This window comes from Rhinolophus ferrumequinum, chromosome 11, assembly GCF_004115265.2.
Source record: "Rhinolophus ferrumequinum isolate MPI-CBG mRhiFer1 chromosome 11, mRhiFer1_v1.p, whole genome shotgun sequence".
In the NCBI taxonomy this organism is placed as follows: Eukaryota; Metazoa; Chordata; class Mammalia; order Chiroptera; family Rhinolophidae; genus Rhinolophus; species Rhinolophus ferrumequinum.
The window spans coordinates 22,103,008-22,391,365 of NC_046294.1; the positions used below are offsets into that span (position 1 = coordinate 22,103,008).

General features: G+C 45.8%; 1 protein-coding gene across 3 annotated transcripts; it reads right to left on the reverse strand.

The window, feature by feature from the left end:
• Positions 1–7,488: 7,488 nt before the first annotated feature.
• LDLRAD3 (low density lipoprotein receptor class A domain containing 3) lies at positions 7,489–224,968 on the reverse strand. 3 transcript variants are annotated; one of them, XM_033120505.1, is made up of 6 exons: positions 224,870–224,968; positions 158,039–158,185; positions 122,115–122,240; positions 110,489–110,623; positions 10,135–10,480; positions 7,489–8,761 (listed from the first exon to the last, which is right to left on the reverse strand). In XM_033120505.1, exons 1-6 carry the CDS (start codon positions 224,913–224,915, stop codon positions 8,524–8,526), a joined length of 1,038 nt encoding a protein of 345 aa, XP_032976396.1. In that variant the 5' UTR covers positions 224,916–224,968; the 3' UTR covers positions 7,489–8,523. The 3 variants fall into 3 exon arrangements, with proteins under 3 accessions (XP_032976396.1, XP_032976397.1, XP_032976398.1); XM_033120506.1 differs by lacking the exon at positions 224,870–224,968 and adding an exon at positions 164,205–164,377; XM_033120507.1 differs by lacking the exon at positions 224,870–224,968 and adding an exon at positions 163,298–163,422.
• Between the last annotated feature and the right edge of the window lie 63,390 nt (positions 224,969–288,358).

Sequence of the window (288,358 nt, forward strand, 5' to 3'; positions counted from 1 at the left end):
ACTCCAAAGCCATGCCTTTCTATTTCCCAGCACTAATTCTCCAAACAGTGCACCAGAGATTGTACCAAATAATGCAATGGAATCATTGCAATTTTGAAAACTATGAACTCCAAATGTTGGACATGCCTACAAAAATTAAAGATCAAAAATGACATTCCCCTTTCTCATTGAATACAAAGAAATGAAGAATCCAACACTTGTTGAGTCCAATTTGCTACATAGTAAGAATCCTTTCACCTGGGGAATGGAGTGTCTGTTCTGGAAACCACTGCACCACCCAAGAGCGGGGTCCCACTGGTAGGCGGAATGCCTGTTGTCTCCACTCTTTCCTGAGATTCGGAACCATGCTTCCTGAATCCTTTGACCTGTGTGGTTCTAGGAGCAAGTGTGCCAATGAAAGGAGCTCACATGAGATTTGAAGGCAGAAGTGCAGCAGAGTCATAATTCTCAGGGGGATGGGTTGATTAGACACACAGCTCTGCAGCCGTCTCCGTGAGCCCACTTGCTGCAGTACCATTTTGGAGTCCGTGTAGTGGCTTCTTGGCCTTCCTTGCAAGCTCTGGGTCTCCACCTGTCCCACGCTCAGTCTGGTGTCATTAGTACCTTAACCGTGTCTCAGATCCGCTAGCTGTAGCCTTCCAGGCAGGCCTCCGCCAGCTCTGCCCTCATCGCTGTAAGCCCTCATTTCCATATTCAATCCCTTATTCCTGTACTACTTGTAGAGGCTCTGACTGATCCCTGCTGGTGCACTGGGCAAACACAAACACAGTTGTTATGAAAGAGCTACTTATTTGATTTAAGCCAAGCCAGTAAGTGGGGTCAAGACACTCATATTCAGTTATTTCCTGGCAACCGATTCCAACTCGAGGGATGAGTAAAGCAGTTTATTTTTCACTTACGAGGAAGCTGCTCCCTTCCTTGCTTCTAGAATATCTCCGTAAGTCTTCTACTTGTTTGAGGTATGTGCGAGTTCCTCATCTCTGAATTGGGGATACTACCATCTCCAAACACAATCTGTGGCAGTTTCCATGCATGCCTGTGTGTCCTTAGTTGATTCACAGACTGGCACATCAGGAACACACTCCAAGATGAAGGTCTGGCTAGAGTTCCTTCGCAAAAGAGTCACACTTCATGCCGGGCCACTGAAAGAGCAAGCGCCCTGGTGGGTCCTACTGTCCACATGCCAGTGTACTGTTTTTAATTTCAAGGTGTTTCTTAAATTGACTCACCTCCTGACTCATGGGTAACATTGGTCCAAATTAAATTAAACGCCCACACTACACTCTTTGAACATACTCCCCAATACTCCTTCCCAAGCTCTCATGTGCTGCTTTGGTCTGGGGATGCCTCAGAATCGTCTTGGTCGAGTGAGAGCTCTGGTACTTCTCTGTTCCAGGAGTCTTGATGTGGCTACAAATGAGGTCCCAAAGGTGGCAATATCAAGACTCCAAGTGCACGTGGCTCCTGATGGTTCTCTAAGGAGGAAGAGTACTGCAGGTATGTGGAGATGAGTATTCCAGGCAGAGGGAATGCAAGAGCAAAGGTCCTGACCTGGGAATGTGGCTGGTGGGTCCATGAATCAGCAAGGTGGCAAGGGCAGCTGAAGCAGTGATGGAGAGAGGGAGAGAGGAAGATGAGGTGAGACAGGTCACCGGGGGTAAGCTGGTGGTGTGAGATCCAGTGGACCATGATTTTGATTTTCCTCCTGAATGAGTTTTAAGTTATTCAAGGATTTTGACAATAGCCTGAAGGGAGGCAATCTAGAAGAGAGATGGAGAGAGCTACGTGGGGTTGAGAAATTGTCTTTCTAAAGGAGCCACATTTGGACGTGACATATAAAATGTCACTAGCTCCTAGATTTCGAGTCTGATTAGATGCGATAGTTGGGTTTCTTCTTGCAGGAAGGGGTGAGTGTATTCTATGCGCAAACAGATGAGGGCAAACAGGTATTTGGTGACCGGTGCCAAAACTCACTCCCAGTTCTTCCTGGACACATAGCCAATCTCCCTTCCTGGCTTCTGTTGCGAGTAGGTGTGGCTATGAGACCGACCAGATTCTGGGTAATGGAATATGAGTGAAGGTGTGTGTGTGACTTCCAAGCCTGGCCCATAAGCAGTGCCCACGTGTGCTCCTCTGTATGCTTTCTCCTCTGCTGGCTCCCTGCAATGATCAACCAGGGTGAACTTGAAAGCCAAGTAAAGCCAAATATTGCCTAGTCCTGGAACTTGCTCAGATCACAAACCCAAACTCAGCCCAACCGAATCATCAGTCTTATTAACATAAAAAAGCTTCCCCAATACAGTGGTACCTGGGTTTTCAAACATCTCCGTTGACGAACATTCCAGTTTACGAGCGCCGTAAAGTTTATGGATTTATGGTATCATTAGATAGTAAAGTTCATGCTAAATTTGCAGGTTTAGGGGTTGATTTTAAAGGTCTGGAATGGATTAATCCATTTTGCATTACTTTCTATGGGGAAACCGTGCCTCGGTTTTCAAACGTTCAGAACTCAAACGGTCTTCCGGAACGGATTACGTTCGAAAACCGAGGTGCCATTGTATTACATCCCAGACCCCCATCGTCAAGCCTTCAAGCCCCAAATCTGATGGGAATTCAGCCGTTCAGAAACTGTGGCACCAGCTGTCACAGAATTTCCAAGGGGTGGTTCTCTAGATATTGATACAACCTAGCTCTTAGGGAGTAAATAAAAGGGTTAATCATGAAAAGCCTAGTTAACAGCATGTACATGGTAGTTGAATCTAAGTCTTTGGGTAGCTTGACAAGGGTGATAAATGAGAACGTTATCTTTGATCCATCAACTTAAAAATCCTGCGCAAGGTAGGGGTGACACTACATGGTCATCGCCCATTTCAGGACTTATAGTGGTTTGGGGCCAGTTCTGGAGCTCACGAGATAGTTTAGGTTCCTTTAGGGCAGAACTCCTATATGGCTTTATCTACGTTCTTGTGACCCACCCCAGATGGTTGTCTCATAAAAGCACACCTAACCCAAGCCCAAATGCCTGCAGCTTGAAACGGACCTTGCCTCCTGTGTTTAGGGAAAGGCTGTTGAGTCTTTTGAAATTTTCCCTGTACCATCGCTTCTGCTCCTTTTAGACCTGTCTATGTTGTCCTGAAGCTTGTATTTGTACGCTATTTTCTTATGTGTACTAGAAATTGTGCCAGCCAGTAATGGGTCCCATTCCTTGGTGAGGTTCTATAGTAGACGCATTGGTACTTTGTCTACGGCCATTCCCTTCCATATGGGAACTGTCCCTTTCCTGCTCCATGTAATTCAGGTGAGGCTATCAAGAGAGTCATTCCTACCATAGGACCAGTAGTGGCCATATGACCAAGAATGACCAATCGCAAGTTCATTTAAGCGAATTTCTATAGACGCTACAAGAGACAGCATCTCTTTTTCTGAGATTGTGAGCCTGGATATTCTGGGACCCTCTCTTCCACCTGATGTAAAGCCATAAAGCCGACACTGAGCAAAGCAAGGCTGAGAAGCTGGCAAGAGAGAAACAGATTTCTAATGACAGTTGTTGAAGAACTGGATCCAGCCCTGCCCCAAACCAACAGTCCCATAGCCTTGAACTTGGTTGCATTAGCCAATACATCTTCCAAAAGTTAACACAATTAAGCTTGTCTGAGTTGAATTTCTATCACTCACAACTGGGGCTTCTAGTAATGTTCCCATGAACTTGATCAACTATAGGATGTCAAAGGAGTCTGCATATTTTCTCACTGACATTTCTCCTGAGGGTCTCACTGGGTACCTTTCCTTTCCTTATGTATACTTTTCACACCTCCACTGTGACCATCTGAATTTCCTTCTTTCTTATAGAGTTGACTCTGCATCTGCCTGGCCTGAGGGTAACAAGCTAAATGGAGACCACAGACAATACCTCTCATACCACTGAGCTCATGGACTTTTCTCTGGCAGACACAAAGCGTTGTCAGTTTGTCACCTTAGAGAGTGCCTGGTGAGACTAGTTTTGTGACTAGGACCTCTGCATTCAACCCAAATGTTTAGGACTCATCTTCATCCTCTATTTCCTTACCCACTGGAAAAGAGTTACTAGGGTCAATTAACATTAATCTCACAGGTCCGTGGAGTGTCTGCTTCTGAAGTTCTCCTACTTTAACATTTTTGGAAGTTGGTGCCATTGCAAGCATTCTAATACTCCAGGCCATTAACACAGTTTCTTTTCTAACATGCCCCTAGCTTTGGATCCATGAACACAACGGGGGAATGATCCTTTAGATCAAGGGTGTCAAAACTGCAGCCCGCAATCCATTGTTAATTAGCCCGCAGCAAATTCCAAAAATATATTTAGTTTACTTAAATAAACCAGGTGAGGCAATACGTACTTCACCTCGAGTGAGTGGCCCGGCTGTTTGTGTATTTTACCGCATATGGCCGTTGGTAAAAAAGCGTTGAAAAAAGTTTGGACACCCCTGCTTTAGATCAAGAGTTGGCAAAAAGCCCATGAGCCAAATCCAACCAGTCCCCTTTTTGTAAACCACACCCACTCACTGACGTATTGTCTATAGCTGCTTTTATAGATGCCACAGGGCCGCAAAGCCCCAAGTATTTATTATTTGGCCCTTTACACAGAAAGTTTACTGATCTCTGCTCTAGATTAGTGCTTTTCAATCATTTCCTCATCCTGGCACCCATGAAAAATGGTACCCTGAGAGATGAAGGAATTCATATCTTGAGAAACTTTTAAAACACACTAACTGAAAAGGTCTCCTTTAGAACACATGAGAGTGTCTGCTTCTGACGTTCTCCTACTGACCTGGCATATCCTTGGGACACCACTGTCGGATATCTCGCTCTTCTTTTTCGAGACACCTGAGCACCAATACATGATCTCAATCTAGATTCAGTGGGTCCTGTGTTTAAGATGCCCAGGGGGAGTTCAGCTTTGGCCCAGGCCAGCGTTACTTCTCCTATTCATGGAGGGAGGTGGTGGTGATCGCCTCCACACCCTGACCTCCCGAGTAATTGTCCCTGCGGCGTCAGCCAACATGTGGTTCTGAAATGAGACTTAGAACAGCACCAAGGTGTTCCCATCACAAGTGGGGCCGAGCTGCGCCATTTGTGGTTCAAAACGCATTAGCAGCGCACCTGTCCCAGAGTTGTAGCGCATGCCTGAATACGGGGTCAGAATCTGTTAACCGTTTTCACAGGCACATGCCCTTTTCCCTCCAACAGGGTTGGAGTGAAGGCAGTTAATGCCCATGTCTGAACTGACATCCTAGAGCCCATGACACTAACTGGTGTCCATGACGACACCTCTGCACTCCAACCGTACCAGCTGGGGGAATCCTTAAACGCCCATCGTATTTTGAGGTCCCATCAACATATTCTTCCTTTTTCTCACTTATAGCCATGAATTCATTGCAGAAGACATGACAGTAGTGACTGTCCATTCTTTCTAGCTCCACAGAGGCGACAGGTGGGTTAAAAACCATTCACACCAATAGAGCGAAGAAAACTGCAAGTTTATTTGAAAGTATAAAATTAAAAAAAAAACCCTAACCAAGAAACAAAAAGCAACCACACACAACAACCTCTCCAGTTTATATCAGCTTTGAACATCACACACTATTAACCACCTAGCTTGGTTTTTTTTTAAAAAATGTTAATGTCAAAGTAGAGGGAGTTGAGTCAGGTGATAAATTATTGATCACAGTGAAACTGTTTTAATGCTGAAAAAAAAAAGGATTCGCCGATCTCATTTGAGAAAAGAGAGCAGAGATGGTTTTCCGGGTTTGCATAGATTTAGGCAATGTATAAAAAATATCCTGATTGGAATGAGTTAAAAAATAAAGCTTGCCACTTATTTGCTATTTTCAGTAGGGGGGAAAAAAAAAACCCAAACCCCTGCAGCTTTGGTGTCCTATTTACATATTTTTAAAAACATTCATTAAAAAAATCAAATCTATAATAAAAATGTCCCTGTGTGTGTGTGTGTGTTTGTTGTTTTTTTTTAACAACATTAATAGGCTCCCCTTATCTACTAACACCATTTGTTTTCCTAAAATGCCTGGAAGCAGAAAAGTACGAGATTAATTCACTGCACAATTAATTAAAATTAGAATCCTTTCCTCTAAACAACTTTCAGAGCACCAAACAAGCAGGGGCCCATCAAAGGGAGAAATAAAGCCATTCTGACTCACAGGAGATGAAATGTTCAGCTGGAGTCCCCAAACACACTCTGGCTGCCATGAAAAGTTCTTTATTGGATTCCTCAGAAAATAACTCAAGTGTTATTTTAAAAATGAAAGATGCAAGCCTCACTAGGCTCCTTTCCTTTAAGAAAAATAAAAATCAACAAGTGGTTAGCTTTCTAGTAATATTCTTTGGATTTGGTTTTAAAAAACACAAGTCTACAGAACAGGATCACTGAATGGCACTTCATCCCCCCTCTGCAGGCTCCATTTGAATTAGCATCAAAGAGGCCACTGCAAGTCTCTCCAGCTGTGGAAAGAAGTTATGAACGGGTGAGAGCTGCCCAGGGTGGCTCCACCTGATTCCAGTTTTGTCCCCGACACTTTCTTGCCAAATAACGCCTACATTTCTACCCATTATTTCCCTAGGGGGAGGGGCCCTGTGGCTGGAGGGGCACAGAGAAAGAGGAAAGCGAGCAGAAACACAGAGACTATACTGAGGGAGAAAGTCCCTCTTTCAACAACCTTTGAGAACTCGATAAATAACCACTCAAAGTGCAACAATGCACGAACGCCTGGCACTCAGGCCCGTCCGTCTGGAGGGACTAGTAATCAGGGCTTAGCGGGACAAAGGCGTGAGTGACCTCCTTTCGCATCTTTCTTTGGACCTCACTAAAGAAAAAAAAAAACAACAAAAATGACAGCGGTCCTATACACATATAAATAGTCCCTTAACTAGAAGGGAAAAAACAAACACACCGTTTCAAATGCATTTCTAAGAGATTAAAAAAACAAAAAAAAAACAAAAAACAAGTCCGAATGGCAAATCTTGACTCCAAATTGTCTACTGTCCATGTCTCTCAGGGGAGAAACTAGGGGACGTTGGGAGGGGCCTGACCCTAACTCTAATCCTAACCCCAACCCTAACTCGGGGGCTGGTATTTGGGCCTTGGGGCGGGAGTGTGTGCAGTGTAGGCATCTGGGAGCTCTGGTGGGAGGTACTGAATATGGTTCTCGTGTGTGTTAGAAACCAGTGTCCAGTCCAAATGCACAGGTAAAATGACTTCTGAGTGTTAAGGGAACTCAGGAGGCTAGTGTTGAAGCCGCATGAACGGGCAAGGCAGGCTGGGTGTGGTTTACAGGGGCAAACGGCCACATCATATGTTACCATGTTTCCTCAAAAATAAGGCCTACCCTGAAAATAAGCCCCAGTTAAGATCGTCAGCCAGACGGACGCATTTAGTATGTTATAACGATCTTCCAGAAGAAGATGACATGACTGTATTTAAATAAGTGTAAATTGTTGAAAAAATAAATGTATGTTGTTGAAAAAAATAAGACACCCCCTGAAAATACGCCCTAATGTGTCTTTTGGAGCAGAAATTAATATAAGACGCGGTCTTATTTTCGGGGAAACACGGTAGGACAACTCCAGTTGGCTGCCCATCCCTTGGCTACAGGCAGGTCACAGCTGGGAGGCCGACACTCCAGAATCCAGGGAAGGGACTTACACCAAAGCAGGCCTAGGCTCTTGGCAGCCTGCATTTCAGGAGCTGAGAACTTGGATAAACTCCTGGCAGGCACTTCCTGCTTATTCTGGGATGAGGCTGATTGTATTTGCTACAGGTGAAAAGCTCTCAAAATGAGGATTCTCGGGAAAAATTTTAAAGCCAGAAGCTATCCAGAATAGATAGTTTCAGGGTCATTCACAAAACCAAAATGACAATGCCGATCGATGACTGAAGGGTATTACTCATGTGAAAAGTTTTCTTTGGCCACTGCTTCCGCTGAGCAACGGGTAAGATCATAAGTAGGGCGAGGTTTTGATGCTCGCCTGGCTTCTTTCCAGGGCGGCCATCCAATGATGAGGGCCTCCTAGTAGGATCATGCAACCCAAATCTCCAAATAGAGCTGTAAGATGGCAGCCCACTGACAATGTGGTCCAGTGTCTTCTGCCCTGCTGAACATCCAGCACGGCACAGAAACAAGGCTTTCTCCAGGACTGCTTAAATCCCACTTTAAATCCCCTACTCAGCAAGATTCCAACAGGAACAGAAGAATGACCTAAAGAGTCACGCTGTGAGCCTGGGTCCCGATGGAAGAGAAACCGCTCAGAAAAGATGCACAATATACATCATGTCAACTGAGAGGCCAGAAAAATGCCAGGATGCCCTTGAAAAAACATCCCTGAAATCTGGGGGAGGAGGGGAATGGAGAGAGAGCTGACACCCCACGTCACTCCTTGAGGCACCCTGAGGAGCGTCCCATGAGCGCAAGTTGTTAGGATGGGAACAAGTCGGAGCAGATTAACCCATATGGACTTTGGAATAACTGGATTTTAAACTTCTTCAGCGCCCTGGCTGGGCACAGAGTCCCTGGGCTCGGGGGGGCCCTCCTGAGGGCCAGGCTGCCCCGGGCTGTGGCCGGTGTCTTCCACGCTCAGAAGGCTGCTGGCTGCCTGCGAACTGGCACTGTCGGCACTTCCGGAGCGGGAGCGGTAAGGGGGCAGGTCGGCTTGGTTCAGTGACTCGGTGTCGGAAGAGTAGGGTGGCGGAGGAAGGTCGTACCATGCGGGTCTGCAATGGAGAAGGCGGGGGGGGGGGGGTTGGGAGAGGAGAAAGAAAAGAACGCATTAGGACACACCAAGGCAAGGCAGGCAGCACCAACTTCTGCCTGTTTCTGGGTAGACGCTGAGATGAGGAAGGAGATGTGTTCTCCAAGTGGAGAAACAATCCAAGGACTAGGAAAACGGCTGGTATGCAGCAAGGCAAAGGGACCGGGAATAGGTCGGTGTGCTCCCACTGGCTTGTACTGAAACCACATCTGCGTGGAGCCAGAGTGAGGATGCCACATATACCCTCGGCTCGTCCTGGCTGGGTTGGCAGAGCGGCTTCGTGCCATGCCCTGCGGCCAAGCGGCTGACCTGGTGTCCTGATGGAGCCTCTGACGGGCCACAGAATTTGGGGTTCTCACTGAAAGCCAACTAGAGTTGGCAGACCTGGTTGTGTGGACTTGGGTAAGTGACAGGACATCCTGTCAACACCGTGGTTTTCTTATCTGTAGAAGGGGATAATAATGACTCCTTGTTTACAATGAAATTACTAAACAGAAGACATTTCATTCCTCAGCTCTCGTTTACTGAAAGCTCACTGCGAGTCAGGCACCACGCCACATACCTGACACTCACTTTTACCGAACATGAGAAGAGGTAGTGTTACTTTTATGTCCATTGTCCTGGGGAGGAAACTGAGGCAGGCACATTATATGACTCGCATAGGATTACAAATAACTAGTAAGCAGAAGAGCTGGGATTTGAAGGATTCAGGTCCATTACCCACTTCCACCACAGAACTCTGCTTTTTGACTTTGCAGGTTGGCTCCATCTGTGGTGAGGGTTCTGCTGTTTACCAAAGCTTGAGAGTCCTCTGTTCCACCCCCTTTATTTTTACTGATGAAGCCAAGTGAAGCTAAGGGCCTTATTCATTTGCTCCCTCACTCATTCATTTGTTCACGCATCCATTCATTTATTCACAAATATTAACCAAAGTCCTGATACATATGGGCAGTGCTCTGCAGCAGCAGGGAGGTCCTGGAGTATGAGCGTCAGTGGCCTGTGCGTGTGTCAGTGTGGATTACCAGGGAGGAGGAGGGCTCCGAGTCGGCCGGGATCCTAACCGAACATCCTCTGACACGTCACTAAAAATCCAAGAGCCTCAGTTTCCTCATCTGTAAAACGGAGGCAAAAATAGCACCTCCCTCAGTGAGTCGTTGCCAGGATTCAGCCACACATAGGCATTATTTTGTAAGGACTCAGTAAAGGTCAGACGCCGCTGCTGCCTACAAGAGCTGAATGCAAGCCCTTGGCAAGACCCAGGAACCCAGCACGCACATACACCACTCCCCCGATGGGACGAGCTCTGCACCCCAATCTCTTCCCTCCAGTACCCACCTCTGGTCCAGCAGGGCCTCTGAGTAGGAGGGCGGGGAGCCCACTTCCGACGCGTTCTGCTCGGCCTGGCTGGCCACATACTGGATGCCGTTGTTGACGTTGTACGTGACGTTGCAGTGGTGGGGGTGGTCCAGGACCACCAGGCGGGAGAGCAGCACCGGGTGCTGCAGCCGGTGCACCGGCAGCGTCATGAGGTTGTTCCGCTTCCGCTGGTGGTGCAAGACCAGCGCCAGCAGCGCCACCACCAGCACGAAGATGACGGAACTGCCAATGATGGCGTAGGTGATGCTGGGGTAGTACACGAGCTGGTTCTCCGAAGTCACGAACACCTGCCCGCTGCCTGGTTCTGAGAAAGCCCCGAGGGGAGAGAAAAGGAGAGACGTTACCACCTTGGCTCACCCATTCAGCTTCCAAGTCAGTCCCAGGATGTGCGTGCAAATGTTTGTAGCAGCACGACGCACAGTAGCCAAAAAGTGGAGACCACCCAGATGTCCATCGACTGGTGAATGGATAAACACAATGCGGGCTAGTGCACAATGGAATATTACTTGGCCATGAAAAGTAATAAAGTACTCATACACTCTACACGATGGGTGAACGTGAGAAGCACTGTGCTAAGCAAAATAAGCCAGACACAAAAGACCACATATCGTCTAATTCCATTTATATGAAATGTCCAAGAAAGGCAAATTTATAGACAGAAAGTAGATTAATGGTTGCCTGGGGCAGGGGGTGAGAACAGGGATTAACTGGTCACCAGGTTGGCATCGGGGATCTTGTTGGGGTGATGAGAATATTCTAAAACTAGACATGGTGATGGCTGCACAAATCAGTACACTTCCTAAAACTCACTGAATTATACACTTAAGATGGGAAAATTTTGTTACGTACATTATACTCCAATAAAGTTGTTTAAAAAACATTAGCCCTAGGAAATACAATATTCAGGGAACAGGAGTGATAGTTCCTATGGCAAAAATGAGTTTTTCAATGGAAATTTATAATGTAACATACACAAGGAACGCCGGTCAGTGTGTCTGGGTTCCTTATGCCTGCAGAGTGCTTATTTTATGCCAGGCCCCACGCCAAGGTTTCAAGATTAGAGAGCCCGCATAGCACAGGCAAATGGCACACAGCACACGGACTCTGGAGCCAGACTAGGTTCAAATCCCAGCCCTTCAACTTACTGGCTGTGTGCCCTTTGGAAAGGGGTCAACCTCTCTGTGTAGTACTTTCCTCATCTGTGAAATGGGGATAGTAACAGTTCCACTTCACTGGGCTGTCGTGAGCATGAAATGAGTGCATAATTACCAACAGCTGACACGCTGTGCTATGGCGGTACATGCTCAGACATACAAATACTTGCTTTATTTATCACATCTACTTGCCTTGCAGCACCTCCACGAAGCAGGTGCTGTAATTGCCTTATTTGTAAGGAGAGGAAAGTGAAGCTCGGAGAATGGGTCCCCTGACCCAGGTCACAGAGTTAGGAGCCATGTGTGAGCTGAGTCCAGTCTGACTTCAGAGCCTTATGTCCAATCCTCTGCCCTGTAGCCCCTAATATTACCTGCTAGGCAATCTGCAGGCACTTCCTCAGAGGCCCTTGGGTGAAGGTCTGGTACATGCGCCATTCTTACAGGTGACCGATATACTCTTCTCCACATGTACTAATGAGTCACACGTCAAATACTCAGATAAGGGGCTTCCCAGGCAGCAGGACACAGCTGGCAAACATGGCAAGGTCCAGGCCAGCACAGGAAACCTGAGTGGCAAGGAAACGTTTCCTCGTAGAAAGCTGGAAACCCCTCACCTTTGCGAACAAACAACTACGCATGGTTGTGGCACAGCTGGAAGAATAATCTAAGTGAACAAATCTCGTGACTGTATCCTGTGCTCTTTCCACCTCTGAAGCAGTGAGGAGTTTTTAGTGGATGCACAGGGGCCAAAATGTACCCCTGAAGTAGCAGCAGCAGCAGCCACCACTGGGAGCTCAGGCCCTGGAGCCAGGCTGAGCTTTACTAAATCCCACATGTGTGCCTGGTCTGTTCACCACTGTATCTCCAGTGTGTGCCTGGCACACAGTAGGCACTCAATAAATGCATATAGCTCAATGCAAAAAAAAAAAAAATCTGTGTATTCACACACCCTGGTAAGGTAGGTGCTATTAACTTTAGTATTCCTATTTTTCAGATGAGCAAATTGACTCAGAGAGGTGAATTAACTTGTCTAAGGACACACAGAGGTAAGTAGAGGAGTTAGCATTAGAACCCAGATAGTTCTAGCTTCAAAAAACCACACGCTGTGAAACATACAATCTTCTTTCCTGATGTCAGTCTTTCCTGGTTCCCCCAAATAATCCTAATCTGACACAAATGAAGACCTTCCCCTTCAAGCTTTGTGTTAATTTTCTTTCCAGTTATACTCAAACACGGACGAAAAGCTACGGTGTGCCTGTGGATCACTGTTTCAGTGAATCACTGTTTCAGTGATAACCGTACAGAAAGAAGCAGATAAAATCCCAGACTAAAGGCAGAAGCCTGCTGCATGCAGACAGCTGAGGGAGGGAGGCAGTGTTGGATTTTTCTGGAGACAATTAGCTGTCACTCAGGGGTGCTGCTGGAGTTCTGTCTGTTCTCGGTTCAGATAATTAAAAGCTGGGTGGGGCTTGGGTGTGTGTATGTTTCAGAATTCAGACATAAAACCAAATACCCTCTTTATTTTGTTATCTCCAGCAGAACTGACGGGTTGAATCCTGGGGCTGTCACTTGTGGCTGTTGCTCCAGCAAGTTGTTTAACTTTTACGAGCCTCAGACCCCTCATCGTTAAAATGGGGGTGGCGCTGGGTAAACAACAGTAACCATCTCCTTGGGTCACCCGGAAGGTAAAATACAATGTATTGTATTCACAGAGCGCTGAGCAAAGTGCCTGGTAAGGGTTCCTACTCAGCTAACGTCAGTTCTTTTTTCTTTTTTACGATGGTAAATATATAACATAAAATGTACCATTTTAACCATTTTCAAATGTACAGTTCGGTGGCATTAAGTACTTTCACACTGTGGTGCAACCATCACCACCATCCAGCTCCAGAATTTTTTATCATCCCAAAGTAGTTAATGCTAATTCTTAGTGTTCACATTCTTTCCTTTATTCTCATCAACTTCTCTGGACCAGAGGCAGAGGCTGGGAGAGTCTACTTTTGATGGGTAGGGTGGGGGAGCGGGGAAGGACTGAGTGAGTTCCTTTGCAGTAAGATATGTTTCTTAAAAGAGGAAAGTGGCTGGATTTTCACACAGAAAACAAATGGGTCCAGGAATGTTAAAACACTGACTTCTGCGCAACCACTTGTGGTTTTAAGAATACCAGAGGGAGCTCCTTAGAAATGGATGGAATGTAAAATGCGTGTGGATCTTAATCTCATTTATGGCTCGGAAAGCAGGCTCTCTCCAGGTCTGCCCACTTTGGCAGGCGAGAAGCGGCAATCACATTTGCTGGAGAAATTATGAGGTTACATAACTCAGTGGTGCCGGGTCTCATTTTTGCTCTGTGTGTAAAATGTCATCTTGTATTAATTCATTAACTAGACTTACTTTTCTTCAGAGCTTAATAAGCCCCCTGGCCAAATGACTAATATCCGAGTTGCCTTGGACCTGAATTCCAAGTGCACCATCCATGGATAATGAAGGTTCCATTTATTCTGGCTGTCCCTCAAGCTAATGCCCTCATACTCCACTGTCAAACAGCTCGAATTCCCGTTCTGTATCTGGGGGCTAGCGCCCGCTGCCGCCTGTGAAGGAGTGGGCTGTATTTTGCACAACTCCAGGGGCGCTGTTCCCCTCAAAGTCATCAGAGATTTGTGTAGTCATCACAACAGTTTTCTAGCAGATGACAGTTAAGTGTCTTGAAGAAGGGTGGCTTTTAAAAATTCACAGAGGTGCTTTCTGGCCTGATGGAAGGACTAAGGAAGGTGGCACTTGTGACTTGGCGTTCCTTTGCTTCTCAGAAATTCCTTCTTCCCCATGCAAATTCAATTTCCTATAGGATACCTTTTGTCCTCCCTATTAAATTGGCAAAAGCAACATCGGATTTCATATTTTGCTGGCCAGGACTTGGGAATACAGGCATAGTTATTCATGCAGGGCTAGGGAGCAGGTCAATTAGTATAACTCACATTGGTGGCAGGGTTAAAAATACTTATCAAAATAAAAAATGTACATATCCTTTGACAAAGACGTTCCACTCTGAGGGATCTAATAAATATACTCAAACATATGAGAAATAACTCCTTAACAGGAATATCTGTTGAAGCATTGTTCGTAAGAGCAAATTCGTCAGAAAAGCTCTTAAAGTCTATCAATTGCAGCCTGGCTAATTAAATTACACTGTATCCGTACAATACCACATCTATTTAAAAAATTAGGGCCGCTCTACATACACGGATGGAACAACCTGAAAGATATTGTGATTATTTAAAAACAAAAAAGAAAGCAAAGTTCAGTTGAGAATGCACAGAATACTTCTAGAGGGACACACAGAACTGCTATCACTGGTAGTTTCTAGGAAAAGGAACAGAGGCAAGGGACAGCCTTACTGCTCATTGTTCTCTCTTCTATACTTTTACTACATATTTGTACTGTATTTTCTACTAAAAGTATGCACGTCATGCTTTCCCTTTGGCATTGCCTCGGTTGATGGGGTATTTCTTTCTTGTTGTTTCAGTTTTATTTTTTTAATTGTTTTTCCTTCCTCCTTTCCCTGTGATGTGCGTGTTCCTGGGGGTTCACACCCCACTGTCACTCACTCACTCGAGACCCCTTAATGACTCCCCACGCCCTGAGGATGGCTCCAAAGTCTCCAGCCCGATTTCTGGAGTCCAGAATTCCTGTTCTGGAATGTTCACTGCCCCAAAATGACTCCTCATCCTTCTTCTGAAAAATCAACTCCTGTGTGCCTTTAAAAAACAATTCTTTTTTAAGTTTAAAGTCAGGTTTATTGAGGTATAATTTGCACACAATAAAACCTACCACTTTAAGAGGTATAATTGGATGAGTTTTAACACAATGAAATGGTTGCATAACCATCACCACAAACAAGATACCTTCCATCCCCTCCCGACAAGTTCCCCTGGTGCTCTTGGCAGTCAACCCCTCCTGTCATTTGCAGCCAATGGAAACCACTGAAAGTTACGCAAGTGGAATCATATGGTACGTAGCTTCTTTCACTTGGCAAAATGCTGAGATTCATTCGTTTCTGTAAGTATTGCTATTTCATTCCTTTAGATTGCTGAGTAGTATTCCATTGGAAGGATGTACCATAATTGCTTATCCACTCACTAGGGAGGGAAGGCATTGGGTTGTTTCCAGTTTCTGAACTACGGATCTTTGTGTTAACCTATATTTTCATATTTCTTGAGTGTATATACTTAGGGGTAAGGCCGCTGGGTCATAAGGGAAGTGTATATTTAACTTTATGAGAAACTGTCACACTGTTCTCCAAAGTGGCCATCACATTTTACCTGCCCCCTCGTTGTTCTGTAGCCTTACCAGCACCTAACGTGGTTAGTCTTTTTAATTTTAGCCCTTCTAGTGGGTGCGTAGTGGTGTCACTGAGGCTTTAAGTTGCATTTCTCAATGACCAACGATGTTGCGCATCGTTCATGTTGTTGATTTGCCATCTGTGTATCTTTGGTGAAGTGTCTATTTAAATCTCTGGCCCATGTTTAAATGGGTTTGTCTGACTACTTATTACTGAGTAGTAAGAGTCCATTATATGTTCTGGGATATAAGTCCTTTTCCAGAAATGTGTTTTGCAATTTTTTTTTTCTCCCAGTCTGTGGCTTGTCATTTTATCTACATTACAGTGTCTTTTTGAAGATAAGTTGTTTAAAAAAAATTTTTTTTATTTAGTCCATTGTATTATTCCTCTCACATTTTGTGCCTTTTGTATGCCATCCAAGAAATCGTTGCCTAGAAGAAGGTTTATAGCTTTATCTCTTCCATTTACATCTATGATCCACTGCAAGTTCACTTTTGTTTATGGTACAATGTCAAGTTCAATGTTCCTTTTTCCCTCCCTTTGGAGATCCAACTGTTCCAGCACCATTTGTTGAAAAGCCTATCCTCTCCTATTGAATTACCTTGGCACTTTTGTTGAAAATCAATTGACCAGACACAGTCTGGGTTATTTCTAGATTCTCTATTCGGTCTGATTGAGCTTTATACCAATTCTTATGCCAATAAGTATATGGATAACTGCAGCTTTACAGTTAAGTCTCAAACTCAGGTAGTGTGAGTCTGCTGAAATATAACTTTATTTCTGATTATAAAAACCCATGGCAATTATTCAAATTAAAGTAATATAGAAATGATCAAGACAGACAAAATTCCCCCCAGAAACCCACTAGAATTCCACTAGAGAAACAACGTTCATTTGGTGTGGACCAGGTATTGGCAAACGTCTTCAGTTAAGAGCCAGACGGTAAATATTTTATGCTTTGTGGGCCGTACGATTTCAGTTGCAATTATTCAACTCTGGCTTTGCAGCACACAAGCAGTTACACACAATACGCCCGTGAACGAGTGTTTTATGTCCCAAACTTTATTTACAAAAATAGGCGGCAGATTGGATTCGCCCACTGGCCTTAATTTGCTGATTCGCAGCATATGTAGATCCTTCAAAAACAAGTCTCTATGCGTGGACACCCACCTGCACTTCTCTGCATGCTGTACAGATATTTCTGCAAATGGACATCTTTCCTCTCCCACCCCCCTCCCCCCCACACGTTTGTTAGAGAAGCTGTGTAGCATCCCATCATATAGATACCTCACAATTCACTTATCCGTTGAGAGCCTGTACTGGTATACATGTAGGTTCCTTCCTTCTTTTTTTTTTTTCTTTGTCCTATTACAAACACCACGACAACATTCAGGCAGAACAACCAGATTGTGAGAGCCACGAGCAGAGGGCCAGGCTTGCTCTGTCCACCGTTTGATAGTCGGTGCCCAACACAGATGCTGAACAAATTAGTGATCTGTGGTCTCTGGTACGATGACTTCTTAGCACGGCCTCCTAGAGGGTGGTCGTTTCCCTGGCCATCTGGACTCTGGCTGTGAACACTCGGATGGACTTGAACTGTCTCCTTTTCTCGGTCCACACCAAGCCACCAAGCATGGTGTTTCTGCTCTGCAGTGTTTCTCCATCTGTGCTTCTGGTCTCCCTTCACATGGCCCAGGGCAGCAAGAGAAACCTCCCCGTGGGTCTTGCCATCTGTAGCCTCTTTGTCCTGTATCCTGCGAAGACTCCCTTGGTTTGAACATTACCCAGCTCTGGGCCACTGTGGAATTCTTATAAAATCTTTCCGATAAAGGACCCTCAGTGGCTCCCCCCACCTTCCTTGGCCAGGCCTTTAATCTCTGCAGTCTCCCCTGCCTGGGCTTCCTAACACCAACCCCCGGAGGGTGTGGGGAAAGAAGGCCAGAGTTGGAGTATGGAACGCTATTGGCCTTGTGAGCCTTCCCCCACGTCTGATTTGAACTAAATAATAATACACGCAATACTAACAACCATCACCACCACCCGTATTTCCTTAACTCAAAAACAAAGAGTAAAATGATAATTTCATCATAATAATTATCATAGCAGTGCTCGTCCTACCAGCCATAGCTTACGTGCTTACACGTTACCTCTGATTTTATAGTCCTTACACCACCTGTAGTAAGTTGAATGGTGTCCCCCCGAAAGATAAGTCCACTAGGAGCTTCAGAATGTGACCTTATTTGGAATAAAGGTCTCTGCAGATATAATTAAGGTAAAGATCTCAAAATGAGCACATCCTGAATGAGGGCGGACTCTAAATCCAAAGATGGGCGTCCTTAAGAGACACAAAAAGGAGAAGACAGAGAAGCAGACACGGGAGAAGCCCACGTGAAGATGCAGGGAAAGGCTGGCGTCAGGCAGTCCCCACGCCAAGGAGACCCAAGGTGCTGGCAGCCAGCAGACTCTAGGAGAGAGGCATGGGACGGATTCTCTCTCAGAGCCCCCACAATAACCCAACCCTGCCACTATTTTGATTTCAGACTTCTGGCTTCCAGAACTGTGAGAGAATAAATTTCTGTTGTTTTAAGCCACCAAGTTGGTGGTGATTTGTTACGGCAGCCCTAGGAAACTACTCCACCATCCTAAGCAGCAGACCGTTTTACACACGAGGAAATGGGAGCACAGAGAGGTTAAGGAACCTGCCCAAGGACTCCATACACCTCCGTTAGTATTAATAGCTATGATGAGAGCTAGCCAGTGCAGGAACCGGGAGGAACCCAGGCAGTCTGGTTCCAGAATCTCTACTCTTAACCCATGACTTTCTTTCAGTGTTCACACGTCTCTCACCATTAAGAGGAGTTCCTGATGGACAAAGGCCAGGCTCTCTCCTTAGAACCCTATGCAGGGCCAAATGCAACCCTGTAAATACAGTAGGAACTCCGCAAGTATTTTTGTTTTATATCTGTAAATCAACTTTGAAACATGGTAATTCACAATCTTGTCATTTACAGAGTCACTGACTAAGAAGGTGAAGGTAATCTTGACGCTGAAGTGTGAAGACTAGAACACTTGCCGCTAATTTCCATCCCATACGCACAATTTCACTTCATCCTTACAACAACTCTATTTTATAGATGGAGAAACTGAAGCCCAGAGAGGTTAAGTAACTTACTGAAGGCCACAGAGCAAACACATGCTACAACTAGTGTTTGTGCCCAGGGGTCTGCTGCCAGAAACCGTTACATCATCCCAGGTAGTTCTCTATGCCCACCCCCTCCTTCCCACTTCTGTCCATGTGTTACCCCACCTTACTGTTCTTGCAATGGAGTCCTTTCTCCAGTAACTCCAGTGTAGTCTCAATCTTAGACTCTGATCAGTATAAGATATTTCACGACAAAGAGCACCTAGTCAAATAAGTGTGAGAAAAACTGACAAATTAAGCCACTTTCTTCCTGGCTGTTCAGAGTGCAGGCGCGGGAACCAAACTGTTTAGATTTAACCCTCAGCTCTGTCACTTACTAGCTATGTGACCTAGGACCCGTTACTTTACTTCTCAGAGCCTCAGAACCCTCATCGGTGACGTAGGGTAATAGTGGAATCCACCTCATAGGTTTGTTTGATGGATAAAAAGAGAAAATACATTTAAAAAAGTTTACTGTGTGTCAGGCACACAGCAAATACTCAACAAACCCTAGTTAGTATTAATAGCTTTATGACAGGACTTTTTAGAGTCTTTATAGGCCAATGTACATTGTGATGCTTTATGAGAGGATGCGGCTATTTCATCAACCTTGGTGCTATGCTGAGATGGACAGAACACACACCATGTTCCAAGTAAGTACGTTCCCAACATTCTGGAAGGTATCTTTTCACAAATCAGATAGGGGCATCCTTGGCCCTTGGGCATCTGTCAGAGGAAGCTCTGCGGCTGTGGCGGCCAAGGTAAGAGACAGAAGCGACGGCCTTGGTCCCCCTCCCCTCTGTGCAGTGGCAGCCTCCCCCTTCCAAGCCACTCACTCCCAGTTAAGGTTCAGCATCACCATTTTTGACAGAAGCCTGCCAAGCACCAGGAGACTCCAATTGTGCAGCAGCTCCCGAGTGGGAAATAAGAGATTCCATCCATTGGGAAGACGGTGACTCCCTGCCATCTTGACACCTGACAGGACCGAGCAGGCAGGGGCCGACCCTGTACAAACGCACAAGGAGCCCACGGCGGCCCTGCGTCTGCCCTCCACACCCGCGATTTGTCACGGCGCCTGCATAACCAGTTCATCGGCGTTACGTCTGCCCGTTAAATGCTATTCCCAGGGGAAACGCTGAGTGTGCACTTGGAGCCTCTGAATGCAGAAAATTTTCTGAATAATTTAGGGAAAAGGGCTACTGAAGGGAAACTGAAGCACTACAAGTGGAACTCCCAAGGGGGAGCTTCATTGCTCATGACGAAGTTCACGGCTTCTGGAGGTTTCAGACAAATCTGAACACAACCACCCGGCTGGCACCCCAGGAGGAAGGGTGATTCGGTTTGTACACAGTGGGGTCTTGTGCTCTGGTCCCAGTGCTGGCAGGGCAAGGGCTCCTCAGAGGGGCGCACAAGACATCTGATCCCAATCAGGACTCTGCACAGCAGCGGGTCCCATCCCTAGTGCCATGTGTCACACCCTCCACGACTGCCACCCTCCTCCCAGCCCAAGGTCTTCTCCGCCATGCCCCACTTGCTTTCTACAGTCTCTTTTCGCTTAGTAGCAGGGTGCTCTTCTTTTAAAACCCAAATCCCTTCGTCATGTCACTCCTCTGCTTAAAATGCTCCAGTGGCTTCTCACATACTCAGTATACAGTCCAAAGTCCTCGCCATGGCCTCCTGGACCCTAAATAATCTTGCCCGTTTGAACTCTGACCTCCAATCCTGGCCCTCTCTGGTTCCTTCTGCTGCAGACCACCCCCCACCCCCCCGCCCCGCGTCTTCTTCTATGGTTTTAGAACACTCCAAGCACACACCTGCCCCAGGTCCTTTGCTCATGCTGTGCCCTCTGCCCAAACGTTTGTATCACTCACACTCTATCCCACTCAGGTCTCTGCTCCTAGGTCACTTAGGATTTCCTGGGCCACTGTCATCCCTCGCCATCGCCTACCCTAGCCTGATCTGTCTTCACCGTAGTTGTCACTGCCTGTCACTGTTCACATTTGTATGGAACCATCTCTTTCCAACTGGAACATAACTCTGAGGGGAACCAGGTCTGCTCACTCATTGCTATATCCCCAGTACCCAAACCAGTGCTCAGTGAATACTGTTGGGGGAAGTGGGCAGAGGGTCTCTAACTCTGGGGCTCTGTAAGCCTCGGTCTCAGCATGTTGTCCTCCTGCCAGAAGCACTTGCATCTTTCACATGAGACTAAATGCCTTTCTGATATGCCAAGTGCTTTACGGCCGTGACCTCATTTAGCCTCACAGGTGAGAAAAATAAGTCTCAGAAAAGTAAAGTCTTGTGGTTCAGGTCACATAGCTAGAAGGTGAATGAACTGAGCCTTGAGCCCAGGTCTGTCCAACCAACACCGAGAGATAACACATGGCATGATGACAGGTCCCACACAAGTCTGCTGAGACGCTCTGCTCTGGGGAAAACACCCCTGTGGCTGAAATCGCCCCATTATTATTGATTGGCAGCTGGCTGAGCTCGGGACTCTAAGAAGACAATGTTTCCTGTACAAAAAAACACAGTCCCATCCTTCTAGAATCTTCCTTCTCAGAAATTAGACGGGGGCAATACAATGCATTCCCCACAGCCTCCTGGGTTAAAAGGGGAGACTGAAAGAGTTTAATCAAGAGACGGTGGCAAGCCGTTGCCAACCTCAGGCCTGAGGGGTAACGATGTGGCTTCTAGAACTGAGTCAGACCCAAGAGTCTTGACAGGAGCTGAGGCCTTTTGTGAACTAATGTGGACACTGCCAACCTGTGGCCTCGCAGAAAGGGAGCTGGGGGAACAAATATCCTGACCTTTCTCTCTTTCCACCCATGCAAACCTCCTACTGGTGTTTGCTACTGACCAAACCCACCCAGAAGCCAGATGGTAAGAGGCCAGCAGATGCAGCCCGTGAAGGTCAGCAGTGCCTGCGGGGAGGAGAGGCGTGGAGGCTGGCTGGAGACGCTGATGGAGGGCATCCAGTGCGGGGCTCCCTGCTCCGCTCCGGCGACCTTCACCCCCTCCCCCATCTCGCCTGGCAGGCCCTCCTATCCTCCCAGCCTTTGCTACCACTTTCATGACGCTTTCCACGCTCCCCTCTGCTGGAATGAAATGGTTCCTATCTGTGCTCTCCTCACACACTGTCCTTCCCTCTGCTACACGCCGAATGACATCTTGCTTCAGGTCACACGTCTGACAACACACCGGAGGCGAGGTGGCTTAGGAGCACTGCTGCTGCCCGCCTGGCCCGATGCTGACCGGCCTGCATGGCCATCTCACCACCACACGCACAGAAACACCTTCCTTCAGAGCTGGCACCCATGCCACTGCACCCTGGTGTGGAAATAAGCCAAAACCCACCAAATGAGCAAACCAAAGGCTATTTATTCAGAGCTGGCTGTCGCAAGGGAGTGAGCCACCGTCAGTTGTGTTTTGGCACAGACTCAAAGGCAGGCAGGCAGAGGATGGGAAAGCTGTATAGTGGGAAAAAGGGATGGCTTCAGGAACGTCCTCACTGGGGGCTGTGGGCCTGGGGAAGCTGGAGGGGCCTAACTACACGTGGGGCATCCCATGTGATTGGTGAGGAGAGCATATCTGGCTTTCTCCGCTTGGTCCTAAGCTGGAAGTGGGGATAAAAATTAGGGAAGCTGTCAGTTATTAATCAAGTCTTGGATGTTTGGAGCCCATTATTAAGCGGCTATTGTTTGGCTTCCTGGCTGGTTACTGCAGATAACGGGTTGGCTTTCTGGGCTGGCTGCTGTAGGCTGTGGGTCAGCGTTCTGCTTTTATACACGGTGTGGGCATTGTCCGTCTGTCCATTCAGTCTCTCACTGACTAGCCAACCCACGTCCCCAGGTCTGGCCCAACTCCCATTTCTGCTTGAGTCCCTGTGACACGCTGGGCAAGTCTAACACTGTTCCTCATTTGCAAAGTAGGGACAACACCACCACCTCGTTGGGTGGTTGTGGGGCTTAGACCTCATGTAGACGACTCCCTGTCATGCAGTGGTAAGCCTGCAGAAATACCCGCTCGTCTGCGCACATAGGAAACTGAGATGTTAAGTCCAATGAGGAAATGTCTATTCATTAGGAAGAGGCAGTGCACACGGTGGTTACTCTGCGTTCGGAGTCTGACCGACTGGCTTAGAGTTTGGCTTTGCCACAGAGCACCTGAGTGACTATGGCCAATTTACTGCCTTTTTCTAAACCACATCTGTAAAGTTGGGATTAAAAACATACCCACCCCAGAGCTGATAGGAACATTCAAGGCTATTCCTTCAAATCTGAGCCCAGGGAACCAACTGTGAGCTTGCATTTGTTTATCTGTGTGAAGACATCCCTCAGTTAAAAAGGGCCCAAAAGGGCCGCCGTGTGAGTGCTGACTGGCAGACAAGAGAAAACGCTGCTGCCCTGAGGGAGGCAGGAAGAACAGGTGGGATTCCAGGGACTCGGAGGCTGTGGCCTTCCAAGGGTTGTGCTGAGAACTGAAGAGCGAAGTCTGGCTTTCTTTACTCACTGGTGGAGCCCTGATCACAGGTCAGGCCCTGTGCTCAGCGCTGGGGATTCTGGAACCAAAATGGCAGGGATCTGACCTTGGAGAAGCTCAGGCATGGGGGAGGCCCTGGTGTGCCTCTGTCCAGCATGGCCCTGGGTTATCTCCACCACTCCCGCCGCCTGTCACAGACACTGTCCTGACCACTATCAAGCAAGGGCACAGGCACAGCACATCCACCCTGGCTTTCCTGTTTAAAAAAACATGCCGTGGGGCTGCAGCGCCTTTGGGGATCCCATTCCAAGCTCATCTCCTGTCCCGATTTAGATGCGGATGGAAAAATTTAATTTAAAGGGCAGACCAGCAAATGATTGAATCAAAAGAGAACCGTGAAAACCCCACTGAACCATTACCATGGCAACTCAAGTTTCTAAAACGAACCGAAAGGAGGGTGCTGGGCAAATCTACGTTGCCAGCCTGCCCAGCGTCAGCTGGACCATAGCAGGAGCCATCAAGGCCCCAGCCAGAGGGAAATCAGAGAGGGGACCCATCTGCCAGGAGGGAACTCGGACTCTAGGGCTATCAAGAGCTAGGAGAATAAATTCAAAATGAGGGAGAGAGAGAGAGAGAGAGAGGAGTCAGAGATGAGACAGTTCTGAGACTGAAGACAGAATGATGCAGGCATCTCCCTGGGAATTCTCAGTTGTTCTTATTCCAAAAGGCCAAAGGAATTCTTGTCCACGCCACGTTCACTGTGCTCACCCTTGGGAAAAAGGGGGCAGGAAGTGTGCATGAAAGTCCCTGCATTTTCAACAAGTGTTAATGACACAGCCAACTGTTACCAGCGGCCGTGACTGACAACGAGACAGCACGCAGGTATGGAGGAAAGCCTCCAGTGACCCCAGAGCACTGTGAGGCCGGCTAAGAGCTGCTGTGCCCTCAGAGCTCGAGCTCTGCCTCTCAGGAGGCAGGGCGCCAGTGATAACCCAGGTAGTTGGGTGGCGAATGGCCTCTTTGCTAAGACACACAGGCCCAGGGCAGTTACAGAATGAGCTGGAGGGGAAGAAACTTAATTGGCTATTTAAGGTAGAAAAGGGCATTTTTTAATAGGAATTCAGATTGCCTGCACAACGCAATGATGAGGGTAACTGGGAGCCAGGGCCCGGGTGGCCGTGTTAGAACTCTGCTCAATTGTGGAACGGCCTCAAAAAAAAATGTCAGCAGAAGAGAGCAATGGCAGGGGTGGGGGGTGGGGGGGAGGCAGACCACTTCTACTGCAGACCACAACAAGCTAAAGACAAAGCGAGCCTGCAGAAGAGGGGTATCCAACTTGGTAACGAGCTCAAGTACCAGGATCAATGTTCTATTCATTCTAACCATCAAAGGGGGGAGAGACCTCCAGGGCACCTCTCTCCTGTGCAAAGAGTGGCTTCAGCCCACCCTGGCTCCTGTATCCTGGGCTATTCTTGCAGGCAACCTGCTTAAAATGGATACACGTGACTCCTGGAATTTGCTGAATCAGGAGGGCTGTACAGAATTACTATTCCGATTGCTTACTGTGTTCATTTACCTGGAGTAGTATGGGGGAAACGGCAAAATTAAATGCTTAGCAGACGTTCTTTGAACTCAATGGTCAGTTGGTTTCTGGTCTGGTAATAAGGCTTGGTGAGTTATAATACAATGGTTTATGGAGCCTGCAGTGTCAGCAGCCGGAGTGAATACTGCTAACTCAAGTGGGATGCGGGAAGCAGCAATGCCGTCATCAGTCTGTGCGCGCTGTATAATCACACACAAATGGCATTGCAGGGAAAAGCTAACCCTGAAAACCGGGGAGAGGAAAAATCTTCCTCAAGGGTGCCATTGTCACTTCAAATAAAATCTCATTTGTGGGGGCTGAGAAAACAAACATCATCATCAAATATCAATGGCATCCCTAGCCACCCTAGATGATGACGTCCCAGTATCAGCTCTGGTCCCTGCCTTTCCTTTTCATTCCTATCCAACACTTTTCCATTCGTGTCCAACTCCTGTCCAGGGGGAAGGTCCTGCTAATACTGCTTCCAAATTTTGGAACCAGTTACCATCATCTGTTGCACAGGTTACCACAGGAACTTCCTAGCGGGTCAATTTCCAGTCTTGTTCCTCTCCAATCCATTTTCTGCACAACGTCCAGAAAATTTTTTAGGCCAACAAGATGGCTGTTCATTATATGAAAAGATCCAACCTCCTCACAATGGCTGAGACAGGCCTCTCTGATCTGGCCCTTGATTCTTTTACCATCTTTCTTGCACCATTTGTCGTCTAGTACCCCATGCTTAGCCCAGGGGCTGGTGAAGTCTGGGCCTCTGCCTGTTTTCATAAATACAGTTTTATTGGAACAGTGCCTTGGCCATTCACTTATGTATTGTCTACATCTGCTTTCATGACACATTGGCCAAGTTGCCTAGTTCTGACGAGAGACTCTATGGCCCACAAAGCCTAAAACACTGACTGGCTTACATTGGTCTCATTTTGATTCCTTCAGCAGGCATTATAACAAGCAGTGAGCTGAAGATATACCAGCTGCTTTTATCCAGTATACAGTCTCTTTGGGAAGTTACTCGAATAACCAAAATGTGCCAATCATGATAAGGCTACTATAACCATTACAGAGTAAATGGTGAAATCACGAAATCAAGGAAGAAATCCAGCACACCCCTCCCGGCCATACTTCCAATGGCTCTTGTTTTTTATTGTCTGTAGAAGCGAGCGACTGAAATGTTCCTACAGGAAATGGCAAACTTGAGTTTTAATCTTGGATATGAAATACCCGGGTGGTTAAAAATCTGTCTGCTCTCTGTCACCACCACCTCCCGGGTGGTTGGGCAATGTTGCCCGACTGTGAGATCCACCTGTGAGAGGTGCCTGGAAGTCTCCTATTTATGCTTCCTGAAATGAAGGCTTGATGGAGGCTTTAATGTGCTCACGCTGGGGGTGTCCTTCTAACACCAGAGGACCTCCTGGGCAGCAGGTCACTGACTCCGGCTGTTCCATAATAGATGAGTAACTACAGGGTCTGGGGCAGTGAAGGATTCAAGGTTACCTGCCTGATTCTTTAGAGAGGAAATCATCACCAACAATCCCCAGGGCCATTTTAGAATCCCCTGTCAAAAGCTCTCCAGACATTGAACACAGGCTGGAGGGCTCGGGCACGCATGTTAAAACATTAATGGGGCTGTGTTAAAACAAGCAAGTGAAGAGCTATAAGCTTTCTGTCACTGACCGAGGGCTTAAGCTGGCCTCCTTAGGAAGAGCAATAAGAGGACCCACGTGGATTGGTGGGATGCAAAGATGAATTCTGTGAAGGGCCAACACCAGAGAACACTTGCTCAGTCATTAACCATTTACTGAGCATCTACTAAGGGCCCGCCGGGGTGCCAGGAGATTCTGGGTCACTGATACGGAGCAAGAGTTATTGGGGGAATGGACAGGGAACCCTGAAAATCTCAGAGTTCCCATGGCTGCTTAGATTTTTTAAAAACTTATTTGTTGAATAGGAACTATATGCAAGGTTCAACACTCAAAAGGTAAGAAAGGATTTGCAGGAGAAGGAAGTCTGTTTCCCGTGTCTATCTTCTAGCCACCACAACCCCCTCCTTACCCGCCTCCCCCCAAAGGCAACCACTGGTACCATTGGTTACCTTTCCTTTTGTGTAGGCTTCCAGAAATCATCCAGGCATACATTAGCAAGTATTTACTATTTTTAACACACATGGTAATTAAATTTTTTTTTTCACTTAATGAACCACATCCATACATAAATTTTCCTAAACCAAATATCATTTTGCCTGTTTAATATGCCTATACAGTACTTACTATATGCCAGGTTCTCCTTTTTCAAAAAATAAATTTAATGACTGTCAAAACTAAGAATTATCCTTGGAACAATTATATTAACTAAATAATAGAATTTTTTCAGATTTTGCCAGTTTTCCCCACTAATGTCCTTTTTCTGTCCTAGCATTCAGTCCATGATCCCACGCTGCATTTGTCTCCTCTAATCTGTGACAGGTTCTCTTTCTCTTTGAAAGTAATAAATATCGTGGAGGAGATCCTTTGAAACTATGCAAATTGCCTGTTTCTGCTTCAACTTCTCCCCACTCATTTCAGCATTCATGGAGCTCTCCTGCAGTAATTACTCCTGTGCTGTTCCAATGATGATTTTCTATTTCTCTCATTCCCTCCGCATTCATTAATTGGAATTTTTCTGTAAGGAAGATCTGCCCCTTCCTCTCATTTATTTAGTTATTCGGTTATTTATTTACATTAGATGGACTCATGAATATTTATTTTACTCTCTGAGCTATAAGCCAGTACTGTTATTATTTACTATTAGTATTTAATTTGTTACTCAAGTTGTTCCAACTTTGGCCACGGGAGCTCTTTCTAGTTGGCTCCTGCAACCTTCCAACACACCCCTATGATTTTGTTTGTTTGTTTGCGTTTTGGACTACTTGTTTACTTGCTGCAGAGGATGCTTCAGGCTCATCTTGTATTTCCAGCCCCAAGCCTGGCATCCATTCTTTTTAATAAACAGCTGCACAGTGTGCTTTGTAGAGAAGAGCCATCACTTATTCGACCAGAACCCATTTGATGGGCAATTAGGATTGATTTCCAATCTTTCCCTATTATAATTATTTACAATAAACCATCCTTGTAGATGGGTCGTGTCACACTTCAGCAATTGTTCAAGTAAAACCTACAGTCTTTACAAATACTTCCACGGCCCCCCCTGAGCACCTCCGTGTTCTCTCTGACCCCAGGTCCCGCTGCTCCTTCCTATTGGCCACGTGTGGTGGGCAGCCTCTGGGAGGGTCTCCTCTGATTGTTGGGATTCCGAAGGATTCCCGGAATTCACACTCTTGCATGACCTTTTTCCTGTGAGTTGGGGTTGTACTTATTTTCTCACCTCTAAAGAACAGACTATGGCAGAAATGGTAAGTGGTCATGCGCTCTATTAGGTCATAACAGGACTGTGGCTTCTCTCTCTCTCTCTCTCTCTCTCTCTCTCTCTCTCTCTCTCTCTCTCTCTCTCCTGCTCTGAGGGCCATGACGAGAGCTGCCCTGCGGAGAAGTCCTTGTGGCAAGGAACGGAGGGAAGCCTCCAGCCTCCAGCGAGCCCGTGAGGAGCTGAGGCCCTCGATCCAGCAACCCACAAGGAACCGGATCCTGCCAACACTATGTGGGTGAGCCCCACAGCAGCTCTTCCCTCAGCCTTCCGAGGAGACCGCAGTCCCAGCCGACAGCATAACTGTAACCTCCTGAGAGACCTCGAGCCAGAGCTACTTTGTACAAAGGGCAAAAGCAACTCATGTCTTAGAAGAGCTGGGAGTGAAGAACAGTCTTCTTAGCGACGGATGTACAGGAGAATCTTTCCAGAAGTCCCTCCTTCCAAGGACTGCGTCTCTCTTGGCCTGCTATGTCCTCCCCAGTATGACTTCCTGTCCACATCCTGACTCAAATGGCCAGTGAGCCACTTTCTCCTTGGCTTCTTCACCCCCGTACCCCAACTACTTTGGGGGTACTTTTCTCTGCTTCAGCCTCCCACTGCACCTCACCTGACCCATGTCATGGCACTTCTCACTCCCTCTCTTGTTGACGAGTTACTCATACAGGTAGTTTCCTGGGAAGAAAACCTTACATTTCTTGAGGACCGATGCCCGTTTCAGTCATGTTCACACTCTGTCCCTCTCACTCCCAAGCACTAAGTTCAGCCTTACACACGTATATTAGGTACGCTATCATATCTGTAGAACCAGTAAGTAATAAGAAGCCTGAAATTATGGGTTTAGGATCTACCGGCAGTCATAGCACTTATCACACACAGTGTTCGCTATTATAAGTTATTATTATCACCATTCAATGTTTCATGAATGAATAACCCCTACTCTAACAAGGCCTTAAATTTCTGGACTCCCGATGCTCTTCCTCCTCAATTTTAGAATCTCCAAATTTAGAGGAAATAAGAGATAATTCCTGATCAAAAGCAGAGGGCCTTCAGCTTGATTCTGTTGTTTTTCTATAGCAAATGCTCCTGCAGGTGATAGCTCCACCCAGAGGAACAAAGAGACACTAGTGTTAATCTTCCCTGAACACTCAAGGAGCAGAAACCGCCAGGCAGGAGTCTTGACAAGATTCATGTCAATTAATATTCTCCTCATCATTCCCGGGAGTTTGCTGGCCACCGTACCATTCCCGGCAGAGCTTCTCTTGCAACAAACAGTATCGATGTCCAACTGCATTATTTGAACACACAAATAAGGGAGATAAAGGGAGACTCGGCCAATTGTATTTTTTTTTTTATTAGCTTTAGAGGAGGAAAACTCATAATCACTCATGATTGCAAAGTCCCCCTTTTGTCTCAACAATACAGACCTAAGCTGGAGCTATTCTGATGGCACATAAACAAGCACTTAAGCCCTTTTAGTCTATAAAGACTTTGAGGGAATAAATGGAGATGGGAGCAACCGTCCTGCTCCCCTTGTTGTAGAAGACCCTTCAACACAGAGTCCTAAGCTAGAGATACTGACATTTGTGGCATTTCCGTCGTCCTCAGTTCTCTTTGTGCATAAAAGATGCTGTGTAAACAGCCTTTCGATGTGGGCACCACAGGGGCCAAAACAATCACAGGGCTAGCTCTGTGAATCCTGTGACCGCCCCCCTTTTTCAAAGTCACTTTTCAAGAAGCAGAGAGGAGAAACCGAAGCATTGAAGGAAAAAGTCACTGGGGTTTCACTATGCAGAGACGAGCTGCGAGCTTCCTTGGGCCTTTCACACCGATGATAGATAGTCACCAGTGGGGTGAGCCCAGCTGATGGCAGGAATCTCCATGCCCATGGAGACCACAGAAGGGACCAGGGTTTTGTTGCCTGAACTTTATCCTAAATTCTTAAGTTTTTGTTAGAAATATGAGTAAGGCAAAACCAAGTTGAATGGAATATTGATCTTGCGCCCCAGCTGAGCTTGGAAAATATCACTCTTAGTTCCAGAGAATTCTGGTCACTTATTAAATGGAGGAGGAAGGAGCTGGGAGCCTGGGGGGGAGATGGACTATGCATTAGGGCTGAGGGTGCACAGGGCAGGTGGCATGAGCTTGTGGCCGTTTGCCTTCCGCCGACTTCTGCAGAACAAGTGCTGACATCGTGGCCTGAACAGCTGTCTGGCAGGAGACAGGAAAGTCTAATGGGGAAAGGATACGTTGGGAAAACTTCGTAAATATAAGAACCAGAGGAGAACCGAAACCATTAACAAAGAAACTCCAAGAAGAAGAAGAAAACAAAAAACGACTGGAGGCCTCGTGAGCACAGCCCGCTGTGCATGCTGGGAGGGACCTGAGAGCAGGACACTGGCTGGCTCGTCCCCTGGCTTTGGGCACACCGGTTCCCTTTTCTGTGCCCCAGTTTCCTCCCCTCTATGCTGTGCCTGACGTAGCGTACAGATTTGGCTCAAATCTGACCCACCTGTAACACCATATTTATGACGGAGAGTTACCCAGGACCATGTCTGCCCAGAGCCTCTGAGTTTCCTCTGACACGCACATGGTAAATCGCTTCTGTCTCACTTCAGCAAGTTTGTGCATAAATATATTCAGCCCCAAATTGCTTTAATGACAGAAGGAGGAAATTGCTTCACTTGGCGAAAGGTGCTTCCTGGTTCTGCCGATGGCAGTCTGATATATGCGTCTGTGATGAGATTTTTTTTTTTTTAATTTTAAATAAAGCCATCGAGCTTCATGAGAACTGGAAAGGGCCGTGGAATCAGCATTAATTGAGGGCCCCTCCCGGACCTTCTGGTGAGCTATAACTGCCTCCGAAATCACGCACTGTTCCAGACAGTAACCACTGACATCAAAGAGAGGGCTGTGAAAACCAGAAGTTACTGGCTAAGACAGTGTGACCTAACAGGGAGGGGCGAAGGTTGAGAGGCCTTTTCGGGGCTGTGTATTTAGAAATGGAACCTCAGAAAAAGTGCTCTGTGTTAAATGAAAGCAAGATCCTGCAATGATTACAGTTAGATGCACTCTCCACTTCTCCAATTCTTTGCTCCAGAGATTCTAGAAAGTTCCTTACAAGCATCAAATTATCACCTCATTTGCAGCCAGAGGAAATCTTCCCACATTTCCAGACACTCAGATTCTGGCTTTTACCATCAGGGGACAGGACTGAAGACCGCCTTTGTAGGCCCATGTTTTCCTGCCTGGTGGGTGGCTGCCCATGGACATTAAAAAGGGGTTGAGAAGAGGATGCACTGATGTCCAGTATAGACCACAGGCTCTACAGGCTGACAGGCCCACGTCTCACTCCTGGCTCTACCATTTACTAGCTTTGCAATCCTGACAAGTTACTTAAACCCCGGAGCCTCAGTTTTTCTCATCTATAGAATGGGGATAATAGCAGCCATCTCATGGGCTGTTAGTGAAGCTCAGACATGGTCATTACAAAGCACACAGCACAGTGGTTGGTGACCAGTATGAGGGCTCAGTACATATTTGTTGCTGCTACGGGAAGTACCAGCATTACCACCTCTGCTGTATTGCTCCTCATGGATTCTTGTTGGGGCCTTGCTTTACTGGCTTAGGCACCCCAGCGTGTCTGTCTGTAGCAGGAAGGCAACCTCCGAAAAACAAGGGAGCTGAATAATTTCCATTTGCAGCTTAAAGTGGGGACTAAAAAGAGATTTCCTGCTTTTTCCCAACTTGGGGAAACATGAGCGTGAATGCGTGACAAAGAGCACAGGTCTCTGGATCAGAAAGAGCAGGGTTCAAATCTCTCTCTGCCACTTCCTCGGCAAGTGGCCCTAGGCAAGTTCCTTAAGACTCAAGTGGTGGCATGGAGGATAAGACAGAAGAATACATGGCAAGTGCTCAGTACATGAAGAGGCCTGCAGTAACAGCTCAACCCAGGAATTGGCTGATCTCATGCTGTTACTATTATATTCTCGTTAGAGGCCAGTTTCTGTGTCTAGCACTACAGGAAAGGATGTCCCCAAGGAATGCCCAAAAACGATCCTTTGACACAGGCTGAAATAAAACAAGGTGGCCTCTGCAGTAAAAATGGTAATCGAAGGTACCATTCGGGCCACACCCTGGACAGTAATGAATACCCTGCCAAAGGTCCAAGGAAGCTAGAAGTTCACAAAATTAAAAAAAAAGAGTTGAGAAAAAAAGGTACACGTGACTGTCTCCTTTATATTTCTGGGGGAGACTTTGCTAATAGTTTGAGGAGACTAAAACACAATGCAGGCTCCCCGAGCTACGCCAGCTAAAAGTTTAATTAAATTGCTTGCTGTGCGTTCCTATCCCAAACAGCCTCATACATATTCATCACTGTAATTATGGTGGTGAAAAAAAATCCACAACTAATTATTCCTGGCTCTCCATCTTTCACATGCCTAGAATTTTTGCATAATTGCTGTTGAAATTAATTGCAAGTTAGTTAATTGTATACTTTGTCCTTTCAAAACTTAATTGAAAACTAATGTAAAAGATACAGACCCTCGCCTTTTCCCTTCCCCCTCAAAAAAACCCCACAACAACCACACAACAAAAACCCCACCACCAGTTATTATGGCAAACCTGGTTACTCAGACTTATGACGTGTGTCAAAAACATGACGTGATTACTTCTAACCTACACACAGGGTTGGACATGTCAAACTATAATAAAAGGCCAGTCCCATACATGCCCTTGGAGTCACATCTCTATTTTTCTAACATATAGCAGTAAAGACAAGACTCATGATGGATGGAGAGGCCTGCCAATGGGCTTATCATTTTATGCTTTGGTAACTGCACCTCCAAAGAAGGACAGCATGTGGTTTCCATTACCACCCCATCCCATTTCTACCCTTACATGTCTCTACCGGTACCCAAGTGCAACATGGCATCCAAGATACTTTGCTTTCATGCTAACACAATGTTTTTTCTTCCCGTTCTGTCACTGCACTGGCCTATTACTAGGTCCTTTATTTGAGTCACTCCCGCTAACCCTGTTTCTGCAATCTGTTCTGTGTGGGACCAGGAAGGAAGTCTTTGTAAAACTACAGAGCAGTGTGTTAGCCTATTCAGGATGTCCTATACTTGGTTTTAGGCACACGCCTGAGTTTCATTTAATTTCAGCACCTAACACAGTACAGGCAACCAATCAACCAATCCATAGCTATTTCTTGACTGATTAAACAAAGATGACCGGTCACCAGCCCCACTTTTACCGAGACGGAAGAGGCAAGTTCAGAGAGATGAAGTGTGCCTCTCAAGTTTACACAGCCAGTAAGTGGCAAAGCTGGTATCTGCTGCCATTCTCTTTCCACCACGCCATGTTACCTCTCTATCCTCCTCCTGACGCCCTACCACCTTGAAGGTTCAGATTTTATCTTCTGCCAGCCATGGTCTCTTGGTAACATGCTTTTTTTTTTTTTTTTCTTTAAGCCAAGTCCTGAAACCTATTGGTTATGGGTGGAATATTTGTGTCCCTTCCCCAGATTCATATACAGAATTCTCTAACCTCCACTGTGATGGTCTTTGAGAGGTAATGAGGTGGGGTTTTGGGGAGGTAATTAGGGTTAGATGAGATCAGGAGAGTGGGGCTGCCATCATAGGAGTAATGCACTTATAAAAGGTGGAGACCGGAGAGTGTACTCTCTTTCTCCACCATGTGAAGACACAGCAAGGCGGCTGTCTACAAGCTAGGAAGAGAGCTCTCCCCAGGAACTGGCCTGTGCTTTGTCCTTGGACTCAGGAGCAGCCCCCAGAACTAGGAGAAATAAATGTCTGTTGTTTCAGATGCCCAGTCTATGGCAGTTTGTTGTGACATCCTGAATAGGCTAAAACACTATTCTATAGTTTTATTGAATGACCTTGGTTACTCAACTTATACATTTTGGACTGATTCAAGGTGAAGCTGTGAGAGTACAAAGGAAAAGGTAAGGGAAAACCAAGTCAAGAGGGACCAGACAAGTCTTTGTGACGCAAAGGAGGCTGGGTGGGGTACTATTAAAAAACTAAGGCGTAGCACATGCTGAGCAGCTGCTGTCACCTCACCTGAACGAGACAGAATGCACACACACACACACACACACACACACAGACACACATACTCTCTCTCTCTCTCTGTCTCTCTGTCTCTCTCTCTCTCTCTCAGAGGTCCTCATCCAGAGGCAGATATGTCTTCCCTGTACCACAGAGGAATTGAATGAATCAGCCTGTCATTGGGTAGACGGGCGGGTGCGGGGTGCGGGAGAAAGGCGGGGGCACAAAGCCATTGATATGTCTCTCCTCCTCCCTCTCTCTCCCTGTCTCTCTCTTCCTCTTTCTTTTTTGAGTCCATAAAAGGATCTTCTTTAAAGGTGACTTTTAGTGACCTGAGCCTTCAGCAATTTCAGGACAAATAATTCATCCTCCAAGAGACTCGTCAGATTTGGGGATCTCTTATGACCCTAGGAGCAAATCCCTTAACGGGAAATCTTCAGAGTTCTGGCTTCCAAAATATGAGAGGCGGTTTAAGAAATAAGGTGATGTGTACATGTATAAGTTTTTCCTTGAAATGTTAAACAGAGTCTCCCATTCCAGATAAGCCCATAAATGCTGATCGCAAACCCAAGTTAGGTTTTCAGATCTGGCCATAAAACTTCTAGATACCATCTGCACATCAGGAGAATAAGCTCCAGGGAGTCTGAGGGCTTTAAGTGGTGCTGTAAAGTAGCCTTGCAAACAGATGGAAGCCCAGTCACAGGGTGTGTGACAAGAGCTGTCAGGTGGGAGTAATGAAGGCATGGCTCTCGGAGCAGAACTATCCTGCCTCCTGGGCAGGCAGGGGAGGGAAGGGGCAAGGCGGTAAGCTGGTGCATAACTGAGCTGGAAGGTGCAGGGTGGCTCTCGGCAACACAGAAGGCAGTCCCGATGGCTGATACAATACAGAAAGGTAAAAGAGAGCGCTTTTGTGAATAGTATACATTTTATAAGAGCAGGCTGCCATTTTTGTGGATGAGAAAACGTGTGTGTTTGTATTTCTATTCATTCATAAAAAAGATATAGAAGCCTACATAGTAAAATGTTAATAGTGGTTATCATTGGATGGGTAAATTATGGGTGATTTTGGGGGTGTTTTCCTGTATTTTCTGACTTAATTATTTTGTCATGAATTAATGCCTCCCTTTCCTTCAATTTCAGGTCAATCATCACTTCCTCAGGGAAGCCTTTGCTGACTTTCCTGATTAGGACAATTCTTATTTGTATTTACCTAGAACTAGTTCTCTCTCTTCCATCATGGCACATACTACAGTTATAATTTGACTTTTATAGGTCTGTCGCCCTCAGGAAACTTTGTGCTCCATAAAGACAGGGACCCTAGTGGGTTTTGTTTTGCTTCATTTTTGTGGAACAATTTTGTTCCCAGCATCTAACAATAGTCATGACTAATTAATAATAATAATAATAATAATAATAATAATAATAATAATAATATCAACAGCAGCAGCAGCAAAAGTGTCAGTGACAGCTAACACTTATCCAGTACTTAATAAGTGCCAGGAGCTATTCTGAGGATTTTTAAATGAGGTAAGTACAGTTGACATCCCCATTTCACTGAAGGGGAAACCACGACACAGGAAGGCTGTATACCCAGGACAACCTCACACAGCTCTCCTAAGGATTGAAGCCAGGATTTGCACCCAGGCCACTGGGCTCCTGGGTCCATGCTCGTAATAACTACATTGCACTGTCCCTTTTAATCCAGCACTTAACTTAGCACACAGGGGCACCTGAGAAAGATGTGTTCATGAAAGATCAATCGTGCATTCCTTTTTAGAATTCTAAAAACGGTATCTCCTTTTTTTGGATGAAGGGAAATAAAAAAAATCACTCCCCTGGGAATGAACCTGCAGAATGAGAGAGAGAGTTTTCTGGAAAGAAATTTTCTTTCAGACAGCAGTGCTTGACTCTGAAGAAAAATGCTCTACACAGGTTCATTCATTGAAACAAGTCCCCGAATCCAGAAGGGACTAGGACCTATAGGGCTCAATGGCATTCTTTTCACACATTCCACAACGGGACTCTCGACTCAAATTCCCATAACTTGATCGAGTCAAAGTTTCTGGTTCCTCGTAAGTGACTAAACAAAGGGAAAGACGATCGTTCATTTGAAACTTTCCCAGGCTCACAGTAAGAGTGACCCTAGAGAATGGGAGGTGTACGACGGCTAAGGTTAAGACATGCCAAGTGCCTCGTGCGCTGCGTGAGGGATTTTGGGTAAAAAACCACGCCAGCATGGGGAAGGATTGATTCCTCCCTAAAAAAGCAGGCAGAAGCGGTTCTATTTGCATGGTCTTAGCAGAACATGACTATCTGTGGAGCTAAAGGGCCCCATGTGCATTGTTAGCTCAAAATACTTAACGGATTAGGACCTCGGGTGCTGGCAGACAGACCTGATTTAAGTTTTTCACATGATATGAATTCCCCAGGGTAAAACCCAACACGCTGGCATCATTCCAGGTTAAAGCAGGGGATAAAACTGGAAGAAATCAGGCTGCTCCATTCATTCAAACCAAGAAAGCAAGCGGCTCCTTCTAGAGCTTATTGTTTCAGGATTAGCGTGTGTAATGTCAGTGCCACAATGAATACAGATGAGATGGGCCTCACTTCATTAAGCATTTGATATGGTTAAACTGCAACCCCATTTCAAAGTCTACAGGAATTACCATACGCTGACAACTTGTCCTACGAATGGCATGCAAAGTACACTCCAAGGGCTGCAGATAAGCTCACTTTCCCCGCCTCCTCTGGTCATTTGAAAACCAAGTGGGGGAAAAGAAAAGAAGGTACTTTTCCCCACTCCTAGTGTCTTCGAGTAAGACGAGAACACATTTTCTACCATTTCTACCATTCTTTGGCTCATGCCAAAGATATTAAATAACTCAGTGAAGCCAGATGTGTCCTATTCCTGCCAGAACTTAGAAACGGATCCAGCTACTAGGCAGCTGTGAAACAGAGCGGCAATCTGTCAGGATTTAATCAGACCAGCTTTTTGGATGGGGTACACTGTTGTTGTTTTTTTTTTTTTGGATGGACAGTTTGGCAGAAGGTTGGGACGGGCTGACTGACTATGGTATAGCTACTCCCTGGATTCAGGTGACATCTGATTAGAGCGACTTCCCTTTCTTTACTTGCTCGTCCTAAGCATGAGTACAAGCAGACCCAGAAGTGTGAATTTTATGCACACGTGGTATTTAATTAACAGTGGTATTTCTCTGCCTCTCCTGTCCTTCCTGCCAACCCCACCATGTCACTACCTGGCCCAGTGCCCTGGGTGACTGAGGGTGGGGAGCCCCGAAAGGACGTAGGATGTACTTTTCTCTAGGAACAGTGACCAAGATCTGGCCGTAAAGAAGTATCCATAGGCACTGGTCTGACGTATCATGGGGCTTCTTTATAAACCTTTTCTCTGGCTTTCAGAATTACTAGTCATTTTCTCCCCATTTTAAAATGTTCAATTCACATTCTGCGGTTCTTTCCATGTTCTGAGCTTTACCAAGAGAATAGCTATTTGAATGTTCAAAAGGCATTAAGCTGTGCCAACAATAGTGGATCAGTTGAAATCACATATGGCCAATCACAGGGGATTAGTTGGCGCCGGCACAATGTTATAAACAGCGGTGAGGTGTGGCTGCAATGGTGGCATTCAGGGGTGCGGCAGGTGCACGCGGAACAGGCTCTCAAGGACTCGCGTGCAACACAAACAACCATTTTTAATATGGTTCTTACAGGAAAATGCAAAATCTTCCCTGTTGGTTCAAAAGCTTGCCATTTGTCCTAAATACGACTGTTACTACTAATGATGGTGATGGTGACAGCGGTGATGGTGGTCAACGTCTACCGAGGGCTTTCTAACTGCCAATGCCACTGTGAAATGTTTGGTTTGGATTCTTGATCTCACCTGCTCTTTAGAAGAACCCTATCGTGGAAGTATGGCTATCATTGTCACCTTACAGATGGTAAGACTGAAACACAGGGAGGGTTAGGAGTTTGCCCAAGGGTGCTAGGAAGTGATGCAAGCCCAGGTGGGTGGTCTGACTCCAGAGCCCATTCTCAACCAGTGCAGTCTGCTGCCTTCTCTGCCTAGCTGTCAAATCTGAGTAGGCTAGGGCCGTGTCTGTCTTGGTGATCACTATATTGTTAGAAATAAAACAGTGCTTAGCACACAGCAGGTCTCAATAGATAATGTATTTGTTGAGTAAATGAACGAATGAGTCAAGGATGATGGTACCTTAGAGAACTAGGGTCCCTGAATATTGGTCGCGATTTCAGACAGGATAAAGCTCGCGATTTCAGACAGTGCTTGGAGAAATGGTTAAGCCTTGAGGCAAGTGGATTTGTCCTGGGTTTCTGGCAAAGGCTGTGGATGGCGGTGAGAGAGCCCTGAACCCACAGACAACAGGACTATCCCTAACCACTAAGACTCCATGTGCCTGGCACAGAACTCTGCACGCAGCAGTGACGCCTTTTCAGTGGGCACCTCCATGTACGAGGCCAGAGGTCAGACCCTGGAGGGTATGGTGGTCGTCAGGAAGATGACCAATGTTCTCCGAGATACACAGCGGAATTTCACTTCTCTGATCCTGTATAAGTTGGACTTGGCCATGTGACGTGCTCTGGCCAATGAAATGTGAGCAGCCTACCTTTCTAGGTAACTGAAATGAGAGGAGCTTGCCCTTGTAACCCGTATTGGGCATGCAGGCAAGCAACAACTAAACCTCTGCTGTTTTAAACCGTGGAGACTTGGGCCTAGGAGTTCCCACGGTATTGGCGAGCATATACTGACTGATACAGAGGGGTCAGTTACTCAAAGGAAATATCCAGGCCCTGCATCTAAGGAGCAGCAAGGCACCAAAGCATGCACACGTGAAACAACGGAGGACAGAGGATTCATATGCAAGCAACTAAATGCCAGATGTGATTTAAATAACTACACTAAGAGACGGGTGTAGTTATTTCATAAGCATTTCATGTGTTCTTTTCTCTCTCAGCGTCCTCATTTGTAAACTGGGAATGACGACACCACTCCCATTTTACAAATTCCCAGTTTACCAGTGAGGCCAGTGAGAGGTACAATTAGGCTCCCATGGCCTGTCGGAGGGCTAAGATGTGAATCCCAGCCTGTTCAGACTCCACAACCTCACGCTCTGTCCCACCACACTCAGTGGCATTCTGGGCCAGGGAAACGTCCCCGAAACTGCACAAGACCAGGCTGCAGCATGAAGAAGTGATTAGGGAACGCTTTCTGACGGAAGAGAATTTCCAATCAACTGTTAAAAAAAGTGATCATGGTTTTAAGAGGGAAGCTGGGCCAGTGTGCAGCCCAAGGAGGCAGCAGACACAAGAGTGGGTGAGGAAGAAGGTGGTCACTAGGACAGAAAAGAGGCAACGCAGGACAGCGGTGAAGGGGGCTGCGTGGCAAGCTTTACATAACAGGCTGGGGGTGTTTATTTTATACCCACTGTGGGTTCTTCACCGGGCGTGGGAAGTGACAAAAGCAGGGTTTCTGAAAAACTGTTCTGGCAGCTGTACGGAGGAGGAGTTTTGGATGGGAGAGGGAGACACTCAGGATGGCCAGAAAAGCTATTTTCGGTGGCCAGGCAAAAGCACGGTAGGCCTGAATGAGGACAGAGGCTGTGGAAGGGGAAAGGAAAGAAAGGGGTCATTACCTTTGTGAATCGAGTTCTCACTGGCGGCCTTGGATTGGGCTAAACAATTTGTACACAGCAGCTCACAGAATGTTCACAACAATCTCAGGAGAAGCGGCATTACCCCATTTTGCAAATGAGGAAACTGAGTCAGTGACTCTCCCAGTATGACAGGTAATATACTACGGAGTTAGCAGGTGGTGTTCTATAAGTCACCTTATGTATTATTTCATTCTATGCTGTAGGTACTACTGTTATCCCCACTTTACAGAAGAGAAAACAGAGGCCAGGGAAGTGAAGTCACTTACTCTGAGTCAGTGGTCTATAGCGAGGTCAAGATCTGAACCCAGGCTGGGTTGGCTCTGAAGCTCCTGCTCTGAACTGCTGTGCTAATGGGGCCACGCCTTTGGTCTCTGTGGCCCTGGCTGGCTGGGCTGTGTGCCTGGGAGCACGCAGCAGGATGCCATCTCAGAAAAGGAGGCTCTGCCATTCACCTCAGGGGGTGCCAGGAGAGGAATCAGGTAACACATTCTGCGTTTGGAGCTTGTAAAGGAAAGTGCAAGGCACCATGATCAATGTCCCAAATCCAGGCTGCCTCGGAGTGTGTGGGAGAAGAGAAAAATCCTTATTCTGCTCCCCAGATATATTATATATACACCATGTGGCTTTGCTTGGAAAACCAGGGCAGAATGCTAAGTTGTTCCACAAAGGGTTCTTGTGATGCTCTGTGTATGACCCAAACCCACTGAGAGGGCACCTCGGCCACCTCTTCTGCTTTGTGGTAGATCAAAATGCTCAGAATTGGACTTTTCAATAAACCACTCATCCTGCAGAGAAAAAAAGTCAGGTTACCGGCTTCTGAAATGTCACCACTGCATCTGTGCTTCCATCATTAAGGTGGACCCAAGATCGGGACACAAGCAGGGCTTCGAGGGGTTCGTGCCCTGGCCATCTGTGGTGAGGCCGGAAATAACTTGCAAAAGCTTTTTCTCTGACAGTGCAAGTGCTATTACCGACCAATTGTTCTGCCCGGTGCATTCTTTCAATTCCATTTTTATCAAAGGAACATGTGCACACAATTTAAAGAGTCAAATAGTTGCAGGAGGCTCGATAAAAGAAATAGCATTCTTCGACCCTCCTCTGCCAGAAGCAATCATTTCTTACTATTTTTGTTGGGTCTTTTCCTGCTTTCCCTCCATATCTCTAAACAACACGCGCATGGTACTTCTTGATTTTCAGTTCTAGGAATTAGCTATTGGCTTCCAACTCTGGAAGATGAGGATTTAGCCCTGGCTGATTGCCATCTCAGCTGCCACCACACGCATGCCCACTTTCAAGTCCATTTCCAAGGCCCCTAGTTAGATAATCAGTGTTTTCGTAATCCTATTCATGAAAATGTTATTCACGGCCACACCATAGAGTATGTGATGGTTTAGACACTTTTCATCCTGGCAAAGCTTTTTGTTTTTACTGGAGTTAATATAAATTGTCCTCCTCCATTTCTTTAGAATTATACATAATATGTATATTATATGTAATATATAATACATATATATAAATTTCTTTGTTATGTATTTATTTCTCCTTAAGGGAGGCACATCCTGTTTTTATTTCAAGAATGCAGTATCTTCAGTTATATTTTAGGAATTTTTTTTTTAAAGTTTTCTTCTCTTTGTGTATTCTGTTTTCCTTAAGGTACTTTGCACTTCTCTCTCTCTCTCTCTCTCTCTCTCTATATATATATATATATATATATATACACACACACACACACACACACACACACACACACGTATAGACGAGTATGTACATGTGTGTATGTGTATATATGTACTTGTGTGTGCGTGTGCACACATGCACGTGTATATGTGTGTGAGTGATCTTTCTTCATATTCAAGGCTTCCCCCAAGTGTCTGGTGAGTCTCATCTTACCACTCATTGTTGAGCGTCGGGCACTAAATAGCTCTTGGCTGTGGTTTGTTGACTACATGCTTTACCGTAAGATGATTCAGTTGGGCAGTCTCACTGGGGCTCTCCAATCCCTTAAAGCAGTGAGATTTCCCCCACAGAAGACTCTTCTAAACTCCTGACTGGAAGGTCCCTGAACCTAGCTGACCGTGTTCTGGGAAATGACTTGGGAAGCAAGAGTAGCGGTTTCAACTTTCATTATGTCAACTTGCACTGAATCTGTTTTCAGAAAGGTACCCCCATCCTCAGCTATGCTTGACGTCTGGTATTCCTGAGAACCTCTGCTTCACCCTCAGCAGAGAATCAACTACAGTTGTCTGCCTGGGTGACAGAGGGACGGTCACCTGGCTGAGTCAGGCAGGGAGAGAATCTGGAAGTGAGACAGCTTCCAAACAATCGTCCTGTTTTTAACCCTACCATCACCTCTGTTTCCAGAGTTATCTCATGCTGCCAGTCCCCACATCTTCTGCAAGTAAATGTGGTTGGTTCTTGGCTCTCGAGTGCCAGTTAGAATTCCATTTTCTGAGCCCATTCAGTCAGTTACGACTCATCCAGTTGTTATCTGGCTTCCCCATCTTTATTGATGGTTTTTCTTTTCTTCATCCTTGTGGCTTTACTCTTTCGAATATCACTTGAGTGAATTTTCAGGAGGGAACAGAAGTAAATGTGTCTGTCCAAGTTGCCATGTTAAACAAGAACTCTAGAAGGTGGTACACAGTCCTATCATTTACAGTTCAGGTGAACTATCTAGGGCACCCGGATTTTCAGGGAAGTGATGCTCGCAGGAGCCCGGATGTCTGTGCCGTGGCTACCGGTCTCCTCCTGGTACAGTGCAGTTTTCAGTGTGGAAAGAACACTGGGCTGGGAGTAGGGAAAGAAGGATTAATCCTAGCTGATTCCTATTTATTGTCATCCTTGGTCTCACAAGCAGCTTCGGGATAATAACCACTGACCCTATGCTCTTTCAGGCTTCTAAGTAGAATCAAACAGGATAATGACTGAAAGCACTACAGAAGCTTTGCTATGACTTCAAACCTCATTTTCATCTCCTAAAATCAACCTAACATTATCTCAGCCTGTCTTCAGGCGAGAGAGCTTTGTCTCCAGTAATCCCATAAATCATCCTTTGATGTTCCAAAGAATGTCCTCCAGTCACACAGATGTATGACATACTGAGGATAGTGTTTCTCACTCCATCAACACTGTCCAATCAGTTGCTAAAGCCAGCCAAACTTCACAGCACCCAAATCAAACACGTCCCAGAATCCAAGACAGTGTTACCAAAAAAGGATGATTGAAGTGGAATTCTTTTGGGGGGGTACATTCCACAATAGGTCGGTCTCTCAGCTGAGCTATATGTATCCATCTTGACTGAGGTTAGAAATATAGGAAAAAGAGTGGTTAAATATATCCAAACAATATATCATAGCCATTGAAAAGAGTGGCTCTGTAGTGGTATCTGGTAAAGATACTCACTATCTATTAAGTGATAAAACACAATGCGCAACCACAAGAATGATTCCATCTCTATAATAAAACAAAACCTAATATATGTGTGTTTATGTATGTATCTATCTATCTATATATTTGTATTATATACATAGATACATGCATACAAAAAGTCTGCTTGCATTTGCACTAAACCACTCACGGTGGTTACTTTGAGGCAATGTGGTTGGGTGGGGAAAGACTTTCACTTTTTATACTTCCGAGCAGTTTCAATTTTTTCATAGCATACATATACTATTTCTGATCATAAAAAAGAAAAAAATTAAACACAAATTAAAAGAAAACAGAATCTGGGAGGACAAGTAAAGGTAATCAGGAGTCAGAGAAAGATGGAGAAGAGGCTAAGAAGAGGCCAGGGTTGGCAGAGTTGGGGGCAGGTCACACACTTCTGCAGAGACATACAACAGGTGTACCTCCTCCCGGCTGGTGACCTTACAGAGACCCCCTCCAGGCCACGACGACCACCTGTGCAGCAATTCCAGCTCTCCTACCAACGTAAGGGGCAGGAAAACTCACTGACCAAAAATTGTGTAATTTCAATTCAGTGACTTCTGACAAATGCAGACAGCCAGGTAAGCTACGAAGAGAATTCATTTGAAACACAATCTCCTAGCTGCATGCAGACGTGTGGATCTTTATGCTGAGCTCACTCGGCCACGATGAAACACAGGAATGGGCTATGTCAAGGCCAAGAGCTGGCGATGGCTCAAGGCTTGGTCCAGTATGAGAGTCATCCCCCGTCCGTCCCACTAATCCCGAACCAGCGTGTGCCTGGTGGTGAGGAACTCACATGTCTCTTGGCAACGAACACGATAACCCCAGACCACACGTGCAATCAGTCTGGCAAGGACGTACTGAGCTGAAAAGAGCCTAGGAGGTGGACCAGCTGTCTCAAATAAACCAGCTACCACTGTCGATCTCCCCTTTCAAAATGGGAGCTCACAAGTCCAGTACCTCACTGGAACAGGGGGCTGTTTTCCAGGTGCTGACAGTACCTGCGGGGAGTCCCTCTGGGCTAGCACCATAATCGCGGCAGCTAGCATTCATTGAGTGCTTGCGATGGCCAAGCATGATATCCTCAGTAACTTACATGATTTATCTTTACAACAACCATGCCCGAGCACTACCTCCGCGTCATCCATGGCAGAGATGTGTCGCTTGCCCAAGGTCATAGAATTAGTAACTGGTAATGCAACAAGGCCATGCTTTCGTTCTCTGGTTGGGGAAGGACTGATAGAACTGAGGTTGAAAGAAGTCATCTGACTTCTTGGCTAGAACTTTCTTTGCCAGACTCTGTGGCCTCTTGTCTGATACATAAAACTGTCAAGTCCATCTTTCTTCTACAAAGAGGTAAATATACAGTAATCTCGAGGTATTGCTAGGGCCACAAAGGAGTCTCTTAGCTCTGTCTAGACACAAAACCCACAGAGCATAACAGTGTTTTATAGCCAGAGGTTTTTTTTATCTTGTTGTTTCTTCTCTGAGGAGTTGGCTGATAAATCAGGCTTTGCAGGTGGAGAGGAACGTGTGTTTTTGACAGTGACTTTCGGGAACCGAGTGAAGGGCGAGCAGTAACATGGCAGAGAGGCAGCCTTCAGAACCACTGGCAATCTCACCTCAAGAGGCCAATTAATCCATTAAACAGAATAATGAAAAGGAGAGCGACAGAGCCTGGGTACAGACTGTCTACCCAATTTTCAACGAGGGAAACTGGAGTGCTCTTTCCAACTCGCATTTATCAGTCTCTATGGTGAACGCAAGCCATCCTGTGCCACTGCATTAATCAAAGTGCATTTACTGTCTAGAGGCGCACGGTGACCGTGAGAGGGACGATGAGCCCAAGATCATCTGAACAGTTGTGGTTCCTATTTCCCTGAACTCCCAGCATCTAAGGATTCATTGCTTGATCTTTTCTATCACATTAAAGTAACTATTGCTGTGAGACCTGAGACATCTCATTGGAGACACCTAGAGACCCATTGGGGAGAACAAAAGTGAAAGATTTGGGTAAAGGTAAGTAAAGTGTCCTACCCAATAACATGCCAGAAGTACAGCTTTCGTTGTCTCGCTATTAATGTGGACTCGAGGTGACAGAGACAAGGATCTCAAACTCCAGCACAGAGACTTCCAGTTCTAGTAATATGGTGGGTTATCTATTCATACCAACTTGCCCACTGGGAAGAAAGAATTTATAACGCTGGAGTAAAATATTTTTTTTTAATCTTAATATCATTGAAGAGATGATAAAAAGTAAAGGGTAAGCACCTGGAAAACTGAGATAACTTTTCTCCCAAGAGCGGTGATGACCTGGACCAACCTGAGATTCAGTTTTGCCAAAGACTAAAGCCAAGATCCAAGGTTAGCTCAAAGTGGGAAGTCTAAAGGAGACCCCTCCTTTATGGCAGAACTCCAAAGCGCTAACTCTTAGGTAAGGATGAACTAGAGGTAAACCTCTTCCCCCTTGCTCAGGGGACTGCAGGGAGGGTTATCTTTGCAACAGGTACAGCAAGGGAGATGTGGAAGCATTTGTCACTATGGGTGGCCCTCTTCTGGACTGTGTACCTTGGGTTTGTGTTACTTAGATGATCTAGGGACCCTCATAAACTTGCTTGGAAACTATCATACTGGCAGTACTCCCAGGCTCCCAGCAGAAGCCAAGCTAAATCTCTCTGGAGAAAGGCATCTGTATCATACCCCTCAATGAATCCCCACAAATAAGTTTTCAGAGACAATGAGTGGCGTACAACGCAAAAATACCTAGTACTTGGAGAACCAAGGCACCTTAAGTCAACCAGTAGAAACAACAGACATCACACACAGACGCACAAAGATCGCAGGTATTAAAGTTATCAGGCCAAATCATAAACATGCTTACTATGTTTAAAGAAATAAAAGCTTGAATGCATCCCTCTGCAGGGAACAGTAAGCTATTAAAAATGACCGAATAAATTTGAAAAAAGAGCCAAACAGAGTATCTACAAGTTAAGTAATACTGTAACTAAAAGTAAAAACTCAGTGGACCCGTTTAATAGATTAGAAACAGCTGACAACAGAATACAGGCATACCTCATTTTATTGTGCTTTTCACTATTGCGCTTCTCAGATACTGCGTTTTTACAAATTGCAGGCAAGACACTTTATCAGCAAAAAGATTACAACTCACTTTTTTTTGTGGTGGGCTGGAACCGAACCCCCAATATCTCTGAGGTAATGCCTATAAGTGAACTGAAAGATAGCTCAGGAGGAATTATTCATAACACAGCAGAAAGACACAAAAAGATGGAACATATGGTCAAGAGACTAGATAACAGACATGGAATGGGTTAGTCTAGAGGAAATTCAAACTACGGTGTGCAACAGAATCACCTTTGGTGCTTATTAAAACATGGATTCTAGGGCTGTACTCCTACCTATTTTGATTATTTGGGACTAGGCTGGGTTATGCAACATTAGCAGGTGTGGAAGCCATCTATACTTGAAGAAGTATTGAAAGAGTGATTTCTGGGTGGCTGACTTCAGAAGTTATTTTTTTCCTTTCGTCCCGACTAGATTTAAGTTTTTCACCTCTTGTTGACTGTACCCGTCTCGCTCAGAATAGTTGGACAGAATGTGCCCGCCCTATTGCTCTCTGTATTATGGTCAATGTGCTTTACTTTAATTCAATAAGGGTTTAGACAAGAAAATCAAGACATGTTTTGAAACCCAGTATTTCCAAAGCAAACGACATTTAGACTTTCAAAAAATTTTTGCTATAAGTCTGTGTAAATCTATTACCTGTGCTTAAATTGGTGCTTGATAAGAGTACACGCTGCTTGTCTGTGAAAAGTGCCTCTCAAAAGTTGCCTAACCACCACTGCGTGTCTGGGGCTGGCTCACTGAACCTTTCTGTAGCTCACTTCACCCACAGGCGTCCCACCATCTACATCCTGGCGACAAGCAAGAAGTGCTCAGCACAGAGCCTGGTACACTGTTAAGCGCTCAAACACGGGAAACCATTACTGACAGATAATGAATCCAGTCCTTGAATCATAGCCCTCCCGTTAAAGATGTCCTTCTTGTTTTCTCTCCAAATTCCTTGTGCTTCTTCAAACTTGGCTATTCCTTGGCCACACTGCTGTAGCCTGGCTCCTTTGCTCAATGCTTAATATCAGGCTCTGCAGGTGTCTAACAGAAACTGAAAGCATGCATTATAAAACTGAGACACATTGTGCCTGGGAGTTCCAGGGAGGCCTTCCCAAAGAAGCAGAAGATGATAGATGAAGGGGGAAAGCCTTTGTGATTTGTCATCATGTTCTTCCCTACAGAAGGGGATTATGCATGGTCCAGGATCTGCCAGAGCTTCCACAGAGAACTGAAGGGGACTGGCCACTTTCTGTTGTCCCCACACCAGAACAAGTAACAAGGGACTTGTGGACCTCCTGAAGCCAAGCGTGACAAGTCTCCCAGGAGTGCAAATATACTAATAAGCAGCAGACATTGCCAAGATCGGAACTCCTTATCTTCTTAGAGAAGGGCAGGCTGAAGTGGAAGTGAATAAGGCGAGCACAAAACAATGCTGAAATAATGCCAAAGTCTTGAATCTGGGGGACAGAATTCTGAAGGTCACTCAAAGTCATTATACTTCTTGCCTACATTTCCCCACTTACTTCCTGAGTCCCTTTTATCATTTTGGGGGGTTATGGAGCCCTGAAACGCACAAACCTGCACACCTCTTGGTGATAAGCAGTATAGATAGTAGTTTCAAACTTCATTTACTCTATCTGGAAAGGACTGGATCACAACTTCACACCTGGGACCTAATTCCATCCCAGGGATTGTTTCCAAGAAAGAAGAATGCGAAGCCACCTCCTGTTCAAAGCTGATAAATTTTTCTTTAATGTGAGACAGAAACAATCTATTTAAATATTAACCGTTCAGTAAGAATGCAAAAGACTTTTGCAATATACTAAACTAAACTAAAAAAATTTTAAAGGCAAGAAAACTCTACTTTTTTAAAACAAAGAGATTTAGTAAAGTCATATTTTAAAAGTTCCTAAGTAGATTTTCATCAGTCTCTCCAAATGTTGACGTACCAGGCAATTAATAATCACGAATTAATTATCACGAATGTTTGAAGGTGAAGGTACACTGTACCATCTTGCCAAAACCTGCTGGCCCTCTGGAAAGCCATCTTCCTGGGTGTGAGGGTCCCAGGTAAGAACAGGCTTGGTGACTTTTGCTGCGAGAGCTGAAGCGCTTTGTTGCTAAAGAGCCATTGCATTCTCTCTCTTCTTCTTCTCCTCCTTCTTTTTTATTATTCAGCACAGCAGCGTGGGCATTGGAAGTAAATGTGCTTTGCATGCTTCTCCTAACAGACTGAACAGCAGGTCTTCTGAATGATTGATGCAGTTGGCCCCCTTATCCTGGAGACTCAGAGGCCACAATATTGCTTTGGGATCCATTTCACTGGTTTCTCTTTGATTCTGGACTCTGCTGTCCCCTTGGCAGCATCAGGTGTCCCCCACCCTGCACTATGCTTGCTGGCACCACTCTCCATGATTAAGGCAATGGGCTTTCACTTTGATCTTGACAGAGGGATGTGATCTAGTATTGTGAATTCAGGAATGAAGCCAACAACTCTTTAAGAAGATCTGTTTTTGTTTTCTTCGTCTCCCTCAGCTACAGCTCTGGAATTGGAAAGACCCTTTTGTGGAATAGGTGTATGAGCAAATCTTTCATGGTGGGAAAATGTCCTCATTTTTCATTTAACACACACTAGGACAGCTGGCACAAAAGATGAGTTAGAAATGGTTCTTGCTCATGAGGAGCTGAGTCTACGGAGAAGTTGGAAAAAGATATGCAGACTAATGAATAATAGGAAGAAAAAATACATAAAATACAAAGGAAGCACAAAGGAGGAGATCACTCGTTCTCTCTTGGTCAGGAGGAGTCTGTCAGGAAAATGTCACACAGAAGACAATACAGGGGTAGGGTACTAAAGAGACCCACTAAAGCTGATCAATTTATCTTCCTTAGTTCTCCTTCTCCCAGCTCTTTCCACGGCTCCTGTCTAGATAAGTTCTCCTTTCCGTGATTTGCAGGCTCCGATCAAAGTGTCAGGGCCAAAGTCAGGGAAGGGAAAATAAGAAGTTTCCTAGCAGCTAAGATCAGGCAATCTGACCTTTTATTCTAATGCCTTGTGTCAATTGTGGGCTAAGGGTGTTCGTGTGTGTGTGTGGGGGGGGGGGGGGGGGGGGAAGGGAGGCAGGCAGGACTCCCATCCCCCCTCTGGGCCTTCTAATTAACAATTTAACGACACTTTACATTTTCAAAGCATTATCCAAACATTAATAACTGAGCATCTCTTGAAAACAATGGTGGACTGCCTTCTCAGGAGAGGAGGAAAGCTGTGATTAGAAACAGGGCAGTCTGTTGAAAGAGGCCAAATTTAATTACTCAATTTTAATTTAATTTAGGTAGGGTCTACACAAAACAGCTCGGATCCAAGCCCGTAGCAGGAGATGCTAGCAAAGTTTCAGAAGGCTCCTTGGTGAAAGCCTGGGGCATTTGCTCACAGAACAACAGTCAGCAGCTGTGGCTTTAGAATTTGAAGACCTACGAGGAGCCCCTGCCCTCACTGGCCACGGGAAAGCTACTCCAACCTGATTCCATTTCCTCATCTGTAAAAGGAAGACAATAAAAGGACCCATATTTCAAAGAGTCGACAAGAGCATTACTGTGAGGTGATATGATCAAGCACTTCATTGGCGCAGGGCCTGGTATTCGTAACATGTGGAAAAATATTATTTGCAAAACAAACAAACAAACAAAAAACCCAACCAAAATTGAACAAATATTATCCCAGGGCAGCAAAGGTAGTGAGGCAGACTTATTTTTTCATCCCAGTCCTGTATCCTTAAAAATGTAATGCGAAGCCACATATGGGGTTGAGAGTTTCCGATCTGTCCCAGAGGTCAGCTACCCGAGGCCGCACTTAGCTTCAAGAGACTATATGTCCCAGCTGAGTTCCTGAGCTGCTCCTCTGTTCCTCTTGCAATGCACCCCCCACCCCCATTTCTGTTATTGGTCAGTCCATCCTTCCATCCTTGGCTCTTCTCTCACACTCCACATCAAATCCATAAGCAATTCCAATGGACCCCACTTTCATGTCATAGCTCGTTTCTATCCAACCTCTCCTCGCCACCTCCACCGTCACCACCGTGGTCCTAGCACCATCTTCTCATGCCCGGAAGACTGCAATAGCTTCCGGGTAACAGCTTTCCTGCTTGCACCACTGCCCCCTACAGTCTATTCTCAACACAGCAGCCAAGGAGATCTTGTGAAAATACGAGTCAGATGACATCCTTCCTCTGCTCGAAACCCTCTGCCGGCTCTGCCTCACTGGGAGTAGAAGCCAGAGTCCCTTCCACACCTCATGAAGCTCCATCATCTGGTTCCTGCTTCCCCTCCATCCTGGGCTCTTGCTACTCTCTTCCCTTGCTCTGCTTCAGCCTCGGAGGGCTCCCCGCGTCTCTCCCTATTTATTTAGCTATCGTGTTTGTGGTCTGTCTAGACTACAAGCTCCTGAGGACAGGGATTTTTGCCCATTTTGTTGACTGCTGGAGGTCCACTGTCTATAACAGCGTCTGGCACAGAGCAGATCCTCAGTCATAGGGTTTCCAGGCTGGAATTCCCGCCCTTTCTCGGGAACTTTTTTCGCTTTCCCATCCCCGAATCCCGAGATACAAACTGTTTTCTGTTCTCCACGATGAATTGTTTCCACAAAGTGACAGCCGATACTACCCACCACCTGGGTTCAAGAAGCTGATTTTCCCAATTTCCCAACCAACTTTTCTTGGGATTCGGGAATGAGAAAGCTAAAAGAATCCTGAGAATGGGGGGGAAGTCCCACCTGGAAACCCTTCTGAGTCATATGCTGAAGAAACGACGCCAACAAAAAAGGTATTCTGAGAGAAGCAGCCCTGAAGTTGTGTCCTCGGCAGCTCAGGTTCACGGGCTGCAAACAGCAGAACGGGCTAAGGAAACAGACAAATCCCAGATGGAGAAGAGTTGCTGACTTAGGATGGAAGAGACCTTACATAAATAGCGTTCCGGGGAGGAAAATGATCGTGTATGGAGACAGGTAAGAACCACCTGGAGCCTCGAATCAGAACTGTATGTGGCACTTTGGGAAGGACACTCACATTCAGGGTCTTCTCTGATCTAAGCTTTGGGAGGGCTATTTTATATATGTTGTTTTGTTTAATTCCACAGTAGCTTAAAAAGGCAAGTATGAGTATGCCCATTTTACAGACAGGGAGGCTGCTCAGGCTGGCATAACCTAGAAACTGCAGGACTGGATTCAAACTCAGATTCATATGGTCCCCTGCACCAGTGGTTCCCGAGAAGGGTTGTAGCAGCAACAAACTTCTGAGATGTCTGTTAATAACAGAAGTTTCTGGGCTCTACCCTTTGATTCAGAATCTCCAGGGATTCAGCCCAAAAATGTGTGCTCGGTGAACACCCTGGGAGTCCCTTATCAGCCAGGGCATTCCGTCTCTCTGACTCATCATTATTCAAGCCAGAGGAAAAAAAATAAAGCGACAGAGACAGACCGTCCTGTTGTCAACTCAACCCGGTTCACAAGAAAAGAGGGCATATGATCTCTAAGGCAGGTGGCGCATACTTCGGGCGACGTGGCATCCTCTTACTGCTCTCGACCTCAGGGGTTTACAATGAAGTTGGTAGAGAACAATAAAGGGAAACATGACCAGGACTATAAGAGCGCCAACAAGAGTGTTGGGAAAGCAGTACAGAGTCAACGTTCTGGACGTTCCAGGTCAGGACGATGGGCTCTGGTATGGTCGTGAGAATCAGCGCGTGATTCATCAGGCAGGGGCTATTTGAGATGCATCTTGACGGATGGAAACAATTCGCGCAGGTGGAGATAGAGAATATTCCGTGTGAAGGGAAATATCACGGGCCAGTGGAAGGTGGGAAATGACCAGATTTATTCGGGGAGAGAGAAACAATCCAGTTTTGCTGGGCCACAGGGTTAGGGTGTGAAGAAGTCCACTGGAGGCAGAGCTCGGAATGCCACAGGTGAGGAGCTCACTCTTGATCTAAAAGACAAAAGGGGGGGTTGGTCCTTGGAAGGGGTTTGAGTCGGGGAGTTAACAGTGGAGGTAAGACCGAGAATAATAAATCGGACACTGATGCATTTTCCTGAGGGAGAACGAGGAGGTGGGAAGACCAGTTGGCAGATGAGCCCTGGAGGGCAAAGAAGGTGATGTTTCCCAGGAGAGGATCCCAACAGTGGAGGGAGAGGGGCAGCAGGAACGTCAGATCCTCAGGAGAAAGGAAGTTGAAGAAACTCACACCTTCTCCACAAAATGTGAAACACAAGCTTCTGCAAGATGGGGTTGGGGGACTGAGCGTGCGGATGATTTAAAATTGCGGTCGTAGATGGGACACTAGCTCCCAGGAGAGCAATAAGAAGGATTTGTTTCACGCCCGCACTAGCCAATGCTGGGTAACAGGAGTTTGCACTGACCCACGTCAGTACTTAGAAAACTCTTTTTTGGGGAAACAAAAAGCAGATTGAGTCCTATGATGGGTCCTACTCATCATATGCCATTTTTTCACAACTACACTTCAACCTAAATATCAACATTCTTTTAAAAGGGCCATTTTCAAGCTCAAAGAATCATTTGCGCTGTGTTCTGTCTGAAGACCACCTTGAAGCACTCCTAGGAATCATTTAATTTGCTGGATTAGACAGTTGAGCAATCACAATATCTAGGAGTTTGGTTTCTCCATGCTCTCACTGTTCAGAGGAACTCAACTTTTTTAGGGTAATTTTGTTTCCTCACCACTGATTTTGGTTGCTAAGCCCTGGCTACAGTTGAATTCACTGGTTTCAGACTTCAGCGCGCGCACACACACACACACACACACACACACACAAACTGTTGTTGAAAAGTGAAATGAGTGACATTTACAGCTTCGCTTTCCTAGTGGAGGCTACCCTATTGATCACAACTGACATTTACTTAAACATTTCCGAGCAGAAAAATACCTCCTCATTCTATCTCCTTCTGAAAATGCCAACAAATATGCCCGAGGCGGGGAAAAAAACAAAACAAAACCAAAACAATCCAGAAAAAAATCATCTAGCTATCCATTCCCCTATAACCATGTTGCTTTGTTAATAGTAGGTTGGTTGGTGCAAAAGTAATTGGGGTCTTTGCAATTATTTTTAACCTTTGAAACCGCAATTATTTTTGTACCAACCTAATATTGTAACTTTAGTTATTTCTTCGGTTCTTGGCGGCTCCCGTTGTTTGTCTAACCCTGACCCAGTATCGATTCTCCTCCTGTTAAAAATAAGCATCAGTGATGCACCAAAAATTGCCTGCTCAAGCTTATTGCTATGCCGGGAGGTTATATCATGCATATTAAATGTGGACAGCATTTAGGCTAAAGCAATCTTAACTTTATGATCTTGTTGGTTTTTAAAGTAAACGTTAATGAAATATGCATTACTTATGGCAAATGGCAATCCCAGTGGGGTACATTTTAATTAGTAGAGTTTGTTCAAAGAAAAGCAAATTTAACTCCTCCTCATCTGTCATCCAGCTGCCCTGCAACCTGAAGGCAGAGCGAAAAGAGAAAGTAGAGGAGGACACACGTGAGCATTTCCAGATGAACTCTGGAGTCGGGGAAAGAAGAGGAGGACCCTGACCGATCCATTCCCAGTGTCAGTCGCTCTGAGCTCCTCGTCTACGATAAAATACTTCAGTTTGTGTACTTTCCAGACTCTGGGTCCATCTTTCAAGGCAGTGGGTTACAGGAAAAGTCAGACATTTGAGATGTTCGCAGGCTAGTCATTGTGTATCATAATACTTAGGATACTACAATAGTTTCCTAGCACTGCTGTAACTAAGTCCACGACCTGGGTGGCTTAAGAGAACATAAATTAAGGCTCTTGGGAAGACTCCTTCTTTGACTCGCCTTAGCTTCTGGAGGTTGCTGGCAAGCCCTGGCATTCCTTGGCTTGTAGATGCATCATTCCAATCTCTGCCCCTGTCTTCATATGGTCCTGTGTGTCTGTATCCACATTTCCTTCTTACAGAAACGCCAGTCACATCGGATTTAGGGTCCACTCTCAATCTGATGTGACCTCATTGTGATGGTTAAATGTTAGGTGTCAGCTTTGCGAGGCCACGGTACCTAGCTGTTCGTCAAACACCAGTCTCGATGTTGCTGTGAAGGTATTCCCTTAGATGTGTTGAATGTTTAGATCATTCAACTTTGAGTAAAGTGGATCCTCCTCCACAATGTGGGACGGCCTCCTCCAATCAGTTGCAGGCCTTAAGAGAAAAGACGCACGTCCTCTGAGGAAGAAGGAAATCTGCCTCCAGACAGCTTCAGAGTCAAGGCTGCAGTATCAACATTCCCTAGATCTCCAGCCTGTGGGCCTACTCTGCAGACTTTGGACATGCCAGCTCTCACGATTACATTAGCTCATTCCTTAAAACCAGCTAATCAATCTCTTTTGCTCTCTTCCAATAGATAGACAGATAGACAGACAGATAGATAATCCTGACTAATACACTCATCTTAGCTTGATTACATCTATAAAGGCTCTGTTTCCAGATAAGGTCACAATCACAGGTCCTGGGAGGCCATGCATTTTGGGGGGAACATTATTCAACCCAGTATACATATGGGGACTACAGCCTTGATATTCCAAGTGTGGCACTTGGATCCGTGACAATGGTGTTTCCTACGAGCTTGGGGAAATGCCATCTTTCTGGCCAAATCCTGGACCTAGTGAATCAGAATCTTCATTTTAACAGATCTCCAGATGACTTCTACGTGCATTACGGTTTGAGAAGCACTGGACGACCATGTTTCCAGCCATGACGGTATTTATAATAAAAGACTTCACGTCTAGAGATTGTACAAGTCAGATGACTGGAAAGTAAAGGGTCAGGGACGAGTAGCTAAGAAAGTAGAACTAACAGGGAACTTTAAAATAAGTCCTGTCTCATTAATGTGCACCTTACCGTTAGTTGAGACTAGATGAAATATTTGTCAACCAGTGGACAACAACAAAGTGGGCTCTTTAAGCTTCAAGAGAGAGGTTTCCTGGTAAATTGGCTTCTATTTACAAGGAAAGCCCTTGGGCAAAAGAGAGAAAAATTTCGTTTCCACCATCCAGAGTCCAGATCACCTGTCCCCCTTCTTGTCACAGGGAAAGGGACCGCTGTGCTGATGGGATTACTTGGGAATGGTGTCACGTTCTAAAACTGAAGTCTTGCTCTAGGCTCCCACCGTAACTCATGTTGACATGAAGAAATGTTGCATTTTCAGATCCATATGTATGAATTTTTAATGAACGGTGTCAAAGAAATCAAATATGTCCCCCTCCACCCCCACTCTGAGGAATCAGATTTTGACCTTCTGCCAAACAACTATAAATCATGTTCAGCAGGAAGAGAAACAGCACCCAGGGGCTGCAGCACATGGATTAAATTTCCCTCTATCAGACCTTCAGGTAGGGTGGCACAGGATGGGGACAGGAGGGACTGTGTGGGGGGGGAGGAGGGGGGGAAGGAGGGAGGGAGGGAGGAGGAAGGGAGGGAGGGAGGGAAGGAGGGAGGGAGGAAGGGAGGGAGGAGGAAGGGAGGGAGGGAGGGAGGGAGGGCGGGAGGGAGGGAAGGAGGACGGGAGGAGGAAGGGAGGGAGGGCGGTAGGGAGGGAGGGAGGGGAGGGAGGGAGAGAGGGAGGGAGGGAGGGACAGAGGGAAGGGAGGGAGGGAGGGAAGGAGGGAAGGAGGACGGGAGGAGGGAGGGAGGGAAGGAGGGAGGGAGGGAGGGAGGGAAAGAGGGAAGGAGGGAGGGAGGGAAGGAGGACGGGAGGAGGAAGGGAGGGAGGGAAGGAGGACGGGAGGAGGAAGGGAGGGAGGGAAGGAGGGAGGGAGGGAAGGAGGGAGAGAGGACGGGAGGAGGAAGGGAGGGAGGGAGGGAGGGAGAGAGGGAGGGAGGGAAGGAGGGAGGGAGGGAAGGAGGGAGGGAGGGAAGGAGGGAGAGAGGAAGGGAGGGAGGGAGGGGAAGGAGGGAGGGAGGGAGGGAGGAAGGGAGGGAAGGAGGAGGGAGGGAAGGAGGGAGGGAGGAGGAAGGGAGGGAGGGAGAGGGAGGGAGGAAATGAGGAAGGAAGGACGGTAAACAGTAGGCACTCAATGGTTCCTGGCTAAATAGCATAAGTCTGAATAATTAAAATCCAGGTAAGGCTGTTTATTGCCTAAAAACTGGGTGGCCATCTCAGTCACTAGAATCTTTGGAGCATTAATTACCTATAGTTTGATCATATATTTCTTCCTGTAAGATGACTTACAAGTGGGAAATAAAAAGACGAGAGCTTAGAAAATAGAATGGAAATAAATTATTTTCTTTTTCAGGAGCACTTTCCTAGAATTGCCATAAACTATGCAAAACACAGCAGGGTCTTCCTAAAGAAAGCCTCAGTCAACACTCAACAGGGAGCTGCAGCATTAAAGACGATTAGATATCGTTTCTCACCTAGCAATGCAGGAATGATTTAAAAAATTATAATACTCCATACTGGCAAGGCTGTGGTGAAAAGGTTCTATCCAATTGCTTGTGGGGGTGTAAAAAAAGATACGACTCATTTGGAAAACAATTTAGTAATGGAAGTACAGGGAGCCATGAAAGTGTTCGTACCTAGTAAAATCTTATGGCAACCTGTCATAAGGAAGTAATCCAAAATGTGAAACAGAACTTTAAAGACCGTTACCACTTGGTCCATAATAATTCAGGGGTAAAACCTACATGCTCCCCAACAGATGTGTGGCTAAATAAAATCAGGAGCGTCCAGCTGATAGAACCTCATCAAAAAAACATCATCAAAAAAACTTATTAAGAGTTTATAACAACACAGGAAAATACTCAATACAAGTGGGGAAAGAGCAGGATGCAAAACTGAATACATAATATTCACGGTTGCTAGAACAAAAAGCCTCATTACATATGCAGAGAAAAGACTATGGAGGGAAACACACCAATTGCTATTTATGGAGGGAGGAACTATGGGGGAATTTTTCCTTCTACGATATTTTCCAAATGCCCTAGGATGAGCGCGCGTACTTTTTATAATGGAAACGTTACTGTCCTTTTGAAAAGCCAGTCAGCTGTGTAAGTAAGATTTTAAAAGATATCCCCTTCAAACAAACAACAACAATTGAATCATGGCTAATTCAAGATGCAACATATTTGTAAATACCAAATTTTCTCACGTAACATCCAGATCTGGGACATAGAAGAATTTGGCCTGTTGCCTGCCTGCAAAGCATCTATAACTGCCTGACATACTGCACTTAAGAAATCAAATGGAGGGTCACAGCTGCCAGCTTTAAATGGCTAGACTCCAGGATGAGTCAAATAGCTGTCACAGACACTCCATTTGCTCAAGTTCATTCATTCATTGGAAGGAGATCCGTGGGGCAGCGCCAAAGAACAGAAACGCCGATGGACAGGTGTGGACTGGACTGAACATTTCTCCTTGCCAGAGATCAACCCCAATTACAGCACTCTCCTTTCTTTGCAAATCTGTGCGCTTGAAAGCTATCCTCTCCAGCTTTTTGACCCTGCTCACCAAGACATTTTGAAGCAAGCCATCTGTTTCTGGGAATGAAGAGTGATCTAAGGCCACATACAGGCTGCAGGGGTAGGGGAACATTGGCGCGATGAGCGTATTAATATATTTTCTAAGTGGCTGAATCTTGTTCAGTTTGAAATAAAACAACACTTGGGTGACCTAAGTAAGTAAAACAGTAGCAGCAGCGGCATGGCATGGCATGGCAGGCCAGAGAACCGGGCCTGTGTGACGGGCAAACCCAATGCCCAGGTGCTTCACATAAAACATCTTTACAGTTGCAATTGCCTCGGGAGCTTCTCTGAGAAGTGTGGGGGGAGCGCAGGGCTGAGATCCACAGGACTCAACCACAACGTGGGCTCCCCTGAAACCTAGAGATCACCAAGGGCAGTGCAGAGAGAGGCAGGAAAGGCTCCTGAGGGAGGAGGGGATCACTGACTTCCTCTCTTCTCACCAGACACTCTCCATCTCTATTTTGGTAACCCAGTCAGGAAGGATGAAAGCAGCGAAAAGTAAAGTCATTCAGCCCTAAGGACACAATGAGAAAGGGAGCAAAATCGACCGCTGTTTCCCCGAAAATAAGACCTAGCCGGACCATCAGCTCTAATGCGTCTTTTGGAGAAAAATTAACATAAGACCCGGTCTTACATATTATATTGTATTATATTATATTATACCCGGCATTATATTATATTATATTAGACCGGGTCTTATGTTAATTTTTGCTCCAAAAGACGCATTAGAGCTGATGGTCCGGCTAGATCTTATTTTCGGGGAAACATGGTAGGTGGCTCACTCAGTGCTCTGAACCAGTGGACTTCAAACATTTTATTCATAAATTTTTTAAAACATACCTGTATTCCCCTAATACAGACATACGGTACTGATCTATATTATATGCACGATCCTCCATCAATTCATGTATCAAATAGAAAGCCTTTTTTTCCCTTTAAGGTAAAAACCACCTACTAGAACCCTAAAGGATCACCCGAAAGGGGCACACGTTCCCCTTTGGGGAACTGTTTTACACACTTCAGCAGGTCATCAGTGATGGGGTGGGCACCAGGGGCGGGGAGTAGTGGTTTCCTGCCTTTACAGTCAAGTTGAGCTAAGGAATACTTCAAAGGACTTCCACATCCGGTGGGTAGGTATCCCACACCAGCATTCTCCACCCCTTTATCCACACGGGGCTCTCTATTACACCTGGTTACAGGTAAGGCCAAACGTCATTAATGTGGAGCCCAGTAACTAATTCAAACCCAGCTGGGCTATGATACACTTCCGTGCTGTGTACGAAGGAGAAAGGGTCTGCTGAATAACTGGAGTGAAGAAAGCAGGGAGGGGGTGTTTAATTGCTGGAAGGGAATATAGACTCTTTCCAGACTTCATTTACAGCCAAGTAATCCATCTACCAATCACAGGCAAGTTCTTACCCAGACATTAAAGCAGGCAACTGCCCACGTTGGAAACCAACCAAAACTGCTTATCTTCAGCCTTTCCTAATTCCAGACCTTTTCCTGATTCACCCCGGCTTCCTGCCTAATGCGTCTACATTGCTTTTTCTGCCCCGGGTTTTAGCCCCTCGCTTTCCCTGATATCAGACACCCATGCGGACACGTGCTGGTCGGGCGGGTGAGCAGATCTTTGTTTTAACTACCCGGGAGGAAGACGCCGACTGGCCTTTTGATCATCATAACTGCTAAGCCCCCTGGAGAGGATCTAGTTCTAAGAATAACTCCGCTTCATCCCTCACATTTGAAATATTCCAGAAAGGAAGACTGTCACGAGAAGGGAATGGAGGAAGCTGCAACACTGGCCAACGGTTTTTGAAAATGGGGACTCCGTACCAAACCGTGGATTTCTATTGCAAATCAAGCATTCACTGTGCCCACCGGTAGCCAAGCTCTGGACCCTGGCTAATGAAGTGGTCTCGGGTGGGAAGCTGTAGACTTCAGGGCCATCGGTTGGCTCCCGGAGAAGGGGCTCGTGGCTGAGGCTCCAGATCATTCTCCGCAATGTTTAGCAAATCAAAGCTAATGCAAGTTGCAGAACCACAGCTGGCCGGGTCTCCTCTCTGTCATGTGTACTCACAGCCCAGGGCGGCACCGGCTCGCGTGTCATTCCTCTGCATTAACATTCTGTCTGGGTTCTCCCTTCACACTCAACAAGTCTATTCAGGCTGTAAATAAGGCCGTGAAGGACAGGGAGGTATGCCAAGAAAGGATTTCTTCTTACACGTGGCTCACAGCGACAAAAACCATTTTAATAATGCGATCAGAAGAGACCCAGGGAAGATCGGATGTGCTGTCATTTCTCTCTTGATGAAGAATCCTGCCAGTGGGAGGTGATTGATATTCCAATTCTTCAAAAACACATCTTTCTAAAAACGTACATTAAACTTGCAAATACAGCTTTGATGCTCCTCCAACTTTCTTTCTTCCCCAGCATCTCCCCCTTCCCCCCACCACTCCTGGGCTTAAAATTACCACACCAGGCATTTATATTTGGTTTAAATTTGCTCAGCACACCAAAGCTAAATGCAGCTTATACACCGATCTTGTTTCCAAAACCACTTACTTGTAAACGTATGAAACTGTAATGGAATGATTTATCACTTTCGTTTAGCTCTTTCATTGCTGATTTTCAGAGAACTCTCTCGGGGTGATTATTTTGGGATATATCTAAGTCTGTGGACTGCAGGACTCTTGATAGATGCTCATTCATTCTTAGAGAGCCTCGTGTTAACTGATCTACATGTTTCGTTCATTTATACATTTAATAAGCACTCAGGAAGCACTAAGTACAGTGGGGCATATAAAACAGATGACGGCTTCTCTCTCCCACAGTTCCACTTGTTCTCTGACATCTTATGAATCAGAAGATGTGCTGCCACCGTGACTCAATTTACTGACAAATCAAACTTGCGTGCTCTGAAGGCCAGGTCATGCTTGTCTGCAAAATACGTCTGTTCTACCCCTTTTGCAAGACAGCTAATGATTCTTCTTGGAGTGGACGTGGAGTTGGCCTCAGGACTGTCAGGCTGTCCATTCACCCATCCCAAAATGAAGCACCAGAAGGCAGACGCCACAGGGCAGGAATTTTTACATGCTGTGTTGTTGTTTTATTTATAAAAACGTGTACCTATGGGTGGTCTCTCTGCTACCTGAAAAAGTTCATGTCTCACCTTGCTTACAGAGGCTGAAGAATGATTTCCATTTGCAATAAAACTCTTGACTTTCCATTTTGTGGACTAGAAAATGAGGGGAACATAACCTACTTCCAAGGACTCCTGGGAGGAGCCAGTGGGGTAACACATGAAAGGCACTTACACGCAGTGCCTGGCACCCCGAAAGCTCTTCCCCTCTTTCCTAGTGGAGAGAGAAATCAAGAGACTGAAGGCCTCCCTGGGTAAAGATGGAGAGGCCGGCACTCCACGAGGTTAAACATTCAGCTTCCATTGGGTTCTTACCAAGTCATCGTACAACTTTGGGCAAGTCAGGAGTGCATTTTCATCCCTGATTTCTTCTATGGGAAATACTTTTTTAAAACTGAAAATCAACTGAAAAGGGTAAACTATGAATACAAAGGGAATCAGACAGCATTATTTCATTCAAAGATCTTCTTTGACAAGCAGAGTCCCTGGTTTGAACACTGGGATAAAAACATTTTAAAAATTGACCTCTAAGAGCCATATTAAATGAAAGATAAACTCCCAGGAACAGGGTTTGTTTGTTAGTTTTGTTTTTCTTCCCCCTTCCTGCAGGGCTAAGGCTAAACATAGGTTAAGAGGAAAAAAAGAACTGCTGGGATATACATTCAAGTAGTTCATAATGAAATATTTCAAGTAGGATTTGGCCCAACTGGCATCGCTGAACGGAAATATGCTCCCAAACAGCCGTGTCTCCTCTGGCTGGAAAATCACAATGGCTTTCTTTGAGTGCAACTGTCCTCCAGGTTTCGGTGGTGAAGGCATCACAGGTTGGCCTGTGCAAAGGACGGAGGCGTCTGGGTACAAAGACGGGGCGGTTTGCAGTATTTCCCATGAAACGGCCAGCTGGAATTGGATCATTTCCACTTCCCCAGAATGTTCATTCGCCACACAGACTCAGGTTTACTCTTTGTGTCTCAGACAAGAAAAGGGAAGGGGGGAAGGAGATGCTTTTATTTTTATCACATTGCTGCTTATCTGCGTCAGTCACAACCCCTAAGGCAATGGATTTATAAATTCCCCTGCAGTGGTCTCACCAACCACGAACAACACGCAGCACCATGGGACCGCACATTTTTCGGGGGTCCCCAACAGAAGCCGTGCAGGAAGGCGCTGCTGATGAGTTGCTCAAGGAACCACCAGTGGACACTTAACGAAGACTCGGGCTCGGGACAGAATGAGAGGAAGCCAGGAGGCCCCCTCGTCACGTCCTGGCCCCCAAAGGGAAGGGGAGGGTCCTCCTCGTGGACCGAGGTAATGAGAGCTTGTCACCTTGAAGCTGGTTCCCTGATCTCCTCTTTTTCTGGGGATTTTCACTCTCTGCTATCTATGTACTTCCTTGTCCCATGGTTTCTCCTCATTTCCATTCTAGTCCAAGTGGGTCCTCAGCTTTTCCTTTCAGTTCCTCAATTCAAGAAAGTTGCAGTAAGAGGCTGTAATTTTAAAACATTCTTCATTCACTTATTCACTCAACAAAGTCTTCAGTGAGCATCTATCCATAGCAGGTGGTTCAGCGGTTGGGGATGTATCCATCAACAACAACAAAATTCTGCGCTCAGGGAATTTCCAAGCTAGCCGGGGAGACAGACGAGAAACATAGTCAATCATTTATAGACGGTATGGCTTGGTGAAAGATAGTAAGTGCTGTGGCAAAAACCAAATGACAACCAAAGAAACCCAGAACATGGGAAGTGAAATGAAGAGTGAGCAGGGGTGAGCTGCAGTTTTAAACAGGGCAGTCCAAGGAGTGGTTTCACTGAGAAGGTGACAGCTGATAACGAATTGAAGATGGACCCCTGGGTATTTGAAAGCAGGGTGCTCTAAGTGGGAGGAAGAACACATGCAAAGGTCCTGGGGTGAGAGAGTCCCTGATGTGATTGAGGAATGGCAGGGAGGCTTGTTCCTTAAACCTCAATGGAACACAGAGGGATGAACCTGGGCCAGGAACATCCTTGGACATGTTCTAGCCGAGGCAGCTCTCGGAACTCACGTCCTGAGGTGCTTGTACAATACCCTACTACAGTGTTTTTAAACACTTCACGTCTCAACCAGATAGTAAGTGAGAAATGAACATACTGGGTCTGGCCCCACATAAAATTAAATGAAGGAAATAGAATACATTAAACATATCAGTGCACGTAGACTGCATTCCTATCTATATCCTTGACTGTGATGTAAAAAGAATTTCTTATTGTGGCTTGGGGTCAAACAGCTCGCAAGCTACTGACCCATAAGCTACCTGCTACTGAGCCCCAGTCGGCCTCCGTATGGCAGCACTTTCTTGCCCCCAGCACCTGGGAGCATGTGCCCTTGAGAAATCCAGATTCCTTACAACACGGGCTCAAAACGTGATACCAAGAAAGAGGAAGACACTTCCTCACCCACCAGATGTTGCCTGTGTCAGAAATGACTGAAATAAAGATATTCTGTTTCTTCCGAAGATCTACACCCTACTTCTTGACAATGGCGTAGGTCCTTGCGTGAGGGCCCCCAAAGGCCCCACTCCGTTAGACTTTTATGATATTCATGACAGAGACTTGCATGATGGCGGGGGGCCATGACCCCCCACTCCACAGAATGGAGTCTGACTCATGGGCAGTTCACTGCAAAATAACTCCCCAGCCTAACCAACTGTTCCCTTGGCCAAGAATCCATGGCTCATCTGGGACTTTATGAAATGATGACTAAATAAAAAGAAATTTAAAAAAAGATCAACAAAAGCAGTATACGACCGCTCATAAGCTGCAACGCGGGAAACTCTTCAGTCAACTCCCCTCATTTTTCCATTTCTGACAAAACCCAGTTTGTCTGGCATCCCCCCAGAGGGGGTTTATCTGGACAACTCATTTCTAGCTTTTGTAATATATCCTCCACTAAGCCGGAAATTACTAATATTCCTGTGTAAAGGCATGAGGAGGCCGCAGAGGGGGGTGGGGTCCTCTATAATGGCTTTGGGGTGCAGGAGACTGTACAGGATCTGGAGACCCCATCAGCCCCTTACGTTACCAAGAGCTTTCTGAATGAGATCCTCTCTTTCCAGCAGGAGACCAGGAGATTGCCCTTAATAGAATTTTTTTTTAATTGCTTAAAATTGCTGCTTCTATTTCAGGCTGAAAATTACAGCCCTTGCTCCATTTCCCACCCTCCTCCCAGAGTTACCCAGAGCCCCCGAGGAGCTCTGCACTAACGACGACGTCATCAACAAAACCTGAATGCACTTTGTGTGGAGAAAAATATTTGCAGCTTTTCAACCAGATCCAAAGAGGCTGTGACTGACACACACGCGCTCCCAAATGGATGCAGGCTTTCCTTCCTTCCTTTTTTTTTTTTTTTAAACACGATCAAAAAAATTACCCACATGATTTATGTTGCCTTCCGAAAATGTTACAAATCAAATGCTAAAAATCTCCGAAACCTCCTCATGCTGAAGATGATGAATGCTGACCTTCCTCCTTTGTGATTCTATCAGTGGAGTGGGTGGCGTGGCAGGAGGGAGGAGGGTGGTGGCTGACGAACAAGTCACTGTTTCCAAATAATGTCACAGCAGAGTGTATGTTGACACTGTATTCCTCACTGAACCCCCCCCCCCATGAGAAAGCTCTGTGTGGGTAAACAAACAAAACTCAATCTGTGTTTATTTAAAGATGGTGGAGAGTCTTCAAAAAGCTGTTTACTGCAGTGAGGTGTGGAACTGCCTTGGGAAGAGCCAGCTTGCTTCCGCTGATGCTAATGATGACAAATGGTGGCGTTGTTGCAAGTGGCCCTGGACCACCTGTCAAGGCACCTGGCCCTACCTAGGGTCCTGCTGGATAGAGCTGCTGCGTGAACAAACACACGTGGGCTTGGAGGTTGCAGTGACAATGTGTACGTACAAATTGCTCTGAAGCTGGGGGCAGTGTCACCCCACAGAGATGATACACTGCTTCTGAGTCAGTCTTGAAGCGCCAACTAAGAAGCAAACTACTGAGTTCTTTTTTGTCGCTTCAAGTGCTCCGCATTCGATAAGGTTCTACAACCTCCACTCAGCTCTCCATGAGAGCGAAGGCTGCCGACGCTGGCTACACACCAGAAGGGCAAAGCCTCACCCGGGGCAGCAGAGTCTGTCTCTGGGCAAGACCCTTGGCATCACTATTGTGTAAACAGCTCCTTGGTGATTCTAATGTGCAACCAGGACTGAGAATGTCTAGAGAGATGGAGCTGGAAAATGGCTTATCTAGGAATGCATCTTCCCAGCCCAAACCTCTGTCCTCCAGAGAACCCTGCAGGTGGCCTCCTGGCCACTGTGGCAGGCTCAGTCTGTCTTCCTCCTAGAATCAAGGAGGAAGACAGGCTCAGGACTTTTGAGCGCCTAGACTAGACTCCGACAGAGGATTTTTACAATAGGCTTGTTCCACTGCTGTATTTTCCACTGTAAACCTTACTCTGAGCGTCTACAATGAGCCAGACACCTCTGGGGATGCAAGACTGAAGAAGAGGTCCCTTCTTTCTCCTAAAGTGATGGATATGGAGGGGACCAGAATATGCCATCCCCAAATATGCCACTTTGGCATAAGGATTATTTTGAGCTGAAGACATTGAGAGTCAGCAGACGTGAGAGTAGCTTTCTGCCCGCCCCTTATCTGCCTAAAAGCAGGACATAAATTTCCCTCTGCAAAGGTGACATAAATTCCCTTTGTGAAGGTGTCCCCCCTCATTTACCAGGAGAATAACTCTTATCACCAGAAACCAAGATGGCCCTGAGAGGAGTCTGCAGAAACACACCTCACTTAACCCTCATCTGCCATTAGTTCCCCCAAATATTTACCTTCCCACAATTTACTACCCCTAGAAGCCCAAATCGCGTTTCCTTTTCTAGTCATTCTCCACAAGTTACTGCCCTTTATTAAAATGGTATCTAACCACCACTGGGTCTAATCACTTCTTTGGGTTTTTAGTTCTTCTCTGTGAAGCCCCTGTGCACATAAAATTAAAAATATTAACCTCGATAATTTTTTGTTCTCCTGTTAATTGGTCTTTTGTCAGTTTAATTTTCAGGCCCTCACGAATTAACCTAAGAGGGTAAAGTTTTTCTTCCCCTACAGAGAGCTACGCTCTTGAACTGTGTTAAGTACTTGGCATTCTCCACTTTTCCCATTTAATCCTTATCACTGAACTATGAGGTAGGTATTATTATGCCCATTTTACAGAAGAAACTGAGGCTCAGGAACATTAACCAATTGCTCAATGTCACAAAGCTAGTAAGCGACACCAGTCTGACTTGTTCTACACCTCACAGGGGGAAAAAACAGGCAGCAAAAATGAACTGGGGAACAGAGGCAAATGTCACCATAGCTACTATTTAACCAGATTGCCTCAAAACAAAGCTTTTAATTACAATCCTTTAAATAGAAGAGGAAGAAAATCAAATAATTTAGAATTCTTAATGACATTTTTGTGGCATAGCTTCAAAGGCCCCAAATAAATAATGAATGTCACCAAAAGGACACAGAGCAGAGTGGCTGAATCATATGCAGGCAGTGCCAAGAGCAGGCCCGAAACGAAAACACTTGACAGTACGCTCTCTGGGTTGTTGACAAGATCTGAAAATCTTTCCAGATCAGCAGATTTCCCAGACAGCTGCAGTCTACTCTGAGGAGCCAGGCCACCACCAATTAATTCCTGACCAAGAAGAAACCAAACGACGGTAAATAAAACAGTCCAAATCTGGAAGCGTTGTGGGCCTGAGGTCAAAGGTCATCGCCTTCCCAGCGAGGTCAATCTAAAGGGGAGACAGAGAGGATCAAAAATGGAGAAGCGGTGGGGGTCCAAGGAAGGAGAAAGGAGCACTCACACACACACAGACAGACAGACTGAACCTGAAGACAGGATGGGCTCCTTCGCAGAAGGACAGCTGGTGGGACGGCAGGCGGTAGCTGCCTGGGGTCAGCCAGTGATCTGCTGGTCCATGATGGAAAATTTGGTCCCAAATGAGATCACCCTTAGGATGGACATGGACATGGCTCTGTGTCTCAGTTCGGACTGCTGTGATAAAGTACCACTGACTAGGTGGCTTACGAACAACAGAAATGTATGTATAAGTTGGTTTAGGAGGCTGGAAGTGTCGAGCTCAGGCTGCCAGCATAACCAGGTTCTGGTGAGAACCCTTTCTCAGGTTGCAGCCTGGTGACTTCTCCTTGTGTCCTCACACGGCGGGAAAGGGAGAGACGCCACACAGCTCTCAGGCCTGTTCTTACAAGGGGCTCTACCCTCGCGACCTAATTAGCTCGTAAAGCCCTCACCTGCTGATATCACCACTTTGGGATGAGGGTTTCAACGTACGAATCTGGGGGGGGACACAAGTATTCAGTCTTTAATATTCTGACACAGGCTCCAAGAAAGTTAGGATGGAAAACGTGGAAATGATCCCAGCTACATTACGACCACGGCCACAGCTACCAGAATGGGCTTGCACAGGAGGGTGAAGGTGGTATAAAAAGGGGTGGGAAATAATAGGTTCTTTGGTCAATTAAGTTCGGGACATAATGGTCACACAATGTTAAACAGGTTTCTTTTCAGTAAGGTGTCTCCAAATCTCTTAAGTGATTTCTAAGAGTGGGACAGTGTCCTCAAATTCCGGTAACCACAAGTGGAGCTGCTTGTAGATTTGGGGTTCCAAGGGCAGTGCAACATGGGGTCTCGTCCTTTCTTGGACACTGAACGTGTCCGCACTGCCCAGTCTGCTTCACTTTCAGCCTCAGGACACAGGTGGTGGTGGCAGAATGAGTCCATTCTTTGCATTTAGTTCTGCCTAGTGTTTAAAGTGTGACTTCCAGTGGGTGTGACATCCTCAGAGATTAATTTGGGATTCTGTGTGCTGACTGACTCGGAAAGAATGCCAGAGCTGCAAAGGGACATTCTGCATCAGTTTACAGACAAGTAACAGGCAAAGTCGGAGGCACGACTCAGTGGCTGAGGTGAAACTAGAACTTGGGGTCCTTCAGACTGAGCTTCCCTCCACTCTGATTGCGTCTCCTGCAGAAAGTGCAACTCCAACCAAGGTTTAAAAATTCAGGAACTGTGTCCTTGGGCTGTGGGGGTGGCGGTAAGCTCCACCTTCCATGGCTGGCTACCTCTGGTTGGTCTACAATGATACTTCTACATTATTTATGCTGTAAAAGAAACATTAACAGGAAAGCAAGCTGGAGAAACTCCCTAAGGCAGGGGCAGTAAACAGTTGCCCACCACTGGAGCAAATAAATATGCAAATGGCTGTTTCCCTCCCCTCTCCTTTGTTCAAGAAGCAGAGGAAAAAACAAAACAAAAAAGCATAAAGGGAGCATTTGGGAAATGGATCACTGGGGCTGTGATGAGGGACGTTCACTTAGCCTTTCAAGATGCGTTTGGCTAATAAGGTCATGGACATAGTAACTGGGTCTACATATATAAAACTACAGCCTGATTGTCATGCAGGGACGGCCTGCGGGGTCTCTGGTCCCACTCCCCACACAAGAACGCAGGATATGGTGAGGCCAAAAAGGAACACCCACGGAGCCATAGGTAGGGGAGTCATACCACTATACTCTCTGGACACAGGAAGCAGGAGCCACACAATTCTCAACCCTCACTGTGCCGCTTGCAGGCTCAGCCACCATCTGCTTGCTAGCCCCCATTTTTTGCTAGCCTAGCCACGGCAGTTATATTAGTGGCCAATGGTCACTGGTTACAGCTGACGGCCAACTAGCCACAGCTGATGGTCATTTGATCACAGTCGATGGCCATTTACTACCTGAGCCAGCACCTTTCTATGTGAGGCCGAGAGCCTGGAAACTGCTTCCCGGGGCTCTGTCCCCACACTGATCCAGAAATAGATTCACCAAGAAAATCCAGAGAAGCCTCAGTGCCCTTGTGGGCGTCAGGGGAGAAAAGGAGCTCCCCCTTAAGTCTGAATAAATGAGCCAGCAGACCTGGCAGGAGGTCTGGGTGCAGCGGAGATACCTACCTCCTGCCCCCCCCGTGGTCTTCAATTAAAGGACCTTTCCCCACAGCAACCAGCTGTCAGCCAGTGCTCAGACAGCAAATTCCATGGAATTTACTCATCTCACTGGACAGTAACTTCTGGCTCCTCCCGGCCGCATGTGCTTCCCGCAGCAATGGAAGCTGGCATTTGTTCCGTCTTGCAGTATAAATTCAACAAATATTTCCTGTAGGCCAACCACTTGCCAGGAGGCCCTGTTCTCAGAATTGGGGGTACAGTGTTGACAACACAGAGCTCCCCCTGATCAAGCATCTCCTCTATGCCAGGCATCTCACTGAACCCTCAAGTATTAATATCCCATTTCTTGGGGACCCGGGGTTCAGAGTGGGGAAATGCCGTGTTCCAAACACATGGTAAACGGCAGAGTCAGAACTGGAACCAGGGTGAGTAGGACCCCAAGTCTCCCCTAATACGCCTATATCATTCCTGCATCCCTTAAAAGACTGTCTGTGCCCTGGAGTCAGAACTCACCTGCCACTGGGTGGGGGTCCCCAAGACTTCCTCACTAGGAGGACTTGAAGGGCTCCCGCACTGAGTTGTACTCAGGGTTATAATGTATTGCAGCAAAAGGATACAAAGCAAAATTACCAATTGGAAAAGGCACCTGGGGTGCAGTCTGGGGAAACCAGGTGCAGGCTTCCAAGAGCCTCTGTGAATGGAGTCACACAGGACATACTTAATTCCCCTTGCGATTGTAACGCGTGGTAAATATTGTTTGTAAATATTGTTTATGTTTAAGAGAAGCTCATTAGAGATTCAGTGCCCAAAGTTTTTATCTGGGGGGGGGGGTGTCACGTGGGCATCCTCCTCTGCCTAGCACAAACCACAGTTCACAGAAGGAACAGGTGTTTAGCATAAACCACCTTAGCTTAGGCACAGGGAGCCACCCTTAGCAGGCAGGGTGGTGGGAACCCTCCCAAAATCCAAATTCCCAGGTACCAGCCAAGGGCCAACTTTGCAAGCAGGATTTTCTAAGGATAGGCAGTCCTAAGCCTGCTATTGCAACTCCTCTGTGCACACCCTTCTTCTGTTAGAAGAGCTGGTCTGCACAAAAATGACCAAAGGTGGTTGGTAAGAAGCAGGCAGAGCCAGAAGTCTACATCAAATCCTCTCTAATAACTGTCCAATTTTTAAAACGGATTATGTTGAGGTTTTTGTGTCTGTGTGTGGGAAGGGCCATGGGTACGGGCAGGGTGACTTTATTGAAAAAAAGGAACTTTAGAGAAGGAAAAGCATCAGAGTAAGACTTAAGGTTCTGTTTGACTTAAGGTCAATTCCCATCTCGGATGAGCTGTGTGATCTTAGCCAAGTCACTTAACCTCTCTGGTTTTCTCATCTGTAAAACAAGGGGGCTGAACTAGATGATACTCTCTAAGGTTCCTTCCATCTCTGACAGTGCTTGGTTTTATGACTGATGAGCAGCTTCCTTTAAACAGGAAGATCCCCCTGGTGAATTTAGAATACGACTCAAGTTACACACCGCTTTCAGGAGCATATATATCATGAAGTGAGACACTCGTGGATTCCTTAGCTAAAGCAAAAGGGAACGGGGGGTGCGTTTCTCAGCCAAGTGGTGGTTTTAGTTCCCTCAGGGCTGTTTGGAAATTCAGCATTCCTTGGTTGTACTTCATTTACAGGAATGTGGAGTTGGATGGGCTGGTTTGGGAAGAGGGGTGGTGGCCACAGAAGGCAGTGCCGTCATTTTGGGGTCAATTCCTCAGAGTCACCCAGCTGCAGGTGTTGGGGTCAAGTTTAAGAAGCAAGCAGGCACCCCCTAGTCCCTCAGTTTGCAATCCAGACTTTCCTTGTCGGGCTACCAAGAGATAAGATCACAGACTTAGTAGCCTGGCTTTTCAGGAGAGGAATCATGCCTTTCCCTTCCTTCAATTCTATTTATTGGTCTTAAAGCCCAGCTTATTCAGTTGAATCCGTGCTAATGCCCGAGTCTCTTCTACAGGCACTAGTGTGAACTGGCACTACACAGCATGAATAGTTTTGGCCAATGAACATTTATTAAGCTCCATGGAGGAGAGGGAAGATTACAAGGGAATCAGAGGTGGGACCCTGACATCACGGACTTGAGCATCTTTTAGGGAGGCAGCAAAATGTCATAGAAAGAACGTGGGCTTTGGAAACAGACCTGAGTTAAGTTACTCGGGCAAGAAACTTAACATCTGTAGCCTCAGTTTCCTCATCTGTAAAATGGAGGAAACAGCATCACCTTTCAGGGCTGAGATTCTCTGTATAAAAAGCCTGGCGTCGTGACCAGCAGGGCCTCTGCCTTGCTTTCGACGTGAATGGTGCCTCCTGAAGTTGGGCGATATGTCAATGGTGTCACCATGTGAGGCAGACCCCAAGACAGTTTCCATTTGTCGGGGCCATGATGGGACCAGAAGTCTCTCCCAGATGTGATTATGGTTCACTGCAAGGGGCCATGTGCATGAGGACGTGAACAACTGAAGATCTTTTGCCTGGCTGAGGCCAGGACGGCATTCCAGGAAGAGGGGGAAGTGGGAGTGAAAGGTGGGCAGCCACAGAGTGTGTACGAGCAATGGGTGGCCAGAGCAGGTGCCGAGAACCTTCCATATCGAGCAAGACGCTGGGCTTTATGCAACGGGCGCAGAGGGCAAGACAATCGCGACGGAGCTTTGAGTATGATGGAGTGAAGGTTGGGAGGACGTTGTTTTAATAAGCAGGGAGGCTTATTAGGAAGCTACGCGAAACCAGGAGGTGAAGCCGCCCAGAACGAGGGCACACGCATTCAGCTCTAACCAGGGTTTTTTTTAAAAGGACCACTTCATGCCTCATTCATTCAACAAATAATGTTCTCTGTCCTGGATAGGTGCTGTCCAAGACAGACACTGCCACTGGGAGGTGACACATCTCTTCCCTAAAGGAGGCGACACCCCACACTGTCCCCAGGTAAATGAAACCCACCGACAGCCCGGGGGTAATTTCAAGAAAGCTGTCTCTGAGGATGGAAAAGGATGCACCACTCTTTCCTGCTCACCCTGCTGCACTCCCCGACCCCAGCGCCCACCTCGCCCTGGGCCTTGAGTACAGAAAGATGCAGGGCTTTCCACGCTCACTCGGCAATGCGGGGGTTACCAGGAAGCAGGAGCAGAGCTTCCACCAGGGCCCTGCTCTTGCCAAGGAGGAACCTGCCTCAGCACTCCCGGCCCCAGGGGAGCTCTGCCTGTGCTCCTGCCCTCACCCCCACGGAGTCCCAGGCGATGGCTTTTCTACCCAATTACGGTCTGAGATGAACGTGGATGGACAGCGTGGCGCTGTGACATGGACCCCTGGCCACACGCACAGAAGCTGACACTTGGCTCCAACACTGGTGTTGTTTTTTTAAGTAGCATTCTTGAAGCCATGGGTGTATTTTTTTTTTTTTTAAAGTTGTTCCAACACTTTTACTAAGAAGTACACAGGAGCCAGGGTCAGATTCCAGCTCCCTCTCCTCTCTCACCAGCCAGTGGCTATTACTATGCGAGGTCAGTGACTCAGCCACAGATGGTGTCCCTTGAATCATTCCTCTTTCTAGGGTCTTCCAAACTGGGCTGTTGTAGCCTTTCTTTTCTATTTACTACATGCTGATACTTCCCTTTCTTCCTCTTGCTTTCTACCAACTTAATTTTATCCAGGATAGTCTCTGCATTTACTTCTCGGCCCGTCCATTCTTTCACAGATTCGATTGGACAGGTTACATCTCCTTACCTTCTGTACAGATGCCCCTGATATTTCTTGCCTTCTCCCCACCCAGTCCTGAATGCCTATTCATCCCCAAGAATCCAGCAGAAAGGCCACCTTCCCTGGCCCCCCACACCGAGTTAAACACTTCCCTTCTCTGCCATGTTGGTACTCAACAGAACTCACCAGTTGGCCTCGTGTCTGTTCCTCTTTTTAGACTCTATGAGTTTCTTGAGGGCCCAGATCTTATTTCTCTTTAAATCCCTGTAAATGCCCTGGGGGCCAGTTCATAGGAGGTACCAACATTATTGGCTAAATGAATGGATGGACGAAGGAATAAATGAGTGACCATTTCACTAACTTCATTTGCCCCTTCTAGAGCATCTACCACCACCATCTGTCACAAAATCTTCAAGATAAAACGTTATTTCAATTTATTACCAACACTTTCTGTCAACGCAAGCCAGGGGGATACATTCTTTATAGGGTTGGTGATCTGTGGGTGGCAGAGGACAACTGAATTATCTGTGTCCTTCAGAACTTGGAAGCTATCGAAGGTTTGGGACCCTTGCTGGGAAGGAGCAGTCTGGCTCCGTTCCCTGGTTGTCGCATGTGCCCGAAAGTCACCAAGACCCAGAATCCAAGACAGCAGAACACCTGAAGATAGCCCAATCTCCTTCCTCTTCTTGGTCATCACCCAGACCCCCCACCTAGACCTCCAACCCCGATTCTGCACCATTCTCATTGCAACTGCTAGCAGACTGAAGCTGTCCCTTCTGGTCCCGCTGGGAATTTCCCAGAAGCAGGTGATGAAAGAAAAATAACAAAGGCAGCAACGTTCCAGCGAGAGAACAGAAAAGCTGGATCTGCCACTAAATGAGCCGGGATGCCCCAAGAGTCACCATAGAAATTCAGAAATAAAATACAGCCCAAGTGCATCAAGATGGCGGGTGAGGCCCCCACAGACACCTCCTTCCTACTTGAAAACCCCTGAAATGACGGGGCAGGGGAGGGATGTTAAAATACAAACAATACAGGGGGGAAAAAACCAAATGAATGTCACCCCTGGACCTTCCATTTACAGTTTTCTTTTTGCTTCTCCGTGTTCTCTAACATCCCTATACCAAATTGTACTGCTTACAGAATAAGAAAAAAATATATAATGGGGACAAGAGAAAAGAAGTAAAAGAACAGGTACCGTACACGCAAACTGGTGGCTTGCCCTTGGGGCACCGTAGCCAAGTGGAAAACCACACACTGCTTTGCAGTGAGGAAGGAGGGCAGGAGCTTGGCTTTTAGTCAACTGCAGTGTCACATAAATAGTACCGTCGGCATATGGTAGGATATTGTGAAGCATTTATTCTTGTAGTCATTTTTAATGACTTGAGAAAACACCCATGATATTGTGTAGTGGGTTGAATCACGTTCCCCAAAGGATATGTCCAAGTCCTTACCGCTGGTACCTGTGAATGTGACCTTATTTGGAAAAAGCATCTTTGCAGATGTAATGAAGTGAAGGATCTTGAGATCAGATCATCCTGGATTTGGGGTTCGCCCTAAATCCAATGACTAGTAATTGGCCCTAAATACTTATAAGTAAGGAGAGGGAGATTTGAGATAAGATGGAAGCAAAGAGTAGAGTGATGTGTCTATAAGTCAAGAAATGGTGAGTGTTGCTGGAAGCCATCAGAACTAGGAGAGAGGCATGGGGCAGATTCTCCTTCTGAGCCTCTGGAAGAACCAACGTGAAACATGATAACTTCACTTTGGACTTTGTTCTCCAGAACTGTGAGAGAACAAATTTCTGTTGCTTTAAGTCACCAAGTTTGTGGTCCTTTATGGCAGTCCCAGGAAACTAATATACTAGGATAAGTAGAACCAGCTTATGTAACTATTTACAGGACGGCTTCAATTTTGTTTTTTACAGAATTGAACAATGGGTGCATATAACTTTATAAAGTGAATAAAGTTATTAAAAACACACAAAGCAATTGGCTATCTTGCCACTGACGATTAGCTAACAGCAACTATGCTACTATGTCTTATAGTTCTTATTTTCCCCAGACATTTGATGTTCAAAATAACTCGGGGGAGGTGAGAGCTCGGGGAACATTCCAGCTTTACAGGTGAGCAGCTGGAGTGGAGTGTGACCCGCAGGCTGAGCTGGGGGCTGAGTCTGAATGAGAATTTGGGTCTCAGTGTTTCTCAGCAGTTCCAATCTGTCTGGCTGTTTACTCGGGGCTATATGTTGAATGGTGTGTTCCCTCCCCAATTCATATGTGGAAGCCCTAACCCCAGCATCTCAGAAGGTGACTCTGTTTGGCAGTTACGGCCTTTGAGAGGTGACTAAGTTAAAACGAGGTCCTAGACTGGGCCCTAATCCATTCTGACGGGTGTCCTTATGAGAAGAGGAAGTCTGGACACAGGAAACGACAGACATCACACACTTGCACGCACAGAGGAAAGACCACGTGAGGACAGACGGAAGGCAGCTCACTACCTGGAAGCCAAGGAGAGAGCTCTCAGAAGAAACAAGACCTGCTGACACCTCAGTCTCCAGAACTGTGAAAATAAGAATTTCTGTTGTTAAGCCATGCAATCCGGGGTATTATGTTATGGCAGCCTGACTAAGACACTTAGGAAAGCTGGAACAGTTTTTACGTCAGTTTCTCCTTTTTTGGTGGCATCCTCCCTGGGCTCAGATAGGAAGCAGGAAAAGACATAATTCCCAGCGACAGGTGTCACCTGCCCATTGAGGGTATTTCTAGGCTAACGACAGCAGCCAGGACTTCTGGCAAATCCATCTTCTGGAGAACGTCTGCCAAGCCCAGTGGTATGTGGCGGTTAAGATCACATTCCCTAGATGTGCCGGCCTCTTCCGGTTTCTCCTTTGGAGCCAGAGGCCACTACTGTGAAAGAAGAGGGGAGGACACACCCAGGCTTGGGTTTCCTTTCAGGCGAGAGGAGTCTTTGTTACGGCTATACAGGGGATAAAAGGCTGCAGGAGGCAGGGGGTGGCACCTGGGACTCTGGAAGACAACTGGCTTCCGACTCTGGTCCCAGTCACTCTCGTGTGACCGTAAACAAACTGCGTCCTCAAGCTGAGACTCAGTTTCCTCATCTGTAACGTGATGCTCACCCCACCCCCCTCACTGGTTCGGTGTGAATTTGCAACGTCAAGCACTCAGCACAGCACCCACCACACAGGAGGTACTTAATAAATGTTTCTTATTTGTATTAATAAAAAGGTGGTCAATTTAGCTCCTTTTCCAGCTGTACCTAAATCCCATTGGGGTTGTTCGGGTATTTCTTACCCTGAAGTTACATGAGCATGGGGGCTGGCTTTTTGTGTGACTGTATAGTGTTTTCAAAGATTGTGGATTTTTTTCACCCCCCACATTTAAAAATCAAGAGCTTCCAAACGAAAATTCCAGCCTTAGTCCTTTCGATAAACCGGAAGACGGCAGCAATACAAGGAGGGTCCTCCTCCATGGCTGGCCTGGCTGGGGCTGAGTTGGGGTTTCCCCTTGGTGGAGCGTGGGTCTCCAATGTGCCTGGATGGGTGCCACCTGGCTGGCTACACCACAGCCACCTGCCCGGCCTCTTGTAGATATCCGTACATAGACCTGAATGCAGAGAAGCGGGAACCACAGAGTGGGGTTCGCATGCACCATGGGTCAGGTGAGCGAATCCACATCAGCTTTGACTAAAGGCTGAGTAACAGACATTCGGAATTAAGGATGAGCCACTTTTAAAGGGGACACGTTGTACTATGATGAATTGCGTCTCAAGATTTCACTAGGAGCTATTAAACCTTTGAACACGATTACAATTACAGACAGCAGCACGACAGAGCGGGCTCCCACAGATGGATTTTCTTGTGTCTAGCTCTTCTGCAGCTCCCTTAACAAACCGGGTGGGGATGTGTGAAGGAGATCCAGACTGCGGTCTACTGTTTCATCGGGAACACCACCAGAGACAGACCACAGATAAGGCATGAAGCTCAGCGTGTTACTGCACTCGGAGGGGCCACAGGGACCCCCAAACGCTGGGACATGATTTCCTCCCAGAGTGAAGAAGGGCTGGGGGCTGGGAGTGAGCAACAGAGATTTATTTTTCTCAGAAAATGGAACAAATTAGCCCCTGCACATCCTATCTGAGATTCAGGGAAAGGTTCCCATCGTGTGGCTTAAAAAAACAAAATCACTGACGCTGTTGTGCCACAGAGATCGATACTGTAGCTTAAATGAGAATTTATTGCCTTCAGAAATGCAGGTGAGGCTATGCTCTGGGTCTCAGCCTCCTTCCGCCCAGCTATTCTGTTGGCTTCCCACGGCCTTGACGGCTCCAGCTGGCTACCTTTTTAGGTAACGGAAAGAGCTGTGTGCTGAGCCTGTCTGTCGCCTCCGGCTGGGGACAGCAGGCTCAGCATACGTGTTGTCATACGAACCAGCATTCGAACACTGTGCCCTTCATCTCTATTGACTAACTGGCATTCTTCCTCCCTCCCGACAGCCCTCCCCCACTGACTCCATACCCCCCCACCCCACCAAACTCTCCTATCGCTTGGATTCTAGGTGCTGCTTGGATTCTAGGTGCTGCGTACACTGCAGCCCAGCATGTGTGCACCAGAGTCGATCGGATCTGCTCCCAAGGATCGGGCTGTTGGGGACATCAAACCACAGACCTTAGGACAGCTGTCTCCGTTGTCCTGGAAGGAAGCATCTGCTCCTACATCCTCCCCAGCCTTTCAAGATGCATATAAAAATCCGGCCCCCGCTTTCTCTGTCCTTTCATCTCTGCTCTGTGCTCTGGGGAGTTTTTACAAAACAAACGAATGTGAACTTCCAGGTACAAAGACTATAAATCACTGCAAATCCTCTCAGGCCTCCAAAAGCTACTCAGCCAGGGACCAAAGAAAAGCCGGGTAGGTGATTACTCTTATGAAATAAACACCGTCCTCCCCTGTGCCCCGCATCCTGGCCGACAGAACATTTTCACATCTATCCCCACCCTCATCAGCGCCCAGCCCAAGAGGCAGGGCGAGTAACACGTAACTCCATGGTGGGTGGAGACTTCAAAAAGATATACAGAAAAACACTTGAAAATATATAAACGTGCTCCACAGCACCCAGATTTAAAACTAGCTGGGATTTTGTCACATTGCCATTAATTTTTTAAAACATATACCTTTCGGTTAAAATGAAGGTCTGCTTCTTTCTGGCCCCTCTCCACTGCGTTGTCTGTCTGCTCCCCTACTCCACTGACTCTAGCTCATCATTTCCTTGAATCCGTCTTGCAACCTTAAAGCCATTTTAAAATACTTTCATATACATATTTACGTCCATCATCGATATACAGTATTGGTTGGTGTGCTGTTTTACATGTTTACAAAAATCATATTACGACTATGTCACTAACGTGCTTCTTGCTCTTTTTCAAAACTCAAGTCCTGCAAGGTATTCCATCATGCTTTGTTGAATCCTCCCGGTGGACATTTCGATGGTTTGGAATTTTTTCATCATCAGAAGCAATGAGGATAGGAACGTCCTTAGTCACATCCCCCCACACACACAGCAAGACTTCCTCCAGTGTGAGCAGGGCCCTCTGTGACTGGGACGGGCTCTGCCCTGTAAGGTGATCGGCACGTGCTCACAGGCGCACGGTTCACTGGACGCCTCTTCTGTGCACGGCCCGTGCCACCTCTTATTAAGTACAAACAAGCCACGGTCAGAGGTAACAAGCACACCTTTCCAAGGCCAAACAAATCACTTGCTTCCGCTCATCGGTATTGACTGTTCTTCCCGCGGCTGTGGGAGGGAACACCTTTCCCCGGTGGGTGCTGAGCCCCGTAATGAGACATGTCACTTTCCAGGGCATCCCCTGGGGTGTCAGGCTCACCCAACTCCTGACACAGCCTTTAGGGCTGCAGCACCGTAACCGCCCAGCGCCCGACTCTACAATGGTAAGAACATGCTGTCACTTCAGTGGGCTTCCTGCTGCCACGGCTTTGTGGAGGAAGACAGGCGGCCACCCATTGCTTCCACACTAATTCTTCCCAAGACCCCTGCACAAAGGGCCCTCCCAGCTCTCCCTTCACCCTCTTCTCCTAGAGACAATTTCACCACTGGCCACAAAGGATCCCTAACCCCCAGTCAGGCAGAGATACCAGCTGCTTTCTTGCTGCCCTCTCTGAACTGGCAGGGTTGGGTGGGTTAGTCGAAAGGGCACAGGCCTATACTCATCCGCTGTAACTACAGGTAAATTATCGACCCCTCTGAGCCTTGGACACTTTCCAAGTAAAGATGGGGGTTGTTGTAAGAATTAAGAGAAACTGTGCATGAAGTGATTGGAAAATATCAGGCACTCAATTCATGGTAGCAGATGGCAAGCCAAGAGGCCCTTGTTAAACATCTAACAAGGATCAGCTGTGTGGAGACACAGAGAAGTTAAAACGTGGACCAGACCCTGGCTGGGGAGAAAACATGGAGACACATACCCTGAAGTTGGGGCCATCGAGAATTAACTGATGGATTCTGTGGGCTGGAAATGAAGTGTTCATGGAGAAGGTGGGGTGTTAGCTGAATCTGGCTCCCAGGGGACACTTGGCTATGTCTTAGAGACATTCTGCGTTGTCACAACTTGAGGGTGGGGGTGCTGCTGGTACCTAGTGGTAGAGATCAGAGATGCTGCTACACATCCCACAGTGCACAGGACAGCCTCCACGATGAAGGAATGGCCAGCCCAACACGTCCATAGCGTGCGTTTGAGAAACCTGCATTGGGCCATAGGAGGGAAAAGGGCATGCTAGACATTCCACGCATGGAGCAGAAGTCAGTGCAGTATTTTCCTGAGATTGTAAGGGCCCCCGTTTATCTGGCTCAGGCCAAGGCCACAAGCTGGGGGAGGATGGGTGGGAGAGGAGGGGGCAGACAAAGTACACGAAAGGGTAAAAATGGTCCTGATTCCTGTTGAAAGTACTAACCTGAGGTCACAGGATGGTTGCCTGCAGTCCCCGCTGGCTAAGAAGACTCTGCTCTCCAGACAGGCTGGACTCAGGCGGACATGGCAAAGTGGAAAATGACCCACGCCAGGGTTCCCAACCTTCCACCACCACGCATCCTCTTTACCGTCGAGCCTTCCCCCTCACTCCCCAAGGATCACATGTTCTGACAGTTGCCATCTTCTGAACCACAGGCATTTTCCAAATTAAGATGTGTGAGGGAAGTCTGGTTGCAACATCTGTCACCATAATGCAATTAGTAAGTACGATTTCATCTGATTCCCATTTCTTATTCAGCATGAACAAATGGAGCTGCCTGTCCAAGTGCTTGATCAACAAGATAATGGGTGTTTCTATGAAGCTGAAAGGAGTCCAACAAGAGCAAAGGAATCAGGGATTTCTCATTCAAACAAAAACACCATGTGGGTCACCCCCATCCATACAGTTTATGGAACCCTAGGAATCTGAGGACCCCACTGGGGAACCTTTCATGTGGTCCGACCACTTCATCGTACAGAAGACGAAGCTGAGGTCTAGAAAAACGCTCGATACGAAGAAAGACTGATCTAGTCCTCGGTCACGCGTCAGGCACGGAGCTAAGCACTTGCATGTGCCATCGGGATCCTCCCAGAGTCCCTAACGCCAGCTGGTGTCATTATGGCCTTAAACCCCAAGCCATGCTCTTCAGTCAAGTTGACTGGCTCAGGCTGATACAGCTCAAATGCAACAGATTACAGGATAAGGGTACAGCCTCCACCCCAAGTTATATATATAGCTCAGGAAATCCCACCTTCAAGAGGCAGTCTGGCCTTTTTTTGGTTTGTTTTTAAATATGAACACTTTATCTGACCTTAAAAACCAGTGAGTCCAGCTGAGTTAGAGAGGCCTGTGAACACTGACAGAACAGTTACTCATCACTGGAGCAAATAAACACGTAACTGCTTGCTGTGCTCCCTTTGCCTCTATCTGTGCAGCGGTAAGGGCCGCATTAATAGCATTTTCCAAGAAGTGGTTTAGGATATGTGGTGGAATTATTATTTATCCATTAAAAATATGAGTCTTGCTAATTAGGACATAATGGTATGCATTTATCATCTGAAATGGGAGCATGCAGTGTATTGATCTATACTGCTGCCCATGGGCACGAGGCACTTATTAATACCAGCTGAGCTCTGCTGAACTGTTCTCGGGAGCCTGGAGCCCTCCTGGAACCCAATGTCAATGACCCAGGCTGGCTGCCGACCAGGAGCTCGCTGCAGTGACACTGGATCCCCTGCGGCTACTGGGATTGGGCACTGTGGGGACAGAGCCCCAGAAAGCAGTTTCCAGGCTCTCGGCCTCACGTAGAAAGGTGATGGCTCAGGTAGTAAATGGCCATCAACTGTGATCGGATGGCCATCAGCTGTGGCTAGTTGGCCGTCAGCTGTAACCAGTGAGCCACTGGCCACTAATATAACTGCCGTGACTAAGCTAGCAGAAAATGGGGGCTAGAAAGAAGATGGGGGCTGAGCCTGCAAGCGGTGCAGTGTGGCTCCTGCTTCCTGTGTCTCCAACCCAGCCGCCAGCGAGAACATAGTAGTATGACTCCCCTACTTATTGGCTCCATGGGTGTTCCTTTTTGGCCTCACCACATCCTGCATTCTTATGTGGGGAGTGGGACCAGAGACCCTGCAGGCCCCCCTGCATGACACATGGTGCAGCGAGCAGGGTCTCCTGCATGACAGGCACTTTGCCTTCGGATTCTTTTCCTCTGATTCTGACCAGGGTCCCCAAATTGTAGAGGGTCTGCTAATTCTGGGTGAGAGCAGTTACAGGTAAAAAGGAACTCACTGAGTCCTGTGTTTTAAAAGGTGTTCAGGTAGCCAGAGGGTGTAAGTGTCTTGGCTGCAGCAGCTGGGGACGTCTCCCTTATCATGCACACCAACAGCGTGAGAATGGTCCCAGCATAAATCTCTGCTCTCTGGTCAACCTCAGTTCACGTCACCTGCCAGTGACAACTGATGCTTAGCATGGCTTAGTTATTATGCTCCATAGATGGTGTCCTAATGTTTGCACTGAATCCTGGCTTGGCCAGTTACTAGCTGGGGTAACTCAGTTTACCCCTCTGTCCACCAGTGGTCGCATCTGGGAAATAGGGACAATGAGGCCTGTCTACGCTGCGGGGTGGTTATGACGTCTATAGAAGAGGGTGCCTGATATAGCTGGGATATACTAGGCATTCAGGGTCTCATGCCACAACTTAATCCTTCCACACACGGTCAGCTCGCTCACTGCAGCGCTCACACACCCACGAGGGCAAACAGCCTTAGCGTGTAGGACCCCAGGCGCACAGGTTCATGTGCATGGATCATGAGCTGGGGTGCAGGGAAGGAGTATCTTATCCTGAAGGAATGACACTAGAAAGTCTTTTGGGGCCAGACTTTTGGCAGTGCCGATCCATGAGATTTAACTCAAAAAAGTAATTCTGTGGTCTAGTACTTTCGGGAAATGCCACATGCTACCTCCCCCCAAGGCACCTAAGGGCATCCAAAGCTCGAAATAGTCCCCAAACGCAGAAAATGGTTTAATTTGGTGTTTACCCAGTGTTTCCCAGGCTTCTTAAATCACAGAACTTTTCTGGGAGGGTGGGTGAGAGGGGGGAGGAAAAAGTTATCATTTTAGACACACAGGTTAATGAAAAGGCTCAGAATGGAAACAGAAGGTAGGAAAAGAAATGGAAGGTCAGAATTGTTACCATCCCCCAAGGCTTAACGGCCAGAAGTGACGACTGCTCCTGACTGTCCCCGGCTCCAGCTGGAGAAGCTGGCAATGCGTCTTTCACAAATCAAATGGCACGGAATTGAGATGTACTGGCATAACTTTTCTCAGACATTTCCCTGCACTCCAGGGTTTGACCCGAGTGAGCTGGTTACAGGAACAAACCACAGCAAAACAATGTGCTTATTAACCCTTGTGGTGAAATGATTTACACAGACAGGGGAGAGGCAGCATCTCTGGGTTGAGTCAGAAGGCGGAAGGCAGCCTCAGGCATCCCAACGGTCCAGCCAGCATCACCCTTATTTTGCTGCATCTACAACAGGGAGGAAGAGACAGAAGGAAAGGGTGTGGGGGAGAGGGAAACCTCAAGAGAACAATGCTGAGCGAGTGCACGGCTAGGGGAGTAGAGGGACCAGGTGAGGAGAGAGGAAAGGGGACTAGAGGCAGAGAGAACTGGAAGAAGTACTCAGTGTTTCACCCCATTCAACGCCCTCACGGGACCAGGCAGCGGATGTGCTCCTGGGTACCCAGAACGCCTGAGGTAGCCACCACCAACTTGCAAACTTCAAGTGATTCTTCCTGTTCTGGTCAAATGACACGTTTTCCAGCCAGGTGGGAGGTTCCAACTGTAACTGAACGAGTCCAAGAGGGAATGGATGAATCCGTCCCTTTCTCCACGACGGTCAGGTGCAGATGCTCTCAGGAGGTGCTCCCACTGCAATTCTTACCCCTCAGCAGAAAGACCAGGCTCACGCTGGCATATCCGCACTGCTGCCTGCTCCCTGATCTGAGAAGGGGACCCACAAGAGCTCCCTGCACAAGAATATCTCATTCCCACACTGCCCTTACGATGGTGTGCAAAATTCCCCGTTAGAGCTTCGTACCTTTGGATTAACAAATTGCTCCCTTCAGGCGTGCAAAGATCCCAGTCCAGACCCTCCAGAGTGAGAATCTGGGATGGGGCCGCCTAAGACTTGGTGGGAAAAACCAGATTAGGAGAAGTCAGTGTTTATGTGGACCTAAGAGAGTGCTATTAATATTGCTAGTTCACCTAACTACAACACCCGCTGCACGTTAAGGAGACTAGCAGTGACACTTCACACATCTAAAATGGCCACAATGAGGACTGTATGAAGCATTGTGATTTATTACTTCCTGCTCGTAGGAAATTTCCCAGGATCTCCCACCTCCCAGTTTCCATAAGATGCTGATGTTATAACTTGGCACTGCAGGAGGTAACATACAGACCGACATAATTCGCTTCCCAGTGTCTGGTCGTCCATCTAAATGTCTGCTGTCCTGGCTGCATCACCCTTCCTGCTAGATTCCATCCAAAATTATCCAGGTTGATATGCATGCATGTACGTGTGCATACATGTGTACATGCGATACATATGTGTGCACATGTAGAAATTCAGATGTACATGTGTGTCCATATGTACATATACGTTATATGTGTGGTGCATATATGTGTACAGAAATCTGAAAGAGGGGAAGAGGGGACACAAGCACTTTCTCAGCTTTGTTCTTCTCACGAGAAGACACATTTAAGAACCCATGTCCACTCGGAGCTTGACCAGTCTTGCCTCCAAAACAGAAAAGGGACTCAGCCTTCTCAGGTCATAGGGCAGGCATACTGTCACGGCAGGAGACGCCAAAAGCACGTGGATGGACAGCTGAAGTGAGTTTAACGTCCCAGCTCAAAAGTAAACAAGGGTAAAATTCAATGCGCTCGCCCTGTGTCAAAGTGCTGTCATAATCATTACAACGTGGACCTGCTAGAAAACAACACACTACGAAACTCACTTGATGACTCCCCAGTGGAGGGAGTGAGAGGGGAAATTTCAGGGCCTTGTCCTTAGGAGTTCCTTAACACAAATAAGCCAAGAACACCAAACAGGCTTAACCGGATCCATTGGCTCACCAAGCACGACCGGGGGCCCTCGCGGTGCTGGGGGCTGGGAGGTGCTCTGGACTAGCAGAGGCTACCTGAGGAACGAAGGGCAGCAAGGGAGAGGTACCATTATTACCTGGAACCCTAACTAAAACACAGGTGTTTCTAAGTCCTTAGAAATCCCTCTGTGACAACACATTTCTGTGACTTTGTGGCTTTTGCCATGTTACTTAACCATTCTGTGCCTCAGTTTCCTCACCTATAAAATAGGCAAACACTAACAGCTATAATCCTTGTGAGTTGACGTGAGGATTAAATAATTTAAAAGGTCAAGTGCTTAGAACAATACTGGGCACACAGTCAGCATTACATAGGTTTAGCTACAATGCGTTATTCCTGTCATTGCTATTGGAATAATCATACATCATGCACCAAATGCACAAGCAGACACAGACACACACACACACACACACACACACACAGTACACACACGCATACACTCACTCACACTTGGGTTTTCTTTTTTCTCTCCTACGGAAACTGGTAACTGAGTTATATTTTCCAATGAGAGAGAGAGGGTTTGGCAAAGGAGCCCCTCGATGCAGCCTTCTTTATTTTCTGTCTTCAGCTCTCCTTTATAAATAGGTTCACCAAATTGATGCTTAATAGCTTACTGCTGGGTTCAAACTAATCTCACCCTGTCTGAGCTTCAAAGGGACAAATTGTTCTGACTGCTAATGAAATGGATTCAGTTGCAAGTTTCCAAGAGATCAGAGCAGGAAAAAACAGCTGAGCTAAAAAAGACAAACATCTCCTCCGTGCTCTTTTAAAGCCATTTGGGTTTATAGAGCCGGTGCCCGAAGCAGGGGAAATCCAACAGCCTTAGCCTGGCTGGCACAAGGCCCCACAGACACTAGGTGGCACTAGAACATGCTCAAAACCAAGGTGCCCGGAGCTTGGTCTCCTCAGCCCTCCATCCCTCCCACCCCCCTCCCCAGATGGGCTCCGGGTGACTGCCCGTGCAAACTGAATAAACCAGTCAAATGGCAGGAACTAGTTAAATGGCAATAGTCGTCAAGGAAGTAATACTATATGCTTGCTTTCACCTCTCTGGACAAAATATACCCAGGCTTTCTTTCCTGGATTTCAAAAGGCAAACCATCACAACAATGTGAATATACTTAGCACTACTGAACTGGACACTTAAATATGATTACGATGGTAAATTTTATGTTTTGTATATTTTGCCACCAAAAAAAAAAAAGAAGAATAATTAGAAAAAGAAAGGCAAATCATTCCTAATAATAGGGACAGCATTTTCATTCATAAAAATGCAGTCAGGCAACATCTCCTGCTTTGGTAGAATGCCCTCCAGCAACCAAGTCACTAAAAAAAGTAGCGGTTTTACACACTGGCTGGCTCCGGGACCATCATCACCAGACAGCTCAGACCTCTGTACATTACGAAAACCTCACCTTGTGTAAAGGCTGACTTGCCCATCTTTGAGAAGGCCTGAAGCAGGTTATTCTCAGACAGAGAAACGTCCTGTGCCCCAGACTAGCTCTCCAACGTGCCCAATGCTGCTTCCAATCTCACTTTGCAATTCACTTGTGCTGAAAGGCAAGAGATCCACATTGACACACGGATTATCGGTGGTGCTGGTGGTGCTGGTGGTGGTGGGGGCGGGGGGAGGTGGGAGCTGGGAATTGCTCAGAGAGTCTCCTAAGTTCCTTAACGCTGACGTGGAAAGAGCTTCTCCCTTGTTTTCCCACCATTCCAGCGAGCTGAGACCCACGAGACTCAGTTGAGATTGCAGAGGGTGTCAGGTGGGTGCATCCTGAGAGGGGCCAGGATGCGTGAGTGCCATGTAGAAGCCTGTGGCCAGCAGGGCAGGGCGAGGCCCCTGGCATCCTGAGAGTGGGACAGCCAGGCCATGAAAGGCAAAGAGGTCATAGGCACTGACTGGACTTGGACTCAGCTCTGACACCTCTAGAAGAGTGAACCTGCACGAGTCTCTACCCTTGGTTTCCACCACGGCCAAGTGGGGATGAGAAGCATGGCTCCCGAGCCAGCTGCTGTGTGGATCTGTGTGAAGGACCTAGCACAGTAGCTGGCACTCAGTATGCACTCAGACTGGGGCTGAAACCTTGAGAATGACAGGGGAGCTGGTAGGACCAAAGAGGAACCTTGGATCTGTCACAGTCTTGGCTCAAAGGTGTCCCCGACTGAGAGGATAAATCTGCTACCTGCTTGCCAGAGCCCTAGGGGTCATTTTGGCTTCATCTGGGAGAGGCGGCATTGCCTCCATCACTGCTCCATCCTGCAAACAGAGTGGTTTTCTAAGAACAAATCCGATCATATCTCTGCCCTTTGCGTTCTCCCCTGCTCTGGGATAATGGCCAATTTCCGTGGCCCACAGGCTTCTATGGCCTTTTATTACAGCTCTCTGACAGCTCTATCTGAGGGCCCCAAGGGAGCAGCCATGCACTTGACAGGTGAGGGATCTTTTGTTGCAGCACCCAGCACAGAGCTAGGCAGAGTGAGTCACTGTTAAATGTAAGATGGTCTGACATTCTCCAGCTAACAGAAGGCAGTGGAGCCCCCTTTCCCTGGGTCCCATCCCTGTGTGGTGGGTATTCATACAGAGACTACTGAGCTTTTTGCCTAGACGCTGTATTACAAACAAGACATGAATTATTCAACTTTCAATTGCCATTGAGTTTAATTGCAAGCCATATAATTGCTTTACATTTCTGAAAACCCTTTGCCTTCCATATGTTGCATTTGAGTTATAAACCTGATGCCTCAGAGCATCAAAATCTCTGAGTGTGGGGTGGCCCCTGCCTCCCCGCAACCTATATCCACCAGGAAGTGGATAAAGTCTCTGCTTGGGGGACACAGTTGTAGAAATTCCCAGCATATCCCATTGGAAAGGCATTAAAACAACTCAATCCGAGGACCTCTGACCTGCAGAAGGAATACCAGGGAAAGCAAAGGTGACTGCCTATCTTGGGCACTGCAAGAGAACACAAAGCAGAAGACAAGGTAATGGAACATAGTGATTCACAGCATGAGCTTTGGAGTCAAGGTCAAATTCTTACAAGCTGTGTGATGTTGGGCAGGTTACTCAACCTCTCTGAGCCTTTGCATCCTAATGTATAATGTGAAGATAGTAACAAAACAAATGGTACAAATTAGATATGAGAAGTAATGAAATGACCTAAATAAAAAACTGAGCATGATGGTTCAGCTGTCGTCAAAACTCTATTCATGTTCCCTAGTTTACTATTGTAATTTTACTACTGTTGCTACTTCTGAGATGGAGGCACAAATGGTTACCAAAAGCCTAACTATCACAAGAGTAATCCAGCAGCAGCAAACAGGTATTGAGTAATTGCTATGCTCCAGTCCTGTTCTAAGAGTTTCACAGACATTAATTCGTTTCATTCTAAGAATAACCTCATGGGCCAGTGCTATTTGACACCATTTTACAGATGGGAAAACTAAGGCACAGAGAGATTAAGGAACCAGCCTGGGGTTAAACAGCACCTACTATATAAGTTCAAAAATAAAAGTGTGAAAACTCCTCTCTAGTACTGTTTTATTTTCTCATTCTAACTTTCACAGTAAACTATTCATAACTGATATTCTTTCAACCAATCCCCAACTCCAATGCAAATGTGTAACTGTGTTATATTAATATTTGCTTAATATAAGTAAAAAAGTATGTGGTCTTTAAAGCCAGTATAGAGTTTCTAATAGTCATTTCCCAAGTATTTTGTATGAAGAATACAATATCAAGTGTTCAGGAGCTTAGGTGTTCATTTATTTTTTAATGTGTATATCTTTCTTTCAAAACATGAAAATAACGTGCTCAATGTGAAGAAATGAAAATGCCTAACACTAGACATGCAAGTCCCCAGTGATCCACCCCAGAGATGACCACTGCTCACATTCTGTGACTTTTCCTCCAGGCTGATCCTGCACAAGTTTGTTCACAGAATTAAACTCACAGGATCCACTCACTTGGCAGTGGGTTTCACGCTGGGTGGTCACTCATGTTCAAATTACTTAGCCATTCAAGACACCCACTGATCTTACAACATAGGTCCTCTGCAGCTTGTAACTACAGAGTTCTTTCTTTGTTCCAACAGGAATTAAAAAGGAAATTGAAAGTCACAGACATGCTACATCACACCAGGGAGGCTGGAGTTACGGAGACTGAAAACCAAAGGGCAACTCAGACTACCCAGCATCTGGTCTGGATATGTAAACGAACTGCTACAGGAAAACCCACTGAGGCTGGGGCAAGACTTCTTGCCCCAAAGCCACAGCCAACAGTCAGCTGGCTTCTTCTGGGGACCAGCCTCCCGCTCCTGACCATTTCAAGGGCCAGGCTTCCCCCACTTCTCTGAAAGCTGGGAGTGGCTGAAATGAGGCTGGCAGGAGTCTCTGCAATAACTTGCTTCCTCTGTTTAATAGGAGAACAGAGCATTTCAGGGAGGTTACTGAGCATGAAGGGTTACCCTGGGAGAAAGGAAATCCTGCTTTCAGCAGGTATAAGCCTTGATTTAGGAACTCAGCCCAGGACGGGAGATGGCAAAGGATGTCAGGAAGAGCAGGCCCACAACGAGGAACCCAAGGGTGATGCTATGCCACTGAGAAGCCAGCAGAGGTGGGTGGAATGGCAGGCAGGCACAGAGGCCAACAGAAGGAAGGAGAAAAGAATGCAGTGCACTGGAGAATGCCAAAGCTTCCCACTGGGAGCCGGCTCGTCTTAGTGATCACGAGGCAAGGATGGGAGCTGCAAACAGGACAGGACCCTTCAAACTAGGCTGTACATGAACGGTGAGGAGATGCAGGCACATACACAGATCACCACGCACAGTCCCACTTGGTCCACAGCAGCTCCAAAGTGGCCTCGTTTGTCCCTGGTTAGGCCCCAGGACAATCCTACAGCCTCTGCTGTCAGTCACCTTCCAAGGGGGCGGGGTGGCCTTCATAACAGACTGGGTTGGGTGGGGGGGCTGTCGGAGGGGAGGGCACAGGACCACAGAGCCCGCCTGGTGTGGAATCACCTTGCCCACGGCACGAGCAGGAAAATATCATTCCCCACCAACAAAATCACCTTCCCCACTCCGCCAGAAGGATTTACAGAACTTTGCAGAAAGAGAAGTCTCCGAAACCTGAACAGCAGGACTGGGTTTGGACAGCTGGGTGCTGGGTCGTGGAGAGCAGCAAAGGACACGAGAATAACCTGCAATCACTGTGCTGGGCGTCTCACACTGAGCCAAGAGGGGCAAGGAGACTGCTGGGTCTGGGACAATCCCGCCGCCGACGGGGGCCTCTGTTTCCCCTTCTACAAAGAGAGAAACTCATTCATTCACCCATCCACAACCATCTGACTACCGAATGTGCTAATAATATTAATAATAGCAGTTAACACTTACTCAGTGCTTACTGTGTATATGGCACCGTACTAAGCATTTTAATGTATTGCTTAATTCACGCTACATAACAACCCTGCCATTACCCCCATTTTACAGATGGAGAAACAAAGGACAGAAAGACACAGTCATCGGCCTAAGGTCCCACAGTCTACAGTCACTAGCAGAGCTGGAATTTGAACCCAGGCAGTTGCTTCCAGAGCCCATGGTCTGAAGCATCCTGCTTCCTCTGTTTTCCAGGGCCTGGGTACACATAGGTGAATAAACAAGTAAGACCCCTGTTGGCATGGAATATAAAGATCAGAGGGAAGATCTGCAATAACTGATAAACAAATCTAAAAACTTCCTGGGGAAGAAACATACAGGACACCGTAATCAAGAATATCAAGGGTGAGGGAAGGACAGCATGCTTACAGAGAGTGACCAGGGAAGCTGTGGTCTTTGCAGGGATGGAGTTCTAGGCAGAGGTTAACAGCACCTGCTGTTAAGGGCCCTTAGACAGGAAAGAGCTTGGCATGTCTAAGGAATGAAAAGGAGACCCGTGTGGCTAGGGCCAGATGGACAAGGATAAATCGGGAGAAGTTATGGATGGAGACAGTTGGGAGCTAGAACACACAAGGCGCTCTTGTTTTTGATAAAGAGTTTGGATTTCACTCCAAGTACATTGAAAGAACTCCCAAAATACCACCTTGAGAGCCCAATCAGGAGGACCATGGTTAAGTGAATCTCTAGGCTGCCCCAAGCTGTGTCATAAGCTCTCTGGTCATAAGTGTCCTCATCTGCAAAACAGGAATAATAATACCTACCTACCTTAAATGGTTGTTGTATTAGAAGAGTCACTTGTACATATAAAAACACCTACGCTAGTGTCAGGCACATAATAAGAACATTTCTGTGTTATTTGGTAGACTCTGCCTCCCCAAACTCCAAGTTTTCACCATGTATTAAGTAGGTTTCCTATTTTATCGGGGAACTAAGTAGTGGTAAGGGTAGAGCGAAGAAAGAGAAGGAATGAGGCAAAGTGAATTTGCGATCAATCTGCTTGCAGCCATTATGGTGGCAGGCACCAGAAAAACACGTACATAAAACTGGCTTCCTCTGCCAGCGGTTGCCATCAGCCACTTTAGACAATTATGCAGGCAGACGCATAACCTTTAGATAATTAAGCATTCCCTGACATTTTATTTGTAGCTCTTCGTTTTCCTCCCTCCCCCTTTCGTTTAGTCTGCTCTCAACTGTGAAGGTCCAGCTGCCGGCTTCACTCGGATGCGCTGACTTACGGTAATTTTGAGTTAAGCTTTATTTTACAGTCTATGTAAATAATGAGTCAGAGGCAGATTCAATAAAAGGTAGCACTGGCTGGAGCCAGAGTTTGGCTCTGTGACCGCAGCAGGCCTTCAGGGGTTTGGGTGGTTGGCACAGAAAGTCGGGGGGTCGGCGGGGAGATGCTTTGCCACAGCTGGGCAAGTCTCCTGGAAAATAAGACAGCTGCCAGGCCCAGGGCAGACGTTTGTGGCCAGAGCCTACTCACCCTCCAAACTCAGTGTGACATCCATTGCTATTCCCAGTGCTTTGCCTTTCCTGCATCCATGCCCTAGGCCATGCAACCCTGCACTTACTCACGAGAGGCAGCGTATATTTCCTGCCCCACTGACCCTGGGCTTGGCCATGTGACTTGCTCTGGCCAACAGGACCAAAGCATGTGCCGTGGGCAGAGGCTTAAAATAGGCTTGTGCAGATGGACATGGGCTTTGGCACTTCTGACAGTGCCAGGAGAAAAACATGCCCGGGGTAGCGCATTTCTCCCAGAAAAAGAGAAACAGGTAGAACAAACCTGACTCCACGTTGCTGCACAGAGCCACGGCTGGCCGACCGAACCACAGACAGGATACTCTCCTCATGTCATATGTATTCATTACATTAAAAATAGTCACTGATGGTTACTCACGTGAGTACTTGCTATCGGGGAGTGGGAGTGCACAGAAAAGTAAGCAAGCAATGTGGGAATGACCTGTTCTCGTGTCTGTCTCCTTCAGCAGACTCTAAGAGCGGAGGCTGGGTCTGATTCTCTGGGTCACCCAGCACCTAAGACAGTGCCTGCTGAATGATAATAATAGCCATACCCACGGCGACAATGAATAACAGCAGCTTCTGTCTACCGTGTGCTTCCCAAGTGCCCCGCCCGACACTCAGCTCTCTCCCAACCTTCTTTCATTTGGTAGTCACAATAAATAAGGCGGGTCTTGTCCCCATTTTTCAGAGGAGGAAACGGAGTCTTGGAAAGGTGACTGCATCAGTTCTTGACCCGCAGGGGACAGAGCAAGCCCTTTCCATTTGCTCCTGCACTGAACCTCTGCTGCCTTGACCACAGCTCCATCTTGGACGGCGTCTCCAAGATGTTCATCGAGACCCGCTCGCTTGCTCTTGGGCACACGAACAACAGCTCTTACGCGTCGTTTTCTGTTTGTCCACTCGGTCACCCAAACCAAACTGTACGATCCTAGGGGACAGGGACTGTGTTGTTGGAACGCAGTAGTGAAGAGCTTCACCTCTGAGGTCACAAGAGTGTGGGTTCAAATTCTGGGTCTGCCTTTTACTGGATGACTGTACAGTCAGGGTTCTCCAGAGGAACAGAATTAACAGGATGGCTGGCTGGATGGATAACATAGATAATTTGCTGTAAGTGATTGGCTCAGGTGATTATGGAGGCTGAGAAGTCCCATGATATGCCCTCTGCATGCTGGAGGCCCCGGGAAGCTGGTGGTGGAGTTCCAGCCCAAACCCAAATGCCTGTGAACCAGGGGAGCTGCTGGTGGAAGGCTCCGTCTGAGTCTGCAGACGTAAGGACCAGGAGCACCGACGTCCTGAAGTCCGAGGGCAGGAAAAGACGAAGTTCCAGCTAAGCAAAGAGAGTGAATTTGACCCCCTTCCTCCACCTTTTTGTCCTCAAAGGACGGGGTGAGGCCCCCGCACACACTGGAGAGGGCCATCTGCATTACTCAGTCTGCCGACTACCGTAATCTCTTCTGGAAACACCCTCACACACACACCGGGAAATGCTTTCCCAGCTCCCTGGTCAGCCCTTAGCCGAGCCGAGGGGACACAAAACTCAACCATCACGATGACCTGATGCAAGTCCCCCAACCTCATTCCCTCCCCTGGGAAACAGGGGTCACCGTCATAGCAGAAACTTCCCCAGTTGTTTCAGGTATGTGCATGAATGCTCATAACCGATGCTGGGCATGCAGCGAGTGTGCAATAATATTAGCGACTGTTGAGGTGGTAGTCACTGAATTTACAAGGAAGGTGGTCTCGTGGCTTTGCCCCCACTCTCACCCTGGCACAGCCTCACCCCTCCAAGCCAGAGGCAACCTTTGGCTTATATCCTGTGAGAGAAGCAAAGGGGCTAAAAGTTCCTAGCATCAGTCACCTCATATAGCCCGCTGAGCATTCATCGTTTGCAAAACCCTGCTCTCCCTGCCTGCACACTTCTGTGAATGCCTCTCCTCTGAGCTACTGCTTCCCCTGGCTTCCATAAGCAATCTTTTGCCAGAACGAGAACAACCTGATGATACACATGCTGCACCATCTTCTCAGAGCCTCGACATCTTGCTGGATCCGAGATGAGTGCTCACTGGTCTGCCCTGCACCCCACAGAACACAGGCTCTGCCAGCCAGCACCCTTTGAACGACGGGGTTGAGCGCTCTGGGCATCGGTGCTGACTTGATGGCATTGCCAGACTTTTCTTACTCAGACTGTTCCGCAGGCGGCAACGTCAGCTTGTGGTTCTCACATTCCAGCCTGGACTCTGCACTCCAGCGCCCATCACTCCTCCCGCTCCCCGTCACCACTCCCTGAAACAGTTCTTCTTCCCCAGGGCGCCTTCCGGCTTCTCTCGTCACCCTCATTGAGGTAAACTCTACGGATTTCATCCCTCTCGTTTTTTCCCATATATCAGTCCTGCTTCCTTGGCCACTGCTGTTCTGTCTGGATTATTCCTTTGGTCATTTATTCATTTCATCCAATTGTGTATTCAGCAAAAGATTACTGAATGACAACTTGTGTGCTGGGTACAGAAGACAGAGCAGTGAAGGAGAAAGGCAGTTTAGCCTCATTGTTAAGATACTGAAAGTGTGGGCTGGTGTCTGGCGCCTGGTTGCTGGGTTCAAATCCCGCCCCTTCACCTATTAGCTAAGTGACCCAGAGCAAATGAACTAAGCTCTCTGGGCCTCGTTTCTTTCATTGATAAATGGTGGGTATTGGTTTCTGCCTCATGGGGTTCTTGCAAGGTTTAAATGAATGATATGTATAAAGTACTCGGATAAAGTACACACTGAACACTCAAATGACAGTTTCAACTGAATACTTTAAGTCCAGCCACAACTATCACTACCTGTGGAGTAAAATACAATATTATTCCAGTGAAGAAAACTGGCCCTGGATTTATGAAGGAGAGGTACATGGTATTATGAAACCATCCAGTGAGGAAAGGATCTGACCACTTTTTAGAAAATGTTTGCTATATCATCACAGTCTTCTTTCACATTTGTTTCTCGGCTGCTCCTAATGGAATATAAATCCCTAGAAGGCAAAGAGTATGAATTTGTCCCCAGACTAGAAATATAGCTGAGGGAGTCTAGATAGTGTATTTATTAAAAAACAAAGCAGACAAGGGTGCCAAGACAATTCAGTGGGGTAAAAACAGCCTTTTCAACAAAAGGGGCTGGGATAGTTGGATATTCACACGCAACAAAATTGAACTCCTAACTCACGCCATCCATAAAAATGAACTCAAAATGCATCCCAGACCTCAGCAGAAGAGCCAAAACTATAAAACTCTTCGGAAAAAGAAAAAAACACGGGAATAATCTTTGGCGCCTTGGATTAAGCAATGATTAGATACGATACCAAAAACACAAACAAAAGAAAAAACTAGATGAGTTGGACTTCACCAAAATTAAAAAACTTCTGTGTTGCAAATGATACCATCAAGAAAGTGAAAAGAAAGCTCATAGAATGGGAGATAATGTTTGCAAATCATATGTGATAAAGGACGTGTTTGAAGATTATGTAAAAAAAAAAAAAAACGCTTACAGCTCAACAATAAAAAGACAGATAACGCAAATTAAAGAAGGGCAAAGGATTTGAATAGATATTTCTCCAAAGATATACAAATGGCCAATAAGCACATGAAAAAATGTTCAACATTATTAGTCGTTAGGAAAATGCAAGTCATAACCAGAATGTAGTACTATTTCACACCACAAAGACGGCTATAATAATAATAATATTTAAAACAAAACAAAACAAAAAAGCAGACAATAACAAGTGTTGGCGAGAATGTGGAGAAATCAGAACCCTGCTGGTGGGAATGTAAAATGGTACAGCCACTTTGGAAAACTGGCAGTTAATCAGATAATTAAACACAGAGTTACCATATGACCCAGCGATTTCCCTCCTCGGTATATACCCAAGAGAAATGAAAAGATAGGTCCATATAAAACTTATTAGACACAAATGTTCACAGCAGCATTATTTATAATAGCCCAAAACTGAAAATAACCCAGATGTCCATCAGCTGCTACAGAGGTAAATAAAATGTGGTGTATCTATGGAATAGAAGATTATTCGGCAATAAAAAGAAATGAAGTATTGATACATGCAATGATTCAGATGAATCTTGAAAATATCACGCTACGTGAAACAAGCCAGTCACAAAACAGCACATATTACAGGATTCTATTTATAGGAAACGTCTAGAATAGACAAATCTATAGAGACAGAAAGTAGGTTGGGGGGAGGAGTGAACAGGATTAGTGGGTTCAGGATTTCTTTCTGAGGTGATGAAAATGCTCCAAAATTAGATGGAGGTCCAACTTTGTGGGTATACTGAAAAAACACTCAATTGTGCACTTTAAATAGATGACTTGTATGGTATGTAAGTTATGTCAAAACTGTTAACAAAACCAACCAACCAACCAATATACTTGTGACTGACACCTCCTGGTGTGGTGTTCAGGACTTCCAAATTGAATATAGAGTTCAGTTTAGAGCCTCCAATTGGCAGAAAATGAGTTATTCCAGACACATACTCTTATTTTTTTGCTTCTGCTGTTTAGAGATTTGTACGTGTCAAATGGCACAATGTGTAATGTGCCAACACTGTGCACACTACCATGCAGTTATTTCCCCTTCTAACTGTTCTTTTTGCCCTTTTAACAAGGAGCATAATGAGAAAAGACCTGAGTTTTAGGGTCTAAAGAATTCAGCTCCTGTCCAGTCTTACCATTTCCAAGCTGTGTGACCTTGGACAGATCACATCACTTCTCTGGGCCTCCCTTTTTATTTTCTCTTTATAAAACAAGAGTTGGTCTAATGTTTCTCAAGCAGCATGCTACTGGTATTTTCGGAGTGGGGGGTGGGGAGGACACACACTTTTTTGCGTTGTGAGACTGTACCCTATGATGAAGGGATTACATTTCCCTGACCCCACCCATTACATGCAATCATGTCTCCAGCCCCTGCGCCATCACTTTGAAACTCATCTTCAACATTTCTCGATGCCCTTTCTCCCCGCAACACTTCTCAACCACCGCAGGGTAAGTATCACTGGAACTAGATACTGCTCTCTAGGGGAACTCCTCTAGCTCCAAACAGTCCGTGACACGAGCCATATTGTCTCCCTCCTTAATAACTGGTCTCCGGAGAACCCTGATTCCATTTTCCAGATCTTTCCCCAGAGGAGATAAGCATTTTACAGAATCATCTGAATTTTACTACCAGATGGAGAGTGGACGGGTCAACCAACCAGGGAACAGCCGCCACCTGAGGCATTTCCACTAACGCTGACACTGCCCTTGCACTGGCAGAGCCCACATGGAACCTCAGTCCTAGGGAAACCGCTGTGGCCGCAGCCGTCATGCCTCCTGTCACTCTGTCACACTGTCACACTGTCAGACAGAGCCGGGAGCCAGGGACTGAGGCAACTGATGGTTCAGTCCCAGCACAGCTGTCGAGCTGTGAGGTTTCAGGTTCATTCTGGTTGACCAATTTTGAAAATCCATGGTGTGGTTCTGATTCAAAATACTTTTAATAAAAAGCAACGAGGAACAAGGAGGGAAACAAACAAAAAAAAGACAATAGCAGAACCAAGATTAGTTCAGAATCCAGCAAATTAGCATAGCTCCTTCCCGCTTTTGCTTCACATTTCAGTTCATATCCCAGTTATAAATATAGCATGTATTAAATATGATGTGAAGCCATATTTTAACACCCTCTGACTGTGTGAATTTTGCAATTCTAATAGAAAACACGCCATAAATTAGTCTGAGGCAACCGGTCTTTTCCAACTGTCTCCAACTATGACTGTCTAGAGTGAATGATCAGTGACACCAGAGAGGTTTTCCTTCCTTTCTTCCAAATTCTACCTGACAACCTTCACTCTAAAAGATTTCCCTTGCAATCAGAAGGCAAGTCTCTATTCTTCCTGATAAATAACCAAAGTAATTTCCTCCAAACTAATCAAGGTTTACACATGGCTTTTTAAACTGATGCCGTTCCTTAGAAATGGAGAGAACCACAAAATACATGGGCCTCTCTTATGCAATGATGCACCCCAAGTGTCTCACACTCAGTGATACTTGCTGAATGAGATTCACCTCTGTTATTTACCAATAAGACGGTTTATCTAAGGACATAACCGGGTTAGTTATTACTGAGACACTTGAGAAAATAGAGCGCCTCTTGAACATCCACCATCCCCACCTAGCTGGTGGGGCACTCTGCTCCACCCCCACCTATGTCTATACATTCATACTCTGGAATATTCCACTGCTATTTCCTTTTTTTTTCTAGGCCAGGAAGCAAATGCCAGATGGAACCAAGCCTGGGGCCTGGCTCCTTGCTGGTAGGCAGGAAGGAGAAAAACCTTGTTAGCTGTCAGAGACAGAGTACTCTGGAGAGCTCACCTGATTCTTTTACATTTGGTGTTTCTCCAAAGATGAAAAGGCTCAGGTTGGTAGCTACAGCAGTTGTGGCTTTCTGCAGGGACTGTGGACGCATGGGGAATGGGACCCCCACTCAGGGTAGCTGCTCTGAGCTAAGAGCTCTGCAGCCGTCTCGCCCTTTTCCTTCCAGCAATCCTGGAGGCAGTCCTTGGTGCTGAAGAGGCTCAGTGTGGTTAAGTAGTTTTCCCAAGGTAACAGAGCTACTACCTGACTTTATGCAAAGTCAGGGCTCTTCGTGTGTTGTCACGCATACGGCTGATACAGCTGCTAAAAGGATGGAGAAGCCTTGGAAATCAGCTTGCTCCTACAATTTATACCCAAAGCCTGATGGAATTTGACAACGTTCTCCCATTTAACAGGCTCTGCTGTGTCCGAGCCTCGCACAGGACTGGCAGAAAACACAAAACTCCTCCAGGTTTCTGTCTCATGCTGAGGAAGTGGTGGGTCAGTAACTCAGGCTCAGCTTCTGTCCGAAGCACCTCATACAGCCTCAGTGGATTATGCTTGAGCTGAGGAAGAAATGGGGCATCACATGGAGGATGTGACTGACGGGTGACCAGGAACAGCTCTCTGTCACCGAGACCTGACATAGCAGACTGGGGATCGGCAGCCGTTTTGGCCTATGTGTGCAGCTCCATCTTCGAGAGAGGTAAGACACACAAGGGCACATACGTGAAAGCTCTCTTGGGAAACATGGGGTCCCGCGGAGGATTCGAGCCCATCAGCTTCTCTACCTCGGGGAGCAGATTCATGGTGCGTGAGATGCCTTTTGATTGACTGAGGTTCCCATTAGCTACTGCTGCGTAACAAACCATCCCCCAATTTAATGGCTCCAAACGGCAGCATTTTATTATCTCTCACAGTTACTGTCGCTCAGGAATTCAGGAAAGGAGCGGCAGTTCTGGCTCCGGGACTCACATACTGTTGCAATCAGACAGCGGCTGAAGCAGCCGGGGGCTGCCCGGGAACCTCTCTCTCTTCGTGGGCCTCTCCGAGGTCTCGGCGCAGACTAGTTTGGGCTACCTTACAAGAAAGCGGCCTGAGGGCACTTGAACTGTTTACATGGCCACTGAAACTTTCAAGAGGGAATGTTCCCAGAGCAAGGAGGAAGCTGCGCAAGCCTTTTCATCCTAGCCATGGTACTCCCATGGCATCTCTTCTGTCGTACTCTATTAATCCAAATAGTCACAAAAGCTGGCCCGGTTTCCAAGGGAAGGAACACAGGTTCTCCTTCTTGAGATGAGAAGAAAGCCAGGGAATTTGTGGACATTCTTTAAAACTGCCACACTGAGGTTGGGAGAAAGAGAGAGAAGGAGTTGAGCTTTGCTTTCCTGTGGATAGCACAGGGATGAGGGAGACGCCACTGGCCCCAAATACACAGCTTATTTCCAGAAGGGAAGCAGGCAGGCACTGGTGGACCAAAAGAGTCGAAGGGAAAATCTATAGAAGGTCTAAGCTGCGTGAGAAAGACTGCCTCACAGATCAGCTAATGAGGAGAAAACATCTGTCCTTGGAGATTCCCTTCAGATGCAAAGTGACCCAAATCTGAGGACCACTGATTTCTGTAGAAAAAGCAAAAGCCGAGTCAGGTTTCTGTCATTGAAAGAGTAACTTTCAATGTAACCCCGCTCAAACTCCAAAATCAAGGTAAAAGCTTGGCTCTCAAAGGGTCACCAGAGGTTTACAGTACACGGGTCCATAAAGAAGAAACCGATCCGTGAAGCACCTTTTCAACTAGACACTCAGGGATGCAGAAGAGACGCCCCTCCTGGGTGTGCACCTCAGTTTCCCCTGTTGGCACTGCAGAGCATTCAGCCCAGACCCTTTTTGTCTGAGAGAGCCCAAGGAAGCAAAGCACACACTGAGCTTCTCTCTCAGGCTGTGTGAACTAATGACACTCAGATGGAAGACTGTGGTCTGACAGTGGTCAGTGCAACAAACGTACAGGACATGCTATCAGCCGAAACCAACCTTTGAACCCTTGGCTCAGTCTAAAGGAGTCTGTGGCAGGGATGGGCTAATTATTCCCCTGTATCCTTCTATTCCCCCTTTCTGCCTTTGCAGAATAGATATTCCTGAGTTTTGGCTGAGCAATAAGTACCTACTAGGTACTTATTATGTGTACCCGTAAGAACAGACTGCAGCTAGGAGTGCTCATGTGACTAAGTTCAAGGCACTGGATTATGAATAAAAGTGATACATGCAACTTTAAGGGGAGTAATCCCCTTAAAGATGAAATGGCCTGGCCTGGTCTTCACCTTGTTTCCTCCTTCCTGGTCTTTGGGAAATAGTGCCCATGGAGTGGCCCTGAGAGCCCTAAGGACGGAGCTCCCTGGTGGCTCAGGCTGCTCATCCCTGGGGTATTATATGTGAAAAATGTCAACTTATTTAAGGCGGTTATTTAAGCTATCCCCTCCATCTTATTTTGTACGATGGGGTCTCTTTGTTCTGGCAGCTTAGCCTATTTCCTAACTAATACAGAGTCTCTGGACCACCTCCAATCTTACAAACTAAGAACCTAATGTTAGAAAGGATCAGAGAAGAAATACCAGAAACTAAACCTTACACGTCCCCAAAGGATGGCCCATATCCTTCTTTGCTGTACTTCCCCATCCTCCCCTTCTTTCCTACTTGTCTGAAGTACATAACGTCTCCCACGACTCCATGAATCACTGACACCGACCACTCTTTTCAACAGATTATCTCATGCAACCCACTCAAGTCAGTTCACAAGAAGAGAACGGTTTACTCTAGGACACAGAGGCCTCGCTGAAAGGTAGAGATGCTGAGCTTCCTGGGAACTAGAGCTGGGACTTGGGAAGCATCCAGGACAAAGCAAATCCGCTCTCCATCTCTCTGAGGCGGGCTGCCACCTCTGGCCTCCTGGACATCTCCTCTAGGAAGACCAGAACCCTCTGCTATGAATTCTGTCCTTCCCAACTGTGGCTTCCACGAGGCTGTGTCCTATCCCTACACGTTTGCTTATGCTCCTAATACTGCTTCAGCCCTGAGTGAGTCTGAGAGAGACACTGATTTACTGCTGGCCAGCCTATGCGCTGACTGGCCTTGGGTCAGGTGTCCAGGCCTAGGTAGCCGACAGTGGCTGAGGTGGTTGGAAAATGTTTTGGAAAGTGGAGGGCTGGCCCTTCCAAAGGTCCTGAGAGGAACACACAGTCTAGAAGGAGCTGAGGACAGGGCAGCTAACACAACACATCTAAGATACCTTGCCATCCAGAATACATGGTGCATTCATGTATACTTTCCAACACAAGACTTAATGTGATATTTTTCACGTTAGTAGTGCTGGTCAAAGGGGTGATTGTGTATTCCTGGTCTTCCTCTCCAACTGAAAAGTACGCTGCTAGAGAATGAAGCAGCTCCTAGGAATTCTCTTGACTTCCCATAGCTTCTAGCAGTGTGCACTGCAAAAGGAGACCTCCTAGCAAGCCTACCTACCCAGGCAAATTGGAGCAGCGCACAGCTTAGTCCCTGGGTCACCTACCCTCCCAAACTATTCTCATCCTGGAGAATTCACAGAATCTTTATTCCCCAGCTTCATGGACAGTATCCCCAAGTGTCAATTAGATTTCCCCTGCCCGTGGGAGGGCAGAGCTCAGTATGACCCACAGAGAATCAGAATTCTCACAGGGGACAATGACAGCCAGCCCCTCCTGGGAATTCCTTTTCCAGGGCTAAGCATCTCATTTCTCCTGATACTCCCCCTCTGGCTCCACCTTCCAACTGAAGCATGCAGGGAGGGGGTCTCCCCAAGCTGGCCACAACCCACCCTGATGGCTCTATATCCCCCCACTTACCCCCACCCCACACACATTCATATGCACACTTTGTTCCAGCCGTAAGGAATGTCTTTGAATATGCGACTTCCTCTAGCTAGCTGCCCTCTCATGCTTGCTTATGGGTCCGTTTTTGTTTATCCTTAAAGACTGAGCAGAGATTTTCATTCCTCTGAAGCCTTGTCACATCCTCCCGGTGTCCCAATCCTGTCCTCGTGCCTCCCGTGGCATGCTGTCATTCCTCTATCACAGCATTTATCATACTTTAGGGTCCTAATCTGTAGGGCATTACGTTTCTCCCTTGCAGATGGTGAGCAACTTTGATGTGATCCAGCTTTGTATTTCTCCCAGAACCTGGGTGGGGCCGGGTAATAGCAGGCACTCTGCACATGATTTGAGTTTGAATGAACAGGAAGAAGAGTCGAGAGAATCAAAGTGTTGGTGGGGAGCGGAGTGGGGAGCTGAGGGCCACAAGCTGCCCATGGTCTGAGAAGGTCCCCTGCAAGGTCCCCTGCGTGATCAAGCGGCACAGCAGCCCCGCGGCTCAGAAAACGTGCACAGCAGACTTGCAGACAGGCCGCAAGCCCCACACTTGGTCTCACTGCCCTGAAAATTGGTCCCTCTGCCTCAGAAAGAGGCACGCTCTGCTGGGTGACCAGGAAGAGGGAGGGACAGATGGAGCCAGGAGCCAGGAGAGGGAAGAGCAGGGGGCACATGTGCAAGGAACGGAGAGGACTAAAGAAAGCCCTGAAGATTACCACAGCGGCTGCGAGATCAGGAAGTAATTACTATCCTCACTGGACAATCAGTCTGACTTGCTTCTAAATGAGGGAAATTGTAGAACTCCTCAAACTCCTGTTGCAGTGGTTTAAGGAAAGGAAGCTTTCATGATGCAAACACTCAATTAAAAGAAAAAACCCCACAGGTACAGAAAGGCAGCAATCAACCTCTCCCGGTCTGGTCTCCTTCTGTTTCTTCCGATGAAGTCAGCATTTCTGCTTTTTCCAGCCCAGCTGGGCTTTCAAACTCTCAAATTGAAAGTGGAAAAAAGGTTTCCGCATTCTTCCAGCCGTTTTACTCTAAGGAAAGCCGAATGAATTCTTTCGGGGTGACGATTCTTTCCTAGGGCCCCTCCAAGGAAGCTCTTGACATCACTTGGCGGCCATGAGTTTTGTGGTAAATATTGACCACCCATCCAATTCTAGGTTGTGACATTTTTGGTTGGATCCCCTACACCAAGATTACTATTTAAAAAAAATAAATAAATAAAGCTCTTTTACATTCATACTTGGAAAACTAAACTAAAAACTAGCCCTTTTCCTATCTTATGCTTGCCACGATTTCTCTAGAAATAATCTTTGGCTACTCAGTCACTTGGCTTTATCTTATGACAGAAAGCAAAAGTCTCTTCGAAAAGCATAAGCAACTTTTACTCTCAACTTCCTTGCCTAGCGGGAGCCTGGAGGAGAAGGGCAAAAACCACGCACCCCTGGAAAATAATAGGGCAGATTCTCCAGTCCCACCGAGTTAGCATCCCCACGGTGACGCGTGGCGTGGGCTGTTTCTATCCCTTACCACCCTTGTCCAGTTTATCATCGAATCTTGGAAATGCTTCCTGAAGCCACTGCCCTGTCTCACCCCACTGCTGTCACCTTCCCACAGCTCGTCCATGACGTCCCACTGTCCACAGGAGACGTCCCACTTTCCCACCCGGGAGGAAGCGAGAAAGTCCAACATCCCTAATGTGGCTTCCTGGGTCACCAATCCATAGGCCACTGCTGACCGCTCCCGCTTCCTTCTGAGTCATTCGCTTTCTGTCCACCCTAGGGGAGCCCTGTGGATCTTTTGTTCTTCAAAGGTACCACGCTGTCTCTCAATTCTGGGTCTTCTAACCTGTAGTTCCTTCTTCCTCCACCTGCCCCGCCTTGTCCAGTGAACTCCTCCTTACCCTTCTGGTTTCAGATTCAGCACCTCTCTCTCAGGAAGGCCTTCCCACCCTACAGAGATTCCTGTCATTCGCTTCCAGAGCATCCTGTGTTTGCCTTTGCCACACATTCCTCACTCGAGTGACCAACTTAACGCCTGTTTTTCCTACTGGAAGGTTAAGTTCCATCAGAGTGGAGACCACACTTCTTCCCTATTACCGTTCTTCCATTCTAACATGCACAATGTTTTCACATTCTGAATTGAGAAGCATCTTAACATCAAAAGCGTGTCATAAAGTAATTGTCAGCATTTTTGTCTTTTTCAGCAAAACCTAAAATAATGGTGGATATTACACTTGATGGCATCTTAAGGTTTGTCAAAATTTGGCACGTCCCTGTGTCAGCTGGCACAGGCCCCGGCACAGATCAGCAATCTCTGACTACCTGGTAAACACATACAGACGTGCACACATTTCATAAGGATCTGGTATTAGTCAATTCTTCCTACGTAATAGACACTCCTTAAAAATCTCAACGATTGACAACAGGAGAGACTTATTCCCTGCTCATGGGTCGGCAAGACCCATATCTTTCTGGCCTCAGCTGGGACTGACCCCAGCCTGTGGGTTGGGGTCAGGCATCGGGTCTGCTCCGTGTGATAGCCCGTTTTCTTTGGACCAGGAGCTCCCCCATGTTCTTCTCGTGGCAGGTCACTGGAATGCAGGAGACCATGCACAAGGGCACAGCAACTTCAAACCTCTCTTCTCATCGTGTCTGCCAATATTCCACAGCCAAAGCAAGCCCAGCATCCGGGGGTAGGGATATTTCCTCTGGCGACTCCGCCAGATCACAGGGGAGCGGAAGGGAGTGAAGCTCCAGATACAAATCCAGTCTACCACAGGCCCATATGCGGGGCGGGAGGGAAAATGTGAAGGGATACCAAACTTCGAATTTTAGCAGTGTGCAAGGACAGTTCCCGTAACGGACCTTGGATAACATAACCCTGGTCACAGTGGGTGAAAGGCCCAAAAGCCACTGAGTTAGCAGTGGTGGCCTGAATCAGCAACCCCTCTGCCCATCAGCCACAAGGACCCTCTGCCTTGGTTCCTTCAGCTCTCAGGTTTTAGTTGAGGGATTTATTTGAGAGGCTAGGGTAAGAAGCAGTCACTGTCCCTAATTCTCACTTCCTGTGGCTTTGTGTTTATCCACGGTAAGCCCAGCCTCCAGCCCCTAGTCAGGGTTGGTCACTGACTAATTGAGGTCACCTGGCGCCTCAGGACTGAAGGTGAAAGAACCAAGTGCAACTGTCCTAAGGGGCCCAGAAAACAGAGTTGTCGATGGATTTGGTCCGGACTTGAAGGGAACGTTCTGGGTTTCTGCTTCACTGACTCCAGTTCCAGGACTGTTGTGGAGAATGAGTTAATGAGGCCGGCGCGCCAAGCACAGGAAAAGAACACTGCCAAGTACCAGCTGGGAGATGCCCTGTTCCCCAAGCATGGCTCTGCCAACCCCACAGAGCCGCAGGCCAGCACCTCTCCCCACCGAGAGGACCCTTGCTCAGCCATCACGACTCCCTACGTGCACCCAGGACTTCCACATCTCCCTGAGGGCCTCGTCTCACTCTGCTTCTGCACTGTGGTCACTCACTGACAGTTTCACAGCCCCTGTCTGTATTTCTACTGTGGCACCTAGTGCATCGCTGTGTCCTGCCTGGGTGGGACTTCCTGGGGTCTGTATTAGTGGCAAGCACTGCCGTAACAAAGGACCACAAACTAGATGGCTGAAACAACAGGAATGTACTGTCTCACAGTTCTGGAGGCTGGATGTGGCAGGGCTGGTTCATTCTGTGGGCTGTGAGGGAAAATTGGTTGCCTGCCTCCTCCCATCTACCTTCTGGTGGTTTGCTGGCAATCTTTGGCGTTGCTTGGCTTGTAGATACGTCACCCTAATGCCGGCCTTCATGTTCACATGACATTCTCCCTGTGTTCCTGTCGGTGTCCAAATTTGCCCTTTTATAAGGGCACCAATCGCATTGGATTAGAGGCACACCCTACTCCAGTGTGACCTTGTCTTAACTAATTACACCTGTGATGAACCTATTTCTAAACAAGGTCACATCCTAAGGCACTAGCTTTTAGAACCTCAACATATGGATTTGGGGGGAAGACACAACTGAAGAGGGGTCAAGACTACTTCTGTAACACATGCAGGCAGCTCAGGGCCTGGCACATTATCTATCCACTGACAAAAAGGCAGTAAGGACTGTGTTCTCCTTCTCTCTCTCTCTCTCTCTCTCTCTCTCTCTCTCTCTCTCTCTCTCTCTCTCACACACACACACACACACACAGACTTCTGCAGAAGAAACAGAACAAAGCTGTCACTGTTAGCTTCTGGTGAGGTGCCAAACCTCACGACCAGCTTTCCAAATTCTCTTGAAGCGTTATCATCAGAATACAGCAAGCAAGATAAAGAAACTGCATCTCGATTGCCAAAATACCCAATTAACTACCCTGGCATTGGTGGCTTCCTCAGAAGGGCTTAACTTCTCAGCATTCCTCAGGTGGGGAGGCAGTGGACAGGCACCAGTAGTCGTTCTTACTCAAAGGAAAACCTGAGTATTAAAAGAGGGAAATTATGCCAGCCTTCATATACAACCGCTCTGTTCCCTGGATTCTTCATCTAGAAATGGGGCTCATTTTCTGTGAGAGGAACTCCCTCTCACACGGCTTTTATGAGAACTAACTGGGAGGATACTAGTAAAGTGCTTGGAATGGTGCCTGACATTTAGTCAGTACTTAGTCGTGGCGACCCTTGCAAACACCTTGCCTGATCTCCTTCCAAAGGTCTGATCCCCTCACCATCACCTGAGCTCTTCAGAAGCTCTGTGACTGGAGCAATCAGAATTAGGGTCCATGTGACAGGTATTCAGTATATTGGCTATCTGTTACTGACTGTGTAACAAATTAGCCCCAAACTCAGAGATTCAAAACAACCACACATTTATTACTGCACAGTTTCTATGGATTGGAAATCCAGGAGTGGCTTAGCTCTCACTCAAAGCCTCTTACAAGGCTACATACAATCAAGGTGTCTGCCGGGGCCTCGGACAGCTCGAGGCTGGCCCAGGAGGAGCCCCTTTGGGCGGGCCTCCGTTTGTTGCTATCTTGGTCAGAGCCCTCCCCAGGTCCTGCCACAGGGGTCTACCCACGGGGCAGCTTACAACATGGCAGCTGGCTTCCATCCGCATGAGCAAGAAACAGTAGGCGAAACACATGCCAGAGTCTTTTGTAATTTAATCTTGGGAACTGACATCCTATCACTTTTGATGCCATTGTCTTTGTTAAAAGCAAGTCACAAGTTGTACATCTATGTTCACAGCAGCGTTATTCACAATAGCCAAAAGGTGGAAGCAAGGCAAGTATTCATCAACAGATGAATGGATACACAAAATGTGGTCCAGTTATACAATGGACTATTCTTCAGCCTTAATGAACAAGGAAGGGAATTCTGACACGTGCTACAACCTGGATGAAACTTAAAGGCAATATGCTAAGTGAAAAAATAAGCCAGTCAGAAAAAGACAAAGACTGTGTGTGATCCCACTCATACGAGGCACCTAGAGAAGTCAAATTCAGAGACAGAAAGTAGAATAGTGGTTCCCAGCACTGAGGGGAGGGGAAAATTGTTCAATGGGTACAGAGGTTCAGTTTTACAAGATGAAACATTCTAGAGACTGGGGTACAACGATGTGAAAATAACACTACCGAACTGTACACTTAAAAAATGGTTGAGATCGTCAGTTTTATGTTACGTGTATTTTGCCACCATTTCCGAAAACAAGCAAGTCAGAAAATCCAAATCACATTGTATCAGAGTAGGAACCCCAGGAGTTGGGGATCATGAAAGGCTGCCTGCCACATTCAATCCCTTCTCCAAAGCTGGAAAGAATCTGTTTGATTAGGATTGAATTCAACACATTTGAGGCCAGCTGAGTGCCGGCCACACCCACCACGTGCATGGCAACACCTGCTGACCCTCAGATGTGCTCTCCCACGGAGAGTTCCTACGCAACAGGAAAATCCACATGCAAGACTGCTCCAAAGCCACTGCTTTTGGAATTATCTGGTAAGCAGGTTATGTTTCTAATCAACGAAGGCCCCCCCTAAAACTCCATTCCACCGCAGTGTTCTTTCGTCTCTAATACATCCCAGATGGAATAGAAAGGCATGGTAACGACTCCACTTCCATGGTCCCATTTCCACGCCCAATGCCTGACAGAGGTTGTTGTTGGTTGTAAAGGCCAAGGATACGGACTAGAACTAAATCGGGAGGATCAAAGGGAAGAGAGGTACACACAAAGCTGGTGTCTCTAACGTGGAGACACCCCTTCTCCATACACTCATCAAATTAGAAGAAAAGTATTTCAAGAACCATATTCCTATCTTGGGGTCAGTTTTCTCCACGCCATCAAAAACAAATAAATAAAAATAAAAACCATTACAAAATAAATTTTCTTTTCCCACATTATTTGATACATTTTCTAAGACTGGAAGCCCAGCCGAAGAAGATAGGATATATTTTGACACCGGTTGGCTCAGTTGGTTAAAGCACGGTGCTCATAAAACCAAGGTCACCGGTTCGAGTCCCACATGGGCCAGTGAGCTGTGCCCTCCACAACTAGATTGAAAACAATAGCTTGACTTGGAGCTGATGGGTCCTGGAAAACCACACTGCTCCCCAATAAAATTTATTTTAAAAAAATGCAGAAAAATGTCCTCAATCCCCCCATCTATCCTAATGTTTCCTTGACTTTGTGACTGCTATCCCCCCATTTGGTGTCTATCGCCACCAACGGCACATGCCATAGGAGGTATATTGGCATAACTTCTGTTTTATAAAATCTTGAGTGTGTGCAAAGGCTAGAAATGCCCTGTTGTTCCATCAGAAGTTGAGAAACTCCTAGGCAAATGACAAGATGAGAAACCTCTTTAAAGTTAGTGTACGACAGTGGTTGTCAGACTGTAATGTGCATGTGACATACCTGGAAGGCTTGTGAAACCACACATTGCTCCCCAGTGGACTCAGTGGGTCTGGGGTGTGGCCTGAGCTCCGCATTTCCAAAGAGTCCCCATGCAAAGCTGCTCTGAGGATCACACTTTGAGAACCACTGGTGAAACAAAAGCTCATGGAGGGGACTTCCCAGGCTCGGACACTCAGGCTAATTCTGCCCAGGACTCACCTCCCAGAGCTGTTCTCTGCACAAACTTAGGCAAAGTCTATGTCGATGCATATTTTGTCTTTCTTGTCTATGGATGTTGGGCACATAGATTTGAATCGATCATAATCCTTAATTTGTGACCCACTCTGACCAGTGGTCTACGCATAACCCATTAGTTCATTCATTCATTATGAATAACATAATAAACACCAACCAAAATAAAAGCTAGGACCTCGAAAAGAACCTCCATCTAACTTCATGGAGCTTATCCCGTCTATCCTACCTCCCGATATACGAGTTTGCCAGTTAACCATCTTTCTCTTGCTTTTCTTTTTTACAGTTTTAGTGAGTCTATAAACTGTAGTCTATATACAGTGAAATACTGAATAACAGTCAAGAAAATGAACTCTACCAACAAACAATAAGATGGATGAATCACAGCAATATAATATTAAGTGAAAACAGTAAAGATTGCATACAGATGATACCAGTTTGTAACAGAAATATACTTTTTAGGATGCCTTAAAATGTACGTCTATTTTTAAATCATTTTTTCCTTACCAATGAAGAAAACACATGTTTACTGAAAAAGAGTCAATAAGTAAAGAAATGTACCTAGTTAGTTTTAGCAGGAAAGGTTATGATCCCATTGTGTCCTTCTGGGTTCCCTAAAAAGCTTATTTTTCCATCCCCACAACTGCATCCTTCAGCTTTCAGAAAACAGCTCTGAGACCAAGAGCCCTGATATGAGTAGGTAATTCACACAAGAGGAAACAAAGCAGTAAACAAACACGTGGGGGGAAATGTCAGCTTTGCTCATAATCTGAGAAATGCAAATTAAAGCATTTGGGGGAGCTATCATTCTATGACTACTAAATTAGCAAGTATGGAAAAAACAGGAGAGAGTGAATGCCTGAGGTATTCCAATACTAGCAGCAGCATAAAATAAAAAAGTAATCTCACACAGCTGTCCGGCGAGGTATGGCCGTGAACCATTCAGATGTCCCACTCTGCGGAATTTATCCTGAACAAGTAATTCAGTGGAAAGAAACAACCCTGATGGTCCCCAACAACGCAGTAATTCAAAACACCACAGTAGAGCACCATGGCAGCATGTAATGCAGCTGGGGCCTATTTCAATATCGAAGAAAAAGTGTACATATTATATTTAATAATGAGAAAAACAGAATGGTAGGTGTGTTATATAGTTAAAATCATGTGTACAAGGGCTGCAAGGTAAAGTGCAAAAATAAATACAGCTGTTGTATTTGGTTGAGGGTAACTTCTTTTGAGAGTTACTGTGGTGTGATGTTGCAATTATTTTTTAGAGCTTGAGTGTTTCCTACCTTGAGAACTTTCACAGCTTTCCTCGTCGCTGTTGTCTTGACAGTTATTTTGCCCATCGCAAATGAAGCTCTTGTCAATACAGAGACCGTTCTTGCAGTGGTAGCGGGCGGTGGAGCAAAGCAGAGGGTTTGCTGCTGTGAAGGGAAAACGGAGCACATCACCAGGGCGGCCAGCAAGTCCCCATGGGAACCCCCAGAATCTTCTCCAGCCAGGAGTATATCCTGTTCAAGAAGCAGTGAGCTCATTTTCTAAGATGGCCAACGCCAAGTCTGTCCTGGAAGACTAGCCAGCCAATGACCTGGATGGGACAAGACGCATTCGGCCCCGTTCTAAAAGGTCCTTTGCCCATGTCATCAAGCTGGTGCCTATGACATACCAACATGGCCAGAGGACAATGCGTCACCCAAAGTGGTCAACCTTCTAGCCTTTGAGGGGCCTGGGGCAAACCTGCATGTCCCGGGAGAGTTGGGAGTGGAATGGTTGGGAGCATAAGAGACACAAAGAGAAAAGCAAAGCCAGAAGGAGTAGCTGGGTCAGGGATCCAGGAATCGCTGGCACCAAGAGAGTGATGGCATGATCTGGTCCAGGAGCTATGTCGGATCCTTCCAGCTCCCTAATTAATTCCTCATGTATCTTTGTGGCTCACCGAGCAAACTCAGGGGTCTCACTTTCTTCTTCTACCAAAGAAGCCCAAGAACTCACTTGATCAGCCTGACTGGCTCCCCGGTGAGGCTCCCTGTTCCACTGACTTTCAAAAGAAATGACAGAAAGGGTCCACCCAAAGACAAGGGTGGCAACTGGCCAGTGTGAGGTCACCACAAAACCACTTAACAGCACATAAGCAAATCTCCACAGAAAATCAGTATTTTTATAGCTCAGTTTACTTTGCTTCCCGTTTCCTTGCAATGCAATTCAAACAAGGCTCTTCCAGGGCTCTAGTTTTAATAAATGAAGTGGCAAAGTAGAAATTACTCCAGTCCCATCTTTGCCAGTTATTAGCTGTATAATCCTGGGCAAATTACTTTACCTCTCGAGCCTCGGTTTCTTGATCTGTGGACAGGACCAGTTGCATAATTTGCAGGGCCCAGTGCGAACTGGAAAATGTGGGGCTGACTGTACAAAAATTATTGAAAAATTCAGGAAGGCAAGTGCAGGGTGTAAAAGCAAGCATGGCATCCCTCTAAGCTAAGCACGAGCCCTGTGCGGCTGTGCCGGTCACAGGCCCGTGAAGCTCATCCTGCTACTCACAGCCTTCGTTTCAGCATCAACTGAGCTGGCGTGTGAGAAAATGCACAGTGCAGAGCCTGACACGTAGCACAAGCTCAGGGAATGTTAGATGTGTCACCCCTAGTTATGTCAGTCTCGGTCCCCCAGAGTGTGGAGATACTGGTGACAATGGAGAGGGGTCATCCTGGAGCTTGGGTAATGAAGTGAGCTCGCCCCTGAAGTACAGGTTGTGGAAAGAGCACCAGAGTGGGACATCGGGCCCAGCACAGAAGATGGCTATGGGGTCAGGGTCAACCCAGCAAGTCAGCCCCGTGCCTCTCACTGGTCCTCAGCTATACAGCAGCAGCTGTCATGTATTTTTTTGTTGTTGTTTTTTCATGCAACTGAAACTTTACTGAAACCTCAGTTCTACAAAAGCAGGAAAAACCCAGATATGAAGCGGCGGCCAGAGAGGCCTGTGAAAAGAACACCCAGTGAAAAGAACTTCCCGTCCACTCCACCGAGATATTGTTACGATACACAGAGATCATGGCTGCAAAGACTGTACGTTCCACAGGGCTCTGTAAATGCGAAGGACTGCAGAATTATTTTTTTAACTATTCAACTCAGAAAGTTTGATTTGACTATAATGTTGTAAAGACTATGCAGGGTACCAGATGGGCACTGGACTTATCAGTGGGATCACTTCATAGACTGTGTGTGCATGTACCTGACCGCTGTCCTGTACAACTGAAGCTGAAGTAGAATAATACTGAATGTCAACTATAATTAAATATACACATATACAGTCAGGGGGATGTAAAGTACAGCACAGGGAATATAGTCAGTGGTAGTGTAGCACCTATATACGATGTCAGAGGGGTAGATGGGGGTGTATCACTTTGTGAGGGGTGTAAATGTCTATCGTGTTGCTTTGTACACCGGAAACTAATTTTAAAAAAAAGAAAAGAAAGAAAGTTTGATTTGAAAGATTTGAAAGGTCAGAGGACGCAGAGGGACAGGGGAAGCCAGTTTTGAAGATGATGGACCAATGCAAAGTCAAACCAAAGTAATCTGGCCTGAAAATGGAAGTTTTAATTATTTAAATCGCTGCGGGCCACAGAATGGTTCAACTTGATCAAGCTGAAACCCAGCTCTGACTTCAGCCAAAACCAAAATGGGGAAACCCGAAACCACAAATCGCATTCAGTTTCTGTCCGGGGCAGCCTTCCAAACCTTTTGTATCCCACCACGGTGGCCTGCAGCTTCCCTGGGACCTTGTGGGTCACGTCTACACAGCCAAAGTGTCAGCCACAGTCAGCTCACTCAAACAGACAGCTTCTAATTGCTCCAAGATAGGGTGTTTGTAAGCGGCTGTGAGCACCCCAGTGGGGAAGGCTGTGCTGGGTCAACCTTGCTGACCCTGCTGGCAACTACTTCCTGTTCTCCAAACTCAGACGAGGCAACCCTTTCCAAGGAAAAGAAGTCATTTATGTGTGCACGTGTGTGTGTGCGCGCACATACCTACTGCCTATATGTGAGTATGTATGTAAGTATATGTGCATACAGGTCACACATATCTTCAAGATGAACTAAGCCTGCGGACTATATACCGTAAGACACAGCTGTGGTAAAGAACCCAAACTGAATGAAAACCAAGTCACTGACAGGTTGTAACGCACATAACCGAAAGGACCAGCAGCCAAAATATATAAAGAACTCTCGTAAAGCAAAAAGGAAAAAGACAAACAACTCAATAGGAAAATGGGCAAAGGTCATCATCAGGAATTCCCATAATGGTAAATGGTTAATAACAACTGCAAAAAACGTTGACCATTACTGGTAATGAAGCCGCCACTTGCACCGCATCAGACTTGCCAAACTTCAGGTCTTAAAATACCAGATTGTTGGCAAGGATGTGGAGGGAGAGGAAGTCTCACAGACGACCGGTGGGAGTGCAAATTGGTAGTGCAAACCTTGGAGACCAATTTAGTCAAATTTGGTAAAGTTTAAGATGCACATGCCTTCCCGCCCAGTTATTTCACTTCCAGTTATGTACTCTAGGGAGAATCCCGAACAAACAAACAAACAAACAAAAATGTGTATTTATTGAAGCACCGTTTTTGCAAAATTAAAAAAAAAAATTAGAAATGACCCAAATGTTCACAGTCAGGAGAATAGGTACAAAGTGCTACATCGTTACAACAGGATTCTACAGTAGGGGTTGGCTAATTTCTTCCTTAAAGAGCCAGATAGTAAATATTTTAGGCTTTGCTAACCATTCAGTCTGTATCTCTGTTTTAACGACTCAACTTTGCCTCTTTAGTGTAAAACAGCCAGAGAAAATTCATAAACAAAGGACAAAGAACAAATAACGTTCTCAATGTTCAATAGAACGTTATTTACAAGAACAGGTAGTAGGCCAAATTTGGTCCAGGGGTCACTGTTTATCAACAGCAGTGAAAAATCAATGGCCCAGAGTGAAATTTCACAAACATAATAGGGGAAAACAGCAAGTTATAGAAGACTATGTACAGTGTTGTACCACTTGTATGAAGTTACCTATGCAAAAGAATGCTGCTTGTTATTGACGGCTACAAAAATATATAGTGAAATAATAACAACTTGCATTGAAAGAACCAATGTTAAATTCAGGACAAGGGATACCTCTGGAGAGAAGCAGCACAGGATCCAAGAGCAGTATACTGCAGACTTCTGACATTTGGGACATCCTACTATTTTAAAAATCTGAGGCAAATTAAGCAACATGGTAATACGATTTTTTAATTGAGATATCATTGACCTGCAGCATTATATTAGTTTCAGGTGTACAACATAATGATTGGCTATTTGTATACATTGCAAAATGATCATTTCTGTAAGTCTAGTTAACATCCCTCACCACACACAATTACCAAATTTATTTTGTGGTGAGAACTTTCGATAAAGATCTACTCAGCAACTTTCAAATATACAACACAGTATGATTAACTTTAGTTAACAGTTATAATATCGTTATAACATAATGGAATCTAGTATTATTAACGATAGTTAATATTGTTACAATAATATAACAATAACTATAGGTAACAGGATTGTTAAAACAGGGTATTGGGAATGCAGGGGTTTATTTAACTTTACATCTCTTTTTCAGTATGTTTGAAAGACCTTGCTAAAAAAATTTCAAGAGTCCAGTCTGGCAGAAAAGTTTCAGTGATCACTCACTTTCCTTTTCCTTTGTTCTTCCTCACAAAATGCTCTGCGGGCCCACACACAGTTTTTAGTGTCTTTCACACTGAGGTGCCAGTTGCTCAGAAGACACAGATACCGTGCTGGTAAACAACCACACCTGGATTCTTCCTCATCAAGGGCTCCTCATATGACACTGTGTCCCGCCCCCCGACCCCCAGTGCAGGGCAGACAAAGGCAGAGGATGCTGGAGGAACGCTCCCAAGCCCAGCCTCGGAGCCATCAAAACACACGTGGACGGTGTCCACACCCTTCCAGTGCCAGGAGCTTCCTCAGGGACGGACCCTCCAGCCTCCCACCTCCTTCAGGATGTAGTGATTCTGCTTATGTAAATTCCAACCAGGTTTGTGTTCCAGTCCCCAAGGACACAGCAAATTAGGAGGGCGAGGCCATGCTGCTTGCCACCTTGCAGACAAACTGCCAGCGAGAAACAAAAGCTGACAACTATGGGAGGAAACAAGGAAAGCTATAAAAAATTAAGAATTCCACAAGCAGAGCAGCCTAAGATAGTTTCCAAAGAAACCAGAAAGTTCTAAAAGGAGCTGAAGGCAACCGTGTATTATATAGCCCAGTCTAAAAATTACTGTTCCTAAGAATGGCCCTGCGTGGTTACCAACTAAGGCAAACACTGAGTAAACCAAGAGGCAACACATCTCCAGAGACATCTGTCCACGATGGTCCCCAAAGGCGTAAATGCTCAGTTACTAGGCAGACTCACTTAACCAGAGTGGCAAATCACCCCCAAAGTCCCCAGACAGCTCAAGTTTCCCTACAGTTTTTCCAGGGCCTCTGCAGCCATGTACAGGCTTAGCCAAATTTCAGGGTGAGTGTATGTGGGACTATGGTGGACCAATGCCATAGGCCCTGGGCAACCAGGGGTCAAGTGTTAGGGGTTCCTGTGGACCCCTGGAGCCCCAGCCAGGACCCTGTGTTCCCAAACTGACCAGGAAACGCTTTGAAAGTTAGGATGTTACGTCTCCCTATCTTCCAGCAATACTGAATGTGCTCCAAATGTATGTTTTCTGTCTCCTTGCTAGGGTTTACCAGTCACTGAAAAATGTATTGTTTTACTGGGTTAACTAGGGAAAGGAACATTGTATTTTACAGTATTTATGTCAACAGGGATGGAGAAAATTGTCTGCAACATGAACTTGAAAAACTCAGCTGCGGACTCCAAAGCTCCTCAGTTATCACCGCAACAAACACAGGCTCTGAGGATCTGTTTCCCAGCAAAGAAAAGTTGTCTCTCTCGGCCAGAGGGAGGACGCAACGAGTTAAGGTGAAGGTCAGTGGTTAATTAAACTGGCGGCATTGACTTCAACTACATCTGAAGGAAAGGACCAAGGGCCCACTGAGGTTGCCCAAAAGCAACGGACTGACTTCAAGGCAGGAAATGAAGCAATCTGTCTCCAGTGGGACATAGGGGATGTCGCCTTTAATCCATTTAAAGTCTGTGAAGTCAGCCCTTCTTCCACCTCAGAGGGTTCTTGACAAAACACATCAATGAGAAAATCCTGACCACGAGCCCCCACATTTCCCATCTGCTCCCCATCCATGGTGGTTACTGCTCACTTCCTCAACCCGCATCCAAATCTCATGGAGATCTTGTCGTCCCAGCTCCATTTCCCTAGAAACCAGGCAACTGGGGGAAACGGAGCTGCCCCAAGACTTCCTCTGTTCCAGGAAAAAGGATGCCTGGCCCCAAGTCTCTCTGCAAATAACCCGTCCCATGAACAAGCACGGCTCCCTCTGTGGCCTGTAAAATGCTTGAAGCCCCCACCTTCAAAGGAGACGAGGCGGCCTGCCTATGGCCAGTTCCAAGTTCTTGCCTTCCTTTCAAAGTTCCCTCAACAACGCCTCTCCCAGCAGCCCTGAGCCCACCGAGACTGAGTGTAACCCACATGCAGCCACATTCTGGAGCTAGAATCTCTTCTGTGTTTGCTGGAGGGGAAGGGGCCGGCACTCTGGCAAGAGGCAGGAGGCAAAGATTCAATCCCGCTTGCCTTATCCCAGCCTCTGAGGACTGAGAGGATGTGAATTTTCCAAACCCCTCTAGACGAAGCTCAGTGTCAGTGGCAGCGCTCTGATTCGTTACTAATGGCAGTTTGTTTCCTCCTCCCTATAAAGGGTTCCTGGGCACGGCAACCTCCTGTCCAACACCCACTCCTGCCTTGTATCGAATCCCACTGCTTCCAACCACCACCTTTCTGTGGATGAGTCCCCAAACCTTTCCTCTAGCAATAAACACCTTTATCCTGATACCTCATGGACATCTCTGCCTGAACAGCCCTCATCTCAAACTCTGCATGTCTGAAACTAATGTCCTTCCCTCTCCCTCTTCCTCTCTATCAAACCATAGGTTCCTGCTGCCTCTATTTTTTCTTAGAATGTATTAATGGAATGAAACTCAGTCCTGAAGCATTGCCAACATTCTGGTTCTGGAAGACTGTCTCCCCATGGGGTCACTAACACGTTCCTCTGGGCCTGGATTTCCTGTAAACTAACAGTGTTATGAACTACATGTTATGTCCCCTGAAATTCACATGCTGAAGCCCGAACCCCTAATGGGCTGGTCGTAGGAGGTGGGGCCTTTGGGAGGTGATTAGGGTTAGATGAGGCGTGAGGATGGGGTTCGCGTGATGGGATCAGTGCCCCCGAGGAGGAGCCCACGGATTTCCCTCTCTGTGTCCTCACACCAGAAAGGCCATGTGAGGTCACAGACAGCACGAGGGGCCACACCGAGAACCGGACCGTGCTGGGACCCTGGGTCTTGGACTTCCAGGACCGTGAGGCATAGGTTTCTGTGGTGAAGCCACCCATCTATGTTATGCTGGTATAGCAGCCCAAACGGACTAAGACAGCTTGGAGGCTCAGCCAGACTCAGGTTGGATGTTTTTGGCAGAAATACCTCATACGAGTGAAATGCGTTCCTATTGGGTCATATCTGAAGGCACAAACAAATAACATCTGGTTGTTTCTTTTCTTGTGATGCTAAAACTGACTTATGGGAGGTTCCAATTCCAGGCCCGATGCAGTAATCACACCCCACCCTGACTCTCCCAGTGAGTGCAGCAACAACGAAAAACCTGGACAGAATACTTGTAGCGTTTATTTTTAGATTCTAAACAGTAAATTGGAACAGGCCAATTGGGGAAGAAGACCAAAATTCGTTCTATTACTGAACAGTTCGTAAGTTTATTTTTCTTCCCCCTCTCAGAGTCCCAGGAAACTGGAAAGTATGAGACATTGTGGAGAGGGAGGAACTTGGGAAAGCCACTCCATAAAGTTATTTATGAACCCCTAGGCTGATCCCTAAGCTGCTCCTGCACAGATCTGGTCCTAATCCACACACTAAAGACAGTGAACCGCAGACCATGACCCAGGTCCCAGACTGACTGCCAGGAGGTGTGCATGCAGGGCAGACACGAATAGCACTGCAAAAATAGTTTGAAAACTACTGCAACCACAACCCACAGGGAGCTGTCAGGGATTGTGGCCTGACCCAATGGGCTCATGTGTCTACTAAAACAAAAAATATAAGCATTCTCTGTAGGATTTAAACAAAACCCAGAGTGTTACACATAGTGATCAAAATATTCAGAATATAACCCAAAATTACTTATAATATGAAAACTTAGGAAAATTTCAATTCTTATAGCAAAAGATAATCAACAGACACCAAAGTCAAGACAAGACAGATGTTGAAATTATATAACAAAGACTTTAAAGCAATTATTATACAAATACTCTAATGAGTAATCACAAACACTCTTGAAACAAATGGAAAATAGAAAGTCTCAGCAAAAAGCAGAAGATATTAAGAACCAAAAGGAAATTTTAGAACTGAAAAAATATAGTAACCGAAATAATAAAGAACTGCACTGTACGGGCTTGAAAGCAGATTGGAGATGACAGAGGAAAAAGCAAACTTGACAAAAGATAGAAATTATTTAATCTGAACAATAAAAAGAAAAAAAGGACTGACTGAAAACTGAACAGAGCCTCATGAACCTGTGGGACAATAATAAAAGATCTCTAGTTATCAGAAAAGGAGGAAGAGTGAGGTACTTCTAAAACACTTGAAGAAACAGTAGGTGAAAATGTACTAAGTATGGCAAAAGACAAAAACCTACAGATTCAAACAGAACCCCAAAGAGGATAAACTCAGAGAAATCCTCATACCCAAACACACTCTAATCTAACTGCTGAAAACTAAAGACGAAAAAAAAAATCTTCAAAGCAGCCAGAGAAAAATGATGTATTCTCTATGGGAAACAATTTAAATGACTGCAAATTTCTCATCGGAAACCACAGAGGCCAGAGGAAGTGGCACAACATTTGAAAGAAAAGAACTATCAACCCAGAATTCTATATGCAGTAAAAATACCCTTTGGGAATGAAGGTGAAATAAAGACATTCTCAGATGAAGGAAAACGAAGAGAATTTGTTGCCAGCAGACCTGTTTTAAAAGAATTGCTTAAAGGAAGTTCTTCAGACAGATGGGAAATGATACCAGAGGGAGACTTGGAAGGAACATCAGGAATGATGGAAGAGCAACCAAAATAGCAAGTATCTGGGTAAATATAGTAGGCTATTCTTCTCTGTAATTCTTTAAAATATATTTGAAAACTTAAAGCAAAAATTAAAACATTGCCTTTTGGAGTTTTTAATGTATTGGATGTCCTAAGACAACTATAACATAAAGAGATCTATGGAGTGATAGGGTTTCTACATTCTACTAGAAGTGGTACAATATTGATTCAAAGCTGTCTGTGAAAAGACTGCTGGTTTCAGGAGTTTTCATCATGATCCATCTATTATAAAGCTCGCCATCAATTCTTCATCTAATGGTTTTAGCAGCCATTGATGGTCCATTTCTTAATTAAGGGTTACAAAACAGAGATCCTCTAATTCTCTCATTCTTTATAGCTGGTATTCTTCAGTAAGAAAGAACTTTCCTAACTCAGGTATTTAATTACTCAGAAGTACAATCCATATAGGAGCGGGAGGATACGGGCTGATGGTTTTATTTACCAGTTTTCAAAATAGTGAGAACCACTGTTTTTAAATGGTACATATGCCAGAAGAAAATGCTGGCTTAATCCCCATTGACTTGATTTAGAATGAATATAACTTACTCAGACAATTAAAGACCAATATCACACATTTGAAACATACAGGGTCTTTAATTAAGTACACAGGATGACACAATCTTGTAGAATGTACCTACTATAATGTGTCACTCTTGCTTTTTATAGCCATTGGATTACTCTCTAGCATATATGTATGAATATATATATATATATATATATATATATATATATAAAATTCTCCCCTTGGATTATAAGATCCCCAGGGCCAGTAGGAAGCAGAGATCAAGCTGACACACACTAAATAAAATATAAAAGAAGTATGTCCTTGGGCATCCTAAGCCAAAGGTGAAAGCCTAATAATTATGGTCTTCCCTTTCATCACTACGTTATTTTTAAGTCACTACATATTTTTAAAATCAATTACTCCGTGCCAGCCACTACACTAAGGACTTTTCAGGTATTTTCTCATCTAACTCCCACAACCACCCCAGGAAGCAGGCTCTCAGCACTGTTTTTAGAGACAAGGAAATGACCGTGCAAAGAGATCACGTAGTATACCCACCTCATGCTTAATTAGGGTAAACACAAATCTGAGGCCAGACACTCCAGCTCCAGAGTCACTCTGCTCAGTCCGGCCCCAACCATGTCAGGGACAGGCAGCCTCCCTGCCACGGTGGGTTGCAGCCACTCTACCAACCATTTGACAATCTAGCAGCTATGCTGTATTTCTGCCATTTGAGACCCTGAAGATGAAATAAGGCAACAGGAGAAGGCAGATGGAAGAGTTATACACTCCCCGTGTCCCTGCTGGGAGGGTGCAGTAATGACTGTTCCCTGGAAAGACATAAATAACCCAGGAGACAGCCACCCTCCTCTTTAGGGACTTAAAATAGCACCAACAAGATGGGAAAAATCAATTTATCAAAACAATCACTGAAGGCATTAAAATTTCTATTTTGAAAAAAATTGATAATGTGAGAAAATGGTCACATTAAAGAAGACATCTGAATTCAGCACATTCGAGAAGAGAGAGAGAGAGGACTGGCACAGAGTCGCCCAAATGTTACCAGTGTTTCATTCTGGGCGGTTCTGTTTCCCTCTTTATCCTTTTCTACATTTTGTAACTTCTTTATAATAATAATCAGAAGAAAAAAAAAGTTATTAAAATATGTAGGCATACAAAATAAATATGTAAATGTGCCCAGAGCCGACGACAGCTACAAAGGCTCTAGCGGTCTAAATATTTACGGGGAAAGTGTGCAGTGTGCCCAGCAGCAGGCACAAAGCAACTCGCTGGGAGAGATGGGACAGTATGACAGGCAGGGGAGAGACCCCAGAAGGTCAGCTGCTGTGTGGGAAGTGATTTTGGACACAGAGATGCAGGCAAAGGCGGCACTGCCACGCAGCAGTGATACCCCACACTGACACTGCTGAGAGTCACGAGTGGGACAGAGAGAACAAGGGGGGTGTGCGTGTGTGTGTTGATACCACGGAATATTATACGGCAAGTAAAAGGAATCGGGGTGGTCCCAAGTCAAAATCTTTAGCTTTTCATACTGTTTGCATTGTTTTTTTTGAAAATCCATTCTTATTGCACGTATATAATTAATACATACACAGCTTTTCCTTTAAAGAATTCAAAGAAGGAAAGCAAGCACATGCACCTGGCTGTGTGGTGGCAGAGTCGATCAGACGCGGGTCTGAAGGACAGTATGACAGGCAGGGGAGAGACCCCAGAAGGCCAGCTGCTGTGTGGGAAGTGATTTTAGTGGCTCTGCTAGCTGTGAGCTATGTGACACTGGGTACGGTCCTTCACCTCCCCACACTTCAGATTCCTCATCTGTTCACAAAGATAATATACCTGCATTTGCAGCGCAACTGTCAGCCCCCAATAAGTGGCAGCTGAGCATTTACACATCTGCACAAGACGGAAGTGGCAAAGGATAGACTCTGGGCAACACTAGAAAATGTCTGAGGCTTTGGGTGGAAGCCCAGGAAGACGAGCGTGGCCGGTATGGAGGCGGTGGGCTGACTGGGGTGAACGAAGGGTCGCGGTGTGTGAGCTCCCAGCACTTACTACAGTTCTCTTCGTCGCTGCCGTCGGGACAGTCCTCAAAGCCATTACACCGGAAGCGGCCAATAATGCAGTGGATGCCGCTGGCACAGGGGAAGAACGTCGGGCCGCATTTTGACTTAGCTTTGGCTGCAGGAGGAGAAAGAGGACAAAGAGCGAGACATCAGGAGGTTAAGGTTTCCGACCACTGCATACCCATCCCGCTAACGCTGAGTGTGCGAGTGGGTCCTCCGACATTTACCTTGACGTCTCCAAACGCCTAACCACCACCCCTGCCTCCGACACCCAGCCAGACTGGAAGCCCACAGATACCATCCTCAGGCAGGAAATAGCCAATCCCGCTGCTTCAAAGGTGCCAGAGAGGCCCCCACAGTCACTCCACCAGCAAGGTCCAGTCAAAATGTGCTGAACAGGGAAGGAATGAATGGCTGAGTAGATGGGTGATAGATGGAGCTTGCTCGTAAGGTGCTAATGAGCCGTTCAAAATTCATCCCGACTGTCAAAGTAATCGCCTACATTTAGTAAGTGCTTACTCGACTAGACAGTGTGGTCCATGCTTCACACGGCTCATGTCTTCATACCCCAACAGCCAACCAATGGGACGGTGTGTGGAAAATAATTCACAGCACCGGCCTGAAACTGCTCTTCTTAGACAGGCCTGCTGGCAAGGTTGGCCCTTGCTGGGCTGGCATCTGGGAACCTGGATTTCGGAAGGGCTCTCACCATTCTCTCTCGTAAGAATGGCTCACTGTGCCCAAACTATTTATGCAAACAGTGATATACTGACGCAAACAGCAAACAGGAATTTATGCAAACAGCAGATATACTGAACATCTGCTTTTCTTCTGGGAGTCTGGGGTTTTTGGTGCATGCCAGGCAAAGGGTGCATGGATGACCAGCTCCCAGTAAAAACCCTGGGCACTGAGTCTCTAACAAGCCTCCCCAGTAGAAAACAATTCCCACATGTTGTCGTAACTTGTTGCTGGGGAACTAAGTGCATCCTGTGTGACTCCGCTGGGAGAGGAATCTTGGAAGTTGGAGCTTGGTTTCCTCTGGACTTTACTCCATTCATCTCTTTCCTTTGCTGGTTTCGTTTTGTATCCTTTCACTGCAATAACTCACAGCCGTGAGTATGATTATGTGCTGAGTTCTATGAATCCTAGCAAATTACTGAATCTGGGGCAGTCTTGGGGACCCCTGACCAAGATGGGTCTAGTTCTTATCCCCATTTCACAGAGGTGCGTGGAGTGGTGAGGTGACTTGCCCCAGGGGACTCCACTAGAAAGCCTGGCCCTGGCATGAGGACCCTGGCACGCGGACCCCAGAAGCCATGCTCTTAACCCACTCACTGGGTTGCCTCTCTGCCAAAGGCTGTCACTTCTCACAACAGAAGCCAGACTCCTGCTCATAGAAATTCTCCTTCCACTCCTGCTGTACAAACAGTTTTCACAGAAACTGCGGTAATTTGGGCTTGATTGAGTGTCCTGCTAACCAAGCAGCCTTGTGGGGTAGCGTCCTTTCCTGTTCATGGCGCTGGCTATCCTGGCTGGCGATTAAAGAAGTGTAGGATTGGATCTATTACTGCATCCCCAGTAGCAGGACCACCTGGTAGCCCTCCTGCCTCCCGTCTTACAGACAGGACTCACGGTCCTCGGAAAGGACGGGCCGTTCCTTTGGAACGACCGGGCAGTAAATCACCTCCATGTTCCTGCCGTCAGCAGCATGCCAACTTTAGCAGCAGCTGATCCACAATCAAGAGGGTTTTAAGGCCTGGGACGTGCCTGGGTTTTAAAAAACACACATGGCTTTCTTTCAACCGGGAACTTGGGTAACAGTGCTGGTGTGCCCTTCACAAAGCACAAACTTGGGAGAGAGTGTATGGGTTCAAACTGTGGCTCAAGTTTTAGTCACCTTGGGCAAGTTTCTAAATACGACTGAGCCTCAGTTTCCTCATCAGTAAATCAGAGCTAACCGCTACCTCACAGGGCTCTAGGAAGGATGCAGTGTGCTAATCTATGTAAAATGCTTGGCCCAGGAACGGCATACAGTAGACGCTCACGTAAGGGTCACGCTTATGCTGTTTACCATCATTACCATCACCGTCACCACTATGCTTATGGAATTCTAAAACTCATCCTTGAGCTGCTGAACTAGTTTTCTCATTACCAACCTTTTAAAAAGCTCATGATGGAAGAAGATCTCTATGAACGAATATGACACTATCTCCAGGCTATACTATTGTTAAGTGAAAAAAGCAAAGAAGTGTATCTATAGTTGAATACTTTCACCCTCCATGTAGCAAGAGAAGGGGACATAAGAAAATATACATGTATTGGCTCATTGGTACAAAAGAAATACAGGGAGGATTACCCAGAAACTCAAAACATTGGTCACCTACAGGAAAGGGGTGGAAAGAATGTGGAAATGGGAAAGGACAGAGGTAGTAGGGATGAGAAGGTGGCAGGCACGTTTTTCTATTTGTGTAGCTCTGACTCTTGGAGCCATGACAATATTTCACATCCCCCAAAAGTAAACAATTAAAATCAACCGTGTGTGTGTGTGTGTGTGTGTGTGTGTGTGTGTGTGTGTGTGTGTATACTCAAAATGCAATATAAACAGCAACAGATGAACACAACTGTATTACAAATGAAAACACCACCACACCGAAGGGGGTGGGAAGACAAGAACTAGCCTAAGCAACCCAGGAAACATAATGTTGACTGGATTCTATAAGCTAAAGAAAAAAAGAATTGTACACAAGTACAGTACTCCAGTTCCATCTGTTTGTCGCAGGGTTAGATAAGCAATTCTGCAGCTACCTTTTGTGTGTACTAGGGTTGAACAAATAAATACACTGCAGATAGTAAGAGCATGGTTTCTTACTATCAGAAGAAGTTACAAATAAGGAAAGGGGAAAACATAACATGAACCCTGAGACTTGGGACTGGATTTGAAGGCATCAGTATGAACTCAAGGTTTGGATATACACAGATGATAGATAGATAGATAGATAGATAGATAGATAGATAGATAGATAGATAGATAGACAGACAGACAGACAAAGAATGAGAGGAAGAGAAGAAGAGAGGGACAGAGGGAGAGGGAAAGAGATTGATCGATTTGTGCCTGTGTGTGTGTGGGGTTAGTGTACATATGTATTTCCTAGCTTCATCCGCTAAGGCTGGGAGTAATCAATACCCCCCAATAGCAATGAACACAGCCAGCACCCAGATCTTGTTTCTAGATACCATTATCCAATAAAGGGAACCAGGACTCCTTGCATAAGTGGTTGATTTCAGGGGGGAAATACAAGATGAACCTGGAGTGTCTTGTGTTGCCAGAAAGTAAAGAAATGCTCAAAATATGATGGAGCCATGTCAAAAGGGCACAGGACTCAAACAAGCAGCTGAAGGAGCTGCTAATAGCCAAAGCTGGAACAATTTCAGCAAAAAAATAACAACAGTCTTGGAAATCCAGAGGACAAAGAAAGTATCTGGGAGACCCTACTGATACCATAAAGTGTAGAATAAAGAAAGAAATGAGGAGAAGAGAAGTTTCTTCCTTACACAAGAATTCCAATTCGTAAATGTAGAAGGGATGTGGGAAATGGAAACTCACCATTAAGCAAACACCATGGTAATAATGGTTACAGGCAAGACCCAATGATGGATGCGCAGATGAAGAGATCAGCCAACCTGCTCTGGTCCCCCGTCAGGGATCAGGGAAGAAAGGCTGTCTGGAGGCTTTCTGGCATCTAAGCTGAGTGTTTCCTTAAACCTCACTACACCGCTCCTCCGTGGAGAATGGCACTGCCCTCCTAACACCTCAGAAAGCCTCGGGCGCCGCTTAGAACATCGTGCAGCTCCAGGCGACTGCTCCAAATCCATGCCGCCTGCTCTCCATGCTCCGGCTGTGCGGCCTCCTGGCTCCTCCTCCAGCCCCAGGGGCACATCCCACCTCAGGCCTCCGCACCTGCCGTCCCCTCTGCCTGGATGCCTTTCTCCAGGGGTCGGCATGGCTCACTCCATAGATTTAGGTCTCTTTACCCATTGTGCTACCCAAAGAAGAAACCCCCACCTCCCACCCTCAGTCACTCGAGCCCTTACTCTGCTTTCCTTTCTTTTCCTTCATAGGTTAAGATGTCATCAGCTTTGTGTTGTGCGTTTGACTGATGAACATAACTCACTGGAGGACTTTCATTCACCGCTTTTTAAATTTTATTTATTTTTTAAGGATTTTTTTATTAAAATATAGCTAACATACGATATTATATTAGTTTCCAGCATACACAATAGTTATTCAACATTTGTATACCTCACGAAGTGATCACCATGACAAGCCCAGCAACCACCTGACACTGTACCATGCTATCACAATATTATTGACTATATTCCATGCTGTACATCACATCCGCATGATGTATTTGTTTCATACCTGGAAATGTAAACCTCTTATTCCCCTTCACGATTTTCCCCCTTTTAAATTTTTTCAATTACAGTTAACATTCAATATTATTTTATATTAATTTCAGGTGTACAGCATAGTGTTAGATAGTCACACACATATAATTTAAGAAATGATCCCCCTGACTAGTCAAGTACCCAGCTGGCACTGTACATGGCTGTTACCATATCACTGACTATATTCTCTATGCTTTGCTTTACATCCCCATGACTATTTTGTAACTATCAATTTGTATTTCTTAATCCCTTCACCTTTTTCACCCTGCCCTCCAACCCCCTCCCATCTATCACCCTGATAAATCCAGTACCCATCTGATGTCACACACAGTTATTATTACACAATACTATTGATTACGTTCCTTATACAATACACTACACCCCCATAAATACTGTGTAACAACCAATTTTTACTTTCTATTTCCTTCCCTTTATCATCCACCCTTAACCCCGCTCCCATCTGGCAACCATCCAAGTGCTCTCTGTATCTGTGAGTTTGTTTCTGTCTTGTTTGTTTATTTTGTTCTTTAGATTCCACTTAGGAGTGAAATCACATGACATTTGTCTTTCTCTGTCTGATTCACTACATACACTCAGCACTATACCTTCCAGAGCCATCCAGGTTATGGCACATGGCAAGATTTCATTCTTTTTTTCATGGCTGAGTAATATTCCACTGCATATATGTAACACCTCTTCTTTATCCATTTATCCATTCTGGGACACCCAGGCTGCCTCCGTATCTTGGCCATTGTAAATAATGCTGCAATGAACATATGGATGCACATGTCCCCTTGAAGTAGCATTTGGGTTTCTTCAGATAAATATCCAGAAGTGGGATTACTGGGTCCTCCTTTGTCTCTTGCTATAGCCTTTGTTTTAAAATCTGTTTTGTCTCATATAAGTATTCCTACCCCAGCTTTATTTTTTTTTCATTTCCATTTTCATGAACTATTTTTCTCCATCCCTTGACTTTCAGCCTGTGTGTCTTTCAACCTGAAGTGAGTCTCTTGCAGGCAGCATATGTGAGGGTCTTGTTTTCTTATCCATTCACACACTCTATGTCTTTTGATTGGAACATTTAATCCATGTACATTTAAAGTAATTGTTGATAGATATGTAGCTATTGCCATTTTATTATTTATATTTTTGATCTCTTCTTTTTTTTTTTAAATCTTAAAGAAGTCCAAGATTCCTTGTAATACTGGTTTGGTGGTGATGAACTCCGTTAGCTTTTTCTTGTCTGGGAAGCTCTTTCTCTGTCCTTTGATTCTAAAGAATAGCTTTGCTGGGTAATCCTGTTTGTAGATCCTTGTTTCTCATTGCTTTGAATATTTCCTGCCAATCCCTCTGGCCTGCAAAGTTTCTGTTGAGAAATCAGCTATCAGTCTTATAGGGGCTCCCTTATAGATAACTAACTGCTTTTCTCTTGCTGCTTTTAAGATTCTCTCTTTGTCTTTAATCTTTGCCATTTTAATTATGATGTGTCTTGGTGTTGGCCTCTTTGGGTCCATCTTGTTTGGGACTCTCTGTACTTCCTTGACTTGCATATCCATTTCCTTTGCCAGGTTAGGGAAGTTTTCTGTCACTATTTCTTCAAATAGGTTTTCAATTCCTTGCTCTCTCTCTTCTCCTTCTGGTACCCCTATGGTGTGAATGTTGGTATACTTGATGCTGTGCACGAGGCTCCTTAAGCTGTCCTCATTTTGTTGGATTCTTTTTTGCTTTTGCTGTTCTGATTGGGTGTTTTCTGCTACCTTATCTTCTAAATCTCTGATTCGATCCCCTGCTTCATCTAATCTATTGTTGATTCCCTCTATGGATTCTTCATTTCAGTTATTGCATTCTTTATCTCTGACTGGTTCTTTTTTATGTTTTCTATCTCCATTTTTATGGTTCCTGTCTCTTTGTTGAAGTTCTCCCAGAGATTATTGAGCATCCTTACGTCCAATATTTGGATCTTTGCATCTGGTAAATTGCTTGTCTCCGGTTTGTTTCGGTGTTTTTTTTTCTGGAGCTTTGTTCTGTTCTTTTATTTGGGACATGTTTCTGCAGTATGAGCCAAGGAAGGCCATTGTATGGAAAGCCACTAGAAGTGGCTTGGGTGGGCCCAAAATTGGGTGAGGTGGATTCACAATCACCAGGGAGGGGTAAACAAACTGTTAGCCAGGTTGATGGAGACTCAGATATGGCTCCTGCCTGCATCACACACTAGGAGCGGGGAGGATGGAGGGCTCAACAAAGAAACAATGGCTTCTGCCAGCTCCTCCATCCAGGAGAAAACTGCCCCTCCAGCCCTCATCCTGAAGTCAGACAACTCAGTTCCTCCCCGTGTGTCCCTGGCACCTTTCGAATGCTGCCCCAGTGCTGGAGCTCAGAGCGAGTGATTCCATCAGTGAGTAAGTCCATATGCGGGCCCTTTAAGAGGACTCCTAAGACTGTAGCCACCCTTGTCTCACTCAGCCACAATCTCCGCTGGTTTTCACAGCCAGAAGTTAGGGGGATTTCTCTCCCTAGCAATGAAACTCAACTGGGGAGCCTGGTGTGGGGCTGGAACCCGCTGCTCCTCAGGGGTCAACCTCCAGAGACAACACATCCCTCCCAATTTTTAATGGTTATACACGGATGTGGGACCAGCCTGTTCTGTGTCTCTGCCCTTCCGATCAGTCTCGAGGTGGCTTCTTCCATATTGTAGCTGTAGGGCTTTAGTTTAGCTAGACTTGAGGCGATTGTCAATGATGGTTGTTCTGTAGTTTAGTTGTAATATTGATGTAGTCATGAGAGGATGCAAGCACCGTGTTTACCTACTCCACCATCTTAACCAGTCATTCACCACTTTTGAAGGAGCTACACTATACAGTGCCTACATCGAGTGACTAATAAATATTTGCTGAATATATAGATAAACCTACCAAAGGAGAGAGTGGGAGTGGGTAATAGCTAGCATTTACTGAATGCTTAGTATGGGCTAAGCATTGCATTTTATGTTCTGCAGTCATCATCTTATTAACGCCTCAGAAAAACCCATTTTACAGATAACAGAACTGAGGTCCAGAAGTGAAGTAGTTTGACACTGCTAATAAACAGAGTCAAGGCTCAAACCCTGCTCTTGACTCATGTGCTCTACTGCCTCCTTAGATATTTCTCAGACCCAGTCCAGCCCCAAAGGACTAGCTTTTATGAGACAAAGAAAGAGAAAAGAGAGTGAGAACATGAATAATAATAAATGAATTAGCTACCCTTCAATTAACCAGTTCTTTGGCCCTGCCCTTGCATCCTCTTTAGGAATTACTCACGAGACTTCCTGCCTTGTCAGGATGCTCAGGGGCTGTCTGTCGGAGGGAGCCTGCCATGCTATGATTTACATCTAAGGCAACTGCCAGCAGATCACAGGCAGCCAGCCGAGCGCCTGGCAGAGGCTCAGAGAGAAGCCAGTCACACAGCAGCTGTTGGCTGCTCCCTGCTTGCACAACCCACTGCAGGGCTCAAGGGGGTCCTAAAGTATGGATTGTCCCTCCTCACCCCCATTTCTACAAGAGGGAAATTTCAGCATGAACCTCAGCAGGCCCTGGTAGAAGGTGGAAGACTGACTCTGTGTCTAAAATCGCCCTGACGAAGGCAGACGACGGTGACTCCCTTCCACTGAATACATATTTAAATCTACTACTTTGCAAGCAGCTGCTCCACGAACTTTTCAAAGCGGCAGCTTTCACTAGCAAGACAGGGACTGAGGCTCTCCTGGGGTTGGTTTATTTCCTGATCTGAGTCCTCCCCCTCCTTAGGGCCTGGATGTCACAGTTCTGAATTTCACAGATAAGTAAAAAAAAAAAAAAGTTTAAAATAGATGGGAGTGGACGAACTGACATAGTTGCGAATTTTTCATTTTACCAGCAATGACATAAACAAATGTGCAATAACCTCTACTCACCATTGCCCTAAACGAAAAGCTGTTTCAGCATCCAAAATGCAGGAAGGACATAGTCCTAGGACCAGAATTTGGGGCTGTCAGAACTACAGGGGAACCAGGAGACGTCCCAATATTTCCAGGCAATGATGCCCTCAAAATCAAGACCTGATCTTTATATGCATAGCATCTGGAGCACAGCAGGTAATCCACATAGGTTCATTCAATAACTAACTCACACATTTCACAGATGAAAAAACTGAGGCCAAAGAAAGCAATTTGGGACTGAGCCAGAGTCACATAGCTATTTAGGATCAGACGGTTCTAGAATCCAGTTCTCATGCCCCTGAATAAGTCCAGACTTATTCAACTACACTTTAGGCAGGGTACTGCAGGGCCATATCCTGCCAAACCCCACATCAGGGACCAGATTCAGACAAGACCCCAAAAAAAGGGGTCATGGGGTGAAAAGCCCCTCTTCCACATGGCCAGAACTTTCAAAGCCTTGGCTAGAAATTCTTCACCAGGTATGCCTGTAGCTCCCAATCTGCCCAGGAAGGACTCATCTTCCCACTGGTGCTGGAAGATGACAAATGCTGCGGTGTGGGCCTGTTGTCTAACGCTGCCACCCAGCCTCTCCCCACATAGCAATCACACCAAAGAGCTGGACAGGGGCTGAATGCCAGAGCCTGTCTGTTAAGCCAGAACAGCCATAAATTCAGCTTATCAGACCTGCAGCCATCTTTCAGGCTGTGGCAACAGCTCCGGCCATAGCTCCAGCCACAGACCCATACTCAGGGACTCTCTTCCAGAACCTCTGTGGTTGGCCAAATAAGCAACAGCTGCCACCTCTACCCCAGGCTCCAGGATGCTGCCAGTATATGCCAGAAGCAGAAGCAAAAAAGCCAGTAGCAGAGGCCTTAAGCTCTTCTGCAAAATTGCCATCCTTGCTTTGGAAACTCAAGACACAGCTCACTGTGAAAAATTTCAAACAACAGACAAATGTACAAAAGCAAATGTAAAAATTACCCACGCTGCCACCACCCAGGGAAATCCACTGTGGCCATTTGGGTTAACATGTACCTGAAGCATGGTCTCGCAAACTACCGTGTGCAAATGGATAGCACTAGGACCTTGTTCAAATGCAGTAGGTCTGGGGCTGAACCTGGGATTCTGCATTCCTAACACATTCCCAGGCCAGGCTGACGCTGCTGGTCCAAGCCCTTCACTAGCAAAGGACCACTCTCTTGTCCATTGCTCTATCTTCCATGCTCAGAACAGTGCCTGGCACACAAGTTACTCAATAATTACTCACTGAATTAATAAATAGAACCCAGAGTATACCCATAAAATATGCACCCATAAAATACTATGCTATCCTGACTCTTGCTTTTGTCACTTAACAACATATGGTGATGTCTTCTCATATTGATAACTACAGGAGCATACCTGTAGCTATCATCACTTTTGATGGCTACGGGTAATTTTACTGCATCTATGTACCCACAAGTCCCATCACTGGTGGGTATCTGGGGTGTTTTCAATAAACAGTACACATCCAAATGTATGTATTATTTTCCCCATTTGTATAGTACCTCTTTAAGGTATAGCCACGAGGTCAAAGGATATACATATTTCACATGTTGGCATCCTTTTGATTATTGACTGCCTCCTGCCTCCGGCCTGAGGAACTGGTACTATCTTCAGGACGCAGATGGCTACGGGGAAAGCCTCTAGTTCAGGATTATCTGAGATGGGCTGATTCTCCGCTGCTGGCGGGCAGTGATCTTCCTGGACGCCCACAGGCTGAGAACTCCCCACGGTTCCTCTGCGTTTGTTACGCTGGTCCTTCACGGCTACCAGTGCTCGTTATTCTCCATCTCTCTCTGTCTCGCTTCATTTTAACATCTGTGTATTTCATTACTTTGCCGAGTAGGGGACATTCCTATCCAGTCAAGGAAACCATGATTCTTCCCTTTATCTTTTTAAATCTGCACCCGATGCAGGATATCAATCTTGCTGGAATTGATTTCCCTGGGTTACACTAATCACAGGCTAATGCAAAGGGTCCCTCCTTCCAAGAGATGCTCCTTGAGCTAACTTCCCCAGGCTGCATGTCCCCTCTGTCTAAGGGCTCTGACCAAGAGCAGGTTCTCGCTCCAAGGACTGTCCCGTTTGCCCATTTCTCCAGCATTTCCTGTCCCACAAGGCAGTGTTTCATGAAGCAGGGGGTCGGTGATCCCCCTGCAGCAGAATCTCCAGGGATACCTGTGAAAATGCAAATTCCTGGGCCTCTCCCCAGGGAATCTGCATTGTATAAGCACACAAAGGATTCCAAAGAACACTAAGGCGTGAACACCCTATTCAGACAGCTTCTACCTGTGTCTTACGCCCAGAGACCAAATGACATCAGCCCTTTCTTCCTGATGTTGCTTCTGCACAGACCAGCAGCCACTCCAAGAATTCTGGCTACAGGGCCAGTGCAGGGCCTTCTCCGACCATCAGCCCCTCTAGTCAAGTGGGACACTCACATCCCAGCTAGTGTAGCTACCATGAGAAGAGTACCCACCCACCCCATTTCACCAGGTTCTCTCTTCTGCTATGTTCATGTGCAAGATACAAAATAACTCGGCTTTATACACAAAAGCTGTGAGTTCATATTCAAACAGTTGCTGTCTTAGCAAAAAGGCCCTTTTAGAACTTTAAAACTCTTAACCAGTTCTGTCCACTATTTAAGGATTTACACTTGACCTGTGCATAATACAAAATGGGGTTAATAGGGCCAAAAAATGTTTGCTGCCTCCTCTTGGCTACTAACAAAATATTCCTAAGCATCCAACTATCTGTCAGGCACTGCGTCAGCTGTGTGGCCATGCAACAGCACTCCCTAACCGATAGGGAAGGATACAGACAGGTAAATGAGCCTCTGCATGCAGTGCCGCGAGTGCTCTGATGGGGGAGCTAGAGGACATCCAATCTCCAGGTAGGGAGGAGGCGAAGTCAGAAAAGGCTTCTCAAAAGAAAGCTGGCCTCCACGGAGACACTCCACACACACCTACGGTGGAAACCGATGTAATGCTTAGACAGTTTCAGGTCTTACTCATTTAGTTAGTCCACTAACAGTAATGCACAAACTCTGTATCATACCTGCAAAGAATGAAGACACACAGGAGACAGCTACACCACAAATGAAAGTTTGTGCCAGTGAGCTTGTGGAGTGAAGGTTGTTCCAAGGAGGAGGCAGGCGGGAACGGTGTGGCACTGGGAGAACTGAAAGAGGGTCGGCGTGAACTTGCTTCTCACATCAGTGGAAGCACCCGTATCTTCCCGTTAATTAAAAAAAATTAAAACCCTATTTCTCAGAAAACCCTAAAAAAAATTAGAACCCTGTGCTATGAGCCAGCTGCAACTCGTCTCACGTTACAGATGTGAGAAATATAAGGGTTATACTAAAGTATAAATCAGAAAAAAAATCAAATTATAAAAGTCACTTAATTTGAATCCACATGGAAACACCCCCAAAGTGAATGCCCACATGCAGCCATCACTGGCTAAAAACTTTGCAAAACATAATGGGTCTGAAATTGCTACTACAGAGGGTGCCAAAAAAATATGTACACATTTTAAGAAAGAAAAAAACTGTTATTAAAATTGTAGTACCCAATATATACCGAAAACCACAGATAATACAAGTCACGTTTGACTTCTGCAATTACAAGAGCTGCTCAAAGTGGTTACCATCAGCATAATTTTAATACAGTTTTTGCTTTCTTAAAATGTGCATACATTTTTTTTGGCACCCTCTGTATATTCTCTCCCCTGGCACGTTTCGTAAAAAGTCAAAAACTGGCTCCTTTTAAAAGTCAAAAATGACTTTGTAGGTTGGGAGCAAAAAAGCAAAAAAAAAAAAAAAAAAAAAAAAAAAAAGGCTTTATAAAAATAATAGGCTTTTAAAAAGCAATATGCCCAGATTCTCCAAGAAGTATGGAAGGGAAAACAAAACAAAACATACACGTCTTTCACTTTGGTTCCAAGTAGATAACAAACAGCCCAGTAAATCCAATCCACACACGCAATTCAAGCCTTTACAAATCCATTACTGCTGGATCAAAACATCCCTTTGCTTGTTTTAGCAGTTCAACTCCACGTGACTACTGGAATGCGCTCCAAGTTTTATTGAACAGATATCACAGTGTGTATTTCTTCCTAAAATGCCATATTGGCTGTTTCAGAGATACACACTGGAGAGTGGAGAGAGCAAAAGGCCACAAGCTAACTTGGCTAGAAATGAAAAAAAAAAAAAATCTAGTTGAAAGAGCTTTGCCAGAAAATCTCAGGCACAAAATTCTTTCTAAACATCTCCTCTTCTATAACTGGAATGAGAAAGAGAGGTCAACAGCCTTGGCGCTAAGAGGTCAGAAGAGCTTAGGGTTCAGAGCCATCTAGGTTTCTATCCCCATTCTTCCACATAATAGCTGAGACCTTAAACAAGTCACTTAACCTTGCTTGGCCTCAGTGTCCCCTCTAAAAGGAGCATAACGAGAGTATAGATCTGCTCAGTGGTTGGAGAATAAGACGAGATTTTTGCATGTAGAGAAAAGCAGCATAATGCTTGATATCTAGCAGGGATTCGATAATACCCTCCCCTCCCTAACATGGTTCATGGTTCCACAAACTGCTCTTCTTCACAAACAAGGATGGCCCTGAGAAAAAGGAGGTGGAGCCAATGTAATGTTTAGACCTTTTGAGGCCTTACTATTTCACTTATTTGTTCCATTCATGTTCATTCTCAGACGCTTTATGCCACACATAGGACCAAGTGTGGGGGTTGCAAAGAGAATCCAACATTCAAACATAACTTCTAATAGCAAGAAGCCCCTAAGGAACACCTGCTTGTGAAGAAAAAAGGGATGATAAACAGATAATTGCAGTGAGAAGTGATAAGCGCTCTACAGCTGTATAAACATTTGCCTTTCAACACCGTATTATGGTATGTAAGCAGGCAAGGTCGCGTGTCAGCCCGCTTCAGTTCACATATGGGTCCCACCACTTACTGGCCGTGTGATTTACGGTGAGCCATTATCACCTGTCTGTGCCTTCTTTTCCTCACCAGGAAATAGCAATATTAACAGCACCTACCTCGCTGGCTAGCGGTGAGGATTAAATGAGACAATATAATAACTGCTTAATCTTTTTCTGGAACACAGTACTAGCTATCAGAGTTAATACTGCACTAGCTATTGTAATATATACCACATAGTAGCTATTATTATTTGATATTACACTATGTAGTATGACATAGTAGTGTTGTATAGTATTACACACAGTATTAGCTATTATTATTACTGTTATCATTTATTACAATTACTTTCAGTTTCTGCCCAGCAGTGGACGCTCAATCCATCTGTGGGGATGGCCAGAGCACAAGAGGAACTCAAAAGAAGAGTGTGACTCACTCAGCCTGGGGGACCCAGGGAGCGTGGCACAAAGGAACCCTGCTTCATCGGGGCAGGAGTGGGTTGGTAGAAAAGGACAGGGAAGGGCACTCCAGGCAAATGAATGATGTGAACAGAAGCTCCGAACGCTGAGAGGTTATGGCTTATACAGAGATCTGGGAGACGTTAGGGCATCTGGAAAACAGAATGTGTGACAGGAGGTGAGGCTGGCAGAGAGGCAGGCAGATCTGGACACTTACCCTGGGAGCCAGCAGACATCTCTATAAAGGAAAGCAGTGAGGCAGATTTGGTTTTTTTATGAAGAAAAGTTTTACAGATAGACAATGATATTGTGAGGCTCTGTGTGTCAAGGGAATATGCTCCTCACCCCCAAAGAGCTCTGAGGGCACTGCGGAGAGCCAAGTCAGTAACTCGCTGGGCTTCTAGGGGAAGGGGCACTCTGAACAGTAAGAGAACTCGAAAGTGCCTGTCACTGCCCTTTAAAATAATTGTATTATTAAGAACGACAGGAAAAAAGGCCACAGAAGCTAGCAAGTTTGGGATTAGGCAATTATCTTAGGACCTACAGGGTTTTTTAGGTTATTTACTTTGGCTATTTCTAATGCACATGCATATGTGTATGAAGGTGTGTCTGTGTGCATATGTATTGCAATGAAAACTCCAAAGATTCTATGAGCAGGAAACCCAGACATTCCCAACTGATTCTCCATAGACAAATCTTGAGAGAAAAAAAGCTCTAAAAAAGATAATAAATAAATGTGGGTCAGATAACTCAGCCTCTGGAGGCTTTTCGTTGTTTGGAGGAAAACTTCCTGACAGTGGATCAGAGTGACTGGGGTTAAGAACGGATGTGGGACCAGACACAGATACAACAGAATAGTTTCCACCTTCAAAAGAACACTTCAATCAAGGTATCAAGGGACAACTCTTAAGAAATGGGGGGGAGGGCGAAAAACTAAAAAGGGGGGAGTGGGTAGAGAGGGATGTGCGAATCAAAGACGATTTTCAGGTTTGAATAAAAACGAATAAAGAAGAACTCATTCTCCACTTTCCATCTTGCTGGGCAAATAAGGGCCACCTTTGCCAAAAGAAGGCTTTACTTTGCAAAGCCTTCACCCTCTCCCGCCCGCTGGGCTCCTGACAAACTTTGAGGTTTTTCTTCTTAAATCACCCTCATTTGTATGAATATTCTTTACCTTCAGACTTGTGAAGAGGCGGCTCGCTTCTGATTAGCTTTCTAGAAGCGTCCGACCTCCTCCCGCTTACTTATCCCTCCCCACACTATCCACGTGCACAGAAGAACTTGGAACTCAGATTTTTTGTTATTAGTGTTTGTGAAGAATGCCAGAGACAGGTCTGTGACATGAGGATTTAACGTGGTGATACGCAGAGGACAAGGGGACTTTCACTCAGAGACGTAACCCTTTCTCGGATAGTGTCAACAGAGCACAGAGAGGGAGGAAGGCAGCTGTCTGGCTGCTCTGACAGGCTGAGCAGGGGAACGTCCTCTGTCGTGAGGGAAACTGAAAACAACTGTTTCAGGAAAATAGTACTTAACCTGCCACAAATCTTGCTCCAGGAAAGGTTTTCACTGAGACATCCAGAGTTTCTATGAAGCCTCCAACACCAGTCACGGGAATCACATAATCCCATGGATATCGTCTCTTGGTAGCTATGGGCTAACTATAAAGACAAAAAACATCAATCCTCAGCTTCTAATTTATCCTACAAGAGGAGTGACACTCAATCCTGACTGGGTATTAGAATAACCCGGAAGGCTTTCAAAAAACAAAAAAAAACCTCCAAAATCAAGACAGCTGGAGTAATTATATTAATATCATAGAAAATAGAATTTAAGACAAAAAAAAATAAAGTTCCTAAAGACAAAGAAATGGTCAAACCATCAGGAAGAGATAATTACATGTACCCAAAAAACAGAGTCACGAAATACATGAAACAAAAACTGACAAGAACTGAAAGGAGAAACAGACATTTAGACAGTAAGGGATGGAGACTTCAACGGCCCACTTTCAATAATGGACAGAATAACGAGGCTGAAGATCAACAAGGAAATAGGAGACACGGACAACACAAACCACTAGACCCATCAGACTCCCACAGAGCCCCACCCCCAGCAACAGCCAAACACACATTCATCTCTTGTGCACATGAAACATTCTGCAGGGGGTTCCAAATATGGGGCCATAACACAAACCTCAACACGTGTAAGAGGCATGAAATCACACCACATACGTTCCCCAATCACGATGGAATGAAATTTGAAATCAGTAACAGAAGGTTTCTTTGGGGGGGCGATGAAAATGTTCCACAATTAGAGTGTCACCGAGTTGCACGACTCTCTAAATATAACTAAAGAAAGAAACAAAACTTTCTAAGAACCCCTGAAATCTAGGAGGGTTGGTGACACCAGAAATAAAAGTTACTCTTCTCCAAGAAGGGACTAAATTGGCCAAATTCCTCCCCAGTTTTTCTGGTTTGCACCCCAGGCAACACTGGGCCACATTGCGGGGTGGTGTGTGTGTGTGTGGGGGGCACTACTGGCATGTAGAGGGACGCTGCTGCACGTCCTACGACACACAGGACAGCCCCTCCACCCCACCCACAATAAAGAATTATCTGGCCCCAGAATGTCGATAGTTTTGAAGTTAAAGAAGACTTGGAAGAATCTGGACCAGGAAAAAGGGCAGTGGGGCGGGCCGGAGCAGAGAGCCAGGGGCCAGGGGGATGCAGTGAGTGGGAGAAAGCAGGAGCCAGGTCAGGGTGGGCTTCCTCAGCCTGGCTAAGGAGTTTGGGTTTCATTTCAAGTGTGATGGGAAGAATTACAGGGGAGTGACTTATCGTTTTAAAAGATCAGCCAGCTGCCTAGTGGAGAACAGATTGAGGGCGAGGAGGAATCCTCAGGAAGACCAGTCCAGGGGGTGACGAGAGTGCCTTGAGCCAGTGTGGGGGTGGGGAAGACGGAGAGCCATGAACAGACTCGGGACCTCTAGACCAGGGCGACTGGACCTCTGCACTACTGACATTTGGACTGCAGAATTCTTCGGTGTGGGGTGGGGGGTGGGGGCTGTCCTGTGCATCGCAGGATGTCTCACAGCATCCCCGGGCTCTACCCACTGAATGCCAGGAGCCACCCCAGCTGTGACACCCAAAAATGTCCCCAGACATTGCCCAATGACCCTGGGGGTCAAAATCATGCCTGAGATCCGCTGCTTTAGAGGTAGAGCTGACCCGGCTTGCTACTGGCCTAGATGGGGCCGAAGGGTGAGCTAGTAAGAGAGACCTCCAGGAAGATTCCTACATTTTCATCCATAACAAGCAGAGATCATCTTAAACATTCGGACTGTTTACCCTGTATGCCAGATTTTCACTGTCACTCAAACATTCATTTATTCCACAGGAGTGTCACAGTCCACAGGGGGCGTCAGCCATCCCCAATGCCAGGGACGCACAGCTGACTGACAGAGCTCGCCGTCTAATGGGTACACAGACACAGAAGCAAGCCAAGTTGGTAGGACATCAGAAGAACCCCCAAGACTAAGCAGAAGCGCGAAGGGGGACATGACCCTCTGCTCCTGAGGGAGGCAGGGCGAGCTCCATGAGGGCTCAAAGGCTTGCAAAGAGGACAAAGGCACTGAGGGCCACAGTGCGTGTAAAGGCACAGGGGTGTGACGCAGGCAGCTGGGCAGGAGTGCAGGAGGTGCCAGCAGCGGGCCGGGTGCCAGGCCAGGAAGGCTCTGGGAGGCACACTTCAGAGTCACTGCATTCCACAGGTGACCTGGGACCACTGCACGGCTGCTGTGTTTATCCGTCTTCCTTATACTAATGATTTAAACAACTCAAAGCCGACTTCTACTGAGCGCGCACAGCCTAGCAGCCCCAGTGCTGGGCCTCTGCCCAGGTGAGGTCGCACCCCTCAGGACCCAAGAGAAAGCAGAGAACCTAGAGGAACATTTACCCTCAGAAGAAGGATTCATTAGCAAGGAGGAGTGGGGGTCTTGGGAGGCAAAAAAGGGAGGCTATGAGGACAGGCTGTTACAGCAAATCAGTTCAGTCACCCCTGTGGAAGACCGGAGGGAGAGAGACTGTGTGTGTGTGTGTGTATACGCATGTGTGTACATGTGAGTGTGTGTACGTGTGTGTGTGTGTTTTAGAGATGGGAGGAATCCCATTCGTCTTTAGCAATCCCACCTGGCCCTCTGGTAAGAGAAAACCAGCTCTGAGAGAATAGCAGTGCGAGAGGGCTGCAGGCACAGATGTGTCCCCACAAGTGTTGGTAAACAGTCACTATTCTCTCACTGGGTCATTCCACAAACGGATACTGAGCCAGCAGCTGACACTATTTGGTGTGAGGATAACAGTGAAGGAGATGCAGGCAGGGCCTTAACCTGGCTGTCCTGAAGCTTCCAATGTCACCTGAAAGATAGTTACCGATCACTCTTTACTGTACCTGCTTGTTTACAAGTCAGAGGCAGAGAAGGGCTACGGGAGAAGGAACAAGGGGTATCTGCCTCGCCTGGGGATGAAGGGCGGAAGCCTTCTGAGAAGGAATGTTGTGGGGACAGAGACCCAGAAAGCAGTTTCCAGGCTCTCGGCCTCATGTGGAAAGGTGCTGGCTCAGGTAGTAGATGGCCATCAGCTGTGGCTGGTTGGCCGTCAGCTGTAACCATTGAGCCATTGGCCACTAATATAACTGCCGCGGCTACGGAGGAGAGAGGAGGAGAGAGGAGGAGAGAGGAGGAGAGAGGAGGAGAGAGGAGGAGACTGAAGGAGACTGAAGGAGACTGAAGGAGACTGAAGGAGAGTGGAGGAGAGTCGGTCGGTTGGCAGCAAAGCGGACAGCAGGTCGCACGTCGTGTAAACCCAGCGAGACCATAGTGGTATGACTTCCCTACCTATGGCTCCGTGGGTGTTCCTTTTTGGCCTAGCCATGTCCTGCGTTCTTGTGTGGGGAGCGGGACCAGAGACCCTGCCTGACACCCCGCACGACAAATGTAGTCACAGAACGAGAGGTTCCTGTCTTTATCCATTGATCCACTCATCAATCCATTGATCCAAGCATGTGTTCCTCCGTCCGTCTTTCTGTCCGTCCACCCACCCCCATCCACCTTCATTCTTCTCCAGCATCAGCCTGTGCTGTGTTTCCCAGTCCTGGGCTTCCATCAGCAGGGAAGCCAAACACCAGGTGATGTCAACCCTGTAAATAATCAGTACCTTTGGGTGGATGCCAGATGGCAGGCTTCTACTTAGAATGGAAGGAAGGCTCAGAAAAGTAGAACCACATGCCCCACGTACCACACGGGTCTGCCCCCTTCCCTGTTCCACGGAGGCACTCCTGTCTACCCTGGAATTCACTCACAGAGGCACTGTTTTGTTTTCTCTATTGATTGTTTTGTTTCTGTTTTCCTCATGGGCTCTGCAGCCATAGACAGGGTAAGTGTGATCCTGCTCCTACGTCGTTTTCCTAAAGGTCAGCCTTAAATGAAAGGCTTGAAGGAGGACTGCTGGTCAGCGGGAGAAAAAGCGTGGCACAATCAGAAAATTAAGCGATGAAACACATCTGCCTTTGTACTTCCCCTGTCTGGAAGGAAAAACAAAATATTTTTGAAATGCAGAACATGGCGGGGAGGGGGGAACCTGGCACAGAACTGGAACACTAGACAGCACAGGGAAAGTGTGTTTCGCAGATGTACTGTTTTCATAGTCCTTCGCACTTGCCAAGATTTGGTTTGCATCAGAGCATGACTACACACTCCATGGTTCATGCTTTCTTCTGCGATACGCCCTGCAGAGCAGAGGGCAGAGTGTACACTGTACGGGAACCACGTCCGTGGCCTTGTCTGTGGGTGTGGTTCACTGCCAGCGTTAGGGGGACGTGTTGGAGGTACAGCCCCTATGGTAACTATAAAAGGCCTGGCTCCTTAGGGAACATGGCCCACTGGCAAGATCAATGGCACCGAACGGTGGGCGACCTCAATGGCACCGCCTAACACTGTCTGCCACCAGGAACACATCTGCTCTGCTATCTGAGCAGCTCTCTGCCTGGGTTGCAGGAAGAGGATTCCTCCCAAGCAGATGTTCTCCTGTCACTTCTGATTATTAGAGCAGGAGCGTCACTGTCACCTACCAGTCACTGCACTAAAGCACTTGGCACACATCCTCACATTCATTCCTCAGACAGGTAGAGAGACTTGCCTAGTCACTCAGCCAGCAATTAGTGAAGCTGGAACTTGAAATCATCCTGAGCCTGAGCGTTTCTAAAAACAGAGAATTCATTAGCATCGAAGGCACCCTGCCGCTACCGTTAAACAGTTCCAGAGAGCAGATTTTGGCTCATGGTAAGAAATAAATTTGTGAGCACTCCCATGCTATGATAGTTGGAAGTGAGCTTTGTTTGGGAAAAGGACAATTATGGTGCAATCTTTGGAATCACAGACATCAAGAGGAGACTAAAGGCGGGGTGGGGACGCTTTTTAGGGATCTGATCCAGTGGGACGCAAATCTTTCTGTGTGTTTATCGCAGAATGAAACCTCATGCAAAGCCCACGAGGTATTAAAAGAGAGACCTGCAGCTGCTTTGCTTCGGTCCAAGTCCCAAGCCGCTTGGCTCTGTGGCCCTCCTTCGTCCCTCTGTGGCACTCATCTTTGGCACTTCAAGAAGCAAAGTGTGAAACATTGAGTCGCATCCCTTACTGCCGAGATGAAAACTTAGGCCCCAAATCAGAGGGATGGGTCCTTGCCAATTCCTATTGGTCCTTATGGCAGTGTCACGCGGGGTCTCAGCTCCCGCTCCCCACGTAAGAACGCAGGACATGGTGAGGCCAGAAAGGAACACCCACGGAGCCATAGATAGGGGAGTCACACCACTATATTCTCGCTGGCGGCTGGGATGGAGACACAGGAAGCAGGAGCCACACGATCTGCAACCTGCCGTCCGTTTCTCTACCCACCAGCCAACCCCTTGCTAACTGCACTCCACCCCTGCTGGCTCAGCCACGGCAGTTATATCAGTGGCCAGTGGCTAACCGGCTACAGCTGACGGCCATCTACTACCCGAGCCAGCACCTTTCCACGTGAGGCCGAGAGCCTGGAAACTGCTGTCTGGGTCTCTGTCCCCACAGGCAGACCTTCTAGACCCCGCACACACTAGCTCCTAGGATCTAGGCAGCCTTTCTTGTGACACTTTTTTTTAAATCACCCCAGGACTACCTATTGCACAGACGTGAAGATGATGTTACTATTAACAGCAACGGCTCAGTCGTCTCCAGAGTTCAGGGTCAAGCAGACGCTTCAACACTTAGCAAGCATGCATGTATTTAAACTCTCTGAGGTAGATACTACTTGGTTATTCCCCATTTTACAGATGAGGAAACTGAGGTACAGAGAGATGACCTGACTTGCTCAGGATACGGGGAAACCAGGACAAACCCAAGCAGGCTTGTGCCAGGCTTCTGTAGTCTGAAGCACTCCACACACTGCCTCCCGTGCAAGAAAAGGAAGTTAGAAAGAACAATTACCCGTTATCCCACCTCCCGGAGATACCCATTTTTAACAGGGATGTAATCGTACTGGCATTACTTGTTGAGGGCCACACACCTCTTGCTGAGAATTTCATTTCTGGCTCAGATAAAGTCATTTCTTTCCTGGGCACTACAGTGATAGCACTTGGGGTCCATCTGCTTTCTTTTTTTTTCTTTTTTTTTTAATTTATTGGGGTGACAATTGTTAGTAAAATTACATAGATTTCAGGTGTACAGTTCTGTATTACATCATCTGTAAATCCCATTGTGTGTTCACCACCCAGAGTCAGTTCTCCTTCCATCACCCGTCTGCTTTCTTTTGGAAACAATACACATGAAAGCCCCTTAAAAGCAACTAAAACACTAACACTTACATAGCACGCGGCCACCACATTACTTAGCGCTCTCTACTCATGTTTTGCTTTGGAGGCCAACACACCAGCTGGGGTGCTTCTTACCTGCCTGGCCTTCTCAGAGGGGATGCTCTGTTAGCATACCCCTCTCCCCTGACATGGAAAGAGGCTGACAATGCAGGAGTTGTCCTATGAGGCTTCCTCTGTCCTCGAGACTGCTAAGTCTAATCATAGGACAGGCGCTTCTCACAATGTAGTGGGTACAAGACTCACCTGGACGGCTTGTGAAGATGCCGGTTCTTGGGGCCCGCTCTCAGAGATTCTATTTCAGCGGGTTTTGAGTTGTCCCCAAATCTACATTAATAGATGAGTCAGGTGGCCCTCCAGCACGCTTTAGGAAACTCCACTTGGGGGGGCGGGGGGCCTGTCCCGAAGATCCTGGAAGCCCTAGCTGGTCGACAGCTGAAGAGCTTCATTCAGTTATTGTTCAAGAGAAAACTCATAGGAAACGTACTTGTTTAGCTTTGGTCTTTTTTATTTTGTTTTTGGCAATATCACATGGAGCCGCTTCATGCTGAGCCATGGAGAAAACACAACACTCCATTCATTGAAAAAATTTATTAGTCATGTCATTTTGATAAGTCTGGTGACTATTTGACTGATGATAGCAGGTAAGCATGTAAGACAGTTTTACCACGTCTTTTGTATAGGAAAATTTAAAGCATGAAGTGATGACAAGAAGTAAATGGATATTTGTCGAATGCTTACTGCGTGACAGATATAATTCTCAGAGCTTTACAGAGAGCTATTTCATCTGGAACAGAACTATTTCTACTCCATTTTACAGATGGAGCAACTGAAACACAGGGAGGCTAAGTAACTTGCCCAGAGTCACACAGCTGGGAGGCGGTAGAGCACGAATGACCCACTCATCAGATTCTCGACCGCTCGGCACACAGCTAATGTCCTTCCCTTGGTTTACAAGGTGCCACTTGATGACCCCCCCACCACATACTTCTCTAAACACCCCCTGAAAATCGCTCTTCTTCCCCCGCCCCCGCCACAGGATCACTATGAAACACCCACCTCCCTCTCTTACTCTTAGGGCTATATTTACATTTTTCTCTGTCCCTGCAAGTTCTTCCACCTCTTACTGGGTGACCTCATCCTTACCCTGCCAGTCTCGGCTTAGTCAGTGGTTCTCCGAGACACCCCCCGGGTGCCCCAGGTGAGGTTAGGAGTCCCCCCGTAGGACCCCATAGTACGCAGGATGTGCCCCTTTGCCAGCGAGGATCAGACCTCACTGCAAAGCCCGTTTGCTGCTTAGCGCCTCACTTGACTTAAACGTCTCGTAAAACAGGGATTTCCTGCTTCACCATTTTTCCCCAGTGCCCCCAAATGTGGAGCACACAGTAGGCGCTCTATAAATGTGTGTTACATGAATTAATGATACATGAACATAGCTCATCAGTGGCTGTGGGGGTCAGGAAAATGCACCACTCACATCTGCCGGGGCACGGCGCATGACTGATGGCCCCGGCGACTGGCCCTCAGGACTCCTCCAACAGGCGCCGTTGGCTCAGGACCTCCCATGGGCCTGGCCAAACCGTTCAGGGAGCCGCATGCAGTCCGAGCCTCATCCTGCCCTCTTCTTCCTCCCTTCTCTCCTTCTACCAATGCCAAACCCCTGGCACAGCTCTCCCAGCCTCCTCCTGCTCCCACCCCCAGTGAAGCTCTTGGACGCCTAATCCCGTGTTGGTACGTATCTGCATCTCGGCTGACCAGAACAACTCACAGGCAGAGCCTGAGTCATAACTGTCAGTCCACAGCCGGTCCTCAGTCAGGATGGCCACACAGGTTCTTCTTCAAGTCACCACTAGAGTCAACATGCCAGCACACTGCCAAGAAAAGGCTAACCGGGGAAATGAAGAAAGAGAAGGTGCCTCACCTCCATTTACGTCTCAGGATGGGTGTTCCGTGGTGGCGGGGGCGGGGAACAAGGTGGGCGCAGGGCCTGGCCTTGTATCAAAACACTCAGAACTGTCACTGCGGGCACCCCAGAAACACACCTACCAGGTGTGGCAGCAGGTGACCTCTCTCCCTCACCCCTTCCCAGCATCAGACAGGCCAGTGTCCTCAATTTCAGGGAACTGGGACCAACCTGGTTTGGCTTTGAATGTGAGACAGCGAGCGGCTGCCCCCCATGTTCCTAGCCAAGCCCATCTCCTCCCTGTCACCTGACAGAGCCTCGCTCGGCATCCATGGAGCTGCTGGGCCCTGAGAGCAGTGTGTGTGGTTGTGCATCACGGAGCAGGCTGTGCCGGGGGCTCCACAGAAAAAAGCCCAAAGACACATGGCACAGTAACCGTGACAGCCTTGTGCAGGTTCAGAACCAGTGCATGGCCACGGGCAGGCTCTCAGTGGCCTAAATATTCAAAATGGCCAAGGGAAAACAATCTATCATGCTGGTGACCTCCCTCACATTGCCGTGCAAGTGGGCTGCCCGTCCTGCTCCCTGGGACGTCTGATGCTCACCGTGGACCAGGAAAGCCTCCTCCCCAGTCGCTCACTCACCCACAGGGGCCCCCTCCCTCCCCGGGGCACTTTCTCTTAGCTACGGAGGTTAGGGTAAATCACGAGCTTTACCGCTGGAACCCAAAGAACTGGAGAAGCAAACAACCCTTCCACCTGACAAGGGACAACTGGCAGCCAAGATTTTAATCCACTGCAGATTTAAATCCCATCAAGAATGGAAGCCGGGTTCCCTGCCGCCACACCCCAATCCCACCCCCACCACCTCCCAAACAAAGGGCCTTGATGACAGGAAAAAACAGCTCAGGTACATGCAAACTATGCCTTTCCAAAGGAGTCAGAGACCATATGCTAATCTGGAATTAACCTGAAGCTTTGCCATGCACGGAACAAGGAATACACGCATGTAACCTATTCCAGTCCCTTCCCTTCCAACGACTGATTCCCTACATTTCATGGCAGTCCTCTTTAGGCAATCTTAACAAAGCCATGACATTCAGCACGTCACATGCCAAAAGTTCCTGAAATGCTACTTAAACAGGGCTATCCAGTTACCTTTTGACCTCAAAGATTCTCTACCCCCATCGTCTCCCACTCTAAACTGTCAGAAAACTAGTCTTCAAGTGTTAACTAGGTAAAGAATCTCTGCGGTCACGTGTCTGAATTCTATGAATGCACCACATCCTATTCTTTTAATTATTACTTTGTCATCTGTCTCTGGATTTTTTTAAAGCCATTAGGCAATTGCAAACGACGGGTGTCACAGATGAAAGTGCAAGCCCACATACAAAAATAAAAATGAAAAGACGGCAGAGCCACAGCCTAACTTGGATCAGCAAGATTCAGATGTGCCAGGAAAAAAAAAATTTTTTTGATGTTCTGTGATTTTGCAGCCATTTAAATTTTATTAGCAATTACGGAGCCTGTTACCGCTGACTACATCTTGCAGTTACAGCCAAGTCCTGGCAAGGAGAGCGTGCCTGAATGACAGGCACGACCTGGCTACACTCATTCCAGCAACACAGGAACAGGAACCCTCCCAGCTCAGTGCTGCTTCATTAAGATTCTCCCCTTGCCGGCAGGGGAACGTCGGGCGCCATGCTGGTAACGGAGTTGTCTGGAGGTGGCAGGGAGGATGGGTGAGATAAGTGAGGCTGATATTTGTGCACAAGAGTCGATTTAAAAGATGACTTTAAGACGACTCCATGACTAACATAAGTGGTGATGGTATTGGCATTTCAATCAGCAGTTTCCAAGAAAGCAGGGGTAGTTCCCAAACAACAGCTGGAAACCAGAAGGGGCTTGGTGGTGTTTCTGGTAGACGCCATGCGAGTCTCTGTCAACACTAGAACAGAACTAGAATGACACCAGCAGGGATTGGGGGAGTCGGGGGGAGGGGGGGAAGGGTGGAGGAACCTTAACTAATAAAATAAAACTTTGTAAGAACTGAGAGCTTTGGTGACTTCAGAAACGAAAGATTTGTGCTCCTCCAGGAAGAAATTAAATTGGACAAACTTTTTTCTCTAGGCTCTAGGACATTTTACCTTAAGTTCTCTCCCTACCAGAGTCTGGGGTCCCCTGTCTCAGCTCCAAGGGAGGTGGCTCCAGGACCCCTGGTAAACAGTCTAGTACTTCTCACTTTCTGAAGGGGTTTATGGGGGCTCGAGAGCACTAGAGTTGGCATGGTGCTCCCCCATCCTGGGCTGCCCTGCAGCACACCCCTCAAAATCGGACTATCACAGGGTCCCAGGATTTTGTCTTCTGACAATGTGTCAGAGAAGGGAAGATGCTCATTTTGACTACCGTGCAGCTGGTCAGAACATTCACAGTCTTTCTGAACGAGGACAGTCCACCTTCCTTAGCTTACACAGCTGATTAGAAAGTAGAACGCATGGAGCATCTTCCAGTCCATCTTTGATGACTATAGGAGCCCAAGGGAGCCTGGATCAGAAACGCTCTGGCAACTCTGGAGACTCTCCCTTTCTGGGAGCAATGCTTCGCTGGGGAGGGAGCAGATGGGAGCACACATTTAACTCAGCGCCTGCTGTGTGCCCGACATCCACACAGCCACATTTCATTTCTCCCACTTCCATTTTTCAGACCTGCTCCCATTTCACAGATGAAGAGACTGAGGCTCAAAGAAGGGAAGGGGATAGCCGGTGGGAAGGCTGGGATGTAAACCAAAAATGTGACCCCACACTGCCAACAAGAGTACTACTATTTACGAGTACTTACAATGTGCCAGCTGCTGCTGTGTGAAGGTTTTAGCTCATTCAATCCTCATAAAAACTGCATGGGATTTAGAGCAACTGAGGCTCAAGTACCTTGCCCAGGTCCCACAGCTCAGTCACATGTGACAGAGCCAGGATTTAACACAGGCAGTGTGGTCCAGAGCCAGTCCTCCCCGCGCGCCCCCGCCTCCCACGGCTGTGCACCCTACCTCCCAGCACCCTAAGGAAAATGCACACACGTGGTAACGTCATCTGTTTGGAAATGTCAGCAGCCTTGGTCGAAACATCACAGGTGAACGATCAAAGAAAGTGTCTTGTATTTCACTGAATCCAAGATGCCCCCGGTTACGAGGCCTGCCATTATTTTATGTACAACTCAGAAAGAAAAACGCTGCCAGTTAAACCAGGACACCATGTTTTCTTACCCCATCACTTATAGGAGGCATCTCAATTTCAAAGATCTGAAAATGTGAAAAAGATGCATGTGTTAGAATTAGTGAAACACTGGAGGCCCCAGAATGAGCAAGATGGTGAAATGCATGATAGAGGCAGAGGGGAAACAAGGTTCTCTGAGCGAAGAGAACATTCTACTGCTAAATCGGACTTTTCAAGAAAACCTGATAATCCCGATTTCTATGTGCAAGTTTTAGAAACAACGGCCATTAATGCCAGTTGTTAGTGTCCTTGTGCAGGATGCACCAAACCTAACAGCTGTTCCATCTGGCTGGGAGCCCTCCCAGCCTCCTCCCAGGTGGGCTGCAAGGAAGAGAGCGGCAGGCATCAGTTTAGTTACAGCACCTCCCACCCTGTGCCTTTTAAAGGCACAGAACTTTCACAGGCAGCCACACGCACTTTCTTCATCACGGAAGTGGCGCAATCAAGGCGCCAGGTGACAGAAGGTAAGACTGCATATAGCTGACTTTTCTTTTTTTAATATTTATCTTCTCATATAAAGCACCCTCCCCAGGCTTTCAAACCACTCCTGTTCTATTGACACACCTAGTCCTGTTCCATAAAAAGTAGGGTAAAAGAAGTAACAATGAAATACCCCAAGTGGATGCAGGGAGAACCCACATAGCATGGAGCTGAGTGTAAAGGTCTTGTCCAGGAGAAGCTGTTGGTCACTGGGCACTCTTATCTTCCAAACAGGTACCTGGTATGGTTGGTTGCTAGGGTCCCGGAGCTGGGAATGCAACCCTATTTGGAAAGAGGGTCTTTGCGTATATAACCAAGTTAAGCGGAGGTCACGTTGGAGTAAGATGGACTCTAATCCAATGATGGTATCCTTTACAGAAGAGGGAAATTTGGACGTAGAGACAGATGCACGGGAAGAAGGCAACAGATGATGGAGGCAAAGGTTGGAGGGTTGCATCTCTGAGCAGGAGAAGCCTAGGGCAGCCAGCTGGGAAACAAGGAAAGACCCTCCCCTAGAGCCTGCAGGGTAAGCCGGTCCTGTCGACACCTTGGTTTCAGACCTCCAGTATAAATTCCTGTTGTTTTAAGCCATCTGTTTGTGGCATTTTGTTACAGCAGCCTTAGGGAACGAATACACCTAGAGAGTTTCAGAGCACTTTGTTATTTCTCTGCCTACTTGTAAAATTCCTGGCCTCTTCAAACAGCTTTTTTTTCTTTTCCTTTTTTTTTTTTTTTAAGAAAAGTTTGCATAAGGTCAAGTGCAGCCTGATAAGCTGGAAATGTCCCCATGCAGCTGTTCAGTGACAACCTGGGAATTTATGTTGTGATTCCAACATCTGGACCGTGAGTTTTTCCTCACCATTGGCACAGGGCACAGAGAGCAGCACATCTGGCAGTGGGGTCTGGGGGGTGGGGCGGTCTGGAAGGCTGTTACTTCTACAAGTTCTAGTCCTAAACGGCCAAAGGGAGTGGTTCTGGTTTCAGGCCAACGTAGTGAAGGTGGACACTGAAGACTGTTCAAGCCATGAAGCAAAATACCATCATCAAAATCCACGTAGGTGCTTAACTGTGTGGGGCTCCAGCAGAGCTGGGAACAAGCCCATGGCGGCCCCCCTGGCGGGTGGGGGACAACTGCAGGTCCATTACTGCAGGGGTCCCTTACTGAATGTGGGCGAGCTACTTCCCAACATCCCCCCGGGACCCGAAGAGCCTGCCTGGCTCATCACAGGCCTTCAAATATTTGTTTCCTTCCCTTTTGCACCAGCCTCGGTATCTGGCTGGCTCCCCAGAGCTCTAAGCTAAACAGAATTTCATAACAGCTTGTGACTGTGTGTTCAAGACGCTCAGGTGAAAAGCAGATTTTGACCCAGCAAAGGAAGGTGTTTCTATGGCTTCGGCTGTCAGTGAGAGCAGGAGGAGAGGGGGTGGAGGACAAGGGAAAGCGGGGTTCTGAGGCGGTGGGCGAGGGGTGGGCTAGGGCCGGGAATGTCAGATTGACTTGGGTTTGGGGTCACGTCATCAGCATTTACTGAGGGAATAACGTCAGCACTTACCAAATGCTGAACCCACGCACCCAGCCCTGAGCCTCACACACATGAGCTCATTTAAGACTTCCCACACTGCTCTGTGGTCAGCAAAGCTGATCTTCACCCTGTCTGCACCAGGAAACAATTCCTACTGTTTCAGGTCATTTCATTTTCACTGGCTTAGGGCCTGGGCATACCACCTAGTTAATGTTTTAGATATTGCCTCCGGAGTAGCTACTGCTATAACCCCATCTTACAGAGGAGGAAATGGATGTAAAGGAAAATGCTGACCAGAGGTCATAAATAGAGGCTGGGGGTAGAACCCAGCACTGTCTGGCCTCCAAACCCCAGTTCTTAACCACGGGATTTATGGTCTCACATTTGAGATGGAAGAAATTAAGCGGGAGGCATGCCCACTATCACCTGAAACATTTAAACAGAAATACACCAAGAAAAGGACTGAGTTAGAAAAGACACAACATTAACACCCGCAGGTCTTGGATTTCTTCTGTACAGTGAGTGCTGTGAAGGAAAGTGAGTTTTCATTCTGAAGTGTTTACTGAACATAGCATTACACCTCAGTGATACTCTATAGACTCTTTTAAGGGCCAGATTTGTTTTCTGAAGCTCAACTTCTTCAGAAGGCTTTTGAAATTAGGCACTTAACAATGGCTTGCCAGAACCAAGACCTAGCTAAAAAGGACACTCGATCACATGACACGGCAGTGTGACTGAGGGGAAATGGAGGGCATGACTCTCGCAGAGAGGAGAGGCGACACGGCAGGGGGAGGGGAGGTTAATCAAAGGAGGCCCCCACCTACTGGGCTACGCCGACCCCCCGAAACCCAAATGGCTTTCATCGTCTCTGGGAAGTGTATTAGTTACCTAGGGCTGCCAAAACAAAGTGCCATAAACCGAGTGGCTTTCAGTCACAGAAATGTATTCTCTCTCATTTCTGGGGTCAGAAGTCTGCCATCAAGGGGTCAGCTGGAGCACACTCCCTCTGAGATGCTGGATAGAATCTTTCCCTGCTTCTTTGTAGCTTTTGCTGGCAGCTGTCAATCCGTGGCGGTCCGTGGCTTGCAGCTGCATCACTTCAATCTCTGCCTCTGTTGTCACATGGCCCTCTTCCCTCATATCTGCACACTGTCTTCTTACGAGGACACCAGTGCGATCAGATTAGGGGCCCCCACGACTTCAGTATGACCTCCTCTTAACTGACTACATCCACAATGACCCCTTTTCCAAATAAGGTCATATACTGAAGTACGGGGGGGTTAGGATTTGGCATACCTTTTGGGGGGACACAATTCGACCCACAACAGTAAGATTCTTACTTTCAATTTGTTAAAGAAAAAAACGGCAGTGGGATGGATGTCTGTGCATGTCATCCTGTTAGACAGTGGTGGGACAGCTGTCACTCAGTTTTAGAAAGCCAGTTTTAGAAAGCCAGCAAGATGACGAGTACATGGCTGAATTAGTTTGTGAGGGCTGTCACGACAAAGTACCACATCTAGGTGGCTCCAACAACGGCAAGTTATTATCTCACAGATCTGGAGGCCAGAAGTACGAAATCAAGGTGTCAGCAGGGTGGGTTCCTTCTGAGGACTGGGAGGAAGGATCTGTTCTGAGCCTCTCTCCTTGGCTCGTAAATGGCCGTCTTCTCTCTATGTCCCCTCCCGTGTCTTCCCTCTGCATGTATCTCCGCATCTAAATTTCCCCTTTTTATAAGGCCACAGTCATATGGAAGTAGGGCCCCTCCTGATGACCTCATTTTAAATTGATTACCTCTTTAAAGGCCCTATCTCCAAATAAGGTCACATTTGGAGCTGCTGGGGGGTGGGGGTGGGGTTAGGACTTCAACATATAAATGTGGGGGAGGGGCGTGGAACGAGAGGAAGGGGAGAAAACGACAATTCAACCCATGGCAGTAGTGTTGCTGTATACTCAGCTGAAGGGGAGAACTGAACCCCACTGTAGCTGCATCTAACATATACCTGCCTTCCTAGGCCACAGCATGTCAGCTCTCACCATCCCCTTTTCTGAGAAAAGACAGAAGAGCCTAAGAGAAGCAGCAGCAAGCCATACCCATCCTGTAGAAACGTCATGATTTCCTGGGGCATTCTGCATGTGAGCCAAGCGTTAGGTGACTTGGTGAAATAGCTGAATTACTGCTAAAGTTGGGTAAGGATAATAACTCAGAATCCAGTTTTATTCCCCCTCATCTCTGCGGGCCTTGTGGCACCAGGTTTAAAAGAAAACATTATATGTGGCGCCACCTAGAGGCAGAAGGTGAGAAAGAAGATGAAAAGGAAAGGAAGAGTTTCTGCCCCCCCTTTTATATTTCCCAGTGATCATTATTCCAAACTTGCCCTCTCCACCCTAGCTCATGGATTTCTACCCTCACACCAGAACACTTAAAAGTCATGCTCAAGAAATGGTTGGGAACAGTATAAGCAAATAAAGTTTTAATTCCATTTTGCACCTATTTGTCTCCGTCTCTGGACTTGGAGATTCATTAAAATTGTATCATTTGACGAGACCATTGAATTCACCCCAATCTCCTCTCACCTCCCCCCCAAACACCCCCAACACACACACACACACACACAAACAGAAAGGACCTGAGACCTTAAAAGTCTGTACGTGCCTGGTCAAAGATATCAATCAATATCATTCTCCCAAGAAGACAATGAACCACTGTGACAGAGATCTCAAACGTCCACTGTCTCTCCCCCATTTGGTTAGGACACAGAGATGGCAGCCACAACCCGCCACAAAGCTGGAAGGAGGCTTTAAGTTTACGGCTCTTGGTTCCAGGTCACTTGAGAGTTCTGGAAATTTGGATTGCCGCTTTATTAATGTACCAAGTGGCAGTAATGAAAGTAGTTTCTTCTTTCAGAGACTCAGGACTAATAGCCATTTTAGAAATCATTTACACAGGAGAAAAACAAAAACAGTACCAACATGTCTTAATTTTTTAACAAGGCAGATTCAGTCGTGATAATGTAAAGCAGAATCTCCTTCAGTAGAGTAACACAGGTCCACGTAGAGAAAGACTGAATGACCCCACTGGTGGGCTCTGGTGCAGGAAGGCTATGGGGACTTATTCTCTGGGCAACAGGGCGAGCTCTGCAGAATCTCTCTGTGGCTCATTTTCCGCGTCTGGAGCTAACAACAGTCCCCTCCTCATACGGCTTGTGCCCAGCAAATGAAGCTCATAATTAGTGTTTTCAGGAAGCTCCCACGTTTTTCTAAAACATATCTCCACGGCTTTTATTACTCCTCAAAAAAAGTTATTTGGATTAAAACGATCCTTTAGGGCATTCCACTAACCAAGAACAGAAATACGCTCAAACTATCCCAACACGAGCCCTTTCTCTCAAAGCTCTAAGAAGGAGGTTCTCTAGATTCACGAGGCGGAAAATGGAATGATTCAACCCAGATGCAAATTTATTCTAGTTCATTAATAGATATTTCACAAAGTCAGAAATACAGCTAGTAAATAGGGGTATGGGAAAACATTAAACCTCTTTAGCTAATAAAAAATATTAAACTATATAACTGTTTTCAACGATTAAGTGAATCAGAAAAAAAAAATATTTAAGATACTACCCAATGTTGCCAAGACTAAAATAAAGCCAGAATTCTCACAGGATGCCAGTGAGAGAGCAAGCTGGTGCCAACCTTAAGCAGAACGAGCGGGCAGTCTGTATCAAGAGCCAGAAAAGGCTCTGTCCTTAGCCCCAGTAATTTCATTTCTGAGAATCTAAATTAAGAAAATTTCTCAAAACAGGGGGGCAGTCATGTCTACTCTCACGTTCACAACAGCGAATACCCTTTCAAACAGTGAAAAACTGGAAGCAACAGGAATTCCAAATAATGAATTAGTAAACTATATTCTATGAAGCGAATGGACTATTTATTTAAGCATTAAAAATGACACAGAGAAATATTAAAAAAAAAACAGAAAAATGTTAAAATGTTGAAATGTTATCTGGGGAAAAAAATCAAAATATAAAAATGTATATCAATGGTGATTACAACTGGGAAAAGCCTGGATGAAAACTTCTAAGATGCTAACAATTCTGCTCCAGTACTGACTCTGTGTGATTACGTATTTTTATCCTCCCTATTCCCCCCAACTTTTACAATGTTATTTTATTACCTTTATGAAAAAAAAAAAAAAGTTTCTCTCCGTCTTACGAAAATCTTTCCTGTGCTGTAGACACAGAATAGCTGCTCACTGCCTCGTGTCCCACCACGAAACCCCTCTCCTGGCGCTTCTCTCACCCTTTGTTAACGGGCAAGAATTCTCCTTGTTTATGTGTATTATCTTCTAAACGCCAAAGCTACTTCATAGGGCACTGGAGGCAATCACCTCCCTGTGGTAAGACTATCAGCCACCTTCACTCTCCTCCCAGTAAGTACCAAGTTGTTCCAAAGAATCAGAGAAAGGGTTTTATAACTTCTAAGCAGGACACAAAAGGAGGTGGCACGAATTCTAAATTGGCCATTCTAGGGGTGCCCTTGAAAAGGTGGTCCAGTTGGTACCTCAGCTCGGCTCATCCTGGCTCTGGCTGAAACCATCTTCAGTCCTCCCGGTATGGATCAATTCCTTAATGGATGCTAAACATTTTGATCGGCAGAAGTAAAAAAATAAAAGAGACTTAAACACCCAAAAATAGGAGAATGGTTAGGTTACAGTGCATCTACCAGGAGGTTAAGGAATTCTCATTGTAGCCTCTCAGTGGTTAAGCTTTAGAATATGCTGGTAACTTTCCTGAGACCACATGTGGGGGGAGAAGGGTGGGAGGGCGGGCTGGCATTTGGACACAGACCCTCTTTCTCCAATGCTCACACCCTCGACTCCCAGACTGGAAGGTACTATGTAAGGAATGGAGATGCAAGTCGAACTTGTTTTAGAAAAAGACGTCTTTTCCTTTCCTCTAGTGTCTAAACTTTCTAGTGCTCTTCTGTTTTTATAATTTAAAGACAAAAAAACAAAAAAGAAAAAAAAAGAAAGGCAACCGAGGAGAGGATTTCTTTTTCTTTTTTAAATGTATGTGTTTGTGTGTATGGTTTGGTTTTTTAAATTATGTTTTGATCAAAAGACTAAATAAATGTCAACCAAGTCTCTACTGCACTTGGGGGTTAAGGGTAGGAAATGAGGAGAAAAAGATGATGGGGAACAGCCAAGACGAGCCTGTTCCAAACCAAACCAAACAGCGCCACCACCTTTTTTCTCTATGTTCTCTTTCCACCACCTCTTCCAGTTTGCACACGAATTCTGAAATCACGGCACTGGATTGAGAGAGGACACAGAATGTCACATAGGGTACGAATATCACATAGCTGCTACTGGCAAAGTTGGGAACAAAACTTGGGTCTCAACTCCCAGTCTTGCATTCTTCCACAAACTTATCCTGTGCTGCACACTTCCCCCACAACTAAGGACAACTTGCATTTTCTGGAGTTCAAATACACACCACATCCTAAAAATGGTCATTCCACATATTTGCATAGTGTTACTAACGCTCAAAACTGGACAGATTATAGAGTTTACACATGCTATCTCATTTGAAACTCAAATGACAATTTTTAGCAATTCTGAAGCCAGAAACAGAGAAGGCTGAAACAGACACAAATACTTTTTTAAAAGCTCCGCAAAAATAAAAACGCCTTAGGTATAGTGGTCTATTCAGAAAAAATCATATGCAACCAACAAAATGAAAACAGTCCCTGCAAAAAAAAAATACTCCCAATCCACACTCCCAAAAGCGTCTCTGAAGAGCAGGGGCAGGCAGCAGGAATATTAGGTCCGTCGGACAGGCGACGGGTCAGTCTCAGAGCAGGCAGCTTGTCCGAGGGAGCACATCACAGGGGGTGTAAGGGGGAGGAGAGGCAGGAGGGGACTCCAGAGGTGGACTCCAAACGCTGTGCTCCTTCCAATGGGTCAACAGACTGGGCCTCAAATCCTGGTACCAGCTATGTTAAAAGTTCACAGGAGCGGCCTCTCCTCAGCCATTTCCTCAGCTGGCTGCCACAGAGACAGCAGCTAGAGAGCCCGAACACAGTTCTGTCAGACAGGTCCATGGTCTGCTGTCCGAAGCCCAGGAAAGAGCCAAGGACCACTGTCCAGCTGTGTGGTCCCCAGGCAGCCACCCACTAGACAACCTTGGGGCCCAGTACGCCTCGGATGTGCTTCCCACCTGCCAGGGTGCCACAGCCGAGCTCACCCTGTGGCACCAACTCCGGTGAGAAAGAGGAATACGCCTCTACAGGGCAGAGAGCATGAGTGATCACGGGGTACCCTGGACGCCCCTCCACTCCCTTCCAGGTGCCCCCAGATTACACCCCATCCAAATCTCATGCATATTTCGGGGGCACAAAATGGGTAAGAGACTGAAGAAGGAGGTGGCGTGGTGAGGATCAGAAAGACCCCCCAAGGCCCTGCTGGTGCCCATTTGAAGATGATGCCCAAACCTTTTTGGCAGAGGAAAGGGGACGCGGAAGCAAGTCACTCTCTAGTCAGTACCAGCTCCGTGCTGGGTACTTGGCACAATGCTCCACTTTATTTAATCACCAACACTACTGTGTAAGACGTGCAAGACGGGGTCAGCCCAGGCCTTGGAGTCAGGCAGCCCTGGGGTCAAGTCCAGGTCTGCTGCTTGCTGCTTGGTACAGACTGAAGCGACACGACCTCTGGGTCTCAGACTCCTCACGTACAAGGTGAAGGCAATGAAAAGGCCCCCAGAGTGGGAGTTAGAAGAGCCTGGTAGAAGGGTCGTCTGCTCTCCCAGAGCTGTGGCTCCATCGCCACCAAGACCCCTGTTTCTGCAAAGGCTATGCTGCTCTGAGACAGAGCACAGTGTGGAGAGGGCAGGACTGCTGGCCAGTGGGCCCCCCACTGTGGGCAGCAGGCAGGACATGCAAGGTCTAAGCAGATCTGGGCCTCCGCCCCCTGCCCTAGGTCCCCCCACCCCGACTCCAGCAGGGGCCAGGCACTCACGGCACTCCTTCTCGTCACTCTTGTCGAAGCAGTCGGGCAGCCCATCACACTGCCAGGCGCCCGGGATGCACCGCCCGTTGCTGCACATGAAGTTACCCGGAATGTTGCACTCGTTGGTGAAGTTGTTCCCCGGGAGCAGCTGGCTCTCTGTCAAAGAAAAGGGACAGGGAGATCAGAAGGCACGGCAAAGGCAGCAAGGACCCGAGCCCCCCACCTGAAAGGGCTCTTATTTGGCATGAGTTGTACAGGCGAGGCTTCCGGTAGGTGACTTGACCTCTCTGGGGCTCAGTTTCCTCATCTGTGAAATGGACTGATAATCATCCCTGCCCCTCTCGGGGATTCTGAGAGAACTAAATGGAGAAATACGGGGAAAGCCCTTAGTAGGTGCCTGGCACACATTAGGTGCTCGTTGGCTTTTCTTCTTTCCCCTTCAAAAAGATTGTTTGTGAAATCACACTTTCTTTCCTCCTGGCCATCAGCTGTGACTGAAAATGAAGCTTCCCAGACAGGAGTGAGCACTGAACTCCCAATGACGCCAATGGTAGGAACTGCCAGCTGCTGCCAGGTCTCAGACTCTGTGGCCTCCCAATCACAGAATCCTTGAACTTGGGCCAAGTCCACAGGGATACTGGCAGATCATTTCACTTAAAGAAATGGGAGACCCAGCCCACAAAATCAGCCAGCCTAAGGTCCCACAGGAGGAAAGGCCAAACTGAAACTTACCCTCAGGCCTCTAACCCCCCGAGGGAGCAGCAAGGTCACTGACTCGCTTGCCAAGAGTTCCTGGAGGTGTAGAGCCAGCCCCGAGGTTTAGATGAAACTCCAGTGACAGTCACAAAACGCCAGGGCCCTCACCCAAAAGTGCTAACTCTTAGCCTGGAAAGCAAACAGGGCAGGCCAGGAGCATGGGGGTGGGGGTGCGGAATGCATCCACCGAGGGACCCTGGGGACGGATTTTCAAGCGAGCCAGAATGAGATCAATAAGACCAGTCTGAGCCAGTGTGATCAATGAGTGGGACAGAAGGAGCCATCTGGAAGTAAGATGGTCTTAGGGGAAGAGGGAAAAAACCAAACATAACAACACCAGTCTCTCCAGGGCTCCCTCCTGAGTCGTCAATGAGCATTTATTGAACGTTTATGACCAGACACTTGGGCTGGGTCCTAAAGATGCAGAGATGAAACGTAGGGCTGGAAAAGCACTCAGGACACTAACGATTTTATGGCCGTGGACTAAGAGGAGAGTCCAGACCTGCCTGGGGGGCAGGCACAGAGAAGGGCCCATTATCCTCTTTCCCGAGCTTTGCCAAAGAGAAGCATCTCATTCCAGATCCCTGACATCACATGTCACGCCACTCTCCTTTACGCGTGCTAGTCTTTTTACCTGGAATGCCCTTGGGCCCGTGGGGGTCTCCTGGGACATCCCTATATACCTGTTAGCGTGCAAGTTCTACGCTGCTTCTCCAAGCAGAAATGAATGCTTCCTCTGTTGTGTGGTGATGGCTAAACGTATCTGACAGCTGGAGCAAGTGGGCACCAACCAACTGGACTGGACACAGCCACGGGCCAGCGGGACCACATCAGCCCAGGGGCCACGGATTTTACAGCTGCCCCAGCACACTGAATAATGGACGTGCGTGGCTGAATGTTCTACTGGAAACGAGCTTTTGTAGTTCAGTGAAGAATTCTAGAAGAGCAGCTACCGTGAAGGGCCTCACCCTGGCCCGACCACCTGCACCAGAATGCTAAAAACCTCCCTTGTCCCCTCCTCATTCCGTCACCCCGACGGATGGTCAAGCACCTCGTCCTGCACGCTACGCTCATTGCCACAGCTGTGACCCCAGCCCAGGTCACCACCATCTCTTACTAGGACTACTGTCACAGTCTCCCAACATGGCTTCTCTGCCGCCCCTCCTGTTCCCTCTCTATGGCCAGAGGGACTTTTCTAGGGAGCAAATCCATCAAGGCCTTACTTTTAAAAAAGCCACACTTTAAAAAGCCATTGAATGGCTCCCCACTGTTCTTAATGTAAAGTCAAATTTCAAGGCATTCAAGAAAGGTTCCAGGAAAGAGGTGGCATTTGCAGTGGATGCTGCCAGATACAGAGACGGAACATCAGGGCCCTTCAGGCGTAGAGAAAAGTAGTGAAGACAGTGCAGGAAGGCTCAGCCCAGAGCAGTGACGGGTATGGAAGAAAACCCATGCAGCTGTGATTATCAGGAACTGCAAATGTATTGTGCCACTATGTCCCCTATTCTATCCCCAAGTCGGACATCACTAATTACGGCACTCTGTCCTGAGCCCAGGCTCACTATCAGAATACCTCTCAAGGCAGGCCTCTCTGAATGCCACCACCACCCTGAGAAGAACATGAGACCAATGCACCATGTCCGGGGGAGGCTCAAGATGACGGAGGGGGCGTCACAGGTAAGAGGCCTAAAAGGACAGCCAGGTGTTGGACAGAAGGCACAACCCAGAAAACCCCGCACATTCCAGCTGTTTCCAAATAACTGTTCTGGGCTCCACCAGCAAGCAGGGAACTCTTCAGGGCTCTAGAACGTACCTGTCATTCTGCTGTGTTTAGAAATCCCCTACACTTGCTTTTATAAAGCTAGCTTCTCGAAGCCAAGCTCCCTGGAAAGTCGCTGCCATTGTGAAACCTTGTTCTGATAAACAGATTTCCGGAGGCAGAAAATTGGCCAGATTAGATTCCGAAATGCTTGCTCCGAGAGGCTGGCGGCACGTGGACTTGACAAATGAAAGAGTGCGATGCAGACTCAACACCACATCTGTTATACACAGGTGGTCCTGCCAGCCACAGGGCTCAAAGCTTTCCGGGCAGGACCACAGGTCCCCAGGGCCTGGTGAATGATAGCAGAGGACGTTCTTTGTGCACTTCTGAGCAAGTCCATTATGCATGCACGGGGCACAGAGCCTTGTGCTTTAGGAAAGTGACAATATCGTCAGCCTCAAAAGCATGAGGAGAACACAAGGTAATGAGAGGTTAACTCTCATTGATTCCATCCTCAAAAATCTTCCTCAAACCCATCCAGTAGGCCTCGGTCAACTGGTACCAGCCAATCCAAGCCCCCGTGACCTCTTGACCCCTTTAAACCAGTGGTTCTCAACACAGGGCAATTTGGCACCCCAGGGGACATGTGGCAGGATCTGCAGACATTTTTGGCTGAGGTGTCCAGTAACGAGAGGCACAGGGCAGCCCCTCCCCACAAAGAATCATCCAGCCCGAAGTGTCCATTTCGGGGCTGAGATTGAGAAATCCTGGCTTAAACCAACCCTCCAACTTTCATGTCTCACTGCCCCCAGTTCCTTCTCCTCACAGCAGAGGGAGATTGTAAAATGCTACTGATGGATTCGCAGCGCCCTTATAGTAAATCTAAAATGCCTGCCATGGCTGACAAGGCCTGGCGTGATCCGGCCCCAGCCTATCTCTGCAACCTCATGTCCAACCACTTCCTCAAACACACACGTCCTTCGTGCAGTGAGGCCTCTGCACATGCTGGTCACTGACCCCGATTCTGCCACCCACCTTCCACCCAGGCTGACCTGCGTCCTCTCAAAATTCTTATGTTGAAGCCCTAACCCCAGTACGTCCGCATGTGACTCAATTCAGAGATGGGGCCATTAAAGAGGTGACCAAGTGAAGGAGGCTGGGAGGGTGGCCCTCATCCAACAGGACCGGTGTCCTTACACTACGAGGAGATGAGGACACGACCTGCACAGACGGAAGACCTGGTGGAGAGACAGTATGAAGACGGCCACCTGCAAGTGAAGGAGACAGGCCGCCAAAGAAACCAACGCTGCCTACGCTTCCATCTCAGATTTCCCGCCTCCAGAACTGTCAGAAAATAAATTTCTGTTGTTTAAACCATTCAAACCCTGGTACTTCATGGTGGCAGCCCCAGCAAACTAACCCCCCTGGCTCACGCTAACCCACTTGTCCTTCGGGCCCCAGTTTGATATCACTCACTCTGAGACCCCTGTGTTGACACTCGATCTAAAGCTGATCCCCCTTATTTTTCACTCTGGTCGTGTCCCCCGTTTTCTGTTATCCCTACTTGTACCGACTGATGTGTCTGTACTATCTCCCCACTAGACTGCACACCCCTGGAAGACAGAGGGCATTGCGTTGTTCTGCATCCTTCCCAGCTGGTGCTCAGTAGGTCCCCAGTAAGTATCTGTGGCTGCTCTAAGGAGAAAACCAAGTGTGCAGTGACAGACTTACCCCCGTCCCCATGCCCAGTGCTGTTCCTTAGAAAGTTCTCTCTACCCCCGCCTCATCCCCCTCGAAGGTTGAGTAGGATCTGTAACACGCAGCTAAAAATAAGGTACCGGGGGGGTGGGGGGGGTGTCTGGATTTTTGCAAGTAAATTACTACCCCGTCTGCTTTAAAAGAGATGAGAAATCTTTTCAGCCCGAAAACAGGACTTTCTAGTGGCTGAAACATTTGTCCCATCTCAGTGTCTTGGGACACATTTAGAATCCTAAAAGACAAGCATTAGCACAAAGCTGGCTAGCTGGGGTTTCTCCTCCTCCCTTTTTCCCCCCCTTAAGCTGAAAAATGAAAAAAAATGCCCATTTTCACTGTAGCACATCACTTACTTAAAATAACTACACCATCTGTACCGAGAATGAAAAAAAAAGAAAGTGCCAGGTCCTCCCCCCACTGGGCACAGGGGCAAACAGCCAGCTGCAGCAGCTTCTCCCCAAATTTCTGGAACCTACAAATTTATAGTTGATGAGGAGGCCAAAACTGGGACAATGGCAAAAACTCAGACAGCTGCTGCACGCTGCCCAAACTCTCCTGGAACATGCAGCTAGTGATGCTGACTTTCCCAGCTGAGAAATGGGAATTCCACTAACAGCTGGAGTGTTCCACATTCTCTTCTCTCTCTCCGCTGATCTTCTGCCCCTCGGGGATACCCCTTGTCAGAATGCAACAAAAAAACTGACATCTGCAAACTATCAACAGGCGCTGCTTTCAGATTTCTGCCCAATCACCTTATTTTTATCCTTTGCTTCCTGACAATCCGGTCTGCAGGCGCCATGAACAGCAAGGCAAGACACACACACATATGCATAGAGACACACACATACGGCTTAGTGTTGCATTCGGCAGATCTCAAATAGCTCTTCCCTGAAACCTCCCTGGAGAATTAACACACCTCTTCCCACTGCCTGGTGCCAACACACATAATGTTATTAGGCCACTGAAAACAACCATCTGTTTTCCCTTTGACTCACTTCTTCAAACGCACACAGACATTCCACGCACGGGCATACGGAAAGCGCCAAGGGAGCTGGTCTGCAATGATTTGTTTGTAAACATCCCTGGAAAATCCCCGAAGGTCCCTTCGACTCCAGACTGCTCCGCACGGTGGCATCAGTGTTGGATGGAACGAGAGACATCTGTCCCCAGCACTTCCCAGGGCCATTTGGTTCTCATCAAACAAAGTGCTTCCTGCTGGCGTCTTCCTACGGGGAGCTCTCTGGCTGTCACCAAGAAGGGAGCAGTCACGTGTGGATGTCTGAGCCTACGGTGAGGATGTGCTTCTGGCTCCAAGTCCCTGAGCACAGCCAGGTCTCCAGCTCTGTCTGGACTGCACACCGCCCTGCCCCGTGAGCGCATGACAGTAGCCCCGGCCTCTGTTTCCCCATCTACCCGAGGAAGAAATTGGTGAGAAGGGATAACACAATGACTCACGGGTTCAGCCCAGGTTGCTGACCCTTGGCATTTACAGATTTCCTACTTACACATACAGTGTATCATATTTACACTGACCGTGACTGAGAGTCCTGTGTAATTTTACCGGAGGAACAATTTACGGATGGAGCACAGCTCCTGGACAGGGAGTGAACCTAGCTGTCCGCCCAGCGTCTGCCCCTCAGGCAGCTTTCTTGTTTGCTTCTCCCATGAAGCTGTAGCACCAGCCGTTACAAAACAAAACGATAAATGCTTTGTTTCCTTCTGAAAATGAGTTAGCAAAGAAAGCCAATGGCTAGTGTTAATGAGAAAAGCAAAGAGAAAGTGAAAAGGTCTAGGAAAAGGACAGGTTTGATTTTGTTTCTTTTCAGCAGGAAATGGCTCTATAAATTATTTTTGTACTCTATTTATAGCCTGATGAAGGGCCCCAAGCTGTTACTTACTTACATTTTTGAGTTACGCTTCACTGAATTTCATGAGGAAAATGGTGTTGGAGCGCCAGGCACGTTGTGGGGATTTGCACAGCCGTCAGGATGTAGCTGGTGCAAGGTCCAAGGTCCGCAGCTCAGGAGCCGGACGGACACGGGAGGCCATCATTCCTCCTGATGCTGCGTCTCGAAGGTGAGCGAGCACTGAGCCCCGCCCCAGCCGGTCCCCATTTCCCCTCACGCGGCCTTCAACAGCCTTTAAGAAACCCACCATTACTGACTTTTCATAGGAAAGATCTCATGTCTACTGAAGCTCGTCACACATGGCAGGAGTTTAACATCAGTTCTCTTTTCATTCTTCACGACAGCCCCATGAAATCGGCACCATCCGCATTTTGCAGATGAGGAAACAAAGACTGAAGAAGTAACTTGCCCAAGGTTACGCAGCTAGAGCAGGAGTCTGCATACCCTTTCTGTAAAAGGCCGGATAGTAAATAGCTGAGGCTCTGCAAATCAGGTGGCCAAATTAAAGATATTATACAGGTCCTTATATAAGAGAAAAGAAAACAATATTCCACCCAATTTTTTATGGATGAAATTCAAAAGGTGATCATAACAATTGAGAACAAGTTTTCTGTAATACAGGTCTACTAATGAGAAGGACGAAATCCTCTGGAGGGTAGGGGACAGGTAACATTTCACTTGACTAAGGTTCAAAGTTAGTGTTCCCTATCCTCAAAATGTATTGCCAAGGCATACTTTTTTTTTCAACCATTTAAAAATGTTAAAACCATTCTTAGCACGGGGACGTGGACCAGTTTACTGACTCCTGAGCTAGACAGATGGTAGGTCTCCCTAAAATAACAAAATGACAAAGGTGCCGATCCAAAGGCATGTCTTCTCTATTCCATTACACCCATCACACTCTGAAATGATCCCGGTGGTTTAGCGGCTGCTCCCCCACCAGGAAGGCTGGGACCTTGGCTGTCCTGTTCCTGCTACGTTCTCATCAACGAGCGAGTACCAGGCACGCAGCACATGCTTAGTAGATGCTTGCTGACTGAATGAGTTGGGGAACAGAACCTGATGACTCCTTCCGATTCTGCTAGCCTCAAGTTCTTGGAATTTATCTGAATTTCACTTGAATCCATTTACACTTCCATGCGGACTACAACAGGCAAGTGAGGTGGGGTCTGCAGAACACTGCCTAGCTCCTGGGAGGAAAGGAACAGAAGAGAAGAACTTCTGGATGAACTTCTATGAGCACTCTTTTCACACACACCCACGTGCCCGGGGTGAGAAGCTGTCCCCCATCTGTTCTGTCTTTTCAGCTTCAATCAGCAGCGGCAGCAGGGAGTGCAAATCAGCCAGTGAAGCTAAACCGAAGAGGACAACTTTATGACCAGTTTTATCAGGCTTGCAGATAAGTCAGGCTTAAGAGAGGGCCAATCAACCCTGCACTTCAGCACCTCTCAGAAGCAGCCACCGGGTCAAGAAGGATTTTGCTCCGACCTCAAGTTGAGCCCAGACCCCATCTGTCCAGGGACGGCTGCAACAATTCCTTCAATCACTGTGAACCGTTCTGCAGCTCCTATTCTGCTCCACACAGAGACACCCAGGCAGGGCAAGTATGGAAAATAGCGAAGCAAATCAAGGAATATGGGCACAAAAGCTAAATGAGCTTCATTTGGGCCCCAAAGCATATTTTCCTGTGCTCAGGGTAAGGAAGGATTTCTGGAGTATGACTCAAAATAGCACAGGCTATAAACGCTGATGAATACAACCACATTAAAATGTAAAATTCTTGGTTAAAAAAAGACTCTATAAACAAAGTTCAAAAAGACAAGCCACTAACTAGAAGACGGCATGTGCCATATATAATAACCCAGAAAGATCTTTATCTAGGATTGTCTTACAAGACTGTAAGAAAAATCAGGCAACGCACTGGAAAACTGGACAGAGCATATGAACAGGTACTGTCCCTGAAGAGCAAACTCAAACAGCCACTTAATATATGCTCAAGCTCAACTGTAATCAAAGAATGATTAAGGAAACAAGGAAATTCTCTTTCACACCCATCAGACTTGCAAAATTTTGAAGTGTGACAATCTCAAGTGGCAGATGATGTGGAGTTATAGGAATTCACACTCTGCCTGTGGTGGAGGAGCTCAGAAGAGCAATTTGGCAATTCCCTGTGAAGCTGGAGACGCCTCTCCCCTCTGACCCAGCCAATCCTCTCCTGGTGCACCAGCCGGGAGCCTGAGAAACTTCGCGGCAGCATTGTTGCTAATACAAAACTGTAAGACACACACAGTGTTCATCAAAACGAGAATGGACGAAAAATCGGGGAACATGCACACAATGGAACACTACTCAGAGCTGCAATTTACTGAACTGGGGTGGCATCAATCAAGGAAAAAAATCTGAGAAACCTAATGCTTAGTGAAAAAAAAACAAGTCGCAGAGTATCACTTAAAACAAGCTTGAAAAATCACAACTTTCATGGATCCATACAGATGTAAACATTGTTTTGAAAACGTACAGAAAAATGTCAAATTCAGGAGCGTGGCCCCCTCTGGCGAATGGGGGTCCCATGATACACAATGAACTTCAACTAGAAGACCTCTTTCTTTAAAACAATCTGAAGCAAGCAAGACGAAATACCCAAAATTCAACAGAGCTGGGTGGAAGGCACGCAGCTTTCCTTTGTACTTGGTACTTTTCCCCATCCATTAAAAAATATTTCATTAATAAAATTTAATATAAAGAACAAAAACTATGCTAACGTTTGAGGAAAATCTATGAAAGACATATGGGACCAATATTCTAGCTTCAAAAACCCCATCAACGATAAAAGAATGAGGAATGAAAAGGGGACAAGTGTTCACACGGGGGGAAAAAAAGAACAAAGACAAAGACATCCATCGGGGACATCGGTCCATCCTGAACTTTCTTCACTTTCTGAAATGCAGCAACAGTTGCAGGATAGTCACGGATTGAGGAGCAAAAACAGAATAAACACACCCCACAAGACAGACTGACCCACCCAACTTATTAAGCCGTGACATTCCAAAACTAAAAATGGCCAGGCAGGCCTAGCCAGAAGGTCAGATAGTTTTTAAATAGTCATTCCTTGAGACATCAGGGTGGGAAGAATCACAGTGAAGCTGGCTTTCTCAGAATAGTCCACACCATCTGTCTCCTTGCCCCTCAACCTGGGGCTGCAGGAGGCTGAGCAAAGGTCCCCGTGGCTGAGGCAGCCAACGCCGTGATTTGGCACTCCCAGTCACAACTGCCAAATGCCCATTCTCTCATCACTATAGATAGCTGTGTGACTTCAGACAAGTGAGTTACCCTCTCTGAGCTGGGGTAACCCCACCTCCCAGGCAGCGTTGCTGAGGTATAGAGGAATATAATCAATCTATCTATCTATCTATCTATCTATCATAGATAGAAGGATAAAGTAAATAGAGTAGGCAACATATACTTGAGGTTCAATAAATAGTACTCATACTAGTATGTTAGTCCTTCCTTCCCTCCACACATTCTTCCTGACTTTCTTCATAGAGCTGCTACTGTCAGGGCTACTCAGACAAGACTGAATCCCCTTTTATCCCCTGCCTCCCTAGAAAGGGTGCAGCCTGGGCAGGTGGGAAGCCTGCTGGAATTGGAGCTAGCTGGCGGAGACCCACGATCACTTAAGTCCAAGACAGGACACTGTGGGGATAGACACCAGGTTTTAAGGACACAGTTAAGGAGCGCAGTGTGCAGCCCTCAGAGTGTGGCTGTGTGTCTTCTAACACACGATAGTCTGAGTTTGGTTATTCCCAAGAAGTAACTAGCCTCCTTGGATCATTCCTGAGGACTATAAACATGAACCCGCCCTTCCTAACAAGGGGGTTATGAAGCAGGTCAAAAGAGGAAGGCACATGGGACACACCATTGGGATCTGGGGGAGTCGCTCCACCTCCCTGGGCCTCAGTTTCCCCATGTGTAAAATAAGACAGTACTAGATGACATCCAGGTTCCTGTTCAACGTTCAACTCGCTAGTCTTGTTTGTGTGGACATACAACCAGTCCTCACGGCAGGCAAACACTTAACCATCTGCCCGTCCTACACACAGTCTTCAGCACTGCAACGTAATGCCTCAGATTTACCCAGAGCTAGCTCCTCCTCTAAAGAACTGAAAACATCCCTGCAAGGCAGGGAGTAAGCATAGTTCCTCCTTCTTAAATACAGAGAGACTACGATCCAGAGATGAACCAGCCTGGCAAAAGGCAGAGCTGGAGCTGGCCAGAAGAGCCAGGTTTCCTGCCTGCCCCTGCATGACACTCCGTTCTCACCTCTGCACCTCAGAGCTCTGACCTCCCCGGCCGCCCACTGGGGCACGGCTGGTCCCACGCTCCCTGCCACAGGAGAAAATCACCTCCAAAGGGCCAGAAATCTGACCTGCCTCCCATTCCCTACTGATTCAAGTTCACTTCCATCATCCACAACCTCCCATCATGTCTCAGCAGATGAACGATGTTTGGTTTATCACTTCCGATTAGGAGAGGAACTGCCAGGGAAATCAAAAACGCCGGCCTGGTACCACTAAGCGAGGGGGGAATAATACATATTATCCGGTGCGTCTTTTTAAATTTCCTTAAGTGGCTTTAATCCATTAAACTGGTCCATCCTGCATCTACAGTCTGCTCACGCAAACACCCTCCCTCTGTGCTGAGCCCGCCGCCAGGCCCTCCATCATGAGAAATTAGCTGACTTCTTGAGCAAATGACGTTTGTACATCTAGCAAGTGTCAGCGTCGAGCAGCATTTACTGCTGGAGTCCCCGCTTCTGTATGCATGTCTGAATGAGCACAGCTTTCGGAGGGAGCAATTTACGTCTGCAAGGGACTTGTCGGATTTGGTAAATCAAAGGCCTGGAACTGTGCAGACTAACCTGTTCAGGTTTTCCAGATTGCAGAGGCAGCTTCTGACAGTGCAGAAAACAAAGCAAATTAAAAATTAAAGAGCGCTTATAGAGCTTGTCTCACCCAGGCCAGGCCTGCGGCCCACAGTCTCTGGATTCGAATTCCACTCCTTCCAAGTTCAGGGAACGGCTTAACCCCTCTATGCCTCAGTTTCCTCATCTATAAAATAGAGATGGACCCAACGCAACCTGGATAAGCTCCCTGGGTCAAGGAAGGGCTGTTTTGTCCATCTTGGTACGGGAGCTGTGCAGTCACAGATCTGAAAACATTAGAACTCGTGTGGTGTATCACTCAAACCACAAAAACCTTTTAAGGAAAAAAATTTATATATCCTAATAGGAGCCATAAGATTAGCCAGAGTTCATTTGTTAAGGGTATTATTATTCACTATTAAAGACTTACTATGACATAAAGACTAGGTGTAATGCAGACACATAACATGTCATTACACAAGACATACCATTATAATATCCTTCCATGATTCATAATTAGAGGAAGGGTTATCTCAAGTGTAAAAGGATCCACTTCGACTGGACACAATAGAACCAACCAGGTGAGACAGAGTTCAGGAGAAGGGGAGCTGCTCATTAAGAAACGATTTTTCAATAAATCGAATTGCCCCACTGTGGCGCCAACTCAGGTTACCACAGCGCTCTGCTAGCAGGGACAGCTCAGCACCAAGACACTGGAAAGAAAGTCATGGCTGTGATTAACCTGTTAATAGGGTCAAACCCTACAATCTGCGCCACCTTCAATCCCCTGACTTCTAGCTGGTTCCCGCCCCCTTTTCTTTCCTGAATCTGTCCTCTCAAAGGGACCAGTGGCCTCTCAAGCCTCCCAACTGCTTGATCCAAAGGTTACTTTACAATCTTTACATGACACACAATTCTGCAGCACTGGACCAACTGGATCACCCCCTCCTTCCGAAAGTCCATTCCCTTGGCCTCTCCCACACAGCTGGCTCTCTGACTACTCCTCCTCAGTCACCTTGGAGGCTCCTCTGCCTCCACCCACCCCTTAACAGCCTTCCGAGTTCTGCTTCCTGCCTGCCTGAGAGACGGATACATCTTCCCTGGATAAGCCATTAGGTTCAACCTCCAACTCAGCTCTCTCCCCTTCAACTTCATGAAGAGATGGATGGAGGGATGGATGGAGGAATGAAGAAGGGATGAAGGGATGGGTGGATAGATGGAGAGATGGATGGAGGGATGGAAGATGGAGGGAGGGATAGAGGGAAGGAGGGATGGAGGGGTAGATGGAGGAATGGAGGGATGGATGGAGGAATGAAGAAGGGATGAAGGGATGGGTAGACAGATGGAGGGGTGGATGGAGGGAGGGAAGATGGAGGGAGGGAAGATGGAGGGAGGGATGGATGGAGGAATGGAGAGATGGATAGAGGGATGGAACGATGGAGGGAGGGAGGGAGGGAAAGAGGGATGGATGAATGGAGAGAGGGATGGGGGATGGAGGTATAGATGGAAGGAGGGATGGATTGATGGAAGAAGGGATGGAAAAATGGATGTAGGAATGGAGGGAAGAATGGAGGGATGGAGGGATGGAGGGATGGATAGAACCTTCACCTCTGGATTAGCTTAAGCTTAAACCAATAATTCTCCATGGCTCAAAATACAAAATTCAAATGCAGCCCAATACTTTAGACCATAACCTCAGCAGGTAAGAGCTTGCCTCTAGAACTCGTGGGCACGAGGACTCTGTGTATGCCCTGGGCTGTCACCAATATCTGACAAAGCTGCTTGGGAAACAAATCCAACATTCTGTAATGACCCATGTTCTCAGAGCCAGCGCATAAGAAACCAAGTTGGACAAAGGTTATAAGAAAGAGGAACCTGGCCCGGGTGCATCTGGTCGCTGAAAACACCCACAAAAGTCAGCCCTCTATTTTCTGCTCTGCCTCGGGCTGGAGGCATTCCCAGTCAAGCCTTCGGGCCTCCATCCACAGAGAGGTTGATTTCGTCTCTCCCCGCCGTGAATCCCAAACCATCAGCACCCTACACTTGGCCTTTGTTTGTTTCTTGCTGTATCCAGGGAGTAGTGACAGCTGCACCGAAGACAGAAGCATTTTGGGCTGGGGCTGTCATCCAGAGAAGCCAGCCCTGTGTTACTGGAAGCAGCGAGGGTGGTCTGGCCGAATGAAGGGGCTTAAAAGTTTAAAAGGGCTTCGGTCAAGGGTCTGCCTCTGTCATCGATGGCCATAGAGCACTGGGAGCCTGGCCCCAGCTACCCCCACTCCTGGCAGCCCCGGCATCCTCTGGACAAACAGCCCCAATGGTGTGTTGACCAATACGGAAGGTGGCAACGCTCCAGAGGCTCTGGACGTGACAAGAAGAACACTGGCTCCACAGGAACCTGCCAAGAGAATTTAGGGAGCAACACCGATCTAGGAAATGCCAGCAGAATAAAGAAACATAACGAACCAGAACTGCCAACACAGCTCAAGAGACTCTCCCCGTCTCTTTTGCTGATCGCGTACCTTTATGCTGAAGACATGAGAGACCACGGTGTTTAAGAGAAACAAGACAAAGGATCCAGCTTCTCACTGGACGCCGGCAATAATCTGCTCCGACAGGAGCCAACCTCTGCCTGGCACCGCTCACTTTCCACTTCACATCACAACGTACCCTGTGCTGCATAAACGATAATGCACTTACAGACAGCTGGGACTCTCCAGCCAGGAGAAAAATCCCACCTAATTAAATAAAAACAAAATGGAAAACCAAAGCCTTGAACCATGCCAAAAATAAAAAAATAAATTAAAAAAGATGGAACCACTTGATCTTTTACGGAGGTTTCTAGCCAGGAATGCCAATCAAGATGATTTTTTTTTTCTAAATGTATCTTTTAAAACAATCCTCTGTATCCCTAATTGCAAAGAACGCCTTAAAAATCCATAAGAAAATTACAAACCAACCAACAGAAAAATGGATAAAGGAAATCAACAAGCATGTCACAAAAAATAAAGATGGCTAATAAACAAATGAAAAGATGCACAACCTCACTGGTAGTTAAACAAATGCAAGTGGAAATGCCATTTTTTAAAGTAATCAGATCAGCAAAAGTTAAAAAGATGGATAATATCAGGAGCTGGCATAGATGTGAGGAAACTGGCGCTCTCCTACTATTGGTGCGAATATGAATTAGTGCACCGTCTGGGGCCCTCTGGCAGTACCCAGCACTGTTACCTTTGGACTCCCCAATTCCATTTCTAGGAATCTATCCTTAGGAATATACAAATGCATAGAGAAACAGGGAGAAGGCTTTTTTCCCCTTTGCATCGTTATTTGTAAAAGCTCTAAAGAACTTAAATATCTATCAAGCGGGAGATGGGTAAATGTGATATTACATATCCGTACTGACCTCTGGAACCCAGGCGCCAGAATGCACTGCCATGGAAGAATTCCTACAATGCGGCCAGAGGCAGGGAGGAGACTGCAGAACAGGATGTGTGGCATAATCCATTTCTGTTTCTCTCTAGAGATGTAGGTGATAATGTGTAGGCACCCGTGTTTACGTTTACATCTGCAGTGTCCTAGAACACACACTCTGAGCGAAGGAATTGAGAAGCCCTTTAAATATATGGCTGTATGTTCTATTGGTGTCTGCTTCAAAGTAAATTTCTCAAAATAGCACCATAGTAAATATGCCTGGAGAACTTGCAAGAGTAACCAAGATGATTTGGAAGAGGGATGGCACAGCAGTGCTCAGTATCCACACACACACACACACACACACACACACACACACACACTCTTCTTTAAATGTAAGGCGGAAAAAAGCCAATAGGGAAAGGTCATCCTATTCACTAATTTGCAAAACAGGCAACACAGTCCTTAAAACGTAAGAGAAACAAGTTTGGGTAAGAGTACTTTTACATAGGTATGAAACTAACAGTCTCAAATGTTGGCCCAAACTAAAAATTAGTATTTTTTTGAAAAAAATTATGAATAGGGAATCATTTGAGAAAACCCGTGGTTTCATAATTATTCTGGGAAGTTGCCTAAGGGCTACAGTCCCTTTTATTCCCCTTTAGGACATAAATATATTCTACAAAAGAGGCTCTGAGTCCCCTTGCCCAGACCACATGTGTCCCCTCCCTCCTGCCCCACAAGAGGCCCCCACCCCCGTGGCCTGGGTGGGAGAGCTGGGAGCCCTGACTCTGATTAAGGGATATGAATTTAATTTGTCCTCTGTAAGGAATGCGGCATGTTTCTCCAAGGCTTGCTTGCGCTCGCTGTAAGCCCACAATTATGGCTTGCGGGACTCCAGCTTCCAAGCTACTGGATCTTCCAGGTGGCATCAGGCCACACTTTCTGCTGGAAGACAAAAGGGCTCATTCAAGGGCGCCGGGAGAGAGTGCCCGAGCCTGGAGTCCAAGGCTGGTGGGGCGTCTGGTTGCCAAGGTTTCAGAGCTGTCCTCGCAACCTAAGTGGGTGGAGGGTCATCCCACAACCCACCTCCTGGAAAAAGGGGTGGAAATGAGATGTTTTTAATGTTGAGCAAAAGGAGCCAGACACTCTTATTCTTGCCAGTTCCACACCAGGCAAAAGTCATCTATGATGGTGGGAGTCAGGATGGGAGGTGGGGGACCAGGTGGGGGCATAACGAAGGCTCTGGGGCGTGGGTCATGCTCTGCTTCTGGACCTGAGCACTGGTTCCCCAGTTGTGTTTATGTCATGAAAATGCACGGAGCTCCCCACTTAACATCTGTGCACTTTTCAGTGAATATATTAAATTCCTATAAAAAGTTGACTCAAATAATTAAAGAAAATCTTTGTATGTGTAGCTGGCTCACAGGCATCGTCTCTATCCACTCCAGGCTGACTCTCTCCTTTCTTCCTTCTGCAGCCTGAGCCACCAGCAAACTCACTGGGCTGAGTCACGCCACGTCCAACATTCCACACTGCCACAACCTGGGGACAGGTGGGAGACTGGCAGTGTGAGGACGACGGAACGGGCAGCAGTTGTTTTTAATTGATTTACTCATTTTTCCCTAATATCAAAGTAGTCCCACCCCTTTTCCCCCGTGCCCAAAATGGCATCAGCCACACCCTGATAAGCCCCAAGCATGCAAAGTTCTCAGGCCTGGCACAAGGCTCTGCGGTCCCATCTACTGCACCCAGCTGAAGAACAGGCTCCGGGAAGCATTTGGAAAATTCTGCATGGCTGCTCCAGCTCTCATTCCAAAGTGGGTCTGAATCGGGGGTGGAACTCTACTTCTAGAAGTCAATGCCATCTTTTGTTCCCTTCCACCTTACTCCCCAAACCCCTCTGGGGTTATTCTTGGCTATCAGGGATATCAGGGGTCTTCCGTGAACTTTCCCATGCGGTTAGTGTGGGAGTCCCCCTCTTCATTTGTTAAAAGGTGGGGTGGGTTTTTTTGTCTTTGACAAAAAGAAAAATACAAAGTTCATCAAAAATGATACACAGAGAAAAGCAATCCAGCATGACTTCCATTCGATGAACCCACACGTTAGGCAACTGAGCACAGATCTCTGTCTGAGACCAAGTGAGAAGTCTGACTGGCTCTGCGGTGCTACCATCACAACACCACCACTGCCCAGAGGCTCAGGGATGGAGCCTCAGCTCTGGGACAGGAAGGTTGCTCTTAGCTCACCAGCAAGGTGGCTGCCCCCTCCGCAGAGCAAGGAGCAGGCGAGGAAAACCCCCAAGCCTGGATGGGGGGGTCTGATTTTACGAGCACTCCCGCTGTCCCCTGCGCACTGCTGCAGATTACACCCGTCCAGCGACTCTGACTCGTACACCAGGGACCATCATTCCATATGACGCTGTTACAGCATTTTCACTGAGGCCAGGTTGGTAATACCATCCATTTGTGTTCCCTACACAGATGCATTACATTCCTGTCAAGCACCCTCTGTCTGTCCCTCTCTGTCTGTCTCTCCCCCAGAGCAGCTTCTTGTGTCCCCACAGAACAGCTTCTGTTCAAACTTCAGCCCAAAGCAACTCAATTTCCTGACACCTCCCCCACCCCAGAAAAAATCCCAAACGTGGTGTAAACATGGAAAGGCCTGCACAAAGCTCAGACTCCAGAGAGCAGGGAGGCCGTGAGGTGTGAAAGGAAGACCTCAGGCCACACTCACCGGGCCCAAGAATCACACACCCACAGTTCAGCAGCAAGTCACAGATCCAAAGATCATACCAGGAAAGCCCGAAAAAGTAAAAAAACAACTGAAGACTTTAAAACAAAACACAACAGTGTCTTTATTAAGGGAAAAAAAAACGGTGTGCCAGCAAACTCCCCGCCTTGCATCAGCTCTCTTCCAGTGCCTTGCAGGTCCCAGCAGACACACACAAACACGGGGAAGACAGCCATGGACGCCTCCTGACCGGGAGGTCTCAACGTACTGATCAATGGGAGGCAGGAAGACCTCAAGTGACAACCACTGTGGCTACCCCAACTCCTCGACAGAAGGAAGAGCCTCAGACACACTCCCGTGGGGGTTACAAACTCAGGAGGAGAACATAGATTTTCCAAAGAAACAGACATCAGTCCTTCGAAGCCCCTACTTACAAGCAAGCTGCTAAGAGGAGCTGCTAACAAGCACATAATTTCAGGAAAAATGTTTATTTTTACCAAACTCCCCTATGAATCATGCACTATTCTTCAGGACTTCTTAACGAACAAGAAAGAAGGAAGCTCAGAAACATTTAGAAAACAAAACATTACTCAGAATGTCTATACAAATAAATAAGAACAGCATTTCTATTTCTAAATATGCCAAATAAAGTCATCTATGGGCAAGCCAACATATACACAGCAGACCTTTTTATATTTCAAAATTAACAAGTGACTTCAGAACTATAATGGAGAAACAAGAATTTAAACATGGCATGAATATCCACTTTCTGTCCCCCAAGCACCAGGGTTTTTGTTTCTTTTTCCTTTCCACCTTTTCCACCCACAGTTTTTCTCCTGTTTCAAAATTCCCGGAGGTTTAGTCTTTAAACGGTACTCAGAATTCCTAACTTCTAATGAATATGGAAGGAAGAATTCCTAAACTTAAGACTTTAGAGGGAAGACAATCATTAAATATACTAATGAAAATCAATAATAAGAAACCACCATCCAGGACAAAAGCAACAAAAAAGCAACTTTAGACAGCTATGCAGACTCTGCGTAACAATGACAGGGGCAGGACACCACTCAAACTTAGAAGTGATGCTGACCTTTGTGGAGGACCCACCATGCCTGAGGGCCTGCACTGGTACTTTGTTATTTCATCCACACTGCACCCCTAGTGAGTAGCTTTATCCCCATATTACAGATGAAGAAACTGAGGTCAAGATGACAAAGCAGTCAATGAGAACTAGGATGCAAATCAAGGTCTATCTGGCTCCCCAAAGCACTCTTTCTTCTCTACCACCACCGTGTTCCCAAAACAGCTAAAACGGTGACCCTTATTATGAAGAACCCATAAACTACAATCACTATGGTTCTTTCTCCACCCTTTTTTTTTTTCAATTTAAAAAAAAATTTTCAATTAAAGCTGACATACAATATTCTATTAGTTTCAGGGGTACAACACGGTGATTTGACATTTATATAACTTATGAAGTGATCATTCCAATAAATCCAGTGCCAATCTGTCACCATAGTTATTATAATCCTGCTGACTATATTCTCTATGCTGTACTTTACAGCCCCATGACTATTTTGTAACTACCAATTTGTACTTCTAATCCCTTCACCTTTCTCACCCATCCAAACCCCCTCCCTTCTGGCAACTTCTCCATCCTTTCAAAGTCATAATTTGAGTACTATTGGAATAGCGGAACTTCTGGTACACAAATCCTCACTTAATTATACATCGGAAGTGTTGGGGGACCATCCAAGTGTGAAACTGGCCCACGTGGGCAACCACTGTGTTCTCACGACTCAAACACTTGAGCCAATGTTCTCCTTGACAATGACATTTTGCCACTGCCGTTAAGTCCACAGAACAAGATACTTATGATACTGATATTTAGAATCTATCCATTGCCTACGGTGTGCTGTCTTGTGGTAAGCATTCATTCCACCAACTGATTCATCCATCCACACAAAAAGGACTTACTGAGCACCTGGTATCCTCAGCTCGTGGGGAAATGTAAGAGTTGAGCACATTCAAAGCCTACAGTTGACTAGAAGAGAGGAGTGTGCCCCTAAGTAGCTATCAGTATACACGTTCAAGTTATAAAGACCGCGAGAAAGATGTAGAAACTGGGATGCAGGAATCACTGATGACGGAGACCGTCACTCCAGGAAAGCCGCCGTGGAATGGTTTTCAACCAAGCTGGTCTTCCAGGGTGGGTGAAATGTAGGCCTGCATTCCAAAGGAAATGGTAAGCTAAGCGAAGTAATGAAAGCAAAGGGTCATGAAGAAGAACAAGGGACAGAAGTCTGAGAAAAGCTTTTAACAGCCAGACTGCGGAGTCTGGACTTTACTTTGTACACAGAGGAAAACCAACAGCATCGGTTTTGAGCAAGGGAGTGACACGAGGTGAGTAATGCTTCAGGTAGGTTAACCTGGCGGCCCTATGCAGAAAGACACTGGGGTGGGGAAAACAGTAAGAGAATGTGATTTGGAAGCTGTTGAAAAAGTTTAGGCACCTATTCACCTATTTGGGAATCAAGGAGTGGAGCCCTACTTTACCAACTCCAACATATATTCCCTCCTTCTCACAAGCATTACGAAAGGCTGGTCAAACTTTAAGTAAATATATTGAGTCTCTTTTTGAGTATTTGCTGAAGGAGGAGACATCCAAAGCCATCAATCTCTGGCTTTGGAAAACAGCAGATGGTCTTTTTGGCAGTAGACCCGCTGACCTACTTCCATGTTTCACTCAGGCTAATGCTGTATTTTTTCAGCGTGCACCATTTGAGCAAGGGGCAGGCAGTCCCAAAAGGTAACAACCCAGGAAGCCACCCTGGGCTCCAAATTTGAGCATGCGGCAAACCCAGATACAATAACATTCGAGTAGATTCCATCTTCAGGCTCCTATGCGGGTGACACTGTGGGGTCCTGAGCACTCTGTAAACATTTCTGGCCGGTTTCCCTCCAAGCTTCAAAACCCAGAAGACAACCAGAGAGATAAAAAAAAAGAAAGCAAGGCGTGGAATCAGATAATAAGTAGTAAGTGGCTATGTAGGCACAGAGCTGGAAAATTCCTGATAACTGGTTACAGATTTCTGGAAAACCACTCCTTCGTAAGGCAAATAAAACAAAACCACCTTTTTGAAAACTGTGTTTTTTCCCTAGACCTGCCTTTCAATGTGCTCCTTTCTGCAATAATAATAAAGGAGCTCTTGCAGGAGCTGAGGTGGTGACGCACTGCATTTTCTGCATGGATTAAATGTCTGCTACTTTCTGTAAGCAAATCAATAACACAGTGAATGGCACTGGCATATGCATTTCAGCAACACCAAACCCACCTGTGAGGGGGCACAGAAAGAATTATAACAGGGGCGGGAGATCCATTCTTTTCTAAAGAGTTTCATTTTATCCTCCCAATTCCACTTTACGCCTTTTAACAGAAAACCTTTGGCAATGGGAAAATCCATCTCTATTCTAACGGAAACTAATTTTTTAGGTATGTAAGTGAAAAATAATGCAGGACATTCTTCTATACTTTTTTCCTTAGCCTTGTTGTCAGCCAGGTGACCAGGACAGCCAACCAAATCCTGCAAATGCAATTCATCAAAAGCCTGCCAAGGACGACGGCTCCCAAATCCGTGGACCTAAACTGTAGTTGGAGAAGCATTTGATTTCATGAAACAAAAAGGTCAGTCTCAGAGCCAAAAAGGGAGTTTCCTACGAAGTGATACCAAGATAAGGAAATGAACTCTTCAGGGAAATTCTGGGAAGAAAAAGGTAGAAGGAGCCACAGAGAGGAGTTGGGGCAAAGATGGACATGAGAACAAGACAAAATCCATTTCACTGGATACCAGGAAGCAGGATGAAGTGATGGTGTGTACTTAGGCCTTGACCGCAAGAATTGGAGAAGGCAGGAAAAAAACACAGTGGAGGGAGGTATCTGGCCTAGTGACCCCATGTGGAGAAAAAGGAAGGGGAGAGAGTGGTCAAAAGAAACAAAAACACTGCACAAACTATGTTCATAACCAAACTTGTACGAGATTGCTACAATCTCCACGGTTGTTCATTCTGCTGTAAAAACATGTTTATAAAAATAAGGCCTCAGTGGAAATAGAAGTCCAAACTGGAAAGCCTACGAGGAAAACAAAGCAGTATTTCGTACTCGCACAGCACAGTTTCCTGCAGAAACACAATGAGTAAGAACGGATTCATTTCTTATGAAGACAAAGTAAAGACCTCAATTCTCCTGGACACTATTAGTGTTAGCCTATTCGTATTTAGCTTTTCCCCGTTGCAGTGTACCCGCCCGTACAAATTTAGGAAGAGGAGACACATGCGGGCGCACACGCGCGCACACACACACGCGCGCACACATATACCGAATATGCATTTGTTCTCACCTCGCACAACTGGGAAAGCCACAAATTGTCCATGTACTTACAAACCCAATCTTGCAACAGGAGCATTTAAAGTTCTGGTCCCAGACTACAACCAACTCCTGAGGGAAAGAATTTCTCTCTCTCTCTCTCTCTCTCTCTCTCTCTCTCTCTCTCTCACTCTCTCCAGATTAAAAATTCCTCCTTATGTTTTTCAAGCCTTGAGGAGCACCCAGGGCCACATAAGAAACCGGCCCTCTCCAACGAGCCCTGGCGCTGGAAGGAGTGAGTTTTTCTTCGGCTCCAAGCCCACTCCCATCCACAGTACCAGGTGCATCCAGTCCAATCAGTGGGCACTTCAGGCCTCAGAGTGAGTACACACGCAACTGGCTTTTTGGAAGGACAGAGGATTCTCCCCAATTTGTTTACCAGTTCTGCCTGGTTTGTGTAGCCAAACTTCTTTACAACTGATAAATAATATGCCCCCTTCCTCCCCAAATGTCAATGGCACTGCTGATAATAACCACTTATTGATTGTTCTCCATATGCCAGATGCCTTTACAAACATCTAATATTTATAACAGCTTTAATCAAAGGACTCATTAGCTCCATTTCACAAACGAGAAGAGGCGGCTCAGAGAGGTTTAAAAAAAAACAAACAAAAAAACACCAGTCTGCCCCAGGTAGCATGGAGTAATCAAAGATCTGGGATTTACACCAGGGCTGAATCTGCTATACTTCGTTTTATCTGCTGCTGGATTCTTTCATCAGGCCACAGAAACACAAACATGGGACAACCCACCTCCCTCCCACCGCCCCACTGAACAAGAAGCCTGCATGTCAGCCCACAAGATTCTTCTGCAGGTTTCCCCAAACAGAAAATTTATGAGGATTTTACAAAAATCACTGGTCTGCAGAGGCTGCGAAGTGACTTCCAGTTTTAAAAACGAACAAGAATCTCCCCAGAGCCGATTATTAGGGCTGATACAGCTCATAAAACAGACCATAAAACCATTTCTGTTATATTAGTTCTGTGTTTTCCATCTCCAGAGGCCTGTCAGAGGGGAGCTGCTGCTGAGATGCCTGCCTTCCCAAGGCCTGTGGTCCAACCAGGCCCAGGAAAGCCTAGACTTGTGTCTTGGCCCCGTCTCTTCCCCGCCCTTGTCAGAGCCTCTCAAGTTTGTACAAAGGAAACATCATTAACCAGCCTCCTCTTCAGGATCTCAGATGGGTCCCAGGAGCCAGCTCTAATTTACTTAAATGATTGAGATCTGTCTCCCAAGTTACTCAATCCTGCAACACCAGCCAGCAGATATAATTGCAAAGCAGGTAGGCTAGACTCACCAATCTGCCGATTCAGTGCCAGCAAACGTTGCAAATTACAGGGTATAAATTTAGCAGGGTGGGTCCTGACACACATTCCTGCAAATTTACATGTTCCCTGGCTCGGAGAAAGTACATTAATTACTCCGGGAGCATGCACTACTTCCACTTACTCGGAGCTTTCGGGAGAGCTGCAAGCCACTCAGAGCCATCGCCGAAGATGAAAGCATAAATACATAATGCCTGACGGGGAGGTGGGACTTCTCCAACGGTCTCAGGCCGAGAATTGTTACTTTTCTCCCCGCGGACTGACAGAGAGTTGTTGAGGCCCCGTGTGTGGCGTCTGAGGTTGCACTGACCCGAATGGAGACACGACTATGGGACAGGCAGGGCTGCAAACTCTGGGCAGGTGGGTGTCACAGCAACACCTTCCTCCCTCCAGAGCTACAAGTGTTGCTCCCCCTACAAGAAAAAGGGGCGCCAGGTCGGATGCAGCAGAAGACAGGTCCACAGACTCAAGCCTGTCAGATTTCACCCCGTGTAACAGAGCCCTGTCCACAGGCCGGGCACCGAGCGAAGTACTCCAAACCTGCATCTTTCTATGATCCTTCGCTACAGCCGCACGAGGGAGGAAGGAACCAGTGCCAACTTTACAGAGGACGAAACCGAGGCTCGGACAGTTAAATACCTTGCCCAAGGTCACACAATCAGACAGTAGTGGAACCAGGTGTGTGTGACTCTCCAAGTCATGCTCTTCACTCCCAGGAGCTGCAGCAGCAGCTGAGGGGCAGCCAGCCCCAGCTGCTCGTCGGGGCCCTGGGGAAGGAGACAGCATCCCACACTGATTCAGCCTCCTGTGTCCCAGGGAACACAGCTCAGTGCTTTCACCAAGGCTGTTCCATGTCATTCTCGGAACGACTCTGGGACGTGTCCCATCCTTTTGATTGCACCATGAGGAAACCAGTCTGAGAAAGCCAAAGTCATCCGGATAGCCAGCAGCAGAGCCGAAGTTCTAACCCGTCATTTTCCTCCTAAATTCAAGGCTTCTCCCTCGGGAAGGAGAGTGAGGAGGCCGTTGTCAAACCACAGCCGTAATGGACACTGGTGGGTTAAGTTACTCGGCGTCCATGTCTCCTGCTTTCTTGGAATTACCTCCCTCCCAAAGGCTACGCCATCAAAGGACCATAATCAGGGGTCCTGCGCTCTCTAGCCAAAGGCAGCGGTGATGTGATCAGAGCTGAACGAAGATGCCGCCCCCTTGCTGGAGTGGGACTCTTGAGAAGAGGGTTCAAGACACTGAAAACATCCCGTTCCTTCCAAGAAGCAGGATGTGACGGGACTCTTTTTACTCTTAAGACCAAATCTCTGACTGCACTCAGTTTGGAAAGCTCACTGGCCTCCTGACTGAAGGGATTTCCATTTTAGCAAGAAAGCAAGGCTGAGGAAACACAGGTAATAATGGAAGCAAAGCAACTCACAACTTCCATAAAACTGAGTGTAGTCTACACGTACACAGAAAAAGGGTAATAGAAGAGAACGTGGCTGGCTTCCAGAGGGGACGTGTTCAGTCTGACAGGAGCAAGTGCCTGGACCAGCCAGGGAAGTTAAGATCAGGCCTGGCTCTCACAAGAATGCCTTGTCACATCTAATATTGATAGGGCATTTCCTCTCAGTAATAATCATTTGGTGGATTAATTAAACTTGGAATTCTTGAGTACTCAAGGTTATGACCTCAATCCCAACTTCAGGAAATTGCACATTCTTTGCCTTAATTGGAAATGTGTAGGGTTTTACCTAATAAAAATGTGTATGGTAACCTAGTAACACACGTAAGGTTACTCTCGACCAGGAAGCCAAAGTTGACATGGGCGTAAAGGACACGGCTGTCCTTACATTAATCAACCTGGGGGACAACTGCAAGCTTCTGTTGCACACACACCACCTCGTCACTTAGGGGGTCCCGCTCTACTTCTTTTCTTATAAAGCTGAGAAGTGATGGCGTCAGTGTACCGTCGGGCGGGACCCACCTCAGGGAGCCACAATAAAAGTCACTGGAAAGCCATTCATTTGGAGCAGCATTCCTGACCTCCTGGGACCCCTCCTGCGAGGTGAGGCTCACGGTCCTGAAGCCAGGTGAGATTCTGGTGGACCTGCCCCATCGGGGAGGGGCCTGATGACGGGAAGGGAAGACCCAATGTGACCCTGGGTGGGTGCTAAGACAACGAGCCAGAGCTAAACAAACAAACAAACAAAAAAAAACAGGCACCAAGAGGAGACAGCGCGCACTCACTAGGGGTATCAGTGTGGCCGTCGGGAAGGATCTCGTAGGCCTCCCCAGTCAAGGCGGTAACAGGAACAGAACAATGCAGTACTAGATACGCCAGCTGTTAATGGCATGATAAGGATGATACAGGAAGAAGTGACAACATGCCCAAAGCAGTGAGCGACTAGGCTCCTGCCCCGTAGGAGTAGTGCCCGGTAACTAACTGTCTCTGCTCCTGCCTGTTCACCACGGAGGGCAGGAATGGGTGTGAAACTTCTGGGAATTTTTCTAACCAAAAGAAATGACAATCGATGTGCACACATAATAGCTAGAAACGCGTTCTCCACGTTGATGCTTACAATAAACAAAAACTGGGAAACACCACAAATGCTCCAAAGTAGGGCGTGGTCCAAAAAGTTATGGAACATCTGCTGAACAGTATTTCATACAGCCATTAAAACCGGTGTGCAAGGCCTGGTGACCAGGCAGAAGAAGCACTCTTCCTAAGGAAGAGTAGCCAAGTCAAGAGGGACACTGTGTGGTTTCAAAAAAATCAGTGAGTATTAGAATTGAAAGTCTAAATTGGGAGACAAACAACATACAAGCTTTTGATTTCATAGATAACAAAAAGTAAAGGTAATAAGCTATATTGACCAACAGAGCTGGAGTAAAGAAGACTGAGGATAAACTAAAATAAAAATGTTTTAGTGAATAGAAAAATGTTCAGCATGTGTAAAATGAAAAAAGTTCAGTTTAAAACTTATCCACATACACATATATGTAACATGTCTGAAAGGATAATACACCAATTTTTTTCTGAATGGAAGGATAACTGATTTTTGTTTTCTGCTTTCTGATCAACTGTACCTTCAACAAATAACAATAAGAATAGCAATAGTTATTTCTCAGAATTTTAATGAACGTGGAGATAATCCCAGAACCAAACTGTCAAAGAGTCAATCAAAATAGGTTGAGCTTTATCTCTGGAGAGACAGTTTTCCCTAATAACTCAAAGATATTTGTTGATAAAGAAACTGCCTAGTAACACATAAACAGAGCTCGTTGTTTAAATAAATCCCCCACAGAATCTTTCTGTAATAAGTGACATCTTAATGTGTGGCTGTACAATGTAATAGATACTTTGCATTTCAAACATGTCTGCATGACACTTAAATCACAGAACATTAAGGACTTACATCTGTAGAGTCCGACTGGGAGATGACGCCCTTCTCTTCTCCTCAGAGTCATTTTTCTCTACAAGCTGTCTTTCCAACTGAAATCTGCTTTTCCCGGCATCTTCCTGATTAAGAAGGTACCACTGACCAGCTAGAACACACAGCCCTCAAGTCTGGGTAAACCAGTTCTACCACTTCAACACACCATCGCTGGCTAGGTAAGGGCTCCCCTAGAATGTGAGTGCCCACATCCCATCCTCCCCAGGTGCTATTGCTTCACCTCAGGCTCGGATTCATCCCCCTGCCCTTCCCAGCTCTGACCCTCATCCATTCAGCCCGGACCATGACAGCAGCTTCCCACCCAATCTCGGGCGCCCAAGCTCTTCCCCCCTCAGTCACTTTTTACACTGAGGACGGATCGTGTCACTATCTCTACTTCCTGTCTCCCCAGCTCCTGCATCTAAAACCCCACTGGCTAGAAGATCCACGCCCTGCACGACCCAGGTTCCATATCCTTTTCTACTTGTATCATCCAGGATATTCCTCCCCACAAACTAAGTTTCGGACATCCCACATAATCTCCCATTCTCTCAATTCTCTACACATACTTTTTAACAATGTGAAATATTTCAAGCATATATAGATTTTAACATAATAGACTTTCATGCACCCAGACCCCCAAATTCACAAATGTTAACATTTCATCATGTTTCGTATCTTTTTTAAGGACCACACCACCACTGAGATGGGCGGTGGACAGCACCCTCCCACCCATCGTCCTCCCAATCTCTTCCCACTTTCCCCAGAGATAACTGCAATCCTGGTGTATGTCTTCTTTCTATGCTTTCTACTTTTACCACACATATAATTCAATAGACAGACAGACAGACAGACAGAGATAGATACCGTGTTTCCCCGAGAAAATAAGACCTAACCGGAAAATAAGCCCTAGCATGATTTTTCAGGATGACATGCCCTGAGCATAAGCCCCAATGCATCTTTTGGAGCAAACCTTAATATAAGACCCGGTCTTATTTTCGGGGAAACACGGTAGATAGACGGACAGACAGACAGATACATGCATGTAGTCCTGTTGTGTGTGGTTTTAAAATAAAGGCAAGTGACATACACCGTATAAAGCCTTTTCCCCACTCTAAATTCCCCGAGAGGTTTATCCGTGTCAGTGTGTGGAGACCTAGTCGAGTCACTTTCGTGGCCACATAGCTCTCTGATTCATGACAGTGCCGTCCCCTCAGATGGACCATGAGGCCATTTCCGACGCTGCACTATCACAAACTGCTGCAGCGAACACCCTCGGAGCGGTCCGTCCCTGCGGGCACATGCCGACATTCTCTGGAGCGGCAACGCAGGGTCCAGAGGACACAGGGCTCGCCCTTCCCAGGTATTCTGTGCCCAGGGCCCCTGGGAAGCAGGTCACCATTGTCACTTGTGCTGGACCCTGACCACTGCTGACTGAACCACAGGGGGCCACTGATCCAAGATGGGGTGACATGCATGGTGTGGTCAGAACAGGTGAACAGGTGGCCCACCTCCCTCCCCCTGGGTCTTTACAGTTAGGGCACAGGCTGGCCAGGGAGCTGTGCTAGGGGAGCCTAAAGGAGAAGTGGGGCTGAGATGGCATGGACACGAAGCCTTACAGAAGCAGTGGGTAGGGTGGGGACACGGTGGGCACGTAAAGAGAAGCCAAGGACACCGAGGAGAAACCACGCAGGGTCGAGAGAAGATGGGAGAGGGGCAGCCTCAGTTCTGGAGAAGCTCCTGGCTCCATTCCAGGCGCTTGAGGAGTAGCTCTGCTTTATAGTCCTTTAAAGGTCATCTGGCTGATTCATCAGAGAGGACATCCTTCAAGGATCCGTTCATGTCGCCTCTGCCACAAAGCCTTCCTCAATCCAACCGATGGACAGCTTCACTCCTTTCCCCACGCTCACAGCATTTCCCTGCACCTCTCCTGTAGTTCTACTGCCTTCAGTCACAGGCTGTACCCACTTAACTGACTCCAAGTCTGTCCTCTGCACAAGTTTGTAAGGGCCACACCGACGGGCACACACATCTGCCATTAGTCTGTCTCTTGTGCAATGCCAAGCCAAGGGCTTCGCACACAGTAGGTGCTCAATCAGTGTTTCACGACTGAATACAAGCTGTGAGCTCCTTAGAAGCAGGGCCCGTGTCGTCTCCATTTTCACCACGTAGCCAGGGCTTTCCAGTGTCAGGTACAGAATAGGTCCTCATTACCTGTGTGCTGAACGAATGACTGAAACATGGGGCCCCCGTGAGCAAACGCATCTGCCGGAACGACTCTCCCAGCGTTCATACCACTGATCAAATTTCAAAGTGGAGGTGACCAGGCCCAAGGATAATTTATCTCCCTAAAGCCGCTAAGCATCAGTTAAATTGCTGTGTTTAATAGGCCTGACTTGGATGGGCCATTTTGAACAAAAGCAGTAACTGCTCCAGTAATGAACCTCCCTTAAATTGCTATGACTATGACTGCACTAAACCCAAAGGATTCCTTGAACCATGAGACCAAGGCTCCAATTAAGAGATCTGCCGCCTTTACAAACCACAGGTCCCAGACTCACACCTCTGACCTCCCTGGAACCGGCGAGGGTATTTTCCCAGTTTATCCAGGATAACCCTCTCCAAAGGTTCATTCTAGAATTGTTTTTTGGTTTTGGTGTTGGAGCCCACCAACCCTAAGCGATCGCCCACAGTTGAGCACACAAGCCTGATAAGGACACTGGTAGGAAGGCCTCAGAGGGTCAGTCTAGTATTAAGTGTGTTTATTCTGTTTCTTGGATGCATCCAATACTTATTAGCCCCTGGGAACAGTTGCAAGCATCAAAGAAGAGGGAGGGCAAAGGCCTTCATCGTCCACCAGACTGTAATCTCTAACAGACAAAATGAACAAAAGGCACACACATACGAAACTTGATGACAAAGGAATCCGTACCACTAAACATCAGCTCAGAGGGCTTCAGTTCAAAAGGGAGTGGAAAACACCTCCTCAGCGTCAGTTCTTCTGGGAATAGAGACTTAGCAGGTCCACTCTTACGTACTGTGACTGCCCTCCTACAGCGGACATCCTTGAGGTCACCTGGGAGAGTCCGCTCTCTTCTGAGAAGACCTGCAAACCTGAGAAGGCAGCACACGTCCAGGTCCCGCTGCCATGGAGCCTTCTCTAAACTTAACTTCTTCAGCCATTCATCAGATGGTAAGTGAAGGAAGTGGTGGAAGCACGAGGTCCAGAGTCAGACAGACCTGACTCAGGGCGCGGCCCCATTACTTGGTCGCGGTGAACCTTGAGCAAGTTACATGACTTGCTGGAGCCTCAGCTTTCTGACCTGTCCAGCGGGGCTAAGAAAAGTTGCCCCTGCGTCGTAAAAATAGCTATCATTTTTCGAGCACGTATAACGGGCTGTTGTGGATGCCGAGTGCTATGCATGGATTGCCTTATTTCAGCTGTCATCTCATAAGGTGAGGACATTACCATCCTTCTTTGATAGATGAGGAAACTGAAGTTTAGGAAGGGGGATACTACATTCCCAGGGGTACACGGTGCGTAAATAGCGCAGCCAGGTCTTGAGGCAGGTCTGGCACATCTCCGCAGCATCTTCGCCCGTATGCTGAGATGTTGCGCAAGTTTGAGTGTGACTTCACACCAAAACTGCTGAACTGTGACCATCTGACTAAGTTTTATTCGTATCCGTTGCTTCGATTGCCCTCAGCGTGCTCCTTGTCCCTGGCCCTCTCAGTCAGGCCAGAAAGGACAGCAGGTCTTGATCAAGAAACAGGCCTCCACCCCACACAGCAACCACGCACACCGGAGCCTCTCCACTGTCACGAAAACCAGCCAATGGCAGATTTCCCTCCTAGGTACACAAGGGGCCCTGGGACCACCACCCCCATACACACAGGCCAGCCCTGTGGAAGGAAGGACAGGCTGCTCCCCCTCCCACCACTGCTCCCGCCACCACCAGCTCAGACCCCTAACTCAACAGGAGGTTTTCTGTCCCTGAGGTGGGCCCCTTTTACCAGCACTAAATTTGCAATGGGAGGGAGAAAAGAAAACCTTGAAATCCACAGGAGAGTCCTTTTTAACACGGGGAAACGGTCCTGCTGGGAAGAAGCAAATATTTATGTAAATCATTAACTAAGGAGGTAGAGTGTTCTGTCCAATATTGAGCAAAACTTGGTGAATAAGTAGCCCTGGCCGTGTGACGGCCTCTCGCGGACGTGGGAGGGGCCGGAGGCCTGAATGGACGCCTAAGTCCTCAGCGACAGCCCCAGCAGAGGACACGCCTCGCTGCTAGACCAACCCAGCATCGTCTGGGTACATCCACTCCCCATCCTTGACCCCAGCAACTTCTCTGGCCTTGGCATCTCAGGCCAGGCTGTGTACTCAGGGCACAATTAATTAGTGCCAATCAATCGGCTACTTCCAGAGCTGGAGGGGAACCCAGCTCCTCTTTTCTCCCTCATTTCCTGTATTTTCCAAATATTCTATTTATCCCCTACCTCAATCTGTACTTTCCATAGAAGGGATGGAAGCCTGGCAGCTAGGAATTTCTAGTTTTCGCTCTGCAATGTTCAGAAAATAACATCTTTGCCTGAAAATAAACAAATGGGGCGCCCTGGGTAAGCTGTGGTCATGCGGTGTGTCGTGGACCGAATACTGTAATCAATGCAACACCAGGCAGCCAACGCTGCTGTGTCCGGAGCTGTGCTCACGACCCCTCCGCGATCGTGTGCACAGGGAGGCTGTTCAGTGCCAGTCCCGTTTTTTGAACCCCAACACTCCACTCAAGCTTTTAAAAGAACACCCAGCCGCTTGGCTAGCCCAGAGGAATGGGCGTCGAGACGACCCGCCGGTAGTCTCAACTCAGTCCCTAATAAACTGTGTACCTTTGAACCCACTTCTTAAGCTCTGGGACTTGGTGTTTCCATTTGTAAAATGGAGAGGAATCTCTAAAAGAGCGGGTATGGAATCGGTGTCGTGAGTCACGTCCAGCATCTTTTTAAACACATGGAATGGAACAGATTGGAAGAAATCAAAATGTCTAGACATGGAAAGAGTAGGTTTTGATTCAACTTTATATAAATGTTCTAGTTTGTAATGTAAATTTGATTTTTAACAGATTTATTGGGATATAATTCACATGTCCTATAAATCATCCATTTAAAGCGTACAACTCAATGGCTTTTACTACGTTCAGAGTTACACAACCATCACCGCAATCAATTCTAGGACATTTTATCACCCCAAAAGGAAACCCCATACCCACTGGCAGTCACTCCCTATTTTTCCCAAACCCCCACCTTAGGCTGCCACCAATCCACTTTCTGTCTTCGTGGATTTACCTTCTCTGGATATTTCATATTAACAGAATCATACAACAATGTGGTCTTTTGTGACTGGCTTCTTTCACTTAGTATAATGTTTTCAAGGTTCGGTCATGTTGTAGCATGCAGAACTTCGTTCCTTTTTACTGCTGAATAATATTCTATTGCCTGTGTGTAACACATTTATTTATCCATTCATGCATGAATGGATACCTGGGTTGTTTCCACTTTGGGTCCATTGCGAATAACGGGGTCTATTGAACCATTCACGTACAAACGCGTGTGTGGGCATATAAATGTGTTTCTATGGGTCACTGTCCACAAAGCTGAAGTCAACGGGCCACAGATTAGAGAGAGGAAGTTACGCCATTCTGTGATTTTCTTTCTTTTAAAAATCAGTTCATGGACTTTCACTTCGGAAAAGGAAATAAAGGTCATCAAAGTCACGTTCCTATTGACACAGCCACCAGGGATCTGTGGCCAAGAGTGCTTTACTATCATCTTGAAGAAAATGTCATTTCAGAGAATTTCTACCGTTGGAATATGCGTCCGTCGTCGCTACCCAAACAGATTGGAGGGAGGCGGGGAGGATTCCACGATAGGAGCTGCCGAACAGTCAGTAGAAGTCAGTTACAGGTAAATGTCCTTGTTTAAGCTAGCTCCAAGATGGATCCAATTCTAGTAAATTCCTGCAGTGCAAGGTTTCCAGACACAAGGACACTCACAAATTATATTCAGAAGCCACTACGAGCCCCTTCCACCACCACCACCACCACCACCACACACACACACACACACACACACACACACACACACAAACACACAATTCAATTTATAAACTGCTCCTTATGAAACCTGACTCCTACAATTGAGGCGACTAAAGAGCTGATGCCAGAGGAGTGACACTGGGCGGAAGCAGCTCCTTCCCCCAGCAAACCTGCATTAATAATTCAGCCGTTAACAGCCACGTAACCAAAGAAGCTTGAGAGGGACGGCTCTGCAGCCTGGGACACTGGGAATGTCTCCATGGTCGCCCCTTTTTCTTTCAAAATCAGAGTCCTTGAAGAACTTGCCATCCTCAGAGAGAGGGAAGGTGACAAATGTGTGAAGTCCACGGAATAAATACAATTCCTACATGCCTTCAAGTTATGGCCCTGACACAGCCTGCAAAATATGATAAACCATTATAGGTTTTTCCTGTCTCCCCTGCCTGGGCCACAATTAATTTCACCGTGTTCGCGTGTAATATGGAATGTAATCTATGGAGGTGGGAGATTTAGAGCCCTCATTGCCTTGCAGTGAATAAGCTTCTGCGGTTTGGAGCCCAGAGGTAAAAGAAGCAATAACGACAGGGCTCATTTTGGAGAACCATTTGTGTACATTTTCTGTTTTGCATCGTTAAGCTAGACAAAAGTGCCCGAAGGAAACCATGACAGCACTGGGTAAAGTCACTCAAAATCCAAATGCCAAACGTATGCTGTAATTGAGATGCATGGCAGCTCTTACACATACCCTAGAAGAGGATCGTATTGCAAATAAAAGTTGCGCGTCACCAAAAGAAACAACGGAAAATGCTCTGGTTTTATTGATACTATAACCTCAAAGGTCTGAAAATACAGCAAAATTCAGTTAGGAAGTTCCACGTAGGTTTTCCCAGAGACTCCGAAGAGTAATAAAAACTTATTATTTACTGAAGGCCTAGTATATGTGCCCAGTGTTAGCACTTTACGTCTATGCCATTGTACTGAATAGAATGGTGTCCCCTCAAAAGACATGTTTAAGTTCTAACCTCGGGGACCTGTGACTGTGACCTTATTTGGAATAAAAGGTCCTTGCAGATGTCCTCGAGCTAAGACGAGGCCATACCGGATCAGCGTGCTCTAATCCACTGGTGGGCATCCTTATAAGAGAGAAATCGACACAGACACAGGAGAAGGCCCTATGAAGATAGCGGCAGACAGTGCAGTGAGGCATCTCCAAGCCAAGGAATGCCAAGGGCTGCCAGCAACCAACAGAAGCCAGGACAGAGGCCCAGAGCAGACGGGACCCCCGAGCCTCCAGAAGGAAGCACCCCTTCACACATGTTGATTTGGGACTTCTGGCCTCCAGAACTGTGAGAGAACAAATTCCGGTTGTTTTACGCCACCCAGTTTGCGGTAATTTGTTACCGCAGCCCTGAGAAATTAATACGGCTGTCAATAAAATCCTTACAGCTACCCTGAGAGCTAGGTGTTTTCACCCCCCATTTTATAGATGAGAACACAGGCTCAGGAACACTAAGTAACCAGTGCAAGATCATACAGAAAGCCAGTGGAGGAACCAGGAGTCAGGCTCAGGTTGTCTAACTCTTAACTAAATCCTGTGCCCTAACAACGACCTAACAGGCACCAAATTTTGCCATTGTGTCGTATCTATAGAGTGGTTTTCCCATGAGAAGGTTTCAAGAAGATCCCTTAAAAATGCAATGACTTTGATATTTTCCTGCTAACAAAATACAGTAATTTGTCATAGCTGGTTCTTGACCCACCTCCACCATACGAGGCATGAACACTGTGCAAGCATACAACTCTACCAGCAAGACAATTCTGAGAGAAGCAGCACTGCCAATCAGACCAAAAACTGGAGCAGATTTTACATTCCCCATTCTTTCAACTCCACCAACATCTGCTGAGCACTGACAAAGTGTGAGGAAGAGGGCCCAGTATGAGAGATAAACACAGACCCTGACTTTGAGGGGCTCTGGCCTTCATTTTCTCATCAAGTAAATGGGCCCAACACTATCATGCCTGAGCTTAGTCGGCCTCGAGGAACTCATCACCAACAGGTGTCCTCTGTTATTGGTGGCACAGTGGTACTCATCGGACATTCCACCTGTACCACCCCCACCGTCCCAATTTCCCAGGTTAGGTAGGGCCACATGACTAGTTCTGGCCAACAGACTGTGGCGAAAGTGACACGTATCATTTTCGAGGTGAAAAACAGAAGAGCGGCACATGACAACTCCTGCAGACTCTTCCCTTGCTATGCCAGTGTCTCAGGCCTGGAGCCTGGGTCAGCCTGGGACAAAGGAACTATGAGGAGTAGAAAGCCCTCTCCACTCCTGCCACCCCACTAGCAGGGTCTCTGTGTAAGTAAAGAACAGGCTCTTACGTGCTAAACCAATGGACTGTGGGTTACTTTCCTAGGGTTGTCTGACAAATTACCACAAACTGGGTGCATGTGACAACAGAAGTTTATTCTCTCGCAATTCTGGAGGACAGACGTCCAAAACCAATAGGGTGTTTCCTACTGGAGGCCCCGAGGGAGACTCTATTCCATGCCTCTCTCCTTAGCTTCTGTGGCTGCCAGCAACCCCGGCCGTTCCTTGGCTTGGGGATGCATCGCTCCAATCTGCCTCTGTCTTCACACAGCCCTCTTCTTGATGTCTTCTCTTCTTCTGCGCACACATGTCGTTAGATTTAGGCCCCACCTGGATAACCCAGGACATCGTCTCAAGATCCTTAACTTAATTACACCTGAAAAAACCTTTTTCTAAATAGTATCACATTCACAGGTTCCAGGTAGACATATCTTTCGGGGAGGTCACCATTCAACTCACTACACCCGACTACAGGGCTCTAAGCATTACCATCTGGAAGGTAAGCTAGCCATTCAGTGCAGCAGCCAAATAACCCCAGCAGGTGCATGAAGTTTATTATATGGATAAAGGGAGAGAGCTGTAACCAACACTGTCCGGTAGAAACATAATGCAATCCACATACGTAATGTTAATGTTTCTAGTAGCCACACTACAAAAAAAAAGCTAAAAGGTACAGGTAAAATTCATTTTAGAAATATACTTTATTTAACCCAACATACCCAATATAGAGTAAACATGCTCCCTGTCTTCAGAGAGTGGACAGAGGAGGTCCTGAAGGCGGAACTAAGTGCTGCAACCCAAATCAGCTGAGGCAACAGCACTGACGCCAGAAGGACCAAGGAGCTCCAGCTCCGAGGCCATGAGGCCAAGGGAGAAGCGGCCTTTCTTTAGCTTTCGGTGGAAGATCCAAGCGTGGAAAATGCAGCTTTTCTGTCAGGCACCCCAAGTGAGCCTCCAACCCCCTCACACACAGTGTTCACAGCCGGTGCTGAGCGGCCTACGCCTGGTTCCTGCTCACAGCTGGAGCCAGGGCAACGCCAACCTGGAAGATGCTCAGCACCCTTGGATTTCCACGGCTATTATGCCAGGGGGCTGGCTGTTTGTGCCACTGGCAGTCTGGCAAAGTGCAGGCTAAGAGAGGGCCCCACGGAAACTGACTTCCCTCTCCAAAGGGAGAGGCGAAGGTCACAGCATCAGGACTACTTAAACATTAGAGAAGTATACTCTCTAAAAATAGGAGGATGAGAAGGCAAGCTTTTTAACAGGTTGTGCACGAGCCAACAGGACATTAGGTCTCCACGAGTTACTTTCTGTTCTTAACAATATGAAGAGCCTACCAGGTGCTAGCCTAGGTCACCCCTTTTTATATAAATGTTATCTCGTTTCGTCCTCTCACCAATCCACTGAGATAGCTAGTTATTGCCTCCATTTTGCAGATGAAGAAATGAGATCAGAGAGGTTAAGAGACATGGCCAAAGTCACACAGCTGAGAAACAGAGAGCCTGGGTCCCATCACAAACCGGTGCCATAAAATGTTTCCTCCTAACTTCCTGACTTTGCCTTCCCACTGCCTTCCGTATTTCCCCAAGGTGTGACCTAATGACCCTGAGAATGGGGAGCAGGGAACTAACTGAAAAGTACCTAGTCCCAGCTCTAAGGAGACAATGGACCTCAGAAAAATTTTTGAGTTTTTTTTTTTTTTTTGGTATATGAAATTTCCCAACCCTTATAAAAATCAAAAGCCAAATGATAATTCCTTGACTCCTCTGAGGTCACCAATGGCCAGAGGGGTCTCCACCAACAGCTTCCAAACTGAGGTCCCCAGACGGCTGGGGTAAGGAAGATTCCAGGCCTAGTTCAAAAGGACCAACCAAACTGGTCCATTTGCCTAAATGCTGGGCAATTAGCACACCAAATGTCTTTCTTCTTGGCTGAAATCAAAACACAGTAGTGTGGTAACAAAAACTACTTCCTTCGAATGAAATCTCTCATTGTTATAAATGTCTTTCATTAATGTTTTAACAATGCAAATTATTTAATTATTGTGGTTTGGTAACCAGCTATTTCAAAACATCTGGTTTATGGAGGAATATTCTAAAAGAGTCCTTGGCTGAATTAGACAGAAAGTAAGTAGACTAAGATTTATCAGAGCCTGTGTCATCCACATTTGGAAAACTGGAAAGCGCCCTCACGAAGCCCAGTAGCGAAACCCAAGTTTATCATTAATAAAACAACATTTCTCATTCTGTCATTCTCTCCAACTGCGTACCAAAGTTCACATTCATTCATTAACCTTCACGGCGGGAGAGCAAAGTGAATTAGAATTCCATTTTATATATAAAGAGAAAAGTAATCCCATTTCCAAAAGGCGTAATTCAAACCACCTAACTAAACACCAGTCCATTAGTTTCCTAACAAAATCATGCCCATCCTGATAAAGTAAATGGGAGAAAGGAAAGGGAGATGCCAGGAAATCTTGGCGATTCCTCTCTCTGACTTGACTTTCTGTGGGTCATTTATTTCCTGCAGGAAGCCTCAATTTCCCCAGCAATAAAATGGGGATAATATCTGCCACCTGGTAATGAAGAAATAGCTATAAATTACTTTGAATTGCCTGGATAAGCAGCATTATGCAAATTGAAGGTATCATTAGAGAGCTACTAAACACAGTTATAAATCTTACAAAAATACTTCCGTGGAAATTAAGGCTCAATTAAGAGGCTCCATGTGTTTTTTTTTAATTTCCATCACCTTGTTATTTTAAAGACAAGAACATATAAAGCCAGCTTAGACATTTCCAGAGAAGGCATATAGGACCTTCCTCTAACAGCCTTGATAAAGCTTCACATTGATAAACAGCTGGCTGATATGAAGAGAAGGGGATAGTTCTAGCAAAATAGTTGAGAGCCAGACTGAAATCAAGAGACCGGGAGATCCCTCCCAGGAGACAACACTAGGCTCAACAACCATGTCCCAGGCCAGACATCAGCTACCACATTCCTCTGCAAAGAGCTGCAAGGTCCCATATATCTTATAAATTATCTTCCAAGCATGACACATAGGAGAGAACTCGAACTAACTTGACTCAATTGAATTTTGCTTATCCCAATGCCTACAGAAGAGGCAAAGGAATAGCAAACAACCCACACAAATGGACCAGAAGCTCTGAGACTCACTACGGTAACTTGAAAGGTATCTATAGCTCCATGTTCACTGCAGCGTTAGCCACAGTAACCAAGACATGGAATCACTAGGTGCCCATCAAGGGTTAACTGGGTAAATAAAATGTGGTATACCTGTATGTACACAGTGTAATACTATTTAGCCTTCACAAAAGGAAATCTTGCCATTGGCAACAATATGAATGGATCTTGAGGGCATTATGCTACATGAAATAGGTCAGACAGAGAAAGACAAATACTACACAATCTCAGAATCTAAGAAAGAAAGGGAAAACCAAACTCATAAGATACAGAGAGCAGAGTGGTGGTTGTCAGGCAGAGGGTTAAGTGTGGGTGAAATGGGTGAAGGCGGTCAAAAGGTACAAATTTCCCATTATAAAACAAGTAAGTCCTGGGGGTGTCATACGCGGGCAGCGTGGTGACGCTACTTATGCGTAATACTGTACTGTATATTTGAAAGTTGCTAAGAGAAATCTTGAAAGTTCTCACCACAAGGGGAAAAAAGTTGTAACTGTGTGACAATGGATATTAACTAGACTGATTGTGATGATTGTTTTTCAATACATTCAAATAGCGAATCGTTACATTGTACACCTGAAACTAATAAGTCAATGCTATCTCAGTCAAAAACGTTGAATGGCTATAATAAAAAGACAAACAATTTATAATAAAAACATAAGGCTCTACTACCCCAAGAGGTCCAACTCTAACTTCCTGGGGCCTAACCCATGCCTGCCCTCAGACTACAGAACACCCTTGCAGAGACCCTGGGACCCTCAACCTACCAACATCTCTGAGCTAAATAATGCAACCTTAGTTCCCAAGGTCAAACACGTCATAAGTTGTGTGAGCCCTGAATTAGCCAAGATGATCAAGCAGTAAAATTAGGGAAGTGCAGCTGGGCATTTTCTTGCACGCCCCTCAGGAAAGCCCTTTGCCTGGCTGGCCTGTAGCCAAACTCTCACATTTTGCTGTCCCATTCGAGATCCCCGCCCTGTTCACGGGAACTGTGTGCAAAGCAGAACCCATATCACCCTGCTTCCTGGGGCGCCACCCCCTACCCTCAGATTTAGCAACCAGGCCAATTTCTACAGATCAGATCTGCTGCTTCTTCTTTCATCATCGTGATTATGAAACTAACATCAAAGGAAGACACCCAGACCCAGAGTGGGGCATTCTTCAATGAGTGGAAAGGAAAATTGAATACGAGAGAATGCACTAAAATAGACGGGAACAGACAGCCTTATTGAAGAGACCTTTCCAAATCTGAGATCTACTAGTATTCACTCATAACAGACACATGTGGAAAATTGTCAACAAAATCCAAAATGAACCCAAGTTCAGGGAAGCAGTCAATAGCTATACACTTGGAAGGCTAAGCCGTATTTAGGCGAAAAGAACTCCCTCCCCTCACCTGAGGCACTGGGACTGTTCGATAAACAACTCTGAAAGGGGGCCTTTAAAATGTACATGTTTCAATGGGCTGACTCACCAGGGCTCAGCTGGTGATCAACTTACCTTTTAACTGGCTTTTCCAGCTCAGTAATCTGCTCTAGATAAAGCAGCGCCTCCTGCTTAGGTGAGACCATGAGGCTAAGAAAGCAGGGAACCGCTTTCAGGACCCGCACCTCGAAAGGCCCTCGCGGCTAAGGCACTGGTATCACGCAGAGCAGCACTGGGGACCCAGAGATGTGTGAGAAACGGCCCTAATTAAGCCAAGGAGCTTCGTACATCATACAAGAGCTGATACACGCAGGCAAACAGTTCACACACATCGGTACTGGGCACCTGTCACAGGAATGTTACAAAGAGGTAACATTACAAAGAGGTCCAGGGGCTGCCCAGGACCCAGGGGGAATGAGACTGGAGAAAGGCAGGAGTCCAGTTCATAGCGGCTACAGCTTGGATGTTCGCCTTTGAGGCCATGGAGGAGCTGCTTCGGTGTTATTTCCCATCCTCTCCCCGTGAGTGCGAGCCCCTCATGATGGTAACCGAGCCAGCCTACCTGGAATCGCCCTGGAGAATCACAAGTGAGGTCCTGAGCCCGAAGACATCCCCCCAGAGCACATTTCACGGGAGCAACGCTGTAAATCAGCGTCCACACCCCAGAGTGCTCACTGTAGACGAGGGGTTCACACTCGAAACCACCGCCGGTGCTCCCTAACTCCACCATCTTCAGGCACCTTATCGGGGCTCCCTCTACCTGGACGTTCCCAGGATGCTGCTTCTTCCTCTTTCGAAGCGGCCTGGGAGGATGTGACAAGTTTTCTGTAATATACTAATTCAGGGAAGAAATCGGCCCCATGCCCTTTCCTGTCCTAAGGGTAAGTTTTCAGAAGTAAAACTCTAGTATTTGGTCTTTTTCTTTTCATAATTACCCCTGCATACATCCCCCTATTAGGTGTTTTCTCCTCCTCTAATTACGAAGAGGATTCGTGACTTGACCTGAGCACATTCCTCAGTCTTCTCCTTTGCACCATCCTTGTGGCCCTGTGACTACATTCTGGCAAATGATGTGTAAAAAGAAGTTCTGTGCTATGTGTGACCTACAGGGAACGATCCTGAAGAAGCAGGAGCTCATTCTGCTTACTGTCTTTCTCCTTCCTCCAGGCTGGGATTCAGATGACAAGGCTGGCACTTGTGCAGTCACGTTGGGCCATGAAGTCATTAGCAGAGGACACATAAGTTCCTCCATCTGCACCCGTCCCCCTCCTCCTGCCTGGTATCAAAATGGGCCCTTCTCTGCATCAACTGACTCTCCAACCCTGCCAAAGAAAGGCATCTTCTAAACGGGCATTCTACTGCACCTGGGCACTCAATGCCTTCCTCACTTGCCCTGAGAAGTCTCTACCACCGTCAGCACATCCAAACAACACTGAAATTCTCTTTGTTGGTCTCAAACCTTCCACTTTTTCAAAAATCCCCTACTGTTCCCTCCTCTTCCAGGCCAGCTCTCTGCCCCGGCCTCCCTAGAGGTTACACATACACACACACACACACACACACACACACACACACACACACACACACACTCCATCAATAACCCTCTACCTCTCCCCCCTACAAAGTTCAGTGCCAAAGATTACAGCATTTTAGCACACCAGTTCATATACTGTTTGTTACTGCTGGGGTTGTTTTTTTTGTTGTTAACTTCTTTTAACCCGTCATCTTTTAATTTACTGTTCAAATCCTCTCGTCCCAGCGGGCCAATCAATCTATAATGGCTTTTGGGAAAGGGAATGGGGCTTTTTGGGAGGGGTTTTCTGGTTTTTTGAGGTGTTTTTTTGTTTTTGTTTTTTTTTTGGCCACAAACTATAGGTAACAAAATTGACTTCAGGAAGTGTGGGGAAAACAAAAATGGAGAGAACACAGCTGCCAGAATTTCCATCCGTCTTCCAGAGGCCTGTTCTGTAAGCTCTTGTTTGTCAGGGAAAAGGACTGGGTCGAATCCATCAGCATCTCAAACACCCCACAGCTTATCTTATTACTGCATTCTGTTAGAATAACATTTTCAAATTGCAACAACACACTTGATTTCATCTAAGGCAGTGGTGCAGCCAGAAAGTAATATTCATCAATATGAGCATAATCTCTAATAAAACACAGAATTCCAGGGCCAAATGCACAGAAGTGAGGCTGCAAACTTCCATTACGCCCAAGCAGTTGCTAGGTTATCTCGGCCTGGAGACACGAAGTGTGGACATGAAGACAGCAGACGGCCTTTGTATCAAGTTCCGCCATGGAACGAAGCCAGCTGCCAAAGGGTGTCAGAGAAACCAAGTCCACAACTGGCCAGGGTTAAGCCCCAAGGCCAGGGAGTCGGGAAAGAGGAGCACAGCTCCATGTCACCTCCTCCGTCTGTGAGAAGGCTTCTCTTCCTCTACAGGCTCCTTAAAAGTTGGTGGGGTTACAGAAATTGATTCAAATATACATGGACATTTCAAGTATAATAAAGGTACAGTGACAGACACACTCTTGGACGGCCCCTCACGGTCACCTCCCCCACCCCCACCCCCGCAGTGTTACGCCCCTTCTGATCGTCCCCTTCAATGTGGACACGACCTGTGAGCTGCTTCTAATCAACCAAATAAAGCAAAGGTGATGGGATATGTGCAACTGAGCTACAGAAGATTGCAGGGCCTCCTTTTTCTCTTGCTGACTTGATAAAACAAAAGGCCATGTTGGGGACCCACGTGACAAGGAACTGAGACTGGCACCCAGCCAACAGCCAGTGACAAGATGAGGCCCCAATCCAGCCTGCGAGGAAATGAATGCTGCTACCAACCAAGTGGGTTTGGAAATGGATCCTTCCCCAGTCCAGCCTCAGATGAGACTGCAGCGCCAGCTGACACCTTGATGGGAGTCTTGCAGAGAAGACAGCCCAGCTAAGCCATGCCCAGACACCTGACCCACAGAAACTGTGGAATAATAAATGTGTGCTGTTTTCAGACACGAAATTTGTCATAATATTGTTACACAGCAATAAAAAAAACTAAAGCAGGTCAAGTCAGTGAGCAGGAAGGGATTATTTAATAAATGAATGGAATAGGTAGCCACCTAGAAAAAAATTAAGTTGGATCCCTGACTCACCTGACACCAAATTAAATTCAAGACAGATTAACGCTTTAAATAGGAAGTAAATCAAATGGCAAAAACACGAGTTTTTTTCATATGTAATTTTGGATTGAGGACGACCTGAAGTGTGACATGAAAATCTAGAATAATTTTTCATCTAGAAAGAAAGGATTAGTAAATGTAACTGAAATGAGATGTATCTGCAACGTGCATCACAAAGGGCCATGCTTAACATACAAGGAGCTCCCACAAATCAGTTAAGAAAAGAACATTTTGAAAATATGCTCACTCACTCTAAGAGCAATACAATGAGACGATCATCACTCTGACGAAATGTTTGATAACACAGTGGGGGAGAAGCCGGCAGCCTCATTTATGGCTGCAGGGGCAGTAAACTGGGACTTGCCTCTCTGGAGGACGATTAGGCATAAATATCAAAATATCGAATGCACTTAACTCTTCAACTCAACAGTTCCACTTCTATGGATATTTAAAATAAGTTATGTATAAGGCGATGTTACTACAACATTGTTTGTCACAGCGAAGATGTAAATCAGCCTATCTATCAATAAATTGGTTAAATAATTTATGGGGCATCCACATAACAGAATACCATGAAGCATAAAAATATACAAGGCGGCTGTTTCTGTTCTAATAGCGAGATCGCCGAAATATATTTCGTAAATAAACAACAATCAAAAACAAAAAAACAGAGGTGCCTCCAGGGAGATGTCTCCAGGGTGGCTGGGGGTTGGGTGAAAGGGAGACTTTTCACTGTGTGCTCTTTTGTGCTTCACGAATATCATACCGCATCGTGGTGGTTGTTTTTTTGTTTCCAAAACAATAAAATTCAAATAAGTAAATATATATAAGTTGTAGAACAGCATACGTGATATAAAGAAATTAAACGTAGACTATATGCACAATATTGCACGTTGTAATATGTTCTATGTTGTATATCATGTTATATATTGCATAAACATAAACAGCTCCCTCTGGAAGAGCACACAAGAATCTGCGGGCTGGTTTCTTCTGGGCTGGAGAACTGGGAGGAGTGGTAACTGGTACACGGAGTACAAGGCAGCAGGGGTGAGCGAGGGCGCTACTTTTTCACTGCATTTTCTTCAACTTGTGTGCCATTGTATGTACGTACTAGCAATTTAAAAACAAACCATTGAGAAAAATGTAAGTTGGTGTGTTTCCTCTGGCCTCCCGTTCTTCCTCCGTGAACACCCCAACCATCTCCCCACACCTCCACACTAAGATTCCCAATCCCTGTCTCCACTGAGCTGGTCTTGAAACACTCTTCCCATCAGTTCCAGGACAGCATCCTGGCCGTGCTCCTCCTTGATCCACTTGGGTGGCGCCTTCCCTGAAGGGACGGAGACGCTCAGGGTTTTGTGCCCCACAAGTGCCCCTCTCCTCCTGGGCTCCAAGGCGCTATCTCATTGGAGCCCATCACTTCACTGCCCTCTTGATGCTGGCCCTTTCCAACTCTCCACCCTTGCCCACATCTCTCTTCTGAGCTCCAGATGCAAAATCCAGCTGCCTAGAGGGCATGTGCTTCCTGTCAACCAGGACTCCCCATCCCCAGCCTGAAGCCCCTTTGGTGTTCCCCATGTGCCAGTGAGTGGAGCCACCATCCATCAGGCGGAAACCCGGGGTCTTCCTAGAGCTTCCTTCTCCCACTTCTGTCCCTTCCCAATAATTGATTACGATCTCCACCCTGTTCTGTAACCTGTCCGCTTCTTTCACGTCTGTGGCCACCCCCGAGTCCAAGCCACCTTCACCTCTTCCCTGCACGTCTCCCAGCTGCTCTGAACGCACACAATGTCACCCCCACCCACGCTTCTCTTCCCACTGCTGTTACATTCATCTTTGGAATGTCTGTATTAGTCTGCTCAGGCCCCATAACAAAAGGCCACAGACTGGGGTCTTCAATGACAGAAATTTCTCTCGTGGTTCTGGAGGCCAAGATCAAGGTGTCAGCAGGTTTGGTTTCACGCTGGCTTGCAGGTGGCCACCTTCTCAGTGTGTCCGCAGTGCTCCTCCCTCTGTGTGCATGCATTCCCTCTGTGTGTGTTCCTCTGTGTGTCTCCCTCTCCTCTCTATAAGGACACCAGTCAGACTGGACGAGGGCCCATCCTAACGGCCTCACCTTAACTAGTCCCCTCTTTAAAGGTCCTATCTCCAAACACAGTCACATTCTGAGGTATTGGGGTTAGGGGGGCTTCAACGTGTGAATCTGGGGGGACACAATTCAGCCGTAACAGTATCCAACAGGTCATGGTACTCCCCTCAATAAAAACTGTCACTGGTGTCCCCTGGAATAATGTCTTTCCAACACATAACCCCTGACTACTTCTCTCCCTCCCAGCTGTGAATGGGGGTGGGGGTGCCAGTTCAAACGGACATAACAGTCCAGCTGGAAACAGACAGGATTAGAGAAATTAGGAAGGAATGGCACCCTTTTGTTATTTCCCTTCCTTTTTCCAATGACAGCAGACTTCAGGTAAGCTGTGTAACCTCGCTGTAGAACGAGGCTTGATCCCTGATCACCTGTGAGCCTCCGTGAACACAGATACGTCACAGAGGTGACATGACATCTCGACCCCATACTTAGATTTCCTGTTCAGAAAACACCTGTGTCGCCTCAGCAAAAGCAAGCGTTTCCCCAGAGCCACACACAGGGAAACTTCTGGCTGCATCAGGATTTAAAGCAGATCAAAACTGTAATTGGGTAACGTCCCTCTGAGACCTCATTGCTCATTGAGGTGCCCTAGATACCCGGCAGCAGAAAAGTCACCACCTTGACAGCACGGACTTGGCAGCCCCATCAGGTAATCCCCTCAGTTACCCTTCTCCACATCGGAGCTGAGTGACCTGGCGCAGGACGCTTCACAATTCTGAGCCTTGGTTTACTCATCCACAAAATGGGGCTAATACCGTTCTAGGTTATTCCTATTGTATTGCTTTCTAGGACTGCTTAACAAACGACCACAAACTGGGTGGCTTAAAACACCAGAAATCTATCCTCTCACAGTTCTGGAGGCGCAAGTACAAAATCGGGGTGTTGGCAGGACCGTGCTCTGGGAAGGCCCCAGGGAAGGGCGCCTCCTCACCTCTCTGCGAGCTTCTGGTGGTGGCTGGCAATGCCTAGAGCTCCTTGGCTTGTACCTCCATCGCTCCAGTTCCTGCCTGTCTTCACGTGACTGACCATCCTCCTCCGGGTGGATCTGTGCATCCTCTCCTCTTAAGGACATCAGTCATTGGAATCAGGGCTCACCCGAATCCAGTGTGACTTCATCTGCAAAGACCCTTTCCCAATGAGGTCACATTCACAGGCACTGGTACCAAGCCTTGAATATATCTTTCTGGGGGACACAGTTCAAACCACCTGGAAGACTGGGAGAGAATTAAAGTGACAAGGACGCCGCAAAGCACTACGAACAGCGCTGGGGGGCCACGCGGTGAGCTCTCATCACTGCTGGCCACACAAGGGCCAGTGCCTCCCCGGCCAGCAGGCTCCATGCCCCATCTGGCCTGCTTTCCTCACACCTCGTAAGCACAAAAACTGCAAGGCAAGAAACCAAAAGCTAACAAGCAAGCATCCTGATGGCCGATGTGTTGTGGAGACTTTTAAAGCAAACAAACCAGGGCTTTGTTACCAACTCACTGTGGTAAATATTTTATCAGTGGGTCTCGGAGAAAACCCCACACATGCACGTGGGCCCCACACGCCTCCTCCTCGTAGGAGCTGGTCTGCTAAGAAGGGGCCCCATGGGCTGCTCTAAAAGAAGAAAACGGTTTACTCAAGGTGTGCACCTCTGGTTCCAACATCCAGCTGAACAGTAACTTCCAGACAAAAAGCCCCGGAAGCTCCCCGGGCTGCATGGAGACAAAGGCGGGGGCTGAGGCCGGATCCCGAGGAGCCCTCATGGTGGCCAGGGAAGCGATGAATAAATCATGGCCGAGGCTTTTCCCCATTGCCCCCCTCTGTGGAAACCCAAACGCCCATCATGACAATCAAAGCTGCAGCCCACGACGTGAGATTGACTTTGACTGAGCTCATTAAGTCATAAGCTCCCGCAGGGTGGATTTTCTCCGTGGATAATGTCTGAAAATTAGAAAGTAAGTGGCCTGGGAGAACCTGGGACCCATTAACCAACTAGCCAGACAGAGCTTCCATTACGAGAGAAAAATAGCTGAAAATCTGAAAACCGTCTTTGGGCAGCTTTTCAAAGATTCCATTATGAGTTTTCCGGGAAGCCCTCTGGGGGGGTTCACGCAGATGCGAGGGAGAAGCCTGTACAGATGTGAGGTGAGAAGAGTTTGGACTGAGAAGGCAGGGGCCAGGGTTCGAATCCTGACTGCTCTGGAATATGGGGGATGCCCCTCCCTCTCCCTGTGCTATTAGTTTCTTAAGGGGGAGAAACAAGAGCCCCAGCTGCCACCATTGTGTACAACACACGGATTCCACGACTCAGACTTGTGTATGAAATCGTGAAGCTGAGCCCCAGGTTGGTACACACACCGGATGCACTTAGGATTGTTTGTAAGACGGAAATCTGCAAATCTAAATAGTCAGTCCTATCTACCAGCTGCCAAATGATGAGGCTGTGCTTTAGGAATATAACCAGCTAAAACGGTCCCCACGTCACAGGACAACCAATGGCTCAAGTCCCAAAGAGTAACACAGAAGCGCCTCAACCTGTCACTACTGTTATCAAAATACATGAAGTCACTCATCGAAAAGGTTCCAAACCAGCAGGCTAATGCCATCCTCGAGTTAGGGATCCGTATGGAGCAATGAAAAACTGAGTCAGACTCCATCTGGACCCCAGCTCGGTTGTGAGGCAACTATGGTCCATCAAACACCTAAAATGAGATCCCAAAGGCTTTTCATGAGGATGAAGTGAGAGATCTCTCGTGGTGCACTCCTGGCAGGTGCTAAAGAAATGTTGTACCTGCAGCCTCGGTTTCTCTTCCCTCCGTCCTCTCTCTGGCACTGCCCTCTGGCTCCTATGTTCACAAGAGCTCTCCCAGTTCCTCTCCACAGTCAGGGCTCCCTGGCCTAGAACGCCCCTCGCTAAGTCCGAAACACCCACGTACCTGAACACCAGTTCCTACACCTTCCCACTGCCCGCAGCCTCTGCCGACGCGGCTCCCTTCCCGCACCGTCACACCCTGGACCAGGATGGCCTGTGCCCAGTGGTTCCCAGATGTGCACTGCAAAGCCCTGGTGGGTCAGCTATTACACTAGGAACTGAAAGAACGATTGCTGCAAGCTGTTCTTAGAACTAAGCTTACTCCATTTAAAGGACCTTCCTTTGTGCTGAGGATGGGCCACTCTTACATTTTGTGTTATTAAAACGTGATTTCTTTTAGAAAATGGTGGTGATTTTTTTAAAAAACAGGGTGATTTTTTTTTCCCCCTGGTTCCCATTTGATCACATCAAAGTAGGTGAGCCAACATGAAGAGCCCAACCTTTCTTGGTTTATTTATTTTTCATGATTTTACTGGTCCATAAAATCCAAGTCTGGGAATCGCTCAGCTACGTGAATGAGCGACACAGGGCTGCCTCCACTTCTTCCCCAGCTCAACTTTTTAACCCTAAGGAACAAACCCACCTTCTGCTCCCACCATTCAAGGGACACTGTTCACTCAGAGGTCCCCAAATCCAGGCCCCTTCTTCCAGCCCGTATCAGAGAGCTCAGGACAGGCCCTCCTTACACTCAGACACACCAGAACCTCCACACAAAGGGCCAACCCAGACTTTCTAAGCAGCTCTGATCAAGGGAAAGGCTTCCCAGCGCCAAGCCCAGGAGCCCAAGCTCTCACTGGCGACTGTGATCCTCATCACCACCCCACTCGCCGTGGAGCTGGAAAAGTCCAGAGCCCAGAGCCTCACTCTCAACCACGTCCCAGCAAGCTGTTTGGATTCTCTGAGTGTCATTTTCCTACCGTGTCGAGTAGCAATGGTGACCATCCCTACCTCATAGACTCTTGAGAGGATTCGACGCAAGTCTGTGTGAAAAGTGCTTTCCACAGTGTCTGGGACGCAGTAGGTGCCAACAACTGGAAACTGTGTTAAGTAGGCGGTGTCTTCTAGCAGACTGTGCCCTCTTTCCAGCTTTATCCCCCCTGCTTCTGGAGACTCCAACAGAACTGTAGTCTTTGTGGTTCCACAATTACATGCATACTTTCCCCCCTCTGGGACTCTGCCCACGCCTGCCTGGAATGCCAGCCTAACTTCTACCCTATTCTCCAAGCTCAAGTCAGGACTTTCTTCATGCTCCTTGTTTATCCATCGTGGCCCGAAGGTGTGTGGTCCTGCTCCTCTGAACTCGGGCAGCATTTGGTCTGCGCCACTCTTGTGACTCTGTCACTTCCCACATTACTGGCAATGCCTCACTCAGACCAGTCTGCACGTCCTCCCTCTCCTGGTAAACTATGAATTACTTAAGGTCAAGAGGAAACTCTGTACATCCCACAGTACCTGCCACAGTTACAAGTTACAAGTAAGTGAACAACCAATTGTTCTAAAGAGCCAGTGACATAATTCCCGATAGATCACTTAAAACGAGATGACAAACAGATATGGCACGAAGACCTCCTACGTCCAATGCTGACTTCCTTCCTAGGACCCAGGCTAGCAAGGATGATATGTGTACACATACACAGGGCTGTGTGTATATACACATACACAGGCACACGTGCACACACACGCACAAACACAAATACGTTCACCCCCAGATCTCAGGCAATGCAAGTGCACAGTAGTGAGAATTCGAAACCTATGGGTTTCGAATCCATTGTCCTTGGGGCCCAGCACTTCCTCCCATGTCAGCTCGGACCGACTGTCAGTACATGACTGTACTGTGCTCTTCCCTTAACAGTTACAACTTGGTACTTCTGACTTCTCTTTGGTTTTGAAGATGCTTCCTTTTGGTTGATTCTTTACATCATTTCCCTACCTTTACTCAAGGAACCCTTCCCAGGGGCACTGATGTTTACTGTACAAAGCCAGTCTTTTCCCTCTGCTTTGCTCTCCATCTGCCTTCATTTCTAAACCTACCACATGGCCTTTTTAGGGTGCCCCATGTGTGCAAATAACTCAGGTCCAGAGAGATTTCAAGATCTTTCCATTCTGCTCTCATTCTCCATCACTCACATAAATGACAATGATTCAAACAGAAAAGGGGATAGTCAGTGTGTCTTCCTCTCAAGGTACTTAGAGAAAGGGCATTTCCATTTCAAAATCTTTGGGCCTCTTTTATTCACCCTAGCACCTCATTTCAAAGGAGGTGCTCCAGGGAACCCAGGAACGTTTGAACCTCCCAGAAGCAAGCTGTTCATTCCCTTGAAGTCAGAGCGGAACCGACTACGGAAAATCATTACCAGTCCCTTAGTCCACATGACGGCCCCACAAGGTATGTACCCCCACCAACGCCAGAGTTAAGAGGCACAAAAGTATTCTGCAGAGGCAAACTAGGCTGACGTGAGCCACCGGACCTGACAGCAGAACTACACTCTATCGGAATTCTCGGGACTCTGCTTCCAAATGCTAACTTAGCCCTGACCCTTCCTGTGTCCTAGGTCATGAAAGAGCCTATCCTCTAGAATTCATGGATGAACTCAAGGGCAAACTCCTAATGCCTGGGTATTTCAGAGCCACCAAAGGGGATAAAAAGCTACTTGAATGTATTTCAGAAAGACCAAGAATAGAGGCGGAAAACATCTTAGGGAAAAGGGAAATGGGAAGAATAAATTTTTAAAAGTGAGGCTGAAAATGAGTCAGAGGCACCTGATGCCAAGTTCACCGTTGGTGACCATTTCAGGACTGAAAATGTCACATGGACCAATAGTTCCTCATCTCTGTTTTAAGACTACAGATGGGATCACAGTAGTCCCTGGTTAAAAATACTCTCATTGCTCTGAGAATAAAACTCCAAAGCCTTAACATGGCCTGCAACGGAGGCACATACTTAAGTAGAAACTCATATATTCTTTCAACAAATGTTCACTGAGCACCCACTTCAGTGCCAGCACTGGACTAGGCACGGGGGATTCTGACATAAATGACGCCCCCCGGCCCTCAGACCCAGTCTCAGAGCCGGGATTACTAAGCACGCGCTGAGTGCTGACCTACTGCCAGGCACTGGACTAGGTACCTTCAAGCATGATCTCGTCCACTTCCCCCAAGAATGCGACACGACTGGCATTATCCTCATGTCCCTTTTACAGATAAAAAGCTCACTGCGGCACAGAGGGGCTCTCTAACTGGCCTAATGTCATAAAGTCAGGATCTGAGCCCAGGCCATTTGATTCTAGAGCCCACCTTCTGAGCCATCACTCCCCCACACCTCCATCAGAAGTGGGGTGCAGAAAGTGGCTCATTTTCTCACAGAGGACACTCTTAGTTCAGTGGTCTCAGCAGCCCGCACAGAGTAAAACACCACGGGGACAGAGGAGCACAAAACTGCCTCTAAATGCTGAGGTCTAGGCCACTCCCAGAGCCCATGTAAAAAGCAAACATTCTACTCGCCAGCAGAATTAGATCTCAGCACCCAGCGCAAAGGCCCAGAGTTCCAGACCTGGAAATCCTTGCCACACCCACAATGCTGGCACGACCCCCTCTGGCCTGCATCTGTGCCAAATGTCCTCAGGGTTCTCCGTCTCTGTTCTACTGCAGGGTCTGGAATGGGTAGGTGAGGATGGGGGAGGCCTCGCCACAGCCTACCACACTCCCTTCCCCAATAACCAGGGTGAAGGGGCACTAGAACCACAGCAAGTCACCACTCTGTGCCCTTTGGGAAACTAATTAAGAGCTCTTAATTCCAAATAGCAGAAGAAATGTGGGGAAACAGGCACTCTCATAAACCACTAATGGGACCATAATGGGTAGGACCATTTCAGAGGGCAAGTTGGCAAAATCTAGTCAGACTGAAATGTGCGAATTCTTTGATCCAGAAATTCTACTTCAAGAATATGATAAAGTCCTGCTCTCGTGCACAAGGGTTTTCACTGTAGTGTGTCTCGTCATGGTACCAACCTAAATGTCTTGTTAAGAGATGAATGAACAAACTACAGTGTATTTATACAATAGATACCCTACAGCAGTTAAAAAAATACAACTATATGTGGCAACGTGGAGGAACCTCAAAATTACAAGAATGAAAAAAAGTAATTTTCCAAGGTATACACAGTATGATAGTATTTATGTATGATAGTATTTATGTACACTTTAAAATACTATGCATTGGATATAGATGCACATAAATGTGGTAAAAGATGAAAACACAGACGGAAAGGATAGATGCCAATTTGAGAATAACAGCGACCTCTGGGAAGAAGAGAAAGAAATTAGATGAGAGTCTTTGATAATATCGTAATATATTTTTCTTTAAAAAACTATCTGAATTAAAATGGTAAATGTTAAAAATATGATAGATCTGTGTGATAGGTACGCTCATATTTGTTACACTAGTCTTGCTTCTTTTATGATATTTGAAAAATTCCACAATTTAAAGTAGTTAAAAAGTATCTATTTTAAGCACCCAGGTTACTCATACAGTCATCTAGGTTTAATAACCACTCAAGTATAGGGAACGTGCATAAATAAATCAGAATACTATGTGTTGAGTCCAACATGAACAAATTCAAGGTAGAAACGGCCATTAAGAAGTGAGATTTTGGGGCCGGCCCAGTGGCTCAGGCGTTTGGAGCTCCGTGCTCCAACTGGTTCGATTCCCACATGGGCCAGCGGGCTCTCAAACACAAGGTTGCTGGTTTGACTCCTCGACTCCCACAAGGGATGGTGGGCTGCGCCCCCTGCAACTAACAACGGCAACTGGACCTGGAGCTGAGCTGCGCCCTCCACAACTAAGACTGAATGGACAACAACTTGACTTGGAAAAAGTATTAGAAGTACACACTGTTCCCCAACAAAGTCTTGTTCCCCTTCCCCAAATTAAAAAAAAAAAAAAAAGAAGTGAGATTTTGGAATATGATTCAGCCATAAAAAAGAAGGGACAACCATTTGGGACAACATGGATGATCCGTGAAGACCTTCTGCGAAGCGAAGTAAGTCAGACAGAGAAAGACAAATACTGGGTGATCTCACTTATATGTGGACTCTACAAACCCCGAATTCACAGAAACAGAATGGGCTGGTGGTTGGCAGGTTGGGTGGGTGAGGAAGGGGGCGGGTGGAGAAATGGGGGACAGTGGCCAGAAGATACAAACTTCCAGTTAAAAGATAAACAGGTCTTTGGATGTAGCCTAGTGCCTAGTCTGTAGTCAACGACACTGTGTTGTCCATCTGAAAGTTGCTCAGAGAGGAGATCTCAAAAGTTCTCATCACAAGGAAAAAAATGTGCAACTATGTCAGGTGATAGATGTTAACTACACTTACCATGGTAATTATCTTGCAATATATACCGGGGGTGACAAAAAAATGTATACAAGTGGACACTTTGGTCAACATTGTTCAAGCAGTAGTTCACCATCATCAGAAGTGTCTGGACGCTGATGGCAACCACTTTGAGCACCTCTTGTCCTTGCAGAAGTCAAACGTGACTTGTATTCATCTTTTGTTATTGGTATATATTAGGTATTACAATTCTAATACAGTTTTCCTTTCTTAAAATGTGTACACATTTTTTGGGCACCCTCTGTACATACATCAAATCAAAACAAGAAGACGTGAGATTAATTTTCTGGTTAGGGGGTAACATCTGGGAGGCCAGAGTTTTGGACAAGGAGATTCACCAGCAGGGTGCTGAAGGGTGAATAGGAAGCTTTCTTTGAGAAACTGTGCAAACACAGGCATAGCCTAAATCAACAGTAAGATCAGACAGTAAACAAGAGCACACACTACATACATAAAGGCTGCATTTAGCTGTGGGGAAAGGCATGAGCAGCTGGGAGACACCACCCTTCTCAGTCAAGCTGGCCAGAATCATGCGCTAAAACTCCCACAAGAAACAGGGGTTGCATGGGCACCAACACCGTCTTCCAAGGAAGTCAGGGCACTGCTTTTTTGTGTCAGGTGGCCCCACTGGCAAGGCGAAGGGAGGATGGATGTTCCCATGGAGGCCTAGTGCGCCCCCCAGGCCTGACACTGCCGGGTGGGGCGGGGGATGGAGGGTCCCACCACTGCAGAGTCCTCTTACATAGTATCCGTTAAGCGTCTGCAAAGTAGAGTAAAGCGGAGCACACACATCCAAGTAAATCGGAGTTGCACTGTTGTTCATGTTTTCTAATGTGGTGTGGTTTCGGCCTTTTCCCCACACAGGTGACACTATGCCCCCAACCATCATAAAGCAGTGCTGTAACATGGGAGGGAGGGGCTTTATGGGACGGGGTGGATTAAAGTGGTTGGCAGAGGAGAAGGTCCAATGCCGGGCCACAGGCTATAGAACAAAAAGAAAAGTAACACCACGCAGTCAGGCAGCAGGAGTCCTGAGAGAGCCTGCAGGCCCCTCAACCACTGACTTACACCACATCTCGAGCTTTTGGTGAGCGGGGGCCAGCAGGGCTACATTTGACCAAATTTAGGAAATGAGGAAATGCCATGTTGTGCCCCAAGCACAAGGGGCGATCTCTCTCAATCTCTCTCTCTCTCTCTTTCTCTCTCTCTCTCTCTCTCTCTTTCACACACAGACACACACACACACACACACTCACACTCACACATGCTATAAATTTGAATCATTCTGTTTCATGAGAATTTTCGTTCCATGTAAGAATTACTCGAGAGCAGTTCCATCCAAAAGAACTTTCTGAGATGATGGAAATGTTATACATCTGAAATGTGCCATAAAGTAACTACAACCCACATGGGGCTACTGAGCACTTGAAATATGCCTGGTATAAATGAAGAACTGAATTTTTTATTTCATTTGCTCTTAACCAATTTAAGGAGCCACGTGAGGCTAGAGGATATCTCAGTGGAGAGGACAGGTCTATCACATCCTTCTTACTGTCTACATAGTATTTTCGCATACTGATAAAAGTCACCCTTGCTAGTGAGCATTTTGGTAGCTGTCACACACATCCTCGTGGCTGAATGTTTGTACATATCCCAAACGACTTAATTAGAATCAAGTCCTCGAAGAGGAATTGTGGAGTCAACGGGTAATTTATGTTTCTACACTTTTCCTCTGTATCAAGACCACCCACTTACAATAATGTAGAGGTGAACGGCATTTTGCCTGCTCTTAGCTGGTTTCACAGACATGATTCTCATTGGTCCTCACACCTACCAGGCAGAATCAGATGGGGAGAGGACTAGCATCCTCCACGCACAGACAGAAAACAAGCTGGGAGAGAGCATGCCATGGACTTGGTTGTGTTAGACAGTTAACACCAACAGCAAAGACCACACAGCCAGCCACTGTGACGTGACACCATTTGTTCTCCCAGATTCGCGTAACAGAGAAAACGTGCTTATGCTCTATTCACAAGGGAGAAGAGCAGGGCAGGAAACTATATTCCCAGTATGATCAAAACTATAATATATAAAAAAACAAACAAAAAACTAACGTATGAATAGGTTGTAGGACTGTAACTTAGGCTTTTCTAAATATCTGCCCAAATTTTTATCATAAACATGAATGATTATTGAAATAACTAACTAACATTGAGTGGGCAATTATAATGGTTAAGTGGCTTACACGCTGTCTCATGTGAAATATTTCCACAATGGTAAGGACCATTGTTATCCCTATTTACAGCTGAAGACACAAGGGGCTGAAAACCGTTGAAGAACCCTGGCCCAAGTGAAGGCGCTGGGCGAGATCTGAACACCCTCCCCCCACCCACCCCCGGCTGACTCACTGGAAAGCCTGTATTCTCAGCCAGCACATCAGGGCTTCTCAAACCATCATACGTGCACAAACCACCTGAGGATCTTGTTAAAATGCAGCTTCTGGTTCAGGTGATGCTGATGCTGGCGGCCCAGGGACCACACTTTGAGAAGCAAAGCTCTGCCCAATAATCTCCATACAATAATCCTCAAGGAGAAAATATACTACCCAACCTGGAAATTGTTTTCTAAGGATTTAAGTAGTATCAACGTTTACTACTACATAAAAGCAAAAATATACTTTTCTTCTCAATGACGTTTGCAAAGCCTTCCTTCCTATCCGTAAGGCAGGCCCTACACTGCTCCTGCTAATTCCCGCCCAAAGACACACCCCCTGGGCACTCACTGGTGTCAAGACTCCCTAAATCCAACTTGAAGCTTAATCAACCTTCTCATCTCATTAGCAGGGAGGGTTTTATCCTCAAAGCTTCCATTAGCAAACATTTCCACAAACCCAGGGAGCAGGTGTGTGGAGGACGGGTCCCTGGGGATGTCCCAAGAGCCAGTCATTCTCCCCTAACACTCCCAACTGCAGACACTTGTCACCAAACCACCAGCGCATGTTAGATCTGGCAGTGCCCTATTCCCACAGACCTTTTCGGTGAAACACTAAAATTATGGGTTCTGCAAATATTTCAACCTTCCAAAATTTGGCAAGCACTAGCTAATTTTATACCCAAAGAACCTTCGACCTCCTTTAATTATGCGCCTAATTCTTTGTGTGTTTTTTTTATGTCGGATTATCAGATATTCATTGTTTGATGAACCTCTTGCCATTTGCAGTAATCCTGTTTATCTACCTTAATGCTTAATACAATGAAATTACTTATCCGGTACCTTAAAAGTAGCCCTTCCATAATGGATTTTATTTCCCTAACTTTCATTTTACTTACATCTCTTGGTTTTCACTGTGTCTCATATAATGAATGGGTGCTTTTCTTATTTTTCAATAAAACTTAATGACGTTTTGCTTTACCTTTAGTCTCATAATTGATGTGCTTACACCACCTTTCCTCTAAGATTACATTTATTAATGCACTTCCTTTTTTGAATCATTTGTGTGGCTTCGGTAGGCAATTTTCACTTCCTTTCCAAATGAGACCAGAAGATAACCTTAAGTTTCCTACTATTTAATGTTTTTCACACTGATACTTCATAAAACAGGTCTGCTTTCCCTTTTTCTTCTTGGTAACTTCTACTCGTTAAGTAAACTACGTAAACTCCCTTCAAACGGATTTAAGATGGATAGCAGTTTCCACTAACCTGTCAGAAACCCTTTTGACATGCTACATGCTAGTCTCACCATGCACTGTCTAACCTATTATCTAATTTTAAAATTGCTACAATCCATTTCCCTCTCAAAGGCCTCTCTCTCTTTGCCTTTTTTAAGCCAAAGATATCTCTGGTAAAGATCTTTGCAGGTCTTTGGAGGTGAATGAGACTCTTCTAAAATCTAGAGGAGAAGCAATGTGTCACCAAAGGGTAAAGGTGGCTTCACCAGGTAAATTTCATTCTTCCCTCAATTCCTTCTCTTCTTCAAAGTCACAGTCACATATCTGTAGTGATCAGCTCCATTCGTTCTAGATAACTTACAGGAAATCCTATTGTGTGATTGACACCATCCCAAGCACTGACTCAGGTGCTGGAATATAACAGCAAATAAGGTAGACATCAAAGGACATGACAGACTCCATCCTGCTTCATGGAACTTTAACCACACAAGAAAGGAAGAGTTCTTTTCTCTGTTCAGGATTGCTGCCGAATCACATTTTATGGGTACTTTCAAACGATCCTGAGATTGTCCCCCTCGATGCTGGACAGTGTTCTTTTCCCTGGATGCATACTCCAATACCCAAGCATCTCCAATTCCTCTGGTATGTTTGTTATTCAAAACATTGAACATCCTTATTATATTTTCCACATCTGTTCGTTTTTCTTGTTGGGTCACTGCCATCTACCTGGGCAACATCAATGAACTTTGGGCATGTTAAATCTTCACCCTTCTGGATCACTGCTGGCCTCCATAGGTTCTGCTAATATTTATAGTTTCTCTGTAACATTTACAAGGTGAGTTCTATCTTTCATCGATACAGAATACTCCTGATGCAAGTCATTCTTTCTAACTTTATCTCTTTTACAGTAGTTAGCTGCAACTCTTTCAGTCTAGCTTCTCCAGGCCCCTGCCAGCTGGGCTCCGTTGCTACTATTATACTCTTTAACGTAGGCCTATGTTTTTACAAAGTCTGTTTTGGAAACTCCTTGTTCAGTTCTGTTCTGGCTTCTCTTAGCATTGTCAATTTTTTATGGCTTCAAATATTTTCTGATAAATTTTATTATTTTTTTCTGGTGAAACACCCCACGCTGCTAATCAATATTCTATCATCCCCAAACTCCCCCATTTTATTTTTATAATAAAAAGCAAGTTAAATTTAGAACTTTCCAAACCAATGAAGAGCCTTTTTTTAAAAAACTGACTGTGGATCTACAAGTGTGACGAGGGCTCATTTTTCAGCCATGTCCAATTAGTTTCACGATTCCTGAGAACACTGCTCTGATTCAAGGCTAAAGCTGAAGGAAAATGTTCCAGCAATGCCATCAAAGACAACACACTTCTGATAGCCCCAGAGCGAACCTCACTGGGCCTTATAATAACGAAAAGGGATTTTTTAATGCAATAAAATTAAACACTCTTTATGCTTTCATTGCTCTTTGCCAACAGACACACAAATGTCCCAGGTGGAACACTGGCACCTTGGGTTTGCAAGTCTTCTAAATCAAGTTATTCATAAATTCCACGTCCCTCCAGTTGCTGGAGCCTGTTCCAGAGTAAGCTAAATGGTTGCCCTCCCTCACTGTAGCCTCCATTCCAGGCCAGAGACAGCCCTTGGCTTCACACTGCACTATTTGTCTGTCAAAAATTACAGTTGGATATAGGCACCAGCGTATTCACCCAATTTAGTCTTCTCATATCACAATGACTCATTAAAAGGAGAGACTTGTTTTGGGGGGAGAACCTAAGAATGAGCGTTTGGAATCCTGAGGCTCATTCTGGTCTACCTATGTTTTTAACACTTTACAGACCTGTAGCATTACTTTCTCACGAGGCTCGACTTACTGCCCACAACAGTCCCTTGGTTCCAGTTAACAAGACTGGACAAGTTATTTCCAGCTTCTTTCAAGAGCAGGACATTCACATTTCACCTTCCACAATCAGTGCAGAAAAAGTTCTCTCATACAAGCTTAAGCTCAGGATCGGAAAGTAAGAAAAACCTTCCATTTTTCTTTTTAGATGAAGCAGTATAATCAGCACTATTATTTTCATCTTGAAAACTTATTCCTAGACTGTTTAAACAGTGGATCCTCCTAGTTGGCACCCAGCATTATTTGAGGCAAGTACTGACCAAAAAAAAAAAAAATTTGCTTTTGGTTGGTATTCCAACAAAATATTCCCATCAAAGGGGAAGACAAATTTTCTATCATTAGTATCCTCAAAGGCAAGTCTCAAGGTGCTGAAATAATTTGTTTACTGTTGTTATTATTTCTTTTAATAAATCAAGCTTCTTTTAATTGGCAAAGGCCAATCAAAATGCCTATAATGACGAGTTCTCCACAGGGAGAAATGGCAGATCGTGTGTTTTAATCGCCAAAGATAGGCCACTTGAATAAAATCAATTCAGGATGCCTCCCACTCCAATGGCTCTCTGACAGACATTCTATCCAACAGGATACATGTGAAGTCAATACTGACATGACTACCGATGGAGGGAATTCTCGCACACAAGCGAGGAAGTATACTCCCTCCTTCCAGCAGACATTCTATGCCGAAGCGGTAGAGGCAGCGGTTAGGAGCACAGGTTTCAGTTGTGCAGTCCTACATGCCAGTTCTGAAACCACCTTATTGGCTGAGGGCTTAAAAGAAATCACTTAACCTTGTAGTTGCCTCATCTATAACATGGCAGAACATATTACCTACCTGAATAAACTGCTACGAAAATGAAATCAGATTTTTCAGCAGAGGAAGCTAAATAAATTAGAGCATGTACATCTACCAGAAGATGTTTTGAAAAGAATGGGTAGATATATAAGAACTCAAAGAAAGATGGCCAAGAAGACACATACCGTGATGCCCCGGAAATAAGACCTAACCGGAAAATAAGCCCTAGCATGATTTTTCAGGATGACACCCCCTGAACATAAGCCCTAATGCATCTTTTAGAACAAACCTTAATATAAGACCGTCTTATTTTCCGGGAAACACGGTACCTTTGCTATTGTAACGTCTCTGACGTGCCCAAGAGCCAACAGCGTTTTATGACAACACAGGGCAGGCAGAAGCCATGATTTCTTGGTCATGGACCGTGACTAGGTGAACTTGGTCACAGCCATTCCTGTGTCATCACTTTCATCAAGTTCTGGGCATTGCTGACATTGCAGAGGTTAGATTGACCTGCTCTGTAGAATGTCTTCTAACACATGACACTAAAATTTGGCATTGAAATGAAAAATTATTGTGTATACAAGAAGGCAAGGAAACAGCATAAATCTGGTAAATGGTGAAGCAAATATCTGTCACTGGAAGAATGACTGCAATTCCGTATTTTCTTGCAAAGCAGGAGCCAAGCGCTTCCAAGGACTTAAGGAGGAAGACACTCAGAGAGCTGAAACTATATTGCATTTTGCTTCTGGAACAGAGGCAAGAAGGGTGCCATTCATGAACTGAGCAACGCCACGTGAAGGATTGTGAGATATGCCAAAAGCTTCGGAATCGCCCCACTGTCTACACCAAAGGGGAGGCACATGTGACCAATTCATGAGGCTCAGAGCAGAACTGATGAAATGCCGTATTGAACTACAAAACTCCAGTCAAGAAACTACACATATAAACAGGTCTGAGCTCATTAAACTGTGTGTGTGTGCATGTGTATGTATAAATCTGTATTAGGGCTACACAGATATATACTAGACAGTTAACAGTAATTTAGAAAAGGGAAGAGAAATAGAGGCAATGACAGATAAACATTAAAATCTTCCCTTTAATGGAAGGTGAAGGACGGTTTTAATGTTTATCTGTCATTACTTCTATTTTGTTTGAAATTTTTATAATGAGGATGTATTCAATGTATTACTTTTGTAGTGTTTTTACTTCAAGATTACAACAAAATAATACATGTACAGTGTTGGCACCCTGCCAGACAGAGCAAACCGTCAGTGAGCGGGAGCCATTACTGCACTCCTAGACACTACAAAAGATATAAGAAATATGACATATACATTTACCATACGATCCCCGCTCGAGGAGTTTACAATCTAGTAGGATTCAGGACTAAACGAGGAAAGATAGACAGACACAGACTGTAAGATACAGAAGGGCGTTCCACACAAGCCACAGAAGAAACGTCTTGTTCAAATCTTCAGAAGCCTACAAAGAGTAGCTACAAGAGTCTTAGAGCACCAATATACATAGCCCAACATTCTCTCTGGAAAGCTGAAGAAGAAAGCTAGGACGTATGTCATCACCTCTGAAACCTGTTCAAGAATGACCCATCCATCGAGTATCCCCAAAGACAGGGTATCCATGTTTGCCCAAGCCTGTGATCCCATCAAGGTCATGGATCCATCGGTGTGCCTCACATTTAGGAATGCCTCCGAGATAGCACTTGTGGGGGGTGAGGGGGGTGCCTCCCCCCTGCCCAGATAATGAAAGAAGGTAAACAACCCCATCTCCATCAAGGGATTGTGTGGTCATTCAAGAGCAAAGGACCAGTTTTACGCAGCTTTGCACCCTTAGCGCACAGCTCAGTGCCTGGGTGCGGCAGAGCTGGAACCAGAGTTCATGAACAGCCGAATAAAGCTCTGAGAAGAAGGTGTAGTTACCCAAAGACAAAACGGAAAATCATATTCGCATACTTGGGAAGCTAGAGCTCCTCACTGAAGACGGTTCTGTGAAAAAGGTGCAATTTGAGGCACATATGCCGGATGACCTAAGAAATCGGGCACCTCTCCCACGCAAGCCTACCATCCCTCTTCTTGGTGCCACCTTTCTTCCTGCAAATTCACGCACAAAAGAAGACAGCAGCAGACAATGTACACTGCTAGTCTGCGGAGAGAAGTGAAAAAACTCAAGGAAGGCTGGCCACCGAACAAAAGACCACAGCTGAAAGGCAAAATATCTTAGAGAATCCAAGTTTATAAAGCAACACAGGGCATAACTTTTAGAAGACCAGAGGAAAAAAGTGTAAGATGGAAATTTCTCAGACACCAACTTACCTCTGGTAGAGAGATGGTATTCCCCACCACCTGCAGAACTGACTCAAATTGTAAAGCCCTTTGATGGGAAGGAAAACCGGAATTCTGGGGAGGGAAAGGGGAGCTGAAAGGAACAATAACTGCTCTGTAGAGTGGAGGAAGGGGGCCTTCCAGGGTTAAGATTTCAACACAGGACTCCTAAGACAAATGTTCAGGCAGCTTCTCCCTTACCTCCCGGGGCCAATGAACTTCCCAAGTTTAACATTCAGGGAGCCAGGTGGCTTTTGGTGTCAGCTACCACCTCCCTCTTACCTGCTTTCTCAGCATGCTTCTCCCTTTAAGAAAACTCAAATAAATCTACAGTCTAAAACGCCAGAAGTTCTCACTATGACACAAGGGGAAGCAAGAGGGAAAGGGTCAGTGCTGAGGGCATTTCTAGCTAAGAATGTATCTTCACATTGAACTTGTGGGGCTGCAGAAACCTGATGACGGAAAGGCCGCTTGGGAGGAGGATGCGATTCTCAGTCACTGCATCCGGAAGGCACTTTTGGGATGAACAGTGGTGATGCCCAAGGTGCATGGTGAGGGGCTGCTCACGCAAGGGTTCTGAACTGGGTTTCTTAACAGGGGGTGATTTTTCCCTCAAGGGGCATTTGGTAACATCTCGAGACATTTATGGTTGTCACAATTGGGGGACGGGCGGGGTGGGGGGCAGAATGGGGAGGCTGGTACTGGCATCTAGAACCAGTGAAGCTGCTAAATATTCTACAAGGACAGAACAGCATCCCCCCACACACACACACATCCCAAACAAAGCACTATCCAGATGAAAATGTCAGTATCACTGAGGTTGAGAAAAACCCTACACTAGACTAACCCATCCTGGCAACCATTTCCAGAAACCCTAACCATCCTGCCTGAAATAAACATTTGCCACCCCTCTGACTGAGCAGTTACCCTGCCACTGCAGTCCACTTCTTCTGGGAAGCAATATTAAACATCAGGCAAGCGACGTGACAAGCAAATGCTGCATCTTCAAAGCACCTGGCTGCTCTCCCAGCAAACATTTTTAAGGGCACTCCTCAGCATCCAAGATAGTAAAACATTTTACAACAACTACACTGTAAAAAAGGCAGAGAGAGAGAGAGAGAGAGAGAGAGAGAAATACCCATCTCAAAAATCTCCTGGGTTGTCAGGTAGAGAGACACTGGCCAAAAAAAAAACCTGTACTATTAGGATGGCCCAAGCATTTCCAAAATATTCCAAAGAGAGAAAGAAAGAGGGAAAGAGAACACAAGAAAACTCCACAACCAAAACCAAATTTGTCCCTGGGGCTATCTCATAGCTAAAAACAGTTCCATCACTCTAAGTCACATCCATGGCATATACTATCTTTTATTTTTTAATTGGAAAATATAATAAACCTATAAGGGGGAAATATAAACATGAAATATAAAAGTGAATGAAAACAAACCCCACGGAACTACAACTCGGGTCAAGAAATCCAATGGTGGTGGCCTGTGGCCTCTTCCCTCCAAGTGTCCCCACCATGCACACAGCAAGAAGCCCAGTGCTCTTTTGAAAAGCTCCGTCTTTTCCTAGAGGATTGAGATTTATTTTATGTATTTACTGCTGAGTAAGTTCAGAGCTGTGACCACAAAGTGAACAGATTGGGTGGGGGTGGGCGGGTTATGGAAACAATCCCACTGACCCTTAATTCACAAAAGCGTGTGGGAGGAAAGGCAGGGGAGCCTGTGCAGCATGCCTGGAAACAGCGGGAAAAGCCCAGGTTGGGAGCCAAGAGCAACTTGAGTTAGAATCCGGACTTCAGTCCTTAGTCTGGCACCCCGTGTGTGTGCATGCTCTCTCACGGACCATAAAATGACTTCCTGCCACACGGTATCATTGGCCAAATTCAGCAAGATCATGTGTTTAAAGTGGCGGCCAAAGCATCTCATACAAAGATGTTCCACAAACACTAGGTTCCCTCTCCTCCACGCCCCGATGCAAACAGGCAACGTTATAAAGGCCATGTCTTTCCTAGGAGATTATTTGATTATTAACTTTCCTAATCCCCAAAAATCTCTAAACTGTGTTTACAAAGGTGATGATACAAGCCCACTTTCAAGTTACCTTGGTGGCTTTGGCAAAAAGGTGTCTGAACCAGTCTTGGAGGCCCAGAACGTCCCCTCCTGCTCTCACTACTCACATCCCTAACCCTCCCCCACTAATCCCAAGGTAAATGGCCAAACTGGGCTGTTTAGGAAAAGAAGACCTCCTATCCCAGTAGGGAACCATCTTTGAAGCTCTTTGAAGATGAAAAGCAACAAGGTGTGTTTATTTGTACTGCAGCGCACACAGTCTCATCTACCTGGGCTGGGCTGCATGCAGCTACTCAGCTAGTAAAATAATAAAATCCACCCGCTGACACCATTATGCAGATCTTTCCAGGAGAAAAGGTCAATACCCACACTCCTGGGAGTACACACGGAGAGTACTGAGCCTTTTCACAGACAGAGAGAGAAAGTCAGGGAGTCTAAGCACAGCTCAGCTGGCGGCCGTGAGAAGACTGACCACCCGCCCCGCATGACCACCCCTGGGACTTGCCTTACCATCCGCGCACTTAAATTAAACCCACCAAGTCCACCACGTGAAGGAAAACTGGACAGCAGATGGGCTGAGTCTTTCTCACAGGATACATTAAAAAATAATAACAGCCAAAAATCAATGCTTCACTTTCCTAACACAAACAATAAAAACAAAAGAAGAAAAAAAACATGCAGGTGTCTGAGAAGGTTCCTGAATAACAAAGGCCTCCAAATTGCTCGAGGAATGTCCGTGGCCTTCAAGGATCCGGAACTCAGACTAGGGCTCAACTGTGACGCCAGGCTTCTTCACAGACTATCAAAGGGAGACTGAAATCTGAAGTACTGTTTTATACAACGCTTTTGTTTCCACTTCCCAGGAGAGGATCAAGGGGTAAGATACCGGGTAGAGGGGAGGGTCTCTGGTCCTGCTATGAGCCCCAGACTGAATAACTCAGGCATCTCTATGGGCTGGGAGTTCGGGGCAGCAGGCCGGCATCAGGAAAAAGGACCAGTTCTGTTACTGGTAACACTTCAGGTCAAAGTAGAGTCCATGCTAAAAAGAGATGCTTAATGCAACACAAAACATGTACATAACCCAATCTGCCTAGAGGTTTCTAAACCAGCAACTGTAAAGGTGATTCAAAGCCACACAGGCTCAATCACCACAGACGCTGGAAAACAGCCACCTGGGACAGTTAGGAAGTTTTGTGACCCCTCATACCTCCCTCCCCACTGTAACTATATTATTTATTTGAGCCTTATTTTATATGTACACACATGTTAAATAACCAGCACTAACCAGAGAAGGACAAAATTAACTTTACAGCTATTTTTACAAAGAGGGGGACTCAACAAAGCAACCAGGGCCAACTGGAAATGCAAAAAATAGTTTCCACTGAGCCACAAGCAGCTCCCTGAGGACACACACAAGCGCCAGCTTCCAGACTGTCCTACTTGTGTGTTATCGTGGGACACTCCATGCAAATCGAGAGCGTGGATCTAGGCAGGTCTTCTGTCTGAGATACCTTGGAGATCTGCCCTTCCTGCTTCCAAATAATCATTCAGACCAACAGGTGACTGCCAACGCCCCCGTGGAACTCTCTCCTTGGGGTGGCCCAGTAGTTCAGGAGAAACAGCGCACTCTGACCCAGAACTGATTAAAATACACGGCAGCCACCAGCATTCCACTCTCACTGGAAGCCACAGCAAATCCACACACATCACAACTGAGTCTCTGAGGAGTGGGGATGATGTCATAGGTGGGGGGGGGGGCATGCCAGTGGATTCTGAGGATGGCTAGGACCAGGAACTTCAAGGAAGGAGAGAGATTCCTCTTTCAAAAAGCACACTTGGTGGGCGGTGCGGGGTAGGGGGGGTCCGGGGGAGGGGCGGAGCTGAGAATGAAGAGAGCCTCAACTTCCCCAACAAGCATACCACCAAAGACACTTCCACAGCAAACAGCTAGGAGCATTTTGGGAAATCAGGCATACATTAGATACGTGGATGGCACAAACGTCAGGCAAGCTGCTGCTGATTGAAGTTCACTGGGCCCTGTCACCCACTTTCTAGGCATTAGCTGCCCAGAAATAAACATCAGGGGGTCAAGGGCGGTGGAGCCAAGGGGGGGGGAGGGTCTGCTGACAGCTGTGGCGGGCGGGCAGGGACAGGGGAGGAAGGGTTCTCGTGCTGTAATTCTGAGCGTGCCCACATCAGCAGAAAAGTTCCTGGGAACAGCACGCTGTCTGGGAGGGAAAGAAGGCTCGCTGCTCCTCAGGACTTCAGGATGCACTCGCTACGGTGATGCCAGGTTCAAAGGGCCGCCAGAGGAAGCCCGGGTCCTCTCCCAGGGCAGCTCGCCAGTCAGGGCGCCCACTGAGGGGCGAGTGGGGGTGATCAGATGACAAATAAATGTACTGCTCTCAGGACCAGTGGAAAAGATTCGTAATGCCCAGGTCCGACCCTCCTTCATCTCTCTTCGCCCAAACCACAATCCAGGGAGGAGTGGCAGGAAGCGGCGATACGACCCGTCCCAGGTGAGGAAAGGGAGGCCCGAGGGTGCACCCCGGAGACCCGGACAGAGGCCCTGGGGAGGCCAGCGCAGCACCGCGCACCCCGGCGTCTGGGAAGATGGGTTCTGGGAAGAGTTGTCGCCTCTCCCCCTGCCCTCCTCCTGTCCGCAACACACAACACACAGACACACTCACTCGAGCTACGCCCAATCGGGGCAGCTGCCGGGCTCCCCAGGGCCAGGCTGCACACAAAGCCCCGCCCGCGCACACACAACACAGCAGAAGCCGGCGCGCACGCCCACACAATAGGACGGCGCGCACCCCACCGCGGCCCCTCGCCGGGGTCCCGGCCAGCCCGGCGCCGGGGTCCGCCCTCCGTGCACACCCGCACCGGGAGACGCAGCCCGAGCGTGGGGAGGGGACGCGGTCGCAGCCCGGCCGCTGTGCCCCGCGTCCCGCACCAAGTTCGCTGGACGCCCCCCAACTCACCCGCACCGCTGCTCAGCAGCAGGCACAGCGGCCCCAGCAGCCACATGGCGCGGCCGCCGCTCCCGCTGCCCGGCGCCGTCGCAGCCCGCGCGGCCTCGGCGCTGACCCCGCCCCTCGCCACGCTGGCCACGCCCACTCGCTGTCCCTCCGCCCTCCGCCCCGCCCGCCCCTGCCAGGCCCAGCCCGGCCCCGCTCCGTGAAGTTTTGCAAGCGTCCAGGCGGAGCGCCGCCGCCCGCGTCCTGGCCCGGGTGTCCGGGCTTGGAGAAGCCGTCGAGGGGACGGCGGAGGGTCCGGCCCTTTCGGCCTCTCGCCGCCTCGCCTCTCTGGCTGCGAAGATCTCCCAACAACCCGAGCTCTGTTCTCAGCCTTCTCTTGCCCCCCTTCCTCCTCCCTTTGCTCCTCCATCGTCCAAGGATGCGGTGTTCACTCAAGACCCAAACTTGAGTTCTTTAGTCAACAACAAATTTACTCCAGAAGGGGAAAGAAAAAGTTGGAAAAAAGGGCCAACTATTATGAGAAAATACGTGTTTTATTTTTAGTAGCAAGAGTGGAATACGTCCAGTGCTTCTCAAACTTGAATACGCATCCGAAACATTGGGGGCTCTTGTTCAAATGCTCCCTGACTCAGTAGGTGTAGGGTGGGGCCTGAGATTCTGCTTTTCTAACAAATTTCTAGGCGAACTGGAGGCTGACGGTCAGTGAACAACACGAGCAGTAGGGAGACTAACGCCTGCCAGGTACACGGCATTGGCCGCGTGAGTTACTTCACCTGGATCTTGTCTACCTTGCGGAGAAGACCAGTGGAACGTTTGGGCCTCAATTTGCAGAAAAGGAAAGTAGGTGCAAAGGCAGATGCTCCGATGCAAAGGGAACAGTTGCTCCAATGCATTTGGGAGTCTAAAACTGCTCTGGTGAAAACTGCCCAAGGATTTAGATGATGGGAGAATGCAATGACAATGTTCCACTCCATGCTCCCCTCCCACCTCCCCCCGCCAAAAAAAAAAAATTGATGCAAAAAAGAATTGCCAAAAACTGGAAACAACTCAAATGTCCATTAACTGGTGAATGGATAAACATATTGTGCTATAATTATTTAACACAATATGAATGAATCTCAGAAGCATGCTAAGAGAAAGAATCTGGCCCCAAAGGCCAGATTCTATATGATTCTCTTTATCAGACATGGGGCGGAGGAGGGGAGCAAAACTATAGGGACCAAAATCTGATCAGTGGTTACCAGAGTCTAGGCCTGGGGGAGAGGGGTGGGTGCAAAGGAGCCCAAGGGAAATTTGGGGGGCAGTGGAACTGTTCTGCATCTTGATTATGGCAATGGCTACACTTTAGACATCTGTCAAAATGTATAGAACTGCATCTGTAAAATGGGTGAATTTTACTGTATATAAATTGTACCTGTTTGCAGGTGTCAGGAAGGTGTGGTTGCCTGGACTATATGTGAGGGAGGCTGCAGAGGGGATGCACTGCAGAAAACCTCAAGGATGCTGAGACTCAGTGTCTTTACTTTTTAATTGTCTGCTCTAGTCTGGAAACATGAAAGCTAAAGTGGATCAGGCCAAAAGTTAAAAATACCAATGACTGTTCAAAGTAATGAGAAAAGGTGATGTGATGTAGGAAAGTTTAGCAAGTTCCGTATTACCAAGTAGTTTGTCAAGTATGAAAAATGCAAATAAATTCTCCCAAAGATTTTAGCATTCAGAGTTTTTTGGTCCTGGGATCCACGAATGCTAGGGAGACCATCCATGGGCTTTGGGGAGTTTTCTAAAGCCCTTAACATTTTATACAAAATTTCAGGTGTATGCGGGTATGTACATTTTTCCAGGAAACAATGTTTGGGGAGGGCCCCTGGCCTTTGATAATGACACCCAAGAAGGCAAGTAATTTCTTCTTCAGCTGTTCATTTGCCCCCAAACATTAGGAATATGGAATGACAATGGACCTGATCCAGTGCTATTGTTCTTGTTTCCTTAAGTTCCTTTGGGCACATGAATTTCAATTCAGGGACTGATTTAGTGTGCCTGGCTTACTCCACATGTCTCTCTCTCTCTCTCTCTCTCTCTCTCTCTCTCTCTCTCTCTCTCTCTCTCTCTCACACACACACACACACACACACACACACACACTTCTAAATATATTAATGTCCTTAAAATCATTTGGACAAATATAAAACCTTCTTTAACTTCAGTTGTTGTTTTTATACTGACTCACTCCGAACCACCTCACCTTATAAGCTGGGCAGGAGATGAAAACATTTATTATACTTTATTACGCTCCTACTTCCCAATTCTTTTAGAATTCCATCAAAAACACAGGACACTCAATTTTCAGAAAATGTGATAGGTTCCAATACTAATCGTTCAGGTCTCAGAGAGCCAGTCTCAAGTCCTTTTTATGGTTGGTTTTATAAAAATCAAAACCAGAGAGCTTTATGTCTCTTATTTACCAAAAGTGAGGCACTCTGACCTTGGATGTGTGCTCTGACATGGCCTCCCATTGCTGAAGAAGGGAAGAAAGAATTTTGTCTATCTGTGGTCTTTGGTATAACACTCTGTAGTTCCCATACATTTTCTCACTTACTTCTCACAGCAGGCCCAGTAACACCACCGGTAAAACTAGCACAAAGCTGAACTTGAGCATAGGTCTGTCTGAGATGTGCTCCAGTGTTCTTTTCACTTGCCACACACTAGCTCTGAGACCTTGGACAAGTTATGAGCTTCCCTGAGCCTTAGTTTCCTTTATCTGTAAAACGAGGATATTAAGAACATCTGGATCTTAGGGTTGCTGTCAGGATTAAATGAGATCATGTATGTAAAGTCTTTGGCCCAGTACTTGCACATAGTAATTGCTCAAGAAAAGGTAGCTGTGGTTGTGGTCCATATGACTGTAGCAGCCAGTCTCCAAGATGGCTCTCAAAGATCCTTGCCTTCTGGTATTCATATTTTTGTGTGGTCCCCTCCCACACTGAATGGAGCCAACCTTTGTGACCAATGGATATTGTGGAAGAGACGTTGGGTAACTTCCAAGGCTGGGTCACAAAGAACAGCAGTTTCTTTCTTGCTACCTTAGATCCCTTGTTCTGGGGAAAGCCAGCCACCATTGGTGAAGACACTCGAGCAGCCTTGTAGGTAGGCCCACAGCTGGAGGAACTGAGCTTCCTGCCAACTTGTCAGCCATTGGAATGAACCATCTTAAAAGTGGAGCCCCCAGCTCCAGTCAAGCCTTCATATGACCATAGTCTTGGGGAGAAATCCTAAGCTGGAACCACCCAGCCACTCCCAAATTCCTGATCCACAGAAACCTCCAGAGATAATAAATGTTTATTGTTGTTTTAGTCCACCAACTTTCAGGGTGATTCACTATGCAGCTCGCTCTCTCTCTCTCTCCAGTCTTCATGTTGTGCACTGCCCCATGGAAAGGCTCAAGTGGCAAGAAACTGCAAAGGCCTCCAGCCAACAATCAGTGAGGAATTAAGGCCCTCAATCGAACATCCCACAAAAAAACTGAACCAAGCCAACAACCGCACAGGTGAGCTTGGGGGCAGAACTTCCCCCAGTCATGCCTTCAGATGACACCACAGCCCTGGCCCGCAGCTCAGATCCAGAAAAACTATAATGTTATTCATGTTTATGGTTTGAAGCTACTCCATTTGAAATAATTGGTTACACATAAGTAACTAATACAAAAGTCTTACAGTAAACATCGAGTCTGTGAACACTTAACACCGTTGAATCTCACTTACCCATTAGCCTGAGGCAGTGTGAGAGAATTATCACTAATCAAGTGTCTGCTTCAGATACTGTACATCTATGGCCACAACAATTTCCAATTAGATATTATTAGCCCCTTTACACAGATGAGGAAGCTGAGGCCCAGGGAATTTAAGTGACTGGCCCAAAATAACCCAGGAAATATTAATAACTGAGATTTGAAGAAGATCTTTTTTGATTCCCAAGGACTCCCATGTTGGTCACCATACGGAACCATGCTGCCTTCTCCAGCAAAACCACTCTCAATTCATAAAACACAGCATGTACGTGACACTCGAAAGATAATGTGTTCACTGGGTTTGGGGCTAGGAAGCTAAAGATGCTCAGCTTTTCCAATACAACTTGATTTATTATGTAATACAATTCAACTCCCAGAAAACTTTTCTGGGTTCATCTACTTATTGTAGTCCCCCGACCCCCCAAAATGCTGAGCATGAGAGTTCTCCCAGCTGGAAATTAAAGTTCTCCCAGAGCTGCAAAATGTGTGTGTGTGTGTGTGTGTGTGTGTGTGTGTGTGTGTGTGTGTGTGTTGTACATATTTTAATTGTCAGACTAATCTACAGGAAAATACTGCTACGAACCAAAAGAGCTCTTTTAATTCATTTTTAATATAGTCAACTAGCTTGCAGAAGAGAAATCTGCTGACATGTATTAATGAAAATTTTGCACCATCTGAAAGGATGAAATTTTCACCCCTCATTTAAAAAAAAAACATGCAGCTTGTTATTTATTTTAATGCCTCAATTTTACTGCCCCTTGAATGAAGTTGTCTACACTCTTAAGAGGGTGATTTTTCATTGGTGCCTAGTCTTGGAACCAAGAAACAATTATATGAAAAAGAATTTAACCTGCAATTTATCATTGGCCATTTTGCCAATTTTCATCACAGGCACATTTTTTTTCTTTCTCAATTAGAAAAGGGGAAAAAAGTGGATTCATTAACTGTATAAACCTACTCTTGGTCTATCAGTTTGAGGGGGAAAGACTGACCTTGAACTGTATAGATCTGCAGTGTGCAATACCACAGCCGCTAGCTACACATGGCTATGTGTAACTACACTGAGAACTTGAAATGCAGTTATTTTGGATTATGATATGCTCTAAGTATAAAATACAAACGGGATTTTCAAAGACAGTACAAAAAGAATGTAGAAGATTTCAATAATATTTACGTTGATCATATGTTGAAATACAATATGTAGATATATAGGATTAAGTAAAATAACATTAAAATTAACTCCGCGGGTTTCCGTCTGTTTTAATGTGGCGACTAGAAAATTTGTAACATTGTATGTGGTTTGCGTTTGGTGCTCACAACTTATTTCTTTTGAGCAGCACTGATACAGATACTATTTTATTTGGTGAATGAGCCCCTGACTCGCAGGTGTTCCTTGCATCATTGTTGACTGTAAGTCCACTTGAAGATCACAGACTTCAAAAGGACATTTTTCCTCCCAGTTACTCCGTCCGACTAATTCTGCCTCCAAACCCACTTCACCTTACATTCTAAGGATCCAAATCAATTGATATGCAAGTGATTTTAATGTCATAATTTCAGTATTACAAATATACCACAGGATCAAGAAGAAGGGAGGGAGGAAAATGAACAGAGAAACAAGAAACTATTTTTTTAAACAACATGAACATTTGGCACTTGAATTTTGAAAAGCCAACAGTGAATAAGATCTCCATTTTCAGTAAGGAAATTTATACAGTAATTAAGTGACAAGCCAAAAGACTCAGAAGATACTCATTCAGAAACAATGCGAGAAAATGATTCCAGCATGCCCTGGTCTGATTACCTTCCCTAAGTATCTCATTCATAGACCAACAAACAGGTAAGCAGCAGACTTTAATGAGAGCACTCAAAAAAACCACCTGGAAGGTAAATAGATTTACATTTTTAATCTGACATTATTGGGACATTTTCCCTGCACTGTGAAAACTCTGCTTTAATAATTTAAGTTGTTTTTCTCAGTGCATCTCAGCCTACTTCTTTTAAACACCTCTTCGTCTCAAGCTAGATTCTTTGGGTTTGATTGATTCTAATGTTTGAAAGCTTAATTTCGGGTGCTGTTTAATTGCCTAGTCTGGGGCTGATGCTGTGTGGGTTTGTACTAGTTCAGTCTGACGGAGGGAGGGCAGAAAAGATGGTTGGGGGGTTTGTGTGAATTCCCACACCCAGTGTGGAAGAGAGGGAACAAAAGGGAAAGAGAGGGAAATTATTTTATAGTTTCCAGGACCTTTCAACACACATGTAATGAAAACACAGCAGAACTGTAAGCATCGTTTGTTTCTGTTAGGCATTGATCACAGCTCCTTAAAAATAGCTGGTACCCTTTACCTTGTTCAAGCCAGCAATCTGAGTATGAGCCTGGACTCCTCACTTTCCTTCACTCCCCAAGATGACCAGTCACCAGGATTTGTAGTCTACCTAATGAATGTCTCTTGAATCCAATTTCCCCTTCCCCTTCCCTCCTGACCTCTCCCTTAGTTCGCTCCTGGGTTGCTTCAGCCATCTCCTAACCAGCTTTCTCAAGTCTTGTCTTGCTTCCGCTCAATGTGCTGGAAACCTCCATGGCTTCCTATTGCCCACAGGACACGTTCAGGCTTAGCTGAGTACATCCTTCATGAGCTGCTGCTGAGACTATCATGGTGGAGGGAGAGATGAAGGGTGAGACCACAGGAGAGGACAGGAGGTTTGGGGCACGTTAAGTTCATTAATTCATTGTCCTGTGAGCAATAAGAAGTCACGATGGTCAATGTAAAGCAAAAACATGCATGAACAGACAATGTATGTATTTTTTTTTTTGAATAGTGATTAAAAGCAAAGTTTCCGGAATCAAACTTAAATTCACAGTCTGACCCTGTCACTTAGCTGTGTGTCCTGGGGCAAGTTACTTAACTTTTCTGAGCTGATTTCTTTGACTATAAAATGGAGGGTAAGTCCCTTACGAGATAAGCACAATTGTGATATCTAAATGAGGTAATACTTAGCGTACTACCTAGTATATAGTAAGAACACTCCTAATTATAACTAATATTACTATTAATAACTCCTAATCATGCTAGGCTTCTTCCAGAAGCCTTCCATCAGCCCTCAAGATGGAGTAGAGCCTCATTCCCTTGTGTTCTTGTAGCACCTTGTAGTTATCCCTGCTTGCAGGATTTATGAGTCTGTATCTTAATCGCCTATCACTGTGTTATTTCCCCCACTGAACCATAACTTCCTAAGGCTGGGAACTATGGCTCACATGTGGCACGAATTCCTTTGACACTTACAAACGAACGGATACTTTAGATTGCTTGGTACTTGGATTCACACGATCTCTTTTGTCCTATCATTATCCCCATTTTCCAGTTGAGGAAAGAAAGGCTCAGAGAAATCAAGTGTAAAGCCCAAAGTCCTACAGCCAATAAGCGCCATGGCCTGGATGGAGGAGAAGCTGAAAGCAGTAACACCCTCTAAAATAACCTTCCCGGAGCAGGATGGGTGTTTTCACAAAGCTTCCTGAAATGGCGAAGTGAAGGAATGAAATATTTCAGCTGGAAAAGTAATAGATAGGCAGAAATCAACCTCAATCCTACCAGAAATAGTAATTCCAGGAAACAGAACTACGTACACAAAAGGGAATAGTATACTCTGGGATACACATAATAAAGTCACCTTGGCAAAGCTTGTGCCCTCGTGGCCAAGCCAGGAAGGGATTGAATTTAAAAGAGAATTGGAAGGAGGACATTTGCCCATTGAAGAGGGGTGCCAACTCACCCAGCAATGTTTAGCTCCCAGGCACATAACCATGAGGCTGATCACAGCAGAACTCCAGAGTCATTACAAAGAAAATTTCCAAGGTGGAAAAGATCAGGCCATGGTAATGCGAGAAGCTGTGCACGTAGGCCCGCCAGTTGGCTCAGATCTCACAACGCTGAGCCACTGAAGCCAGTGTTGAGGTTGATACCGGTGTGGGCCAGTTGGCTTTGCACCGAGGGGAAAAAAGGGCTGTGATCACTGGCTAGAATCTACATCCTGCTTCGCTGTCTTGCCAATGCCGGGATTTGGGATCAAACAGGGATTGGGGAAAAGAGTTTGGAGGACCTACCGCCAATCTTGACAAGCAGGGCTGACACACCAATACAGACACTCACTTGTTGAAATCACACTTCTGGACCAGTTGGAAAGGAGCGCTACGCCCCCTGAGTGCCTCGGACATCATTCCAGCTGTTCAGCTCCTCCCCTGGTGCCTGGGGGCCTCCCACCGATCCAAGGGCCACTTAGGAATTTTTTTTTTTTTTAAGTTTGACACAGCAGGGGGCCAAGTTCCAACTGGTTGGTGCCGACTTCTGCGTATCATTTCCTATGAGAAAATAGGAAATAATTATCATTCATTCATTAATTTATTGAATAATTCTTTATTGAGTACCTGCCATGGTGATAGCAGATCAATAGAGCGGTTTTCATGTGTGAAAAGGAAGGACCTTCCTGATCTACACACTCGTATGTACAAGCGTAGTTCAGACAGAGAGCTATGGACAAATCAGTTAAATCCCCCAGGTGGGAGGATTTGGGCAGTAGGTTTCGGAGGTCTCAGTGCCCTTTTCCTCCACCCCTCCATGCATTCATTAATCAAATATTTATTAAGTGCCTATTATACACAGGGCCGTCGCTGGGTGGAAGACGTATCACTCAGACCCTGTCTTCTTTTAGTATGGAGGGGAGGCCACAGCCAAGTCTAGACAACAAAGCAAGAGTGAGAAGTTGCAGGACAGGAAGAGAAGTACAGAAACCATGCGTTTCCAGGATTGGGGGACAGTCTGATATCACGCAATTGGCTACATGTGGAACTAAATGAGACAGTGTTGATTAGGTTGCATAGTTGTCAATTTAAACAAACTATCAAATGAGAGGGGGGAAAAAATCTCAACATACACCTTGATTTTGGGTTCCAAAATTGATCTTCCCAGGAATAAAGAGAGAAGTTCTTCCATAAAAATGTTAACAGCAAATACTGACTGAGAGTTTCCTCATCTGGAAACAGAGCTTGAGACAAGGAATTGGGTACAAGTAGTTTAGTGGGACATGAGCCCAGGAAGCTGAAGGGAAGGAGTGGAGATAGTGGGACAACAGCGGGAGCGAGGTCAATAAAAGGTACACTTGCTGCGCTGTGGGCAACTGAGGCTTATTCATGATGTAGACCCTCAGGGATCCACGTAGGCCACACCGCAAATGATCCCTCTGAATTAGGGAATGAGACATTTATCCACAGACTCCCGTCCCCCATGGGTTGAGCATTAAATCTCTGCATGTCCTGGTTGTCCCACATTGGAAAAGACCCTGAGGCAGAAAAGCTGGGAGACTTGGTAGACAATGGAGATGGGGCCCTGCCAGGGTGTGGGGACCCTGCGCTGAGCAGTCACAGCCCAAGTCCCACATGGACCAAGTCAGGAGGCTTCCAATGTGGCAGGGATCTTCCATTCCATAGGTAAGTCCTATCATTTCCTCCTTTTCAGAGAAAGAACCTGAGACATGGAAAGGGAAACTACCTCACTAAAGGTCACGGAGCTAGGAGATGGCTGAAGATGCGAGCCTGTGTTACCCGACTCCTGAGTCTAAGCTTTCAAACATGTGAAAATATTGCCTCTACTGGACTTCAGAAAAGAAAAAAGAAAAGCAACCATTTGGGGATGAGGTGGGAGTGAGGGAGAAACAGTATTAGGGAAGATTTTATATACACACTCCCCTCTTCTTATGGAAACAGGGACAGAAAGCCAATCTGGCCATAGATTTTTGAAAACTGGAAAATGTCTTCTAATGACACGAGGAGTCAGACAATTCCCTACCCACAGACACTCAAACCTTCAAAAGCACACTTGTTGCCCATTATTCCAACGAAAACCCAATGAATATTGAGGTCACTGATGGCCCACAGCACAGCTCTAGGAGGCTGAGGACCGAATAGTGTAATGTTTTATACAGTCTGTGATTCTTCTCGGCTTGGATTTTTTAAGAGCTTGAGAACATTGCTTTCTCCGAAGCAAGACAAAAACGTCATGGATAAAGTTAAAGACAGATGACATCCAGAGAGATAAGCAGAGCTGATATATCCATGCTCAACTGGTTTACTTATAGTCAGAGCACATGAGAATTAAAATTTGGGATGAACTTACTGACAAGCCCTCGCACTGCTGGGAATGTAGGGTAATGTTATGTACGTGATGTGCCAGCTGTCTGCAGAGCTAAGCAAACCCCGTGAACAGAGATGTTAGGCTCCTGTCAGATTCCAGGTCTTGCTCTCCAGGAAAGCGAGAGGAAGCTTTTTCCACAGACAACAAAGACTGCTAAAATGGGCCCTCTCATTACAGCTCTCTCAGCTCTCTCATCAGTGTCACACCCTGATTTCACAGGAAAGCTCCTTAGTGAGTTTGGAGCTTCTGAGTCATGCCTGAGACCCACCTGGTTGCCCTTATCCTTGGCCCGTGGGCCCGCCTGCCCAAGTGTTCTCAAACTTGATGTCTGTCCCGTTTTGAACGCGATGGCGATGGGACATCTGACCGATTTCCTGCGGAGACTGTATCTCTTCTTGGGCCATCACAATTAGGAAGCCACGGCCCATACTTTCCTACCAGTGGAAGAAAAAGAAATAGAACCATCAGGAAATGCATGAAAGGTCTAAAATACCCAAAGATGAAGAACTGTGTACGCCTGTGAGAATAGAAAAGATAGTAATTGCTTCCATTATGTGACACTATGGAACACATTACACCGTAAGGTCAGTCCCAAGGGGAATTTCCATTTAATAAAGCCCAGTCCACACAGACAAAAAGTAATTTGCAAGTCCTTAACGGGAGGCTTCAGAAATTAAAAGGATTCTGATTTGTAAAATCTCACACATTCCCGATGCATCTACTAATAACTTTTCTTTTCTCCCAGTTTTCTTACACCAAACATGGTCCAGCAATGTCTTCCTGAAATTTCCTGGAAACACTCATTGTGATTGTTTGCTCGGCACATGTTCACTCCCTTCCCCTTCCCACTGTGGGAAGAGGAGGCTTCCCATCTCCCTGAGGTTGAGCAGGACCACGTGACTTGCTTTGGCCAATGGAATATTAGCAGATGCAACATGAGCAGAAGCCGTTAAGTTTGCTTGTGGGTTTTGGCTCAACTTCGTTTGCACCAGTAATTTACCATGAGAACACCCCATGGGTGTTTTCTGCTTATTCAATATGGGCAGACCGCAACCTGTTCACAACCTAGAGGCAAGCCCAGTCAGCCCAAAGCCTGAATCAGAACCACCCAGCTGAGCCCAGCCAGCATCAGCCTACTTGAAACTAACAGCAGACGCGAGCAAGAGAATAAATGTTGGTTGTCAGCCCCTGGATTTTGGTTGGTCTCTTTGTCATTCTCCTCTCTCACTCCTCCTAATTCAAATTCACAAAAGCCAAAAAGAATAGCAGCCCCCGCTTAAGAAGAAAAGGAAGGGAGGAAAATAAAATGGAGCAAAATCAGAATCTTCTTTAAGATACAGAGGGAGGGGAAACGATTGGAATTTTTCATGTGTTGATAAATTTTTGAATTATCACCTCCATAATAATAGCTCCCATTTATTTGTTCTGTGACAGGCACAGTGTTACACACTTTATAAACGTGAACATATTTAATCCACTCAGTATCTCAAGGAATCAGAATAAATATCACCATTTGACAGAAAGAAAACTGAGGCTTAGAGATGTTACATATCTTGTTAGAAAGTGCCAGAGCTGGGACAACAACTCAAGTTTAGGCAAATCCCAATAATTACTGAGCAACCGAGACAGTGAACCAGTCTTAAAATGAAATACCATTCTTTAATGTAACAAATTGGCAAAGATTAGAAACTTTCTAATACTGAATGTTGGCACAAGCATGAAAGCAGCATATCATAAAATACAGGTGAGAATGTAAATTGGTGCTAACGTTCTGGAAAACAACCTGGCAATACTTATCAGAACCTGAACATTTGCATACCCTTTGAACCAGTAATCCCACCTCTCTGATTATACTCTAAGCAACTAATCAGAGATGCTGCCGGAGATTCAGGTACAAGGTTGTTCTTTAAGACGTTGCTTACCACAGTGAAAAGTTGGAATCAACTGAAATGTAAACTAGTTGCAGAATAGTTAAATAATTGGTATTGCTACAGGCTAGAATAATATGTAACCATTAAATCTCATATTTTAGTGATATGGGAAAAGTTTGTGTTATGGTCTGAATTTTTATGGCCCTCCCAAATTCGTATCTTGAAATTCTACACCGCAAGATCATGGTATTAAGAAATGGGATCTTGGGAGGTCATGAGGTCATGAGGGTAGAGCCCTCATAGATGGGATTAGTGCCCGTATCAAAGAAGACTGGGAGAGGTTCCTGGCCCCGTCCATCATGTGAGGACACAAAAAAGATGCCATCTATGAAGCAAGAACTGGCGCTAGACGTGAAATCTTCAAGCAAACTAATCTTGAACTCAGCTTCCAGATGGTAGGAAATAAATTTCTGTTGTTTATAAGCTACTCAGTCTCAGGCATTTTGTTATAGCCCCTGCATAGACTAAGACAGATTGCAGTTTGTCATACACTCTAAATGGAGGGGAAATGTAGGAAACAAAACTGAATGTATAATATGATTCCAATTTGGAGACAGAAGGAGAGAGGAGGGGGAGAAGAGGGGAGAGAAGAAGAAAGGGAGAGAACACACAAGATAATACAGTAGAAAATAATAACGCATTATTTCTGCGTGATTAGTTTCTGTGGGATCTTTCTGTGTCTTCCAAACATTTTTTTGTGTTTCTCAAATTTTACAGAATAAGTATTACTTTTATACCTAGGAAATCATATTTACAATGATTTTTTAAAAAACACTGACTATTCTCCCTATAGAATAATATAAAGACTATAAAGAGAGAAGCCTTTATGTGTTTTGTTCACTGATGAACGCCCAGAATAGTGGCTCCTAATACTGTGTTTCCCCGAAAATAAGACCTAGCCAGAACATCAGCTCTCATGCGTCTTTTGGAGCAAAAATTAATATAAGACCTAGTCTTATACATTCTAATTACATTATATTTTATTATATAATATTATATTATATTATACTATATTATATTATAAAGACCAGGTCTTAACAGTAATTTTTGCTCCAAAAGATGCATTAGAGCTGATTGTACGCCTAGGTCTTATTTTGGGAAGCACGGTATGTGCTCAGTAGAGATTTGTTGAGTGGCTGAAAGTTAGACCCTGCAGCATATGCAAATCCAGCGTGTATGTGGAGGTTATCTATTGCTTCCTAAGCAGCCACCCTCAAAACCACCACCATTTTCATAGGCTCATGCATTCTGTGGAGCAGGACCTCCAACAGGACACAGTGGGATGGCTGGTCTCTCTCCGTAATGGCTCTGGCCTTAGCTAGGAAGACGTGAATAGCTGGAAGTGACCTGAAATGTTAAGAGCAGGAATCATCTGGAGTTTATCTTCCCTCACGTGTGCTGCCCGGGATGGGATGACTCAGTGGCTGGACTCCGCTGGAACCGTCCACTGAAGTATCTACGCACACCCTGTGTATCCATGCAGCTTAGGTTTCTTCTACATTGGGGTCTGCATGAGTAAGAATGAACCTTTACTGTGCTAAGCCACTAATACTTTGGGATTTCTTACTGCAGCAGAGCCTACCTTACCCTGGACTAATGCAATGAGTTTGAAATATATAGCTATGCCATGTAATAAGATATACCTCAATTTACCTTGTCTTCTTGTCTCTGTTAGCCTGGCGGCCAGCCTGACGAATGTCTGTGTGTTCCCTCACAGGCGATCTGGAACGCAGGGCTCTCGCTCGGGGAGGCCCAGGAGGTACCCACGACATGGACCAGGAGCCCTGCCCTGCCCTGCCATTTACAAGTCGTGTGGCCTTCGATAAGTTCCAGAATCTTTCTGAGCCTCAGATTTCGCATCTGCAAAACAGGAATGAGGCTGGCAGTACTTGTCTCAGGATGGTCGTGAGAATTAAATGAGGTGAGGCACAGCGTAAGCACTTATTAAATGTTCGTTGTCATATGTGTTCTATTATTATACAGTGCCCATACTCTCTTGATCTGAATGTTAGGATGGTGTCAACTATGCACAATGAAAAAAAAGTCATCACATCCAAAGAAGATTTAGCATGTTTTGGGTGTGGTTACGGTTGGGGACAAAGTGCAAAAGGAGGGTCCTCAAGTCCTAAAGCCACTGATAAGAAGCCAGGAGAAAGCGCTCCCTGCTTAATGTATGTATTCAACATCTACTTACTTATGTACTGCCTGGTTCCATATGTGAACAGAGAAGAAGGCAGATTGCATGCCATCTCATAATTTGGAAATAAAAGCAGACACTGAAACAAGGAAGGGATATGAAATAGAAGCAGAAAGTAGCTCCAAAAATCTTACCATGGAACTCTGCTGCAGACTTTGGCCGAGTGCTAAGCTCTCTAGCAGACTGTGCAAAAGGGCCTCGTGGTGATTGCACAACCCACCCGGTCACACCATTCCCAAGGTGCGCTCCCAAGGGAAGGGCTGTGAGGTAAGCTGCTGGCAAAGATGACTGGAGTAACATGCTAGGTTCCATGCCCAGCACTGTGCCACGCTGGCCGAGTCACCCCAGAGGTCCGAGGTGCGGCTGCCAGGCCGTGGGGACGGAAGGGCGGGGCTTGGGTGGATGAAGAGAAGCATCCAATTCCTATGTTCGTCACCATCACTCAAATTCAAAGGAGTGAATGTCTAAAAAATCTCACTCTGGCTTGCACTTTTTAGGCCGTTTAATTTTTTTATTGTAGAGCATGAACAATGGAACAGAGCAGCTTCCTGTTTCTTGGCCCCAACCCCCACTGCTAAGGGGGGGGGTTTAAACTGCCTGAGAGGAACATTTAAATTCTATAAATTAGCTTCAGTCAAGACGCTTAAGCATTAATGAAAACATTCCCATTTTACATGCAGCTTTATAAAATCTTAAAGAAAAAATGATCCCCCACTGCCATGTGAAGCTAAACTGGCAGACCGAGCGATCTGCTCAGTGCAAACAGGCCGACAGCTTCACAAACGAAGGCTACGGAATCGGGATTAAGAGCCTGCAGATCATTTATCAGTGACAAAACAAAGATTCTTAGCCTCTGGACTCTGATCCATGGAGACCTACAGGCTAAATCCTGTGCCTCAGAAACGATACGCAGCATTAACTCATTTATACCCACATTCAGCAGGCGGCAGGGAATCCCACTGTGACCCACCTCCAGTGCCCAAGACAGGTATTTGGATGTAAAGCAAAGAGTTTGGCTTCAGGGGAGACCTCGGTTTAAATCCTGGTTTAGCTACTAACAAATTAGTGACTTTGCAAAATGGACTTAACCACTCAGAGGCTGTTTCTACCTCTGAACACTGGGGACAATAACATATAGGTACTCAGTAAGGGATAATTCTGTTGATATCTTCACTTCTGGACAAACAGAATAAATGTAACAAAAGTATGAAGGAGTTCCACCACACACACACACACACACACACACACACGTGCGAGTTCTGACAATTATGTGCGTGAACTGGTCACCATGCACTTGCATTGGCAGCTCTGTACAAACAGCTCGGTAAGGATACCAGTGTTCACATCAACACGTGGCGGTGTCTTGCTGTGTGGTGTTCATTATTGTTGTTACGTGTTTTTGTGTGCCGTCACGAGATTGTCTGAGCTTGAATTAGAACAACAAACAAACATTAAATTTCTTGTTAAACTTGGCAAGAGTGGAAGTGAAATCAGGGTCATGTTAGTACAAGTTTATGGGGATAATGTCATGAAGAAAACGGCAGCGTACAAATGGACTAAATGTTTTTCTGAGGAGAGAGAACGCGTCACTAATGAAGACAGATCAGGGCAGCCATAACGAGCGGAACTGACGAAAACATTGCAAAAATTCATCGAATAGTGCGTCGAAATCGCCGGCTGACTATGAGAAGCATAGCAGACCAAGTAAACATCAACAGAGGAACAGTTAGGAAAATCTTAACTGAAAATCCTGGCATGAGACAGGTGTGTGCAAAAATGGTCCCGAAGGAGCTCTTGCATCACGACAATGCACCAGCTCACACGGCATTTTCTGTGAGGGTGTTTTTAGCCAGCAAACAAATGATTATTGGAACACCCTCCTTACTCACCTGATCTGGCCCCCAATGACTCCTTTCTTTACCTGAAGATAAAGGAAATACTGAAAGGAAGACATTTTGATGACATTCAGGACATCAAGGGTAATACGACGACAGCTCTGATGGCCATTCCAGAAAAAGAGTTCCAAAATTGCTTTGAAGGGTGGACTAGGCGCTGGCGAAGGTGCATAGCTTCCCAAGGGGAGCACTTCGAAGGTGACTCTAGTGATATTCAGCTATGAGGTATGTCGCACTTTTTCTAGGATGAGTTCGCGAACTTAATTGTCAGACCTTGCATATTCAAATAGTCGTGTTTGGACATCCCCCACTATCAAAAAAAGACAACACACCAAAGAAAGAAAATGAGAAACAAGTTCATTTACCCCGTACCTCCTTCCCCATATTTTTCCGTACACTTGGACCTTCTATGGCTCTAGGGAAAAGAGGTCACAGCCAAAAGCAAAGAGAAACTGAAGCAATTAAGTTTTGGCTTGTGATCCTAAGGGTGTCGGTTTAAGAATAATTTTGACTCTTGACTTTACAGAAGTTTCTCCTTACATGCTCAGTATAAAATCTGTGAGCTCCCCATCCCACAGTCCCCCAACACTTAAACAAACATACAGTTCTCGTTACTCTTAGCTTCAGGCAGCAGTCCCCAGGGAATAAACACTGGTGTTCTCTGGCTACTGTACCACAGGCCCTGTTTCCTCATTTAACTCTCTGGACCTCAGATACCCAACCCAGATAAAGAGGGGCTTAGAGCTGACATGGAAGTTCATGTTCACTAACACTTATTAAAACACCCTCAGTGTTTCCAGTTTTTTCCACCTGACTTATATCTTTTCTATCCATCAAAACTAGGTGGCTGCCTCAATGGATAAACACCAGAGCAGCGTTCACAGATGAGAATTTCCAAGGACAAGTACCTTATTTAATAACGATCATGGCCAACAGCATGCTCTCGCTATTTGCGCAGTTTTACCTTTAACATGAGACATTTATTTTCATGGCATTTCATTCCAGTCTCCATGGACAACGGCTCAGCAGACAGGCACGCTCGGTTCCAACGTCTGCTCAGCCATGTGCTCGACCACCACTTTCCAACAGAACTGTCTGAGATGATGTAAGCCTCCCGTATCTGTGTGGTCCAGCGCAGTAACGACTGGTCACATACGGCAATTGCACTTGACATGTGACTGGTACAACTGAGGAACTGAACTTTAAGTTGTATTCAATTTCAAGTCATTTACGATTCAATATTATTGTCACGTGAGGCGAGTTGCCACCATGTTGGGTGGCTCAGTGGTAGACATCGCCCACTTGGTGTTTCCTTTCCTTTCTGTTCTGAGTTAAATTAATTAACTAATTTCACCAAACATATCAATATTTACCATTAATTATACAAGAACAGTTGTAGAATTTAAAGAATTGCGATGTGACTGTGTATCACAGAATTCTTAAGCTTAGTGCCTAGTAATTTCCATATCAATAATTTCCATTACTGCAATGGGATGCAATAGAAGCTGCTCCTGGAATAAAAATGTGTAATGACAAAAGCAATTACAGAGAATCACTTGGCAGCAAAGTAGGTAACCAATAAGCCAATGACCTGATCAATGGGTGTTAGATACATTAAACGCAGGGGATGATCCTGAAGTGTCCATTAGCAGAAATTCTAACGAATAAATTACATAAAAATAATCAATTGAGCTAGCGGACAATGGAACTGGTAAGAGTGGATTCGGAAGCAATTCCAAAGACCTTCATTGCCCACACTTGAATGCCTTTTCGAGTTTTACATTGCAAGCTATTCCTCCTCCCCTATCATAAGCCTGCTCTTTAATGCTTTATCTAAATGAGCTTGTCATTTCATCCTTACAACGTAGTAATGAAAAGTGGATAAAGGCAGTCATGTGGGTTTCCTGGACACACCTCGGGTTTTCTGGTCTGTCCGGGACACACCATGCTGAAACATGCTCCATATTTGCTAATGGCTTCGAGGCACAGGCTGTAATGGCGCAGTCTTTGCCTTTGAAAGCAGAGGCAAAGAGAGGGGACACTTGAGCGGCAGGCAGCATGGGGTGTGAACTGGGGGTATCAGCTGTGCAGATGGGACGGATGCCTTTCACACTCGGACAGAAAAGTTGTTTTATGGTGACTGTGCAGAACATCAGCCTGGCTCCTGGCTGGAGAAAAGGAAGCACGATATAATTGCTGTGGCCTTGTATCCTGCCAGACTAATCAGAACCGTTCCTTCCACTTTCCAACAGCTTGTGTAGTGTGACTTGGGATACCCCGTAAGCATTCACACATTACAAAGTTAGCTGACTAGGAGAAGACAGGCTAACGATCTCATCATTATGTGTTATTTAACTGGTATTAACTTGCATTTGCTTCTGTGGCAGAAGCAAGAGTTTGCTTTGCTGAGGAAAGCCAGCAGGAGTGGGCCATAAGTCATACTCACTCGTGAAAGGCTTGCCTTGCCTTCAAGGAACTTGATCCGAGGATAAGGCGGGGAACCCAGGAGCCCCTTCGTTTCTTTGCTCTCTTCCCTCTTCACAGTACGGCTGGCAAGGAAGCAGAGGGCTATCATTTACTGAACACCCACTATTCATCGGGCACCATGCTAAGGACATGGAGGTAATACCTATTCTATGGAAAATTTTCACCACAAATGCACAGCCAGTATGGAGGAAAGTGCATTATTTTGAACACAGAAAGGAGAAACCCACCCCTGCTTTTTCCAGTAGCAGAATTCTGGAATCCCAAGATTCCAAGAGGCAATGTCAGCAAGGCCCTTTGATAAATATTTTTTCATAACATGGAAGTTAATCCATGTTATGGGGTAATAAGGTGGGGCTGCTTTTCTTCTCTCTTAAATCCCAGGCAGTAGTAGTTGTACTGGGTGCCAGGATTAAGTCACTTAAAATGAAATCAGTGAAAACTGAAACACTGTCCTTTCAAAGCAGCATGTATATAGTATTAGGTCTCAAGAGGTACAATTTGAATACTCTTTGTAAAATTTCTGGAAATGGGAAAGAGCCCTTTAGTTAGGCACGTAAAAGTAAGCAACACACACATTGTTTTTAAGAGAAACTACAAAATAACTATTAACATAAAAGTGACGTGAAAGGATAATATTTTCAAAGTTAAAATCATGACTCATACAAATATATGATGAACACATGTCAAAGATTTTATTTAACTCACTCATTAATTAAGGAACAGGTCAGATGACACAAGTTGAAGGGAGAATTCAAAAAGCAGATACATGCACATATAGGCTGATATAAATTTGCTTAATTGTGCAAAACTGTCTGGAGGGAGGATAGTGGGGCAATTTTCGAAACTCATTTGCATGTGGTGGTAGGCAGAATTCTGAGATGTCTGCCCCCTGGTGTATATATACATCCTGGAAAGTCCCCTCCTCTTGGGTATGGCTGGAACTGTGAATATTTCTTCTCTTGGTCAGGTTACATTAGATGATAAAGGTGAAGGGATTTTGCAGGTGGAATTAAATCTTTGAGACTTAGAATTAATCAAAAAGGAGATTATCCTGGAGTGAGTCTGATCTAATTAAGCGAACCCTTAAAGGGTACTGGACCCTTCCTGAAGGAAGACATTTGAAGTATAAGAGATTCTGCTGGCTTTTGAGAAGCAAACTGCTGAGTTGTGGAGAGGGCTACAAGTTAGGGGATAGCAGGCCTCCTCCAGAAGCTGAAAACGGACAGCCAGCAAGGAAGCCAGGTCCTCAGACCTACAAGTGCAAGACAAATTCTGCCAACCAGCAGTGAGCTTGGAAGAGGAGCCTGAGCTACAGATGAGACCAGACCAACACTCTGATGTCAGCCTGCTGAGATCCTGGCAGAAGACTCAGGAAACCTGTGCTTGGACTCCTGACCCACAGAAAATACAAGATAATAAATGCTTGTTACAGTCAGCTGTTAAATTCGTGGTAGTTGGTTTAGCAGCAATAGAAGGCTCGTATGTCTACAGAAAAGAATTATTTGTACTGCTAGCAGTGATCTACAACTTACAAAGTTGTAAAACGCTCAAGGCAATGAGAGGGGTAGAGACCCCCCAGAATCGAATAACCTCTAGATTCTCACTGAATGTACCCAGCAATGTGTTTGTTTCCTACTGACAGACATGTTTCATTTGGTCAAGTGCCTGTTTCGCAGACAATATTGTTTCATTTTATTTTTTAGTTGAGGAAAATCTTCCCCCACCACGCTAAATGGATTTGGGCTACACTTTAATCTGTTTTTCTGAGCATGTGAGGGGGTGAGGGGTTGCTAGCTCCCGGGAATTACAGAGTGGAGACCTCAGAAGGTTGCGGAAAGCACCGGGAGGCCTGAGCCTTCACCACCCCCCAGTCACGGCTGAGAAAATGGAACTGGGCGAAACCCACGCTGGCCTGTGAGGCTGATGCTCTGCTTCATCCAGTCATTCAGTTATTCACTCAGTAAACAAATCCAGTGCCCAGCTGGCTCTACACAGAGATACAGGGGTGAACAAACACCATCCAGACCCCAACTGCACAGATTTTACATTCTAACGGAGGGAGAATAACCCAGATTTGGAGCTCTATACTGCAAAGTTCCAGATGTTGAGGACTATACTAATATTTGACCATTGTATTTAGCCACGAAGAACTTTCTGAGGTGAACGGTTGAGACCATACCTCTGTGAAAGAGCTTCAGAGAAATTTCGGGTGTTCGTTATCCTGGTAAAAGGCAGATCCAAGTACAGAGAATGGGGATGACGATGCTGGGCTCTGGACTGAGGAGAGGTGAAGGCACCGAGGCCCTGACTCCCCTAGGAAACACAGACTGGATGAGGAACTGCCGTGGGGCCAGGGTCAGCCCCTATCTGCCACATGGAAGTTGCCCTGTGCCGTGGATACAGAAAACACAAGATAGTACATTCACGTCATATTATGTTGTACACGTTTATTTCTTTAGTTGGTAACAATGACAGCTGACACATCCAAGCACTTACTATGTGCTGATCATTGTTCTAAGGACATTACGTATAGTCATTTATTGAATGTTTGCAATACCCCAGTATGGTAGGTACTAGTACTATTCCCATGTCACAGATGAGGAAACTGATGCAGAGCAAGGTTAAGGGATGTCACCAAGGTCCCACAGCGGGGCTTCACACCCAGACAGCCTGGCACCAGAGGCCTCATTCTCCACCCGCACAGGGAACCGTCTTTGCGATGAGCCTGGACAGGGGTCACACCGGGGAGTGGTTCTGGAGAATTCTGTGCGTTGCAGTTGACTCCCGCCGCCCTGAGCTGCAGTGTACACTGCTCAATAGCACTGGTCCATCTTCAGCTGTGCTATAGGAAGGTAAGGGACTTGGATATTTTTCCTCTGGCCGTAGTGTGGGGACATGCTGACTGGACACCAAGTACAACTAAGTTATTTTACCATCCCCGCAAAGCTGGCACCGATTGAAAAAATGCCTGTTTCTGCATCTTTGAGCCTTATTTCTGCTTTCCTTCTGAAGAAATGTAGTTTCTCCTCTGGGGGCTCCGTCTTAGAAATTTATAAGGCTCATCTCCCAACCAGGATTTAACCCCCGGGCACAAGCTCCGCCACGGTGAATCCTGTGCAGCTGTCCACAAACAATAAGTAATACAAAGGATGACTGAGGGTTTCAAGTTTCCTGTTTACAGCCTCCGTCCAATGGGGATCTCTCCGGGAGAAATATAAAGCTGGCCACAAATTCACAAGGGTTTGGTTATTTTATGAGGGAGAACAATGGTTCCTCTGACCACTTTTGATTCATTCCATCTCTGTTTCCATGGAGCATCATAAAAGGATCTATGTTTGTGTCAAGAGAGCGGAGGGAGAGCCGCAGCCCAGGCAAACGGGAGGAAGCACCATTCCCCGGCAGTCTCCATGGGAAAGCGAATGGTGCACACTTGGTATACGGCTCCTGCGCCGGTGGGCTGCGCTGCCTGGGGAGACCAGGATGAGCAGAGGGAGGAACACGGCCCCCTCCCGACGGTCACATTCTTCGCTTCTCAGGACACCTTTGCCCCTGAGCTCTGGTCCCTTCCCAGGCTCATGCTTGCCTCCATCTTTCCCCTTCTTATCACGACTAGCTGGAAAAGCTGCGGAGGAAACCAGACGTGTCTGCTGAACTGCCCCTCAGGAGGAAACAGTGGAAGCATTTTCTGGGGCTGACCCTGGAAATCAGGGGTCCTGAGGCGAACACCTGTGGCTTTGCAGCTGCCCAGAATCCATTCCCCCTTCTTTTGACAACTCCACCATCCCTTTCCCCTTCTCAGTCACATGATTCTAGCAGGATTGGACCCCGCCTCAGGAGCACAGCATGTGATTTTGGCCTAAACCAATCAGTTTGGTGGCCAATGATGGGTTCATTGTGACTTAATTAGAGCCAATTAGAGAAACTGAGCTTTGCCGGGAATTCTGAGGAGACTCTTACTCTCTCACTGCTGGACTAAACTGAGAGATGGGGGTTGTAGAGACTGCAGCCATGCCCCTGCCAACAGGGTGTGCTGCCCTGAGGATGCGGCCCAGCGAGGAAGAGGATAAGAGAGACAGGGAATCCTGCGGACAGCGCTTGAGCCCTTGAATCAATCCATGTCTGAGGCAAGTTCTGTTTCCAGACACTCTGTCATGTGATCCAATAAATTTTCTTTGGGCTCAGTACATGAGAAGGCAGAACCTGCAAAATGCGCTCTGAGAGCCATTAATTAGCCTTCCCATTCCCTTCCATCTAAAACTGACATTTTTACGGAGGGAAAGAAATCTGTCTGGTTTATTATTCAAGTGATTGCTGGGCCTGCCTTCAAATGGACACGGACATGGGCTGAATTCCTCAATAAAAGTCATCGATATCTTTTTTGGTTCACCACGCCATTTAAGTGCTTAGGTTGTCTCAATTATACCTTTTTTTTTTTTTTTTTTTAAAGCTATGAAGACATTTGCTCAGGGGACCCAGAATCTACTAAGTCCTGCTTTGGCTCCCCAACACCATCCCTCCACAGTGCCCCACGCTGGCAACAAGGAGCAGCTTATTTTTAGAGAGCTTTGGTCCAAAACCTTAACCCAAATTCCTAAGTGTGGCCTTCACGTTCTTTCTCCTCATTGTTCAATTCCAATTCTCAGATGTCACCTGTTTGTCCTTCTAGTCCCATGTCCTCTGGCACTGGCTGATGTGTGTGGGACCAGGGTTTTTGTTCTTGTGCTTTGGTTTTGTTGGTTTTCACGATACATGAGCATTTGTGCCAGCTTTCCTCAGCATTACCTGCCCAGTGGCTGCCCAAGTCTTGTGTTAAGGAACAAAATTCAACTGAGTAAACTTTAAAGGTCTTATTAGCTTTAAATTCAGCCATTCGTAAACTGGGCAGCGTCCCATCTCGCAGACAGAAAGGAGCTCCAACGAGGTGTACAAGGAAGGGATTTTTATAGGTCAAAGCAAGCAGGAATAAGGAAGTTACACTGGGCATCTGGCAACTGGTGAGAGCGGAGGGAACTCCTGAAGCCGGGTCAGGTGCAGACTTGTGCTGAGCAACAAGCACGGATTGGCTGACCTAGGACTTCCTTTTCTCAGGGAGCTGAGCCTAGAAACTTAGTTGAGTTTCGATTTGCTGACATGACACTTAGCATGAGTGTCCATCTTGGGCCCTATCTGGTTCATTTAATGCCTGTCAGGCTGAGTCATGAACTCCGAACCTGCTTCCAGCTGGGGGGATGAATATGTCTCCAAGTAGAGAGAAAGTGAAGGGGCGGGGAGAAGAGGAGAGACCGTACTAGGGCTGCCCCGCCATTCTGGTTACAAGGAAGAGAAGGAAAAACGGACTGTGTCATGTGCTACGGGTAACCTCGTTTCTGCTGAAATGTCTTCCTTTAGAACAGCGGTGTCCAAACTGCGGCCCGCGGGCCAACTGCGGCTCACAATCCATTGCTAATTGGCCCGCAGCAAATTCCAAACATATATTTAGTTTACTTAAATAAACCAGGTGAGGCAATACGTACTTCACCTCGAGTGAGTGGCCCGGCTGTTGGTGTATTTTACCGCATATGGCCCGTGGTGAAAAACGTTGAAAAAAAGCTTGGACACCCCTGCTTTAGAAAACGTGAGCCAGTAAATATCTAGGAACCAACCAGATACTCTCTTTCTCAGAATAGAACAAGGCAGGAGATAAAAAGAGAAATCCTGAAAGCTAGTTCTTAATAGTTAACATTATTGGATTAGGCTAATGCTGGCCACGACAACAAATCATCTTCAGAATTTCAGCAGTCTAACACAATACAAGTTTCTTGTTCGTACAACAATCTAAAGGGAATACCTCTCCCCGACAGGCTGCTTTCCTCCACTTAGTGATGTAAGAGACCATGTTCCTTCCGTCTTAAGGCTTCACTTCGAGGAAGTGGTTTGCACCTTTAAGTGCACTTTGCAATTACCTGATGAGCTTTAAAAATACTAACAGTGGGCCCCACCCCAGGAGGTTCTGATTTCATTGGTTTGAGGAGCAGTTTGGACATCAATATGTTTAAAATATCCCCAGAGGAGTATAAAGTGAAACCGGTATTTCACTAGGGTGCTGCCCTAGGGTCCGCAGGCTGGCAGCATCAGCAACATTTGGGAACTTGTAAGACTTGCAAATGCTCAGATCCCAAACAGATTTGCAGAAGAACAACTCTGGGGATGGAGCCCAGAAATGTGTTTGCACAGCCTTCCAATTGATTCTGATGCGTATTCAAGTTTGAGAATCACTGCCCTCGAGTTCTCTGCATCCCAATAGAAGGGCAGAGAGGAAGTGAGAAGCACACCTGCTTCTTCACTATGTGGGACTGGGGGCGACCTCACAGTCTCTTGGCCGTATCTGCTCACATGGGCCCCGCTAGGGGCAGAGAGGATGGGGAAACGGGACCCTGCCTGGGTAGCCTGTTTCCGCCACAGTCACATATTCTTCAGTTGTCTACACTGACCCTGAATTCCACACCAACTCAAGATTGAAGGGCAATTGTACGTTCTAGATGTAGCATAGACAGACAGGGCTTCCAGGCCCTAGGAGTGTGAGAGTAAAACAAAAACCTGTAAGAAGACATGCAAATTATTTATGTGGATGAAGACTAGAATGGGTTTCATTCAGATAGAAAACACATGAAAGTTATATAAATGTATAAGCAATGCATCATGCCTTGAAACAGTAATAGAATATATTGTGATAGAATCTCAGTGATAGAATCTCTTGAGTTCTCATTCTGACGAGATCTCTCTGACTCACTCCTTTTCATTCACTTCCCCCTAACAGCTCAAGGGCAACTCTGAGACAGAAATGGAAGACGTGGATCAGTAGGCACAGGTCATTTCAGAAGCCAATCCGGAAGGAATCTCCCTCCCTAAGACTTTGCTACGCTATGATGAAGAGAACAGAGGCATTAACGTTTGAGGTTCTCTCCTGTGTAACCTTGGACGAGATACTTAACCTCTCTGGGCCTTCGTTTCCTTTTCTCTGAAAGAGCTCAAAAGTCTGGGTTTATAGAATTACTGGGACACCTACATGAAATAACATAGGTAAAGGTGCTTTAAAAATCTTAGCTCTTTTAATGCCTGATTTTTCCCTCCTAAACTCAGAGTGGGAATAAAGCCATAGAACACATGCAGGTGACACAGGCCAGGTTCTGGTCCCCATTCCAAGAGAATGCCATCGAGTTGAGTTTTTACTACCTTGTAATAACAAAGAATTCCAGCCGTTCTTCTCCCCGACAGGCCATAATGCAGAAGAACTTAAGATGCTCTGGGATTGTCTGAGGGTACCTAAGTACTACCCATTCTTAACTAAAGCTCTTTATGGTGAGAAAGCATTCAGGCCAGGCCCGCCTTTACAGTCTGCCTCATAGGCAACGTGTCGGCCCTGGGCTCTGTCTGTTATGTGTTCCTCGTGGTTTCTGTCTGCTCTGGCTTTGGTGGTTTGTTGCATTCAGACTAGATGCCAAGACAATGATATGGTCTAGTGAGCTAAGGAACAGCCTGGTTACCTGGAGACTGTACTGTCTGTGACAGTTCAGAAAGTCGCTCCATGAGCCAGGAGTAGAGAGAAAAGAAAACCTATGAATGCTTTATCCATTTGAGAGCAGAGGCAACTCTGAACACTTGAAATATATGCCAGCCCCTTAAAAGCTAAAGGCTGATTTGGGTTCCATGATTCTTTATCGAGGTCAAGTGGCCAGGGAGAGGCCAGGGAGGGGATGACAACAGGCGATTACTGACACGTACAATTTTGTGCATCCAAAATCAAATGGATCGTTCCTAGATGTTTTAACATCCAGATCTCAGAGTCAGTTCAGAGCTCCTGACAATACAATGACAACTGCAGTGAACTCATATATGGGCAGTGCTCTCCAATTTACAAAGCATTTCCATACGGAAGAAAGCTGATCCTTTCCATGTCCTGGGAGCACACACGTGATCACACTTGTTTGTCTTGGTCAGAGATCCTTTGGTGCCATGAAATACAAACCCAGTACAAGCTACCAGTTACCTACGTGATGGTCAGACGGCACCCTTCTACCTTTCTAAGTAATACAGCCCTGTGTTGAGGTGATGTTTTCCTCCCCCGTCTTGCCTGAAGCTACAATCAATTCTTGCTGCCAAGTTTACAACATGGTTGGGATGGTGTGAGCTCTGCAGAATTCACGGGAAAGGTAACCCACATTCCCCCTTTTGCAGCTGCCCTTAAATCTACAAAGACACGTCCCTACATGAAGTCTCTGGATATCGTGCTAAGATTGTCACATGTCATTAACACAGTTCAATCCTGCAATTTAACAGATTGGGAAAACGTGATTTGATTGCAAACTTGTTTTTGCCAACTGCATCAGCATCTTCCCAAAATACATTAGAGTTGCTATTGACAGATGGTCTGAGATGGGCCCAGGGAGGCTGTTGACAGGTATCTTGAGCTGGATCTTACTACTCTGGTGTATCTAAAGAATGTCCCATTGGAAACGTCTTCATAGGCCTGGAGGCTGACAGAGCAAAATGGAAGCACTTCAAGAGAACTGCCAGTAAAAAGAGTGAAAATGTGCACAGCCTTCCAGAGGTAATTTGACAATATGTACTGAGTCTTAAAACATTCCTACCCTTTGACCCTTTGTTAGTCTTCTCAAGTTTTAGCTGAAAGTGCTGTTCAGACATGTATGCAAAGATTTATGTAACAGATTTTCACTGTAGCATCAAACATATATGGTGAAGAAATGAAAATCACCTAAGATTTCACAATGGGGAGCAGTTTTGAATACATTAGTTATATTTATATCCAAGCTCACTATGATAAAAACAAAATCAGGATAAAGAACTATTTGTGTAGGGTGACCTAAGTTTATAACAGGAAAAAAAAAGACTGAAAGGAAACATTTTCTAAATGTTAATAGTGAGTATCTCTGGGTGGTGACATAATCAGTAAGTTTTCATCATTTCACTTTTTTGTATTTCAGTAAACTTCCCGGGAATCTGTTACTTTTCAGGTCAGAAAAAGATGTGCTATTTTAAATTTATATGAACAAAAATCTATAGAAAATTTTGGATAAGGAAAAGGATCAGCTAAATCAATACAACCATTAAAATGTTTATATTCCAGGCTTTGTCTGGTACATGGAAATTTTATATATAGTCAGAGAATAATTATAGTTTTGTATTCTATTTTTTATAATTTAAGTAAGAATAACACTAAAAAGTCTGATGAACCTGGACAATTGTGTGTGTATGAGTGTACACATACATGTTACAAAATATTGTTTGAAAATCGATAATCAGTGTATTTGGGGTGACTCTCCTCACCAGGAAACCTGCGTCTCCAAAACAAGTTAACTTCTCCCTCTTTTTATAGCAGAAATGCAATTATAAGCTTAAAATCAGAAATGTTAAAATTAGCCCCCTGAATCTTACCAATTTAGCAGATTTTTCACATCTACTAAATATTATTCAAAAACATCCCATGTGAACAGAACTCAATCCAGTGGAGAGAGGGAATAATGGATTTTAAAACCAGTGAGTGAAAAATCGATTAAGCATTAAGAAGCAGCAACAGTAGTAAAACTATTTTTGAGACAGATGCAAACATGAAACTGAGGGTGACAACACCAGAGGACGCGGCAAAGGCACCGAGCTGGTGTCCTGTAATGACAATGACCTCAAGGGAAATTTAGGAGAGTTTGAAAATTCAGTATTTAAATGTTCAGGATTGAAGCAGAAAGCAAATTTACTGTCTTCCAAAAACAATGCAGAACCTGCAGTTTTATTTTAACAGGGCCTGCCTCACACAATTCAAGTCAAAATATCACTTTTATCAGAAAATTATTTTTGTTCTTCTATGAAACAGCACAGGAAATGTTATGAAACTACTTGCCAAGGTCAAGAAAACTCATAATTTTGACAAGAGGGTGAAAAAAAGAATGGTGTCTCCGTCTAGTCCAGTAGTTCTCAACTGGGAGCAACTTTGCCCCTGAAGGAATATTTGGCAATGTCTGCAGACATTTTTGGTTGTCACAACTGGGGGTGGAGGGAATGATACTGGCATCTAGTGGGTAGAGGCCAGAAATACTGCTAAACATCTTACAAAGCACAGGACAGCCTCCCACAAAAAGCACTGTCTGGCCCCAAATGGCAGTAGCGCTAAGGTTGAGAAACCTTGCTCTGGACAGTGATCTGGAAACAAACGACCAAATGCAGGACCCCTGCCATTCCGTCCTGTATTGGGGGCTGGTGGTATGAAGGTGGAGGAGACGGCTAGGGGCAGGCCTCACTTCTCCTCCAAGTCCACCTGTGCTGAGCCTGAGGCCAGGGGAAGGATGGCTCCCAACTCCTGTTGGCTGAGGCCTCGGTTGTGTCTTTCATCAGGACTAAATGACAAAATTTTAATATGGTAAAATCTTGATTTAACTGGAATTTATACAGGCAAAACTCCCAGTTTAGCAGACTTTTTTTTATCCCCTGTGCAAGGAAAAAGGAGTAAAATACATGGGACCTCCTCAAGGAATTTCAAAAACATGTCCTCGGGTCAATTACAAATTCTACTCAATCTCCTGTTTTGTTTTTTGGACAATGGGAATTAGGGTCCAGAATGTTTAGTCTGAGGTCCAACCTGACCCTCAACTATCAGAGAAGAATTAAATCACAGTCAGAGTAAACTGTGTTTTAAGGCAGGAAGTTCGACTCATACCTTTCAGGAAGATTTCCAACATCAAGGGCTGATGTGAAAAGGATTTTCTGGTCAATTCTAAAATAACCTGGAATCTCCCCTTCCCTAAGCATTTTGATTAATTGGAGTTTTCCTGTCGTTCACATTCCCTAAGATGTTCCTGACAATGGCAAGGTTTACAGGAAGAGCTGTACTAAATACTGAAAGTATTAAAAACTCCAATTCAAATTTTCCCTTTCTACATTTTACGTCTGTCATGTTGGAAGGCATTAAAATAAACATGTAACATTTCTTTGTAATCAAGAAAAACAAGTCAGCTGCTTTGGGTTTTGTTTTGTTTTAGTCTAAATAAAACAAAGAAAACATTCAATAGGTAGAGAAGAGTCAACTGGCCTACAGAACCGCAGCAGGAGAGGATAAAAATATTTTGGGTCCGATTTGCAACATATTCCAGATGGGCAGCTTTATGTGCCTGTGTGAAGCTGTGAGGAGTCTGGAAAGTTTGATTTAAAGTTTGATTTGCATGATTGTCTTGCTAGGAACAAACCATACTGAATTAAATGCTTTTGCCTGAATGTACCTCATCTCATTCTGATGCGTTTCTACACAGGCGAAGAACAGCCGGGACTAACTCCTCCAATGTCACTGCTCGTTGGCAACAGCAGACAGTATGTGAGTTTGAGTATGTGGAATACGGGGGAGAACAACAACAAAGCCAAACTCTGAAACTCCAATCAGCTTTAATCAGTCAAGAAAAATCAACAGCTTAAGAAGGTACACTGACTGAGCTAGTGGGAACCATATGGCTACAAGGTGCTTCTAGGGCCAGCTAAGGGTCTTGTGCCCATCTCTTACCGTCCCTGGTGTTTGATTGTCCCACCTTTATAAAGAAGGTGTTGAAAATAGCTATCCTTTATTCCTACCAGAAGTAGCAATGCTGCGTTTAGAAAATGCAGAAATATCCTTAACAGCTCTGGTGCTAGGAGGTCATTCTCCCTGTCCCTGTCTCTTTCCCTGAATATATACACAAAATCCTATATTGTGCAAATACTAACAGCCAGAGCTAAATATCAAGAATTTGACAGAATCTATATTAACTGGATATCCTATCAAAAGCACATTGTTTTCTGTAATAACGTGGAACAGTGAAAACATCATCTGCTTTGGTTCTCCTCAGACAGAGGTTTAAATCTTCCTCCCTGGTTTTCCAGCCACATGACCATAACAAAATCAATGTGTTTCTCTGAGACTCAGCTTCCTCCTTGGTAAAATGGTTTTCTAGTGATTGCTGCACAGTATGTGGTGAAGATGAAAGTCAACAATACATGCAAAGCAAATACTGGTCCCATTTCCTGCCCCTCCAACACCCAACACAACATGAACGGCTCAGTCAGCTGTTGTTACTGTTGGGTGTTTTAATACTTTTGTTAGGGAAAAAAGTTAAAGCATTAGAAACTGAACCAATAGGGAAGAATTACATCGAACAAAGGCAATTTTTGTAGCACGTTCTGGGGTGAACTTTTGACAGGTATGATTCATTGTCTTCTGTTTTCTACACACAGCGTTCTGACTAATGAGAATGGGAAGTTCTTAATGATAACTTAAAGGTCTGAAGAATCCTCAATCATCCCCGAAAAGGGACACTGTGTTCTCCTCTATTGTTGACGACTCTTTGGTTGCAAATATCAAGCTGGCTGGGATACGGATTTGCATGTGTGTGTGTATCTACTGGGGGTGCCAAAAAAATGTATACACATGACCTGTATTCATCTTTTGTTATCAGTATATATTGAGTATTACGATTTTAATACAGTTTTTCCTTTCTTAAAATGTGTATACATTTGTTTGGCACCCTCTGTATTTCCTTTTTTACCGTCCCAAACATCAGCTTTTTCTTCACACCACACATGGCAGAAAAACAGCTGCCCAACAATTCTAGAGGGCTTGTGTTACGTGCCAAATCACGTGAAGATACTGATGCAACTAAATGGTGTCCCCAGTCCAAATTCCCAGGGAAAAGAAGCTGATTGGTCCAGCTGGGGTCCACGGTATACCTCATCTACAACTAGGGAGAAGGAGCCCAGGGCACAGACATGGCTGCCAAGGCTTACTCCTGTGATCCTGACGATGCGGAGAAAGAAAGGAGTTCTCAAAGGGTGGGCGTAGGGAGTGTCACTAGGTATAGACACAGCAGTAGTGTCATTCCACTTTACATAGTAGGGAAAAAAAGTGAATTAATGCATTTCAGAACAATTTTCAATAGCTAGGGTCACAATCTAACAGGTACTCTGCATAGCTCACAGTTAAGACAAAAATTCAATTAACTCAAACTTAGGTTACCCTGTGAAGGGGAGCAGAGTTTGCCACCCCAAAATATGCCTCTGTGGAATACTGATTATTTTAAGCTGTTTATGCTTAAGAAACAAAGGACTCAGGAAGAACTTTTGACCTTCCCCTTCACTACCTAAAAGGAATCTAGATAGAGGACCTGCTCCAGGAAGGGAGCTGTCATCACAGATAACCAGTTTGGTAGGAACTAGTGTGTGACAGACAGGGAGGACCCTAGCCAGGCCCCTTTGATCAGAGTTCTCCCTGAGTCCCATGGTTAAAGAAGGCCCCTCAAACACTTGTTTACCAAACATGTGCTTTTCCATCCGCATCTGAATTTCTTTCCTTCCCTTTGAGGTCCCAAACCATGACCTGCTTTTCTCCTTAGCTCAAGATGGCATATGTGCCTTACCTGCCTGATTTGTCCTGGGAGGGGACATGTATTCTTATGGAATCTGTGTATATACATATGTAATTAAATTTGATTATTTTCTCCATTAATCTGCCTTATGTCATTTTTAATTATTCAACCAGTAAGAAGAACGACGAGGATAAAGAGGACATTTCCCCCTCCCCCACACCTGCATCCCCACTGTACCCAATACAGATAGGTGTCTCCTTAACAACCTGCTCTCCGTTCTTCCTAGCTGGCAGGACCCCACATTTATTTGGGGGTTCACTCCTCCCTCATATCAGTCATAAAAAGACCCAATCCCTGGGTTCAGAAGTAAATTAGTCTAATGGTTGTGTTGTGATCTCATTTGTCTTTCTAGTGATTGGTTTAGACACAGGCACATGAAACAATTCTGACCAGTACAAAATGATGAGGAATCCGCGGAGGGGCCTTCTGCAAAGGTTTGCTCACTGATAAAAATAAACTCACAGGAACACTCCCTGTTCTTATAACACCTCAGTATCTAGATGTGATGCCTAGAACTACGGCAGCCTTCTTATCACTATGAGGGGACCTAGCATGAGACGGAAGAGCAAAAGGATGAAAAGAACTTGGGTTCTTGATGACATCATTTGACCTGCTGGGTTATCACCTGGGACTGCTTTGCCTCTCAGATTCTTGTTATTTGGTGAAAGAAACGTTCTCATTGTTTAAGCCAGTTGAGTCGATTTTGAGTTTTTTGTTACTTGTATCCCCAAACATCCTAATTGATATATCTCCTAATTAATACAAATCACAAAGCCAGAAATATGAAATGCTTTAATAAAAGCTGACATAATAGCATGGAGAATAATGTACAAATGCACGGGAGAAAACGTCCCTTAGGCAGCACTGATATGGAGAGCCAAGAGATCGTAAATCACTTCTAATACTCTCAGAGCCTATTAAGGCACAGCATTTTGCAAGCAGATCAACATTGTGTTTTCATATTTTTAAAAAGCAACTCAAAGGAGTTATTTGTTTAGAGCAGCTTTCTTATGCTTCAAAGTCCTTGCTCTTTTAGGCAGGGAGGTGGTCAAGTTTAAAGTGGTTTCATCGTGCGTTCTGCTTGCGTGAGTTTGATAGGCTGTGTTCTCATGACAGGTCTGTCCCTGTACTGGGTGTCGGATGCTTTGATGTGGGTTGCATTCAGACAGCCTAATACTTGGGGGAAAATGTACTGAAATTGAACAAGATTGCTTTCTGCCCAGCTGTTCTCCAAAGGTCCAGACATTTTTAGCACCGAGCAAAGAAGCTTGTATTTGTTTTGACAGTCTTGGCAGGGAGAACAATGGTTGATCATCCCAGCACTTTACTAACAAATAAGACTGCCTCCAGCAGAGACAAAATATGGGTCTTGACTTGATTGCATTTCATGTCGAAGGGAATTATCTTCTATTCATTCTGATGCCCTTTCATTATGTAGTGCATCTTTTTCTTTCTTCATGCTGCCCCCCCCAAAGTAACCTGCAGATTTCCCTGAGAAGGCAGATTCCCGAAATCACCATGGGCATGATTGTTTGATTATTTTCACTTCTCCAATTTGACTTCTTGGAAGCTAATTTTTGTTTGTTTGTTTTTGGTTCTCCAGATGTGTATGGTTAGTTTCTTCTTTAATTTTCTGTCTGCTTGTTTTTGGTACTTGTGTTGCTGCTACTGGTTCGGCATATAGAAGTCTTGGATTTTACATCATACCTCCATTTAAAAGGACTATCCCAGAGGCTTTTCCCATAAAAAAGAAATGCTTAAACAGAGCAATTATGTTTCCTTCAAAACAAAGGGATTTTCAAAACTTTCATGAAAACTTTTGTATTTTTTTCTCTATTATTTGCCGTCCAAAAGACTTTAAGAATAAAAATTTTCAAAATATAACACATGAGTATATGCAGATAAGCATATAACTCAATGCATTTTCACAAAGTGAACACACTTACGTAAGCATTGTCCCGTCATGCCCCCTCCCAGTCCCCCTCTGTCACTACCTGCCTCTCCCTAAAGGTAACCACTGTTCTGACTTCTGCCATCACAGATGAATTTTGCCTCTTTTGGCTCAGTTTTAGATTTGTATGCTTCAAACGTGTTGTCATGTATAGAGGTAATTTCTTCATTTTTACTGCTGCTCTTCCATCGTATAAATACACCCCAATTTATACCGATGGACTTTGGGCTTGTATCCATTTGGAGCTATTACAAATAGTACTGCTACCACATTTTTGTGCATGTCTTTTGGTGAATATATGTACATATTTTTCTTAGTTATATATACTTAGGAGAAGAATTGCTGGGGGACAGGGTAGGCATATATTTGCCTTTGGTCTATTGTCCCAATTTATACTCCCACCAAAAGGGTATGAAGTCAGTATTAATTCAAATCCCTGCTAGTGCTTGGTATTACTGGCCTTTTAATTACAGCAATTCTGTTAAGTGTGTAGTGGCATCTCACTGTGGTTTTATTTTGCATATTCATGATGACTAATGAAACTGCACACCTTTTTATGCGTATAGGCCATTCAGATATTCTCTTCTGTGAAGTGCCTTTGACAATTTCTGTCCTTTTTCTATTGAGTGTTAAATATATTTCTTATTAATTTGCAGTATTTCTTTATATATTATGGAGATGAGTTTGTTGGTTTTTTTTTTAGATTATTTGTATTGTAAATAACTTCTCCCATTCTGTGGATTGCCTTTTTACATCTCATGGAATCTTCTGAGAAATAGAAATTGTTAAGTTTTTAAAACTATTTAGTCTGAAATACTTTTAGAATTAGAAAAACTTTAGACTTGCAAAAATAATAGAGTTCCTGTGTTCCCTCACCCAGCTTTCCCTAATAGTAACATATTACATAACCATAATGCAATATTGACGCCAGAAAATTAACATTCTCACAATACTACGAACTAATCTATGGGCCTTAATCTCCTTTTGCCAACAGTCCGCCAATGTCTTTTTTACAATTCAGGAGCCAATTATTTCAAACTAAAAAGTTTAAAAAACATCAAACAATTTCTATTTCTCAGAAGATTCCATGAGACTGCAAAAGTCAATCCACGTTGCCTCACACTGTCATGTCTCCTTAGTCTTTTCCAATCTATGACAGATCCTGTCTTTCTTTGTCCTCTATGACCTTGACACTTTTGAAATGTTATTTTGTAAAATGTCCCTCAATTTGGGTTTATCTGATGTTTTCTCATGATTATCAACACTATTCCAAGCATTAGTAAGTATAAACATAGCACACCTAAGAAGGTTCAGCTTATTGAGGTGTTTGTTTTTTTTAAGTCAGGATTTTGAGGTATAATTTATCACATACAGTACAATTTACCATTTTTAGTGTTCAGTTCTGAGCTTTGACAAATATTTATAGTCAGGTAACCACGACTACAATCAACATGTAGAACAGTTCCATTAAGCCCCTAAAATTCCCTCAGGTCCCCCTTTGCAATCAACCTCTTTTACCACTCCGAACCCTGGAAACTACCTATCTGGTTATAATCCCTATAGTTTTGTTTTTTCCAGAATGCCATGTAAATAGAATCATAGAGTACAGAGTCTTTTGAGTCTGGCTTCTTTCACTTAGCATACTGTATTTGAAACACTGATGTTATATCAGTAGTTCGTTCTTTTTATTATTGCTGAGGAGTATTCCACTGCATTTTGTTTATCCATTCAGTTGATAGACATTTAGGTTGTTTCCAGTTTGGGGTATTAAAAACAAAGTCGTTATAAAATTTTGCGTACAGGTCTTTGTGTGGGCACAAGCTTTCATTTCCCTTGGATGAATACCAGCAATACAGGAGAGTTCTGGTTGCTCCACACCCTCACTAGCACTGCATGTCCTAAGGTTTTATGCACGATTAGACGGAGGTAACAAATCTGGGGAGGAGAGGGACGCAAGAATAGTACCACTGATACGACGCTGTGCTCTTCTCACTGCATCACATCAGGGGCCACATTATATCGATGTATCGTATTGCTGGTCAGGTTGCCTTTGATCGCTTGATTAAGGGGGTATGTGTCACAATTCTCCAAAGTTACTATGTTCCCTATTATAAGTATTTTATAGGGAGACACTAAGTCTTTTGCCCATTTTTTTATTGGCTGAGGGTATTGCACGTTTGTTCATTTTCTTACTGATTGACAGTTTTTTACATATTCTGAATATGAGTCCGTTTTCTGAATATCTTTTAAGATATCTTATCCCACTCTGTGGACTTCCTTGGCACTCTTTCAATCATGTCTTTAGATAAATAAAAGTTCTTCATTTTATATATACCCCAATTTATCAAAATTTCCCTTATGTTTAGCACTTTTTATGTTATGTACTGTTTAAGACATATTAACTACTTCAAGGTCACAAAGATTCTCACCAATTTTTAACGTCTAGAACCTTTTTTTGCACCTTTCAATTTAGATTGCAATCCTCTGGAAGTTTTTAATGTAATGTCAAGTAGGGATCAAGAGTCATTTTTTTTCCTAAAAGATTTCTAATTGTTCCAGGACAATCTATTTTAAACAAGTCTGTTTTTTTCCACTTTATCATAAATTATGTTATCTCTATGTGTATCATTTTCTGGTCTCTAAATTACATTATTGGGGTCTATTTGTACTAGGTTGGTGCAAAAGTAATTGCGGTTTTTGGCATTACTTTTAACCTTTTAAACTGCAATTACTTCCGCACCAACCTAATATATTTTTGAAATAATTCCACACTGTATAAATAAAGTATTATAATAAGCATTCATACCTGATCTTGTAAGTCCTACGAGAGCCAGCCCTATTCTTCTTCGAGATTGTTTTTGGCTATGCTTAGCACTTTGCATTTCCATATGCATTTTAGAATCAGCTTGTCACACCTACCAAACACACACACTCTTACACAAAAATGCTGGAATTTTGCTTTTGCTTGTATTGAACATACAGGTCAATTTGGGGACATTGTCATCTTTACACTACTGCACTTTCTAATCCATGAAGTTGGTGTATTTCTCCATTCATTTAGGCTTTCCATACTTTTGTCCCAACAGTGGCAATTTTCTAGTTATCTTTTTATTATTGATTTCTAGTTTAATTTCACTGTAGGCCAAGAACATTCTGTGTGTGACTGAAATCCTTTTAAATTCGTGAAGATTTGTTCTGGTCAGGTGCAGCCAGATGGCTCAGTTGGTTAGAGCATGAGCTCTGAACAGGGTTGCCGGTTCGATTCCCACATGGGCCAGTGAGCTGCGCCCTCTACAACTAGATTGAAGGACAACAACTTGTTGCTGATGGGCCCTGGAGAAACACACTGTTCCCCAATATTCCCCAATTAAAAAAAAAAAAAAAAAGATTTGCTCTGATCAAGTATATCATCAATTTTGGTAAATGTTCCATGTTCACGTGAATAAAATTTATATCCTACAGTTGTTAAGTGTGGTCTAAAGAGGTCAAGCTTATTAATTATGTTGTTCAATTTATTTTGTTTTTTTTTGGTCTACTTTATCTCTGAGTAACAGATTTACCTATTTCTCCTTTTAGTTCTGCTAACTTTTGTTTCATATATTTTGAGGCTATTTATTACATGCATAAAAATGTAGCAGTGTTCTATCTTACTGGTGGATTGACTCGTGTCATTGTGAAATGTCCTTCTTTAGTAATATTTAGTATGTTTAGTAATATTTACTTCGTCTGTTGTATAGCTACACTGTCTTTGTTTTTCTTAACGTTTGTGTGCTGTACAACACTTAGCAGTTTAAAACAATACCCACCTGCTGCCCACAGTTCTATAGGTCAAGAATCCAGATAGGCTCTTCTGGGCTCTGCTCAGTATACACCAAGGGTGAAGTCAAGGCGTCAGCCAGCTGGGCCCGCATCTGAAAGCTCTGGGCAAGATTCCGCTTTCAGACTCAGTCAGGGTGTTGGCAGAGTCCAGCTGAGGTTGCCAGTGAGGTCCCTATTGTCGGCTGGCTGTCAGCTAAATAATTTTTGCTCTGCGAATCTCTCTGACTTTCCCTTCTGCCTTTCTCTTCTACTTTGAAGGGCTCATGTAATTCCACTGCGCCTACCCAATTAATCCAGGATAAACTTCCTATTTTAGGGTCAAATGATTAGAAATCTTACTTACAACTGCAAAGTCCCTTTTCCCATGTAACAGAACATATATTCATGGATGTAATGCCAGGAGCAAGGGTCCCAGAGGCCAAAATTCTGTCTATCACAGATATAAACAAGAAATGGACAAAACTATCTCCTAGAAAGGACTGCAAGACCCCAGGGAAAGGCCCAGCCTCCCTAGGATAAAAAGGCAAGTGCCTTTTGATTTTGCAGACCTACCATCATCTTTCTTTTTAGAACACTGTCACCTTCTCACTGAAATACAAAATTTTATATTTGACTAGTTAGAGGTAACCATGCTTTTATTAATTTTTCAAAGCGATGAGTCTGAATTGAGACCCCTTACCGGGATGCTTTTCCCTACTTTGCCTGGAGCTCTTGTTTATCCATGGCTGATGGATCCACTCTAAGTGATAATTTTCTTTCAGCTTCTCTTCTGTGTTAGCAGGGGGCTGAAAAATGCAGATTCACGGGCGTACCGTGTGAATGAGAACTGCCGGTGTAAAACTTCAAACTGTATTTCCAACTGACTCTCCAGGTGATCTGTAAGCCCTCGGGTTTGGACCACACAGCAATTTTCTTCCCCCTGAATTCTGTCAAAACTGATCCCAAGGATAGGAAGATGGTCCAAACCATTTCCTTAGAGAAATGCAAGGAGCGCCAACAGTTTCTAGCGCATGAGGAAGCCTTCTTGACTCGTATGTTAAGTGGCGGGGTATCTCAAACACTAGGGGGGATGTCTTGAGTAAGGGAGGGAGGGGACAGGGGAGGACGCAACACGGACGATGAGTGCCGTGCACAGGAAAGCAGGTGCTCCACCTACACAGACAGGCAGGCAGGACAAAGGTGCCTCGTGGCATGATTTGTCCTGAGGCTGGCCTGATTTCACAGATGGGGTTCTTCCCTCTCCTGATAATCGGGAAAGAGCTTTCTCTCCATCTTGTCTGACTTCCTGCCGCACCCCACGAAGCAGAGCCAAGCCCAGTGGCAGATTCAGCTTTAGGAATGTCACAAACACAGGTGCCTCTGGATTTATGGAACTCCTGCCTCACAGACTACCCAGCTGCGTTTTATTGCATCCGTTTATCTTGTTTCCACCCTGCCTGCTTTGCTCACTCATCTCTTACACAAGGCTTGTGGGAAAGCACATTGGCATAGACTTGGGTGCAGGTAACAGCTGCCGGGAGGGGCCTGGGGATGTGTGAATTCAGGGCTGTCACCTCGTTCCCCATTTAGGCAGCTGGCCAGCACCTGGCTGATTTTGCGGGATTTGCCAAACACACAACTGAAGCTGAGAGCAGGCCAAGGGTGGTGGGAACAGGAAGACAGCTGGGTGCTGTTGAAAGAGGACTTCAGAGGCAGCCAGGCCTAGACTTTGAACCCATGCCTGCCACTTCTGGTGTGACCATGGGCAAGTCATTCAACTGCCCTGGGCCTCATTTTTGTTATAATTAAAGGACAGGACTTTGATCTATTCCTTGCAGATGTGTTTTGTAGACTGAATTAAATAATATTAAGGTGTCTGTTAAAATGTTTGTCGCATTGCAGACTTTCATTTATGTTAGGGCCTGTCTTCCAATATTAAAAACCTGCCTGGCAAGTTGGTTAACTGTTCAGTGCCTCAGTTTCCCCATTTGTAAATCAGGGACCATCAGAGTGTCTCACAGCATTGCGCTGAGGCTTAAATGAATCAATACATGCAGCGCTCTTCCGAGCAGTGCTAAGCACCGTTCATAGAAACAGAAAGTTTTCAAGAAGCGTGGCTGATAAATTACATGCCTACATGGTGTGCATAAGTCATTTAGGGCCATAAGCAGATGCTATGAAGAAGGCTGGAAACTCAGGATCCCAAGACAGGTCTTGTCTCCCTAAGGATACAAAAGGAACTGCCCTTCTGGTTTTGCAGACAAACCCTTACTCCCTCTCTGGAATGGAAGAACCCTTCCTTGCAGAGGAGGACGAGCTAACTAACTCCCTTGTCCTTCTACATAAATTCAAGTGTGCAGACCAATTATATTAATTATCTACTTACTGCTGTATAATAAATTACGCCCAAACTTAGTGGTTTGAAACAACATCTATTATCTGTAGGTTTCTGGGGGTCAGAATCCGGGAGCAGCTAAGTGGTTGTGACTTCGAGTCTTTCAGAAGGTTGCAGCCAAGGTTTGGGCCAGGGCTGCAGTCACCTGCAGGCTTGACTGGGACAAATGGATCTATTCCCAAGACAGTCACTCCTCTGGCTGTTGGCAGGAGGCCTTAGTTCCTCCGGTCTGGGTCTCTCCCTGTGCCGCTGGGGAGTCCTGTAACCTGGTGCTGCTTTCCACAGAGCACGGTGGGGGGAGAGAGGGAGGCGAAGGGATCGCTGTCTTTCGTGATCTAGCCTCCAAACAAACACATCGTCATTTCTGCCATACCCTATTCATTAGCAGCTGGTCACGAAGACCAGGCCCCACTCAAGGGGAAAGGAATTAGGGAGTGTTGTGAAAAAGCTTGAGGACGTATTTTAAAACCAGTGTACCATCGTGCCAATAATGATAGGTGCATGGCAGATTAGGGAAGGAGGCTGACTTACAAATGAGCCAGTGTCTTTATTCCGTCCTTTTAATTATCCAGTTTACTCCTCTCGGAAAAAGATTTGAAATTTCCAATTTCTAGCAGAGTGTAAACAGGCCCAGCAAATAGTTAAGATGCATCCCACAGACTCTTATCAAATGCTTTCTTTATGTCATGGCTGATGTCGGGCATAGGAAACAGAGAGGTGATTAACAGAAATCTCTGCTCTCGAGGAATTTGCTGTCGAACGGTGAGTCACAGTGGTAACGAGGAAGTCAGAATGAAGCAAGACATGGCAGTCGTGACCTCACTCACCCCTTATTTGGCATATCCTCTTCTTTCCCAGATGGTATTTGCTCATTTATTTGCTTGTTTTCCTCATTCCTGTTTTCTTTCCACTGTCTCCTCAGGGCCTAGCACACGGCTGCTGCGCAGACATGCTCAGTGAACAGTCAATGAATAACTGCGATGTATGTGGTAAGCACCAGGAACGATGGCAACAAGTCGGAGGAACACCCACCCCAGCCTTGAAGGAAGCCTCCCTGGGGGAAGCAATCCTGTGCTGAGATTTGAAGTATGAACAGGAGTGAGAGAGACAGAGCCTGTGTGTATTACTCCCGTCTCCAGGAACAATACAAGCTGACAGAGAGTCCAGTGCATTCAAGAGACTGCAAACATTTGTGTATGCTGGAGGTGAGAACGTGGAGGGGATCACGGAGGAGAGTAGGAGAGGATTACAGAGGTAGTGAGAGAGAAGAGTAAAAGTACAGCAGAACTTAACTTGTGAGAGCAACTGAGAAGTATGGACTTGATCCTACAAGAAACGAGGAACTACTGAAGTAGGGAAATGACAAGGTCAGGTACCAAAGGCTTTGATGTTCTAGCAAGGAAGTAAAGGGCCACCCCAGACTCCCCTCCAAGATTTGGGAATGGGGGGGCTACAGGTGCCCCAAGAGCCAGAGTCCAGAAGGTCACATTGCAGCAGTTATTTCTGGACCATCTTTCTGTAGAATGCACGGCTCTCTCCACCCCAATCTTCTAGTGCGGGGCCAGGGGCCACGGCACTAGCTGCCTCAGGCCCATGAGGCCAGGTCCTGCTGGGCCCCCAGCCAGCGACCCTTAGAGCCTGTAGAAACGAAACCCTGCTTGTCCTCGTTCTCTGGTTCCCTTTCAGAACAAGAGTCGGAGTCGGTGCCTCGAACACAATTCCTAGTACATAGACTATGAGTGGGAAAACACATTTTCCCTGCAACTTGAGAAAATGTGCTGCTTCCTGGATTCCCCCCACTGGAATCATCCATGGAACATGCTGAGTAACAGAAAAACAGATTCTCTTAGAGACATATGGAAAACAGTTCGTTTGCTTAGAAGAAAATCATAAGTAGCTTTTTCCCCCCCAGAGGAAAATTAAAACTCTCACACACATAGTCCTTTAAAACGTTTATTTTTCTTGTACTTCTGAACCAAAATGCAGGCATAGGGAAGAGTGGTGCTCGTTGGTGAACAGGAAATCTTAGATGGAAGGGCAGTTCCACTGGTCAAACGCTAGCAACTCCAAACTCAACTCAGCCATTCACTGTCTCTCAGGCGAGAACAGAGTCATCAGGCCACAAAGCTACATGACACATGGTTCAGCGAGAGGAGGATGGCACTGAGTATACAGTGTGTGTACTGGGCGGTACAGGACGAAAGATGATGACAAAGTGTAAAAAATCCAAACATAATTTCCAAAGCAGGCTTGAAATAATCTCCCTTTGGAGACGTGATCTTCCCAGTCAAGACGGAAACCGAAAAAGATGGCCTGTCTTTCATTTGGTTCACTGGTCTAGAAAATGGGCTGCAGGAAAATGAGACGGAGCAGGGTGTTTGTGGTAAATAAGAGGAACCGAGAGGCATTCGAGGGGGATTTCTTTCACCCAGGAGCTCTCCCCTCCCAGGAGACCCACTGGAGCTGATCTCTAACTCCCGTCAGCATCCCTCTTTGAACAACCTCAGAAGCTCTTTTCTCGGTAACATGAGAAACTGTATTCAGGGCTTCAAGGATACATTCTGAACGATGATTTATGTTCACAATCTCCCTTCCCCATCAATAATTCTTCCAAAGAGTAGTTAGCTGATTTGCAGAAAGTATATCAAATCCCCGAGTACAGTGTGTATCTTAACTGTGGATGAATGTAATTCTGATCTTCTCTGAATACTCAAAGTGTTACGAACTGAGTAACCCAAACATTCAAAAAACTGCTTGCCAGCCTCTGAAGGGCAAGCTGATTAGTCCTGACGGGGAACTGGAAGAGGGTGGAGGAGGAGATGGAGATGAATTCACTGAACAGAACATTTGAAAAGCCTTCTGGGTATTTCCAGAAGTAGGACTTAAGTGAGCCAAATGAATCATGACCTCCTCCTTTAAAAAAATCTTACTAAGCACCTAATATATGCAAAGAGCTTTACTCAATGCTTGTAAAGATTTACAAAAAACATGGCCAGTGAACCTTGAGGAAAGGAAACACATTAGGTAAGCTCTCCGTTCAGTCTACTTTCTGCCAGGGACACTCTCTAAATTGTAGCACAAGAAAGTAGATCCCAAAAGACACAAAAGGGTAGTGAGTGTCAAAAGGGTTCAGAGTTCAAGCTGCTGAGGTGGCTGGAATTTATGGGATAGGGTATCAAAGAAGATAGAAATGAACAGAGACTGGGCCTCAGAAATCTGTATTCAGGTCCCTTTCAGTCTTTGTCCAAATACAAAGCTGTATGTGTACAAGGCAAGACCATTCATGGCTGGGCAAAGAATAACCGCTGATGGACTCTGAACTGAACAGAGAGATTCCTGAGGTGACACAGTAATGGAAGACACTGGATTTCCAGCCAATCGCTGTGTAGCTATAGTACTGAACACTCGGGCATTCAGTTGAGACCTGAGAAAAGCCAATCCAGAATACGACTACACCAGCCCTACCCAGCACATGAGCTATTCTTGATCCACCTTAACAAAGCTTAAAAACAAGCCTCAAGAGATCTAACTCAGCCACAAATAAATTAAATTACTCAATACTCAACATTCGTTGAAAGAAAACAACATAATCCAAACTCAACATTGTAGTGTTCGTAATATCTAGCATTCAATACAAAAAATTACTGGACATACAAAATAGCAAGAAAATGTGACCCATAACCAAGAGAATAAAACAAATAGAAACAGACCCAGAGATGACACAGATATAGGCTGTAGCTAAGACTATAAAATAACCATTACGAATAAGTTCAAGAATTTACAGGAAAAGATGGACATCTCAATATAGAAATCTTAATGGAGAAATGGAAATGATAGAACTGAAAAACCAAATTTATGAAATAAAAGTTTAGTTTGGACAATGACGAAGAAAAGATCAGTGAACTTGAAAAGAGGTAAACAGAAATTATCTAAACTGAAGCAGAAAGGGAAAAAAGGATTTTGAAAAATGAACGAAGACTTGGTGTCTTATACAAAAACATCGAGTAGTATAATATATGTGTAAGTGAGTCCCAATAGGGAAAGAGAGGAAGAAATGAGGCAAGGAAAAAAAAAAACTGAAGAAATACTGACCAATATTTCCCTAAATTAGATGAAAGAATGTCAACACACAGATTCAATAAGTTCAATGAAAATTATTCAAGATAAGCACAAAGAAAATCATATCTCGGCATATCACAATCATATAGCTGGAAAGCAAAGATAGAGAACATTTTGAAAGCACCCAGAGGGAAACAGGCAGGTTATATACAAAGGAATGAGGATAAGAAATATTGCTGATTTCTCATCAGACATAAAACCTGTCAGAATATAACGGGACAAGACCTTTCAAGTGCTGAAATAAACAAACAAACAAAAACAACAAAACATCCTTTGCTAACCTAGAATTTTGTATCCAGCAAAAATAACTGTAAAAAACAAAGGCAAAAGAGTGACATTTTCAGATAAGCAAAAATTGGATTCATTACCAGCATACATGCAATATGAGAAATGTTGAAGGAAGTTCTACAGACAGAAAGAAAATAATTCCATATGTATCAGATCTATATGAAGAAGAGTATTAGAGATGGAAAATATGTGGGGCATAAATATAAAAGACGTTTCTTTTTATTTTTTATTTACTTTAAAGGACATTTCACTGCTTAAACCAGAAACAGTAGCAAAGTATAATGAGGTGTATAACACACACAGAAGCAACAAAGTACAAAAGATGAGAAGGGGTAAATGAAAGTACAGTGTGTAAGGTTGTTACCTTATATGTGAAATGGTATAAGGTTAATTCAAGGTGGACTGCTTTAACTCAAGTATGCTTATTTTAATCCCCAGAACCAACAAAAGTTAAAACAGAGGCATAGCTAAAAGGCCAAAAGACAAGATAGAATGCAATGCTAGAAAATATTTACTGAATCCAAAAGAAGGAAAAGAGGGAAATAAGAAACACAGCACACATGGGACAAAGAAGACAAATAGCAAGATGGTAGAATTAAACTCAACCAAATCACTGATTACATTATATCTAAATAGACTAGACAGTCTAATACTGCCAGACTGGATTTAAAAAATCAGACCCAATTATATGATGTTTACAAGACGCACACTTTAAATATGAAGACACATACAAATTAAAAGAACAGAACAAGGTAATCATAATGATTAATCGTAAACACTGGAGTGGCTATATTAATATCAAAGTCAAGGATAATTACCAGGAGTAAAGAGAGACATCACATAATGACAAAAGAATCAATTCATTAAGAACACATACAATTCCTGAATGTGTATGTACTAATAACAAGCTTCAAAATACATGAATGCAAAACTGACAGAACTGAAAGGAGAAACAGACAAATCCACAATAAGAGTTGGAGAGATTTTACCCTCCTGTCTCAAGAACTGATAGAACATACAAACAAAAAATCAGAAAAGATATAGAGGCTTATTAACAAACTTAAGTGGCATTTTATCAAACACAAGTCAACAATAGCAAGCTATGTGTTATTTTCAAATGTACATGGAACACTCACCAAAATAGACCATAAGCTGGCCCATAAAACACATCTCAATAAATTTCAAAGGACTAGACTCATATGGAGGATATTCTTTGATAACAATTAAAATAAAAGCTGAGGATAAAAAGATCTCTAACAAATCCAAATATTTTGAATTAAACCACACACTTCTAAGTATTTCATGAAATCAAAGAAGATATCATAAGAAAATATTTTGGCCTGATGATAAAATAACAACATTCCAAATTTGTGAGATTCAGCTACTGAAGTATTGAGAATAAAATTTATGGTCTTAAATGCTTACGTGAGGACAGAAGAAGGGTTAAAAATCAATCATCTATATCTCTGTAAGAAACTAGAAAGAGCAAATTATATCCATAGTAAATACAAGGAAATAATAGAGTATAAATCAGTGAAATAAAATGTAGATAAACAACAGAGAAAATTCAACAAAAGTTTTCCTTGAAAAGAATAATAAAAGGAATAGACTTCTAGCTAGACTAATCAAGAAAAAGAGACAACACAAACTACCAATGTCAGGAATGAAACGTGGGATTATAGATTCTAGTCATTAAAAGACAAATAAAAGACTAACAACCTCATGTATGAAGTATAAGATACGAATAACTCTGTATCTGTTAAAGATATTAAATTTGTAACTAAAATCCTTGCCACAGGAAACTCCAGGCTCACACAATTTCACTGGTGCATCCTATCAAACATTTACAGAAGAAATAATACTAATATTACACAAACTTTCTCTGAAAGTAGTGGAGGAGGGAACACTTCCCAATTCATTTCATGAGTTCAACTTAACTTGAATAACGAGTTATGGACATTAAGGACATTACAAGGAAAGACTTCCAGACCAATTATTCCTCCTGTGCCTGTATGCAAAAATTTTAAACAAAACATTAAAGAAATTGAATATTTCAAAAGGATATAATACATTGTTACCAAGTAGAGTTTATCCCAGTTATGTAAGATTTGTTTAACATTAGGAGGATTGCAAGATAATAGGTCAATATACAAAAATCAATTGCATTTATATAAAAGAGCAACACAGTTGGAAGGTAAAAAGGAAAAACTCAATATCACTTACCATAGCATCCAAGAAATGAAATACTTAGGAACATAGTTAATGAAAAATATTTAAGACCTCAATGTTGAAAGCTACAAAACACTGATGAGAAATACTCAAGATCTAAATAAATAGTGCATGTTCAAGGATGGGAAGATTCAACATTATTAAAATGTCAAATTAATCTATAGAAACATCACAATTACCATCCCAACAGTTTTTGTTTGTTTTGGTAGAAATTGAAAAGATGATTGTCAAATTTATATGGAAATGCAAAGATTATAGAATGGTCAAATAATCTCAAAAAAGCACATAAGGTAGTTGGATGACTTTTACCACCTGATTTCAAATCTTACTACAAAGCTACAGTAATCATGAAAATTTGGTATTGCTGTAAGAATAAATAAATAGATTAATGGAACAAATTAGAGAATCCAGAAATAGATCCACACATATATGGCCAATTAAGTTTTTATATCAGAGCTAAGGTAATTCAATGGGAAAAAGAAAAAACTTTTTTAAGATACCAGAATAACTGGGTATCCATACAGGAAAAAAAATGGAGTGTGACTCCGTGTTACATCATACTATAGATCACAGACCTAAATATAAAACCTAAAACTATAAAGCTTCTAGAAGACACATCGAAGAATATCATCCCAACTGGAGATATAATTTTCTTAGCAAAGACACAGAAAGCACTAGCTAATAAAAAATTAAAAAATTGATAAATTGGATCTTATAAAATGAAAACTTTTGCTCATTAAAGATACCATCAAAAAAGTTAACAGGCAATCCATATACTGGAAGAAAATATTTACTTGTACAAACCAACAAAGAATACGGAATATGGGGGTGGCTGGATGGCTCAGCTGGTTAGAGCATGAGCTCTCAACAAAGTTGCCAGTTCAACTCCTGCAATGGATGGTGGGCTGCGCCCTCTGCAACTAAGAATGAAAACGACCTCTGGGCTTGGAGCTGAGTTGTGCCCTCCACAACTAGATTGAAGGACAATGACTTGGAGCTGATGGGCCCTGGAAAAACACACTGTTCCCCAACATTCCCCAATAAAAAAAAATACAGAATACCAAAGAACTCCTATAACTCAACAAAAGGAGGTCATCAATTGTAAATAATGTTCAAAAGGCCACTCTCCAACAAACTTAGAAATACCTCCAATCACATGAAAAAAGGTCTCAACCTCATTAGTCATCAAGAAAAATTAAAACCATAATGAGATAATGGTACACAACCACTGAATAAGTGAAATTAAAAGGTTTGACAATACCAAGTGTGGGTGAAACTATAGGACGGATGCGACTCTCATTGCATTCCTGAAAAGTGTGTAAAATGGTCCACTTTGGAACTCTAGGAAATCTCTCTTGGCCTCTCCCACTCCCACCAACTGCCCATCTTACAGACCTCCAGAGTGAGCTCTTTAAAATGAAAATCTGATTGTGTAACTTCCTTACTTAAAACATTTCAATAGATTCCAGTGCCCTTAAGATAAAGTTCAACTTAATAGGCTTCTAGGGCCCTTCACCATTAGGGTTCTGCTTACCTCTTGGGTCTCTTCTCAGACTTCCTCACTGTTTGCCCCTATATCCCTCAGCCCTGGTCCTAGCAATGCTCCGTAACAGACTACCCCAAACTCAGCGGCTTAAACCAGCAGTCATTTGGTCTCATGGATCTGAAGGTGAGCTAGAGCAAATCTGCTTCTGGCGTTGCAGCTGAGGGTTGGGCTTGGCTGAGAGGCTCTACCTCTGGATGGAGTTCTGTGACTCGGCCTGGAGGCTCTACTCCATGTCTTCCATCCTCCTTGGATCAGCAGACATGCTGGCTTATGTTCTTCTCATCACAGTAGCAGAAACTCATGGTGGCAAATGGAACATCCAAAGCCTAAGACCGAGGCTCTGAAGATGCCACCTGAGATTTGCATGTTGACAGATGCTCCCAAGATTTAAGACCAAATCAAGAGAGAGAGTACTCTTCCCCCAGCCCACGGCACGGTTGAGCCAGAAGAAAGTTGGTGAAGAATTGGAGCCAATAGTTTGATCTACTCCAAACCCCTGTGCCCCTGGTCACTGAACCACTTTCGCACCCCCAACACATCACATGCTCCTCTTTCTGCCTTCAGACACCCCATCTTTCTTTATAGACGCTGACTTCTCACCCACCCTCCACTACTCTTCCCTGACCCTCCCTGAGTGAAGGTGAGGCAGGCGCCCCTGCTATGTGCTCCCACAGCACCCTTCCCTCACAGGGAGCTTCCTGCACTGTGCTTGGCTGTTCACTTGTACAGGCCCCACACCCCTTATCTCCTTTGAAGACTGAGGTGATCCTGTCCTTGATGTGTGAGATATGGATGGGGAACGTTTGTTCCTATGGACAATGTTTAGTTTCTGGAAAGAGTACTGGGCGTTTCATGTGCTGGACCTGAAACCTTTGGAAGGGCACAATTCCAAGTGGGAAAACATCTCCCTTTCTTTGGGTTACTGACAGAAACTAAAGCACAATGAGTACTTGTTGCTTTTGCTTGCCCACGTCTCTTTGGCCTTTGTAAATAATAGCCTTTGGGAGTAACTCCTGTGCCACTGTATGCAGGCTTGTGTCCCGGGTCCTGTGTCGCGTGCCTGGGCCAAAGTTGAGCTCATCGGATGTTCTCTCAGCAATTTGAATCAGATGGAGCAACCTGATGGGAAAATAATTTGGGCAGACTTTTCTCAAAGGCAGTTGTTTGCTGCGACTTGCCCATTATTAATTAGTGTCTGCTGCCCAGGTTCCCAGATCTACTGGGGTTCCTACGCTGGATGAGGTACTTAAGTTTAGCTTTTCCCAGGCTTCTCTACGCTATCGTAAATCTTTTCAGTAAATGCTTGCTTTCGTTGTTATTAACCTAACCAATTAGAGTGAATCTCAATCACTTATTATTTAAAACAACACAGAGCTGATACAACTAGATGCTCAGCACCTCAGACCCCACTCTGTGTATCTTCTCTTTTGTTCTGGTCCACCAGGAAGGGGGCAGGGAGCTTGCCAGCTCTTTCTAGGGTTAATTAGTCTTCGAGTTCTCATAATGCTCATTTCAAGAGGCAAATCTCTGGATAATTTAAGGCTGTCAGCAGCTGGGAATCTTTAGATGCATGCATCTTTTCTCTGCCAAGGAAGGAAAAGAAACCTCCGGTGGCAGCTGGGATAACAAATAACTACTGTGTACCAAGTCCTGCACGTTAAAAATTTACCAGAATTATACTTGCAGATACTCTTTTGAGTATTCTTAGAGATTTGAAGGAGTCAGTAGAAATTACCAGCATTGGTGATCTAGAAGGTAGCCTGGGAGCCATCACGTTGTGTATCCAGATAAATCCCCTTGCTGAAGAGCCTTTCATTCGTCTGTCTGTCTATCTATCTATGTATCTAGGTACGTATCTATCTATCACTTATCTATCTATAATCTATGCATCTATCATCTCTCTACGTATTATCTATTCATCTATCATCTATCTACATATATATAATCTATTCACCTGTCTGTCTATATCTATCATCTATATCTAACCTATTTATCTATTAATCATCTATCATTTATCTACATATATACAATCTATTCACCTGTCTTTATCCACCTATCTATCCATCCATCCATCTAATCTATCTGTCATTAGACTTGAACGTACTTTCATGGCCCTGCATTTTCACGGTTTCCATAAGCTAGACAGCATGTAGCTGGATGCACTGACATGGTAGTTAGCCCACCTTGCTGAAGAGAAGGCCCGAGGTACAGCTCACCGTGGGCTGATCCCCACTTTGTGATTAAGCGCCCACTTGCTGGGTGACACCAGAGAACAAAAGCACCCACCCATTAGACCTTGCTTGCCAGAAACTTCCTCTATCTGTGTAAAAACAAATTATGGAGTCCTGTCCTAATTTGGGACAATGGACACCTCTAGTTTATTCTTGTTCTTCTACGGAAATTTTCTTTTCCTTTCTCGTTTGTCATGGTAGAAAAGTTAAATTAGCCTGAACATGTGGGAACAGACTGATTTTGAGGTCTGTGCTTCCTTTCCTTAGGCATTTATTCAGTTCTATTTTTTTGGACGACATTTGTTTGGCAAGTCAGAAAGATAACAAGACTGGGAGGAGGGAGAGGCAGGTTTTTAAAGACAGAAGTACAAAGAGGAGCTGCCATCTGAGGTCTCAAATTAGGATGGAAAACACATTCTCCACAGCTATATCTTGCCATAATTGAAAGTTTAAAACAGAGTGGATTCAATTTGAATCAAGAGGCTGCAATTAAATTTATTTTTCTAAGAAATACACTTTTAGTACATAATATAGCCTTAAATGCCTGCTTTTCACAACTAACTTGGAGAAGAGTATATTTCACTGTGAATCTATTTCATTTTATAGGGTATATTTCATTTTAATGTAAAGATCTTTGAGAGGCAATGAGGTGCCGTGGGAAAATGCATGAGGTTTTCAGAAGACCTGAATTCTTGTTTCTCTCTCTGATGCTTATCCACTGGGGTGACTCTGCGTAAGTCCCTTATCTCTCTGAGCCACAATTTTTCTTCCATAAAATGGTAATACCCCCCACCCCGAGTAATTTACAGAGCCACTGTATGCAATGAAGGGAAGGTACTTGGTAAATGAGAGCTGTTTATAGGATGCACAGGACATGCTAGTTGCAAACAAGGCCCGCGATTCCCAGCAGCCACCATCCAACTTGATTTGGACAGGTTTGGGGAACTGGGCTAGTCTGGGATGCGGTAAGAACACGGCCTTAGGTTCACCTGGAATGGGCTTCCTGACTCCACGGTTCTGCTGTGTCACTGTGTGGTAGTGGGAGGGTAAGTTGGCATACCTTTCTGGAGGGCAGTTTGGCATTCTTTATTAAAATGAATACATTTCTAGGAATCTATCCTACCGAAATATCTGAACAAGTGCATAAAAAATAAACATAATTGCTATTAACTACTATTGACCACCAGGTTCTAGGTTCTTTATATGTATTAATTCATTTAATCCTCTAAGGTTATTATCTCCATTTCACAGATGAGGAAGCTGAGGCACAGTGAAGCAAAGTAATCTGCCCAGGGTCACCGAGCTGGTAGATGGCTTAGTCCATATGAGCTTCTATAACAGAATAATGTTGACCGAGTGGCTTATAAACAACAGAAATTTATTTCTCACAGTTCTGGAGGCTACAAGTCCAACATCAAGATGCCAGTGTGGCTGAGACTGGCAGGGGGAATCTTCCTGGTTCAGAGTCAGCCATTTCCTCAGTGTCCTCACTGGGAAAGGCGTGAGAGGGCTCTCTGGGGGCTCCTTTATAAGGGCATGACTCTCATTCGTGAAAGCGCATGCCTTCACCACCTCCAAAAGGCCCCACCTCCAAATACTAGCACATGGATTAGGTTTCAACATATGAATGTGGATGTGTGTTGAGGGGCGGGGCTTCAGTCTACAGCCATGGCCCCGCTGAGGTTTGAGGCTGTGCAGTCTGGCTCCAGGCTCTGTGTGACCAGCCACTACTCAGGAGCAGATCCCAATTTTCTAAAGCCTGCAGCTCATACCATTTTAGGAGATCTTTTTAAAAAAAAGTACAAAATCATGAATACAAGTCAGGCACAAAAGTGAATCTTTCCGGTGAGAAAAAAATTACAAAATTTATAAAGCTGACAATTACCAGAAACATCACCAAATCCAGAAAAGTAACAGTATTTTTTTTATTATTAATTTACTGCCCAATGTACCCTTATAATGCTTTGTCTCCTACATTTTATTTTTGACTGTGTACTTTTTTTTTTTTACAGGACTTTATTGGGGAACAGTGTGTACTTCCAGGCCGTTTTTCCAAGTCAAGTTGTTGCCCTTTCAATCTTAGTTGTGGAGGGTGCCGTTCAGCTTCAAATTGTTGTCCTTTCAGTCTTAGTTGTGGAGCGCACAGCTCAGCTCCAGGTCCAGTTGCCGTTGTTAGTTGCATGGGGTGCAGCCCACCATCCCTTGCGGGAGTTGAGGAGTCGAACTGGCAACCTTGTGATTGAGAGCCCACTGGCCCATGTGGGAATCGAACCGGCAGCCCTTGGAGTTAGGAGCACGGAGTTCTAACCGCCTGAGCAACCCGGCCTGCCCGACTGTGTACTCTTTGATCACATCTTATTTACAGGATGACAATTTCAAAATATTTTTATTAAGAGAATAGGAAGATAATTCAGTCCTTTTTATAGCATGGTAAACCAAATTTGTTTTTCATTACTAATGGCTTTGATGCACATAACATGCCACTTAGCAGAGACGTACTCACTGTTCGTAGTACTGCTATACATATGCCTTCCAAAGACAAATTTTGATAAATTCTGTTCTCCACTATTTCCATCAAAAAGGAAAAAAAAAAGTATGGTACATTTATAGTTGTATATGCTGCATTATCAAGTATGTTTCTGACAGACTTAGGTGAGAATCAAAACCCTTTTCACACCTCTGCTGATTGGAAGAACTTTCTGCAGACTAACTTCTGGTTCTGTACATTTCAGGCCATTTCTCTTCCAGTCCCCACATAATTTTGTCCTGTTTTCCTCAGATACTTTTTTATTGAGACACGACCTATGGCTCTGCACCATCGTATCTTGACACCTGTGAGGTGGCACAGTGGATAGCAGGAGTATTTTTGGAAGTTATTCTCACACTGTGTAGCTAGCAACCACTTACCTACATCCCACTAAACCAAACTAAATGCATCCCCTGGAAGGGGCCTGGGAAATGAGGGACCAAAAGCATTAGCTTCTTCAGCTGTGTGGATTTGCCTCACAAACCTATATAAGAAGGCTGCTCATCACAGCTTGTTTTTAATGGTGAAAACCGGTGAACCTAAATAGCCATAAGTACAGGACTGGTTAGAATATGGCTGTTCATCTGACAGATTCCTTTGCAGGTCTTAGGGAAAATGAACTAAATGTCTAGAGATTGTAAGGAAACGAATCCTTCACCTCATGGTGAAGTTGAAAACACAAATTGCCAGATAATATAGCTAGTGTGATCCTGTTTGTATATTTTTAAAAATTGGTGTATCTGTAAATGCAGACACAGTTTGGAAGCATATGTAAGCAACTGTGAGGGGTGACTGCCCCTGGGGAGTATGGGCTGAGAGCTGAGTGGGGAACTTTTTAATTTTCACTTCTGTACTGTTTGAATTATTTGACTTTGAGAATATGTTATTAACATATATACACATTTGCAGATGATAGAATCCCAACTCAAAAGAGATTAAGAAAAAAAAGGGAAGTTTAGTGATTCATACAACTGTTTTGGCCAGAAACATCTGGCAGTTGAGGAGGAAGAAGGTGAGGTCAGTTTCACCCTGAGCATTGTGGGAGGAGCGAGGAGGGATTCCACCAAGGAAAACTGAGGTGCTGTTACCTGAAGATGAGAAAACGAACACTGGCCAAGTCAAGAACAGCCACCTACCACACACGTATCCCGCTTACAATTTTAATGGGAGAGAGAATTTTAAAAGGAAATAGTGTGGATAGTCAGAGGGAAATCTCAGAGCAAGTGAACTGTCTCACTCTTTTGCTAGTAAAGCAAAATAGAAACTATCAATAACAACAATTGAACACAGGGCAGAGAAATATTTTTTTTGCTATGTTTTCAAAAGAACCTAAAGATACACTTTTTGCTGGAGGAATTAGGCTGACTGAATAATTAACAGGTAATGTTAGGTTGAATTAAATATAGTATATCTATATCATGAAGAATATGCGGCCATTAAAATGATGTCATAAATGAATATTGACATGGAAAAATTTCCCCGTTACTTTTAGGGGGAAAAAATGTATGTTTTCCTCATGTACAACTGTTTTCCTGGTCTTCTCTTTTTCATCCTACTGAAAATTTCTTTTCTCCCCTGTCCTATGCTCGATTACCTGTGGATTCCATTCTTTTTCCTCAGTTTATTCCCTCATTTTGATGGAGCACGTCCTTCAGTAACTTCTTTAAGAAGGTATATTAGGAGGTAAGTTTTTTAAGACCCTGCATTTCTGAAAATGTCTCTATTCTATACTCATTCTTGTAGGCTAGGCTATTGAATTCAAGTTGGAAATCATTTTCCTTCTGAATGTTAAAAGCATTGTTCTGTAGTCTTCTAGTTAAGTGCCAACTACTCCTTGACAGCTTTTACTATATTTCTGGTAATCTGAAATTTTGGGATAACAGGCTTCAAATGTGAGAATTCTTCCATTACACTAGGCTCTTCAAATGTCCCTTCACTCTGGAAACGTACTTCCTTCAGTTTTAGAAAATGTTCTTCTATTACCTCTTTGGTGTTTCCTTCCCACCATTTTCTGTCTTGATTATTTGGACTTTGGCTCTCCAGACAGATCACATAATTTCTCTCATTTTTCCATCTCTGTTCTTATGTTTTAATCTCTGTATCTTCTGTATCAACTGTATCTTCTCATCTGTCCATTGTTATTTTTATTTCTGTTCTCACATATCTAATTTTTAGGTGTTCTTTCTTGTTATTTTTTTTTTTTTTACAAATTCTCATTCTTGTTTTATAGCTATAATATCTTCTCTTATTATGGCTACTAATTATAAATTTGGGAAAACTATTATTTTGACTCCTGCTTTGAATTGTCTGTTAACCAGCCTTCTTTTCTTCCTCCTTCTTTCTCTCCTTTTCTCCCATCCTTCCCTCTTTCCCTCCCTCCATCTGGCTCTCATCCTCCCCCCTTCCTCTTCTCCTTCCTTTGTTTCGTTTGGATTATTCTGTTAGTCTCTGTATCCCAGAAACCTGTCCCTTAATATGACTGGCATCTAGGACAGAGGCTCTGAACTGCCGATTGGAAGTTCTCTGCTTGTCACTGTCACTTGCTGGACTTCACTGTAGGCAGATTGGGTAGGACCTCACTATCTCACTGGGGACTCCCAGTTATTCATATTTTGAAGCTACTTTCTGGGCTGATTAGAACCCTCAAGGCTCCTGCCTGGAGTGGGGTGGGTTATGTCTGGAAGTGAGCTTTAGGGGATGCAGGTAGGAGCAGCATGTTTGAGGGTACAACTCTTCAGAATGTAAATCCTGAAGAGTTTTCCTCGCAGCTGTACCCATGTCTACAAGCTGACCACACCGTCACTGCCAGGGTGAAGAAGGGGTAGTTGCTGGACTTTGACAATGGAGGTTGGAGACCTGGGTATCTACAGGCTCCTTTTTAAAGATCAACCATATTTAGCAGGACATTGTGCATTATGTTTTAAGGAAGAAAAGCACATTAATTTAATGGGGAAGGGCAATTACACTCCACTTAAATCAAGCCTCACCTCATAAAGACCGAATGATCCCAAGAGCACACAAATCCTGGCACTGTAAGATACTTGACTGCTCACCAAGAAAACGTCCAGTAAGCAGAGCCATGACCAACTTCTTGAACTATGGGCTCTAAAGAACAATGAAAAAAAGATTCCCTGAGGACCTCATATCCCCATCACCTCTGAAGTTGCCTCATATATTACCATGGCTACAACTTCCTACTCTGAAACAATTCTGTCAGCGGAAGGCTACATGGGTGCCCTTCTGTGAATTAAAGGTGTAATTAATAAACCCGGTTTTTGACCATCATTTATTCAGCACTTACTAGGTACCAGGCCTGTGCCAGGTGCTTTAATACATCATTTCACACCTGTATTATGACATTTGTGCTCTGCACAATCCAAGGGTTGCCACTGACATTGTATGACCTATATAAATGGTGGCCTTCTGGAATTGTGCAGTGCACGACCTGAGCAGCAATACATGCTGGCTCTGACTTAAATCCTCCCAACAATTCCACAAGAGAGGGACTGTTCAGATCATCTGACAAATGATGGAACTGTGGTTCAGAGAGGCTGAATAATTCGCTGGAGTTCTCACAGCTAGCAAGTGTTGGAAGGACAAAGCCATGCTTGGACTGGGCACAGTGTCTAGCAAGGAACTCGAGTGCAGCGATGGCTGGAGGGATAATGATCTGGGAGACCCACATGGAGGTGACCTTTATGTAAAGACCGAAAGGACATGGAGGAGCAAGCCATGTGGTTATCTAGGGGAAAAGTATTCTAGGCAGAGGAAACAACCAGTGCAAAGGTCCTGGGGTAAGTGTGTTTCAGTTGTGTTTGAAGAATATTGAGGAAATCAGCATAGCTTGAGTAGAGGCCATTTGGAAGACAGTACTGAAGCTCATGCTTTGAGAGATGAAATGGAAGTCGTGTGTTATCACAGGTGTACCTCTGACAAAGCATTTTCACCATGCTCCACGTGTAACTGAACTCCACATTCCTGTCGTCTTTCACTAACGTCTAGAGATTGGAGGCCAGGTTAAGTCCCTAGGGAAGGAGGGAAGGAACCTGTAGATTTTCACTGAGGTCCACCTACGCTGCAGGGTTCGTGGGTGGAGAGGAGGTCCAGCGGGGGACGGGAAAAGCTCAGTCCTCTCACTGCATGGTGGTGTCCTCACGTAAGTTGGCTGCCAGCCTGGGAGCAGTCCTGCAGGTCCCTGCACAATTATACTCGTCACCCTGCCTTTCGCTGCTTTGTTGGAGCCAAAAGAGAAGCTCTGTATAATTCTTAAGACCACATATTTAGCTAACCTGCTCTGGCCTAAGTGATATTTTATGAGGAATTAATCTAATGGCTGATCGTCTTTCACATTGACAGTGGTTAATGTGTCCCAAGGAGACCTCAGCGCTGAGCCAGCTTCCCTGTTCTTGGCGGGGCCTGGGCCTCGTCTGGAGAAATGGGCCACATTTTGCCTTGGCTCCAGGCACAAACCAAGTCTGGGGGTTTTAGAAGTCTTAAGGAAATCAGGGCCAACTCAAAGGAAATCAGACATAGAGAACAAAACAAATGGGATTTTTGAGGAAATTGCTTTTCACTTCTCATATGTAGTTCCCTTTAATTTTGGAGACTCTCTCTGAGTTAGTTAAAGGCGAGCAACAGAGTATTTTCCACTCATCGATCAATAGATATTAAAGAATCCAATTTTTGGATGGCTGGTGGCCCTAGCCCCAGTTCCAGAACGCCTGATACTCGTATGCCTGTACCTCCTTTCTAGAGGCTCCTTCCCCTGAGCTGCCCCAGTGGCACCTGGTGATGGCAGTCCCCCTGGTTGTGGGGGATTGGTCCCCTTGCCTAAGAACAGCCAGTCAATACACTGACCATCAACCTATGAGGTGGTCTCGGGTCCAGTGAGAACAAGGGTGACTAGTCAGATGGCTTTACCAAGAGAATTTGACCTCAAAACCTGGGGACTTGAGCACTTGGTGGCAGGAGCTAAAGGCACAAAGAGAAAGGCAGAGACAGAGTAGCTGAGGCTTGATAAGAGGAGGTAGCGGGAAACGTTAGAAGACAGTGCTGGATCCTGGAGGAGCTCCCTCTTCCTTCCACTGGCCTCTCTCTCCCTTTTTCTCCAATGTTTTTGCCATCTTTTTCTCCTCCCATTTCCAAGTTTTGCTTCTTAATACATTTATACATTCCAGGGGCAAAAGAGAAGAAGAGAGCCATATGGTTGAACTATGTAAGCTTTGGACTTATATCATTCTAGTTGAAAACTCCAGCAGAAGAAAAGAACTTCTCCCTCCTGGAGCCCAATGATAAAATGCCAAAGAAGACCCCCGATTGGCCTGTGTAGATCACATGGCAAATTACTATGACCAGGGAGACGAGTTATTTGATTAGTCTGGCTTAGGTCGCATGCCTAGACCAGGGGCCAGGCAGGCAGCCTTCATGAACCACATGAAATGGAAGATGGACACAATATAAAATAACTCATCATCGTAATTACCAGAAGAGGCTAAGCAATCATGGCCATACACATCGACGGTTGGCATTTGGCAATCCACCGTGTTCTAGGCACCCGTGGGAATGAGAGTACAGGCACAGACCCGCCCCTGTATTGCAAAAGATGGCAACCTCAACAGAGACAATTACCAGCACTTAGAAAGCAACAGATCTCCCATGGAGAACTGGGATTCCTAAGAGTCAAGGATATTGTCTAGTCACTAACTTGGCTCCATGCCCCCTACCCTTCTGATTCAGGTGCTGTGTGGTGAGCCTGTGGACGAAAGGTCAAGACCACTGACTTCCTTAACCGCAGTTGGACAAATTCGTAGGCTCCTGTGACAATTTGAGAAAAGGAGGTAGGTTGGGTGGAGGGAAAAGGGTGCAGAGCTATCTGTCTTCACCCAAAGGCAGCCAGGAAAGGTTAGGTGACCCAGAGGACTCTGGGCCAATGGGAGACTTACTTGGGTTGGAGGTAGAGTATGAGAAAATGCTTCCAAGAACATGGGCTCAGGGGTGAAACAAACCAGGATCTTATACACAGAGTGCTGAAGTGGGGGTTCTCTAGCCTGGATGTCCTCATGACTGCAGACCACTAATTGTGGGCCCAACTCCTAGACAGAAAGGTTAAACGGAGAACAGGAGGGGTATGCCTTCAGCGTTAGGGGGTGCTGTAAGAGGAAAGGCAGAATGGGGGTGGGGCACGGGGAATAATTTGGCACATTCCACCCTTAGAATCAAAGTTGAAAAGAGCTTATAAATATCATCTCAGAGGCTATCAGGACCTAAGGCCTAAAACCAACAGACAGAAGAGCAGGACTCTGAGGAAGAAGATGGAGCTCTCTGTACATTAAGAGGAGAATAATGGAGGTTCATAGAGACCCCTTTGACTCAGGTCAGGGCCTCTGGACTAGGTGGCACCCAACTGATAGAAGATGACTGTCTTTGGGTATAATTAGGAGAAAGGACCACGTTATCCAGGTTCAGGAGGAAACGGAGGAGCCACTCAGAAGTGGGAGAAGTGGAAGGCAAGAATCCTGGAGAGGCCCTCACATGGGGCTGTGCATCAGGAGGGTCCTTGACCTGGAAGCAGAACAGGAACTTTTATGGAACATCCTTCACATGCCGAGTTCTGTTATACCTTCAACGAGTTAGTCAGTCAGCGTAAATGTGGGCCACACATGCACAACCTGGGCACTACCCCAGGAGAAAGGTGGAATGGGTCACGGGACAGCGGCAGTCAGGAGGAGGCCAGGCAGGTCTCCAGGCAGGAAACTAGGGGTCATGGAGGAGGCAGGAAGGCAATCCCTGTGTGAGCTTGGGCTCCAAGTCTCATTGAAGCTCCTAAAGACCCACTGGTCTTCACTTCTAAAACACAAATTCAAATAGAAAAGTATCAAGAATTTCAAGATAGTGGCTGGACAGCATTAAAGCCCAGGAATGGCCCTTCTGAGTATGGTTTTGTGTGTGACTGCACTGGTTGCCAGCCTCGGAAGCTGGCCCTGCTCAAGTGTAACAGAAGTGAGGATTTTAGTGACTAAGAAGCTGACGCCAGAATTCCCTTGGAGAATGAATTATATTTGAGCTGAAGGCAATATCTGAGGAGCATAGGTGTTAACAAGAACCAAGGTGACAAAGCACAAAGCTAAACTTCTCTGAGAGAGGGCAGGAGAGCAATTGTCCCTTTGTTTCAGAGAGGAGCAGGGAGAGACATGACTGTGAGACAGTGAGGCTGGAGACCATGTGAATGCGTAGGGAAGAATGGTGGGTCACTTGTGTCGTAATCCAAACCTTAAAGGATGGAGATGGATGTCCTTGCGTCTCTGCACACCATCCCTGGTGGTATGGTGGCTGGTGACCTTTAAAACCCTGGGAGGCGTAACGTTGAATTTGAAGTTCTTTGCAAGTTTGTGGCTAAAACTCTCTTCCACTTCTCCTCTCCAACTCACCCTGATTAGGGAAACCCTTCTATGCCCACGAATGCTTAGGAGTGTGAGTATGTGTGTGTGTGTGTGTGTGTGTGTGTGTGTGCACGCACACATGGGTAGGCTGAGGAAGGAGTTGAGCTTCACATAAGATTCAAAGTGATACAGACCAGAGCAGGCACAAACAGAAGCAAGAGTCTTGAGAACATAATTCCTCCACCCTGGGAATCTGAGACATTCCAGAGATGTTGAACTTCCATGATATGTTGAAGCAAGAGAGGGGCTATCCAGGCTAATCCTATGTAGAGCTCCAAGTGCTATATGGTATGTGGGCCAAACAAATCTTTGTAGTCTCGGACTGAAGTAATCCTGTACTTCTTTAGTGGTGGTAGTGGTGGTAGTGGTGGTGGTGGTGGTGGTGATGGTGGTGATGCTGGTGATGCTGGTGATGGTGGTGATGATGGTGGCGATGGTGATTAGATCAAACACTGTTCAATATTTTCCTCATACCACCCTATCAAAAAAGGACTCTATCCCTGTTTTACAGATAAAGGTACAAAAGCACAGAGAGGTTAGGTAACTCGTCCAAAATCACATAGCTAGTAAATGAGACAAAGTCCACCCTGATTGACCTTGAGGGAACTGTTTCTGTGCTTTGTCCACCAGGATGGCCTGTGAGCAGGGACAGAGAAAATAGCACAAAGGGAAGAACTGGTGGATTGTGCCCTGCCCAGGGGAAAGCAAGTTTAGGTATGTTAGTTTGCAACGTGCTATAGAGTAGGCTATGTGCACGGCTGAATAGGGATGTGGGAATCTGGATCCTGAAATGCTTCCCATATTATACCAAGAGGTAAGGTCTCCACATTGAAGAGATGTGCAGCTAGGTAAGGACCTCCATCTCCATCCTCTAAGATTTGGATTACGACAGAAGTAATGAGAAAGGACAGGGAGAACCTCTTACCAGGGGCCTGAGGGCAGAGTCACTGAATAATACACTTACTATGTGCCTACTTACTACATTTCCTAGGCCCTTTGATGAATTAGCAAATGCCTACTGGGCAGGTGGATAATGCACAGATTGAAGTTGGCAGGTGTCAGAGCGCATGTGGGGTGGTGGGGACTCTGGTGGAGTGAAGCATGCAGACCCCATCTAAAGGGAGCAGCCAGGACTCAGTTCCAGTTAGTTGCTGCCATGAAGGAATGTGAGCCCAGTTTTGCCAGAACTTCCCATTTTTCAGAAGCCGAAAGTCCACATTTTTAGGTAAATTTTTCTGTGTTTTAAATGAGAACAGCTAATTCAAAATACAGTATAGATAAAACAAAACTCCAACATTTAAAGAATCCCAGAATTTCTCCAACTCCCAGAATTTAAAGAGTCACCTAGCACCCCTTCCTTCCCATTTATCACCCACCCAGCCATTCACCCTTCCATCTACCCATTTTTCCCCATCCACTCACCCACACATCTATTCTTTCCTCCCATCCATGAATCCACCTATCTGCCCACCTACACACACACACACACACACACACACACACACACTCACCCATGCATCCGCACACTCATTTATCCATCCACCCATCCGTCCACTCATCTGTCCATGCATCCCTCCATCTCTCTTCCACTGTTAAAATACACTCCCTCTTAAATCTTTACAACACTGAAACATTCATTTTGTTGCATCTTCTCCACCTGCCCTTGACCCTTTAGAGGCCTATTTCCCTCCAAGTTCAGGCAAATTCTAAATGTGCAAAGTGGTGGGAACATGAGCAAGCTTGTGCCTGCCTCCTCTCACAGGGAAACTTTTGCTCTCTCTTTTATGTCCTTGCTGTGCTGTCTGAAGAAGGAGGGTATTTTATTTTTCTCCCCTTGGATTTGAGTCTTCACAAGTGTTCCAGGACAAATTTAAACCAAATAGAGAATTAGGTTCCCTTCCTTTTTCTTGCCACTGGGCCATGCTCCCTGGGAATTAAATAAGTCTTCAAAAGGAGATCAGAAATAGATTTCTCAGTGGGGTTTCTAGACATCAGTAAATGGACTTACGGAAAATGGGTTAGGTTTGGCAAATTCTAAACTGTGATTGGGTGGATGTGCAGTATCTCTGTGCAAATAACCCCTTTTTATTTTCTCCTTCTCCACATTCAACTGGAACCCACCCCCCGCTTTGATGTCCTGCTTCAACTGTCCTTTCTTACTTTACCTAAATCTCTCTTCCAGCCTGAGACTAGTAGATAGGAAAGGGGGAGGAACAAACAACACATTTTTATCATACTGAATGCTTGATAACGTGAGAGCATTTATATTTCTGTTTTCAATGGCATATAATCTGGCATGAACTTTTAAACAGGAGGGCATTGATAAATGTATAAACTCTTTGAGCCTCAGTTTCCTCATCTATCAAAATGGAACAAAGCTTCCCTAGCCTCTTGCTCAAGCATAATGAAATACCTGCAAAGGGGCAACAATACCACTGGGACCAGTCTACCCGCAAAGGAATGAAAACGTTGCCAAAATGTAAATGTGCCCTGGGAGTTCTTCCCACCATCAAATAAGGTTTTAATATTCATTAATTCAAATGTATTAGTCAGATTAGGAGGCCCGTGAGGATATGGAACACAGAGTGGGTGGGTTTTGATGGAGTATGATGGAACCAGAGAAAGGTCTACGTCGAAAGTGTGCGAAGGAACGTGGGAGAGAGGCGTGACCTGGAGATGCTGGGGAATCTCGGGCAGACTGACGGCTGGCTGGGGAAGGGACGGCAAAGGAGCAAAGATCCGGCTCTGCACCGTTCTAGCTACTACTTTGTCAGCTGGAACCCTTCCCTTCCTGTGGGCATCCCGATGTGTCAAACAGCACCGTCATGGAGACAGGCTGAGTGCTTGTCGTCATCCACGACCCTCGCTCCGCTCTCCCTTTCTATCAAACAGACAAAACTACTGTGACGGATTAAGCAACTGTGTGTGGGGGCGGCCTTCTCCTCCAAGGGGCTGCTTCAGATCAGGCTGCCATCTGGGCTTGGGCCTCTCCTGATACCAAGCAAGGACTGGAAGGCAGAGAGAGGTCTGTACAGTTGGGACCAGGCATAAGGGCAG

Coding starts and splice junctions, on each gene's coding strand:
- LDLRAD3 (XM_033120505.1), bottom strand. CDS start 224,915: ATGTGGCTGCTGGGGCCGCTGTGCCTGCTGCTGAGCAGCGGTGCGG. Junction 122,241..158,038: donor GAGTGACGAGAAGGAGTGCC/GTGAGTGCCTGG, acceptor CTCCTCCTGCAG/CCAAAGCTAAGTCAAAATGC. Junction 8,762..10,134: donor GAGGCCCTGCTGGACCAGAG/GTGGGTACTGGA, acceptor TCTCCATTGCAG/ACCCGCATGGTACGACCTTC.